Genomic DNA, 288,358 nt, shown 5'->3' with positions numbered 1-288,358 from the left:
TGCTGAATCCCTACAGGGAGTTTTCTTTTTCAGTTTTTGTACTTTCCAGCTCTTCTGCTTGACTGGTTTTTATAATTTCTCTCTCTGTTGATTTTTCCAATTTTGCTCATCCATGGTGTTACTGATTTCTTTTAGTTCTCTGTCCATGGTTTCTTCTAGCACATTGAACATATTTAAGACAGTAAATTAAACATCTTCATCTTTCAATGTCCAGCATTTCTCAGGGAAACTCTTTCTACCTAGGAAGGAGTCACATTTCCTGTTTCTCTGTGTATATGTTGTTTTTTCTGTTGCTGTTGAAAAATAGACATTTTGGGTATCATGATAGGGTGACTCTGGAGATTCAATTCTCCCATACCTGATTGCTAAATCTTGCTTGTTGATGTTTCAAAATTAACTTTTCAGAAGTACTTTTATAGTGTGTGTGTGTGTTTGTTTTGTATAGTCACCGGAGCTTCTGTTCCTATCTCAGAAGTCAGCTACTGACAAGACCAAGATTTCCATACATGTCTGCCTTCCAATGAGATTAGGGCAGGAGGACTAATGGCCCTGTTTCTTTTTAAAAAACATATTTTTCCCCAGTATTTCTTCAATGGGGAGATCTTGACTTTCTTATGGTCTTTCATAAGGGATTAAAAAACCCAGTGATATTTTTGTTGGCCATCCTTAAGTTACACATACTTTAAAAATAACTATAGGAGTCAAGAAATATATAAAAATGCTATAAACATGATCTGGAAAATATCTTGGAACTCCATAAAAGTCTAGTTGGAGGCTCAGAATTGAGGGACAAAAGTGATGTCACTGCATTAGGTGCATCTCTCCAGGCAGTGAGAGAGGAAGCTAGTTCTCAGCATCAAGGGATGTTTGATCAAGAGAAAAACTGGGTTGGAGGACAAAGAAGCCCCTGACCTTCCTGTACTTATTGCAGGCACTCTTCCCTTAGTACTTGGCTTCCTGCTGGCTCTTGATACTCATTTTGTGGTCCTGTTTAGTCATTTAACTTGCATATCACTTACCTTCTGCTGGGACTTGTGTTCTTTGCTCCAGCATAATTAGGTCCTATCTTAAACATTATAATTAAGCTGAAGGAGGAGGAAGGAAAGAGAGGAAGACAGAATTAAAAAAGGGCATATCTGTTTCCAATTATCATAAATTTGGTGGCTAAAAACAAAAAAAAAATTATTCTCTCATAGTTCTGGAAACCACAAGTCCAAATTCAAGGTAGAAACAGAACCATGTTCCCTCTGAAAGCTCCAAATCCTTCCTCGCTTTTCCCATCTTCAGGTGGCTCCAGGTATATCTTGTCCATCTCCAAATTGCATTTATTTTCTCCTTTTTTTTTCCTGTCTCTCAATTCCAGTCTCTTACAAGAACACCAATCACTGGATGTAGAACAAACCCAAAACCAGGGTAACTCATCTCAAAACCCTGTAGTAGTATGTGCAAAACCCTACAATAGTACCCCCTTGTCCATGCAGAATACATTGCAAGTCCCCATAGTAGGTGCCTGTAACTGCAGATAGTACCGAACCCAATATATGTACACACTATGGACAATATGTACATACTTATAAAGTTTAATTTACAAATCAGACACAATAAGACATTAACAACAGTAAATAATAATGAGAGAACAATCATAACAATAAACTATAATAAAAGTTATGTGTGACCTCTCTTTCTAAAAGCATGTACTGGTAGTCACCTCTCTTGTCATGATGTGAGATAATACAATGCCTGTTATGAGATGAAAGGAGGTAAATGACGTAGACATTGTGACGTAGTGTTAGGCTACACTATAACGGTAACTTGAACATAAGTACTACAGTACAACCACAATAAATTTGATAATTCAGAATGCTATTAAGGGTCTACTGGATGATTAACATACACAGGGTTGACACACTGAACAAATGATTCACATCTGGGGCATGATGGAGTTAAAAGAGGGAGAGATTTCTTTGAGCTCAGTTTAGTTTTAACTTACATTTCTCTAATTGCTAGAGATGCTGATCATTTTTTCATATATCCTCATACTTCTTCTGTGAAGTTCCTTTACTAATAGAGTTATCCTAATTGGCGAGAAAAGTCGATACCTTCTAATTTTTTCTGATTAATCTCTATTCTGCTTTACAGAGCGGTTGCAAAAATTTGCAGTCCCACCAGCAATATGTGAGTGTACCTTCTTCCTCACATTCTCACCAACATTTCTTGTTACTTGTATTCTTGATAATTGCCATACTGACTGGAGTGACGTGGAATCTCAGTATAGTTTTAACTTACATTTATCTAATTGCTAGAGATGCTGAACATTTTTTCATATATTTTCATACTTCTTCTGTGAAGTTCCTTTACTCACTTATTGATTGGGTTAGTTGGTGTTTTGTTTTGTTTTGGTTTTGGAATTGAGTTTTTTGAGTTCTTTATATATCCTGGAGATTAATGCTGTATCTGAAGTGCAGGTGGCAAAGATTTTCTCCCATTCTGAAGGCTCTCTTTTCAAGTTTTTGATTGTTTCCTTTACTATGAAGAAGCTTTTTAGTTTGTTACCATCCTATTTACTGATTCTTTATTTTACTTCTTGTGTTTTGGGAGTCTTGTTGAAGAATATGCTAGAGACTTCTCTTTTTTTTTTTTTTTTTTTTTTTTTTAGTAGTAGTAGATGGACACAATACCTTTATTTTAGTTATTCTTTTTTTTTTTTTTTTTTTTTGCACTGAGGATCAAACCCAGTTCCTCACACGTGCTGGGCAAGCACTCTACTACTGAACCGCAACCCCAGCCCCCATGATAGAGACTTCTTTTGCTTTTGGTTAGGTATGAGGTCTTTGCACAAACTTTATTTTTTAAAAAATAAAACTTCTTCAAAGACTTACTCCACTTGCCCATCAATCTCTTGGGAGAATTGGCATGAAATACAGATAACCTATCATAAGGGTACACTCAGTGAGCTGATGAAATTGTGATGGCCCTAGAGGTGAGCATTCGAATTCCTGGAACTCACTTGTAGGCCCCTCTCAGTTCCCTTCCTGGAAAGTCCCCTGAAGTTTCTTACTGTTAAAAAAAAATGATGTTTTAGATTCATGGTCAAGGTCAGGCAGCCAACAAAAAGAAAACCATTATTCTCTATCTTGAGAGTTTCTCCTTTATTTCACGTTACTTTTCCCCCTCTTCTAATATTCTCTCTCTCTCTCTCTCTCTCTCTCTCTCTCTCTCTCTCTCTCTCTCTCTTTCTCATAAAAAACATTCACATTCACAGGCATGTGATTTTGTTGTGCATCAATGCTATGAGGTAGGCATCATTGTTACTATTTTGCAGAGAGAAACAGCATCCCAAAGAAGAAACATAAGGTCACACAAACATCCGACTATGAAGCTGAGGACACAGGAGTTAAATCCGGTGCTCTTCCCTCTTCCTTGTGATGTCTTCCTTTTTCCTTTTAATGTTTCCTTTTCCTCCTTTTTCCCCATTCCCAGGACACTCACAGGCTCAGGATCCATAGTACTCAGCTCACTCAATTCCAAATCTACCCCCGGGGAGTTTGTATGAAAGCTGGTGGCTGAGCACTGGCCCAGCCAATCAAATCATAGCTTCTGGAGTGTAGCCTGGATGCTGGCATTTCGTCAACACACCCCCTGCAACCAGGATTGAGTGTCCCTACTACAGGTGTTTCCTCTCTTCTTTTCCATAGAAAATAAAATGCCCATTCTTTTCAACACAATCAAATTTTTGGAGCATTTCTTTGTAGACCTGATTCAAATCAAGAAGAAAATGACCAATGAAACTTAAAAGATGGTAATTTGAGCTTGTTTAAGGCCCCTAACTTCCCAAAATCTCAATGAAATGATATTAATAGAGTTATCCTAAGTGGTGAGAAAAGTCGATACCATTAATGTAAATTAAGGGGGGAAATGGTCTCAATGGGCTAGGAACTTGGAGGAAGGCTGTGTGAATCATGGTGGAAAAGACAGATCAAAGTACTGACAACCACCATTCAACAGCAACAAAGAAAGCCCCTGTGGGAAGTAAGTGGGTGGAATCCTGCCCAAAGATCCGGGAAGTTCTCAGACTTCAACTGGAAGAGAGTGGCAAGTGAGAGCCAAGCCTCACAGGAGGGACTTAGGGAGACCTGAGGTGCCCCTATAAGCACCTGTCCACAAAGGCTTATAAGGAACTGTTTTGAAAAGCAGTGAACTCCTGAGAAAAAAAAAAAAAAACTGCCCTCCAAACCAACTTCTCCCAGATGAATGGACACCCAAGAAAGGAAGATAAAACCATCCACTAAATTAAGAAATTTACCCTTTGGAACTAAGATAATAGGAACCAACACTATTACTGACCAAAAAAAAATCATCTTAAGTCTCCAAAGTGAATGAATTTAGATCCCCTTCTGAATTAAAAAAAAAAAAAAAAAAAGCCGCAAAACATGAAAAAAATAGGACACAAAAAGAAAGAAAATGATTTGAGGACTCAGGGAAAATGTTTATTTATTTATTTTAAAAATAAGTCTATGTTACGTAGGCTGGCCTCGAACTTCTGAGCTCTTTCTGCCTCAGCCTCTTGAGTACCTGGGACTACAGGTGCATGAAAGATTGGCTGAGCACAATCTTTCATTTGAATTTTCAACAATGTTGCACGGACATTATAAAGAACAGCTATAAAGAGGAAACAAAATTGATAAATATTCCCATCCAATGAAAATCATGCTAAAACTTCTTTCAAGTCAATTTTAATCTGACACTGCAGCAGATTAAATTTTCCAAGGATGACACTCTCTAAAGCTACATGATCATTTGCAATGTGGCCTTCCTCTTCCATCCAGAAGATGATAGAAGTCTCTACCATGGTCGATCAGTTGCCTAGCTTGTCCTGGGTTCCATCCCCTGTACTTCTATCTTTTCATATCCTTGAATCTGAGGGACAAGGCAAGAGAACCGTGCCAATTCTAAGCACTAGCAGCTTCTGCTTCATGCCCACTGGAAGTTGGCAACATGTAAATAATATGACCACACAGAGACCTCCATGCTTTCAGAAGCTCAAGCCACACAGAGGCCCTAGAGGGTAAAACACCTTGGAAAAAGACAGGCAAAGGCAGAGAAGAGACAGAGAGATGGAAAGAGACAGAGAGGCCAAGGAGCTCCAGCCATGCAGGGAATAAACCACATAGAAATGAACCCTCAGTCCCAGCTGCACCAACTGAGGCCATGTAACTGAACACACCACCCAACCAAGCTTGCCAAAAGCCTGATATTAAAGATCAGGAGCATCCTAGTTGGCATACCTTATATACAAACAGAGATATGATAAATGGTGGTATAAAGGTGTATTAAGAATTGTATGCAAAAAAAAATTAAGAGAGCTCATGTGTAATGGCATAATTTGGTGTGAACATACTTTACATACAGAGTTACAAAAAACTGTGCTGTGAATGGATAATTATGAATGTAATGCATTCCACTATTGTTATGTATGTAAGAAATAAAATTTTAAAAAGAGAAAAAAATCAGAAGCAAAATAAAATGGTTGTCTCAAACCATGAAGTTTGTTAATGCAGAAATAGATACTGGCAGAGGCAGCCAAGAGCAGGCTGGGGTGCCCTATGAAAACAAGGGCTAGTGAATGTACACATGTTAAATGTTGAAATCCCAAGCCCTCAAGTCAACTCCCAGGAGTCAGGCAGCCAAGATTTTACCTGCCAGACTGACCAAATCTCTTCTGGGAAATCTGACCAGCTCTCCAGGAAATACCTAAAGCAACTAACTCACTTAAGGATTTCCCCCACAGCACCCTGCTCTTAGAAGCTCAACCACATGCAACTAAACAGGCACAAACAACCCCAGAATTCTATCCATCTAGAGAATCCTTTATCATAAAGAGATATCAAACACACAGAAGAAATGGAATCGGGAAGAAACAGAGGGTATGTAAGGAAAAGAAAAACATTATCATTCTTGAAAAAGGAGATATAGAAAAGACGTATCCATAAAATAAAAAGGAAAGATAGTCAAGGAGAAAAAAAAAAGAGCTTTGAGAAATCAAAAATATGTTATATAAATAAATAACTCAGCAGAAGAGTTGGAAAAAAAAGTCAAAGAAACTTTTTAGAAAGAAGAGCAAAAGACGTAAGTGGAAAATAAAAGAGAAAAGATATGACAATTTGAGACCCGTAGAGACCAATAACTATTTCATGCAAATGAAAAGAGAAGAAATGGAAAAAAATGGAGGTTAGGAAATCACCAAAGAAGTAAGTCAAGGAAATTTCCCGAAATTGAAGGGTGTGGCTCACACCAAGACACATCATCATGAAAGTTTGCTGCGTTGGTGATAAAAGAAAAAGAAAAAAAAAAAGGTGATTCTGCAAGGAGACACAGAGCAATACCTGCAAGAGAAACAGTGCATACAAAGGATAACAAATCAAACGACTTAGAGCTTCAACAGCAACACAACAAGTTGGAAGACAATGGCACAGTGGCTTCCAATTTCTGAGAAATTATTTCCGTACAGGACACACCTACCCAGACAAACTACATCAAGGGTGTATAGAGAATTTTCAAATGTAAGAGGTTGCAAAAAAATTACCTCCCACACACTTTTCTTAGGAAACTACTGGAAAGGGTGTTTCATTAAACAAAAAGGGAAAAGTCATGAGGTTCAGTAAACAGGCATGAACAGAGTTGAACAATGTAAGTATTCCCAGGATGTTAGTGAAGGGGAGCCTGAGGATGACAGCTGCCAGTCCAGATGAGAGTTCATCAGAGGACACAGGATACAGAATGCTGGTGGGAATGCCCATCCCAAGAGGAAACTCAGAGCACTGCTGTAGGATTGGAGGTCGATAAATTCACAGAAAACCAAAACAAATAAATGAAATGTAATACCACACAGCCATATCCAATAGAAATGTGCCGTTTTCAACAGTTTATAATCATGTTTTAAAAAGCCAACTGAAAATCATTTTCATTTATATTTTCCCATCACCCCAGATGTGAAACACCTATAAAAACTCAATTTTGGGGGGAGAGGTGGTTACCAGAGATTGAATTTATGGGCACTCGACCACTGAGTCACATTCCCAGCCCTATTTTTTGTATTTTATTTAGAGAAAGGGTCTCACTGAGTTGTTTAGTGCCTCGCTTTTTGCTGAGGCTGGCTTTGAATTCAGGATCTTCCTCCTTACCCTCTTGAGCCACTGGGATTACAGGTGTGCACCACAATGCCCAACTGAAAACTCAAATTTAATAGATAATATATAATTATATAGCATGTAATAAAGACATGATATGATAAAAAGAATATAATTCTAATAATAATAATTATTTTAATAATATGTAAGCTATGGATTAAGTTTTCCAATCTATTTTAATGCACCTATGTCAATTTTGTTGAAATATTTGCAGAATTAAAAACATAGGGGGCTGGGGATATAGCTCAGTTGGTAGAGTGCTTGCCTCACATGCACAAGGCCATGGGTTCAATTCCCAGAACCACACACACACACAAAAAAGGAACTTACTGGGTTAATAGTACATCATACTTAATATACCCAAAATATGATTTCAGCATAAAATCAACATAAATATTAGTAACGAGATATTTTATGTTCTTTTTTAAACTAAATCTTTCAGATCCAATGTGTTTTTTGCATTTGCCACCCATCACAATTTGCACACTAAAATTTCTTAGAATACTTATTTCAGCTATATTGAGTTTTCATTAAATTAGAAAATGAAAAGCGATTTACATACCCAAGGTATGCCAAACATACTCAAAAGTTTTCAAAAACTGTCCGTTTTTAAGTTTAGATGTAGAAGAATTAAAATTGAATAATATGAAGAATTAATCCTACAATTGCATTAGTCATATTTCCATGTTGCTGGTGGATATGGCCACTAGATCCAGAGATCCAAAAGTTACCTGGAAAAGAAAAAATAATCATAGTTGCTGAAAGGCTCAGTTTTGAATAACATACTCTGAATACTGATCCAACCAAATTATAATATATAAAGTACCTGGGGAAATGGGGGATAGGAAATGTTCATGGCCAAGGGAGGAAGTGAAAGAAAGCTAACTGACCTTTTTCTTACACAATATGAGGTCCATAGATAGTGCCTAAAACGAAAAAAAATCAAAAGGCAGCAATATCACACCCATTAAGCAGAAATATAGATGTAAATACAAAAGGAATCTATCCACACAGCTTCAAGTGACTATGTTTGAGCAGGGAGAAATGGGAGGGAGGGGACTGGGACTCCTGATTTCCTTAAGAAACCATAGTGAGTCAACTCTTTAAATTCACACAAGTATGATTTTGACTTTTAAAAGGCCTTTTTAAATGATCACTGGAAGATCTGTCTGTGGCATGCAGAGAACTGTCTATGCAACGTTGCTAATGTAGGCCTATTGCCTTAAGACGTGACCCCTTCCCTTTTTCTCACAGAGGGAGCAATGGAGCAATGTTGGGAGACAGCCCAAGTCTGAAAGGGCAAATAAAGTTACAGGGATGCCTGTGGCGACAGATAGGTTCTCGTGACCAAATCCCAAATCCCACTCTCAAGCACCCACATGCTGAACAGGGTGCAGGAAAGCCTGAACAAGGTTTTGCCAATGGCCTCCTGCAGAACCCTGGGGACAAGGCACAGTCCCCAGAGCTGAACGCTACCAGAGGGTAAGTGGATACTACACACCCCGACTCACACCTCAAACTTGCATTTTCTGAATACAGCTGCTCCCAGGCTTCAGTTCTCTATCCCTCCACCAAAGCAACCCCCGTCTCCTGTAAGGGCCAATGTAGACCGTCTTTCTCTAGGAAAATTTCTCAGACCACTGCTTTCCTTACCATCTTTTTTTTTTTTTTCAAACCTCATGCAGCTCATGTGGTATATCTTCCACAGTTTGGGCCTTAATTAAAAGCTGTTTTAAATTGCAGGTTATTTTTCACATAAAATTTCCAATCTGCATGATAAGGCCAAGGACAATACCATATGCTTTCACATGCTTCTGTCATATCTAGTGCAGGACTAAACCCACAGTATAGGTCTAAAGAGTATTTGATGACTGATTGTTGATGATAATATTATATATGAATTGTGCATTTCTTTAGTACTTCTTACCACAGAAACCCTGCTATTTTTTAGGCAGGTAGATAGGGGAGAGACAGAGAAAGGAAATTTTTATACTTACGAATTTAAGTGCAACTGAATTAATGGCTTCTTTACTCTGTGGCCCATTAATTATCATCATTGGTCAGTTCAAACCATACTACTCTCTTCTTTATTTAATTTTTACTTTATCCTTTATTCTTTTCTTTTTTTGTACTGGGATTGAACTCAAGGGCACTAAGCCACTGAGCCACATCCCCAGACTATTTTGTATTTTCTTTAGAAACAGGATCTCACTGATTTGCTTAGTGCCTCACTTTTGCTGAGCCTGGCTTTGAACTCGCAATCCTCCTCTCTCAGCCTCCCAAGTCGCTAGGATTACAGGTGTGCATCACCATGCCTGGCTCCCTTTATTCTTGATACCCAGGGTCTTGTCTCCTTCCTTTCTCCCCACCCAATAGACACTCACCAAACGTATTAGGAATTTGCCCTTGGAGATATAAAAATACAGTATTGTTTGTATTAATATACATTCCTTAACATTATTAAAGTGGTATTGCTATTGTTTGTATTTTGAATGTCCCAGTCTTTAAGAAGTAGGGCCTAGTAGAAGGAAGTTAGATCATTTAGACATGCCCTGAAAGGGGATATTTAGACCCCAGCCCCTCCTCACCTTATGTTTCCCTACATGAGGTGAGCAGTATCCTTGCCACATGCTTCTGCCATGATATTTTGCTTCCCCATAAGCTTACAGCAACCATGGACTGAAACCTCTAAAATTGTGAGCCAAAATGAAACTTTCCTCTTTTTAAGTTGATTCATCTCAGGAATTTGTTACAGTAATGTAAAGCTGACTAACAGGTATCATTCTATAGATTGTATTCTTCTGCTGCCTGCATTTTCATTTCTTTCTGAAGAAACTGTGGTTCAGGGCTGGGGTTGTGGCTCAGTGGTAGAGAGCTCACCTTGCCCATGTGAGACCCTGAGTTCCATCCTTACCACCACATAAAAATAAATAAGTGAAAGAAAGGTATTGTGTCCAACTACAACTAAAAAATAAATTAATTTTTAAAAAAAGAACTGTGGTTCTTCATGATGACAATTGCTGCATGATATTCCACCATAAACTCCTGCCACATTTTGAGTACCCCAAATTTTGAGTACTTATGTTGCCTCCAACTCCAACTGAAACATCTTTATACATTTGTTTCCATATACACCTATGCAAGAGTTTCTCTGGCATCTATAGGAATGATGTGCCATGACCTATCCAAATCTTGAATTCGGCCATACTGTACTTTTGAATTGTTCTCTGTATCACTCCACCCATCTACTTCTACCAGCTGTGTTGGAGCATTTGCTTGTATAATTGGGAAATCGCTGTGACAGAAACAGTTCTGGCAATACAGTTGAGCACTTCAGAAGATAAACTTTTCAATGATTCTCATCATCTCCATGAGAAGGAAAGGGCAAAACAACAGAGGCTGTTACTTTGAGGACCACTTGCCTGGGCCGTGTTACTTGCATGCAGAGACTGTCGAGGGCTCTGTGAAAGATGTTCCTTCCCCATCTCCCCCTCTGGGCTTCCTAGCTAGGGAACTTATGCAGACAGCTGTTTTCAGTCGTGTCTCCAAGGTCCTCTACCACAGGAGAAGAACCAAAAAGGGAAAGAGAAATAAGGGTTTAAGAATGTCTGAACTCGGTTTCTTAAATGGCAAATGGGTAAATACGCGTGTGCACAAGTTACTAGATTTGCATGATTCTGAGGTTGAGAATGACAGTTTATGCCCTGCTAACCCAAGAACTGATAAGCCCTTGTCAGGTGAGGCTGAGAGAAACATCTCTGTCTCTTCCAGCCCACATCGTCTTGTTTCGCCCTCCAGTCCTGCTTGGTCTAAGCAGCATGGGGCTCATTTATTTACCCTCTTCATGCCCTCCCTGTGGGGGTATTTAAATGGGGTTCCTCTGAGTGCTCTTTCGCTGTCACCTTTCCCCTCCAGTGTGTCGTGCACCCACCACATGCCCACATTTGAGCTTGCAGATCACACACTCGGGTCCCCTTTTCCTCTCAGCCTCCTCTATAGAGAACCGGGAGCAGAGGGAATGCAGATGAGACGCAGAGATGGAAGCCAAAGCATCGCAGAAAGAGGCGAGTGCCTCCCCAGAGCCCCCTGTGCCCCCTCCGCTTCCTGGTTCCCACCATCTGGGGTCCACCTCTGAATTGACAAACTCCCGCTTGGTCACATCTGGTTGAAGAGAAAGAAACAAGGAGTTCGGAGACCTACCCTAATAGGCAGCACTTGGCACGCACAATAGAAGCAGCTGCTGTTTATAGCCCTTTATAAGGGTGGCCTCAAGCCGGACCTCACACTTCCCCTCCCTGTGGGGCATTGCTTTTTACAGAGAGCATCTGGAACTTCACAATCTTGAAGCTTGGGGGGGCGGGGGTGAAGAAAAGAAAGAAAGAAAAATCACGCATGTCCTGGATCTATGAAATTTATAACAAATTCTTTTCTTGGGAAAACTTCTCAGTTGTGCCATTTCCCTCTTATTATAAGGCGGGGCCATACAGTTTCCAACTCCTCACTTTCTCTGTCCGCTAAATGGGAATAGAAAGATCGGCCAATTATGCAATGAAAGCAATATTCCATGAAGCCTTTCTCTAAATAACAGCTTACAAGATTTGAAACATTTCCAATTTCCTAACTGGGGTAGAGGGACAGTGTGGAGGGACCAGCATGCATTCAGGTTGCCAGTTCAAGATTAAAATGAAACTGCACAAAGGCAAGGAGCAAGGCCCATCCTGCTTGGTATTGTTATCTGTGCGCCTTTTCTGACCCCAGGGTTTCTCTTCCCTGGCCTCGTACCCATAGAAACAAGCCTGGAGTTGGCAGGCGGCAAGAAGACTCTGAATGCATCATCTGACTCCACCAGCGCCCTTCCAATACCCATCCTCAATTTCAGACGCCTGAGCTGGCTCTGCTGGGCAAGGTGGTGCCTAATTACCTCCCTTCTGTTTTTTCCCTTCTCTCCTCTCTTGTCCTCTCCCCTCCCCATCCCCTCAGAGGACAGCCTTTCCAAGAAATAACACACACGCACACCTGGCACGGTGAGATAGGGAAGCTCACCATGGATACCGGGCTACCATTCCCACTCCGGCAGCGGCTCCTGGGAATAAGTAACTATCTCTAGAATGCTACAAACTCCAGATGTGCACCGACTAGTGCCTTGAGACCCAGCTTCCCTGTCTCATTATGCCTATTTTTTTCCACAAGTTTCATATATGCATATCAAGCTTTCAGAAGGGGAAAAAATTGGAAATGGTAATCTTCCTTTTAATATGCTACCACATGCCAGCCCCGAACAGCTGTGCACACACAACACGTTGGACTGGACATGAAATATAGCCCAGGACCATTTTTTAAGCATTCATTCCCAGGGCTTACAAAACACATTTACTTGGAGGGAGGTCACACAGTCTTCCTTCTGAATAAAAAGGTGGCTTTGAAATAGGTACAGCCATCTGGAAACAGCCTCCTCTGCTATTGATATGTAAAATGCACATATTACACCATCTTGCTCAGGACCATGCAGCAGGAGGCTGAAATACACACAGGCCTGTAATTGTTTAAATATACAGCCTCGGGTTCTCTGCAGTGCTTACCTTACTCTGAAAAACCATTTGCCAGCAGCAGAGGTGATTTTGGACAGGCTGGGAGGCAATTTGCTTAGAGGGGTATTCATCTACATGTAGAAGAACTGTCCTAAAGCTCAGATTTTTGGGGAAAATCATTTGAACACTCTCCACCGCTGTTCCAAGCTTGCTAATAAGAAAGAATATGTCAAGTGCACAACCAGGAGTCAACAGCAAACACACCATCAAAATAATGACCCCTGCTTTTTTGCTCATTATAGCCATGACTTTGCCTCCCGCCCCCACAAGACTTAGATACCACACTAATAACTGGTTTTGTCCTGCATTTAAAGAACAAGGGCAACGGGTCCTGTATTGCTAATTGAGCTTCATGCAATCAGGGGGATGCCGGTAAGTTTATTAACATTTGCTCTTTAAGATGAGCAGTCTCCCCTTCAAAAGTCTTTTTTTGCTGTGCAAAGCTTATCCAAATAAATTCTTGACCTCTAGGGCTATTTAATTTTTGTGTTGTTCTTTCCATTTTATTTCCTGGGCTTGTTTTTTCATCTGTTTTCATACACACACACACACACACACACACACACAAGATGTGCATAACATGAATCAGCTGCCTTACAATGTAAGATGCCTGGTCAAAGAGGATGAAGGCTCAGTGAGACAGGATGAATAAGTTCTAGAAATCTATTGTACAGCATTGTAACGATAGTTAATAATAATGTATTTTGAACTTGGAAATGGCTAAGAGTGTAGATCTTACATGTTCTTACCATACACACACACACAAACACACATACACACACAGTGGCAAGTATGTGAAAGGATGGGTAGGATAATCAGCTTGATTGTGCTAATCATTTCACAAAGTATACATACATTGAAACATGCTGTTGTATACGATAAATATATACATTTTTAAAATGTCCGTTGTATCTCAATAAAGCTGGAAAAAAAATTTAATGCTATCCCAAAAGAAATCCCAGAAAGAATACAGAGCCTTGGATTGACTCAAAGGGTTAAACTGTTAAATGCACAAATAGCAGAGCTCCTGTTACAGAGAGAGAGGGAGCCTGCTGGAAGAAGGAGACAACTGTAGGTCAACCTGTCCTTTACATGGTGAAGAGCTTGAAAGGGGCTAATAAACCCAGCAGCCTATGGCAAAGGTAATTTATTTTATATTCCTAGTCATCACATGCAATATTTTTGGAGGGGGAGAACAAATATAACTCAAAGATAGTGATAAACAATAAAAAATATATATATCTAGTGATGCTTCCGCCCCCAAGTTAGAACACCATGTGCCTTTTTCTCTCTCCTTGTGTTTTGCATCCTGTTTGTGCAACAACATTTTGGAGGTTCCTGCCTAAGAATCTGAGGCAACAGCCGCTTTACCCAGTGTGGCCCAACTGGGGTGGGGGAGGAGGAATCACCTGCGATAAGCAAGTTCCAGGTGTGGGTACACATGTCTGCACAGGCGCCTCCCAGCTCCCCTCCCAGGAGAACACATCCACTTGGCTCTGAGTCAGCTCTGGGCTGGAAATAATTACTAAGTGGACAGCTCTAGGGCTGATTCCCTGAGCCCACATGGAGGACAGCTTCTCCTGGGCTCCAGTGAGAGGCTGGCCCTGCTCTGCTCCTAGTTCCCACATGCTACATTTTACGTGGATGAAGTCATTGGACTGCAGATGAGGTAACTGTGCAGCCTGCCCGTGAGCTGGAAGAGGTTACCATATGACCATCCGTGTAAACACAGTGAAGTCCCCTCGGGGCTGCAGACAGCTGGGCTCTGCTGCTGGCTGTGAGCAGTGGGAGCCTTGGAACTCCAGCAGCCTGTCCCCACTCTTAAAGGAGCCAAATCACTGCCTGAGCTCCTGTCACACCATGAGAGGGGTCCACCCGTCTCAGCTGAGAGCTCCTCCCTGCAGGAGGAGGGCTGGTCCTGTGGCAGGTTTACAGGGGGCATCGATGAATAAAAAACACTTCCCCATAAAATAAGGCAATTTCCCAGCAGAGACACTGCCTACCCAGGACTACATGGCACTCCACAAATGCAGCCCTAAACCCCCCTACAGGTTATCTGGTACCATTCAGATGTGTAGACATGTCTCCTAATGTTATTTAAGTTAGAAATATGGCTGAGAAACCAGCATTTTTCCCACATTTTTTGTTGGTGCATTATATTGTACATATTGATGGCATTTATTATTACATAGTCATACATGCACACAGTATAACAATATTGTTTGGCCAATATCACTCCCCAACATTTTCCCCTCCTTCTCTGCCTCCCACTCCTTGGTCCTTTTCCTCTACTGATCTTCCTTTGAGTTTTTAGGAGATCCACCCCCACCTTTGTTTTCCTTTTTTCCTCTCTAGCTTCTGCATGGGAGAAAACATGCCTTCTGAGTTTGACTTTTTCACTTAATGATGGTCTCTAGCTCCATCCATTTTCCTACAAGTGGCATAATTTCATTTTTCTTTATGACTGAATAAAACTCTGTTGTATGTATATACCACATTCTCTTTACCCATTCATCCACTGGTGGACACCTAGGCTGTTTCTATAGTTTAGTTATTGTGAATTGTGCTGCCATAAATATCAGTATGCATGTATCGTTATGGTAAGATGACTTAAATTCTTCAAGGTAAATTATAATGCCACCCCAAAATTACCCTAAATTCTTCAATGGTATAGCTGAGTCATGCGGTGGAGAAACCAGCATTCTTAAGGGTCGATGAAAGAATAAACTTACTAAAGATCTTCTAAATTATACAATGACTGGTGCATTGCCAGAGGTGGAGCTGTCTTGCTCGGGTGTTTCAGGGTTGTTCCAGGGTCCCTGAGACCTCAAGGTCAGAATGTTCTTCCCAAGGTCAAGCCAGATTAACTGACTTCTGCATCTGTCTCAGGTGTTCCTCATTTTTTACTGGGCCCTCCCATTGCCAAGCACTGTAGAGAACACTGGGAATGTTGTAGAAAACAGGGCAGTGGTCTCTCACAGACAATCTACCAGGATGACAAAGTGGGTGTGTGTCATCAAAATAGAGCAGGGCAGCGACAAGCAGAGGGCATGGGGTGGCCATTCAGAGAACCTCATTGAGACCAGATGGTGAGAGACAGAGTATGAGGTGCTACAGGGCAAAATACAAGTCTCCAACAACCCACAAGTTAAGTTCACCATGATCCCCATGTCACAGGTGCTCACTGAGCTTACAAGAAGTTAAATAACTTGCCCAAGGAAGGAGTAGTATCAAGATTCGAATGAAGAAGGTAGGACCCCAGAGCCTAGAATGGCCATGAGCCCTCATGAATAGACTAGTGCCATTATAAAAAAGGGCTGTAGGAGTAGGTTCATTCTCTTGTGCTCTTGACCTCCTGCCTTCCAAAATGTCCCATCTGCTGCCAGACTTGATCTGGGATTTCCCAGCCTCCAGAACGACAAGCCAACAATTTTGTGTTCATCATAAATTATTCCTCCATTAGCACAGAACAGTCTAAGACACTCTTGAATGTCTTTAGGCAGATCAATGAGGTGATCGTTTCTGTTTGAGACAAGGCTCTGGCTGCTGTGTAGGAGGATGGATTGGAGAGCAATGAAAAGCATGTTGCAATAATCCAAGTGAGAGATGGTGACTGAGGAGTGGTGGGTACCATACCTAGACAGGAAGTTGAGCTCTAGCTACACAGGAGGTACAGTCAGCCAGCCTGAGCTTCCAGTGATTGCTCCTAGATGGTGGGAGGATGGGAGAAGAGGAGGGAGATGGAAAAAGGAAGGAGTGTGTTTTGATGGAGCTGCAGGATACTGGAGGAAGATGGGGTTTGCGATGTTCATTAGACACCCCTACATGCAGAACTGACCCTGTGGAATAAGATCTGGACTGAAGACAGAGAATTAGGAATCACCAAAGTATACAGGGCCTTAGAACCTACTGTTGCTAAACGTGATGGAGATATCAATGATATCCCAAATCCTTTCCCTTTTGTCTTTTTTTCAATATAATTTTTATTAAGAAATTTTGGAAAATTTGGATGTTTTTTATTTTTTTAAGGATTGTTTCAAAAGATAATTTATTTATGCTTTTACTAGTACATTAGAGTTTTACACCACTGTGGAGTTCATTTTGACATATTCATTAGTACATATAACATACTTGGCTCCATTTCAATCCTCAGTACTACCCTTTTACCTCCCCTCTACCTTCTCCCAATCCTCTTCCTTTACTGTATTGGTTTTCCTTCTATTAATTTATTTTTTCTAATTTATTCATTTATTATTTTTCTAATACATTTTATTAATTCATTTTAATTTATGTTCTATAATTATATGTAAAAATAGAATTCACTGTGATATATTCATACATTGACATAGCATAATTTAGTCAATTTCATTTTGTAGTTCCTCCCCTTCCCCATCCCTCCTTTCTTCCTCTAAATTATACACAATTATACATTCTATTTTCATTAGGTCCCCCCCCATTTTTTGTCATTCCTTATTTCTCTCTAGTTTTCACATAGGAGAGAAAACCTTCAACTCTTGACTTTCTGAGTCTGACTTATTTCACCTAGCATGATGTCCTCCAGTTCCATCCATTTACCAGCAAATGCATAATTTCACTCTTCTCATGGCTGAGTTAAACACTATTGTATATGTATACAACATTTTATTTATCCATTCATCTCTTTTTTGGGGGGGTACCGGAGATTGAACTCAGGGGTACCCAGCCACTGAGCCACATCCCCAGACCTATTTTGTGTTTTATTTAGAGACACGGTTTCATTGAACTGCTTAGCACCTCGCTGTCTCGCCTTTGCTGAGGATGGCTTTGAACTCATGATCCTCCTGTCTCAGTCTCCAGAGCCACTGGGATTACAGGTGTGCCCCATTGTGTCTGGCTTCCATTCATCTTTTGAGGGACACCTAGGTTCCATAATTTGGCTATTGTGAATTGTGCTGTTGTAAACACTGGTATGCACAAATCACTATAGCATGCTGATTTTAGTTCTTTTGGATAGACACCAAAGAGTGGGATAGCTGGGTCATATGGTGGTTCCAATCCTAGTTTTTAAAAGAATCTTCATATTACACTAATTTGCCATCCCACCAACAATGTATGGGCATACCTTTTTCCCCACAATCTCACCAATAGTTATTATTATTTATATTCTTGATGACTGTCATTCTGACTGCAGTGAGATGAAACCTCAGGATAGTTTTGATTTGCATTTCCCTGATTGCTAAAGACATTTGTAGAAAGGCACATTCTCCCCTAGTGAAATATAAGCCACATGGGGACAAGGATATTTTTCTCTTGTTCTCTTCCTCAGTGCCTGACAAATGGAATGTAGGAAATGTTCCATAAATATTGTGAAATAAAAGAACTACAGGATAACTCTTTCTAAAGCAAGGTTATAAAAATGATCCAGAGGCGGTGTGCAGTGGTGCATGCCTGTAATCCCAGCAGCTAGAGAGGCTGAGACAGGAGGATCACGAGTTCAAAGCCGGCCTCAGCAAAAGCAAGGTGCTAAGCAACTCAGTGAGACCCTGTCTCTAAATAAAATACAAAATGGGGCCAGAGATATGGCTCAGTGGTTGAGTGCCCCTGAGATTGAACTCCCTGGTATCAAAAAAAAAAAAAAAGATCCAGAGAGTTTTAAAAGTCTTAGAACATACCAAAACTTTTAAAACATAAATTCTCCCTCAAACTCTCACCCCTCATACTACTACTAAGACAGAGACAAGATTACTCCTGGAGGGTTTTGTCCTCCCAGCCACAGGCAGCTGTGTGCAGACCTCTGAAACTCCCAGATTTGTAAGATTCACCATTTTCCTTAATGATAGCTGGGCCTTCCTTGCTGTGTCAATGTAGGTTGACTCTAAAACTTTAAACTTGGAAAACATGTTTACAATACTACTGATGCTGCATAAATACAACACACTATAGCACTGATTGTTCTCACTGAAAAGTCCATCATATCTCTCTCCCCCACATACCTTCTCTCTCTCTCTCTCTCTCTCTCTCTCACACACACACACACACACACACACACACAGTAATAATTAGAGGTAATGGTTATGCTAATTAGCTTCATCATGGTGATCATTTCAAAATGTATACGTATATCATAACATCAAGTTGTGCATCTGAAATATATAGAATTTTCATATGTTAATGTTATCTCAATAAAGCTGTTTTTAAAAAATCTCAGTATAGCAACTGGACCATGTGTCATCAAACCTCTGTTGCCTAAAGGAGGATATTCCATGCACTAAAATCAAATGCATTCCCTTTCCTTAAATTACATCATCCCCTCTAAGCCATGCCACATTTCAGTTTATGTCATATTTGAATAATGAGTATCTTATAAAATTCTTATTTTCCCCACAATTTCATAAGGTTTTGACTATCTCATGTAGTTAGTTTTTTGAATACTGTACTGAAAGTGGAAAAACTGAATAATTGCTCAGGTATGCTTTCACACCCATTATAAAATTGAAAGCTCATAAGTCTAATCATCATTAAGTCAGGTGGGGACTGTCTATACTCCATCCTCTGACATAACAGAAAAGAAGTCAGAATCTTAGCATTTATCATTGGAAATCTTGCTATTTTGAGACTATAAATTCTCAGAGGCAAAAGAAACTATAAATTGTTATGACAAGATGTTAAAGAACTCAAGAGATGCTTAAGGAAAATCAGATGGCTATCATTTAGCTAACTTATGAGTTTTTGTTGAGCTCATATATCAACTAAAGAGGGAAGAGAAATTGTGGGATTTTGCTACAGGAACGATAGAAGATATATTTTTTTAAATCCTTCCATTGCAAAACACTGAGATGTTGGATAAATTGAAATGTTAAATGTGTCAAATGAGTTTATTAACTTTCAAGATAATAAAGAAAATTTCCAGAAATATAAAAAGTAAAACAAAACAAAATTAACCATGTACCTTCCTCCTCCCCCAGAAAAATAAGAGTTGATGCTATTCAGGAAACACTAATACCAGAATTCTAGAACAGTGTTGGCAAAATAGCACTCAGGCCAAGCACCTGTTTTTATAAATAAAGTTTTATTGACACATGGCCATGCCTATTCATTATGCATGGTCATCATGCCCATTTATTTACAAATGGTCTATGTCTGCTTTTGTGCTACAATGGTAGATTTAAGAGATTGCAATTGACCCCCATATGGCCCACAAGCCTAAAATATTTATTGTATGAACCTTTAAGAAACCTTTCATGATTGTCCTGGGAACTACGGTCTTTGGAGCCTGCACAAAGAGAAGGGGTAAACCTGAGACTTAAATAATGCTTAAACTTTCAAAGAGGCTCACTTTGCAGTGAAAGGGTGGACTAGGAAAAAAATATCTAACTTGCAAAACAAGCCAAAGGACAATTTTCCATAGCTCCAATGGAAAATATTAGTAGTAATAATGATAAAAACAATAATGATGGTTGTTTTAGTCAGCTTTTGTATCATCTAACTAGAACAACTTAGAGGCAAAAAAGGATGGGTTGGTTCTTGGTTTCCGATGTCTCCATCCATAGATAGACAACGCCATTATTCTAGGCCCAAGGTGAGGCAAAACATCATGGCAGAGAGCTTGGAGGAGGGAAGCTACTCCTCCACATGGCAGCAAGGAAGCAGAGGGTGGGGGGGAAGGGGCACACTCCCATGACCCACCCCCTCCAGTCATGCCCCACCTGCCTACAGTTAACCACTATTGAGTCCATTCAAACTAGATGGAATGATTAGGTTACAGCTCTCACAATCTAATTGTTTTGCCTTTGATATTCCTGTAGTAACACTGGAGTTTGAGGGGGACACCTTGTATCCAAACAATAACAATGGTCTTCTTGAGAAGTTACTAACTATGTGCCTGCTTTCATGAGGGACACCCTTTCACTGCAAAGCATTGTTTAAGTCTCAGGTTTACCCCACCTGTTTGTGCAGGCTCTAAAGATAGTATTTCCCTGAACAACCATGAATGGTTTCTTAAAGGTTCATACAATAGATATTTTAGGCTTGTGGGCCATATGGGGGTCAATTGCAACCTCTTAAACCTACCATTGTAGCACAAAAGCAGACTTAGACCATTTGTAAATAAATGGGCATGAATGACCGTGTATAATGAATAGGCATGGCCATGGGTCAATAAAACTTTATTAATAAAAACAGGTGCTTGGCCTGAGTGCTATTTTGCCAACACTGTTCTAGAATTCTGGTATTAGTATTTGTTTCCTGAGTAGCACCAACTCTTATTTTTCTGGAGCGACATCCCCAACCCTTTTTATTTTTTTTATTTTGGAACAGGGTCTTGCTAAGTTACTGAGTCTAGCTTTAAACATGCTATCCTCCTGCCTCAGCTTCCTGGGCTGCTGGGATTAAAGGCGTAGACCACTGTGCCCAGTCCAGATAATCTTAAACACCCCAAACAGAGAAAATTAATGTCTGGCAAAGGGAAATGCCAATTCTCTCCTACAAAGTCCTACAAAGATTGCTACAGGTTAAGTTTAATTAAATCTAAGTTTCAAAAAACAGAAAGAAATTACCAAACCTATAGATTACCAACAACCATAAGTGAGATTCAATAGAAACAATAAGCATTATTTAACCTCAGAAAACTTCAAATATTAGAATTACCAGATATAGATTATAAAACAACTATGTTCAATGTGAATATGCTTAATGCCACTGAATTGTACACTTAAAATTAGTCAGTATGGTAAATTTTATGCTATGTATATTTTACCACAATTAAAACATACATACATATATAAAATATGTATAAAATGTTGAAAGAGATAGAAAAAAATGAACATGGAAAGGGGGATTATAAAAAAATGACCAAACAGCTGGATGTAGTGACACACATCAGTAATACAAGCTATCCAGGAGGCTGAGACAGGAAGATCTCAAGTTCAATGCCAATGTGGGCAACTTAGCAAGATCCTGTCTCAAAATAAAAGGTGTAGTTCAGTGGTAGAGCATTTCTGGGTCCAATACTTAGTACCACAAAAAAAGAGGGGGCAATAAAAGACCAAATACATTTCACAATGAACCAAGTAGAATTTATAAAAAATAAAGCTACATTTAATTAAACAATCTGGCTACATTAAACTATACATATATACATATGTGTATGCAAAGATGGTAGTATAATAGGTGAAACTGCAAAATAAGCATGAAAGAAGAAAGGAGCCGTGAACTGAAAGTTGTTCTAAAGAATGCAACTCAAAAAGATAAGAAAATAGAAAACTGTTAAGAGAAAGGAAAGAAAGAATGAGAAGTTCTAATGTGCATCCAAACACTGTTCTACACTAGAGAACAGAAAGAATGGAGGAGAGACTGTGTGACGTTATAATAGCTAAGAAAATGCTAGAACTAATGAAAGACATGAATCCACAGGGACAGGAATTATCATGCATCCCAGGCAGAACAATTCCTCAAAAAAATAATCATATACACTAGGTACATCATGTGAAATACCAAAGCCAGAGAAAATGTTAAAGCAACAGGAAAGAAAAAACAAAGTGTTGAGCATGGTGGCAGATTCCTATAATTCAAGCAGCTTGAGAGACTGAGGCAGGAGGATTACAAGTTCAAGCCTACCTCAGCAACTTAGTGAAGCCCTGAGCAACTCAGCAAGACCCTATCTCAAAATTAAAAATAAAAATAAAAAGGGCTGGGGATGTAGCTTAATGATTGAGTACCCCTGGGTTAAATCTCCAGTAACCAAAAAAAAAAAAGTAGGGAGAGAAAACACAAAGCATCTGCCACAAAATAACAATAGTTTGAAAGCAGATTTCCACCAGAAAGTATGAAGCCAAAAGGCAGTGGAATTGTGTCATCAAAGGCTGAGAGAAAATTAGCTGTCAACCTAGAATGGCATCGGAAGTATTCTCTCAAGAAGGGTAGAAAATATGCCAGGTGCAGTGGTGCACACCTATAATCCCAGCAACTCAGGAGGCTGAAGAAGGAGGATTACAAGTTCAAGGCCAGGCTCCGGAACTTAATGAGACTTTGTCTCAAAAAATCAAAAGGCCTGGAGGTGATGTTCAGTGGTCAAGCGCCCCGGTGTTCAATCCCCAATACCAAAGTAGAAAGAAAGAAAAGAAAATAGCATTCTTCTGGCTCCATCTTGGAAGCAGGACTGCACCATGTCTTATTTAGGAGGTTAAGAACAAAAAGAAGAAGCACCTGGACTTTCCCAGAGCCCTCTGCATATTGGAGCATCAGGGAGAATTTGGGCTTCTCTGGCCCAAGCTATGCTGCTTGATAAAATTAAAAATCAGCTCTTCCTTCCTCAGAGGACAATTTTTTTACCTAATATAAAAGAGTCTTCCACTGAAGGTTCCATGATTATTCCATAAGCCACAGTAATCTGTGCCCAAGCTTGTGTGACATGTGCCCTGTCAATTGTCCATAAAGGAGGTGAGGTCAAGCTCCATGGCCTGTCCTGTCACTGCTCAATTCAGGACATGCAGAACTTTCTGACTGCACAATTCACACTGGGGTCCTGGGGTCCATTTTGTTTATACTAGAGAAGGCAGACAGAGTGGTGAGGCTTTTGTTGAACTTGAATCAGAAGATATGTTAAAAAAATAAAATGGCCCTGAAAAGACAGCAAAAACATAGGGCACTGGTCCTTTGAGATGTTCCAGTCACACAGAACTGAGGTGGATTGGGTGTTGAAGCACAGTGGTCCCACCAGCTCTGACACTACCAATGACAGCATCATGTAGCTTCAGGGAGTCCCATTTGGATGCACAAAGGAAGAAATTGTTCAGTTCTTCTAAGGACTGGAAATCAAGCCAAATAGGATCAACGTTACCTGTGGACCCTAAAGGCAAGACTACAGGGGAGTCCTAGTACAGTTTGCCTCACAGGTTAGCTGAGAAGCACAGGAGAGATTAGGGCATAGGTATATGGAAGTGTTTAAAAGCAGTCAGGAGGAAGTTAACTCATCCTCTGATCTGCCTCTAAAGTTATGTCGGTGCAGTGGCCAGGGCCCTATGACTGTCCAGGCAGAGACTGGAACTACAATGGCATTGTGAGGTGGGCAGGGCTGGAGATGATGAGGTCTGGTGCCTACTAGGCAGGCTATGGAGGCTTTGAGAAGTTCAGCTGCCTCAATGGTGGCCACAGTTTCCCCACTGACCATTTGGGAGAGGCCTCAGTTTGTCTCCAGGTATGTATAACTGTAGACATGGAGATGGTGAGTTCATGTACAGAGCACCACTAGCTGCTGTATCCATATGGAGTCGGGGTGGGGGAGCTGGCCTACAAAGCAACTGAGAACAATATCTACAACTTCACTCAACATGGTGAGTGTCCATTCTGAGACTAGCCCTGATGGAGTAATGATAGGCAAAGCAGATGTTCAATTTGCTACTACAAATAAGCTGTGGAGGCTATGTCAAGATACAGGGCCATCATACAACACAGACACATAGAACTGTTCCCAAATTCCACAACAGGGGCCAGCAGTGGGGATTACAGCAACCAGATGATGGAAGGTTAGAGGTGTCGGAGGCCTAGGCCACCATACTGGAGTCATGTAGTGAGGGGCTATTATGGGCTGGCTACATCAGTCAGAACAGCATGGGTGGAGAAGACTAGTTTTGTAGGAACTTTTGAGTTATTTCAATCAAATTTTCACAGGCAGCCAACAAGTAGTGAAAAGCAATTTATAAATAGAGGAATCTGTGGGATCCATTTTGCACCAAGAGTTTGTGATATTTGGAATTTAAAAAAAAATTACCTCTTTGGTGCTTTCTCATGCAAACTTTTCTTCTAGTATGTGAGATTGAATAAACTAAAATCTATTTTCTTCTGCTTTTCTTGATTAATATTTTGGTAGTATACTTCAGAGTGATGTTATTTGAGTTAAAATAGTTAAAGTATGTCAAATGTGGATCTTTGAGCTGGGCACGGTGGCATGGTCTATAATCCCAGTGGCTCTGGAGTCTGAGACAGGAGATCTCAAGTTCAAAGCCAGACTCAGCAAAAGCAAGCCTCTAAGCAACTCAGTGAGATCCTGTCTCGAAATAAAAAATACAAAATAGGGCTGGGGATGTGACTCAGTGATTGAGTACCCCTGAGTTCAATCCCCAGTAACCCTCACCTACAAAAAATATGGATCTTTTGCAGCACATGAGAGGCCCATGCTCTAGCACTGAGCTATACCCCCAACCCTAGGGATATATATATATTGTCGAAAAGAGTGCATCTGCGCAGTGTTCACATGGGTGTACTGCAAAAATCCACATGTAGGTCCTGGGTTCAATCCTCCGCACACACACACACAAACACACATACACACAATAGTTTAAAAATTTAGCAAGATTCACTTATTAAAATACATTCAAAAGGAAATCATAATACAAAGAAAGTTTTAAATCAAGGTCTGACCAATCCCTACAGGATTAGCATTGTGTTTTTGTTCCTAAAACGAACTTTAAAAATAGTTTAAACTTAACCTACAAGATTTAAAATGAAAAAAAAAAAACTAGAATGAGAAATGTTTCTCTTTGAATTATGGATCTATTAATTTTTCTTAAAGACTTTTTCATAATGAAACAAAAAAAGAAAAAGAATAATATTTTGGTAAAACAAAAATTGAACAGTTTACTGCTCATCTGCAATTAAGAAAGGAACGTCTGAAAGATGAACACTTAGAAGGAACATAATCCCAGCAGGATATTCTGGGAAAGAACAGAAAATGCTGAGCTGAATTGCTCAGGAAAATAGACAGGACTTTGAGGCAAGACAAGAGAGGAAGACCAAAAATACTGGCAAGAGCTGGGGACGTGGCTCGGTGGCAAAGAACTTGCTTAGCATGTGTGAGGCCCTGCAAAAGAGATCAAGATAGAGGAGGGATGGAAGAAAGAAGGGAGGGAGGAAGGGAAAGAAGGAAGAGAGAGAGAGATCTAACAGAATAAAAAAAATCTAATGGAACGTAGCTTTGTGTTTTTGCACTATGGAATGCATTATGGATTCTCCCTCCTGACTTTCCTCTGTATCTTCAGTTAAATATACATTTCTCGTTTCTCTTACGTATTTTGTGGAGCTGAATCCATTTTTCAAGATGGGATTAAAAGCCAGATAAATGTCCACATTTATTCAAGGCAGGAATAGGATTACACAGATCCTCTATGTATGTTATTAAGACAGGCATTGACACACTCGAGATGATCCCCCAGGTCAGGTGGGCACACCCTGAATTTTCTGATGGGAGCCACTAGTTTATTTCCATAGTACACTTTCACAATTTTTCTCTCTATACCTTTTCACCATAAGCAAGAGGATTTTTGCCAGGTTGAATTATGGGTGGACTATGTCTCAGGAGAAAAGTTTACAGCACCCCCATTTCCACCAAGGTCAACCTCGGCCTTATTGGTGCAGATTCCAAGCACAAAACAGAAAAGGAACATTTACTAAATACTTGTATGACAAAACATCAGGCACTGCTTTTTTCCCATATTATGTCATTTAACCTTTTCATGTAAGGTACAAACAGTCCACAGTTTCTGATGGTTCAACTTAAGATTTTTTAACTTTTCAATGGAGTGAAAATCTAACCATACAAACATCTGTTTCCCATGTTTAGTCAAGTAGTCAATAAATTACATGAGATAGTCCACACTTTGTTATACACTAGGCTTTATGTTAGGTAATTCACTCAACTGTAAGTGAATATAAATATTCTGAGAACATTTAAGGTGGGCAGTACTAAGCCATGATGTTTGGTGGTAGGTCAGATATACTAAATATATTTCCAACTTATGATTTCAACTCACAATGAGTTTATCAGGAAGTAATCCCATCCTACATGGAAGAACATATTGAAAACCTCAACACTAATGGGCTAGTATTAGGAGGTAGGCTTTGGACTTGATTGGATTGTGAAGGCACACCTTCATGAATGGGATTAATGCCTTATAAGAGACCCTAAAGGGTTGCCTTGCCTCTTCCATATTGAGAAGAACACGACCATCTATGAATCAAGACGTGAACTCTCACCAGAATGCAAATCTGCCAACCCCTTGATCTTGGACTTCCCAGCCTCCACAACAGTCAGAAATAAACTTCTATTGTTTATAAGCCACCTGGTTTATGGTATTTTGTTACAGCACCTAAAAAGGGTTAAGAAAGTACCACAAAATTTTACTAGAGCACAGCCACACTCAGTTTTTTTACAGGTAGGCAGGTTGCTTTTTTACTTTAATGGCAGAGTTGAGCAGTTTCCACAGAAATAGCAGAGTACGAGTGACTAAGGCATGGGGAAATAGGCAGGAACATCATACCAGTGGAAATAATGTCCACATGACAAGGAGAGCCCAACATCCGTATCCATCCCACATGTCCAGTTGCTTGTCTTCTGCTTCTGCCACTCTGTCCTTCTCACCCTCCTCCCATTTCTGAGTTATAGAATACTCCCACAGCTTCCCCATATTTCACATGCCTGTTGGAAATACATGACCACAAAGCTACATATTTTCCTTGACCATGACCACAGGCCCACTGTGGCTCCCACAGCCCCAGCTGACTCAGGACGGTCAGTCTGCAGAAGGCCCTTGATTTTGCCACAGCTTGAGTCATCCAGAGTAATTATCAGAGCTGATAAACTCTGCAGGAACCAATTTCTTCTCTCCTGTAATCAGAGGCACAGCCCTGCCTCTGTCTGGTACAAGGTGGATGACAGAAAGTCCTGGTCCAGTAGAAGTTCCCCTCAGTTCTGCTATTCCTATGGGTACCTGTTTGCTTCAGGAAATGATGCAAACCTTGAACTTATACTCTGACATCTTTTGTTTTGTTTTTTTTTCCTGAAGAGCATGGTCCGTATGTTAAGAAGGACCTGTTTTGCATCTAGGCTCTCCCATTGGCTGTGTGAGTGGCCACCTTGCTTCTTCTCACTTGCAAAATGAGGACAGTGAGTTCCTTCCTATAGACTGTGGGAACTGGCATGGACTCCCCACCCAACTTGAAAGCTTCTCCTGCCTCTGCTAATCCTCTCTTGTTTGAAAACTTCCCTCCACTTTTCCTGGTATCATGCTTCCTGTCCAGCTCCCGTAGAAAGTTTCCAAGTCCCAGGCTTGTTTGGTTACCATTCCCCTGTGTCTCCTGGCCTCCCCACCCCCTCCATGTCATAGCCCTTAATGCTTCCAAATTATTTCCACGCCTGCCTGCCTCACCTATTCATGAGCTCCTCCAAGACAGGAAGCTTGATTCTTTGTTCTTCATTTTCAAGTTCATTGCCTGCACATTGACCACTCTGGAAGGCAGGGTGAGGGGGATGGGATGGGAGGTGTTCCTATCACAGCATTCTGTGAGAGTTCTTAAAAATCTGCAATTCATCCCTTTCAGTGTCTGCAACTGGCCTCTTAGAAATCTTAAAATCTGACCTCATAGAACTGAAAACTTTCCTTTAAAGGCTGTCTGACACAAAGCACAGCAACTTAGCAGGAAGTTTTTTTCTGTTCCCGCACACCCCACCCCACCCCACCACAACTCCCCCCCCCCCACCAACACCCTGTGCACACGCACACACCACGCCAGACTGGCTCTGCAGCTCCAGGCCCCTGATTACTGAATATTTGGGGGTGGAGTGTCTGTCCTGGACACCACCACCCCCATCATGTGCGTCATGTGCACACAATCAGTAGCCTGTCCAATGCAAACAGCCCAGAAAAAGACAATACCAGTCTGTTCCTAAGAGAGAGGAATGCTAAGCAGTTGCTATTTCCTGGATGACTGAGTGTTCTTTACCCTGAAAACATGGACAGTCTAAACAGAAATTATTCCATAGCCTGTGTTCCCCTAATTTCATGTTCAGAGATGCAATGTTACCCCTGACCCATGGATGATAGTTATGTCCAAAAGAGGGAGGTCTCCAAAGAATATTTCAGAACTACAGCCGCCTCCAAGGAGTATGCAAATTCAAGTGCAAAAACCATAAATAAGAGTGCCAGAAGAATGTCAAGTGCAAGCATGCCATTTTCTAGTAGATCTGTAGGTATAATTTCTACCTCCAGTCAGTCTCCTTGTGCAAATGATTTTGCATACACCATATAGACATATTTTTTTTAGCTTAAATATCAGCCAAAGGAGGAAAACAGTGTGGTCCTTTATAAGAGAAAGCATCTCTCTCAGGAAATAATTGAGGGCCCCAATTGCTCCAGTATTTCAAAAGAGACTGTACAAAGCACCCCTGAAACCCTGTGGGGAATAATTCTGTGTTCGCTGGGGAATTGGTTGGATGATCTAATAGGTCTTTGCCCTCACTCTAATTTCAATGATTCATGTGTGACTTATTTAATTGTTATCATCTATTGCAGATATATAAAAGAATGCTTTTATTCTTAAAAAATCTAAATTCAAATCATCTTTAATATCACCAAGTTTTTACTCCCATCACCCTTCAGAACATTGACATATTAACTTTTTGACCTACCCTCAACCCTCCCGCTACCTCCCAGGATACAAAAAGTACATCTGCTGCGCAGCTGGGTGTAATGGGGAGCCCCTACCCAACAGTGCATTGAAAACAGGTTGGGAAAAACTAAGGGTTAAATGAAATCCCCCAGGAATTCCAATCTGTTGTAAACTGCTAAATCAGAAGCTGCCTGGGGCCTAGGTGTAACCACAGCTAGGAAAACAATGCCTAACTGCCTTATCCTCCATAGCATTTAGCATTTATCATGGTCAGAAAACCACCTGTTAGCTGAAAGAGAGTCAAAAGAATTCTGAGCCATAATTAAAGCAATAATGAATAAAAACATATTGTGAATTGCTACAACAAACCCTAGGCAGATGTGCTGTTTAACTGTTGGCCTGATCTGTGATATTAATTCAGAATAAAAACACAGGCAACAAAACATATACCAATTCAAGATCCCTCTTGCCCCAGGGTTTTGTATTTTTTTTTTTTTTGAAGACTTTGACAGTTGTGGTTAGTAGCCTAACTGCAAGCAGAGCTGATACATATTGCAAACCTGACTGTGCTAGACAATACATTAGAACAGAGCTAGCAGCCAATCAGAATCACAGGAACCACTGGATCACTGCGAATATCCAAAAATGACAGTTGAAGCAGATGACAGATGAGTGGCATGAGCCCCTTGGTGTCCATCCTCCCTCTGCAGAGGGCTCTCTCTAGCCCAGGCCTTTTAACCCTGTCAAAGCCAAGGGCTGATCTGCCCCAGGGAATGCATACCTGACTACCCAGCCCCAGCCAGAAGATAATTCCAGTGTTTCACTAGGCAACTCTGAAAACACTCCAACTACCAGCCAATAGGCAGTTAAACACAGAAACACAGGAAAGGTCAGCATCAGGGTGTGTTAAGTTTCTTTTTGGGAGTTCTACTCAGTTTGGCAGCCACTGGTTTGTCTTTAAGGCTCTGGTTCCACCTCTGTAAGCTCCTTCTCCATCTTCAGAGAGGAATGTGCTCCTGAGAGGGTGAGGGTAAGGGCATGGGGATGTGAACCGAGGAAGAGAGGGGCAAAGCAATTTTGTGGTATGCGGGTGTTCATAACTTTGTATTAAGCATTGCTCTTAAAAGAATTCAGAGTTCAGTTGACAGATCTATGCAAATGTGTGAAAAGTGGAAAAAAAGACAAGTTAGCATTCATTTAGGAGGTTGAAAGCATCGCTTTGATTTGCGATGATCTTTAATCTACCTCTTTCACCACAAGGAAACACTGCAGAGACAAAAGCCCCAAATGTCACAAAATAAAGCCTGCTAGAGTTCTGTTGGCATATCTTTTAATTCTTGAACAATTACCCTGCCATATACGTTTATTCTTGAATTTTATATAGTGACACATTAAATTTTGAAACTAAAAGAAAATGACACACGTACATACCTCCAAGTGCAAAACTGACTTTACAATGCAGTCTACTGGTATGTGTGTGAGTGTGCGGCCATGGGTTTGTGCCGTGCGTGTACCAAGTCTGCAAATGTCTCATGTATTGCAATTGACTTAATATCACTCTCAAAGATTGAATGTACATTTTCCTGCCCTGAAAAGATTTTGAGTAGGATCTTCTTGGCACAGAAGATCTTCTATATTGAAGACTCGATCTCTATCCCTAGTTAAGTTACACTAATGAGAATTCATAGTCGAGAGTGGCCTTCATATGGCCACAAGAATATTATGACCCTTCTGTGGCTCCCTATTACCTTTCAAAGACTTAAGATGGCCCAGCATAGCCCTACATCCTTTTTCTGGATTCACTTTCCATTACTCTACAAATGTCACACCAGCCACACAGAACTGCTGGATGTTTTATAAAGCTTGCTTATCATTCTTCATGCCTATGTCTTTGGTCATCCTATTTTCTCTTCTCAAAATGCCCTTCCAAACTCCCCCCATCCCAGTTAAAGTCTTACCCCAAAGTCATTCCCTAGGTACCCTGACTACATCTTATTTGTGGTTGTAAATCAGCACAATTCCCAGTAAGGGGTAGAGATTCAACCTGCATCGAACGAATGTATTTTCTATATCCTGTTCAGCAATGCATTTTTAAATCAAGCCTTTTCTGATTCCGTCCTCTGCAGAGCATGACATTGAAGTTCTTCTGGGGTGTCTTTCATGTTCAGTCTGGAATCACTGTTACTCATTAGCCTTCCCTGCACTCATCCCAGATCACAGTTTCCTCCACTTGCCAACTACCTGCCGAAGTTGTTGATTCACAGACCTCCCATGCACCACTTGCAGTCAGTCCATGTTGAATAAGAACAAAAATAGTAATAGTTGAACAGCATAGAAAACTTAGAAAAGCACTCTCCCATTCCTTACCCATGTCATTCCTACAATCAGTCCAGTCAGCCCTCTGTATCTATAGGCTCTGCAGGCTTGGATTCAATGAATTGTGGGTCAAAAAAAAATTTTTTTTTAAAGATCACATCTGTGCAAAACGTGTATAGAGATTTTTCTTATCATTATCTCCTCAACAACACAGTATAACAACTGTTTGTATTATATATAAGGTAATCTAGAGATTATTTAGCATATGAGGGAAGATATGTGCAGGTTATATGAAAATACTGTTGTTTTATATAAGGGTATTGAGCATCTGAGTATCTGCTATCCAGAGCCAGAGGGGATCCTGAGAGACAACAGATACTGATACTGACAGACAACTCTATACAAAATAGGAAGGGCCACCATTTGGTAGATAATAATCACAGATAACATTTATGGAGGGCACATGAAATACATAACCTGTTTAACCTTCAAACCCCTTAAGAATAGCCCTGTTTTTGTCCTCATTTTACAGAGGAGGAATCTGCAGCCCACATCGTCTAAGACAAAGACAAAGGGCACCCAGCTAGTAACAGACACATGGTGTGTGGGCCAGGTGGCTGTGATTCCAAGGTTTGTCCACGTGGTCATTGCCCCTGACTGAAGCTTTCAGAGACCATCTTAATATCTCAGAGCTAAGACAGGATATCGATGCTTTCCACCATACTCTCCATCTAGTATACTCTCCTACTAACCGTTACAGTATTGTGCAAGGTGGTTAGTATCTCTGCACCTCTGTACAGTGTAGGCAATAATAGTATCTCTTAAACAGGGTGTTGGAGGCTGAGTTAATGTATGGTACACATAAGGACAGGAGTGTATTTTATATACACAGGTGCCTTGCCCCATTCAGTGGGGTCTGAAGCCAATGGATGATCCAAAGAACATTTTCTCAGGCTTTTGGGCTCTATGTTAGGACCACCTCTAAACATTCCAGAGAATGAATGGCCCTCACAGCCGGGGGCATCCTAGCCCCAGTATCATGACTTTGTGGTCACTCTACCATTTACCCAGCCTTGCCTGTGTGCCAAAGAGATGACGAGGCCTGAGACTGACACCTCCTGCTGGGGAAACACAGGCCTCGTGTTCTCATCCTACCAGCTCCTCCCAGAACTCACTGCTGGCCCACTGGGGATACACTAGCAACCATACAGATGCTCATTTTGTCCTTATTTCACACATGGGCCTCCAGATGGGACTGACATTCTACACTGTCCCATTTTCCATTTGTGCACACTTAACCCAACTAAAAGGCCACCAGTGGTGCCTGTGTGCACAAGCCCCGAAGCCCTCTTATCTGTCCATCTCTCTACTCCTAGCTCTCTGCCTCTCTCTGCCTTTGTCTCCTATTGCTCCACTCTCCTCTTCCCGGGGTCTCTCCCTCCATCTCTCCCAGTCTGCATCTGAGTTTTGCTCCTCTCAGCCACTTTCCCACAGAACACATGCATCTCTTTCTCTTCCCCCACCTTCACTCTTAAACACAGGAACCACAATAACAATAACAACAACTCCCGTAACAACAGGACATGCTAATTGGGCTCCCCAGTGAGTTTGTTTCACCCCTACAGGCACAAGTGAATCAAGACGCGTTAGAAAGAACATACTTCACACCTGTCTATTAAGCTCAATCGCTGGTTGTGTGAAACAAGACCCTGATGCCCAGGGACAGGCCGACCTGGCTGGACTGGGTGAGCCTCAGCTGTCCCTCCAAACTGGGCTCAGGGAACAAATGCTCCTTCTGTTCTCAGTGGATGAGAGCATTCCCTGGAATGTCCGGGAAGCAGCTGTGGGCCTCTCCATAGGGTGGACAGTGGGGTCTGTTCTCAGCGAGTTGTTAGAACTATATGTACCGCAGTTGGTCAGCTATTTTTACAAAATTCCAATTACACAGCAAAAAGACCAACACTGCATAAGGAGGAAGTCGGTGATGTCCTGGCACTGATGTGGCTTGAGTATCACGGCAGCAGGGAAATGTCTTAAGGGCTGGACTGGCCATAATAGGAAAGAAATATTACCCAAAACAAAGGTGCCTCTATTAATTTATTACTTTCGACTTATAAAGGTTTGCCAACTGGAGCCGAGCCCATAGGGAACGAACACTGGCTATGGCTGCAAAGAAGAAGAGGAAATATTTTTAAGAGTAGGCTGAGATCCAAAGCTTCATCTATCATTTCCTTTACTTGCCTATTACTTGAGGGCTTCCAGCATTGAAATCCTGGTGTTAGCCACAGGGGATGTCCCCCCAGCCTCACAGAGCTTACAGTTTAGAGAATAAGGACACGTGAAAAAGAAATAACTATTGTGTGCGCTGTTAGGAGCATGGAAGTCCAGGGACCTGTGTGCAAAAAGCAGACAGGTTGAAGTAGGTAAGCGGGCAGGTAAGACTCTCAAAAGGAGGAACATGGAAGCTGAGATCTGATTCATGCATTGGGACTAAGAAGCAAAGAGAAGGAAAGATTGTTCTAGGTAAAAAGGACAGGAAGCACAAAAGCCCCAAGTAGAGAGAGGTCAGGGAGGGGAGAGAAGGCAAATGACAAAGGGTCTGATGGGCCCCATTAGGGAATGTGGGTCATGGAGTTTTAAGTGCAATGTAAGGGTACAAGGTAATCAGAGTGCATTTCAACACTAGGGCTCTGGCTGTGGTGGAAAGAAAAGAATGGAGGCAAGCGGGAGGTGCTGCAGTAAACACAGCGGAGAAGGAAGGAATCAAAAGGCATTTAGGAGGCAAATCAATAGGGCTTGATGGTTGATTGTGTGAGGGGCTGGTTTAGAGAGGGAATCAGGATGACCCTTTGCCTTCACTGTGAATAGTGATGCCATGTCCTCCTGCAGGGACTTGTGGAAGGAGGGCAGAGTGGTCAGGAGGTGACAGGGCCCACCTGGAGCATGTTGAAGATGCTCATGGATATTGTGGCACCCAGATGCCAGAGTGGCCCCATGAACCCTTGGTGTTCCCACCCTTGGATAATCCCCTCCCATTGTGTATAAGCAGGACTGTGACTTTGCTTTAACCAACAGAATATGGCAAAGGTGAGAGGATGTCACTCCTGTACTTGCATTATATAAGACACTCAGCTGGAGCTGGGTGTGGTGGTGCACATCTACAATCCCAGAGATTTGAGAGGCTAAGGCAGGAGGATTGCAAGTGCAAGGCCAGCCTCAGAAACTTAGTGAGGCCCTAGGCAACTTAGCAAGACCCTATCTTGATATTTAAAAATAAAAAGGGCTAAAGATGTAGCTCAATGGAAAAGTGCCCCTGGGTTTCATCCCCAGTCAAAAAAAAAAAAAAAAAGACAGCCAGGTAAGGTGGTGTGTGCCTGCAATCACAGCAACTTGGGAGGTTGAGGCAGGATGCCAAGTTCAAAGCCAGAAATGCAGTAAGACCCTCAGAAATGGCAATGTAGCAAGACCTCAGCAACTTAGCAAGATCCTGTCTTAAAATAAAAAGGACTGGTGGGGTAGCTCAGTGGTAAAGTGCCCCTGGGTTCAAGCCCCAGTACCAAAAAAAAAAAAGATTTACTTAGCCTGAGGGACTGAAGCTCCCCTGGGGGCTTGATGAAGTGAGCTTGTTGGGAAAGCCCATGTGGCAAGGAACTGTGAGCAGCCTCTAGAACCTGAAGACAGCCTTCAGCAACAGCCAGCAGAACACGGAGATCCACAGTCACACGACCACCAACAACCTAAGCAAGCATGGAAATAGATTCCTTCCCATCTGAACTTCGGGATGAACACAGCCCAACCAAGTCCATGACTGCAAGCTTGAAAGACCCTGACCAGAAGATCTGATTAAGTCAAGCTCGGACTCCTGGCTCACGGGGACTATGAGATAATAAATATGTGTTGGTTTAAGACACTAAGCCTCTGATAATTTGTTATGAAGCAAGAAGGAAAATAATATAGCATCTAATTGGAGATGGTAAACAAGTAACTGGGTATTTGGGTTTGGACCTCAAGACAGAGGTCAGGCCTGGAGATAACACAGCTGACAATGGCTAGCATATAATCAGTGGCCAAAATCAGGGAAGAGAATGCAATGACCAGGAGAAAGACTAGGACAGAAACCAGAGGACTTACAGAGGGTGCTAGGAAAGAATGGCCAGAGAGTCAAGAGGAAAACAAGGAATAGTTTTGTTTATAAAAGGCAACACTGACTAAGAATGTTCCATGCACCAGGTACTGTTTGTTCTAAGCAGATGACAGATATTAACTCACTTCATCTTTACAACCCCACTATCCAGTAAGTGCTATCATATTAGCCTCCTGATATTACAAATGAGGTGACTGAGGCACAGAGGGGCAATAGGTAACTTGCCTAAGACCACACAGCTAGGAAGGCAGAGTGATTCATGTAGCTGCTCCAGAGCCCACTTCTTACCCATTTATGCTATATTGATACTTTCTGTTCCAAGGAGCAAAACAATGCAAGCTGGTGGGTGTGGCATTGCCACCTGTAATCCCAGTAACTTGGGAGGCTGAGAGAGGAGGATTGCAAGTTCAAGGCCAGCCTGCACAAGTTAGCTAGATCCAGTCTCAAAATAAAAATTACAAACAGTGAGGAATATAGCTCTGTGGTAGAGTGCCCAAAGGTTCAATCCCCGGTAGCAAAGAAAAAGAAAAGAAGGAAACAAAAAAACATCTCAAATGCAAGCAGATTTAACCATAAAGGGGAATTACTGGTTCTCCAAAACTAAAATAAAAAGATGAGAAGTGGAACATATAACATATACTACTCAGCAAGGCCATTATTGAGGTCACCTTCAAAGTTATGTCAAGATCCAACAAGTTGGCACATTAGAGGCTCAGAAGTGAGTCACTCTCCTACAGCTAGCACCTTCAAATGGACAGATTGTGTAAGACACTCCAGATAAGAAGGATATGGGTAGCTGGATGTACTTAACCTGGGGAGACTAAAGGTGACTCCCCTCCACCCCCAGCTCAGAACAGCAGCCACCAGCCCAGGCCATGGGTGAAGGATGCTGTTTCCATTCAATAAGTAAAAAGGGAAAGGGTTCCCCCCCCCTCCCCCATAGCAGCTCATCTTCCATTCTGCATGCCAGGGCTGAGCTTGCATTTCCAAAGAAATTTTTTTCTCCTTGAATTCTTTGGACACAACTAGATAAGAGAGCTGTCCCAGTTGTGGGCCCCAATTTAATCACAGAAAAAGCAGAATGGCTCTCGTTCCTTTGATCCTTTTCCAAAAGGTGAGACAGTTTCTGAGCTTCTGTTTTTTTTTCTTTTTTTTCTTTTATGACCTTCTTCTTAGGAACTCACCAAAAGGCAGTTACCCCATTTTATCAGTTCTAAGATGTACATTTTCCTTCCATGTGATCATCTCAGGAGGGGGGAATGCATTTTATAGTCTGTGGCACCTTAGTAGTAGTTCAATTGGTCCATCGTACATAAGTCTTTGTTTTGATGAACCACAGAATTTGCCCTTCAAGTGAGTGATTCGGTGCAGGTACTTAAGTGTTTTCTATAATTTTAACCGCAACCCCATTAATTTGATATGACTCCCCCTGTTACAGTAGAACTCAAGGGTTAGACAGACGGCATGACCTGCTGAAGGTCACGTGGTGAGTAAGTAATAGTGAAAAAGTGCAGTCATGCTGCCTCCTGAAATACTTCAGTCGGAAGCACTAACTACATCCATTGAACAATGCCACCATGGTTGTGATGTGTACCCCAGAAGCTCAGATGTTGCAAATTTGGTGCCCAGTGCAACAACATTGGAGATGGGATGTTTGGGAGCTGACAGAGTCATAAGGGAGGAGCGCTCATGAATAAATGTATTCATTTGTGGATTAATGGATTAATAGGTTTTCACAGGAGTGGCTTTATTATAAAAAACAGCTCTCTCTAGTATACCTCTGCCGGTCATGTCATGCCCTCTGCCATATTAACATGCAGCAAGAAGGCTCTTACCAGGTTGGCGCCAGGTACTGTGCTCTTAAACTTCCCAAGCTCCAGGACAATGAACTTAATGCACCTCCATTATTTATATATTACCTAGGCTACAGCATTCAGTTACAGCAAGGAAAGCAGACTAGAGGAGGTGAACAGAAAGGGAGAAAATGAACAAAGTACATAGGAGACTTGTAGCTTAAACTATTTCAACATACTGTGCAGAGACATACAATGACAGCCAAATACAGAGCAATTTCAAAACCAGCAGTGGCAAGAAGCAACCATACAATTGTTATCTCACTAGAATTTCAGGCTCCTCGTCTGTAAATATGGTCACAATAGCAACAGTGGCTACCAATTGACTGAGGACTCGCCCATTATGGTAATTATGCCAAGCATTTTGCCACAATGTCTTATTTCATTCTCACCGTAGCTCCTCCCCAACCCCCCCAAAAAACAAATATCATTGTTCTCATTAGAAACTGTTTCTTAGAGTGTTCAAGTAGCTCACCAAGATGGCAGACATGGCAAGTGTGGGACTGGGGTTCAGCACTACCTGTCTACACCAGGAATCACTCAATCCTTTTCTCATTCAGCATATCCATCAAGGGAGGTGACTGGATCAGAGGACTTCTGATGTCCTGTCTCTATGAAGAAATAGTCCTGCTTTCACAAATAAGTATACAATGGTCCCATGTTTGATGACCTTGACCCATGATAAGGTGCTTAAAGTGATTTGGCTTTATAGGATTCCCAAAAGCTAAACATAGAATGACCACATGATCCAGCATTTCCATTGTTAAATATACACCCAAAGGCTGGGGATATGGCTCAGTTGGTAGAGTGCTTCTTGTCTTGCATGCACAAGGCCCTGGGTTCAATCCCCAGCACCACACACACACACACACACACACACACACACACACAAAGTATACACTCAAAGAATTAGTAGTAAAGACTCAAACAGATACTTGTAAATTAATATTCATAACAGCATTACACAGAGCAAGATGGAAACAATGCCAATGTCTGTCAACAGATGAACAGACAAACAAAATGTGACATAGCTATACAATGAAATATTACTCAGCCTACAAAAAGGACTGAAATTTTGAAATGCTACAACATCTATAAACATTGAAGACATTATGCTAAATGAAAAAAAAAAAGAATAAATATTTATGCTTCCATTTGGATGAGATATCTAGTCTAAGTAAATTCATATATACAGAAAGCTGAACATAGTCTCTTAGGGGTGAGGGGTAAGGGAAAATGGAGCGTTCAGGTTAATGGATAGAGTTTCTGTTTGGGATGATGGGAAAGTTCTGGAGATGAAGGGTGGTGATGGTTGTGAATGTACTAATGTCACTGAACGTGCACTTAAAGATGGTTAAAATGGCAATTTTTATGTCATATGCATTTTTCACCACAATTTTTTTAATCTCCAAGAAAAAAGGATTTGAAGCTAAGTATGCCATCCCAAATGAAGAAAAGAAAAAATGTTGAGACCTGGGTTAAGGTAGAAGTGAGAAATCAGATTCCAGGAGGCTGGGCTGGAGGAGCAGGTGAGGGCCTGAGGGAGAAAGGCCAAGCTTTCTTGGGGAAAGGAAGACACAGAAAAGGCAGAGGACATGAGTTCTGCTAGGCAATCTTGGGCACAAACCCAGAGCATCTCAGAACAGATGGCAAGTTCCATCTTGACAGCAAGAAACGTCCAAGGGATTCCATGTCCTTGAGAAATAAACCATGTCTCAGGACTCGGGGGATTACACACACACACACACACACACACACATACACATACACTCACTAGCCCACACATATCAAACAATACCATATCCTTCCTCAACCCCAAATAAACATCTGTGCATCCTAATTTTAATTGCAATAAGGAAACAGTTGACTAATGAAGTCACTAGTTGGCCTTCAAGTGACATTGGTGCAGAGTCTAAATCCAGAGTGCTGTTCTGCTCATGATAAATGCATGCTGACGGGCAGTTCCTGCGTGGCAGGAGGTACTTCGCAGGTGGACTCTGAGGGGCTCTTTCCCCATCAGCCGGGCGGAGGTGGAACAGTAGGAAGTCACCAAGCACCAACTCATGCCACACCTGCCTCCTGTCGAAACCGGCAGCACCCTGACCAGAGGCTTTCATACTGTTTTTGTCAGAGAAAGGAATAAAGTACTATGTTCAGAAGAATCAGGAAGGACTCTAGTAGTCAACCCCGTCTCAACTCTTGTTTGTGTGGGTGTTGTGGGCGGAGATGAGACAAGAGATGAGACGGAGCATGTCTCATCTGGGTATCGTGGAGGCTGTGGAAGAGTCTGCACTGGTTTCAAGATTTATCAGAAAAACAAACAAAGGAAAGTATTCTCTGAAAAAACAGCAAAAGTCCCAACTCAGGATCAGAGGTCGATCTCATTTAATGACTCCAGTGGGTTTCCGCCAGTCTGCAAAGAACCTGGGTTTTACCTGCCCAGGGTAGGCAGCGGAGGTTGGTGGCTGGGCCTGAGCAGCAGCCTGGGCAGCTTGTTCAGTCTGCTGTGGCTCCACGTCTTACTCCCAGATGGGGGTGTTTCTAAGGGCAGTATCTATGCAATGTCTCCCCAAATACTGCACTTAAAATTTTAAAGGATAAGGGCGCTATAGCACATAATGATAAAATTTATGAAATAGGAAATTTGGGGTTGAGGATATAGTTCAGTGGCAGAGCATTTACCTAGCATTAGGGAAGTTCTGAGTTCCCTCCCCACAACACACATATACACACACATTACCACCACCACCCCACCACCATCATCATCATCATCATCAACTCTAATTCTAGTACCCTAACAAAAATACTTTAGTTTTATGAATTTTTAAAATATCTTTATTTATTTATTTTTATGTGGTGCTGAGGATAGATCCCAGTGCCTCACACGTGCGAGGCAGGTGCTCTACCACTGAGCCACAGCCCAGCCCTAGTTTTACAAATTTTTGATCTTTTGGGATAAACAATGCATCACTGGCTCTGAAAAGTATTGAAATGTTTTAGCTAGTTTTTTTTTCTGAAAATTAATACATTTGATTTTTTTTTCAAGGTTAAGCCTTTATACTTTCTAAACTCCAAGGTCTTATTCCATGTGGTGATGACTCTTGGTGAGTGCTAAGGGCTTAATTGAGCCCCCACCCCAATTTATATGTTAATGCTCAAACTCAAGTACCTCAAAATGTGAAATGTATCTGAAGATAAGGTCTTTTAAGAGAAGTGATTTAGTTAATGACATGGAACCATTAGAATAGGCCCTAATCCAAGCTGACTTCATAAGAAGTAAAGATTGGGGACACACAGAGGAAGGGATGCCATGTGGAAGACCCAAGAAAGCAGCCATCTGTAAGCTGAAGAGAGAGGCCTCAGAAAACCAAACCTAGTGACATGGTGATCTTAGCTGTCTAGCCTCCAGAACCATGAGAAAATCAATTCTTGCCATTTTTAAATAAAATTTTTATAGTTGTAGTTGGACACAATACCTTTGTTTTATTTATTTATTTTTATATGGTGCTGAGGATCGAACCCAGGGCCTCTCATTGCTAGGCGAGCATTCTACCACTGAGCCACAACCCCAGCCCCAATTCCTGCCATTTTTAATCCACCCAATCTGTGGTGCTTTATTATGGCAGTTCTAACAAACTAACACAATGATGGCCTTTCTTGGTAAACTATACCAATCACACGTAAAAATCACTGACCACAAAAATGTATTAGAGACCCAGGAAAACACCTACACACACATAGACATACTTACCCACACACATTCCTTTCATTGGTACAAACTTATTAAATTATAACATAAATGTGTTTTGCAACATTTTTTTTTTTATCCTTTAACAGAACTAGGGTCTTGCAAAGTAACCACATCCTCTGCCTTTAGCTGCTTCTCCCTTCCTGCCAACCAGTGACAGTCACGCAGATGCTACAACAGTAAGCCCAGGACACGCACTTAAGTGGAGTAGCTGCCTCCAACCCACCCTGCCTCTTGAGTTCTTTCTGAAAAGATCTGGCTAACAGTTATCCACTTTTCCAAAAGATAAAGGAGAAACACCCCCTCCCACCCTCTCTACATGCCCAAAGCTTCTTCACAGAGGTTCTAAGCAGGAAGCATTTGCCAGAGATCAGACCTCTGATGGTTCATTTCTACAGTGCCACAAATACTCCAGTGATTCCCAGCCACGGCCACAGCAGCCCCATTCACCTGTGGTAATGAGCACAGTGACATTATTGTTTGCTTTTGAATTTAAAGCTCCAGCTACCTCTTTCAGACCTGGGTGGCAGCTGCTTAGAGACTCAAATATGTCCTGATTATTGTAGCTTTAAACAACAACAAAGAACAGAGGAGGAGTCGGGCAGTCTTACTGTTGGTGAGCAGATCCATCAGTTGTGAGGTGGGATAACCAGAAACCACCAAGAGTTGAAAACATACATAGTTCACCTTTTATTCATTCCAGCAACGTTCTAAAGAGAAAGTAGAGGCTGATAGGTGAGTGACTGGTGCAAGACCAAATAACACAATGGAGTTACTGAAAATGGCTAGAGCCCAACACCCAGGATAACCTTCAAGGGTAGGAAGCAAGAATACACATCAGCCCAAGAGCGTGCTAAAAGTACCTTCCATGTGCTGAAGAGGAAAGGGCATGAAACAGAGGATTTCTGTTCTACCAACCAGCAACAGTGCCTGGCGTCATTGCTAAACAGCACCACAACCTTAATGAATATCAACAACCACTGCTGTGGTTACCACCTCACCTCCTTTCAGCCTCTGCCTCAGCCGGGCAATTCAACCCCTTTCTCTCGTGGGGAACTCTCCCATGACCACTGTCACCTCCTCTCATTAAAAATCCTCTGCTCATTAGCACTTCCTTTGCATTGTCATTGAGGCCACAAGGTTGTCAGAGAGAGAGTGATACCCCAACTGGCCCGGCCCATAGGGCCTCCCTCCAGCCTCCCCAGGAAGTGAGGCTTCCCAGGGTCTCCCCTCCAAACCAAGGCTCCCCAAAGGAAATGCAAAACAGGGAAAACCATCATCATCAAAGTCATCAGAGGAAGGACAGCCTTCTACCATTCAAAGATTTCAATATCTGCATGTTTAGAAGGCATTGAGGAGACAAAGTCAGGTGGCCTATCTCTGTGTGGACCTTTCCACGTATGTTTTCCCACTAAGTCCCCATAAATTTGAGAAATATTAGTACCCCCTTTCAACAGATAATTCCCCTTCCTTTAGACCTTTGCTCAGTATCAACACCTCTGGGAAGCCTTCCCTGAATGCAGTCTAAAGTAGCAACACACCACTCTCCATGTGTCTTTTTCCTTACTTCTCTTATAATCTGTCTCCCAGATTAAAATACATAATATCTATAATTATCTAGTCATCCCACAGTATTCTCAGGGAATTGGTCCAGGAACCCCTGAGGATACCAAAATCTGAAGATGCTCAAGTCCCTTATGTAAAATGACATAGTATTTGCATATATCCTACACATACCCTCCCAGACTACATTAAACTACATTATTTATAATATCTAATATAATATCTTATACAATGTAAATATCATATAAATAGTTGTTATACAGTATTGTTTAAGAAATAATAGCAAGAAAAAAGTTTGGACATGTTTAGTACAGAGCAAGTTTTTTGGTACTAGGGATTGAACCCAGGGGTGCTTTACTATTAAGCTACATCCCAGCCCTTTTTTTTTTTTTTAAGAGACCAGGTATCTCTAAGTTGCTAAGGCTAGCCCTGAATTTTTGAACCTCCTGGCTCAGCCTCTGGAGAAGCTGGGACTATAGGCATGCACCATCATGCCTGGTTCAGATGCAATGGAGTTTTGTTGTTTGTTTGTCCTTAATCTGCAATTGGTTGAATCCACAGAAGTGGAATCTGCTACATGAAGGGATAGTCTAGGGCTAAGCCATATCTACTTTGCTCAGCACTGCATCCCTTAGAGTGGTGCTCAGATAGTAGAGGCTCACACAAATTGGGTCAATGAATGAAGAAAGCACTGAAGCTCCCCAGATTTGAAATCCATCGGTTCAAGGTATTAAAAGGCAGAACAAGTGCTGGACTGAAATTTTCAGTATGTGATCTTCCCTCAGGTCCACATGGCCTCCCCTCCTGAGAGAAGTCAAAAAATTGCTACATAAGCTGGCATCATATGGAGACCACCAAACAAAATTAGTGCAAGAGGACCCAATGGGGAACAAACACATATTGTTTGTAACTTCTTTGAGGAGGAACAGAAAGTGACAGCTAATTCCAGGCTGGCAAAGGAAGAAAAACATAGGAAGATGAGGCAATATGAAAATAAGAACAGAGCTCTGGGGCACATGAATCCCCTCCATTCCTAGGCAAGCCCACCAGCCCTTTTTATTTTGTATTTTGAGACAAGTTTCTCACTAAGTTGCTTAGGGCCTTACTAAATTGCTGAGGCTGGCCTCAGCCTCCAGAGTCACTGAGATTACAGGTTGGTGCAACCATGCCTAGCTCCCAGGGCTTTCTTTAGCAGCAGAGAGAGAAAGGAAAAATCTGTATAGCTTCCTGGAGAATCAAGAAAGGACAGAGAATGAGCAACATCTAAGAGATAAACTTCTGAAGAGCTTGAAAGACCTCTGAGGGTTGGTTTGAAGGAGGGGTAGGAATGAGGGTGAGGGGAAAGAAAGGGGTCCTAAACCAGGATGGAGAGGGTGGGGCAGGGAAGGCTTTTTTTGGAGTAACTCAATGAACAGTCAAAGAGTCTGGGTCCAGGCCTCACATTGAAGCCTAGCTGAGTGAAATCTAAAGGTAACTCAGTGTCTTTCCAAAGCAAAAGTAATACACACGGCTGTGCTGCTTCAAGGCCCACCGGTGTCAGGAGGTTATGCTGGGCTTCACTGCTGGCCATTCCTAGAAACTGCAGCAGGAATCCCCTTTTCCAATATTTGTAATTGTAAGAAGGGGACGGTAGCCCAGAGCAGCTTCCCTTGGGGTATGAGTTCAAGTCCTTGGAGAAGAGCCTCTGATTCAAAATAGAATTGTGGGTTCACATTTTCATGGACATCACCCAACCCAGTGAGGTTCAAAGCTCCATTCTGGGGGAAGATGCCTTGTTAGGCAAACACTCCAGAGGAATCAATAGTCCTGGGAGTATACCATATAGATTGGGAATAACTACTGATGTTGAAAGACGTGGATCATGTGGTACCCGAGGCCTGACCAAAGCAGCTCGCCAGAAGATCCAGTGACACTCCAGCTCCTGACAGGCTTCAGTACGGAGGAAACCCTCAGGGGTGTTCTCAGCACCAAGACCTAGGCTTGGCTTTTACAGAGAGAGGTGCTGGACTCTACCCCAGTGTGAAATTACCAGAAGGAAAGCTGGACTTCCTGGAAACACATAAAAGGCTTCTCCAGTATCCCCTGTAGAGTGTAGTACTCCCGGCTTACTACAGAATTAAAAATCATCCATATGGGCAAAATGACAGGACAACTGGGATTTGCTTTAAAATTCTCCAGCAAACCAAACAAGTTGGGGGAGGGGATGAAGGAAACATGAGACAATGTTATACATATTGAATCCGGAAGAGGGTTACCTAGGAATTTATTATATCAGTGGATCTCCCAGTGTCCTTTACAAGTCAGCAGAATGTGGGAATGCTAACAAAGTCACAAATTCTCAAATAGGGTCACCCTAGATTTACTGAAAAAGTACACAATAAGCAAAACAAAACAAAAACAAAAACAGAGACAAAACCCTCTAGAATGGGGCCCAGTAATCTGGGCCCTCCAGAAGATTCTGCTGAGAAAATTCTGCCCCACAGTTCTCAGACACCCTCGTATTTGAAACCTGCTGAATAATATCATTCTGTTTTGTACGTGTGCCATGGATTTCCTTAATAAAAGGTTTTTAAACCATCCCTGTGGACATTTTTGTTGTTGAGTTGTTTATTTGTTACATCATTTGTCTCCAATTGCTATTTAACTATTGTTTTGATCTTTTCCAGGAGCCTGAACAAAAAGTCAGGAAGCAGAAGCCACCAAGACTCTCTCCCTCTCTCTCCCTTCTCGGATTCAAGTGTAAACTTCCTGTCACAGACACCGGGCTGGCCGGCGTGCACTCCACTCACACCTGAAGACTGCGGCTGCCAAGTGACCCGAGAGCAGCTCCCAGGGCGAGGTGCAGGCCGCACTGCGGAACTGCCCAGCTCTCTCTTGGACCTCCGGCGCTAGCGCTGCACGACTATCCTGGCCCCAGGCGCGCCCGCCTCCCGCCGTCGAAGCGTAGGGGAGCCCAGGTGGCTCCATCCTGTTTGGTCACCGGGGCTTACGAGAAACTCTACCCAACCCCCATACCCCTTTGACTTTCAGAATTGCAGCAAACGAAAAGTAGGTCCCCTGATCCTTTCCTTCCCCCTTTCAGAGGTTCAGTAGAAAGAAGACAGGGAAGGGGGGGTGGAGGACAGTTTGAGGTCGGGTCACAGGGCGGTCCCCTTCGGGAGTGATCGTCTTCCCCCCCGCCCCATGTTCCGGATCGTGGGTGCGGGTGGGAGGCTCAGAGAGACATGAGCAGCAGCGGGAGAGGAAGGGTTAAGAAGCTAGGACCACCTCTGCCTCCCTGCATCCAGTGCCCCGTCCCCCCACCCACACACCATCCCCGCCCCGTGCGCCTTCCCCTCTTGTGTGCTGTAAAACAATCCTTTTGTTTCCTCTTTAAGACATTAGCCTCAGGGGCCATTATAGGAAAGAAAGGTAGCCGGGCTCTTTTATCTGCAAGAATCCATTAAGCGTGGCCTCTGCGCAGCAAGCCGCTCGTTTATGGGTAGCTCCTCGAGGGGTTCTTGGGGGGACCCGTCCCAAAGCAGGACCCAGACGCACCTGTATCCCATCCCACTTCGTCCCCCTGGGATCCCTCCCAACTGGGATCTGGAGGCCCCCAAACAAGAGTTCCAATCATTGAGTTGTGGAGCTCGGCCGCTAGGACGGTGACCCCCAACCTTCCCTCCCGCTCAGTTTCACATCTTCCGGCCCTTGCGGCCATCTCGTCCTACACACTCCGAAAGGAGGGGCAAACTTTCGATGGCGAAAGGGGAAATAACCCTCCCCTTCGGTTTCCTCTGTTCTGCACACCAGTCTGCACACGTTTCCCCGGCCATCTCGGTGTCGCGGCCCGGCCACCGAACGCAGAGGAAGGACGCGTAGTTGCATCTCGCCTGGACTAGGTGGTGGGCACACGTGTGGCTGTCGGGCCGCGTGGCGGCGGGTCGGAGGGCAGGAGTGAGCTGTCTGTGCTGCGGTCGGACGCGCGGGCGCTCAACCGCACTCGCTGCCTTCCGCGCCCGCTGGATTGCGGTACTGCAGAACAGACGCGAATTTTTGCCCCTGGGAGACCAAAAGAGAGGGCCTTTTACCTTTCTTAGGAAGCTGTGATGCAAAATGCCGGCCGGAAAGCGCCAAGGCACTGAAGGTTTCGTGTGTCTCATCAGAGAGTAATCTAACACCGATTAATTATTTATAGCTCCCCCAAGAACCTGTCGCCCCAAATGCCCACTCTGTGCCTGTGCGCTCCGCCTTACCTAGACGCCTAGTCAAAAAACCACAAACGCCGCGGACCAGCCTAAGGCACAGGCACAAGAGATGGCTTTGAGTGTTGGTCTTTGGGGGCAGAGGCAGGAGGAGGGAAAAGGCGAATCAAGTTGGGCAGGGCCCAGGCAAGGCCCAGTGTCAAGTTTAGGGGGAGGGATAGTCCCTGTTCCAAGGGCCAGCAATTCATATTAAGAGGAGGATAGATGGCAAGGAGAGCAACGAAAGAAATCCAAACTCTTTAAATTCTCCGTGGTGTCTGGGCCAAAGACAGAATACCAGGTCTGCAGCTCTCCTGCTTAAAATCTCAGTGGAATGACCCTCTTTGGATCTTCTCCTGTTCTTTCACCATGAATATAAATATTTTCTCCACTTACCATATGTTACCCACGCACTTCCACAGACCCCACCGCCACTGCCCTGCTGGGCTCCTTGCAAAAGGAAAGCGGCCCTCTCTCAGCCGGGAGGGCAGAGGGAGGAGGGAGCAGTGTTGTTTAAGGGACAATGTCACTTTCCTCTTCATCAAGATTCTTTGTCAATTGCTGGGGAAATAATTGACCTCAAGCTACTTCAGTCACAACCAATAGAAAAATGGAACCGTGATGTGTCCAGCTGTTAAGGGGAGGCAGGCGAGCAGACTGGGGAACAAAGGTGGCGGGGAACAGAGCTGACAAGGAAAATATGTAAAGCTTCACGTGGGAATTCTTGGCAAACAGGAATTTCACTTAGAAATCAAGCGAACAAAAACTAGAATTCTGTTGATGTGTTCTATCTCCAAGGTTCCGATCTTGAATGCCTGCCTTTGAACTGCTTAAAAGGAGAATCCCAACACAGGAGCCCTTTAATACAGTTGCTGTGGTTTTGGATCTGTGACCCTTTCCTTAACTTGCACAATAGTACTTTCTTCCAACATCCTCCACTCAATTCGTGGCCAGAAGATTCTGTCAGTGTCCAATTCAGGGACCTGAGGAAAATTCCAGAGTTCAGCCAGGATTGCTGGGGGGAGGGGTTGTTGTTTGAAAGCAGTGGGAGAGAGTGGCAGGGGAGAAAAAGGGGCACCGGGAGGAAAAAGAGGAGGGGTGGGGTGGGGACATAGCTCAGCAGAGCGCTTGCCTACCACGTGCAGAGCTCTGAGTTTTGATTCCAGAACTGCCAAAATAAATAAATAAATAGAAGTTAACACGAGAAAATTCAGCATTGCCTTTCAGCAGTGGGTTCCCTCGGAGAGGTGATGGTTAAGAGTGATTTGTTAAAATAGATCTCATATTACAGACCACAAGATGTCCCATTTATGAGGCTGATCCTGTTCCAGTTTGCAGCAATCATGCAAAAATCAAGAAGGACATTTGATGCCATCAATGTGGGTAACAAGAAAGAGCAATATCAACCAGCAACTCGACTAGATCTCAGATGTGAGCTCTGAGCCTGACCTGTGTGGTCTCAGAAAAAGACGTCTGGAGGCAGAAGGGTGAGGGAGCCAAATGCATTGGTGCTACACATTTTCTCCTTTAGTGTACAACTAAGTGATTGTAATAGGTGAGAGTGTTGACAAGCAGCCATATTTGGAAGAACCAAGGTCCCTGACTTCTTTGGGCTTAGCACTGAAATACAAAGGGCAAAGGTAATAATCTGTATGACCCTATCAGTATGACACAAACTCCTGTCACCTGGCAGGAAAGTTCATTAGAGTCATAAAAGTATTTCTCAACAGCCTGGGTCTTCTCCTTGGAGTTTCAGGGAGTGCTGGGTGTGTGCAAATCATTCTGGAAAGAAAGCATCAAAAGCAGTTGTACAGTTAAGACTGGTGATGATAAGTGGAATATTCAATGACAATATTTGGCGTTACTGTAGAAATTTCCCTAACAGCATGATGCATTTTCCTTCAATAGAATTTTTAAAATCTAGTTTCTGCTCTAAGATGATCCTCAGTAAATGAGCTAATGGGTGCTATGGGCTGAATGTTTGTGTCCCTTCGAAAGTCATATGTTGAAATCCTAGCCTTCAACTTGATTTGGGAGGTGATTATGTCATGAGGGCAGAGCATCCATGAATGGGATTAGTGTCTTTATAAAGAAATCCCTCACCCTTTTCACCACATTAAAACATAGTAGAAGGCTCCATTTAAGAATCAAGAGGCAGGGCTTTACTGGGCACTGAATCTGCCTTCCTTGATCTTAGACATCCTAATCCCCAAAAGTGTGAGCAATAAATTTCTATTATTAACAAGCCCCTGAGTCTATGGTGTTCTGTTATAGCAGCTTGAACAGACTAAGACAGTGTATTAGTCAGTTTTTCATGGCAATGACCAAAATATTCTACAAGAACATTTAAAGAAGGACAAATTCATTTTGGCTCTCAGTTTCAGAGATTTTTGTCTGCAGTGGGCTGGCTCCATTGTTTTGGGCATGAAATGAGACAGTATATGATGGTGGGAGGACAGAGGATAGAAAAGCTTAACAGTTTAACAGCTTCTGAGATTCTGGAGGAGAGAAAGAGAGAGAGAGAGGGAGAGAAGACAGGACCAGAAACAAGATATAGTCCCCAAAGGCACACATACCCCACTGGCCTGCTTCCCCAACCATGCCCCACCTGCCTACAGTTCCCCCCACCTCCCAGTAGTACATTCATCTATCAATAGATTAATCATTGATGAAGCTAAAGCCACTATGATCCAATCACTTCCCAAAAGCCCCACTTCTAACATAGCTGCACTGTGGACCAAGCCTTCAACACATGAGACTTTGGGTGACAGTTCATATCCAAACTGTAAGAGACAGTCAGGGGTTGAGGCTGTAACTCAGTGGTAGAGTGCTTGCCTTGCACATGTGAGGTTCTGAGTTCAATCTTGAGCAGCACGTAAAAATAAATAAATAAAAATAGATATTGTGTTCATCTACAACTAAAAAAAAAATTTAAAAAAAGAGACAGTCAATATGGTCTAGGGCTGTAGCTCCGTAGTAAAGTGCTTGCGTTGCATGTGAGGCACTTGGTTCAAACCTCAACACCACATCAAAATAAATAAAGATATTGTGTGTTTATCTACAACTAAAAAAAAGTTTAAAAGAGACAGTATGTTCCCCAAATTCTCTAACTTCCCACAAGGACTCTTCCTGATCTTCTCCAGGGTTCAGTCATGTCATGACACAATCAATAGCAAAATTTTGTATCTCTCAGAATAACTCCGACCAGCCATAAGTGGTGGTACATGCCTATAATCCCAGTATTTTAGGAGGCTGAGGCGGGAGGATCGTAAGTATGAGGACAGCCTCAGCAATTTAGCAAGGTCTAAGCAACCTAGCAAGACCCTGTTTCAAAATAAAAAGGCTGGGAATGTGGCTCAGTGGTAAAGTGTTCCAGGGTTCAATCCCCAGTACCAAAAATAAATGGAAAAAGGAAAAGAAGAAGAATTTCTGCCAAGTGGTATTTACTTAAAGAAATCCCTCCTGTAGGATTTCCCTAGTTCCCATAACTCTTTGGAGCTGGTTAACCCTGCTTCATTTGAAGTTAGTGACATTTTTACATGTAACATCTTGAAATGAGTTAGCTCTGGAATAATTTTTTTTTCCTGGCTGGATCTAGTAATTTTGTTCTAGAATTCAACAATCATTCAATCATAAAATATTCTGTGTCTATTAAGCTCCCCTTACTACCTCATCAAGTTCAGCTAATGGTTCAAAACCAAAGCTGTCTATAACGATAATGGATCTGCAATGAACCCTCCATGTTCTGTTTCAGTCTTCCTTGTGACCAGACACTCACTTGCAAGGAGAAAGCCAAAATTGAGGTGAAATCTGTGACCGTATTAGTTAACGCTAATTGGCTCATCTTAGAATGAAACCTATGACTTGGCCTTGTTAGCCCTACATTAAATCGAACATACCTAAGTTTGAATGGGCATAGCTTTTGCCTGGAACGTATTTGCAAATTGGTAGCATCCAACATGGTAGAATCCTGCATGGTAGAATCTTACATGGTAGAATTCTACATGGTAGAATCCAAAATCGACATGGTCCTCAATGAATGAACACCGTCCTATCCCCGAGGTGTTCTGGGTACAACCAAGAAAATTAGAGTAAGATGTCAATCAATACTCTAGATTAAGAAAAATCAAGTGCTTTTTAAAGCATGAATCTTTCATTCTGAAAATAAAGTTTCAACATTTTACAACACTCTATTTTTATTGTGCATAAATTTTAATTCTATTTAAGTAAAAACAAAAATGCACTGGGAGCAGTGGTGCTAAACAACTCAGTGAGATCCTGTCTCTAAATAAAATACAAAACAGGGCTGGAGATGTGGCTCAGTGGTTGAGTGTCCCTGAGTTCAATCACCAGTACCAGAAAAAAAAAACAAAACAGAAAAAAGTAGAAAAAGTTAAACAAAACAAAACAAAAAAAATCAAATGGTTTATATCTTTATTTAGGTGGCAGGATTATGGGTAAATGACTTTTCTTCATCTAATTGTCCCAATGAATGATTGCAGCTACTTTTTAATAGAATAAAATATATGATCATCTCATAAATATTTGTTGATGTTCATGCATTGGAATCACCACCAAAAAAAGTGACTTAACATGTATATTTCCTGTTTTCTGAGAAAACAGTGGCTTGAGCAAGCAGAAAGGAGAAGTAACAGGAGAAAAGGAGCAGTCACTAAGTGCTTTCCACCATCTGTCGAGCATTTCACAAAGTTATCTCATTTAATTCATATTCTCTCTCTCTCTCTCTCTCTCTCTCTCTCTCTCTCTCTCTCTCTCTCTCACATTATCATGGATTTTCCAGAGCAGGAAACCAAAGCCCTGTGAGTACAGTGTTTATAAATTGCCCAAGATTTTCCTGGCAAGGGGAATATTCACACTCAGCTTCATGTGCCCAGATTTTTTTCTTTCTGCAACTCTGCCACTTGAGAGATATAGAAGCCACAGAATCAACATTTTTGAGGTTAGACAAATAAACATATATCAATACTCTGTCCTTCCAAAAGCCCTATACTCTACATTACAACTGATTAGACCACACAGAAACACACACACACACACACACACACACACTGCTGTCACTGCTTGGACCAAAAAATAGTCATTTGACCCAAAGCTACCATGTTATTGATTTCTCACTGGCCAATTAAATCCTTTCTTCTCAACAGTTTGAATAAAGAATGTATACATTGTAGTAAAGTCCCTAGTAAGCTTTTAAACTCAGATCATTAAGTCATTTGGAGGGTAGAACAAGAGTCAGTTCTCAAGAGAACAAAGTTATGGAGGATAAAGTCTCCATATATAAGCAGAGAAGAAGGTCCTACAAAGTGGGGGGAAGGGAGCAGAAATGAAGGCACAAGTGGCCACATTCCTCTGTGGAGTCCAGAAGAGCTGATCCCCCCGCAGAGTATCCCTGTGAGCAATGTTCCTCGTGTAGTCCTCTCTATTGGGACAATACCATGCTTTATTTAAGATAACTGGAGTAATTTTTTTTCCGTTATATCCAAAGACCTCAGATTCCAGCTGAAATAACTATGACTTATGGGAATCACTTTCTTAAGTCTATGCCTGACTTTGCTAACGATGACCAGTGTTCCCAAATGCATGCCTCTCCCAGGAACCTCAAACTCAATATGCAGAAAAGCAAATCCACACTTTCCTTTCACAATTTCTCTCCCTAGCACATTTCCAGGCTCAGTGTTGTCCCTAATCTCCTTCCGTTTAAATCAGCGATCTAGGAGTTATCCTCAGCTTTCCTCTCTTCACCTCCTTATTCAACCTATTACAAGTCCTGTCAAACCTGCTCCAATCCATCCATCTCTCTGCCTCTCCCCTACCCCACCATAGCCCAGGCCCCATCACTTCTCATCTGGCAAACCCAACAGCCTTTTTACTGGTTTCCCTGCCTGGGTCTTGATCCTCTCCAAAAGCCAGATGGACTCTCTTAAAGTCTAATGGATGTACACACACACACACACACACACACACCAGCATTTAAAACCCTCCTGTGACTTTCCTTTGCCTTTTAGGGTAAAATCAAAACTCGTGTACAGATTCTACTGGCCCCCTGCTCATTGCACGCTCTCCAGTCCTACCTCTCAGCATCCTGCCCACACTCTGCCCAGGCTGAACCTCTTTCAGTTCCTCAAAAATGTCATGCTTCTGTGCCTCAAGGACTTTTGTGTATCCTGTGCCTCTCAATGTGGACCTCTCCCTCTACCTGGTTGACTTCTACTCCTTTCTTGTGTCTCAGCTTAGATTCTGTGTCCTCCACAAAGCCTTATCAGATTCCCCAAGCTTAAGGTTAAGTATCGCTATCTAATCTGCATTCCTTCGACCTTTTGTCCATGATCACCCATAGCCCTTTAGACTTTCACTGTAATTACTTGTTTGCACTCACTGTCTTCCTTGCTTGACAGTAAACTCCAGGCACACAGGACATGGCTCAGTTATATTCCAATGCTGAGCTCACAATCATGGTTGGGAAGCACTGGGGGAGCGCCTGTATCCATGTATCAAAGCATTGCTCCTGTCTCGTAAAACATGAGCATATCTTCCTAAACCAGCTCTTTTCCTCATTTAATTACAGCTTACACTCCTTAAGGATCTGGAACAAGCCTGAAAGGAAAGGCAGGGGATGAAACTAGAGAACATCAATAAAAATATTTATTATTAACATTATTATAAGCCCACCAGAAATTTCTCCTCCCTTATCACACCTCCACCAGTAGCTTATACCTATACTACTATTGATTCTTCTCATCTGAAGGGTCAGTCTTTGCCCAGGACCACCATGCATATCAATCTGACAGATCTTTCCAGAAGTCTCTCCTCTTAACATTAAACCTATGATAGGTCTAGGCCAAAATACTTACGCTGGACATGTAAGAGTGGATCATGCAGAGGAGGAAACAGAGATCCCAAACAGTGAGGCTGAGACCACAATGTTCTCCCTCTCCACAGGCTCGGGGTTGGGGGGCTGCCAAGAGTATGGCAGGATAACCAGAGGAGAGAATTTGGAGCCTGGGGACAGTTAGGTAGCATCGAGAGCATCACAGCCACGAGGTTCTAGAACCTAGACACCTATGACAGTCTTGGAAAAGAAATAGTTTTAAGTGGGAGACCTTGTGAGCATAGATGCTCCAGATGGAGAATAGATGGAGACAGTGGCTGAGGAGAAGAGTATGCAAGGAAAGATGGAAGCAGTACAGCCCCCAGGATGGACCCACTTATTTGGAAGTTGGGAGATTTGAGATTGAGAGGGAAGATGAGGGTTTTGACAGATTTGATTTGGGATACCACAGGAAGCCCAAGTGGTGCCAGTCACAGAGGGGGTATGGAATAGAGATAACAATTTGGAGGTGATCTAAAGTTGATAGTGGTAAGATGGATAAGGGTGATTCTAAAGGGTGAGCCAACTCCCTCAGTCAAAGAAGACAGAAAAGAAGATGGAAGGAAAACTTCAAGGAGAGAAAGAAGGCAGAGAGCAGAGGCCATCCAGAACATGGATGGGGCAAGAAGTAGGAAGTCAGGAAGGTTAGAAAGGATGACATTAAGAAGGCCAAGGGAAGAGGGAATCTAAGGGGGAGCCCACCTGCAGGATCCAGCACTGATCCTTGTAATGGCCAAAAGGTTTGCGTCCTTGTTTTAAGGAACTCTTCACCAATGATCTCCTTTAATTCTCATGGCATCCTATCATCTGACTGACACTCTGAGAAATTAGGCCTATCAATGGCACAGCTAGGATCCACCCCTTTGTCCTGGAACCCAGAGGTGGATCTTGGGAGATCAAGCCATGATGGAGTGGTGGGGATTAGGCAGAAGATCAGTTTTCTGTGACTCTAGAAACCTTGATAAACAAAGCCGAATTCTCTGCATTCTGGAAGATGACTGAAGTTGGAAAAGACAGGAAGCCCAGGTAGGCTTCTGATGACATGGGGAAAGGAAGGGATGGGAGTCTGAGGTTATGAGAGTAGGAGCACCTGGCTGCAAGACCCAGGGCCCTGTTTCTCTCAGCTGCTGCCTCTGCCCGGGTAGACTAAGCAATGGAGACTTCTCCAGAGCCTTCTCCCTTCACTGACTGGAAATGCAGCCCAGGGTTGGCACTCTGGGTACTAAGGGCAAGGAGCCAAGAGCACTGGCCCCTGGGGATTGGAGGATAGGCAGGGAGAAAAATCCCTGCAACACGGGAAAAGGCAGAGGCCCTGAGAGAAATTGGAAGTGGGCAGCCCAACTTATTTAGATGACCCAGTGGGGAACTCCTTAGGCAACAGCTGGGGTGTGTCCACCACATCCCATAAAGAAGAAGCCAGAACAAGAATCATAGCAGCTCCTGAGTTTGCTTACAAGTGAAAATGATTCTCTTTCCCCAGTATCTCTCACTTTCCCCAGTCCTTACTTCCTTTTCTTCCTAGGCCACATTGAATATTCTTACATTTCTTATCTCCCCCCATATTCTACTCCAGGATCGAAAACTCCTAGCCCATCAAGAATCCAAGTTTAGGCCAAGTGTGGTGGCGCATGCCTATGATCCTAGCCACCAGGGAGGCTGGGGCAGGAAGATCTCAAGTTTGAGGCCAGTCTGGGCAACTATTCGAGATGCTGTTTCAAAATAAAAAATAGAAAGATGTAGCTCAGTGGAGAGAGTAAATTCCCATTAAAAAAAAAAAAAAAAGTCCAAGGGAAAATTAGAATTAGCTGGGAAAGAAGAGAGATGGACTGCTTTTCCAGAGACTCACAGGCAGCATGGCGCTTTATAAAAGAGAAGAACCAAATCTGCCAACTCACTCCCTGGATGCTGTAACAGAAGAGAAAGTGAGGGATAATGTGTGAGCAATCTGAAGCAGATTGAGGGGCTGAACGTAGGGCCCCTGGGATGTATACAGGAAGAGAAGGAAAAGGAGAAAGGAAGGTCACACCCAGGTCTAAGGAAATTGCTTCTGATGGGCACAAACTCACCTGAAGAAAAATAGTGGTCCTGCAGTCATGGGTCATGACCATAACCTGAGACAGATCATGGATGCCTCTCTTCAGAACTATGGAACCCAAGGAGCCTGTCCCTTGCTCTACAAGATGGGCTCATCCACAACACTACCACCATTTTTTTTTCCTCTGCTGCATTTACTGTGTTCATTAAACATGGCTGGGGTTGATGTCCAGGCAAAGGAAATATGCAGGTGAAGAAGACAGGTTTTCACTTCTCAGTGGTTTCGCTGGCTTCCATTGGAAGTTAACCAGGGCAGGTAGGCTAGAGCCAACGACAGCGCCTCTGGCGTTGTACAAATCGCCAACTCTAGCAAACACAGAAAAATTAGAGAGTTTCCCTACCACCTATTTTTCCTCAACCCTGAGACACAAGACTTCTTTCTTTTTCCAGGTCTCAGGCCTCCCTAAGTCTCTCTGCTTCTCCCATGTAGCACCTTTGCTGCCTCCCTTTAGTTTTTAGGTCTCAGCTCAGGTTATCAGCTCCTTGGAGAGGTCTACTCCCTGTCCTGTTGTATTATCTTCAAAGTATATCCCTTCCCAAATGGTATTTTTAAAAATTATCTCTCTGGCTGGGCACAGTGGCCCATGCCTGTAATCCCAGCGGGCAGGAGGCTGAGACAGGAGGATCATGAGTTCAAAGCCAGTCTCAGCAAAAGTGAGGTGCTAAGCAACTCAGTGAAACCCTGTATCTAAGAAAAATTCAAAACAGGGCTGGGAATGAGGCTCAATGAGCAAGTGCTCATTCAATCTCCCATATAAAAAAAATTATTTCTCCAGCCAGGGATGTCACTTAGGTAGAGCACTTGCCTGGCAAGTGAGAGGCCCTGGGTTCAGTCCCCAGCATTGCAAAAAACTAAAATAAAACATACTTCTTAGCTCTGTCCCTGTAGAATATGAACCCCAAGAGTGTGTGGCCATGGTGTGTGTTTTCTGCTCCCTCCCCCACTCGGGGCACTGTGGCTTGTAACTACCTGGCTTTTACTGAGCGATTTAGTCAAAGAATGTCAAGTTGAATTCATTGAAATCAAAGTTTCAGGCCACAAAAAAAACAAGTAGTCAAATGTTCAAAATGCTTTGTTGATCAGCCATTAAAATTTAATTACAAATCATTAATTTTGCCCAGCTCTCTAAACGGTCGTCCTTCATCCCCTTCACCATTCCTGCTTTCCTTTATTTCAACACATATTACATTTGGAACGTTGAGAATATCTGTAGACCCCTGGTGGTTAAAGGAAACCCATGGCTTTAAAAAGACGGTCATCCTGAAAATCGTATTAAACACGCTGTAAAAGGAAAATCTCCAAAGGAGATGAAGGGTGTCAGGAGTGGGGTGTCTCCTTTCTATGAACAGCTCTGAGGTGGGGCCTGTCCAGCTGCCCCACCCAGCAGGGAAACCTACAGTGGTGGTCTCCTTTAACCCTTCCATGGCCCTCACCTCGGGAAGATGCTGGGGAAGATCAGAGGGATGCAAGCTCTACTTGCTGACTGGAAGAAAACAGCAAAAGGAAGGGGGGAAAAAAGACTGATTCCAATGTTGCTCCCCCACCCCCATCCTTTCTTCTCCCAAAGAGCCTTCTGTTCCCAGAAATTAAAGGACTCTGATAGCAGATCACAAATTCAGGACAGAAAAGCTCCAGTATGTAGCCAGAGACTGTATTGTAGGTCACCAGACGCTGGACACTTTTTTGCTTATGAACTTTTGGAGACCATTTATATAAAAGACTATTTGTTCCTAGACAAACACTCACCAGCAAAGAAGCCCTTAAGAGGAGGGGGAATTTTTGTTTTGCATTTTCTCTTTGTAAAAGAGAGAGAGAGAGAGAGAGAGAGAGAGAGAGAGAGAGAGAGAGAGAGAGAGACTTGCTCTACTTACTTTTCAGATAGAAAAGCTTAGACTAATTTGTTTACAATTGCTGGCGATTCATGTTTACAAGTTCCTGTGCCATTGTGGTAAAAGAAATGCTATTTTTAAGAAGTTAAAAACCCACACAAACCTCTGCACTTAGGGCTCTTCTTCCCCTTCCTGCCTTCTCAATTCCCACTTTCATTTTACCAATGGTCATCAATACATGGGCTAAGTCAAAGTAGTCAGAAGACTCTTTTCCTCCTAGGTTCACTTTCAGACTTCCCTCAGAAAAGGCCTTCTGTGAACTTGAAAAGCCATCTCTAGGCAAAGTTCAGTGCAATTTTACTTGCCTCTTCAGTCACACCCAGACTTGCTTGCTTTCTTTTAGCAAACCTAACTCCTGGCACATTCGAAATCCACACCCCAGGTTTCAATCCCCCTACCCCACCCCTTATAGTTTTGTTCTTCCTTGTGTACACTGACGGTTTCTGAAATGGAGCTAGCAAGAAGTTGAATGATGTCCTTTTAAAAGAGGGTGTGCCATAACTGGGTCACTAACTGTGTGACTAATCACAGTTGCCTGTAACCACAGTGACTGGGGCTTCAACCTGACTTGGTCATTTGTAAACCACAAAATGACCCAGCCATCTGCAGGGGCTGTCAGCTCTGAAGTCTGCAGCTCTTCCCAGCCTGACCCCTCTTCACCGGGTAGGAGGAATGGGAACAGCCCTTAGCTAAGGGCCTCCCAGCATTTGCAGCCTCCAGGACGGGGCCAATCACTTCAAACCTCTTCCTCTTCAAGACTTTCAGTCTTCCCCTGCAGAGACAGTCATAGCAAGCACTTGCAACAGTTCCTAGTAACTGGTTCCACTTAGTAACACCAAGTCCAAACAAGAAAAGGAACAAGTCTACAATACATTTCTTTTGAAGGAAAAAAAGAAGAGGTAACAATAAAGAGAAAACTTCCCTCTACTTAGTATGGGGCCCTGTATTATGCCTGTCACTTATTTATTGCACAAAAATTTCGATTAGATCCACAAAGCTTTCTCCTATCACTAAAGCAATTTAAGGAATTTTCTGGCCAGTAATACTTTTGTCCAAGGGTAGAAGGTATCCTAAATTAGAAGTGCCTAAGTTAGGCCACCAAGGAACAATGCAGACCCCTCCCAGGGATCAGCTGAGACTAGAGTAACAGGGAGGTGCAATTAACCCTATTCCTTCCTGCTATCCAAGTTAGCACAGAACTGAGTGGCTAAAAAAATCACTTAGGGTCAATAGGCTATTTATAAACGAGCAGAGTGGTGGCGGTGGCAGATCTGTTCTGGCTACCATTCAGCACAAGCCCCACTTCAACTCTATGGAAATAGACTTGATTTTTTTCTCTGCTTAGTTTGGGTACAGTTAGTTCAGGTACACAATGGACTAAGCAACCTCTCAGCCCCCCATCAACCCCTCTAGTAAAACCCCAGTAGTTTTTTTGTTTGTTTGTTTGGTTGGTTGGTTTTCTTATCACATTAATCCAGTTTCTGCTTCTGTCTTGGGGGAAAAAAAAGAATTTTCTCCAAAAGGACGAACAGAAGCAACAAATGGAAAGGAAACAGACAACACTTGTGAAATCCCAAACCGGATTGGTAAGAACAACATCATAAATTATGGATCCCTCGAGCCGCCTCCGGCCTGTCACTACGTGGTCTGTCTCCATGGACATGCCCGGCTCAGGCGACACTGTTGTCCGGGAGCATGGGCCTCCCGGCCTCAGATGTCCCGCCCGGCCAGGCCCCAGCGCCCCGCGGGGCATCCAGACCTAGGGCCGCAGGGACAGCTAGGCGCTCAGCCCTGAGGGAAGCGCCAGCTGCGGGGACATCGCCCTCCAGCCGGCAGAACACAGGCTCGCCATTGTTTCCAGGGACTCCCGAGGGAACACCCTGAGCTGGCCTGGGCGGTCAAGTCCCAGCGGGGCCAGGCCTGGGCAGGGAACGCGAGGGGCACCCGAGTAGGGAAGGTGCGAGTTGCGCCTGCCACCCCCACCCCCACCCCCGGGCGCGCAGGCCCGCGCTCTTCTCGGGCGACGTGGTAGGCCCGCAGGGGCCGCGTGCGACATCTGTGCGAGAGCACGGAGGCGGGAGGGGACGTCGTCACACTCAGGACGCCCATCTGGACCTACTCTCCCCCTGGTGCCAGAAGCCAGGAGGGAGAAGTCAAGGTTAAACGCTGTGGCTGGGCTGCGACCGGCTCCGCCCGCTGCCCAGCTCGGCTCGCGCGGTCTCGGTCGCTCCAGGAGCCACCACGCTGGCCACAGCGGCCCCACCTTGCCCTTTGTCTTTTCTCCAGAGCAGATGCGCTGTGACCCCTGGTAGTATTCTTGAGGTCAAGATTAAAGGAGCCTCTCCCCTGTTTAGAAACTGCAAGTCTAGTCCCCTGATGCGAACCCCACTTCTTTTTTTGTTTGGCGACAAGTCAACCATTCATTGTCAGGTGGGCAAACCCCTGAGTTCGCATTTAAATTTATTTGTGTGCCAGTTTGACTGCTGTTACACCCGTTTGGCGACTGTAACCAGAATCACAGAAACAATGAATTACGAGATGAAAGTTACCAAAAAACTCATCCTGCTGATGATGTCTGCGGCAGGCTGTTCTTTTGGCGAACATGTAAAGGGTCTTTGTGTGTGTGTGTGTGTGTGTGTGTGTGTGTGTGTGTGTGTGAGCGCGGGGGGGGGGGTGCGGGGAGAGGAGCCAACAGCCTCACATTTGTTCTTTGGTCATTTGTCGTCAATATGCCTTTTTTGATTTAATGATGAAAGTTCTATTACCAGACTCAAAAATAAGCAACCTTATCTGGCAAGCCCTAGTTCTAGCAATGAATGGGAGAGTTGGGGGTTCTCATGGGGCAGTGAAAAGGGAACTCCGAGTCAAGCTTGAATTGTGTATGACTCAGACCCCGGAGAAAATTGTGGGTAGAGGAAATGTGTGTGTGTGTGTGTGTGTGTGTGTGTGTGTGTGTGGAGGGGGGTGTTTCCTGGATTTCTGTTGCAGGAAGAAACCACCGGTGGGAGGGAGGAGGGAGGAGGGAGAGGAGTTGGGGAAGGGTGAGGGAGGGGTAGAGGAGGAGAGCGAGGCCAGTGGAGGGAGGGAGCAGGGCCTCCTTAAGGCGGAGAGGGAGGGGTGGGTGGATCGGTAGGAAGCCGGGGCTTTCTTTGTTTTGTTTGTGTGGGCAGGGGCTGGGTCCTGTGAATGCGCTTAAGTGTGCACTGTGCGGTCAGCTGCCCGGCGAGGTAACAGCTGGCACCTGTGCGCGAAATGCAGCGTGCATTAGCAGCATCATTATTTAGCATTAGAGCATTACAAAGATAATTAGAAAAGCAGAGGACAGAGGGAATTGAAACCCCAGAGCCCTTAGTAAACTAAGTCCCAGGTTACAAGTGTAATTTCAAGAGAGATTTGAAGGGCCTCCTCTCACAGAGCTCCCAGTCTGTGACTTTAAAAGAGAACACCACGGAGACAAGACAGCTGGAACCAGTGTGGGGAATTGGGGGGCGGGGAGATTGTCTTTTTCAGGACTCATCCTGGCTCAAGGGTCAAATTAGGGTCAATAGATAAGATGTCAAAGGTCACTGCACTAACTTGTTTGTGTATGTGGTACTGGAGATTGAACCCAGGGATGATCTGCCACTAAGCTACATTCCCTGTCCCTTTTTATTTTTTTTATATTGAGACAGGGTCTTGTTAAATTACCCAGGCTGGCCTTGAACTTGCCATCCTCCTGCCTCAGCCTTCTGTGTAGGTGGGGGTCACAGGTGTGCACCATACAGTCCACTAACATTTTCTAATATCCAAAGCAGCTCTACCTGGAATTTAATGGGTCAAATAAAAGAGAACAGGTACTTTAGACTTCGGCTGATAATAACCTCAACAGATGACCATTGTTGAGTTTTTTGTATGCATCAGATACCATAGAAGTACTCAGTCCTCACAGCAGCCTTAAAAGTGGGGCGGGATTAGTAGGGCCATTTGATAGATGAGAAAACTGAGGCTTAGAGAGGCCTGGAAAAGTACCTCTGCCAATTTCTGTGACCTTTCACTTCTGCATTTGCTTTCTGCTCCCCACCCCCTGTGTTGGGGATCAAACCCAGGGCTTGGTGCATAAAGTACTTAGGCACTGAGCTATACCCCCAGCCCTGATCTTTGATCTAGTGAAGACTTGACCTACTCTGCCTTATATTTCCCATGGATAGCACAGGAATATTCTTTGACCCTCCTGCCTGGAGGTTGAAAGGGTGTCATGAGATGCTAAAAACTGACCAAAGAGCAAGGGAACTGAGTACATGCCTTTTGGTTTTCCCCAGCCAATAAAGACCCTTTCCTAAAGATGGAGAATTAGGATAAATGCTATCCTTCTAAACACATCTTCTCTCTACATATATCATTTGGTCAAAATTAAATTTTGCAAAAGTAAATATTGTAAATTCTGTCCAATAAAATATTCTGAAAAAGTTCCTTTTTTAAACCAATTAATGAAAATATCTCACAAACTTCCTTAGCAAAAAGCCTGCATGCAATACATGCACTTAATTACATGACAGTAAAAAGGGGGAAAAATTGAGAAATCCATATTTGCTTCAAATTCAAGCCCTGCCTAAGGACTCATAAGTGTGGCATCCAGGCAGCAAGGACTCACTTCCTATCTCCTTATCTAAATTTTTTTTCCTGACATTGTAGTGACTGAATTCAGAGAGGGCATTTGATTTCAGGTATACATGCTGAATTATTCTTCTTCTTCCTCTTCCTCCTCCTCCTCCTCCTCTTCTTTTTCTTCTTTAAGTTGTTGATAAACCTTCATTTTATTTATTTATATGCAGTGCTGAGAGTCGAACCCAGTGCCTCACACATGACAGGCAAGTACGCGACTGCTGAGCCCTAGCCCCAGTCCCTAACATGTTGTATTTATACCATCATTTTATATTGCCAAACGGAAGCATTATTGTTAGTAATAGTAATGATAATTGCTAATAAAAATCACTGACATAACCAGACAAATATTATGTGTCAGGTATTATATAAAACATCCTTATTTAGGGTTGGGGTTGTGGCTTAGTGGTAGAACGCTTGCCTAGCATGTGTGAGGCACTGGGTTTGATTTCTCAGCACCACATAAAAATAAATTAATAAATAAAGTAAAGCCTATCAACAATTTAAAAAATTTTTTTTAGAAAAATCCTTATTTAATCTTTAAAATGAAAGTCCTGGCTTCCAGTCCTTTTTAAAAACTAAATGAGGTCAAGTCTTGCCCATGGTTAGAGTCTTCTAATGGCTTCCCTCTGTATCCAGGAAAACTTTAGCTGCTTCCCTTGGCCTCTGAGGCAGCACCACCTGGACATGCATCTGGCCTTTTTATTCTATCTGCCACATCACTTTCTTCCAACTACAGGTCACCTGCTTGGTTTGAACAGTCTTTGAAGACACTCCTATCTCAGGGCCTTTGCACATGCGTCTTCCTTTGCCCGCAATATCTTTTTTTCATCCTTCAATTTGAATGTCTTCATGTCAGTAAAGCTTCCTTTAAAGTCTGTTCTTTCTTTCACAGCACTTGTCATTATGTAAAATTCGTTTTTGCTTGCTTTCTTTTCAGTTTTCTCCATGAGTCCTAACAGCATGGAGTCAGGGACACTTATTCAACATTGCTCCACACTCTGTCCTCAATACTTGACACTCCAGGGACAAGCAACAACGTTTGTTAAGCTAATAAATAGGAACCCTCAGAGGTAGACACTCTTACTGTTCTCACCTTTTATCTGAAGACCCCGAGGCACAGGCATATTTTAAAACTTTTCAAAACCTGTACCACTGGACCTAGAACAGGCCCGTGATGATCTTAGATTGCTACTATTTTTATTTGTTTCTTTATTTTTTGGTACTAGAACCCACTTAACCACTGAGTCACATCCCCAACCCTTTTAATTTTTTATTTTGAGACAGAGGTTTGCTAAGTTGCTGAGAGCCTCATTAAGTTGCTGAGGCTGGCTTTGAATTTGGTGTCCTCCTGCCTCAGCTTCCTGAGCTGCTGGGATTACAGGTGTGCATCACCATGCCCAGCTCAGATTGCTACTACTGATTGAAACCAGAAGCAAAAGAACAAACGCATGTGATCACAAGGAAATGTTAGAATCCAATTGGATTCTACAGGACTGGGTGGTAGGGTGCTTGCTTAGCATGTGCAAGGCCCTGGGTTTGATTACCACCACCACACGAAACAATTGTATTTTATAGACAATGTGCTTAACTTGTGAACAACCTCAATTTATACAAAGGCAATGTCTCCAAATACATCAGAGACAGACTGCACACCTATTCCAGCCACACAGGATAACATTGAAGCATTGGGGGACTTTGGAGGCTGTTTCCTACTAGTTCTGACTTTTAAAAAAGTTCCAAAGCTTTTGAGCATTTCAAGTGTTCTTTTCAAATAGTATGGGTGGGGAGCATTTTGTTCAGTCATTTTGTGCTTATCTAAAGAAGGGGGCAAACATGTTCTTATGGTACCAAATCAGGCCCCATGCTTAGCCACAAGCCCAGTAACCTCCTGGCTACTTTCTCAATCTTTGCATGACTTATTGGCAGCCCTCACCCAAGTTTAAATAAAAAAGGAGGGGATGTTTTCATGCTTACATCACCAGAGTGCCTTTAAAATCAGGGGTTCACTGTTTCCCCAGATCTTGTAGCTTTTTTGTAACAAGGAAAAAAAATCATGGGCCGTGTCTTGGTGCAGTTGCATGATTTAGATAAACCTGTAGGTCCTTACAGAGGAAATGCAACGGGATTTCCAGTAAGGGAGTCTAGCCTGCAGAAGTAGCAGCTTCCAGACAACTGAAGTCTCTCCTTTCCTTCCGGCAGGAACCAGAGATGCTCTGTAGGAAAAGACAGGAATATGATTCACATAGAACAAAAATCAACAACCCCGGGGAGAGGGAGGGGTTTTCCTGAAATATGAGTGTCCCTGTTTTCACATGACACTATGTATGGTTTGTACTTCATGTACCACAGGAGGTTGAAAATTGTCATTTCCTGGCCCCTCCAGTGGTGGTTTTCCAGCGTGGAGAGCATTCTGACTAACCACTGTTATTTTTCTTTTTCTTTTTTTTTTACCTTGAGTTTTCATGCTTCTGAAAGAAGGCTGTCTTACATTTGCAGGGGGAAGGGATGAGAAGGTGGCCTGCAGAGAAACAACCTCCGTTGGTCTTATTATCAATCATCTTTGCCCATTGTGAATTTTAACTAGCAAAACCTATCCACACAGACCGGCATTGACATGCATTTTCAGCATGTTACTTAAAGCACAAAACGAGACATCATCTACCTTTCGATCACATGGGGTTTTAAATACAAATATTCAGTCTACGCTGAGATTTTTAGAGCTTTGTAACACATGAACTCGACTGTCACGACAGGAGACATTACACATACTTCCAGTGTTTTTTGTTTTTGTTTTTGTTTTGTTTTGTTTTGTTTTAGGACATACTTGTGTTCCCACTGATTCGCTTGCTTTTTCGTATGCTGAAGTTGTGCATGGATGGGCACACATACACACGTGTGTGGGGAGGAGGGGCTTTCAAATCCTGAGACCTCAATGCAATGACTATTTGCTGTTACACATAAATGAGGTTGAAGCACAGCAGAAGGCAGACAAAGCAGGCCTTCAGGTCACTTTGGTTTCATAAATACATCCATCATTTCTTCTCTTTTGTGTGGTTGTTAAAATTGTCCATGCACGGAGGCACTGCTGGGGCCACTCAGACCTCCAGGAAAGGCTCCCTGTGACGTTGGGAAATCTTTAGGGCACCAGATGCAATAAAATGCCTGCAGAAATGGTAGACTCTGAGGAACGGCCAATGAATATATGGCTTAGAGAAATTCAAAAACCCCAGCCCTGCAGGGTGATGAGTGCATATTCTCAGAAAGGCAAAATTACGTCATTGAATGGGCTCTGGACTGATCACACTGGGTAAAATGAAAGACTCTTCCAGAACCAAAATGATTAACATGGAGACTTTTAAAAAGAGAATTAGAACTAAATATTATCACTTTCCTCCCAGTATTGCTGGGGAAGAGGGAGAAGAGGATGACCTGACCCCTGAAGAAAATTATAATGTCCTATGGGATGTACCTCCCTATAACCAAGATGGCTGCAGGAGGCTTTTGTGGACAGCAGCCACCAGCATTATACATATCTATAACTGCTTGGTATATTTTGCACTAAGTATGAATGAACTGGGTTGATGGTTCTCATTTTCTTGTGGTTTTGGTTAAGCAAGAGGCCATCATAAGCCAAACACCTCCAGGCACCCTAACAAATCATTTCTTGTCCTGGGAAGTCTAGAACCAGACTAGGGACTTGCTTCCCCTGGAGACCAGCCTGACCAGCCAAGCAGCCCCCCTCGATGAAATCTCCAGCTCTTGGAACTGAAACCACCAACCAACAAACACTAAAATGAAGCCCCCAGACATCCTGAGCCCATGACAGGGAAAGTGTTCATTTCTTCACCACACCCCATTACCAGAGTTGCAACACCATCTAATATTTTTTTTTATCTGATTCATTACTGGCAATCAAAAGGCACTTGTTTTCTTTTTTTTCCAACACAATCTGAAAACAGCCCTAAGTCAAGGTTTCTAAGGATTTTTCTTCCAGAATTAAATGTCTAAGGAAGAATCCTCCCACATGAACATAACTATTTCTAGTAGGGCAAGAAGACTGGTATATTTTCCAACAAAACATTATGCTTATCATTTTTTTTCAAAGTGATTACACCATTTTATGTTCAGGATATGCTTATCATTTTAAAGGATGCTCAACTTGGAAAATATGGCCTCTTCAGAAGTGGAAGAATAAACAAATGAATGTATGAATACAGAACTACTCACTAAGAAAATGAGTGAGAATCAGACCCACTGTTTTCTGAGAAACATCCTTGCTTATAGGTTTTTTCTCTCTCTCTCGCTCTCTCGCTCTCTCTCTCTCTCTCTCTCTCTCTTTCTTTTTTTTTTCCTGCTGCTTGGAAGGAAGGAAAGCTGTGCATGATGTGGTCATGTCAAACAGCCTGGAGACAATTAACACAGGTTTTCAGAGACCATTCTGGTCCTCTCTGGGCTAGCGCTTGCCTCTAAGCCTTCCTCATCAGCCTCTGAGTTACTCAGGTGATCCTTCAATTTACCTGAAGGCGTTAGACGAGTAATGTAAAAATCTAGAAGAATTGAGCTCACAACGTGATAAGTAACAGAACTCTGCAAGCCTATTAGAGGGGAAAATTGGAAAGGTTGCAGCCAATTATTAATAAGACAGATGAACATGAGATGTCTAGAAAGTGCTTCGACTATGGAGGAAAGATTGCCAGTGTGAAAATGCTCAGAATAGAAGTGGCCACCTCACAGCCCTGGGGACAAATTCAGTTAGGAGTGGGTGTTTTGATACTCCACAAGGAGGTTTTCTTTCTTTTTTTTTTTTTTTTAATAAGCTAACATAAAATTGAGATTTTTTTTAATTTAGAAAAACCTTCATTTCTACCTTCTTTTCTCACATACAGGCAAATGAAATTCTTCATTTTTAGTTTGAGTCCATCAATCCAGGTCAGAAAGAAGTATGAAATGCTTTGCTCATCTGAACCACCAAAGTTTTGTTTTTAGGAAAATGAAACTACCACACTTCCATTGAAGAGGGCCTAGAGCCCAGGGCTCAGCTATTAAGGAGTCCACACCCCACTTTCAGGTTCCTGCAAGTGCAGGCTTAGCACTCAGGAGTGAGGGCCTCCTTAAATTTTGAGTTAGTCTCACCCTAGCTGGGCACACTAGTAATTACCTTGGGGAGGAAGGATGACAGAATGCTGCTATAAGGAAGGGTCCTTTATTAATTAAAATTAGTTAAAGAAGTGATTGGCTCTGGAACTAGAAGGGAAATCAGCAGAGTAGAGGAAGGGGATCAGGTTAGAGGGAAGAAGGGAGGAAAAGGGGAGGTACTGGGGAACGAGACTGACCCAATTATGTTATGTGCATGTACAAATATGTCACAATGATTCCCACTATTATGTGTAATTATAAGGTACCAATTAAGAAATTAATTTAAAAAGAAGTGACGGGCTCAATATATGCATGTGTGGAAATGTCTGTACAATTACTATGTGTTAAAAAAAAGGTTTAATAAAAATAAATAAAGTCTACTTTAAAATATCGTAAGAGAAAAAAAAAGTGATAGGCTTCCCATTTCTATTATATTTCAGAACTCAAATTACAAAGCTTCTAAATTTCAGTCCCCCTGTCTACATTGAAGTACTCTATGGCCCAATATAGGAATAGGCTCTTAGAATATAGAAGCTTCTCTCAGTACTTCCATCTCTGGTTAATAAGTTTGTTTCTTGCTACCATTGAAACTCATCTGCCACCATCTTGGATCCCTATACGTGTGAAATAGCTAATCAATGTCTTTTTTAACTCTTATTTTCCTTAAAACATCTGGTAGTCACATTTTAGCCTTTCTTAATCCCTTTCACCTTTTCTTATTAAATACATCTTCCTTTAATCTTTGAGATGAGCTTACATCTAGTCATCCACCCAACAGTGGTACCACCTAGAGTTGAAAGAAATGTATTGTTTCCACTTTCCAAATATCTCTTTATAGGCCCAGATCTTCACCACTTCAGCCTAGGATTTGACTTCCCTAACAAGACTCCTGAAGCGCAAGAAGTAAAATCAAGAATCAATAAATAGGATGGATTCAGGTTAAAGAGCTTCTTCTCAGCAAAGGAAGCAATTACTAATGTGAGGAGAGAGCCTATACATTGGGAGAAAATCTTTACCACATGTACCTCCAATAAAGCATAATCTCTAGGATATATAAAGAACTCAAAAAACTGAACACTAAACAAATAACCCAATCAATAAATGGGCTAAGAAACTGAACACATACTTCACAGAAGAAGAAATTCAATTGATCAACAAAAACATGAAAAAGTGTTTAAAGAAATGCAAATCAAAACTACTCTAAGATTTTATCTTACTCCTGTCATAATGGCAATCATCAAGAATACAGGCAACAATAAATGTTGGCAAGGACGTGGTGAAAATGGTACACTCATACATTGCTGATGGGACAGCAAATTAGTGCAATCATTATAGAAAGCAGTATGGAGATTCCTCAGAAAATTGGGAATGGAACCACCATTTGACCCATCTGTCCAACTCCTTGATTTATACCCCAAAGACTTAAAATCAGCATACTATTGTGACACAGCCACATCAATGTTTATAGCAGCTCAATTCAATAGATGAGTGGATAAAGAAAATGTGGCATATATACTCAATGGAATATTACTCAGCTTTAAAGAAGAGTAAAATTATGGCATTTGCCAGTAAATGGTTGGAGTTGGAGAATATCATGCTAAGAGAAATAAGCCAATCCCATAAAACCAGAGGCCGAATATTTTCTCTAATATGCAGATGCAGTCCCACCAGCAATGTATGAGTGTACCTTTTCCCCCACATCCTCGTCAACATTTATTGTATTCCTGATGATTGCCATTCTGAAAGGAGTGAGAATTAGAATTAGAATCAGATAAAAAAATATTAGATGGTGTTGCAACTCCGGTAATGGGGCATTGTGAAGAAATGAACACTTTCCCTGTTGTGGGCTCAGAATGTCTGGGGGCATCATTTGGATGTTTGTTGGTTGGAGGTTTCAGTTCCAAGCACTTGGAGATGTCATCGAAGGGTTCTGCTTGGCTGGTCAGGCTGGTCACCCAGGGGAAGTGAGGGGGGCGCCTAGGGAGGAATAGCGTTACCTTAGATTAGGTAGAGGGAAGTGATGGGAGGGGAGGAGAGGGGATACAGGGATAGGAAAGATAGTAGAATGAAACTGACACTGTTACCATATGTATATATGTGCCTACATGACCAATATGATTCTGCAACATGTACACTCAGAAAAATGATAAATTATATCTCATCTATATGATATATCATATCAAAGTGCATAAATGCATTCTACTGTCATGTATAACTAATTAAAACAAATTTTAAAAAATCAAAAAAGATCTCTTTCAGTAAATGTGACTTTAGATTTAAATGGTATACATCCTTTATGAAAAATATAACAGATCTTCTTTCCACCATTAAGCTCTGATTATTGTGCTTTGAGCCAAGTAGGAAAAGGCTGTACCTCCACATAGATCTCTTGACTTACTACACAGCTCATGGCTCTATCATCCTGCTTGATTTTCCCAGGCAAAGGGAGCGGACCTGAAGGAGACAATCTGTAGACATCTTGGTGGCTTTGGGATGGCTTCCCATGACCACCTTGTTTCATAGGAGACATGCTTTACTGGACACTGATGAGCCCAATTAGACATACTTCCAGGGAACAGGAATGGGAAGCATTTAAGGAAGGACAACAGCAGAGGAGCAAAGAATTCAACCACTAAGGTACATCCCTAGGGGTCCCCTGTACACCCCCCCCCCCACACACACACACAAAGTTGGCTCTCTTTTGGAAAGAGGTGGAAAGAAACCCAGAACCAATGGATAACATGGTTCCATTCCTGGTGACAGATTATTTCTGATCTGTCAACAATGTTTCTTGGCTCTGTTGATTGTTCCTCCCCCTTAATTCTGCCAGATGGCAGATGTGGCTCCAGTTGATTGGATATTTGCCTTGAATGACCGTCACTCCCTGTTGCAAATCTCTCTCTCTCATCCCCATACTGCCCACTCCACTCTATGTTCTCTACTTTTTCTAGATCCTCTCAGTCATGTCAAGTCTTTATCCTTTCTGGGGTTAGCATGGATCGTGGGTGCTAACTAAATTGAATTTCCTTTTAACGTGACTCTTCAGCCGCTTGAGGACAAAACACTTTGACTTCTTGTTGTGATGTTGTGATGGTGGCTGGTTTTAGCTACTCTAGTTTCCCTGGGCAGGGATCCCACAAATGCTCCCTCCATAAGGTCAGCTGTGGCCATGGAGGAAATGGTACAGGTGTTGGTTTTATCACTGACAGTCACAATCTTTGTGTTGCTGAACTCTTACTCTTGGACATATTCAAAACACTGTTTTAGAATTACCACAAAGTTTACTTTCTAACAAGGCTTCCTTTAGCCTCTCCTAATGTGCTGGGGGAAAGACAATCCGAACGTGCATTACTTCTCAAATGGATATGCCTGGTGGTTGATATTTGGGTGTTACCCCCATGAACTTCACCCAGGGGTGCTCTACCACTGAGCTATATCTTCAGACCTTTCTTATTTTGAGACGGTTTCTTGCCGAGTTGCCCAGGCTGCAATTCTCCTGCCTCAGCCTCTTGAGATGCTGGGATTACAGGCATGTGCCTCCCTGGCCAGCCTAGAGACAACTATTATAATGATTCAGGGACTGAGTCAGATAAAGCTTGTTTCAAATCCTTATTCTTCTCAACAGGTAGTTGTATATCCTGGGGCATGTTATTTCACTCTCCTTGCCTCGACTTCCCTGAATTACCAATGATGGAGATAATAATTCTATATATCTCAGAGATTGGTCATGGGGATTATGAGACAATGGGTAAGAGAAAATGTGCAGTAAATATTAGTTGCTTCTGGGGTACTCTCTCCCATCCTTAATTATTTATGCAGTGCCTGTGATAACTTCTATGTGTATAGATTATTGATAAGCAATATTCTCCTCTGGGCATCCCAAGGCTGTATAGAATGCTTAGGATGTCACTTTGATCTTGTATGTGTTTACAGTCAGCAAAAATTAATTCACTACTAGATTTGTCAGTTACCATAGGCTTCAGGGTCCCACTTAGGAAAGACCTTGAGCAAAACAAAAAAGAGGCATTTGATGTCAATAAGGGAATTTTAATTTTCACAGAAGCAGGCTCTGATTCAAATGAAGCAGCTTGAGATGTAAAACTTCTTGGAATGTCCTCAATAATCAGGTGGTGGTTTGTGTCTTTACAATCCAGGAAGTGGTTGTAAGAAACAAGCCTTTTCAAGGACCCCAAATCTACACCAGAAAGAAAACATTAGAAATATCTCTGCAACAGGCTGCATCACACACAACTTGTTGATAAGCGGCTACTAGCATTTGCCATTTTATATTTCTATTAAAGGATGGGTTTTTCTCCAAGCAGACACCATCGGGAAACTGATTCTTCTTTTAGAAGAATAAAGAGACAGCCTTTGATGAAAAGAATATCACATATATTTTCTGTTGAATATGTTTACTGCAGAGTAGCTAGTTAACTGTGGTTAGTCTCCACATGGTTCACAAAAGGAGATTTAAATTACAAAATCATCTACTCATCTTTTAGAAAGTAAACCATTTCAGAAAGTAGGCTCTGGTAATATTCACTGCAATTTTAAACATTTCCATTTTATCACAGTCATAATTAATTTCATGGCTCAGGTACATGAAAAGATTTAAAGTGATGTTTATAAAACGAATTAGCCTGTCCTTCATCTTATTTAGAGTCCTCCATTGTGAATATACTCAGAGTAATGGAGACACAATTTATGAGAAAGCTCTCCGGTGTCATTGATTCTGGATCCTCTAAGAGGATTTATTATTTCAGCTCTGTTCCTACCTTGGGGCCAGAAGACAGATCATGTGGCCCAAAGACAGCAGCTTTGCCATTTGTTTTTATTTTTAAAAAACTGTTGAGAGCTGGGTTTGATGGTACAAACCTGTAATCCCACCTATTCAGGAGGCTGAGGCAGGAGGATTGCAAGTTCAAGGCCAGCCTGGGCATCTTAGCAGAACAATAAAAAGGGATGAGGATGCAGCTGGAAGGTAGAGCACCCCTGGATTCTATCCCTAGTACCCCCCCACACCTCCTGCTTAATGGTGGGGCCAAGGGGTGTAGCTTTGTGGTAGAGCACAAGCATAGGATGCATAAGTCCTAGGTTCAATCTCCATCACAAAGAGAGAGAGAGAGGAATTGTTCTTCCAACATGCATCTGGGGTATTTTGATGAGGCTCCATACTGAGAGGTAGGAAGGAGCAAAGTAGGGTGTATCCATAGATCATTGGTATTGTTTTGAAATTTATTTTTCTAAGTTTCTTCTCAGCAAAAGAAACAATCAGTGAGGTGAAGAGAGAGCCTATAGAATGGGAGCAAATTTTTACCACATGCACATCAGATAGAGCACTCATCGCTAGGTTATATAAAGAACTCAAAAAGACCAAAAAAAAAAAAAAAACAAAAACAAAAACAAATAACCCAACAAATAAATGGGCCAAGGAACTAAACAGACACTTCTCAGAAGATGATATACAATCAACCAATAAATACATGAAAAAATGTTCAACATCTCTAGCTATTAGAGAAATGCAAATCAAAACTACTCTAAGATTTCATCTCACTCCAGTCAGAATGGCAGCTATTAAGAATACAGACAACAATAAGTGTTGGCAAGGATGTGGGGGGAAAGGCACACTCATACATTGCTGCAAATTGGTGTAACCAATCTGGAAAACAGTGTGGAGATTCCTTGGAAAACTTGGAATGGAGCCACCATTTGACCAGGTATCCAACTCCTTGGTCTACACCCAAAGGACTTTAAAACAGCATACTACAGTGATACTAGCCACATCAATGCTTATAGCAGCACAATTCACATTAGCTAAACTGTGGAACCAACCTAGATGTCCTTCAATAGATGAATGGGTAAAGAAAATGTGGTATATATACACAATGGAATATTACTCAGCATTAAAAGAGAATAAAATCATGGTATTTTCATGTAAATGGATAGAGTTGGAGAATATTATGCTAAGTGAAGTAAGCCAATCCCCAAAAACCAAATGCTGAATGTGTCCTCTGATATGCGGATGGTGATCCATGATGGGGATGTGAAGAGGAGCATGAGGGGAACGGAGGAACTTTAGATAGGGCACAGGGGAGTGAGGTGGGGGGGAGGGGGCATAGGAGTAGGAAAGATGGTGGGTGGAATGAGATGGACATCATTACCCTAAATATATGTATGAAGACATAAATGGTGTGACTCTAATTTATGTACAACCAGAGACATAAAAGATTGTGCTCTATATGTGTACTATAAATTGAATCACATTCTGTCATGTATAACAAATTAGAATAAATAAATAAATTTTAAAAAAAATTATTTTTCTACAATCCAGTACTTAAGTCTCTCTTTAACCATGAATTTAATTTATGATTTATTTATTTTTGGCACCAGCACTTTAACTCAGGGGTAATTTACCACTGAGCCGTATCCCAAGCCCTTATTTATTTATTTATTTATTTATTTATTTATTTATTTGAGACAGGATTTCACTAAGTTGTCCAGGGTCTCACTACACTGCTGAGGCTGGGTTTGAGCTTGCAATCCTTCTGCTTTAGCTTCCCAAACCATTGGGAGTGTGCCACTGCACCTGACTTGCAGAAATTTCTATGGGATGGTGCTGTCATTGGAAGGAAAATGTGATGCCCAAACCTGGTTTCTTTTCCAGGAGTTATTCTCCATCCTAATCCCAGGACCATAAAACATGATCTCCAAAGCCAGTTCCAAAAGCAATCATTTGGGGGAAGAATTTAAAGCATCCTGAAGACCTGCTTAAAAATCTTTTCCCCTCTGAATGATGCCTGCTTCTCCCTCCCTCCTCCCTCTGGTAATGTCCTTCCCCTTGCCACTGTATCTGGCATCCTGAATGTAAGTATCCCAGCAAGAGGCAATGGCTACAGAAGAGAGAAAACAGTGCTTCCCTTACATTGAAAGGTGCCATCAGTTGGTTTTAGTTTCCTGGTTTTAGTTTTTCACTTGGATATAATTTTGGATATAGAGATAAGAGATTAGAATAATCCAAAGCTTTCCCATATGCCTCATACAGCATCAGTTCATTAACTCCTTCCATGACCACAATATATGTATAAAATTGAGAAATTCCCTTAGAATGATTCTAATAGTCAAAATGTAGACTTTCATTTGGATTTCACTGTTTTGTTTTTTGTTTGTTTGTGGCTAACTAATGTCCTTTTTCTGTTCTGGGCTCTACTCCAGGACCCTACATTGCACTGAGCTGTCTTGGCTGCATGGCTTCCTCTGATCTGTGACTGTTCTTCATTCTTTCCTTGTCTTTCATGACATCAGCACTTTTGAAGAGTACTGGTGAGGCATTATGTAGAATGTCCCTTCATTTGGCTTTGTGACTAGTCAGAGGTTATGCATGATCAGGAAGGACACTAGAGGTGTTGTGACCTTCTCAGTGCTTTATACTACATGATAGGATGTATCATGCTGTCAAAGAGGATTATAGAGCCAGGTGCCATGGCACACACCTGTAATCCCAGCTATTGGGGAGGTTGGGGCAGGAGGACTGAAGTTTGAGGCCAGCCTCAGCAACTGGGAGAGACCCTAAGAAACTTAAGAGACCCTAAGAAACTTAGCAAGACGGTCTCAAAATAAAAAATGGGAATGTAGCTCAAAAAGAGTTCTGATTGGTGAGGCTGGTGAGGTTAACCTTGGTCCCTTGCTTAAGGTGGCATCTGCCAGTTTTCCTTAAAGTAACATTATTGTTTTATTTCTAAAAGTTATATTTTAAAATAAGGAATGTCACGGTTTGGCTGTGAGGTGTCCCCCAAAAGCTCACATGAGAGACAATGCAAGACCGTTCAGAGGAAAAATTATTGGGTTGTGAGAATCTTAACCCAATCAGTGAATTAATCCCCTGATGGGGATTAACTGAGTGGTAACTGAAGTGGGAGGGTGTGGCTGGAGGAGGTGGGAATTGGGGCGTGGCTTTGGGTATATATTTGTATCTGGAGAGTGGAGTCTCTCTGCTTCTTGATCACCATGATGGGAGCTGCTTCTCTCTGCCACACACTCCGCCATGATGTTCAGCCTCATCTTGAGCCCCAAGAAATGGAGCCAGCCTTCTATGGACTAAGACCTCTGAAACTGTGAGCCCTCAGATAAACTCTTCCTCCTCTATAATTGTGCTGGCCGGGTTCTTTAGTCACAGCAGTGAAAAACTGACTAAAACAGTGAAGAAGGACATGAGCTCTTCTGAGGCTATGCAAATATCCTGTTGTTCCTCAAACTTTCTCTTACTAATTTTATCATTCCTACATGCTAAGATTGCCAGCAGCAATTAGTACTGTGTTGTTAGTAAATATTGGTTTAACAACAGCTATGGGGCATTAGGGGGAAACCATATTAAATATATTAATTCTAAAGTCCATCCTGATTTCAGAAATATTAAAATATGAACAAAGGAGACATTTTTGAATGGGAGAAATACAGCCAGTCAGCTAATGCTGAAGTCTCTGAGGCTTTCAGAAGTTGGATGAGTCTCCCCTCCTGTCCAGGATGCCGAGTCTGTTCTTCTTCTGATTTAACCCTCTATGGGAGCAACTCAGCATAGTGGGTAAGATAAGGTTACAGTTCTCCATGTGTGTGCATTTGAATACCAATCTCAAGAACTGGATTCACTATCAAGGTACAAATGGGTTCTAGAGAATTCATGTCATGGGGGCTGGGGATATAGCTCAGTCAGTAGAGTGCTTGCCTGGCATGCACAAGGCCCTGGGTTCAATTCCCAGCACCACAGAAAGAAAGAAAGAAAGAAAGAGAATTCATGTCATTTTTGGATCTTGGAGATTTTTGATGCACATTAATCAATTTTGAATTCCCTTAGGCAAACAACAGTAAAGACACATGTTCAACTTTCTTTAACTTGGAGTCCAAACCCAATTCATGGCAGGACCCATTTTTTTTCATGTGTAAATATTGTAAATATTTTCACCTCTAAATATTGTCTAGCGGGGACTGTGTGCCAGGAACTCATTGTGGCGATCCTAGACAGATCTAGAGTCAGACACGTTTCCCACTTATAGGCAGTTTCACTTTCTTTGGTTTCAGCTACCTGTGGTCAACCATGATCTGAAAATATTAAATGGAAAATTCCAGAAATAAACAACTCCTCACTTTAAAATTGCATCCTGTTCTGAGAAGGGTGATGAAATCTTGCTCCATTTGGCCCAGAGTGTGAGTCATCCTTTGTCCAGCATATCTACACTGTATATGCTACCTACCTTTAGTCACTGAGCCTTCCTAGTTCTCAGATCAGCAGTCAAGTATTGCCTTGCTTGTGCTGAACCTTTATTTTACTTAATAATGAGATCAAACAGCAGAAAAAAAAAAAAAAAGAAACCATAAAGTGCTTCCTTTAAGTGAAAAGATGAAAGGTTTTGACTGTCTAAGGGAAGAAAAACAATCGTAGGCTGAGGTTGCTAAGATCTATGTTAGGAACGAATCTTCTATCTGAAACTGTAAAGAAGGAAAAATAAATTCATTCTAGTTTTGCTGTCAATACCTCAAACTGCAAAAGTTGTGTGGTAAGTACTCAATGAAGATGGAAAGGACATTGAATTGTAGGGTCTAGTGCAAGCTTCAATTTCAGGCATCCAAGAGCTCTTGGAATTTACCTCCTGCGATAAGGGTAGACTACTACATCCTGATTCGGAGTTTTGCTCAGCTGTTATTTATGCCGTAATGTTCTCCCCTTCTTCACTCCCCTTTTACCCCTGGAAGACTCCTGGAAGTCTGGGTACTGCTGCTAGAGTTCCACTGAATGATCAAAATGGGAGTCCACGTGCCCTCAATGGTCTAACACAGTGGGCAACTTTGGCCCTCACCCTGCTTGACTTTTTTGGGCACAATACCTTCTCATTATTCCTTACTGATGCTCTCTTTTATTTCTAAAATCCTTCTCTCTCCCAATTTTTCTCTTATTCCCCATACCCTTCTCCAGTCTTTTCCCATTTAAAAACTAAGCACTGAAGATCCTGGGAATCAATCTGTTCTTATCAAATCTTCCTCTGCTTTCCCTAGCCAACCACATTGGCTCTCAGATCAGCTATAAAAACCTATGTGCCTATAAAACCCAAATCTGTATTTCCAGGGTGAATCTCTCATCTGTTTCTAGGCCCAACCTTCCAGCCCAAATGCCTTCCAAATGCCCTAAGCTCAGAAATTCCCAAACCCAACAGGTTTTCTCATTTATCCCATCTCTTACTCCTGTATCAGTCAAAAGCTAAATAGCCAGCTTGGAAATTCAAACCAGAAACACTAGGATTATTTTAAATTCTTCTCCTTCTTTTATATCTCATATCTATTTTATGACCAATCCTAATCAGTTGTGCCTCTAAAGGACTCTCATTCAAACCCAATCCATTATTACAGCCATTTCTTACTTCTGACCCGATTCCCAGTTAGAATCATCTTCTAAAATTCTCTTTCTGAAGCTTAAAAGTCTTCACCAGTTCTCTTTAGAGGATAAACATCTAATTTAGCTTTCAAGACCTCTAAATCTATGCCCAACCTTCTCTTTTTAGATTGATCTATCCTACTAACTTTGACTATTTAAAGTTTCTTGAATATTCCATCAAGTTTAATAAATTTTACACTCTGGAAGGATCTCTCTACCTGCCCCATCCCATCCCCAACTCTCCCTTCTCTTCAATCAGCCATTACTTAGTCCTCTGGTCCTGAAGAAAATATCATTCCTTCTTTAAGTTTTCCACAGTATCCCAGTCAGAATTAATGATTCCCTCCTCTGTGCTAACATAGGCTTTATAAACATTGCTACTAAGCATATATTGCATTATTTCATAATTACTTAAATTTCTCGCACGAGACTCTAAACTCCATAATTTTAGGGACTTTATGTTATTCATTTATGTGTCTCCAAAGCACACAATAGGTACTCAGTGAGAATTTCTTGAACTCAGCTGTTGAGGCACCATGTGAACATGTTGGAGTAGATATTTACAAAACTTTTGGACTATTCGTGCTGTGGTTTGAGATAGGGTTCATCTTTTAAGGAATCGTGTGTTGGAAGTCTAGTCCCCAATGCAGTGATGTTAAAGAGGTGGTGGGACCACTAAGAGGAAGGGCCTGGTAGGGAGTACTTGGGTCAACAAGGCCATGAAATGAATTGATGTCGTTTTTGTGGGAGCTCGGTAAATTCTCGAGAGAGGGTTATTATTAAAAATGAGCCTAACGGCTCCTCATGTTTGGCTTCCTGTCTTGCCATGTCATCTCTTCCTCTTTCAAGCACTCCTGCTGGAAAGCCATCCTCCATGTTGTGTCGTAGCCAGGAGTTCTTCACAAGAGTCAGCCCCAAGCTGTGTGGGATTTTCAGATTTCCAAACTGTGAGCTAAATAAACTTATGTTCTTTATAAGTTCCACAGCTTCGTGTATTTTATTATAGCAATAGGGAATTAATACAATCCCCTTCCTGGGTTTAGAGAGTACCTTTCCTCATGAGTTTCCTTAAAAGAGATGAAAACATCAGGTCTTTCTTTTCCTGGTCTCCCTAATGGCTAGGGCAAAGGCATGACTTAGCTCCACCAAAGAATACATGTGCCCTGCATGAGGGACACAGGAGTGGCACAAAGATTTGAGAACCCCAAGAAGTTTTCTTGGTACAATGACAGTTATAGCAAATCATGTCCCTGGAAAAAAAATTCAAAAGTCCTGATTCCTGTGTCTCATGACTTGAGCCAGTGGGGTGAGGCGTAGGAGGAGAGCCACCGGTCTTGATGGTATAAATTTAGTGATGTAATTTGGGAATGTTATTCCGTGTTCTCTTAGCCTCCTAGAAATTCTATGAGATTCATGATATATTTTTAAAATAAATTTGTTTTATGCTTAAATCAACTATAATAAATTTCTTCTGCTTACAACCAAGAATGCTCACAGATGGAGAAATTGGAACCAGAAGTGGTTATAGGAAACAGACCTCACAGTAATGAGGGAAATCTGGGATTGGTTATCAGGGCTCTTTGGGGCTGATGGCAGGGGGGAAAAAAATAAAAACACAAGGATGTGACTCTGACAGGTCTTATGGCATGATGGCAATTGGCTCATCACGACCTGCCATGCTACAAATGAAATGCCCATTCCCTCATGGCAGGCTTCAGGGTGACACGTGGCCTCAGCCAATGATGGTGTGAAGGACCTGAGGAATTCAAGACAAGAGTGGGGAAGGTATTTCTACCATGATGGACAACTTAAAGAAAGTTCAGATACATCAATTCTTGGCACAAAGCACAGTCATTAAACTTGGAACTGTTAAATTCTTTTTTCCAGCAACCATAAGCTAAGGAAGTCCAGGACCAAAATCCAAGTTGAATCCTGCAGGCCACTGAATTCACTCTTACTCTTATCTTTCATATAAAATGTAGGGCATTGATCAGGAAAGAATAACAGACTAAAAATTGGAATGGGGACTTGGGAGACCCAGTGGAGTCTAAGTGGTGGGGTCTGTGGTTCTCTCTAGTCTTCTCTGGAGGCCAAGGATAGACATCTTCCCTTTTCTGACAAGGACATTGCTGTCTTGTGGAAGACTCTCTACAGCTACTTTGCCTAAGTCAAAATATTCACACACCACACTCACAACTCTTGTAGACCTCTAATCAGCTCCAAAACTAGGGTCATGTCCCAGAATGTTCTGAAAGGTCAAGTATAACACCAGATCTGAATGGGAAAGACTTGCACACCCAATCAGTAATTTATTTTAACAGAAATCTGATAAACACATATGGGGATGTATTCTGAAGTGCCACACTGAGGTGGCAAGTATACACTTGTAGACTGAACTGAATTTAATTGATGTAGGCAGATTTTCCAGAGAGTCTGGATTCATGGAGCCAGCTCAATCAGCTGGGAGCAGTTTTAGTTGTTTGTTTGTTTATTTGACTGAAATCTGCGCTCATTGATAGTCCCTGTTGAATGAGATTGAGATGCCAGACATTTGTTGATAAAATGCAGTTGAAGGAATACAAAGACTTGGGGGTTGTAGAGAAATAAATGTTGAAAGCAGATTTGTCATGAGTTAATGAGTAGAATGCATTTTTTTTTAAACCTTGCCATGTTTCCAAAGAGGGCCCCGGGAAGATACTCCCTTCATCAAAGCACTGAGAAATGCATGGGTTAGGTGAGGGCCAAATTTTCATTGTATAGCACTCTGATTGCCATTTTTTGTAGGGTGGGTTACTGGTATCCTTAGAAAACATCAAATCTTGTCAACCAGGATCACAACTACAGTATTCTCTAGTCACAAAGAGGGAGCTTTTGGAGAAGGAGGTAAGAAATAGAAGTTTGACCAAAGTTCCTTTCAGTAGATTCAGTGAATTCTGAACCTCCCTCTGCCCCCTCTCCCTCAGTTACTATGTGTTTCATTTGAATAGTTAGAATCCTAGGTTTGGCTATCCCTTAGAGGTAAAGGCTACTATGGTTGAAAAATTGAATAAAAGTCCCTGAAATGTACTATTTCTAGCAAATAGTATATTAAAAACTGTTCTATGTTCTCTTAGGGAATTGCAAGGCTAAGTCCTTTTACCAAAGACTTCAAAGTTGTAAGGGCTATATAGTATATTTGTCAGCCAAAACCAGTTTCTCTTGCTTCTGACTAAAGTTGCTCATTGCTAAAGGAACTGTAGCCAGAAGTGGTTACAGACAACAGACCTGATGCAGAGAATGGATGACTTTTGGAGAAGGAAGGACAATGGATTATTATAAGATTAATAACATCCTTGTTCTGATTCCCACTACTGCGCCCAATGTGGTTTCTCATTACTGAAATAAACTGGTTCAATTCCAAATACTTCCTATGCAGGTTCTGGCCTCAAAAATGTTTTTTCCTCCATTAAAATGAGTAGAAAGCATCATAAGAAATTTGTTTTTGCCTGGCTGGGCACCAGTATCTCTTCATGATTTTGCTTCAGGGCTCCATGTCTAAAGACCACTGACCATCTCATTTTCCCCAAAGATATTACACTGGCCTATTACATTGTGATAGGACTTGGAGAGTAGGGACTAGCAGGTACCACAGATACCTTGGTAATATATATATAAACCAAAAATATGAGATATATTCCATTAAAACAAAGACCATGTGTTAACTTTCTGCCACTACAATAAAACCTGAAATAAAACAACTTATAAAGAGAAAAGGTTTATTTGGGTCCACAATTTTGGAGGTTTCAGTTTCATAATTGGTTGGTCCATTGCTTTAGGGCCTATGGTGAGGTTATGAGTGATGGCAGCAGCGTGTGTGGAGCAAAACTCTTCACCTTAAGACTGGAAAGTAATACCAGGGAAGAAAAAGACTGGACTCCCACAGTTGCCTTCAAGAGAACACCACCAAAGACCTGAAGACCTCCCACTAGGCCCCACCCCTTAAAAGTTCCACTACCTACCAACTGCACTACAGGCTAGGGAGCAAGCCTTTAAACATATGGACTTTGGGGGTACATTTTAGATCCAACCTAAAGCAGGCCACATCAGTACAATTTCTGGAAAGACCATAGCAGTCTGAAGGCATATCTTCTCAAAAGTAAAGAACAATTTGTTGCATCTTGCAGACCCTAAGACAGAAGCACAATACTTTGTGAATCTTTTTAGAGTTTGGTGGCAACATATATCATATGTCCTAGGTTAACTAGAAAGCCTGCTGGCTTTAAGTAGGGCCTCACTAGTCTCCAAGTGTACAAGTGTGCAGTAGAAATAGCTCTTCTCTTCTGTTTGGATTTTAAGACAGTGAATCCAATGGGACCCCAAGTGTATGTAGCAGAGGAGGTTACTATGTGTTACTACTGCCAGGTTCCACATGGTATCACAGCTCAGGCCTCTAGGTTTCGGGGGCAAAGCCACATGCTGTTGGTAATAATTCTTTTTCTTTGAAAAGGGATTGCTACTGGACTCTGATGGATGTTGAAAATCTAATCATAGAACACCAGGTGAACCTGAACGGTGCATCATGAAGTAGGTTTTATCTCATCTGCCTGGCCATAAATTCAAGCATTCCCAGAAGCACCCATCTTTCAGGCTTAACGATTCCTAAAGACATAAGAAAATAGTATGAGCAGATGGCTTACATGCCCAGTCTGCACCCTTCTACTATATTATGACACTTCCTTCAACATACATGTAAGCCTCCTGGGGAATCTTCTTCATCATTTGATGGAAAGTGAAAAAAATGATTAGCACATATATAACTTTCACAATATAAATATGCTAACTGAAGACAGACTATTAAAGAGCTACCAACTTGGAGGTGACCTTGAAGGATGCTATAGAAAGGAAATATTACTAGTACAACCTTTTTTTGTTGTTGTTGTTGTTGCTGGGGATCAACCCCAGGGCTTTGTGTATGCTAAGCAAGTGCTTTACCACTGAGCTACATCCTCAGTCCCCAATTCAACTTTAACTGGTTGTTTTCATTTTCTATATTACCTAGGAGATGAAAGCTGAGGTCAGGATATATGGATGGTGGTTGATTGCTTGACCATATGGTAAGTAATAAGGAAAGAGAAAGGTTTACCATTTGGTGATACTAGGGAAGGAATATGGATTGACCTCTGAGAATAGGCACCCAGAGGTCATTATTTTGGTCTGCTTTCCATTGCTGTAAAAAACAATACCTGAGAGCAATCAACTTAAAGGAGAAAAGGTTTGCTTTGGTTCATGGTTCAATCTGTGGTCACTTGGTTCCATCGTTTTTGGGCCTGTGGTGATGTAGAATGTCATGATGGGGAGCAGAGGATGATGGGAAGCAAAGAGAGAGAGAAAGAGGAAGAGGCTGTGACTACTTCAGTGACCTACTTCCTGGAGCTAAGTCCCACCTCCAATAGAACTCCACTAGCCCATTAAGTTATTTATTTATTTTTAAAATCTTATTTTATGTGTTCTTCTTAGTCATATATGACAGTAGAATCCATTTTGATAAAGTTATACAAGCATAAGATATATCTTATTAGCCCATTAAATTATGAACCCATAAATGGATAGATCATATCTCTTATGATCCATTCACCTTCCACAGGCCCTGATTCTGAACACTGCTGCACTGGAGACTAAGCTTTCAACACATGAATTTTGGGGAATGTTTCTGATGCAAATCATAGCAGTCATTATCTTTGGTAAGCCAATACTAACCAAAAGTCCATTTGGTGGAAGAGGTTCTCTTCAATAAAATGGAAATGATGATCTACTATCTGGATATCAGTCAGTTACTATCCCAGCAAACTAGTACTCACTCAAAAGGTTTGTGAGGTAATTGGCTGTGGAGAAATGAAGAAGAGCTACGCATGGGCTCAAAAACATGGACATACCCTCACCTGGCTGAGTATCCAACTCATCTGCTACAGGAAAGAGCTCTGAAGGTCAATATGGCACCATACTCTGGAGAAGCAGCCTGCCTCCTGGTAGCTGGTTGATTCCATCAGATCCTGTCCATAATCAAAGAAGTAGCAATTTGTTCTCACTGGAAGAAACTTGTACTGTGAACTTGGATTGCATTTGCTTTCCTTCCTAACGAGCTTCTTTCCTGGCCCACGTGGTCGTAACAAACGCCTTATTGATCACAGTGGCATTTCACATTCATAAAATGGCTTCCCACCAAAGCACTTACTTCAAAGAGTAAGAAGACTGACAATGGTCTGATGCCCATGGGTTTCACCAATCTTACCATACAGCCCATTTCTTAGAAGCAGCTGTCCTTACAGATCAGGAGGTAACTGAATGAAGACACAGTTCTCACAACAGTGAAAATAGGAAAAAAAAAAAAAAAAAAACTACCTTGAACCAAATGATATTGTCAGTATACAACACATTTTTTTGACCTATGAAACAGCAAGTTCATGCCATTCAACCTAACAGTTTGGAGTATACAGAATGTGCTGAATCAGCAATAAATATGTGATGTTTTTCTAGAGACAAAGTGTGGTCATGGGAATGGTGTAGCCTCATCACCATTTACAATTGTCTTGCATAAGCTCTGGGCTTTGTTTTGAGGTCTGACTACATAAGGGAAAAATGCTTCAACCAGGCCAGACAGCAATAATTCCATTGTATTTAAACCTGAAACTCACATCTGGGTGTTTCAGGGCCCTCCTGCCATTGAGTGAAGAGATAGATAAATAAACAAACAAACAAATAAATAAATAAACACACGTGTGAGTGAAGGTATAGGATGGGTTTTCACTGAAGCAGTTGATCTTGATATCAAGAGAAAATAGAGTTGCTGCTCCACAGTAGACAGAGAGGAACAGAGAGGAATTCCCTAGGGAATTCCAGAGGTGTTCATAGAACTACAATCTTCTTGGAATCTGGGTTGGTGCATTCTGTTAAGTTTTCTCTTACTCCTTAAAAAAGCCAGATTTGGTGTCTATAACTTGTAACTAAGAACTCTGCCACCTTGGGCTGTACTGTAAGTCTATCGCTGTAAGATGAAGGTAAGAAAACTACCCATCCGTAAGGTAATGGATAGGCAATTACTAAGCACACAGATCTATGTACTAGAGAGTTCATAATTTGAGTTCTTGCTTTGGCACTGTCTAGTTATGGATCTCAGGCAAGTTATTTGACATTTCCAAGCCTACTTTTCATCTATAAACTAGGAATAAAATTACATCCATATCATGTAGCTTTTGTGGGGATTAAACAAGATAATCTGCATGAAATGCATATAAAGAAAGGATCAATGACGTTAGCTAACATTTTTCTAAATTGATGTGAATATTACAGAAAAATACATAAAATTATGCAGGGCTAGTTATTATTTGGGTTGTATGGAGTTCGGTGGTAAGGTGCTTGCCTAGCTCCTATAGGGCCCTGGGTTTGATCCCCAGCACCACAAAAATAAATAAATAAAAATTAAAAGTTAAAAAAAATTAAACACCATTTTCAGCGTGATCAACCTACTAAAATTATAAGCAATTCTTTATGTCAGAAAATGCCCAAGAAGAAATTTTAAAAAATAATAAGGACCTTCATTCCTAGTAGCCACAAAATCTACAAAGTATGTATGAATTGGCCAATAATCCTGAAGTCTTCTGTGGATAAAATCAAAACTTTATGAATATAGAAGATGTTCTGAAAAATGGGAAGACATTTTATGCTTAGATGGATACATACTTAACAGTTTAAGTATGTCAATATTTCTAAATAAATCCAGTTTCAATGCAATCATAATATGATTAGTAATCAAATTTTTGAGCCACCCATATTTATATTACCAAGTATATAGAGGAAGAAAACATCTAAATCCCTCTTAAAAATAGTTGAGAGGATTTTCCACACTAGATAATAAAACATATCATAGTAATAATAATAAAAATATATGATATTGGTGCAAGAACAGAGAAACTAGGGGAATATTACACACAGAGAGATAAAGAGAGGAGGGGAGAGGAACTCAGTATATGAAATTGGTAGCAATACTAATCAATAGAGAATGAGCAAAATTTTTAGTAGCTGGTAATGGAAAAACTAGCTCACTCTAGGGAGAAAAATAATATGGCATCTGTATGTAATAGCACAAATTTGACACCAGATAGATAAGATCCTATGCATGAAAGATAAAATTATGAAATTAAAAAAGAAAAAAAGAAGTTGCATAAGACATTTTTTTTCTTTTTCTTTTTGCAGTGCTGGAGATTGAACCCAGCTCCTTCCACACACAGGACAAAGTCTCTGCCATTGAGCTACATCCCAGCCAAGACCTTTCTGACAGAGGGTAGAAGACTTTCTAAGTAAAATCAAATCTCTGAGAGAAAGGTAATCCCAGTAGAAAAATGGGCAAAGGGGTTCAACAGGCCCTTTACCACAACAAAAATAAGAAAGCTTACAGCATGACAAGATACCCAAACTTACTGGTAATTAAAGAAGAGCAAAATGAAACTATAATTTTACATCTGGCACCGATTAAAAAGATAAACAAGGGCAAATGTTGATGAAGAGGTCCAGACAGAGCATTTCTGCAATTTCTGTAAGTCGCTGACTGCAGACTGCCACAACCTTTTTGAAGAACAATCAGTTACACCCCACCATGCTAACTGTTCATGTCAATGATCCTGCAAATCCTAAGGAAATTTGTACATGAGGAGTCTATACGAGGTCATAAATGAGGCTGCTCTTTGCAGCCTTCTTTTAGTATCAGGAAGTAAAGGCCAACTGATCACTGGGAAAGTGGGTACCTAAAATGTGGTGGATTCATATCCCCTGTGGTAGGCTGAAAAATGGCCTCCAACTTTACCCTGCCCTGATCCCAAAAACTGTATATGTTTTCTTTATTTGTCAAAAGCAATTTTGCAGATGCAATAGTTAAGGATTTTGAGATAGGAAGGCTACACTGAATTATCCAGGTGGGCCTGACAGAATCACAACAGTCTTTATAAGAGGGAGCCAGAATAAATCAGAGGAAAAGGAAGTGTGATAAGGAAAACAGAAAGGGACCACAGTCAAAGAATACAAGCAAGCTGGGTGTGGTGGCGCATGCCTGTAATCCCAGTGGCTTGGGAGGCTGAGGTATGAAGATCACAAGTTCAAAGCCAGTCTCAGCAACAGCGAGGTGCTAAGCAACTCAGTGAGACCCTGTCTCTAAATAAAATGCAAAAATGAGCTAGAGATGTGGATGAGTGGTCAAGTGCCCTTGAGTTCAATCTCCAGTACTCCAGCCCCCCAAATAAAAGAATACAAGCAGCTACTGCAAGCTGATTTTCTTCTTCTTCTAGAAGGACCAGTTTTGTTGAGACCTGAACTTAATCTAATTAAATTAGTTAATTAATAACAATAATAATAATTTTTTTTGGTACTAGAGATTGAACTCAGAAACACTTTAGAACTGAGCTACATCCCCAGGCCATTTTATTCTGAGACAGGGTCTTGCTGAATTGTTGGAGTCTCTAAATTGCTGAGGCTGGCCTCGAACTCACAATCTTCCTGCCTCAGTCTCCCAAGTCACTAGGATTACAAGCATATACTATTGTGTCTTTAGCCCAAAGAAACTGATTTCAGACTTCTGTCCTCCAGAACTGTAGGATACTACATTTGTGTTGTCTAAGGCATTAAGCCTTTAATAATTTCAAAAGCAACATTATGGAACCAGCCCAGGTACACATCTATAGATAAATGGGTAAAGAAAATGTGATTGATACACACACACACACACACACACACACAGTGGAGTTTTACTCATCCATGAAGAGGAATGAAATTATGACATTTGCTGATAAATGGATGAAATTGTAGAACATCATGCTAAGTGAAATAGGCCAGACTTAGAAAGTCAAGGGTTCAATGTTTTCTCTCATATGCAGAAGCTATAGCAAAATAATGGAAAAGGGGTAGGGGAGGGTCCCACTAAATTGTAAGGGGAATCAGTAGAGTAAAGGAAGGGATTTGAGGGAGAGGGAAGAAGGATGCTAAAAGGGAGGAATTGTGAAATGAAATTGACCAAATCATGCATATATAAATATACCCCAGTGAATTCCACCTTTATATTGATCTATAAACCACCATTTTAAAAACAATAAATAAACAAACAGAAGGAAGAACATAAAGTAAAGGAAGGAACAGAGAGGGAAGAAAGGAAGGAAATGAGGAAGTGCCAGGGACTGAAATAGAGCAAATTGTATTCCATGCATGTATGATTATGTCAGAATGCACCCCACTATTATGCATAACTCTGATGCACTAATAAAACATTTATAAAAGAGTGTAATAATGTTACAATAGCAATAGGAAAGTAATATAGGCTGATCTTATGAAAGAGTTAAAAAGCAATATAGTTAATATATACATACATAAATTAACCTTAACATTTTCAATGTTATCAGAAAAAAAGTTTTAAAAGTATAGTGTGTTCATGGATTAGAAAACTCAATATTGTCAAGATATCCTTCTGCCCCAATGGACACTTAGGTCCAATATAATCTCAGTCAAATCCCCAATACCAAAAAAAAAAAAAAAAAACACAAAAAAACCCTCAGGGTGTGTGTGTGTGTGTGTGTGTGTTTGGTAGAAATTAACAAATTGATTCTAAAACATATGTGAAATACAAGGAAATAGAATAGATAAAATAACTAAAAGAGAAGAATATAGATGGGGTACTTCTATAACTTGACTTCATATTTTGTTATAAAGCTACAATAATCAAGACAGTGTGGTTATTATTGGCATCAATAAAGACAAATAGATCAATGGACCAGAATCGGAGAATCTAGTTAACAACAGCAAAAGTATGGTCAATTAGACAACAAATTAGTAAGTTATTATTATCTTGATTGTCTCAATGGTTTCACAGGTGTCAAAACTTATCTGAATATGTCAATGTCATATATAAAGCTGTTAAAAATAAGATAAATTCAGAGAAGATAAAAAAGTAAAATGAGATATGTAACATACCACTTACATAATTAAAATATATACACACAAAAAAAACAATGCTCATTTTGAACATACACATATATATGTAATAATCACATTAGAAAACAGTCTTCAGGGGTTGTGGGGTTGTGGCTCAAGTGGTAGAGCACTTGCTTCGCATGCCTGAGGTGCTGGGTTTGATCCTCATAAAAATAAAATAAAGACATGTGTCCACCTAAAACTAAAAAATAAATAAAAAGAAAAGAAAACAGTCTTCAGAGTGGGCTGGGTGGGTGGGAGCTGAGGGGCTAGACCTGGGGTAGAAGAAGAAAGAAAGAAAACAGGACAGAGACTCATAAAGACAATGATGATAAACAAAGGGCTTCTGCAGAAAAAAAAAGTTTTTAAAATTATCTTTATTATAGAAAAACATTTCCTAGGTCAATAAGATAGAATTTTTCCTTAATTTAAAAAGGGAAGAATTTTGAGACTTTTATAAAACTGATGCAATCATGTTACCATCAAAGGGAGACAAGTTATATTTTAGCACCCTGGGAGACTGACTTGTGGATTACATATGCCACATCTCTGAAAATCCTGTTAGACATTCTGTTAGCAGAAAAAAAGCTGCAATTCAATAAGGGCATAATCACCACAATGTTTATAAAGCTCCATCACACCCTCTACATAGGCCCATTGCACAGATGTTTAAGAACCCTCAAGCTGTGTTTTCATATGTAGACCTAACAACTAATTCCTAGCTGTAGTTTTCCTTTAAATAAAGCCAAGAGTAACTGAAGGTATGCTTAGCAGAGAGGTTTCCCTATGTAAAACATCATTTATTTTTCGTTTATTGTAGATGTTGGGAGGGAGTTAGAAAATAATTAGAAGTGTGTGCTTCCTTATAACATGCTATCTCCACTAACTGAACTTCTAACCTGACATAAATACATTGCATACTGTAACCTGTTTCTCCTGATTATTAACCTTGAGCATGGCAACCTATAAATCATCCCCGAAACAGCTGGCGCTCAGCATTGCCCCAAAGGTACATGATTACGATCGTTTTATATATATCTTGGTATGCAGACATGAAAAATTCATTGAAGAGGTTGGTATTGTAAGACTTATTGTAATGAATTTTCTCAAAAACATAGATCATGCTTAAAATAGGTGTCTGCGTATTATAATGCAGCCATTTATATCTTCTTGAATTACCTTGCTCATAGCTCAGCCATTTTCTTAAAGTCAAACATGATGATACCTAAACAGATTTACTGCATCACTTTGCATTGCTTGAAAGTAGAAGTTTGCTCTTTTCTTCGTGTGTGTGTGTGTGTGTGTGTGTGTGAGAGAGAGAGAGAGAGAGAGAGAGAGAGAGAGAGAGAGAGAGAATACCTACAGAAGCCAAGGGTACAGCTTTTTTTCGTTTCTTTTTTTTTTTTTTTTAAGGGATTTATTCGGAAAGACATTCCTTAAAGGCATCCACATTTGCCTGGGTTTGTCAAACATGAACTCATAGAGAAGCCTCCAAACATGTTATGCATCTTACAACTCACGAAGATGTCACACTACTCCCTGCAAAATATGATTCATTATGTTAACATTAGAAAAATAAAACATTAGCACTGAAAGGGTCTGCAAGTCTTTTGCTGCAGGAGAGAGGAGAGAAGGTCCAAGTTCTGGGCCCCTATCTCAGGTTCACAATAATAATGAAATACTCAGACGAATGCTGCTTACCAGGCATGAGTTCAGTGCTTAATGCCTGATGTCCAGACCTGGTGGAATTCTCACTGAAGTCTCATGAAATGGTCTATTAAGATCACCACCACCTCCACCATCGTCACTGTTCCAACTTGACATCTAAGGTGAAGTCGCTTGTCCAAGGCACAAAACCTGCAATTGGCTGAGCAGGATTGAACTGGACCGGCTTCAACCTGCCTCTTTCCTCCTAACCACAACACTAGATTGCTTTTTACTCCACATGGTGATTTCATACTTTCTCCTTTTTGATGTGGTTGGCTAGACTTGTAAATTGGAATAATAATGTGAACTCATAAGACAGTTGCCTCCTTTGAGAGGGCTGCCATAACAAAAGTAGTATGGACTGGGTGGCTTAAACAACAAAAAGGTATTTTCTCACAGTTCTGGAGTCAGGAAGTCCAAGGTCAGGGCATCTGTAGGGTTGGTGTCTTCCAAGGCCTGGCTCCTTGGCTTGTAGAATTTTTATCTTCTCTCTGTGCTTTGGTGTCCCGGTCTCTTACAAATACACCAGTTGGATTGGATTAGGGACGCCCACAGGACCTCATTTTATCTTAATTATCTCTTTAGAACCCTATCTTCAAATACAGTCACGTTCAAAGATATTGGGAGTTGGGACTTCAACAAATAAATGGGGTGGGGACATAATTCAGCTCTTAATGAATGGGATGCCTTTTTCTGGTGGAAAGCTGCCATAAAGACGCCTGATTAGAAACCAATAGGTCTGGTCCCTGTAGGTGTTTAAATCTTTCTTTGCCAGGTGAGAGCTGTTAAAACTAGCAAACTCTTTGTAGCTGCCTGTGCCTTTTTAAACTGAGCTTTGGGAAAGAGAGAGGGTTCCTGGAAGTCAACCTCTGGGGCCCATGTCTTGTCTCTCCTGGGCCCTAGAGATGGGCCCCATAGCCCACTGGTCTCCATTCAGGTTCGAGTCAGCTGTCCCTGCTGACCACAGCCCCCCCACGGCGACACTGCAGCTTGGGGTCCTAACATTCAGGGCTGAACAGCTCTGCTGCAAATAAGATGTTGAACTTTTTAATCAAGAAGGGAGAAATGATAAGCCCTCTATGCAGAAAGGTCTGTTTGCTTTTCACCTCGGCTTCCTCCTCATCAGGAGGGAAAGCTGAAAGCAGCTCTCCAGGGCCTATTTTGTTTTGTTTTGATGTGATTTTTATACTGAAGGGCGAGTAGGAACAGGAGTGCGGGCCCTGGGCGTGCTGGGGCGGAGGGAGTGGCGACCGTGGGCGCTGTCTGCCATCTGGCAGGGGCGGGCACACCCTGGGCGTCCGGGAACCGCGTTAGCTTGGCAGGGATGCCATTCTGGTCCCGTGGCCAGCTTCCAGAAGCCAGACAGGGAGGAAACGACTCCTTTCTGTCTTCTAGCTTTGTGTGAGGACTAGAGGAGAGGCCGAGTGGTGTATTCGATTGCCCCGATTTTCTCTCGGCCTCTATGAATGAGGGAAATAATTCATTCCACCCAAAACAAACACATTTACACACATAAGCATTGGATAGATACAATGGGGACAGCATTCCCCGTGGTACTGCCACCCGCAGGGACAGTAAGCACAATAGTTGACATTGTGATTGTTTACTCTGTACCAGTCTGCTGAGGAGCTCTAAGCATGATGTCATCAGCCTTTAGAACAGGCCTTCATACACTGACACCCCCACTGTGTGCAGGGGACAAGGACAGTCTGCACTGCTGGCTGTCACACATGGAGAGGAGGGTCCTTGGCACAGAGATATTTGGGGGGAACACAATTTAACTGGATTTTCTTTTTCAGGGTCTAGTCCTTCATCAGTTTTCCATTTCTAAAATGGCACTGAAAGTGAGCCCCATAACCTCAAAGGGCTTTGCCACCTTATTTTCTTACTCCCCTATCAGAGAGGGGTCAAAAACCCTTTGAGGATCAAAGGCAACGCAGGGATCCTCTTTCAAGAGAAATACAAACACACACATAATTATGTCTCCAAGTTTAAGCAATTTAGAGCCACTGTTACAAATCTCTCTGTGGACTTAGGGAAAGAACCCTGGTTTTAAAGCCGGATTTTTCAAAGTGTAGGCTACCAAACATTTTGGATTATAAATCAAGTTAGAGGGGAGTATTTATTTATTTGGGGTACCGAAGATTGAACTCAGGGGTGCTGAGTCAGTGAGCCACATCCCCAGTCCTTTTTATTTATTTTTGAGACAAGGTCTCGCAAGTTACTTAGGGTATCACTAAGTTGCTGAGGCTGGCTTTGAACTTGCAATCTTCCTGCCTCAGCCTCCCAAGTTGCTGGGAGGTGTGTGCCACTGCACCAACTTATTTATTTTAATGAAATAAAACAGAACAGAAAATATCAAAGTGTATTAGAGGGAGCAAGAATATATTTTGTGAAGCTTGTTTAAAAAAATTCGTATTCAAATAGGAATGTGCAGGAGGCCCCAGTGTTATTTTTGTTTGAGAACCTGCATTCTAGAAGCCTCACACCCAGCCCTGGCTCCCTCCTCCAGGCTCAAGTCTATGTTGCTCTCTCAGCTGAGAACTGCCTGTGTTTCAGGATGAACACCAGCTCTATTCCTGTAGAACATTCCTTACAGGCCAGAACACCCGGCCCCACTGATTCAGTGTTTTTTACACAGCATTCTTTTATGCCACTTTTTTAGAACTCCTCAAAGGATGATGATGGCCAGGCATGATGGTGGTGCATGCCTGTCATCCCAGTGGCTTGGGAGGCTGAAGCAGGAGGGTTATGAGTTCAAAGTCAGCCTCAGCAACCTAGCAAGGCCCCAAGCAACTCAGCGAGGCCCTGTCTCTAAATAAAATATAAGAAAGGGTGGGGATGTGGCTTAGTGGTTAAGCACCCTTGGGTTCATTGCCAAGTTATGCTTTATTGAGGGCCAATTCAGTGCCACATGCTAAGGACTTTACATATTCCCTATCTCTAATCCTTATACAACACTACAAAGAAGGCCTGACAATTATTATTAAGTCCAGTGTACAAATGAGAAAATTGAGGCTCAGAAATGGACCGAAATCTCTTCTCTCACTGTGTGTGGTAGGAGCTATCTGGTTGGTGTTGCAATATGGAAGAAAAACCACATTATGTGGTTTAGTGTCCACAAACCAGCCTGCAAGATCCAGCTAAGCCAATGGCTCACTGCATGTCACTGAATCTTAATATCTTTAAAGTCCCAACTAACTTTCCTATTTCAAAGTGACAAGTATCAGTTGAGAAAATGTGTGTATGAATGCTCTAGAACATTTGATGTATGTGATTTGTATTAACTACCTCAGCAACATGGGAAGGTCCTTGGGACCAAGGAGCTTGACCACATCCTCTCCTTCCCAATTCACCCCCCAGTTTCACATTAAATATTTGGCAGTTGATTGCTGCTTAAGGACAAGAATGATGCCTATTGCTTTTCTCTTTGTCTAGCATAACAAGCTTTGAAAAAAGTATCCTTAATGCAAAAAGACTCTATGACATTTGTCCTTAAAAAGGCTTAATGTAGGAAGCCCAAAGAAAGAAAGCAAGCTGCATAAAGCTACATTAACCCATCAATTGAGTGTCCAGGTCTAGAAGGAAATCAGCATGAGGACACTGGTGGCAGGGATGCCATTCTCTGGCCATGGCTGCCACCATACCCATCCCATCCACCACCACCCTCATACACACCCCCATCCGCTTCTCTTTTTTGTGATGCTGAGGTGTTGCAGATTGAACCTAGGACTTCATGTATGTCAGGTACGCACTTTGTCACTGAGCCACATCCCCAGCCCAGTTGCCACCATTTTTAGGTCACCATTGGTGGCACCTTTAAGAGAAGTGAGATATGAGCATGTTAACGCAGGAGAGGTTAATATGTGGGTCGTTTAACTGAAGTGCTTCAACTGTTTTTAATTTTTTGAAGTAATTTAGAAGCTTAGATGGTCTGTCTTTAGAGCAAAACAAGATTAATTTAAGCTGTCCCTTCTGGATGAGGTTAGGTGAGGAAGCTACAATTACAGGGAGCTGAGGACAACTGATCAAGTCATAGGTCCTCTCCCTGGATCTCTGGTTTCGGTATCTTCTTACTTAATTATTCAACACATTTAGCCATAACTGACAATCAACTGGCTAGGATAATTTGTACCTGTAACAGCTACTGAAACAGTAAGTCTGCCTAAACCTTCAAGTTCTGGTGGATTTCAGTGTCTCCCTGAGGGCAGGGAGAGGCATCGAGTGCTGTCTCATCCACGAAGATAAATATGCCACATCCACATGCATTTTAAATCTGCAGGGACGTGTCCAATAGCATGTCATTGTAATCAAGTCTACTCTTTGTCTTTAGTTTTTAAGGCTATACCATACTACAAAGCAAGATTGTAAACTGCTTTGAAGAAGCTTTCTGATAAGCGTGTTGGAATCATTTCAACTGGAGATGAGTGTTTGGTCATTTAGTCATTGAAGCTCTAAATGCAAGGAGAAAGTACTGATTCTCAAAGTTGCATTTCTTCTTGCATGTAGTCCAAAACGCCAGTATCTCCTAGTCCCCTCCCACCTCTGGAAGGCTACTGTGGCTTTGCTCTTTTGGGCCTGATGAAAATCACATTAAAAACCAACATAAAAACAAAACACTCCCCCCTCCATGATATTATAAACAATATTTAGATTTTGCAGTAACAATCTGCAACAATGAGGTTTATTGGAAATAAACAATCAATACGTGCACACGCATCAATAAGATAGCTTTTTGGTTGAAATGTAAAGCGACATCTTCTGCTTTAATTGTATTTATCCCTCACTGCCATGTATTCTGATGGCCCTTGGATTCTTTTCTCTAAGTGGGTCTGAGGGCTGAAGGGCCAAGCTCAGAACCTTACCTTGGGTTGTCATGGCCATGTTACTATTTTATCCTCAGAACACAGAAGTTCTGCACAAAATGGGACAGGCGTTGTTTGTAACTTTACAGTTTTAAGAGTGAGGGGGAAAGGGAGATTTTAAAATGGTTTTACATAACCCTGTGGGCTATTCTGAGTCAGTCCAGCTGCTCCTCAGAAGCTAGCTATGGCTGAAGGAGCAGACCGGGAGCTGAGAAACAGGGCAGCTTCATCTGGGGAAGAACAATGGCTCTGCAGTCAGACACAATGGCTGCCTCTCATTTTCCAGAGACTCTCACAATAAGATGGAAAGGACCATGGAGTTGCCTTGCAGGGCCCCCAGAGCCTAGTGAGGGAACACTAGCTCTGCAGCTACAGATATGCAAATCTGTCATGAGAGCTACAATAGCCCAGAAAAACCCTGTGGGTGGGGACTGATCCAAGCAACACCAGTTCCACTGGGGCTAGCTATTTTCTGTCCTCACAGGAACCACAGGTTCCACACTTTGTCATCTCCACTTCTACAAGCTGGGGCTGCCTATTGGGGTCCTTCAGTTCCAAGGTAGCCAGGGTCGAAGAAGCCATATTTCTATCCAGAAATTCTAGAGAATATGCAATAACATGCAAAAACATTTAGACTGTCAGTTGCATAGGCCATATCAATGTGCACAGATAGAATGCTTGTAACCGTTTAGTCATCTGTGTGTGTATACATATGTACACACACGTTTATATCATTTTAATGTTTCTGTAGTTGAATATACATGTATTTTAAACTTGAATGTCTTTTAGTCATCCTTTACTAGTCACTTTTGTACCATAAAATTCTGGAAACTTCTCATGTATTCTTCAGATCCTACCCTCAGTGGTTATTAAGACTTTGTAGCCAGATTCGTTTTAGGTTTTTGTACTTTTAAGATTGTAGGTTGGATTGTTAATGGCAGCTTTCTACTTGAGACAGATGGTCCACAGCTAGCCGCTGCTCCCACTGGAGAAGTCTAAATTCTCATTTTGGCCACCACATTTGTCTTAGCACTTGGCCTTGGGCAAATGATCTGACTCCCCAGGTAAAGGGGTGGTGGCAAGGACATGGGTCTAACTCAATGGGGTGTGGCATAGATTAACTCACCAGTGCCTATTGACAAAAATGCTGAATTCTACAATGGGAGCTTCCTGGCTCCCAAGGAAGCATGGGGAAACATGTTAACAGGAGGGGGCTTCCATTCTCCAATGCTATGTACACTCCGGAAAACTATTACATGTTCAGCCTGCTTAAGTTTTAGTTACCCAGCCTACACCCAAGTGGAAGCTTCTTCAACCGAGGCAGACAATGATGAGCCAGTTTGGGGTTGCAAAGCATATGAAGTCACCACAGGACCTGGCTCCTGTCACAGAAAAAAATCAAGTTCCTCTCCTCGGTAGTTTTGAGCTTTCAGATCAAAATGCAGAGACTGGCTGGGAAAGGACAAAGGAGGAAGCCACCTAGATTGATTCCTAAACAATATTTTGACCTGGTGGTTCTGTTTGTTATACACTGGAAATCTATTGTGCTGTCCTTGAGCTACATACAAGTTCACCATGACAGATTTCTCTTAGAGCCCAGGGAAGACTGTAAGGAAGGAAGGCTCATAGGAAGGATGCTACTATGAAAAGGCACTGCCACACCTAAAAGACACATCTGTGAACATGTGGATACAAATTCTGCCATCTTTGCTCAAGTGATGAAAAATTTCAATATTTGAAATTTAGTCACTCCCTGTTCTTCCATTTCTTTTAAATTATATGGTAAACATTTGTTTATGGAGATCTAAATTAAAATTCAACTGTACATTGGAAGATACAAAATAAGACCTATAGACCCACAGAGATCCATTGGAGGCTGATTGTATGTGGTACTGGATAGCGACTTATAGATTCCAAAATACCTCGAAAAGGACCATTCTCATCCTGACCAGGAAATTCCCCAAGTTGGATGACTCCTCCACCAAAAAAAATTCAGTGATGAAATGCTTGTCACTGAAGGAGTCTTACATTAGATGAAATTTCAGCAGGTAATTTATCTTTTTTTTGCCAAATGGAGTCTACTTTACTGTAAGACATCCTATAAAACTGTGGTAAATCTTACCTGTGCTGAGAAAATACATAAAACTGCTCATTAGAGAGCCATGTTGACTGAGTAAGAGCGATCCCAAGTTTTAAGTGCTTGTTAGTAAGAAGTCGTTTATGTTGTTTTGTGTCCTAATTTAAATTTATGGATGGCTTGAGAGACAGAGATGTTCACTGCACACACATCACTTGGGCATGCTCAGACATTCTCACCCACTCTGCCTGTCAGAAGTCACTTCTAAAGAGATTTCAGAAGTAACTTCTAAAATCTCTTCCCCAAGACAATTAACAAATGTTTTTCATTGAATCAAAAATTAACAGGACATGAAGGAAAAAATTTGTTCTCAGTATTCTTATTCTATTCTCATAACATGAATCTCAGCATTATTTTTTAAAAAGGCACAGTGGACATTCTTTATCTGTTGGTTTTTCAGGTGCTTTTCAGTAGTACTAGTCCTGAATTAATTGAATGTATTCACCAAAGAGTTAAATAGGAGGCTCTACCTCTTTAAAAATATATCTGGAATCCATCCACTGTTTTCCAATTTTGTCACCACCAACTACCTAGATCAAAGGCTGCTACAGCAGTCTCCCAGTTGGAATTCCTGACTCCCTTTTACAAGTCCTTATTTTTGCAATTGCTGCTGCACTGAACTTTTAAACACACACATGATCGTATCACTTCCCTCCATAAAACCAAGAACTTAATTTAGTGCCTAGAAGGACACCAACCCTCCCACCAAGGCCTTCCAGGACCTGTGTGATAGGGTTCCTGCTTCCCAATGCTTATTCCAAGTTTGTTGCCAATTCCAAATACTCTTCCCTTGGCCTGGAACATTTTCCAATCAGATCTTCATCTGCCTACTGCTTCTCAGCTGTGAGCTGAGCTCTCTCTCCACAGCGTCATGCTTCCTTACCACCTATTGCCTTATTTAATAGTATAATAATCCATCAGCCACCTCTTCCTACTGGAATATGTTACATGACAGCAGGGATTGGTCTGTTTTCATTTCTTTAATTTCCAGCATAGCATCTAGCACAAGGCACCCAATACACGTTTGCCAGTGAATGTGGAACATGCTAGCACAGTAGCTAAGAGCTTGGGCTTTGGAGTTAAGCCAATCTGGGTTTAAATACCAGGTTTTCAATTGACAAGTTCTGTGATTCATTTGGGTTAAGCTCTTTTTTTTTTTTAAAAAAAAAAAAGACTTGATTTCTTTATATGATATAAATATTTGTAAGGCAAAACAAATCCAAATGTAAATGAGCTAACTGGGACTCAAGTTTACTTTGCCAGAGTTCACAACATTCATCTATTATTCAAGGAGCGGAGAGACGTAAAAATACAGGAATATCAAACACTTCAGATCATCACTAGAAAATGATTTTCTTTCAAGACATAAGAAGCGCTGTGCTTTAGGAGGGCGTGCATAGGCTTTGAAGTCAAGACTACCTGGTCCACACCTTGTTTCTGCACTTGCACGTTGGCCAGTTGGCTGCACTCCCCATGCCTTGCTCAGCTTCCTCGTGAAGAGCAGTATCTCCCTCAGAGACAGGCAGCAATGCCTGGGACAGCTCTCAGCACCTGGCTACTTTTCTCACACTTAGTGTACACTGGTTACTATCAGACTGAATTGAAAATAGTTCTTAGACTAAAAATCTAGTTATCAAGAATTCCACTGGAATGGAAAAACGCACTTCCTCGATGTGCAAATCTGAATGAGTTTAGAGTCATGTCAACAGGTGAACCGTGAACAGAGTGGGCTTTGACTTACCAACTCAGGGTTCCTGTTGGCTGCAAACAACTGATACCTTCCTTTGAGGTTCATCATCATTGCTCTTAACATTTGATGTTGTGGGGATAGTCATATTGCCTTCTCTATTTATGGAAGCTCACAGGAAAATTTCCAATACATATAGAATCGTGGGAAAGACTTCATAATGCATTCAACAAATTCTCCCTACTCTTTCAGTTATTTAAAAACTTCAATTCCCTGTACTTGGTGCAGAGCTGGTCTTACATTCCATGTCTGGTGAATTCTAGGTCAGAAGATATGCTAAGGCACTTCCTTCCAATGCGCACTGCCCATTAAAGTTCAAGAGATAATCGTACTAGATGCAAATGAACTGAATCCCATGTCTAAAAGGAATTTACACACGCTGTCTTATCACACGTTGGGTGGGGGATGGCCTGTGTGTGTATACCAGGGCGGAGGAGGAAGGGGAGGGGACAAAGGGCGGGCAGGGGGCAACACGAACAAATCAATTTCACCTACATCTCCTCTTCTTTTTTGGCTGGATGGAAATATTGCTTTGTTTGTTCAGGTGACATAAAGGTGAAAATGGTAGGTCTCAATTTATATTTTACTTCAAATATCAAAGGTCATAAAAGGGCCTGCAAACCAAGGGCTCTTTAGACTCTGTGTGTGTGCATACGTGTGCTGAAGTGGTTCCGTTTTAATGCCACATGGGTTTTTCCACACACTGGTTTCTGGCATCAAGCTCTGGTCTGCAGGACACCAGAGCGCCTTTGTGTCCCTTGCTGACACTATGGCATTGTGTTTTTCTACCCATTATCCAAGGATAAATGACCTAGATATTGTGCCTATTAAAGCCTCCTTTTTTCCTTTGCCCTTTTGTTCTTCGGTGTACCACATTATCACACGCTGCACACATTTTTAAGTATTCTCCGTCTCAGATGCCCTTTGGGGGAAGAGTAGGAGGAGGATTTTGTGTGCTTTTTCTGTTGAGATATCCGGCATAGAACTGAGTGAAGGTAATTCAAGGTTTTCCTTCCCGTCTAGTCTCAAAGACAATCAATTTGGGGTATTACTAATAGCTAATCTGGTATAAGAGGATATATCAAGAAACTATACAAAAGCCAGAATGCTGTATTTGCATCTATTGCGAATACAAAAAATAGAGTGAACACCAGTTTCCCTACATACTACATTCTATAATTACATCTCTGCATATCATGGGTCACTTTTATTAAAAGCATCATTACTACAGTTGGCAGCAATTTACATTTTATCTTACATGATAGCAGTTTTCAAAGGAAAAATAAAAGGACATCACAACAAAGAAAAACAATACATTTACAAAGTCATGTCTGTAAACTTCAAGGCTAGTTTAGAGCTGAGGTAATGCTGTTTTAGCTTTGTGGCTAAAGTAACAAAGTCCTTTAATTTAAAAAAGGTACCTGATTCTCACTTCTCTCACTCTTTATTTATTTTTCTATTTATTTTGTTTATACCAGTGCATTACAAGACCACGAGACAATGGAACTGTAGTTCTGTCTGGCAAGAACCCTCCCAGTAGGTTAATTTTCCAAAGGGACCCTTCACATTCAACAGCTGCCTTATTATTGCTGCGCCTCGGGACAGAGGCGTTCACACTAGCGTGGAGATTGTCAGAGTGTGTGGATGTGTGTGTATGCGCAACGTGGGAACCCCCGTACAGTCCAAAAGGGAAACGAATGAGCAAGTATGATATGTATGGTAAATTTCATCTTGACCTTCACAGCAAAAAAAAAAAAAAAAAAATTAAAAGTTAAAATTAAAAAATTAAATATATAACTTCATACTTCCTTTGAGCAGCACTTCCTTCCATTAGTGCCACTCAGTTACAAATTGCTCTTTATTATAATACCAATGGTACCAAAAGAAAAAAAAAAGCAGAGCATTATGTAAGTTTCCTTAAAAAGACATGATCACCTCTCAAATTTCATCTCTCCTAGGGATAATAAATAATGCACTGCACAATACTTAATGACCAAGATACCTTTTGACACACCTGTATAACATGACTTGGACTTTTTTTTTCTTTTTTTTTCTTTTGCTACACTATGTTACAGAACAGCTTATAAAACTAGGTATGAACATTAACTGTGAGTGTAAACAGTAGGACTACCACTTGTCAAAAGTTTTAAACACTTTAACTGGAACTGGTACTGGTTATTCATCATTTTCATTGTTTTCTATCTCGTCCCCCCCATCGAGCGAGTCGAGCTCTTCACCCTGTGCTGTCTCGTCTTCGAGGACGGAGGACTCCGCAGTCTTGTCCAGGCTCTCCTCCGCATCGCTGCCTTCCAGGTTCTCTGCATCCTTAAAGGGGCCTCCCTCGGCCTTGTCAGCAGCCTTTTCTTCACTGGAACCCACGGCATTCTGGAGTCCGGCCAATGCTGGGAACCCAGGCAGCGTCAATCCCCCCAGTCCTGGAGGTAGAAACATGGATGGGTAGAAGAGGCCTGGGGCCATGGTGGACAGGAGGAAAGGGTTGAAGGCTAGCGGGTTGGAGGGCAATCCGGCCGGGGCAGTAGCAGCACCAACAGATCCATTCGCAGAGTCAGTAGCTGAAACAGCATCTGTGCTTTTCTCAGAGTCTTTGTTCTCATCTTCGTTCTCCTTTCCTTTCTCTTCTCCTTTTGAAGTGCCGTCTTCCGGTTCTCCTTGACTAGAAGCAGTAGTGGTGTTTCCAGTAGCAGCTGAAAGAGGGCTGTTCAGCAGCCCGCCCAGTCCGAACACATTGGGCAGGCCTGCCATTCCTGGCAGCATCAGGGGCAGCACGGCAGCAGGGTTCTTAGCGTCGCCTCCGGCGGTGGCAGCTGTCGCCAGTCCTGGAGGGAAGCCCATGAGACCTGCCAGCTGGAGGGACTGGAGATTCTGGAGGTTCTGCAGGCTCGTCAGGTCCATCCCAGCAAACAGGCTGTTCACCAACAAGGGGTTGATCCCTGACGTGGAGGCGACAGCAGCAGCGGCTGCAGCTGCTCGGGCGATTTCGCTCTTGGGCCTTCTTCCTCTTCTGCTTGCTCCTTCTCCCCTCACCACAGGTCCAGTGAGAAGGCGGTCAAACATGGACTCGGGAACAAAACCCTAAAGGAACAACGGCAAAGGCAAACAATGGCTTCAGAGGTTGCAAAAGAAAACTTGATTTCACTGTGGGCGCCTGTGATAACTGGAAGGGATGCTCTAAAGGGAAATACGTCAGCCATCATTCCCATTCTAAAAGCTCAATGGTAAAACTTAGGAAAGAAAAAGTGCTTGTTTGTTATCATCATGCCAGCTTGCTGAATTGCAGAAAAATTGTCCAAGGCTACTCTATCACCAAGGTAAATGTCATCTCAGCTACTTCCGTCATGCAAGAACTAAGTCATCAAAAAGCAGCCAATGACTGGTGACAGTATGTGATGCATATACATACCATAGCACCACACCACCACGCTGTACCCCTTCAACGTGGATAATTTTCATGTGCAAATTAAATAGCTTTCAATTAAAAAAATGACTATGGGAGAAAATTTATCAAATAATGAAAGTTATATACATTATAGGATTTTTATACACATGATAATCTTTTCTTTTGGATATTTCAAAAACTAAGTAATAGGAAAAAAGTAATTGAAAAAGATGGAAAATTGAATTAACTCAGATTACATGTTAGCGTCCATCCTAGAGAAATGAAAAGTCATGTTTACAACAAAACCTGTATACAAATGTTTGTAGCAGCTCCATTTTAAATTTCAAAAATCTGAAGTCCACTCAGAGGTCCTTCTGTGGATGCTGAACTAACATGTGGAGGTATATCCAAGCAATGTACTATTCAATAAGGGAACAGAACCAACTTTTAAGACACACAATCCTTTGGATGAATAATATAATAAGCAGAAGTAGTCATTTCAGAAGGTTGCAGACTTTATATTTTCATTTTACCTTCTCAACAAGATAGAACTCTAAGATACAGAGACAGGTCAGTAATAGTTAGGAGCTTGGGTCGGGGAGAGGACAGCACAAGGAGACGGGCGGGAGGGAAACTATCCTGACCGTAGTGGCAGTTCATAGGACAGTGATGCCTGTCACAACTGATGGAAGTACACACCAACAGGAAATAGTCAATTATATTGTATAATCCAAACATATATAAAACAATCCCTGTCATTAACCAGTAATTTTAAAATTGGAAACCATAATTAATACTCTTAATGAACTCAACCAGCACAAACTCCACTGTATAGAGGAGTTGTTCAATAGGCTTACCAGGAGCAAGTCCACCTCCAAGACTGTGAATGTGTTTCTACACAAGCCTTTTAAACCACAGCCAATTCACTTCAGATTAATGATGTATTGACTTAAGAAATGATGATGTGTTAATGAAATAGTAAAATCATGTACTATGTTCTTTTAAGATAAGAATAAGTTACATCTAAATAATCAATGGCCAATGGAAGATAAAAGGACACAGTTTTGTATGGATACCATTCTCAAAAGAGATGCAGAGTTTGTACTTACAGACTGCTTAACTATATCGGTCCAGTCTGGAGCAACTGCAAATTCAGGATTTTCTTCTAGCCACCTGGGTAGATCCTTCATTGGAGGTGCCATAGCTCCACCCATCTGGGAAAGGCATTTTAGGAAGGATTAAAAACCCCAAAGTCTTCCCTCCTAACTCCCCTCATTTCTTCTTCCTGCCCCACCTGTATACACACGCATACACATACTCTAGGAGAAATGGAATTCTTCCTCCTTACAAACAATGGCAGGAAAAGACACTTTTTTTCGGGGTTTAAAAAAAAAAAAAATCATGGCGATCAAGTCCCTTTTCCAACCTTTACCTTCTTCCCATTTCGCTTATTGACAACAGGCACCCTTTCTTCTCCTGTCAAAGTGTTTATATCCAATTTATTAGGATTTCGACATCGATGTCGTTTCTGTTTCGGTTTCTGAAACGAGGAAAACAGCACATCTGTGTTCTTCTGCAAAAGAAAAAATGCATTCAGTAAAACTGTTTTTAGCACCAACTCTTTCCTATACAAATGCCAAAGAGAAGAGTCAAGTCATTTTCAACTCTTATAGAGGTTTCAAGAACCATTTGAAGCATTCAGATGCTATACTGTTCTTTAAAAGGAACCCCAGGCCCTGGACTATCAAGAACTAAGCAAACATATAAGCTAAGAATCTGCTCAATCAATAACTCCTTTAAAGGTTTTGTTCAAAAGTTTAACTAATTTATGGTATTTAAACAACAACAACAGCTTTCTATAGTCCCTTCACTGATTTCTAGTCAGCAACTTGAACACAGAGATAACGTGAGATTTTTGTTCCCGAATCTTGTGTATTGATGATGTGGTAAGGGTGGGGCAGTGAGGAGGTCTTTAACAGCAAGAACTGAGCTGGCCTAAACTAACAACAACAACAATCCCAAACCAAGACCCAGAACACTTTATATTTTTAAAAACACCAATCAATCACATAAGTATAGGAAATAAAATATTTGTGTTGCCAGCTAGCAAAGGGTTTGTAACCAATTGTCTGGAGATAGTAACCACCCATTGTTTGATATTAGTCAATAAGATCTATGGCCATCAGGGCCTGGTGGCATGTATCTGTAATCCTAGCAACTCGGGAGGCTGAGACAGAAGGATCTTAAGACCAGCCTTAGCAACTTAATGAGGTCCTCGGCAACTTAGTGAAACCTGGTCTTGATAAATAAAACGAGTTGGGGAAGCAGCTCAGTGGTCAAAAAAAAAAAAAAAAATCTCAAGCCAAATTAACTGCTCAAATCTCTGAAAGTAATGACCTTGCAGCTTTCTAGGATGGTTAAACCTTGTCTGAAACCCCCAAAAGTGCATTTGAGACTGTTACCCCAACAATGAGACCACCTGGGAACCACGCTATGGGAAGACCAGCTGAAGAAATCATGTCTCTTATGTGGGAGAAGTGTAAAAATGAATAATGAACATCTACAAGGAACTGTAAGAACGTACTTCAGCAGAACAGAACCTGTAGCTAGTTTTTCTAATTTAAGAGACACAATGACAAGAAACTGGGGAAGGTTCAAAGAGGATGCATTCAAGCAAAAGGCAGAGGGACCTGTCATCAGGGATTTCCATGTTGGATGGGAATGAGGAGGCCTGGCCCGACAAGGTTCCTGCCAATTCTAAACTCCATAATACTTACTGGTACGTAACTTGGCATGTCAACAGTGTAAGTAGGGTGCAGCTTCAGCCATTCAACTAAATCCTTATTTTTAGGAGCATCTTCCCCCACCAGCCTTGTCCCATCTTCCAGATTGATAACAGGGATCCGCGTGTCTGGGTCCAGCTGTCCGGGAGAAGGAATGTTTCTTATTGGTGGAGTTTCTATATCTTCTTCAAAAGCTTTGGTCACCTCAGCATCCTCCTGCAGAAAGTTGACAATGGTCTGAATTCTCAGATGAAGACAGAGATCCTGACAATGTCCTATCCCAAGAAAACACTCTTAGCCTAATGGATCTTTCAAAGAGGGGGAAAAAAAAGTTTCTTGAAACAATGCCAGTTTGGGAATGACTATTAAATTAGAACACGATGCTTTATATCATTCTTCACAATGTAGAATTAGTAATTAGGTAGAAAATTCTAAGTCCGTCATGGCTCCATGCTTTGAAATGCTATGCAAGCCACTAGAACACAATGTGGGCAACGGGGTCTGAGCTCAACAGGCACAAAAGGTGGGCTGAGAAGCATCTGTTCAAGGTATAGTTTTGTTGGTGGAGTGACATTTTGTGGTAGGTATGTGGTAATACTGGAAAGAACAACCCTAACAGAAGCCAGCATCCAGTTACTGGTCCTTAAACTCTGTTCTCTCAACCTCCAGACCCCCATTTCTCTACTCCCACAGCTTCATCTTTTCCCACCATGGTCTTCCAACTTTCCTAAACGTTCTGTTTCTAGTCCCAGCCCACTTCAATTCAATCTTCCCACTGCTACAGTGGAATGAGTTTCCCAAAATACCACTTTGGTTCGATATTTAATGGTACGATATTTAATGCTCCCTTACTTAAACCACTGTGACAACTGGATCCCTTGCTTTCAGGGTAGTCCAAGTTCCTCAGCATGGCAACCCAGGCCCTCCACAATCTGCACCTGCCTTATCTCCAAGCTTCTCTCCGCTGAAGTCTGCCTCCTCACCAAGTTTCCCAGCCAGTAACTTCCAGTTCATCAGACACTGAGGCTCTCTCTTGCTCCATACCTCTGGCTCCTACGTGATCTTCAAAACTTAATGAAAATATGACCATCTCTGGAAAAATTTCTTCCTGGATCTCCCTCCACCTCCCACCCATGCACTCCGCCCATATCCTCCTCCTTCCACTCCCAGTCTTCCTTTAGACTCAAAATGTACCTGGGGCACACCTTGGTCATGACACACATATACAACTATTATATATCATTACAAGTTGAGCCTCTCTTTGAAATGCTTGGAACCAGGAAGTGTTTCAGATTTTGGATATTTTTTAGATTTTGGAATATTTGCTTATACCTAATGAGATATATCTGGGATAGCATTCAAGTCTAAACATGCAATTCATTTATGTTTTATATAACCTTTATACACAGAGCGTAAAGGTAGTTTTGTGTAATATTCTTAGGGGATCTACATTTTGACTGTGACCTTTCATGTGAGGTCAGATGTGGAATTTTCTACTTGTAGTGTCATATTGGTTGAAAGTTTCAGATTTTTGAGCATTCTGGATTTGTGAATTAGGGATGCTCCACCTGTACTTATCTGTCATCCTAACCTCAATTGTGAGTTCTCTAGGGCAAGCACCAGTAACAGCAAGACCTTACTCTTTGAATCTCAATGCCTGTCACAAAAAACAAGCCCTGCTTCTACAATTTTTCTGGAGAGACCCTGACTTATCATGGCAGCAGGAAACAGTCTGTTGACTAATGTAAGATTTTAGGGTTCATTCTGCTCCACGGTGCTTTTACATTTCTTCCCACTCATTGTTTATAGATCAATCAGCATTTTTTTCTTGTATTTTATTTGCATTCACATCAACCCTATGACATCAAATGGAGAACTCCCCCACCAATTCCAAAATTTGACAAAAAAAAAAAAAAAGCCTTCAAAGTACACTTCCCTAAAATCTATTAGGGGTTTTCTCAGGCTTGAGTCTGGTTGCTAAATGTGACTTCAGAGAAAGAAAAATATCAACAAATTCTTGGAGTTGGCCTAAGGTAAGTGAAGTCAGCCTCGAGTTTATTTCCAGGTAGGTCTTCACAACAGGAAAATAGCACCTGCACTGCACTATTAATTCCTTACACCTGGTCCCCAGATAAGTAGGCCTTATGGTACAAATACAAAACTCCAGAGGAAATGAAAAGAGGTGTAGAGCTGTAGGAACTCCCCATTGTGCTCATGTGTATGGAGAAGAAATCTTTTCCGTCAATAAAGTAACAAAGTGCTAAGTAGTCTCACGCAGGAAGGCTGACCATCAGTGGGACAACTTTACCTGACTTCCACACCCTAGAAATGCATTCTAAATGTGGAACACACATTAAGTCATAGCTGACCCATTGCAAAGTGTATTTGCCCAAGATTCTAAAAGTAACTGAATAATCAACAACTATATCCATTATTACAAGTAGTAAATGATTGAGAGTGTACCCTTAACCTCCTGTATACTTTTGTTTTAGGTCACATCAAGGGGCAAACATTGCAGTGAATGCTATTTCATCATTTCTCAACCAGGCCTTTTCCTAACTTCTTATTAAAAAAATAAAAAGTATGCCAGTTGTGGTGGCACATGCCTATAATCCCAGTGACTCAGGAAGCTGAGGCAGGAGGATGACAGGTTTGATTCGGCCTCAGCAACTTAGTGAGATCCTGTCTCAAAATAAAAAATAAAAAGGGCTAGGGATGTGGCTCAGTGGTTAAGGGCCCCTTGGGTTCAATTCTTAGTGCCAAAAAAAAAAAAAAAGAAAGAAAGAAAGAAAAAGTTATTATTATTTACCAAATTTCTTGAACTTTCTCTAGATCCAGGAAATATAAAATAGGCAAATAATAATAGGGATGTAATAAGGAGAAACATGTTAAACAGCCATCTTCTCTTAATCTTAAATTTTTGTGTTTCCCAAACTATCCCACTTCCCATGGAAAGGGGGTCATAGAGGCCTGGGTCCAATGTTGCTTCATTGACTGGAGTTTCAATCAATAGACTAAGGACATTGAATGCTAATTAACCCCCAGGAAGACAGCACAGTAATAGGAGTTCTTTGGGGTAAAATCTTTGTATTGGTGAATCAGATGCCATGTTTTTGGGTGGCATGGTTGAAGCAAATAAAGGAAGAGAATTACTTTGATCATAATGCATTAATTTCCTGCAAATTGAAAAACAACAGTCAAAAATCCATCGACTCATACATTTCGTTCAAATGTAAACTAGCAAAAGATTTTTAAAACATCCAGTCATGGAGGTGGGTGCATTTGCAATCACTGGTTTTACACATGAACATAAATCTTAAGCCTGAAACTAAACGTTTATACTAATCTAATAGATGCCAGGCCCTAAACATCAATATTTTTTAAAAGACAAGCTTTTTCCACCTCAAGAATTCAGAGATAACAATCCTGGGCTCAGAAAAACTTGTTTTTGTTCTGGGCTATCCTTCCAAGAACAATCGATACATCAGAACCTTGGAAGAATAAATATTCAAACTACACTTGGTTTAGGCTGAGTGATCTGTGTCAATGATCAACACAATCTTCCAGCTCAGAACCATGACTCTTCATTCTAATTCTGTTTCTCTGGTAGAAGAAGCCAGCTGTCCTACTACATCACTGAGAAGCACACAGCCAGCGTTGTCAGCAGGGCCACTGGCCATCAAGGTGGGCACACACAGTGGAAGCCAACTCCCCAACTTACTGCACTCAAGGACGTCCGTTTGTGGCTCATGAAAAGCAGATCAAGGCCCTCCACGTTTTTCCTCCTCCCCCGCCTCCTCTTCATGGGAGGCTCTCCATCCACTAGGGAGCCATTAAGCAGATGCCTTGTGGGTGTGCGCGAAAGGCCTGCTTGGAGCAGTTCCATTTGAGTCTTAAAGGCATCGGACATGGGTGTCGAGACGTTAGGCAAGATAAACTTAGAAGTAAGAGATGAAAAATTTGAGGTAGAACTTGTTGCCTCTCTTGAGGCCTTTGATAAATCTACAACTTTTTCTTGTCCATTTTCTGAGACCACCTGAGACTCCCGCAGCTGGGCAACCATCTCCATGAGATTTCGCCTCTTGGCAGCTCTTTCAGCCTCAATTTCAATTTTTCTTCTTCGCCGCCGGCGCTGGCGAGGGACTGAGAGGTTGAGGGCATCTTCCTATTGAAAATGTCCAACAGAAAAGAGCTGCAATGAGCCAAACTGTATCTGCTATAGAGACTGGCAGTAGAAATAAGAAGCTTAGGAAATTAAACATTCATGACCAGGGACCAGAACGGAGGAAATAAGCAACCACCTTATTTCTAAACTGAAACAGTTAGCAGGGTGGCACACACCTGTGACCCAGCTACTCAGGAGGCTCAGGCAGGAGGATCACTTAAGCCCAGGGGCTTGGGGCCACCCTGGGCCACATAGTGAGACCCTGTGTCAAAAACAAGTAGGATGGGGGGGTGGGGTTGCGGCTTAGTGGTAGAGCGCTAGCCTAGCATGTGTGAGGCACTGGGTTCGATCCCTGGCACCACATAAAAATAAAGACAAATAAAATAAATATACTCTATCCATCAAAACTAAAAAAACATTAAAAAAAAAAAACAAGGACGACGAGCAAAACACAAACTCCCAAACCACATTAAGATTTGGAAGCGAGGCCTAATGGTGCACACCTGGAATTCCAACAACTCAGGAGGCTGAGGCAGGAGGTTTAAGCCCAGCCAGGGCAACTCAGCAAGGCCCTGTCCCAAAATAATAAACAAAAGAGGGCTGGGGATGTTGCTCAGTGGTAGAACAGTCCCGGATTTGATCCATAGTACAAAAGAACAAAAAAAGAAAAAAAAAAAATTTAGAGAGTTTTCCTTTAAACTAAAACCTCAAACCTCTCTAACTTACCTTTGATAACTGAGGAGAAGTGGTGATATCCTCACTCCCACTAATGCTGGCCTGCCCGACCATGGAGAGCTCGGCAAAGCTCCTCTTCTGCAAGGGACTGTCCACAGTGGTGGGTGTGTAGCCAGGGATGAGGCCCTGGAAATCAAACATCTGGCGCCTATTTACTGGCCATTTGCCTTTCAACACTGCTTCACAGATGTTGTCTAATCGGTTTATCATTACTCTATCCTGGAGGGAGAAGAAAAGTCACATGAAATTGTAACAAAGACCTGGTTAAAATTACTAGATAAATATATCCGTCAAGATGTTAAAGAGCATAAAATGTTTAAAAGTCAATTGTGTGCGTTTATGTGGGGGGAGAACAAAGTAAGAAAACCAAATAAGAAAGTAAACACACAGAATCCACCAAAATGGCTTTGTTCTGATGAGGAGTCCTAGGTGGCTCCAATAAAGAAAGCTGTTTTCCAACCATGAACACGAAACTGCAGAAAACATCAGATAACTGCCACCTTCAAAACAGCCTCGTAGTTTCCCAGTGAACTCTCAAACTCCCCCTAGACCGGCTGGGGGACCGTGGTGGATGACAATGGGACACTGCACTCAGCATCTCCACGCGGTGGCAAAGCAGATCCACAGGCTAGATCGCAGTGTGTCCCAGGAAGGGGGACATCATTAGCGTCACTATTAATAAAGTTCAGCATTATGAAATGGGCACCAACCTAGGAACACCTAATGAATGTCAATTTGCATTCCCCACCTATTATCGCTTCAAATTTCATTGAAGCGTGCACATTAAAATTTTCTAATTACAGCTCTTAGAACAAGTTTCCATAGATTAAAAGTGCCTGCTACTATAAATCTTTGATCTGAAAAACTCCCTACAATACTCAATAAGGGAGATTAGCATAAGGTGGGTACTGAAAGGATATAGAGAGGGGTTCAAAATACAAAAAAAAAAAAAAAGAATCTTGATACTATTGTTAAAAATTTCACCTGTGAAGCAACATTAACACTGTGAAGACCTGCCTGGGGATGAGCCAAGTAAAGCCTGTTTGGGGTTGCTTGTTTTAAACCAGACAGTGCTGTTATGGTGATTAGGATAATGATTTCTCCACTCTAAGAAACAGACCCAAATGACACAGGGACTTATTATAAAATTATGCTGTTTAGCCGAAAATGTAATTTCCATTTGTGTCTTGTTACAGATAACATTTGGAATGATCTCATGATGTATTGGAGCAAATGGGCCACATACACTCTCAAGATGAATCCATTGAAACAAGAATCCACTGGACAACAAGATTCTACTGGACAACTTGGGTAACTGACCTAAAATGGCCCAAGGAACCAATGATATGAATAGTTCTGTTTCTTATTATTTTTCTTCTGGGTACCTTTTCTTATAAAGTGTTCTATAGATCTTTTTCTTTGGGCTTTTTCACATCATTCTCTAAAAACGTAAGAAAAATCCAGTCTTCACACATTGTGTCAAAGCTTACCTTAAAATTTGGAAGGGGGCGGGGGGGGGGGAATCAAGCTAGAAAGATTTCCTCTACCTTGCTCTTTTTCAGTCAACAAAATAGCAAAAAGAAAACTTGCCAACCTTAGGCCAAAATGAGAAGGCAAATGTTCTTTCGTGAAGGAGCTGAGCTACTGAAGGATCTCCATCCTCCATGTAGAATCCATCTCGGGTTTCATCCCTAGCAGTGCTCATAGAAGCATTGCTTTCTTCATCAAAATTCTTCCCTCTGGAGACAGCTCCTGCTGAGAAATGAGTTCATGTGCATTACTCACAACCAGAATATCACTGAAACTGAAGTTTAGAAATGACACAGTTAAAAATGGGAATACCAATCAGGCCCATTTTATTGAGTAGTTACTATACATCTAGAATGCTTGTATAACTCTTTGTTGTCTAAAACTTGCATGACCTTCTGATGTCGAGGGTGCTGTTTCCATCTCATAGGTGAGGAAGCAGAGGCTTATAGAGGTTTCATCACTATTGGTGTGGCCTTGTACTACTAAATCTCAGAGAAGACTGGAAGCCAAACCCAGTCTCTGACCCAAGAGCCTCTGCTCTTCTGCACAAGAATAAGGCCAAGCTTTGAACTGATGCTGAAGGTTCCAGCTATGGCCCAAGGTGGTGCCTTATTTCTACTTTGTGCCAGCCACAGCTAACTGCAACTTGAGGCAACTTGAGGATCCCAAGTTCAAAGCCAGCCTTAGCAACTTAACCTAGTGAGATCCTAAGCAACTGAGCAAGACCATGTATCAAAATAAAAAATTTTAAAAAGGAGGCTAAGGATGTGATTCAGTGGTTGAGCACCCCTGGGTTCAATCTCTGGTACCAAATAAATAAATAAAATAAAATAATTAATAACATTTAATGACTCTCTTCCCTGACATTTGTCCAAATTAATATCACACAGGATACTTTATACATTCAACCATGAAGCTATCCTCTCTCCTTCAACCAGCAGCTGGTAAATGCACACAACTCTTCTAATGTTTGTGTGCCGTAAAGCAGCAAGACAGAAGACAATGAATCATGGCTGAAATCACCTCTTTGCAGAAGAAAATGGACACTAATTACTCTCTAGAGAAGGAAAAACCCAGTGCTGGTGGGACGGGGCGACAGACTGAGCGAGCCCAGGTAAGGTGCTGTGAGTCGGCACAGAGCTCAGCTATCAGAAGTTACCTTCAGGCTGGGAAGACTCCTCCGACTTGTCGTCGTCCTCCAGCTTTTCTTCTTCATCTTCTTCAGAACCTTTCTCCGAGACCGACTTGGACCCAGGGTCTGCGCTGCCCTCTGCCCCTTTCAGCTCGCTCTTGATGGAGCTGGCCTCGGCTTCACAGCCCTGTGCGCTGTCCTTGCCCCCACCCTCGGCTTCGTCGTCTTCTTCCTTCCCCTCTGACTTCTCTTTGGCCGCCGGGTTCTCAGACTCCTCCACTTTGCCTTCAGCCTGCTCTGCTGCCTTGTCCTCCTGACCATGAGCTGACGGGACGACCGGAGGAGTCTGGCCAAAGCCCACTGCCAGTGCGTTCAAGGAAGAGACGTTACCTGCCCCTCGGTTTTGAGCAAAGTTTTTATGTGCATCCAAGAAGGACAGCTCAGGGTCGTTGAGGATGTGGTAGTCTGTGCGACTGACCCCATGCTTAGCAGCGCCCACCAGCAGGTCCCGGTCATGCTTTCCGCACTCCCACCACTCGGGCAGATCCAGGCTGGGTTGGCAGAGCTTCAGCCTCTCCCCTAGCTGCGGGTGATGCAGGACCTGCTCACGGATCTTCCGCAACAGCTCAATGCGGTACAGAGTTCTAGAGGCTCGCTCCTCCGTGATGGGCTCAATCAGGGAGGCAAGGTCAGGCGGCTCTGCAACACGGAAGCACTTGTGTTTACTTGGAAATCCCTGAGCACACGGTAAACCATACGCTTCCTTATTTCTCACCACACTGGTCACCTAGTACCGAATGCCACTACTAAGTGTACCTACCATCATCTGGCTTGGCAGGCATTCGACACACCCGCCTACACATGGCCACAAAGCAGCTGAAGTATTTCTCCAAACTCTCATCAGACTTTTTGTCAAGTCTGGCAAAGGCTCGGAACTGGTTCCAGTCAAACTGCTGTTTCACGGGGTCAAAAATAACCCCAAAGGTGGATACCACGCGGTAAAAATCAGCCTCTTCTCTCCTCGTCCACCTGTGGGGAAGAAGACACCATCACACTGGGGAAAAAGATACCGTTTGTTTCTTCCCCTCTTCCCCCAGACCCTACCCATGGCACTTATTTGGGGTTGGAGATCCTTTCTGTGGTGGGCACATCTCTGATGTGACCACTGTCTCTGGTGGGGCTGAAAGGGCAGCGGGTAGGGAATGCACTGGGACTTGACTTGAATGCACTGAGACCTTAAAGAAACTCACTTTTGCCGTTTCTCAGATATAATAGCTTCCCTTTCCGCCTCTAATGCTCTCACTTCCTCCCGAGGCCGCCGTCTGCGCCGGTCAGTCTTCATTAGGGCCTCTTGCCTCATTTGTTGCCGTTTATAGCTGCGCTGATAGGCAGTAATGAGCCGGCGCAGACGCGTAGTCAGGGTTGAAGTGTTAGGCCAGTAAAGTTGGCCTAACTCAGCACTGCTCTCACTGTGCTTGCCTGGGGAAGTGGGAAAGATGTTTTTGAGATGTGCTACTGCAATCTTGCAACACACAGGGTTTTCCAACCAAAAAATGACTCATTAACATTGAAACGACAGCGTGGGAAAGGGTATCTCAGTGCCCTCGTTTTAAAAATATAAATAAATAATAATACAAGTATAGAACTTATAAATTACTTCTTTTTCAACTTCTAAGGGAATTGAAAAACAAGTCTGTCAGTCTTACACAAAGAAACATACTTTACATTATGAACTACATGATAAGGGTCCATCCTGTAAGGGACTTACTATAACAACCTTGTACATAACAAATAATCGCATGAACGTAACAAATAATCGTATAATTGTTGCCTAATGATTTTACATTAAGTACAAAGTCAATATTCTAAACAAACTGGCAATATTTCAGATTAATACTTAGCCAATGTCCTACTCCCAAGAGACATTTTTTTAAAGACGCTTAAAATTTTTCACCGATCAGTATGAATATAAATCAATCGTATCAAAAAAAAAAAAAAAAAAACCTATCATAAAGAAAGTCAATGTGAGGAAAACTCAACCATAAATAAAAACTAAAAAATATTCACAAAGAGGTGGGTCAGCTTGGATGAAATGACATTTTAAGACACCACCATAGTAGTGTGGCTTGAGGCCCTGCAACATGAACAGTGGCTGTCAGAGTTTTTTGGGGGCCTTACTTGCAGTGTGCATTTCCATGGGTTCTTCTTTATCCTCTGGGGGAGAATTTGCAAATTCCTTGAAAGCAAAGTAAGAAACAGTTACTTTAATTTGGGGTTTCATTTTGCTTTATCTTTTAAAGAAAAGGTCATTATCTATAAAGTTTAACAAGTCTTATATGGGCTTATAATATTTTAATGGCACTGTAAAAGCCAATATACTCAAGTTCTTACATCTATTTCATCTTTGAATGGTGTTCTGGTTGGTTTATATTCTGGGTCTTCATCTTCTCTATCAAATTCTCCACTGTGTTAAAAAAAAAAAAAAGTTTAAATCACACCAATAAGTCGGGGGAGTGGGCAAGAGTAACAATCTGGCTAATGCTACTTTTAATTCTGTGTTTGACAACAAAAGCAAATCTATCAGTATTTAAAACATGCAGGCATGGCAGGGTTGGGGTAGAGATGCTACTTGGAAAAGACAGACAAGTTTCCGATTATCTAGAAAATGTATTTTGTTTAAACAGTCATTATGATATACACATAGAACGTACTGGTAAACATTGCTGACGTTCAAATCAGACACAATATAGTGTGTAGCGTAGTATTAAGAACTGAACCCTGCTGGTAGATAAGAAACTGACATAAAGTTTATTAAAATTTTAAAATGTCCTTCTTACCCGTCACCGCCATCTGCTAGCATGTCTGTTCCTCTTTGCTCAGCGGCGATGGCCTTGGCATCGGGCATACCAACTCGTTCCAGAAAGCACAGTGCGGGGTCAGCTCGCATAGAATTGTACTTCTCATAGCCTGTGCCATGCCCACCAGCCCACAGAGGATGCACACAGAAACAAAGAAAGGCCCCGTCACTGTCAAAATCACAGCACCACCACAACACACAAGTTTGTTTCTCAGGGAAGATGACCATCTTTGGCCGAACAGACCTTGTTTTAGGAGAGCATTCTATAGACTGCTCCTTCTGAGGAAGCTTTGGGGGCCCAAGTTACACTTCAGGGACATTATCAGAATCACCACAAATACAAATAGAAAAACAGGTTCAAAATAACTGCGGGATGCCTGGGAAGATTTCTGGCCCTATTTTTCCCGAGATCTAATTTTGCTTGACATTTAAAAGGCTTCATAATGTTCCTTCATGACCTCTGCAGGGGTACTCCAAGTCTACCCCCAACCTCCTTGTGAATAGCTTCAGTCCTGCAGGAACTTGCACGGCTGGCTGAAAAATCCCCGTATACGTAAGGCCAGCGAACCTGTCTTATTAGGTTTAGGATGATGCATGTCAGTAAGATGACACTGTTCCCTCTATGGTTTTCAAACTGCAATTTGCTTTTTGACTGCCCAAGTTGACTAGATGGAAAATGGCAGATCCCAACAGTGCACTGCGGGAAAATGATTTTGAGGCTGAGCTCACAAAACGCGGCTGCAGTACATAGGCAGAACAGCACAATTCAATTAGGATGTGTACTACAACACACCGCTCCTAACTGCTGTAGAGCCGCAAGCCAAACTGTAATCATGAAAGGTTTTATAAGCCATCATTCTCCCCTTTAGTCAGGCTGGGCTGCTGAGAATACCTCTGCGACCTCCAGAGAATTGGGATTATAATCAGGAATCGCTCACTGTATATATCATGCCAGTTCTGCATCCCCAGCCTTTCAAAGTTAACAAGGCTGCATCCCACTCAGGGGAGCCGCGAGTTCTCAGCACTGACATTTGTGAAATATTGCTTGGAACAAAGCCCAGGAGGCACTTGTACAGATTAATAGCAGAGGTTAAGCCCACCGTCCACTTTGACACTGGTTGGCAGAGTTAGCAAGGGAAGCCGTGCTGGAAGCAAAGTTTAGGGAGAGCTATAGTACAACTTGGCTATTATTAAAACAAATATGGTTTGGGTTTTATTTACAGCCAAGAAAGAAATGTTTTCTTCTCAAATGCTCAACAAACATTCAAAAACAGCATCTGATATTTACAGTTCATATTAGATTTTTAGTACAGAAAAACGGTAGACGTCAAGAGTCCTCTGGAACTATCCTCATTAATATTATGACTTTGGAAGAGAGTATGCAGAGTTCTAAATAAAGACAAATTCATTCTGTGGAGATGTATCAAACAGAAACGTCACTTACCATGTTTGAACACTCCAATTAAGAGGGATTTATCTGCTTCCTTATCCCACCAATCTGTAGGAACTTCTGCATGGAAAGGTTCAGGGATCCACACATCTGCTTCACTAGAAAGACAGCCATTTAAAAGGTATTTAAAAGAAATACTAGTATTAAAAAAGAATTCTAATTCCAAGTAGTGACTATGAGACCACACACTCGGGTGCCCCCTCTCCCACAAGAAACATCTCATCGTGGCAAGGAGCATCCACCAAAGGTGAAGGATAGGGCATGGGTGAGTTGCCCTTCACCATAACCAGAAATGAACACTTGGTACCCCAATTTAAGGTCATCTCAGAATACCAGTCATTTAGTTCAGACCTTCTTTTTACACAAACATGGACACACACACACAGCCATTTCCTCATTCTCATCACATCCCCAAGCTCAGAGGACAAACACTGCATTCAAGATGCGGAAAAGGAGGTTGAGCTACTGATGGTTCGTGAAGATTCTGAGACACAACCCGTGATATTTTTCGACTACCTGGATTACCTCAGAGAGGTGCAGAACAAACGTGCGCTTGCACCAACCTTGAGTCGGCACCCTCTAGGATCTTATCTGCCTGGTCTCCTATAACTTCTTGTCTTAGGTAGTACAGCATGCGGACACGCAGCAGGACCCTGGAGAGGAAGACAGAGGGGGAAAAAGTTCTTAACTTCAGGACTGTTTGCCAACAGTGGCTTTTGGCAGCTGCTGCTGTTCATCCATCATCCTGCCAAGGCTGATTAGCCATGCTGTATGGTAGGCTTGAAGCGTGACAGATGGTGGCACATAATCACCTCTGTGTGGTGCTTTCTGCTGGCTTCCAACAGGCCTGCCTGGCAACCGCTCACACTGCACAGAGAGGGACCGAGCTCAGCCCAGCCCAGGCGCACTTCATTTAGTTCTACCTAGTGCAGCTTGTGAAGTTTAGACACGTACCCTACCATTGCCTCTGAAGTATTGAAGGAAGTTTGTAAACAACTGAGCAGATGGCTTTCAGTAACTGTTCTGCTTCATTATCTCATAAAATTTCCTCAGCTGCTGCCTTAATACCATTTTTGGAAGCACATCAGAAGTTGTAGGAATAAACGAGATATAAAATCTGGTTTTACTACCTTACAATAAACCCTCAATATGGAATGTCAGGTTTTTCAGATTATACAACTTTGCTTCCGAGAAAGGAAGATGGTGATGGGGGTGGGGTAGGAGGTGGGTCCTCGTTCTTCTCAAGGAACACTAAACCTTTTTACTCCTTCTAGATTATATTACCTGGGAACCCATGTTGTAGCTTAGGGGAAAAAATCGCAAGGTAAAATGCATCCAGTTAATCGACATTTTTAGTCATTTTCAAGGAAACTTTATTTTAAAATCCCTGCAATTAGTAAGGAACCAGTCAACCCTCCTTAGATTTCCTCAATTGCTAAAATGTAATTCTTTCAATTAAGTCCACCTGATATATCTCAAGGATCTCCATCTTCTCTGAATGAAACATCCCCTGCTGGATAACCCCTGGTGTGCATTCTTGATTGAAACCTGAAGACCACCTTCTTGGTGGTGGGCAATTACACAGGGTGCCATTTCCCTAGCTGAATAATCCCATTACATACTTGCCTAACACTTTACAACCAATGTATCGCATTTACATATACTGGCTCATTTGCTCTTCACAATAACCCTATGATGAAGTGGGGCAAGTTACAATTTCCATTTTATAAACACAAAAACTGTTGGTAACAGAAGACAAGTGGTATCTCCAAGGTCGCAGAGTCACCTTGAACATGGAACACTCAGAACTCGGTCTTCTGACTATCACATCACACTGTCTCTCAGGACATGACAACTAGGGGCAGTATCACCCAAACAGACTATTCCTGATCAGACAGAAATAGATATTAGGAAACACACCAGCCTTCCTTCCTTCTTACCGTGGTTCTACTCATGGCCAATGAGGCTCTGGATGGACTAAGTTTGAGGTTGTAAAAATACGAATATATTCCAAGACAAGCCATCATTTTGGCTAACATCTTTTAATTTTTAAAATTTTATTTTATTAACTCCTAAGATTACACATGGGCTGTCTCACACTGAACCAATGAAGGCAAAGTGACAGCCCAAGACCCCGTGGCTGGACCTTGTTTCTCTTCTGGGTAGAGAAGAATTTGCAGGGCCGCTTCTGCTTATTATTCAGGATGCTCAGAAAGGGTAGTTCCAAAGGAAATACCCTCCAGCTTTGGCTAGACTCTTCACAATTCACAGCAAAATTTGATACAGGGCAAGGGAACTTAATGGTTTCTCTTCCGTCTGGTAAAAGTCAAAGACTTCCACTTTGGGAGCAGTTTTAGCTCTAGGGAGACTTTCATGAACTAACTGTGAATGTCACCTTTCTTCGAGAGGAGAAAATTCAAACCAACACCGATGCTGAGCCGAGTGCCCTGTGGAGTGCACAGTGCTCGCCGGCTAAGGACAGGCAAGAGGACAGCCAGGACACGGCCCCTGATCTGCAGGGGTGGGTGCTCTCTGAGGCAGACAGACACTACTGTTAGCCAATCCTCAGGCCTTATTCACATTCCTTCAGCTGTCCCACTAGTGACTGTTTCTGGACCACCCCTCAGCCCAGGACAAAGCATGGCACGAAACTCTTCTGCCCCCCTCATCTCCTTTAATCCTGTTTTGGTGTCTCATGCCCTTGAAACTTGTGAAGTGGCCAGTTATTTTCTAAGATGTCCTTCTATTGGGTCTCTTTTTTCCCATGTTAACATCCACATTTGCTCCCTTTAGATCTGTCAAGATCTAACCTCAAGGCATGATCTACTGGGAAAGGGCAAGGGGACCACTCATTTCATCTCAGAGATGAAATGGATGGCATCAACCGCCTTCTGAGACTGAATGGAAAGATCTGAAGAGCTCCTGTTACTTCTCATGCCTAATTAGGGAGCCTGCACCATGGAAGCCCGTTACTGACAGTAAAATGGAAATTAAAAACCACTACCACCACACTGACATCCGGGAACAGGAGCCATGGTTCCCACACTAAACCACTTCACTTCCTTTGTTTGAATCCAGAACTCAAGAGGCTACTGACCCAAAGTTGATATGAACCACAAGGACACAGAAAGTTTTCTAATAGCTCTAAGTGGGGTAGAATTTGAGAGAGAACTACCACGTCACTGCAGTAACAAGTTTCTGTGACATCAAATGGTTTGAGGTAGTGGTTTTGAAGACTCCTCGGAGCCTCACAGGAATCCCAAAGAGGTGGTGGTTGGACTTCTGAGATGAGGTGGGCAGATGACCTTAGTGGTGAGAACAAGGGTGCTCAGCCTACGTGTCTTCTCCACCCTTAACAGGTCAAAGGACTTCAAATAGTTATTCAACTTGAGTTTCGGTTTCTTTAGTTAAATGGGGATAAAACAGCACTCCTGTCAGGTGTGGTAGGCAGCTACCTGGAAGGCTGAGGCATGAGGATCACTTGAGCCTTGGAGTTTGAGGCCAGTGTGGGCAAATATAAAAAGGCCCTATCTCAAAATTAAATTAAAAAAAAAAAAAAAAAACCCACCATTTCTACCTTAGAGAATTTAAACAGATAATTTATACCTAAAGCACTTGACATACTGCCAGCATTATGTGCTCCGACTTTTGTCTTTTTAAAACAAAAATATGTGTTTGTTTATATTCTGCCTCATCCAACTGAGATCTTGATGCCAGCTCTATCTGACTCTCAGGAAGTGAGTCCTGAAGACATGGAGCAACTTGCTCAAGGCCACACAAAACTGAGGACTGGTCAAGCTGTTCAGTACCACCGCTGTCTATATTATTGATACTGAAAAATGTATACTGAGAATAAGGAAATAACATGTTTAATGTGTACACAATCAACAGAGTTCTAAGAAATAAAATCAATACAGATTCAATATTCTCCAATTATCTTTGAATTTCTGGAAATAAAGGTAAAGAATATGATTCTAAACTCACAAGACCCGGCAACTGAGATATTATTAAGGCAAAAATAACATGTAAACTTGCCAGACCACTATGGAAGCAGGGTGGGGTTGTATAAAGCTAACCACAATTCTCTACCACACTGGCTTAAAAAAAAAAAAAAAATCAGTCATGTGCAATGTTCATAGAGGCATTGTTCACAACAGATAAAGGTGGGAACAACCCAAGTACCCACAAATGGATGAATGGATCAACAAAATGTAACACATTTACAACGGGGTAATATTCAGCCATCAAAAGGAATGAAATTCTGATATACATTGCAACACGAAGGGACTGTGAAAACGTTATGCTAAGTGAAACAAGTCCAACACAGGACAAGTATTGTACGATTCACTTACGAGAATCGTACAATGAACTTAAGTGAATAGTGGTTACCAAGGGCTGGTGGGAGGGCAGTCACTATTTAACACAGGGTTCCTATTGGGGGCGATGAGAAAGTTTGGGGTACAGACAGTGGTGACAAGTACACAAGTACACAGCACTGTGAATACAATTAATGCCAATATGTTGCTTCCGTACAAACAGTTGGAACAGTAAATGTCACATTATGTCTTTTTTTTTTTTTTAAACCATATAAGAAGCTATCAATCACCTGAAGATATGCTCTTTGAGGACTTGGCAGCATGTTTCAAGAAAAATGGGGAGGTAATACAAAGGCAGCACCCACCGAGTGTCATGGTTTTAACACCATATGTCTTACAGAACAAGAGCAGCCAAGCCCTGCACCCCAAACACGTACTTGTTGCAGTGGTGCTTCAGGTGCTTCTTGTAGCTGTCCTCCTGGAACAGTGTGTCCGGGTTGCAGCTGGCCAGCCAGTCGGCATCCTGCACCACTGGCTGTGTGCTCTGGGCTTTCACCTTCTTCCCCTTCCTTCCCCTGGGCACTGGGGCTGAGAGACCTGAAAGAAGCATCATCATCCTGAGCAGCAGCAGCAGCACTAAAGCCTTTGACACTCCAAGTTACAGTGTCAGAAGCAGATATTGTAAAGAAGGAAAACAAAGGGTCTGTGTTGTATCTCTTTATCAGGGTTTGTCACAAAGTTTCCAGTGAATGTCACCACATGAAAGGCATACAGCAGACCTACCAGAATGATTGACCAAGGCTCGAGTCTGGCCATCAGCCGTGGGTGTGATCAGATCCCAGATGAAGCTTTTGATATTCTCGTCCCCTTTGTAATGGTGGAGACAGTACACCAGGATGGTTCGGCAAATGGTTTCTACATCTTGCTCCGTGAGTTGACGTTTGTAGCGTCCGTGGGAAAGGATGTCTGTCCATCTGCCCCAACTGTAAAGCAAATAGCTTGCATGCAGATGGTGCCTCTAACTACAGATCTGAAGTTGTACCTTAATAGTCAGGTACCAGTGTTGGGATATTCTGGGTCAAAACTGTAATGTTTTCTATTAGGTGATAGGAAAGCAACCCAGGGTACAAAAGTTAAGCACACCCCCTTTCAGAGTGGGCCAGGAGTTCATTGCTCATAAGTGCAGGAGTTGAACTACCACCCTCATGACCAAAACTGGATTTTCAAGGCAGAAGCAGGCCAGTGGCAGGCATTTTCAGGACATGAATGTAATCCAGGAGGCCCAGAAATTGTATGTGCTGCTTCCTTCTGCTATGGTTTATGTGTTTGGATGCTGACCAACCATTTGAGATGAAAGGTGACTCAAGGTAGCTGTGACTACCCCCAAAAAGAATGCAATGCCGAGGAGTTCAGCTGCTCCAATCCACCACAAAGGGACACACTCCAATAACTGGTGCAGGACTGTGAAAGGCTTTGCGATCCCTTTTGAAACGGGGAGTAGTGACTCCCAAGGACAAGAACACCCGTACAGAAGATGTTCCACCAACTCACAGGTCCTTACATGGAAAGGGTGGGAGAGAAGTCTACGGGTAAAGGGAAACAAGTAACACCCTGCTGACCCTGACCATGCACTGCGTCACAGCCCCAGGCTGCACTCCTGCGCTACCCTTTGGGAGTTGTGGGTGTGACCAGACAGCAAACAGCATGGGTGCAGGAAAAGGCAGATGCTGCCCAAGACCCATCCTCCACCCCTTACCCACTGTAACAGCAGATGAGCTAGGGCAGTGCTCATGGTGCAAATAGTCCTCCGCTGCCTTTGAAGATAACTAGCTGGTGGCTGAGGCATAGGGAGGACTTGGTCTTAGCTGCAGGGAGCAGTATGTGTCCCTTTTCCCATGCCCTGCCTTTCTCCCTGGTCTGGTTTCTTACCACTCTCTGGTCCTCTCTGGCTCCTATCAGTTCTTCCAAACACAAGGCCAGTCTCAACTCCACGCCTTTGGACATGCTGCTCTCTTCTCCCTACACAAACTCTGACATACTCCCTCTTACCCTGGCTAATTAATGATGTCCACCTGTTCACAGACTGTACCTATCACTTTTATGCAATTCCTTCTTCGACTTCTACCCCAGAAGTGGAGGGTTGATACCTGAGTTGTGTCTTACAGGTAAGGTGCTGTGCTTCTGTGCTCCATCAAACAAGCCATACCTGATACAGCAGCACAGTATACTGCCATTTCTGCTCACCTACGTGCCTGCCTTGAGCTATGCCAATCTTGGTCACATTGTATAAATGAGTCTGAGACTACCCTAGCCCAGTGCCCAGGCCACAGCAGGTGTTCCAAGAAGAGCGATGACTATGGGAGAAGGGCAGGCTTGACAGAGACAACATGCCCTGGGCATCCTTCTTAACACTGGGAGTTATTAACATGTTCCATTCCTAGAGTTTCCAAGAATGTCCTAGACTCTGATCATTAGTTGAAACAAGGAAGCAGGTGCATGTCACAAAGGGCTTAGGTGGGGAGAGTCTCCCATATAAGAATGAGCGAAAGAGGATCTTGGACTTGCATAGATAATGAGTATCAGTGGCAAAGCTGTTGAGATACAGGATGGGCTTTTGCTGAACTTCACTTATTCCATAAACAAGCCTTCATTCACAAGTCACTGAATGGGGAGTTGCTCTTGGCAGTGGGAACAGCCTGTGCAAAGAAAAAGATGAAGTGGTCCGTCTGAACAGAGGCTTGGGTTGCTGGTGGGCAAGAACCAACAGGGCAGACAGGGCCAACTAGAGAGTTCTGTATGCCATGCAAACACGTTTGTATCTATTCTGAACTAACTGTGATCCACTGGAAGAAATCACTGGAGGCAGGATCTCATCAGGTTGGCAAAAAGACTGCCTTGGTGGCAGTTTTATTTTAATGGAGTCTGCCTACAGTCCCACAATCTCTGAGAAACCTCTCATTTACTGATTTAGGTATTTTGTAGCACCCTGTCATACAAAGTACCCTGTGGGATGGCACAGCAATTCAGAGATGTTTTAGAGGTGGATCCAGCCTTTGAGGAGTCTGAAGTCCAGCAGGAGAAACACAACACATTCACAAAAGTCAAATGACCACTCATGTTTTGGAAGAATGTTTTGAGAAAAATGGGGAGACTGTGCAAGGGTGGGACCACTTGTGAGCAGACAAAGATGAACAAGTGAGAATATGGACTTTACTTCTAGTGACTTGTCCATATCCAGGAGGATCTGAATGACGTGATCACTTTAACCAAGCGACCCCTAAGCTGTGCTGAGTTACTATAGAAGCTTTCCTTTGATTCACAAGGGGGAGTCACACAGATCCAAACACAAATCGTCTTCCGATACCATCTGGGAATTCTAACTACTGTCAGAACAAAATTCCACTTTATGTAGTGAGTCCACCTTACCCATAGACGAGCAGATTCTTCTCAACTCGGAAACACTCGCTCCTGGCATAGCCCTGTGACTTATCCTGGGGCCGCCGTGGTTTTGCACAAGGCTTTTCTTCTGAATCACTTTCCAAGTCTGAGAACTCCATCAGCTCGTCCTCCTTCACTGCGCTGTACAGCCTGGTCTGTTTTCTCACTCTCGGAGTGTCGATAACCAGGTTGTTCTGACAAAAGAGCAGATACACTTGAAACTTCTGAAACAGCGACCCTTGGGTTACATCAGACCGACATCTGAATGGGATTTCTCACTCACCCTCCCGTTTAAGGCATCAATGTCCAATTCAGCCTTCTTAGCCCACTTTTGCCAGAAATTTGGATCATCCAAAGAAATATCTGTCCTATTTCCAGATGCAACAAAACTGGCCTAAAAGGGGGGGGGGGGCGAAAAAAAATACATTACTTTGAAATGCTTTTCTCATGGTTAGAATGCAAGGCAGATTTTGTTTATTCATTCACTCAAGTATGTGTGTATGCTTCTCCACGTGTGCCAGACACTACAGTGAATGGACCTGGGATGAGAGCCTCCTCAGGCAGCTAGCTCACTGTGCAGAGGCCCAGAGAGACCAGGAAACAAAGGTGCACACCTCAGCATGAAAAGTGACAGGGAACCGAGGTATGTGTAGGTACAGGTAACACAAAGGAGGGTCACTTACTCTGGCAGGCCATTTCAGGGAACTGAGAAGCAAGGGGTCTCCTGGAAGGATGATACTTGAGCCATACTTTAAAACATTCATGAAACAGGACAGCATTGAAAATATTTTTTTGGCAGAGCATATGCAAAGGTACAGAGGAGAGGAAAGGGGATGTGGGTACTCAGAAAAGAGCAGCCCAAGGGCAAGTTGATGACAGAGACAGAAGCCAGATCAAGCAGGGCCCTGTGTGAGCTGTTAATAGTGTCAGAATTCCTTCCTCAGGGAGAAGTGAGCAATTTGAAAACAAGGAGTCCTCTAAAGATGGACACCATCATGTCCAGAGTCAGTGTTAGATCATACCAGTGTCTCAGCAGGAGAGTAGAAAAGGCTGCTGTAGTAGTTCAGAGAAGAAATAATGAAGTCAGAAAACAGATACCATTAAAATGAAGAAAAAAGAAGCTGTCTAGAAAGCCATTCTTTAAAAGGCAAAATTTAATGGAAACTCTGGGTGAATATGAAGCATGAAAAAGAAGGAGGAAGCCAGGAAGAAGGAAAAAAAAAAATAAATCAGTATTCAACTCTGTCACCTGAATGGCGTTACTCAGGCAGGCAGACAGGTGTGTGGGTGTGTGTATGAGTATGTGTGTCTTTTAAGGTGTGGAGGAACAGGGGTGATGAGTTTGGTTTTGCCTATATAGTGCCTGTGAAGACTGAGGTTAAAAACCTCTTTTAAGGGCTGGGGATGTGGCTCAAGCGGTAGCGCGCTCGCCTGGCATGCGTGCGGCCTGGGTTCGATCCTCAGCACCACATACAAACAAAGATGTTGTGTCCGCCGAAAACTAAAAAAAATAAATAAATATTTAAAAAATTCTCTCTCTCCTCTCCCACTCTCTCTTTAAAAAAATATATTAAAAAAAAAAAAAAAAACCTCTTTTAAGAGGCTGAAAGATGTAAAAGAGAAGGGGCTAGGTCACAGAACCCAGAAAAGAGCCACTGCAGACTAGAGCAGGTAGAAAGACAGGGAATCCTGGGCACACCGAGCAGTTGGAGCCCGACCTCACACCACACACAAAGCTCAGCCCATAAGAGACTGCAGACCTGACAGAGCTAAAAATGTAAAACCTATAAGAGGAAACTTAGGAACGAATCTTTGTGGGCTAGACAACACGCTAAAAGCACAAGCGATAAAAGGAAAAAAAAAAAAAAAAACTGGAAACTGGATTTTTTTTTAAAAAGTACACACATTAAGAAAAAAACTAGGAGAGAATATCTATAATCTACTATTAAACCTTTGTCTAGAATATACGGAGAGGTTATAAAACTCAATAATAAAAAGACTAATTCCTCAAAAACAATGAACAAACATTTCTCCAAAGACTATAAATGACAAATATAAAAGTCTAGTAGTTCCTTAAAGAGTTAAATTCGAGACTAACATATGACCCAGCAATTCCACTCACATATGTCCACATAAAAAACAGTATACAAATGTTTACAATGACATTATTCATAAAACCCTAGAGTAGAAACAACTCAAATGTCCACTATCAACTGATAAAAAATGGTATACTCAGGTAACAGAATATTGTCCAGCAATTTAAAGGGACAAATTAATGATATATGCTTACAACATAGATGAACCTCAAAAATGTTATTTCAAGTGAATGAAGCCCGACACAGAAGATCATGTATTGCATGTCTCAGTAGGTAAATCTATACAGAAAGAGAAGTACATCACTAGTCTCCAGGGACTGCAGAGGAGGAGCAGGAAGAGGGTTAGGGAGTAACTGCAAACAAGCATGAGGATCTTTCTGGGGTGAAGGGAATATTTGAACTTAGACTGAGCTGAAGGTTGCACAATTCTGTAATATGTTAAAGATGCTGAATTACATAGGCAATTTTATGGTAAGTAATGTACACTTCAATAAAGTTGATAAAAATAAAAATGTAGAGTGGTTCCTGGTGTGGATGGCTGGAATGAAATGCAGGGGGAACCTCTGAAGGGGCTCTCACGTGGGTGGCTGGGTGCTCAATGCGGCCTTGGCCAGAGTAGTTCTGACAGGCAGGAGGAGGGCAGGACAGGGAGTGAAACTAAGTGGGAAGCAGGCAGTGGAGAAAGCTGGTGTGGACTACACTGGGTGGATCTGAATTATGAAAAGAGTTATAGAGTTGCTGTAGCTACAGGGGAAAACAGATGAAAGATCTTTTAAAAACAGGAATGACTTGGTCATTCTTATAGGCTATTTCAGAAATCAGGCTCTGGGGAGAGGATGGGATAAGAACATAGATAAAGGGGGCCACTGGTATCATATACACAGAAGAGGACCCAAAATGTTTTGTGGCAGGGACTCCCTAGGGAGCTAACTAATAATTTTGCTAATTCATAACATAAAGGTTGTTTTGCAGCTAGTGAGCACTTTCACAGGATGCTCTTACATGTACTCTATCATGCTGTTATTGAAAACCTGGCCTCTTCAGACAGATTCACACCTTAGCAAATGTGGAACCTTTTCCTTCAGACTCAATGGTGATAGTGTGGGTTCGCCGTAGGAGAATTTGGTCGATGTCTTCTTCACAGAACTTAGACCCTTCATCTTCCTCATCCATGAGTGCACCATAAGCCCCTTTTCGTAGAAGATCCTCTATTTCTTTCTTGGAAAGCTGTTGTACCTGTTTTACAGAAATATTCAAAATGTTGGAAAAATAATCTAGTACAGAATAATTTCTTACTATTAGCTAAGAAAGAACCAGAGTAAATGAATGCTTTGGGCAAGTCTTAGTTTACCCCATTGGTAGCATTTTCTCTTCCACTCATAGACTGCAGCACGGCTTTATCCAGACCAAGCTTCAAACTAGCCTTGTCGAACATTTCCCTTTCATAGGAATTTCTTGTAATTAACCTGTAGATTTTCACAGATTTGCTTTGTCCTATTCTATGACATCTAGCTTGAGCCTGGAAGAAAAAGAAAATTAATGGCTATTGCAATGCACCAAGTGTTTGTGTTCCCCCAAAATTCATGTTAAAACCACTATTCCAAAGTGACAGAACTTAAGAGATGGAGACTTAGGGAGGTAATTTTGTCTTGAGGGTGGAGCCCTCATGAATGAGATCAGTGCTTGGATAAAAGAGGCCAGAAAAATCCAAGTGTGATGGCACACATCTGCAATCCCAGCTACTTGGGAGGCTGAGGCAGGAGGATCGCTAAGTTTGAGGCCAGCCTAGGCAAATTAGTAAAGCCCTGTCTCAAAATAAAATAAAAAGGGCTAGAGACATAGATAGGTGGTAGAGTGCCCCTGGGGTTCAATCCCCAGTATAGGGATGGGGTTGGGAGGGAGAAGAGTCCGGACAACGAGTTTGTTCTTTGGCTATGTGTCAACCAGGCAATTTCTTTACTGAGAACACAACCCTTCTGGCACACTAACTCAGACTTCCAACCTCCATAAATTTTGAGAAATACATGTTTATTGTTTAAACTGCTCAATTTATGGCATTTTTGTTTCAGTAACCCAAATTAAAACAGCTACCAAAGAAAAACAAGTTCTAATAATTAAAGTAGCCATTTGGAAGCAGATTAACAACCTAAGAAATTTCTTCACACATTACTAATACACTTATTACTACTTGATTTCCCACAACTTTAATTTTTTTTTTTTTTTTTTTTAAAGGCATCAGTAAGATTTCCTTGTGTGTTTACCTGGAGGTCATTTTGGGGATTCCAGTCTGAATCAAAGATGATGCAGGTATCAGCAGCAGTAAGATTAATGCCTAGCCCTCCTGCCCTCGTACACAGGAGGAAAACAAACCTATCGGAATCAGGTTTGGAGAATCTGTCAATAGCTGCCTGGCGGAGGTTACCTCTTACTCGGCCATCGATCCTTTCATATGGGTACCTGAAAAAAAATATTAACGAGGAGCTTGACAAATGGCTACAACAAAGGTGCTCCTTTTTAATTGTTAAGTAAGTATCAAAACATGGACTAAATACTAATAGAACAATCTAATTTAACAGAAATAATTTTGGAGCCAGCATTTTTTTTTTTAATAGCTTTTCATCCAACTGGCTCAAAGCTCAAAGATTGTTTTTTATACTTCCTCATCAGTGACACAGCTAAACTCTAAAAATAGCTGACCCTTTTAACAGTAAGATAACAAACAATTTCAATTTTAAGAACTATTCTCTAGTCAAATGAAAGCCATGGAGGAAAAACTGCCCACAGAAGTATGTAGTGTCTGCCTGTATCATCATAGAAAATAAACTGATGTACAATTAGTTTTGAGGAGGAGATGTCACACATTTTTCCCATTCTACCCTCTTTTATCATAAATGTCACTTCTAGGTGAACCACTTGGAGCCCGTATAGGGCAATTTTTTCTTTCCTCTTTGTTATTCTGACACGGTGGCCCTCACCGTCTCTGAATGAGGTAGTCTTCCAGTATGTCCAAGCAGCGCACCATCTGGGAAAAGATAAGCACCCTGTGGCCACCAGCCTTCAGTTTTGGCAGCAGCTTGTCAATCAGCACTAGCTTGCCAGCAGCCTGGATCATTGCCTGGAGCTGAAAATCTGGAGACTCTGCATTGTGTGTTTCTTTAAACTCTTCCAAAATTTTCTCTTCAGCACCTGCAGAGATTGGACAGCATAAGTGAATACTGTAAAAGGTTTTTATTGCTAAAAACAATGAATTTGCCTTCAAAACCTACCACAAACTGTAGGAACCAGAATACCACACTTTTGTTTGTCGACAAGAATCCATCCACTTACTCAAAGTTGGGTCTACACAAAACCACGGTGGTACAAAAGGGATCAAAGTTTTAAGCACAACACATTGAGGCATTTAGGGGGAAAAAAACCACATTTTCCAACAAACAAATGTTTGCTGTGTATAAAAACTGAATCTCAACAACAGACTGTCAAGGCAGAAGTGGTAGAAACAAGCCAAGGGCCAGATACCTACAGAAAATTTGGAACCTAAATTGCTAAAGAAATGAAGAACTGTTTACTAGCTGAATATAAACACAAACAACAAAATCTGTTCTAAGAAACAAAAGGATGGAGTCCTAGCAAAGTGTGAGGGCCGTTCTTTGAGTCTATAATGGCATATTAATATTATCATAAGGATGACAGAAAGGGAAGCTCAGTTTCTGGATATTCTTCAGGGATTTTTTTTAAAAACCTGAGCACACATCTACTATTCTAATCTCTTGATCTCCCTCCATGTCCATTACCACCTGATAATCTCCTAAAATGCAAAAATCCCATCTTGAATGACCCAAACCTTTTAAAGCTAAAAACACTGAAACAACCTTTAAGTATTTAATACAAGACTTTCTTAATTCAAGATTTTCATGTTTAACTCTCTTTTGCTCATAGCTCTACATGGACTTTTTGCTTGTTCAAAGACTTCAGGAAATCAGAAGTTTCAAGAAAATGGCTCCTTCCTAAGGAAGAAGCCCCACCACCTTCCTCTCCTGACCCCCTCCCCTGTTTATTCAGGAAGCAGCAACTTCTTAGGTGGCTGGAATTGGAATTGGGCAGCACTGGCTGGCAGTCTTTGCCTCAGGCTACCAGGGCACAGCAACATGCTCAGCCCTCCATACGGTGGAGATGTGCTCACCTGTTCTTCAGAAAATATACCAAATGCATGCATCTAATGGGATCCATCCCCAGCTCAAACTGTGCTAGAAACTTCCTATCACTGGCTTCAAACATGTGAACTAAGTAAACACAAGATAGGGCTACATAAACCTCAAAAGGGTTTTAAAGTTTGGGACACACAGGCCATCACAACAACCTCAGATGGTACTTCTGCAAGAAGCGCAAGATGGAAAAAAATAGCAAGCTGCTTTGCATTTGAAGGGTGCCTGTGGAACTTACCTTAAGGACATGGTCATGTGAATAAAGATGGTGTGTTTTATCGTGAATCAACAAAGAATTCACTGAGAACGTTAAAGTCACTTAGTGCCTTGACCAAGCACCAGGGCCTTCCACAAAGCCATCCACAAAGCCACCTTCTCACAAAAAGGACTGGCAGAAAATACCAGCTCCTTCGACATTATTGGCCCCCCAGGCCTTCTTCAGTGAATAAAGCTAATATTCTGATTTTTTCTATAAGTATAGAAAAAGAGCAAAGGGTTTTCACTAAGGAAAAAAGAAAAATGCTATTTAAGAGAATCAGCAAAAACGTTTGCCAAAGTAGTTAAACAATGTTTTTCAAAACATGAATTTATAAACCCGGGTTCTAGATTTGGGAGGTAGAGGTGCTTAAGAGGTGGGAAATACACTTAAGTTTATACATTACATTAGATCTTCAAATTTGTACTTTTAAATGATGTGAGAATTTTACAATGTAGAAATGGCAGATTAAGTATTTTTTATCCATATGAAACTAAATCCATAATCAAAATAAAAGATGATGTTTTAATAATTTAAAGCAAGTTTATGATTAATAAGTATTTTTCAAAAAATGAGATAATCATTTTAATGAAATAAAAACTCAAATTTTAGCAGAAATATCATTTTTAATATTAAACTTATTCAGAGGTGAAAAAAAATCTGCCTTTTCAATGCTGCCAACAACTTCTCATCTAGAACAGGACAGAAAACTGTACTTTCTTACCCAACAAAACCTACTGCTAAATTATCAATTCAGCTCTTTGTTATCAATTTAGAGTATTCAAGTAGTGGCCAGATTACACTAACAAGACTTCAATTAAAAGCAATGTCAGCAAACATTTTCTGTATGGTGCTCTTGTGAAAGAAGGTATGGGGTAAATATTAGGGAGGAGGGCAATTTCTACCTTTTGGTGTCACACCCACGTTTTCAAAACTACCAATTAAAGATTTACCCTGAAAATAGGTACACATCATTCAGGAAATTAACTGGAAATGTGTTATGATAAGTCAAAACACTTAGTTGGCTCTGCCCTAAATTGAAGTATGGCTGGTACTACATTTACAAGGACATGTGTTATTAAAGGCAACTTGTAGCAAGGATGTACTCACTTCCAACCTGAAGTCTTTTCACTTCAGCAGATGGTCACTATCAGGGCAGTGACAGTAATATCATCTAGTTATATTAGCTATGGACAGGAAAATATTTTGTTACTGAAGATTACATTGGAAAAAAAAACTACTACTGTTTCTCTAAAACTCATTCCACTGCGTAAGCCCTGTTTTTATTTTATTTCTATTTTCTGTATTTTCCCTACTTCCAACGGTGACAGCCACCAACTCTATTTATTTATTCGGCAGATTGGGGGTGGAAAAGGAATGCTCTGCCAATGAGCTACAACCCCAATCCTTTTTATTTTTTTCATTTTGAGATGAGGAAGGGTCTCACTAAGTTGCTGAAGATCTCACTAAATTGCTGAGGCTGGCCTCCAATTTGCCCTTCTCCCTCAGTCTCCAGAGCAGCAGAACTTACAGATGTATACCATTGCACCTGGCTAATAAAAACCAATTACTCCTAAGTTACCTCTGTCCATCAGGGGACTCTTGGATATGTTTTTCAACATTATTCTGACTCTTACATTAGGAAATCTGAAGTTGAAAATTTCATTCAAATAAAGGTTGGGCTGGTAAGAGTAACCTCATTTGTTACCGAGTTACCTGCTTAACTTTTAGCAAGAAAAACAAGTAGCAACACTTGCTGGTGCTTATAGTGTGCTGACACTGTTTCAAGTGCTTAAGTAAAACTATTAAGTCCATTAAAAGGATTTCTTACGTACTTTGCATTCTACAATCCCTGTAGATTCTCTGCCTCCTGGGTATGTTACTGCTTTCACCTTGTGCACACTGTTGCTTTTATTTTTCACAAGTGCAGAAAGGTTGTGCTGAATGGAACTAAAGTTTAGTTTGACAGGCAGCTTTACTCTGCCATAACTCATACAAATTTCAGCTTCATATTTCCTTCCAATGTTCAATAATGTCTAGAGATGGCTCTGTGACAGGGTGCTATCTCCAGATGGTGGGTAAGAATGAACAGCACAGGCCCTGGAGCAACCTCTGTGAAACGCAACTGTCTCCATGAGTTATTGGGAAAGCTGTATGCTTAGGGGTATATAGACATTTTTTAAAAATTATAATTTCCCAAAAATAAAGGCATAAAGACACATATGTAACAGATATTTCATAACTTGTTGTAAGGACAGAAGAGCTAACCTCAAGGAATGACCAATCAGAACAAATGCCTTAAAATCCAAGCCTCAAGAAGCCCTAGGAGGCTCCTGGGAAACTAACGTCCTGAATCAGGTAACAATGAACAGCAAGCAGCCCAGGGAAGATCCCCACCAGCTGTGGGTTTAAGGAAACCACCCAGGAATGCTCAATGCATGTCATTACATGTGATCTAACAGGGTGGACTTGGTGGCTCAGGGATATCTATCTAGTGTCACTGACATTTCTCTCTTCACATCCACTCTGCTGGTGGCATTCCAGTCTTGCTGTTAGTATATCCTTTTCTCTTCTCCCCGCTTGGAGGCTTTTATCATTTATTTTTCTCTTCATCATCTACTTTTTGTGAAATATGCTGTGTGCACATACGTATTTTCAAATAACACCATTATTTGGCCTAAGCCCCAACTCAACAATGGGCTGGTTAACATGCATCATAATGGCCATACAAGCGCCCAAACACTGTGATTAGAAGGCTGGTATATTAAACATATAATCATCACAAACAACACTCTCTTTAGAAGATGAAGCTACAAACATTAACTTTTAAAAAGAAATTCACTGATGTCACATGAAAGCAACAAATGACCTCAGGATCCTTGCTCTGAGCCCATCCAGGGACAGACCTTTTTTTTTTTTTTTTTGCAGGGTGGGGGGGATACCGGGGATTGAACTCAGGGGCACTTGACCCCCAAGCCACATCCCCAGCCCTACTTTGTATTTTATTGAGAGACAGGGTCTCACTGAGTTGCTTAGTGCCTGTTTTTGTTTTTTTTTTTTCTTTGCTGAGGCTGGCTTTGAACTCGAAATCCTCCTACCTCCGCTTCCCAAGCTGCTGAGATCACAGGCTTGCGTCACCGTGCCCAGCTTCAGGGACAGACCACTTTTTATCCTATGATAACAGAAACTTCCGGATCCAGGGCACATTGTGAAAGGGGGAAAGATTAGGAACTCTTTAAATCAGCTGTTCTAGAACCTTGTGGACTGTGATAAAGACAGAGTAGGCTTTGCTCCTTCTTCCCTGGAAGGCCCCAAACTGCACTGCAGGCCGATTGTAACTGTGCACAAGAACCCTTAAATTAGCCTCGAGTCGCCATCTTTAATGCATATCACCTCCTGCCCAGACCGCAGCCACTGCCTCGGAGCTGGTCTTTCTGCTCGCCTGCTTCCCATCCCATTCTTTTTACACTGTTGCCCAACTCCTCATCCTGAGTCATGTACCTTATCACTGCTCAGCTCAAACACCTGCAGTGGTTCCCCTGCCAACACATTGGCCAAAGCCCAGTATCTGAGGTCACGGGGCCCCATGGTGTCAATCCCGTAGTGTCCAAGTGTCTGGCCCCACTGTTCACACATGTGCCTTACACTTTGGGCAATTTCCCCTTTGTGTTCAATGCCTCCATCTTTTTGCTCATGTTATAACTTCCATCTGAACGTCATTTTTTTCTCTAATCCAGCCTAGCAAAAATACCTTCTACCCTTAAGGCTTGTCTCAAATGACAACTAACGGCTTTCCTAATCTCAATCCCTCAATATACTGCAGGCTCCTTGAGGCAGGTGCTCACATGGCCATGAAACACGCACCCCTTAATGTTTCCTGAAAGCATAGAAGAGAGGTTCAGTCCCCATGTGTTAAGTAACATGATGGGTTTTATGAAGAGAAGAGTAGGGCCACATACGGTGGTCCATAGGTAATAGGGATGAACCATGGCCAGAGCTTTGCGACCATCTCTTATTCTCAGGGAACAGGTGCTGAAGGCCTCCAGACTGTGAGGAATATGAAGGCTTTAGCAAAGGTCTTAAACAGCTGAGAGCTGTTGGCCCACACCACTGGAGTTCCTCTTTAGCACCTCTGATTTAAACACACATTCACCAAGAAAACCTCAACCGGGGCTAATCTGTCTTTAGCTAGCATTTCTGATGATTTCTAGCCAGGGAGCACAAATGCTTCCCTTTAAAGGTCAAAGGAGGAAGGAGGAAGGAGACAAGGTGAGAACATGCTCCCAGGACCACAGGGGCACCTGGCATGCGTCTTCAGCACCACAGAGGGAGGCATCTCAGAGAAGAAGAAGTTGGAGAAGCTCACACAAGTGGTCAGGGCAGCACCAACTGCACACCACGAAAGCCTTGATCTGGGGACGAAAGGGACCTCTGGAGCCTCTATGGTCATTCAAGTAAAGTTCACAAGCAGGCAGGCTTACCATTGATTAGGTACGGATGATTGCAGCACTTCCGTAATTCCATCATAGTGTTTAAAAGGTTAGGTACGTTAGCTTGACCACCACCTTTGGAAAGAAATGTAAAATTCTTCTCAAGGATGGCTCGGTAATATTTCTTCTGAATGTTTGTTAGCTCAACTTCAATAATAGTTTCTTCTTTGGGGGCCAAGTTCTTTTCTACATCCTCTTTGAGACGTCTCAACATCATTGGCTTTAGAATAGCCTGAAGTTTTTGCACCTAAAAAAGGACCTTAGGTAAATACTGGTATCAAGGTTTGCTTCATATTAAACATATGTTATGAAAAATTAGGAAAAGCTTATTTATTTACTATCCATTTTCACTTTTCAAAGTCTAATAAGGGTATAAAGGAGCTAATCTTTTAGCTTTCATGAAAGAAATCTGAGAAGGGTTGGAAAATTCTAAGTCAAATGCACTGCTTCACCTACCCAAGAGTTCTGAACACCCAGAAGGGCTTGGAAAATAGTACACAGCAGTGGAGAAGAGAAAAAGAAAGAACTGTATTCATTTAGCTTTCCCTTCTGTTTGTCTTAAGCCAAAGGGATGGTGAGGAACAGGAAAGAAACCATGTCACAGAGTGCTATACTTCTGTTCTCTTTATCTATAGAAAGAGCTAAAGAACAAGAACAAGGAGCCTCAATCAGCAGGGGAGAAATGTCTATGCCTGGTTCTCTTTTCCGCTGATTGGCAAGCGGACACAGCACAACATATAGCTTTAACTTTTGAAAAGCAAAACAAAACAGACGTCACTCTGAACTAAGCTAAGAAGTTTTAGTGAACAGAAAATGGGGTACATAAAGACCAAGATTTCAAACTATCTCCACATTTATTTCAAAGATGGCACATGAAACATAGCAAGTGATACCCGCATAACTCTTACGGTGTATATATAAAAGTATCCATGTGCTTTTCACATACAATACCTGATTTACCTCTCCTAGAAATCCTGTGGGCTAGTAAAATGAAAGTATCTGGACTTGAAGAAACATACAACGTGGCCAGGTATATGCTTCAGAAATAAGAGTGGAAACCAAAACTTCAGCAGGCAGATCGCTCCACCAACTTCAGGGGCTTCTACCACTATCCCCATAAGTATGCAGAGCAAAACCACCAATATGAATAGCAGAGCAACCTCTGAAAATTACCTCAACAGCTATGTAACCTCTGTACAAAACTCAATAGCCCTCCATGAGGGTGAACGGACAAATGAACAAACCAAAAAACCTTCATAATGATGACTTGGAAGGTCCAAGGGAACAAACTGTAACATAACTTACATTTTTAAATACTTAAACACTTTTCCATTTCATGAGTTAATCATCAATTTTGATGACTGAGATAAAAACTTGAAGTGATAAGTACCTGCTCTTCTGTTTTTAGATCACCAAATTCTTGCATAAAGGTGGTTTCTGAAGGGAAGCGACTTGGTTCCAAGAAATGCAGCAAGCTAAAGAGCTCTTCCACAGTGTTCTGTAGTGGGGTCCCCGTCAGCAGCACTTTGTGTTCCTATGGTAACACAAGAAAAGCAACTGACCACATTGCAACCAAATAGACCTTTTAGGAAGAATGCTTTCCCCCAGGTCTCCATTTTTCTGCTTCTGTTTGTCAGTGGCAATTCAGCACCCACCCTACACCAAGTATAGAAATGAGGCATAAAGATGGAGACTTGGGAAGGATACGGCTCCTGCTTCAGATGAGTGGACATGTGCGGGGTGCTCTCTAGAGCTCCACAGGCTCCTTCAGTGTCCTTTTGTTTCTTCCAGAGGTTATGAGATCAATATTTTAGTAGGATGGCTTTCTAAATCCCCTAAGTCTCAGTGTTTTTTCTCAACCAAAGTTAAGTTTTTCCCTGAAATCCCTAGGCCAAGAGAAGGCGTTCACGCTTCTTTCTGTTCTCTACATCAACAATGCTCTCATCTTTCCATCTGCTTCCTGCATGACTCACTTTAGAGACAAAAGAACTTCTTCTAAATGCAACAGCATATGAAAAACTATTTTGTTCTGCAAAAATTTCCAACTGGCAAAGAGGTCATCTTGGTCTTAAATACCACAATCATTTGAAAAAAAAAAAAAAATCAAATGCTATTTCTAACTTTTGTCTCTTTGAACCAAGTTAGGTATTTCTTTAATTAATTCTCCCTGTTTATGAACTTTTTCCAACTTTCCTTTTGTACTATGAGACAAAGAAGCTGTTTTAAAACAATCAGACTTAATAGTAATAAGTTTATAAATCTTAAGAGTCTTATTATTTCCTACCTTGGAGTATATTATCATCTTATTATTTCCTACATTTGGTGTATAGCACAACTAATCTTCTAGTAGTTACAAAATCAATATTCTGACTTAACTTGGAATCTGAGTAGACTTAGTTGTCAAACATACCTTACGCTCAGTAAATACTAGTTGAATGAGATAAAAGAAGAACACAGTTAATTTTTCTTCATATCTATCATGTCTTATTTGTCAATGAGGCTCTGTGAAAGTGAGGTGAAGCACTTCATACATTTTCCCCTCCTTTTCTCCCCTCCAAATAGATGTGTTTGATCAAAGACGCATATGCCAATATCACCTTCAGAATCTTAAATCATTAAGAGTAAAGAGTCTGCAAATCAGTTCAAGAGTTTCTAATTAATAACCATACTAGTGGAGTCACATGGGCCATAATGGCTGATATGGCCAAGTTCTGAATGACCCTATGAAATAATTCTTTAAAAAATACTCAGGAAAATATTATACAGAGAGAGAGAGAAAGGGGGCGGGGGAAAGGGAGAGAGGTATCATATTTTCTCCAGTTTTTTTTTTATATCTTTTATTGCTGAGTTAAATTCTAAATATTTAATCAAATCCTTTAAAAGAAGTGCTTTTAATTCACTAATTTCAAAATAAATGTATTCGTATAAGGGAAAGGAGGTCCTTTTTGGTGCTGCTTCACTTCAATGACTGCTTAACAGGCAAATACACCAAGTAATTACCAACATGACCTTTACAACCCTTTTGTACAGTTATATATGAGTAATGGAATAAAACTAGGTTTCAGTTTGAAAGTGGATAACAAATTTTAAAATATGGGATTACTACAACACTATAACAGGCGTCCTCTGAGAGACTCAGGCTATCAACCATACCACCTCCAAGCTCAACTATGCCAGCAGATATGCTTTTGTTCTGCAAATACTACCATTCTTTTTAGTTCTGATGGCGTGATACACATTTAGTTTCATTTCACCATACCCTTAAATTTGTGTGAGACCTCCTAGCAACAAAATGACAAGAAAACAGAATCCATGAAGAACTACTATAACCTCCCTGGCTTCTCCTTGTCAAGAAAGGACAAGGGGTCAGTTTTGCTTTCCCAGAGCTCCAATGGAGAACTGAGAAGATGGTGACTGTCCCTCCACATATCATCTCCACAAACAGTTCCTTTTCTCAGGAGAGGGGAAGACACTCAGTGGTCTTCATTTCCTGAGAATGAACCTGGGGATCACCCTACCAAGGACATTTTCATCTAACTCAGTACAGGTAGCAGCAGTTCCCTAAGACCTGCACTGGAATTGGGTACAATTACTACCCACTGTTTTAACTGTGACTTATTCCAGGAAAAGAAACATGAAGAGTGATAAGTGGGTAAGTTCTAATGATACTTATTTTAAGTAATGATTTAAATACCAAGCAATGAGCTGATCAGAGCACACAAATACAATTATATTACATCTCTGACCAATAACGTCCATCTTCCATCTTAAAAATATCTCTTCTGAGATTAAAAAAAAATCCTAATTATAAAAAGAAAATAATATTTTTGGGGTTGGGGATACAGCTCAGTTGGTAGAGTGCTTGCCTTATATGCACAAGGCCCTGAGTTTAATCTCCAACACCACAAAATAATAATAATAATAATAATTTGTTCATTTGGTAAATGGTGCTCCCTAGTCAGTTAGCCAGAGATGAGTTACAGGTACTCTGAGTACTTGGGCTGGCCAGCAAGACTGGTCTCCTGTGGTAGTGGGCAGCCTTCTCTGTCTACCCCAGTGTGGCATACAGATATTATCATTTTATATGTATGTCATTATGGAAAAGGTTTAAGGAGCACTGTGATGTAACAGAAAATTATTTAGATAACAGATCCCAATCCATTAATGAAATATTAATATAAGTAACAGAAAATTCTTCAAAGTGTTTCAAAGACAATCACACTGTCTGATGTCGATAGTTTAACTAATTTGTACTCATCAGTAAAGAACTATTTTGCAGTAAGAATCTACTATATGGGAACACAAGACTAGTAATAGAATACAATTGACAAAAAACTGTCAGATGACTATGTAGGACTTCAGGAAATGGTCTATAGGCCTCTAGTGGATCACCACTATGAGCATAAACTATGAGCATAAACGTGTACCTTCACTAATGCTGAAAGGCCAAAGACAGCCATGGAGTTTCTCCTTCCATGAGTATACCACATGTCTTCAAGACTATTCCCTGTTTCTAAGTGCTCTCTCCACTTGTCTTGAGGATAGGCCACCAAATAATACTAAATTGCTTTGCATAAGACTTAGGACAGTGTCTGTAACAGTTCATTGGGGGAGAAAAATGGGAAATTCTACCCTAAATAATATAACAGTCAGACGTCTTCCTTTAAACAAAACTCGATTTTGCCTGTTTTTAATTAAAAGAATAGTAGGTTAATCCAATCCCCCTAATTTAAGAATAAAAGGAGCTGCTTCAAAGAAGCTGCAACAGAAAGCTTTTAGGTGTTCTTTGCAGTAATACCAGTATTTAGTTTAAAAAAAAAAAAAAGTATAGCTGTGAACATACAAAATAGTCCTTCCCATCTCCAATTCACAATTAGCTAGAGATCAGATTTATAGAAGTCAGCATTAAAGGGATTTTTAATCTTATTGCTTTATTTTTTTACTTTCTTGGAGCTCATCAAATCACCCAAGACATCCTAAATGACAACAGCATTGTCTTCATATTGTACATTAAAAATAAAAACAAATGATCATAACCAATTTGTAAAACTATGGAGTGAAAAGTCATCCAAAGATAACAGGTCAAGTAGCAATTTCTGCTAGGACATCACACACAGCCACAGAGCATGACAAATCAACCAAATTCTACTATCCTACAATATGTGGTTCCACGATATTCCTACTGAGAAAAGCCCCAGGAAAGTTAATCACAGAGAAAGCTAGAAGGGTATGGGATAGATGTAGCATAAAACTTCAGGTCAAACTTGAGGTCTTGTAATGCTCCAAACTTTCATGCATCTATGCAAACTGGAACCAACACCAGATATCACAGCCAACTTCCTAAGAACTAGCATCCTCAAGTCCAGCTGGCCCTGGTAGGGCAAAACCTAGGAATCCTGAAATGTAACTGAATTATTACCACTGAAATGAAGCTTGGTCTAACAGCTAAGGAAACAGCCGACTTTGTGAACAAAAGGGTTAAAGCAAATACTTTAAACTCACATCACTGAAAATATTCTGACTAAACTCCGCTACGAAACTACTGTTTTAAAACACCAGCATACAAATTTAAGAGTTAGGAAGGCAGTAACAGTTTTTGAGTAATGGAGAATTCAGAATACATCATGATATTGCACAGGCTTTGCAGATAGCCTATGAAGAGAGGCATTAAGTCATATTCAGAGCAGTGCAACTACCAAGTCAGAAACAATTCTATTCAGGTTCAATGGAATCACCAATATGATCACTGACCAGGTCCATCATCTTGAGTCCCTCCAAGAGCTTGCAGTTCCTATTCTTCAGCCTGTGGGCTTCATCTATAACCACACAACGCCATGGAATATTCCGCAGCTCAGGACAATCAGTCAAAATCATCTCAAATGTAGTGATGATGGCATGAAACTTATAGGACCCCTTTATCACGCGACCCTACAAGAACAACTCGGAATCATTATTTAGCACTAATGACAACACTGATCATTTTGGGATGGATACATAGCATAAAACAGAAGTATTTGTCTCTTTGGACCCATCTTCATTTCAGGTATCCTGTTTGAAAAGTTATTTTGAAGGCTTTAAGGTGTTATGAAAAAAACGAAGTTTTAAAATCTTTCCTTTTAAAAAGTAATTAGAAAACTATCATAGTATTTCAGATGCAAGTCCCTTCTAGATCACATGCAGTAAAGTACCAGTAAATGCACCCTGTCTACTGACACCCTACAGACTCTAAACAGTGAAAGGCCAAAGGGACTGGGTGCTATACTAACTTTTGAAACTTGTAAAAGGTTTTTTGTTTTTTTTACTTTTGCAACTCATTTTATTCTTTTAACACTTCCTATAAAATGATAAAACTTTTGAAATTAAAAAAAAACATTCACTTAGAATAGAACTTTCCAAATCTCAAGATAAATACAAATATAGATTTCAATATTTTTCTCATTTAAAATTATGTAATTATATGTCAGATTTCAGGTTTAAAAATAGAAACAAACATACACATAAAACAACTCTTGTTTTCAATTACAGAATGAACTTCCATTTATTACTTACAGTTTAAAACTGTTTTAACAAATATGATCCTTATCACATCATTCATAATGTTTCACTGTTAATATAATTTTATAAACAGGCACTGAGAATAACAAAAATCATAGTACTTGCTACTAAAAGCCAAAGTATAAATTCCTCCTCTGGTGTATATTTGGATTTTTGCAATGCTTAATATTTTTCAATTGTAGCAAGAGTATTATAAAATATTCTTCTATTCACATTTAATATCATTTTTGTTTAGTTTTGTCTTAGGAATACAAAATAAAGCTAACATAGTAATACATCATATGAATTTCAGTGATCATCTAGGTAAAACAGATATTTTATTATATTTAAATAATCAAAATGAAAAAAAAAGCTATAAAAATAAGGTCATTGACACTGTAGAAAGATAATACAAACTAATTGGGCAAAAAATCTCAAGCCATTTCCCAATTTAGCAAAAACTGAGAACTTCCCTCAAGTCACCGAAAGTGACTTTTTAAGTCGAAACTTTCAACACCTTAAAATGCATGTAATAAGCACAAGGAACACAACCTGTGAAGTTTTACCTGGGGATCTTTGAAGTACATTTCATACAACTGAATGGTCCGACGACTAGCTTGACTCCCATGATACACAACCACGTTCAACTCTGTCCAGGTTCGGAATTCCCTTTCCCAGTTGGGGATCGTGGACAATGGGGCAATTACTAAAAAAGGGCCATGGATTCCTTTCAAATATATCTCATAGAGAAATGTAATGGACTGGATAGTTTTTCCCAAACCCATTTCATCTGCTAAAATGCAGTTTCGCCTTTGGGAAGGAAGTAAAATAAGAAAGTTTAGTGACTACAGATATTAGGTACTGCTGTCTTTTATATATATACACACACGCACGCACACACACACACACACATACAGATTAATCACAAATGCATAGCCAAATGGATTTAGATTTTTTTTTAGAGTCAACAAAATACAATTTCAAACAAAATTATCTGAGAAATAAAAATTGCTTCTACATACTTCTGTCAATCTCTGTATTAACATTTGTTAAATAAATATTAAGCTTGCTTCTTAAAAACTTTTCATTAGAGTTAAAATTTTATTTACATTCTTTTTGATTACTTTTTCCAATAACTACAAAGAGCTACAATATTTTCTAAAAGTAAAGACAAACGTGTTGTACATACATGTTGTACCAATTGAAAAGCAGCCAGTTCACTCCCTCCAACTGGTATTCCCTGAGTTTGTTATTGTTTTTATACTCCCTGGAACTCTCCGATTTCTTCCAATCATCAGCAGGAGGTCGCTCCTGTTTCAAATATAGTAAATCCCATTAGTGGTTTCTTGAAGACCACACCATTATGCTATTTTCAAATTAAATCCTCTACCATGAGCCAATTCTTACCACACGCTCTGTTTCCGGCTCCCTGGACATGAGTTTCTCAAACTCTTCGATCTTGGCTTGATCTATGTCCTGCCTCAGCTCCCACGTGCTGTCTTCATAGGGAAGTGAGCACCACTTCACCAGATAATGAGTCACAGGCTGGGCCAGGTTTAAATAAACCAAAATTGAATTCACTTGACCAAATATAATATAGTAAGGAAAAACATGTGCTCTATTTCATCTATCAACACACACTACTGCAGTGTCAGGAACGCCAAATTGACAGATGCCTTAAAACTATATCCACTACTAAATACTTGCCTCCAGTCTAAACTGGAAACAGAGTTATGGGGCATTATCAGAACAAAATTAACTTTTAATCTAAATCACTGGTAATGTTCAAAAGTCAAAAAGTATACAGGAATAGCTAGTAAATACCAAGAAGCTAAAGCTGAGTCTTCTTTTCCCCTGTGCAAATCATTAAGAGTATGATTCAGTCTTCTCAAGTAAGATCATTGGCATACTTATGTTTATATAATTGGCTAGTTTCTTAAAGAATGAAAAAATAGGCAAATCTATTAGGATATCTGCCTTTTCTTTGGAGAAAGAGATGCTGTTTATATACAACCACATTTTAAAAATACTATATTTGAGCTCTAGAAGATTGGAGGGCAAAATATTTTGGGTAATGCAAACCAGTAGGATTTCCTCTTTGTCTTTCCTCTAGAAAACACTTTGGTTTGTTGATCTTCATTTCAAGAGCAAGGTACACTGACTTGGTTGATGTTAAAAATATTTGCTGTATAATGCAAACAAGGTTTGAAATAAAATTTTAAAAATATAACTAAGTAATAAAATTAGAAAAATAAAGATATTGTTATAGTCTTTGAAACATCATGGAATTCCACTATCTAGAATTCGGAATAAAATGGGAGTCCCTTGACAAGTCTCTCTAGATAAGCAAGATCCAAACATTTAAAACATAAAACTCAATTTAGTTGAAGCAGCCAGGAATGACAGAACTCATGGTAGGTCACCACACTGTCACCAAGACACATGCTCAGAAGTCACTAGAACTGTTTTTTTCCTTATGTCCCTATCAGATGTTCTTGACAACCTCAAAGAGTTTGCAAAGCAACATAAAATGCCAGGTCTGGGATCTCATGAAAAGAAGTACTTTCTATTAGCCTCTGTGTACTTCATTAAATGAAGTTTATACTTCATTAAGGAAATCCAATGCTAAATAACATTAAACCGAATCCTGCTATAACTGTACTCTTGACTACATAAAAGAACTTTGTGCTACATGATGGATGCACACCAAAACATATTGAAGTCTTTATTGATCATATTCTAGAGTTGTGAAAAATGTCAATGTAGTTCAGATTGAAAATTGATTTTTTAAAAAAGCTCCAGACTAAACAAAAAACATATTTAGTATTATTATTATGCCATAAAACTAATAATAAATCATTAAATTCCAATTAAATTTAGACCACATGTATCATGATCAAGAATAGGTCTAAGTTTCTCTCATCTCTGAACACATAAGCTGCCTGAACCACCATTCTATAATACATACAAATGATCTCTTATTACCTCTCCCCGGTCATCTGTGCTACGTGCAAAGTCCATTATCCGGTCAACCTCCACATAATCTGGATTAAAAAGCTCATCCTCAATCTGCACCAAAGGGGAAAAAAAGAAATTAAATGTTTATTTCCTGAGAGGAAACGCTGTTTCACTTTTCACAAGGCAATAATATTTTGGATCATAGTGATACAAAATTTATATTTGGCAAATTCTATTATATTAATTGAAAAACTACAATTTAGCAAAATCACTCCCCATGAGGAAATCAGACTTCTTAGACTTTGTTAACAGAGTCTTTTAATTACTGTGTGAAATCTTTTACTGTGAGAGAATGTTTAAGAATATTTTAAATGAAGTGTGAAATTACAATTCGCTAATGAGCAATCCAAAAGGCTTATGGCATGCAATGCATTTAGCATTCTTGAAACTACAGTTTGCAATAAAGAATCAGAGCCATGCACAGTAAGTGCTACAGAAGTCTCATCACTACTTGAGTTGCCTGGTGCTCTATAGCATCATTTACAGAATGTTATTCAAAAGCTATAAACACTGAAACCAATGGATTTCCGTTTTTAGCATGAAAAAGTTTATGAGGTTTGGTAGTCTTTGCCAATCAATATTAGTACCTCATTTAGAATAACAGTCTTGTCATTAATCTTAAATGTGTGAATGATTTATTTATACTGAATATAGAGTGAGTAAAAGAATTCAGGATAAAGAAATGAGGTCTAAATAATTGAGTCATTTAGCCACTATTTCAACAATTTTTATAAAACTAAAGTAAAACTGTGTGTTCACAAAGTCATCTCATGTGAAAGAATAGAATGTGGCTCAAAAGGAAGTTATAGACCAATTCATACTCAAAAGCAGCCAGGGTCAAATAAGTTTTCGTATCTGAGTTATAAAGCAAAAGATACATCATTATATGTTGCTACAGGTTAATAATATAGCTTTGTTAAAATACTTAACAAAAGACATATTAGAAGTCACTTGGACACCATTTGTATCCCCTGAATTGCAGGTTGAAAAGATAAGCTGTCAGTCACACTCTGTCAAGGAGAATGAACATTCTGAGTTACCAAACCCACTTAAAACACCCAGTTGGGTCCTTTGAATTGTTGTGACTTATGAACCCAAAAGCAAAAAATACAAGAATGTGCTCTGTTTCAGGTTTTTCACATGGGTGAACAGTAATGAAACACACAGCAATGACATGTCCAGTTAGAGTGTTAACGTACTCATGCACTGGCTTTCTCAAAATCTCCTAGATTGAGAGAAACAATATGTATGTATGATTCATGAACCCTAAAATGTTCCACAAAGCAGGTTTTGATGGCAAGAGCTCTCTTTAAGACAACTTGTTCTTCAACATAAGTTTTCATACTCAGTGCTAAACTGAACTTTTCCTACATCTCTACTCATTAAGTGAGTAATCTATGTCATCATGCATGCGATGAAATCTCTAAACAATCTGCTGAAACAGACTTCAGGTGTAGCAGACTTATAAGGAAGCCCAACATGCAATAAAGAATGTAAAAGAGGGGGATAGGAAGGGCAGCAGAATAGACAATATGATTGATGTATATACATTCCATGTATGTATTATATGTCAAAATACATTCTGCCGTCATGTATGACTAAAATAAAAATAAATCGTATGGTTAAAAAAAAAAGAATGTAAAAGAAACTACAACTGAAAATGGCAAGTAGGAGAGCCTTGGAATACTGGAAGCCATGATCCCTTATGGGATAAAACAAACAGGTAGGGGTGTGTGTGTGTGTGTGTGTGTGTGTGTGTGTAAAAGCAGGGGTGAGTTATGTTGTTATTATTCTCTGAAAACTCTCATTCAGGACAGAACTTAAAATTTCTGGTTGCCAGTTTACCAGCAAGATAATGTTTTCCAGTCATGGTATATTCAACTCACAGAGGCGACAGGTTTGGACAGTCTGTGTAGCTAGGGCCAGGCACAAATCCCTACAGACCATATGACTACAGGAAACAGAGATCCAATAAATTTAATAAACAGGACCAGGATTTAAGGACGGAGGAAAGCTGCCATTGTGCTTTTCCCCTTTTTCCTCCCACAGACCTTCAGAAAAGGTCAGTAGAACATATGGCATCTTTCTGGAGGGAGGCTAATAATTTCAACTCACCTAATGTCACAAAAATTTAACTTTAGTTTCTCTATGAAGGGCATGAAAAACAGAACCTTATAATATTTTCCTCAAAATCGCCCTTTCAAAAAAGAAATCATCTTAATATTCTCTGACATGTAAGAACTGAGTCATATTCAAGTGACTCGATGTCACTCAGTGCAAACTACTACACTGGCTAACAGGCTGGGTCCTCAAGTCACACAGCTGGTGGTCCAGAAGTGGGTCTGAGGGAGAGCACCAGTCAGATCTCCATACAGACTTAACCGTTCACTGGCTGGGATCACAGATATCAGGTTCGCAGGAGAGCAGGGACTGGTCACCCAAGATTGTAAGGATTTTGTGACATCAAAATACTAAAAGCTCTTCTCACACTTCTCGTCTCCACAAAGGGGTGGCAGTGCAAGAAAGGATGTTAAGCCAGGTATTGTTTTGCATCAATTTTCATCCTTCTTTAGTTTACATTCAGTTAATTCTTTTATAAGGAGGGGAATGAAGAAATCGGTAAATCTTATCCTTCAATGTTAGAGTTTTTCTTTCATCTATTTGAAGCTATAAGTAAAACCAAACTAGTGATCAAAAAGTCCACACACCCCAGTAAGCAGCTTGTGAAAATATATACATATATATATATATATATATATATATATATATATATATATATATATATACACACACATGCGCAATTGATTATGTTGGGAAGAAATAACCTAGCACTTCTTGTACAGGCAGGTTTTCTCCCCTGCTGTAGGCATTGCCATTTTCCATAACTCACAACCTAGGATATAGGGGCATAGGCAAAGACACCACACCAGCTCCTACATCATGGCACAGCATTTGTGAAAATGAGCATTGACTGGAACAGAAGAAATTTTCCATATACTTCTCCCAACAGAAGTTAAACTTTTATATCCTGGAACTTGTACTTAATATTTACTGTAGAGTTTTTTTTTTTTTTTTTTTTTTTTTTTTTAACCTGCTAACTCTCAACAGAATTTCTGTCTATACTTACTTTTCTCATCAACTACTAACTGCATTTTCATTACAAGCTTTTAATCATGCCATCACCTCTATTTCCACATAATATCTTAAGGACCAGTATCTTCTAGACTAAGCAACAGGAAGAATGAGAAATTTCCTGTTTACAAAATTTTTAGCAATAACCAGTAACCAATATGCAAGTAAGAGCACCAAATGAAGCAAACTAGTTTTTCTTAATACATTGCTGAACTAAAATAAAAAATTCAGAATATTTTAATAAAGCAAATACTTTAGAAAATTAGCCAGGTATCTCATACCTCTGAAAGGAATTTGTTCTGGCCCTGTTTTGCCTTAAATCGTTTTATCTTTTGCTGAATTCTCTTATCTTTTTCCAGATCTTCTACTGATGCCCATTGACAATGAAGATAAGAGCTGAAAGAACAAAATAATAACATGTAGAAAATAATCCTTTGATTTTTTTTTGATAATGTCTTCTAACATTCAAAAAAATCAACTAAACAGATCATTTAACAAAATAACCTGCTTAATTACTTATAGGGATGCTCAGCGACATTCAGTAACTGGAGTAACACAGAAACAATAACAGTGCCTAGAATTCAGCTTTTGCCCCAAGCCTCCAGCTCTCTTATTCTATACAAATGGGAAAACAAAAAAAAGCAGAAAAAGGCCTACCAAGCAGCTTTTTTCATAAGTGAATGACTTACACTTCAGTATAAAACAATTAGCACTACATGGAGGCCTTAATTGTGCATTTATGCTTTGAGCCTTATATTATTGAGAAAGAAGAGGTGTTGTGTGCCCGTGACTCATACAAGGCCTATCATCCCTGCCCCGAAGATGAACCTGACCTAGTGTTTCTAGAGCAACCGGGAGGAGAGGACCACCCTCTGCACCCTCACCCATGGCCCACACACCCACTCAGTTCCTGTCTCCCAGTCTGTGCTCTTCCAGGAGCTGAAACAACTTCTCTGGTGAACTTTCACTCACCAAGGTACACGCTTGCGATGGGCAAGTCCCACCCACTTCAGACTCGCCACCCTGAGAGCACTTTTCTGCCTTCCCTAACCTGAACACGAACACACTCAACCCTCTCTTTTCCTTCCTGCGACTCCCAGGCACAAAGTCAATGTTTTTTGGTACCTCCCACATTCTTCTGTTGGATATTTCAGTAGTCTTTTGCACTGTCATTTTCTCCCTGCCCAGCAATAGCCTCTCCTGTCTCATTTCTCTTTCTGATGATGACATTAAAAAGAAATGCAATGCTTGAATGTACACCTCTTCCAGAATCAAGGCACTGCAACTTAGAAATTACGCAGTCATTATAAAATCTTTTAAAATGGTTAGTAATATGGAAAATTCTTGTGATACGAAAAACGACAAAATTGATATTTATACAATGTCTAATACACATTTTCAAAAGTAGGACTGACTTAGTCCTCTATAACTGACTAAAGGAAAGAAAGGATCTTAAGTACATTGCATTATACAGATACGATTTAATATAAACCCTCTATAGGAGCTGGGGTTGTAGTTCAGTGGTGGAGTGCTTGCCTCGCATGTATGAGGCACTGTGTTTGATTCTCAGCACCACATATAAATAAATAAAATAAGGGTCCATCAACAACTAAAAAAAATATTTTTTAAAAAACCCTGTACATGCACAGAAAATAGATCAAATGAACATGTATCAGAATGTTAATAATAATTATTTCTGAGTCATAACATCATAGGTACCTTATTTTCTACTTTGAGGCATTCTCATTTCAAAAAATAGTTAAATAATGCTGTCATAGTCAGAAACAAATATAAAATAACCTACTCTAGTCTTCTAGTAATTTGACTGAAAAGGCACATGTGTAATCAGTATTCCTGTCCTGGATATGGGGAAAATGCATGCAAGGCACCACCAGTCTTCCCCTTCCCCAACAGGACAAAGGCCCTGACACAAGGGGTCCAGCCATGCTCTACTGCTTGTAACTGTGCTGAACATTCTAGTCAGTGATTCTGCTCTCTAACCCCTGATGATAATCCACTCTAAAGGAAGAAGAGGAAGGAAAAGAAATAGGGTCCAAGGTTGGCTGCCATGTCTGAGTACAGAATTAAGGCAAACGAGGAAAAAAATCTTACTGATGGAACAGTAATAGTAATTTCATCTGAAATACTAAGGAAAATGTTACAAAGGAGTAAAACTCTATGCAAAATACCATAAAACTAATAAGAAAGTATCTGAACCAGACCCTACAAATAATATAGTTTTGAGTTCATTTCAAAACATAATTTTTCTTAATGAAACAAGAGCAACAATATTTATATCTAATGCTGATAAAGACAGTATCAAAAAAAAGGAGGAAAAAAGACCATAACTCTTCTACATATTAGGGCAAAGTTCTACATAGAATATTAGCAAACATGTTTCTACACATTAAGAAAAGAATATATTGGCCTGGAGATGTAGTTCAGCAGTGGAGTCAACCAAAAAAAAGCATGCATCATGACCAAGAAGGATATGCTCCAGGAATGCAAGGCTGGTTCAATATAAGGGACTCTTAAAAAATACACAACAATAATGGGTCTGAGAAAAAAAATCACATAATTATTCCCACTGATATTGCAAACGTTTTGACGAAAATTCATATCCATAAAGGACTTTTTAAAACTCAAGAAAACAGGAATCAATAGGTACTTCATAACATACTTAAACATACAGAGATTTTAGTCCTAAAGCCACATTTTAATAATTTTAGAAACAACACAGGCGTTACCACAAAGAATAGAAACAAGGTTTGGACACCTACTACCTCTACTGGGCATCGGAATATACCAAAACCATAAAAGGCACAATAACTGGAAAATAATAAGTAACACTATCTCTACTTGCAGATTATATGATCATGTACCTGGAAAACCCTAGAGAATCAATTAGAAAACTAATCCAAAGAATAAAACAAAATAATTCAGTAATACATCAGGATATAAAATTAACATACAGAAGTCAATAAATAGTTTTCAATCACACAGACAATAACCAGCAAGAAGATATGATGCTCATGAAAACCTCTTTTATAATACCAACAAAGATGAAGTACTTAGCAAGAAATTTAATAAGAAATGCACACAATTCATACAAGGAAATATTTAAAGGCACACTTTAAAAATATGAAATTATCACTGAACTGGAAAGATAGCCTGTTTTTATGTAGCGTAACTCAACATCCTAAATCATACATTTGTAAAGTTAATACAATATAAATAAAAACAAGTATTTTCATGGAACTACAAAAGTTAATACAAGACTTTCTATATAAAAATAAAGATGCAAGAATATCCATGAAAACATTCAAAAGGAGACACTACAGGGGAAAACTGGATCCACCAGGTAATAAAATACACTATAAAGCCTCTGTGAATAAATGTGATTCTGGCTCATGAACACAGACACAGATCAAAGGAATAAAGTACAGCTATAGGCCCTAATAAACACACAAGGTTAGTACTTCATGAAGACTGCATCTCAAATCACTGTGTCAAAGGCAGACTTTTTAATAACAGCATTAGAAAAATATAGTCATATGCTATATTTGTTTTGGTCAATGACAGACCACATAAAATAGTGATCCCATAAGTTTATAATGGAGTTGAACATTTTCAACTGCCTATTGATGCTGTGGATGTTTTAATGTCGTAGCACAACACATACTTGTGTTTGTGGTGATGCTGGTGTGAGCAAACCTACTGCATTACCTGTCACGCAGTAGTATAGCATACACAATTACACACCATTCATAATACTCAATAATAAGCAACTGTGTTATTGTCTTATGTATTTAGTAGACTATTCTTTTATCATCATTTCATAGTGAACTCCTACTTCGAAAAGTTTACAAAACTATGCCATGTTACCCTGGCAGCAGCCTCATATACCTCATCTTCACCATGTCTCTTGGCTACATGAAGAGGCCACACGGGATGACTGATGTGTTCCGTGTTTGTATGTGTGCTCTATGGTATTCACACAATAAGTAAATTAACTAATGATATGTTTCTCAGAATGTATCCCTGTAGTTAGGCGATGTATGACTGTATTTGGAAATGGATAAAATTACAGTCGCGTCTTATACCATACACAAGAGTATACGAAACGAATCATGCACTGAAACAGAGAAAATGAAACCATTCAAGTATTAGAGGAAAACCTGGGCTAATTCTTCTTTAACATGGGTATAGAGAAGGGTTTTCTAGGTATAACACAAAAGTCAGATACAGTAAGATAAAAGACATTGAGCTTTAATACATTTTTAACAAATTTATAGCTCAATAAATATCATTAATCAAGTCAGAAGGCAACAGAAACAGAAAAGACGGAACACCCACAACCTAAATAAAGTACCAATATAAAACACTTAAAAATTGAAGGAAGCACGACAAAAAATGAGCAAAAGACATAAACACATACACAGACAAGTGACGATGTAAACATGGCCATTAAGTTTATGAAAAGATATTCTTATTCACAATAAGAGAAAATGCTGACTAAAACTTTCTGAAATGCAATCTCTCACAATAATTAAGTACAATATATTTGGAAGGCTGTGAGAAAATAGGTGTTCACATCTACTACTGACAGGAATACAGACAAACATAGTCCTCATAGAAGGGAATCTGGCAGGATCTCTCAAACTACACACATATTTGCCTTTTGATTTAGCAATTCCATTTGTAGGAATTTTATCCAAAAGCTGTGTCTTCAACAATTTGAAAACATGTATAGGCATGCATGAGAATACATGTTGTAGCATTATCGGTAATTATAAAATACCACAAGCCATTTATATGCTCACATAATAGAAAACTGATTGAACAGCTGTGGTACAACCATACAGTGAAGTACTATGTAACTGTAACAAAGAATGAGGATCCCTATGAACTGAAGCAGAGTGATATCCACTGTTCCAGCCTATCCACTGATAGGGACGAATAGCCATGGCTCCTCTGTAGCAACGAGCACAGCAAAGTCCAAATCTCATTTTGGAAAGGCCCTCATCAAAACAATATCAACGTTCCTTGGAGCAGGACTGAAAAGGGAAGCCACAGGTTGAGCCTGGAACATTCTCTGTCGCCAGTGCTCAAAGAAAGATGCAAACAAGGCATAAGGACAGAGGAGTTATGAACAAAGTAAATAATACCATAACAGTAAAAAAAATATATAATCCATTTACTACAATGAGAATCCTCAAGTCTACACAGCTATAAATTAACAAATGGGCAAGGTGATAAAGTTCTTCCTAACAGCAGAGACCCAACTAATAAATCTAGAAAGAATGATGGGATGAGTAAACCACCACTTAGCAGCCATGATAGTATTTAATAGTCTCAAAGTATTTTTATAGAAGATATGTATGCATTTCAAAAAGAAAAACAGAATTCTTTCCAGTTTTGCAATTTTCTTATAAATCTGAAATTATGTCTAAAGAGACTGATAAAAACTGTTAGTTTTATAGAAATTCTAACTTCCCTGATAATTTAACAATAGTAGAGAGGAAAACTCATTTCAGAACTCCCTTTGCCTCAACTCAAGTTACTGAGGACTCACCTCTCCTGGCCTGGTAGCAGTACCTGTGCCCTTTTCTCTAGAATCACTAACAGGCTCAAATGAATGGAGGCACCTCAGGGCCCAGGGTCACTATGATTTGGATGCCTGTCTAATGGTGTTATTTTTCGATAACCAATACTTAAACTCTGTTCTCATGTTGACTTTGTTTCTACATCCACAAGGGAGCCCTTAGCTCTGGTTTACCTCCTCCTCACCTATCTTGACTTCTCTCCTTAAGGGTTCAGCCACAGAAAATCATGGCCTACGCATAATTTCCACATGTGTAAACTCATCATGCTCTGAGGACAAAATGATGACAACAGCTAACATTTACTGAGCATTTTACTGCTACACTATGTATCGCATGGAACTCTCGAGAAAAAACTGACAGAGACATCTTCATCTCTTTTTTACTTGGTAAAAGGTTTTGCTTGCAACTTCTTCTGAAGGGCATCCGTTTATTAACAGGGTGCCAACTAGAACAAGGGAGAATTAGGAAAACCAGGGTGCCTGAGGCTTTCGTTTTCTGAGGCAGGGTAAATTTTTCTGAGGCTATTTTCCCAGCAACTCATAAAACCCTCTTTAAAAACCCTACAATTTAAATGGTGCTTTTGTTCTTTGTCTTAAAAAGGATAAAGTAAATGTTTACACTATCAATGACTGTTTTTGTCTTTATGGCCTCGTTGCTCTTCAACAGGTTAACGACTGATCCTCAGAACCAGGCAGGCTCACGACAATGCGTGTTTGGACCTGGTGCGCTGCCTACGTCTACAACACAGAATCCATGAGGACGGCTCGCTGTGTTTCTCCATTCAGATTTTTAAAAGTTATGCAATTCAAGTCCACTAAACAAATAATAGAAACAAACCCAGATAAAACCATAGCTCACTGCATTTTAAAGGCTGAGTGATGTCATGATTTTCTAGAGCCTTCGTCTGATAGCAGAGTTCTCGTCTCAAGTGCCCGGCATCCCATGCACTGAAGAAGGGAAGGAGAGCAGCCCTGGAGAGTAAAATTCATTCTCGGAGGATAGGCAATTACTGCTCTATTTAGTTATTTCTCTATTGTCTTAGAAGTTTTTATTTTGTCTAAAAAGAAATTCTTGGCTATACATATATATATATACATATATACTTATATGTATAAAACAAAGTCAACTTTTACACCAATTATACATTTTTTAGAAGAATTAAATTCATAAAATATCAAAGATACAAAAATTAGTAGGAAATGACCATGTTTCCTACCTCACAATTAAAAAAAAAAAAAAAAGTTGTTTGGTACTATGAAAACATATCCCCCCCCCCTTTAATAGAAAAAAAATTTTTTTTTTTTTTTTTTTACTTACAAGTTTTTGTATTTCACATAAAACTCTTCAACTTCTACCTCCTCTCCAGATTCCTTCTGCAACAAAAGAAAAGTTCCAGGCACATACTTAAAACAGTATACTCAAATATTTCCAAAGTAATGATTTATTCCCACATGAGCAAAAAATTGGCCCGAGAAGAGCAGCACAGGACCTTCTTGGAAAGATGCACACGCTGTAAGCTGTAGGAACCCCGAGCGATGAGGACTGAGGAGCTCAGGCCCATGCACGCTACTCTACTTGACGTGCTTGAGCTTCTAAGACATGAATCATTTTAACTCCTCCCTAACCACATGCAGCTTCATTCACAACAACCTGACCCCAAAGCTGGCTTTCTGCCAAACCCACAGTGTTAAGTAGACGCCAAGTGTACCATTTTCTCAGGCAGCAGCCAATTAGCAACTGCTCTCCTGAATGCCATATGTATTATTTTTGGCTGCCTCATGGCAACTTTACATTGTGGGTTTTGTAATGTTTTAAAATATTTAAAAGACATTTATTCCTCCATATAGTTAATAACTCTAAACAAGAAACCATATAAAACTAAACCTTGTTCTAATGCAAGTAATTTCAGTGCATCCCTATTCATAGCTCTAGTTTTACTCAATGGTACAATTAAATGTCTCAGACAAGATGTCTCACATACATAGCAGCCAAATAAAATTAACACTCCAAATACTACATTTAGGTAGGGTTAAAATTGTGATACATGTCAGCCAAATTGAGAGTTTTCAGTGGCAAGATTATCTATAACATCTCCTTGATCCTACCTGCTGTTGCATATGCAGCAGACAACATTTACATAGTATTTTAGACATCTCTGCCCCCACCCCCTCTCTTTCTTTTTGGTTTTAGTCTGTTAAACAAGTCATAATATGTAATTTTCTTCTGGAACATTTGATCAAATAAAGCAGAAATATGAAACATAAACACCCCTTACAGATGTTTCATGAATGCTTTTGCACTTGTACAAGACGCCCCAAGCCTGTCTTGAGGGTCACTTTGTGGGTGCTACGCTGGCTCATAGATGGTTCTAGAAAAAATTACGGCAAGTGGGAACATGGCAGAGGACAAATGAAACAGAAAAGACTCCAGGAAAACACACTGGAATTCAAAGGGATGACAATTCTCCTCAATTTTTAATTTCACACTACTATGAACTTAAAACTTTTCTTTGAAACTTTCACCTGTTATCAGTTAAACCTGCATTTTGAAGTTTTCACCTGTCTAGACATCAGCAATACAAAGATTATACTCAGGAGTGTGGTCAACACCTATTAACATCTGGTTGTGCCCTGATGAGTCTTTGAAAGGTCATAACTATAAAGCAACTTTTTAAACCAATGTATTCAGTATATACCTATGCTGTAGACCTTTAGTTACCCAAAATGAAAATAAAAAATAAAATGGGTAAAGGAACCACAAAGACCTGCAATTAAGTGACAGATAAATTCTAGTTGATTCAAGTAACAATCTCTTCAGGACATACCTCACTTTTTTTCCAGCCCTAATATTTCCCCATTTGATTTCTATCTTTATGCAGAATTAGAAATTCCAGTAAAAAGGCAAAGGTGAGATGGTAGACAACCAGAGAAAATTGGAAAGCAAGGAAGAGACTAGATCTTTTGATGCCTGTCAGCATGTCATAAAATTCAAACCTGAATGAAGCTCATAATATCTCTTGATGCCAATCTCTTTCAATTCTGGATTCCCGCCACCAACTTACACTTCTTTTAGGTAGTGATCAAGATGTATCATTTCTATGCTCTATTATTTCCTCTGATTTCTGGCCTTCTCTTCCATCTTGTCCTTTCTATCTTATTTGAAATGGTTTCACTGTCCCATAATTCTAAGTGGGCACCAAAACACACAGGATCAGATCTTGAACAGCAGAGATAGTTTTCATTCTGTCCCAGTTTTGTTCCCAGAAAGCTCTGACTCTTAACAACCATCTGTCCCCAACTCTCATTAATACCCATTTTCTTGTCATGATCTACTATTCCCCTGGGAACCTGCTGTGAAGGTACCTAGCAAGAGGGTTTGGAGCTGTCTGGGAAGAAGTGACTTGGTTCCGAGACCTCATTTAGCAGCACCTGGAGCTGGCACACCATTGCCCCAGGGCCTATATCTTTTGGATGTCTCCAAATGTAACACTGTTTTCTTTAACTGACTGCACATGTAGGATAACCACCTTCTTGCCCAGAACTATAAATAGGGCTATTTCTCAGCTTTTCCTTTTATATAAATATGATCATGTTGACCTCTTTTGCTTTGCTAGTAAAACAATTAACAAAAGTGGGTGAATTCATGAGTCCTCAGGAACATCATTTCAATTAGTCACTAAATGGCAGACACTTTGGCCTCTAACACCCCAATTTTCAGAAGGTACTCTTATAATGTTCTTACCCCATAAATAACAGGATCAAAGCACTAGTTACACACATACAGCACTCATATTTATTTTTTTGGACAGCTACAAATAAATTTGAGAGTACTCTAAGTAATTTCATGTGCTCAATAGAATATTTCTGAGAAACGTGGCTAGTCTATGAAAATAGACTTTATTATTCACATGAAATTGAAAGCTCCAGACATGTTAAACCACTTTTGTCCCATTATTCATATGAACTAGAACCCTTGATCAGGCAATAAAATAACTGCTCTGGCCACTTGGATTTGAACTAGCCATCTAGCAAATGATAGTCTTACGGCCTGAAAAATATGAATGACCATTCCTAAGCATTCTATTACTAACTGAAGTAGTCACAGAGGACCAAGCTAAATCACAGTGCAGAGAGGCAGAGAGAGAGAGGGAGAGGGAGAGGGAGAGAGAGAGAGAGAGAGAGAGAATGAAAAAGTACTTAAACAAAGATAACAATAAAGCATGGGCCTGAATCCCTTCCTACTTATAGCCCAACCTATTGCATACGCTAATAGAGATAGCACTTAGGGAAAAAATAAGGACATGATAATGAATGAGATTAAGAGTCCTGCCTTAACTTTATACTCTCTATATATTTTTTAAAATTCTGCTGGGTTCAATTAGGGAGAATTAAGACCAATCGCTGAAATTTAAAATAAGTTTTTAGAAAGCAAATATAGCATGTAGGTAAAGTCAAATAAAGACCTCCATAAAATGCAGTCAGAATTTGTCTTAAAGTTGTTTTTGACATTCTGATCCAAAAAAAAAATTTGAATGTTTTCTCCAAAGACAGAAGACTCATAGCAGAAAACTAAATGTGGAAAACAAAAGAATTATTTTTTATACAATCCACACTATCTATCTATCTTTCTCTCTCTCACACACACTCTTACACACACACACACACACATCTCTTTACCTATCTCAGAATTCAAACTATGGCCCTTCCACTAGGCCTCATGCATGTTAATTTGTATTTAGAGCAACACATCAATGACTAAGCCAGGCCCACTTCACACCTGGTGCTGAACTAGGGAGGTTCTGCTGTCGGAGCTTTATGAATATGCACAACTCTACCACAACAGATTGTCATCCTTAGGCCACAGCCATGAGGATGACTTGACTTTGAGAACCACAGTCCCCACTATGTGTTAGCACTCCACAGGACAGACTCCATGAGCTCACGGCTAGTTTCCACAGTGCTGCCAGGGAGACAGAAAGATACCTTCTCACAGCCAATTCTTACATTATTCATGGTAATAGGAAACACACCAGCAGGCACAGCTAGAATCCACAGAAAAATCTCAAATTTCCTTTTGTTAGTTCTCCCCTGCCACACCAACCCCAGTGTTTTTAAAGCTGATAACTGAAGTAACCACTCTGAGAACACTGGCAGTTTTAAAAGTTAGTAACTGTTAATGTTTAATATTTTCTAATGGATTTTTATTGCCCTTAAAAGAATGCCAGTAATAGAAAAACAATTCAATGAGCATCACTTCTCTTCCTTACTTTAAATCAAACTTCAATGAATACTGAACCTTCCAGAGGAATTTTTTCCACTAATTTTCTCTATCCTCAAATACACCAAATCAATAAATGCTTTGTCCTCATTTACAGTTAAAATGATTTTTAATGTCCCATGGCCATTGGTAAATAGTAATAATACCTATTCCTAAACCTGGAGAACCTGCCTTTAAAGGGTGCTTGGGGGTGGAGGTGGGAGGAGGAGAGAAAGCCCTAAAGTGGGCAAAACAGAAAGAAAAAGCAGTGTCCTACATAATGCATAGCCTAAGCAGCTCTGAATAACAGAGCTAATTATAATTTGCAACCCCCAAACCTGCTGAGTATGCCTGCTGAAGTACTATCAATTGAATGAAAATTAGTATATCCCATCCAAACGACAGGCTATTTACTCAAACAAGTCACTCCAATTCCGTGAAGGGGATTATTCTTTAAAGCATGTCAAGTATTTAAATTTCACCATATATCTACAATTCACCAATTAACAGTTCTGGAGTCATTAGCAGGACAAAAATGCAACCTTTCTAATGAGTTAAACAGTGCTCATTTCTGCTTTAACAGGTGGGAAATTTGGTTGAGATTTTATTGTTTAATTCATCGGGACAGAAATCTTACAAAGAGGCACCAGTTAAGCCATCCATACACCCACCCTATACACAATGTAAAAATATCTCAGTTTCTTGATCCTCATTATTTTCATATGAACTGGAATTGTATAGGCTGATAAAAATCCATACTTTGAACCACACAATAGAAAAGTAAACAGTATTGAAATGAAGGCACAGAGAAGTTTATTTTTGGTGTAATTTCATTTTCAAGGATGTCTTGATAGAGGTGTTTGAATAGCAAAGATTTCCTATTTAGTAAGCCTGGGATCTCACTTTAATTCCCGTAATTACTCTGTTCCTCATCTCTTTTACTGGGACGTTATACTTTGCATTTTACTAAGAAAAAAACATGTTTATTTCATATGTCAAAAATAAAGTTGTAATTCCACCTGCCTTGAAAGCAATAAAGACCTGTGGACTTGACAAATTTAAGGTGAGGAACAGACCCCATATCTAAAGGAAACCACTTTCTAAAGACACTGAAAATTCCATGTTGGACTATGTAAATGCAAACTAGATGTCTAAATCATTATTTAAAACAAGTAAAACACTTTCCCAAATTGGGCAAGAAGAGAAATAGTTGGGAGGAAACAAGGAATTTCCATCTGTAAAAGAAAATACAGTGTCACTAGAATTCTTCCTTCAAGAGTATATTTGTCCCTAAAAGACAAGATAATCCAGCTAATGACAAGTATGTAGAGCTCACCTTTGCACACCAACATGAACTGTGAATAACTTAGAAAATTGTACTCAAAACAGTCCAGTATTTCACCTCTGCACTGGCAACAGATATTTTGAATAGCTCAATTGTATATAAAAAAAAAATGTTGTAAAACGAATGAGAAAACACCTTCTTATCAAAATGATAAGAGAACTTCCATTCCACCATGAGGGTGGGGTGGGCTGAGATGGGTGGAGGACCTTCGAAAGACAGATGAGAGGTAAATACAGGTCTATGATTCATACGACTAATTCTTATGAAAAGAGAAGCATGTAACTCTGGAAGTCCTATACATTTCCTGGGAGACTTCTGCGTTTCTTGCCTACTATGAATGGCATAATAAAATGGATGTATTTGATGTTAACTAACACGATGATTTCTACTATCCTAGTAAATGAGACAGGTTTAGAAAATACCGCCAGAATTTTTGCTTTACAATAGTGGAATCTTAAAAGAGAATTATAAAACAATCCTACAAGAGTAATGAACACTCCATAGATCTGCGTCATTTCAAATGGTGCTTACCTGCTTTTTCACAGAACGACTACTCATGATTTTCTCTACCACTGGGCCTTCTGCATCAACAGATTCCTAAAACATAAAGAGGCGTGAATCAATTCAAATGGAAAACATTTTATCCTATAATACAAAAATAAGAAATCATTTGTTCTCCTTTGCCACTCACTACCTCCCTACCCTTTAAACCATAGTAGAAAGTTACCAGTGGAAAATATGACTGAAAAGAACAAAAATTTCACCCTACAGAAAGGAAAAAGGAAGAGCTGTGCTTGTTACTTCATGATTATGTGGCTTAATTACATGGACTAGCATGGGTTCCACAAGCCAGAGAGCATTCAGAAACTCCAGCTGCCAAGAGAAAATAATCTCTGCATGATAGCAGTCAAAAATATAACTTTTCTTCATCTATACCCATGGGGTAAATATACTCATCATTCTGTTATCGTAGGCAGCTTTTATCTATGGAGGTCATATAAAACCTCATACAACAACTTAACATAGCACAGATTACCAAATAAGTAAAACATAAAACTGCATTTAATATACTTTTCAATGGCTACCAGCAGTTTGTTAACTAAAGTACAGTAATAGTAAGAAAAGAACATTACTTTTTTAAAAAGTCTTTAAAATAATCAATCCTACATTACTATCCATATTTTATACTAACTATTTTATCCATCATTTACATTGCACAGAGAATAAAGCGTGCCCTGCTGGGTACTACAAGGCAGTAATTTCATAAAGGGGTTCTTACAGTGCTGAACAGCAGGAGACGAGCTCAAGTGGTTTATTAAAGTCCCAGAAGCCACAGCACTGAATTCTCAGAGGTAAATTCAGCCGCCTCATATTCTAGCTCTGATTCTTCCTCAACATAGACCATTAATTCTCCAAAATTGTGTCAAATTACACATCACAGGCTTGTATAAAAATAAATTTCAGTGAACAGAGCTTTTTAAAAGACACTGCTAAACAACTAATTTCCCATGACACTTTAGCCAACATTAGATGAATGTTCCCCTGCTGAAAGTCCAATGCTTCCACGGAACTTCTCTGATTCCAGCTATAAAATGTGCAGTCCATCTTGTAACATGCAGATTCAAGTCACACAAATCTGGCTGCTGACCTGCTGCTCTGACTGGGAAGTGTTGGAGGGGGAGTCTCTCCCAGCAGCATCTGCATCATCTGCCTCCTCATCAGAAATCTTGAACTCCAAGTCTTCAGTGTATCGCTTTCTCTTCACCTGCCTGCTAGACCGTCTCTTCTAAAACAAAACCCCAACAAAAAGGGTTTTAAAAAGCAATCATTGATGCTCTTTAACATGGCTCAGAATGGTAAGATACATTACTTTAAAAAAAATAGTAAAGAAAAACCAATAACTCCTGTAAGTCAAGCAAAAAGATCATTGTGGCAATAAGTATAAGGGAAATGAGGGAAGGGTGGGATCTGAAGTCCTAGGACACCTGTCCTTCAGCCACTCCCATGTCCATGCCCTTCAACAGGAAAAAACGGAAGTAACAAATCTTGCTTGTTCATCCAAAGTGATGGCCACACTGGAGCTGGGAAATGGGTCCTACGGGTTCATTACACTATTTTCTCTACTTTTGTGTGACCAAAAATGTTTTATACAAAAAAGTGAATGTGTTAGAGAATACTCTGAAAATTACAAAGTTCTATACATATACTGTTGTACTCCAAGATATATCTCAGAAAGTCATTTAAATAAAAACTTTTTGCATTTTCATTTTGGTCCTAAAAGAAATAATCTGAACTTTTTGAAGAGATGAAAGGTTGAGTGGCAAAATTCACAATGGACTAAGAAAAGTAGTCTGAATTTTTTAAATTAATTTTTCACCTTGGTTAAAATTTAAAAGATTGGTAATAGCTAACAGTCAATACAATTATTGGCAAAATGAGTAGTCTCATACTCCTGTGGTCAAAACAACCCAGCTCAGCTTTTGCAGAACACCATGGTCATATCTACTCATTTTTAAAATATGCCAACCCTTCCAATAAGCTACAAAACTTATCTTGGGAATATCTGCAAGATAAATTGTTAAGTTAAAGTTAAAACAAGCTACATAACAATAAGAAGTTTATGTTTCTATTTAAGATAAATTTTAAAGATGTTTATCTATTTGGGTATGTGGATCATCAATAAACTCCAAAACAAAGGGAATACATCTCTATGCCTCAATAAATGTTCGCTAAAAAATGAATTATGCATATGCTTTCAATACAACCACCAAAACAAAAACAAAAACAAAACCCAAAAACACAATTATTAGTAGGTATCAATTCTGAAGAAAGAAGTAAATGGACCAGGAGGAAGCTTACATTTTAATTTTGGTCCTAAAAGAAACATTCTGAAAATTTTTGAAGAGATAAAGGGTTGAATGGCAAATCCATAATGAATGAGCATGAAAAGTAATTTTACTTTTCCTAAAAAGGAAAATTTGTAAATCTTTTTTGCACTTTTTTGTCAAAATCATTCTATGTTGACTTTTAATGACAATATTTTCTTGTTATTGTTGTTTATTTGTTTTGGTACTCAGGATTGAACCCAGGGAGCTACATCCCCAATCTTTTTTGTTTTATTTTGAGACACAGTCTTACTAAATTGCTGAAGGTTTTACTAAATTGCTGAGGCTGGCAATCAAAACTTGCAATCCTCCTGACTCAGCCTCCTAAGTCACTGTGACCAGCTACAAATAGTGTTTTATAAGTTAAAAATGGTGAGAAAAAGTTTTTCATTAATAAGTATATGTGAAAAAAAAATCTAAGATTAAAAATGACACATGTTGGGGTGGGGATATAGCTCAGCAGTTTTTGCAAGGACCCAAGTTCAAAGCCCAGGACGGTGCACACAGAAAAACCAAACCAAAAAAAACCAAAGCAAAGCATATCCAAGTTTTAAACTGCTAATGAACACAATAATATTACAACCTAGAAACTAAGTTGACACTAAGACTTTTAAAGAACCTCATGAATTTTAAAGTTGGGACAGTAAGGCAGAAAGAGGCAAAATATCCATCACGTACCACTATGATCCCACCGCATGACTGACTTAACCTTATCAAGTTTGTGCTCTCCCTGCTCTTGGAAATGGATTTGAAACAGTTTACAATGCCAGCTTAGTATAACATAAGTATCAAATGGATTGTTTAAGACTGGCACCTCCCAGCTCTGCACACTCATGGCAGCAGAGGTACAAAGCACTTTTCGTGAGACCATGTGGGTAAGGTTTTACTAACAGACTTCCTAGTGGCCTCGGCCAGAAGGAATAGTGACTTGGACTAGAGCTTTCTCCAGGAATCTTCCTCTCCAAGGACAGATCTTCTGTGTTTCCTGGAATAGTCGATACTGTGGAGCTTTCACAGAAACCTGTGGAGGTTCTGCCTCATGGACCCTTTCCCACATCACAGGAGACAGTTTGTTTGATCTCCTGAGCCCTAGAGCTCAGCGTTCCTTATTGAACTGGCCCTAACTCTAACATGGCCTTGGATGAGTAATTTTGTGGATCTCAGTTTCCTGGTCTGTAGAATGGAGTTAATGATAGTAACTACCCCATACAAATGCTGCGAAGACACATAAGGGAATTTATTCAAAGCCTTGTGAAATGCAATTAGTAGGTTTAAAGCCATCATTAATCAGTTCGAGCTTTCCAAAGAAAAATGTCCCAGTTACCTTGTAAAGCTTCCCTTCTCTCTTTCCAAAGCTGACCTACTTACTCCTGCTCTCAGGCCCAATTTACCATCCCTTACTTCTGGACTGTCAATCTCTTTAAGACATAAAAGGCTATTATGAAGAACAATGTTTTAATTTTGTGAAACTTAGCATAATGTCTGTATTTCATCTGATATATCAGTTTAACTAAATTGAAATGGATTAATTTATATTTCCATCTTTATACCATTACTGTAAGGAGGGCTGTACTACTAATGATCCGTCTGTAATGTTTCACCAGGTTTCCATGCTTGAGGCCACACTGTCATAGTATTCTTCCAGCATAAGTAACTGAATAAGGTTGGACAGGGCCTAAGACAAACCTACTTCACATTTAATCCCACTCTGATTATTTTTTTAAAAAAGAAGTTCCACTACAATAAAACAGGGAGCTCTTTTTTAAAAAAGAAAGAAATGTGTGTTTTGGTGAATATAATTTTTATAATGTAAGTTCTTCCATGTCAACTTTGTGATATAAAACTGAAATAGTGATCAATTTAAATTAATTGTAAGTAGCTACAAAGTCACTTCTTAAGTGCTATTTAAAAAAAAAAAAACCAAAATACAATTAGAAGTCAATTTTCTGAAATTTTAAAATGTGACATGGTTTCTTTCTATATAATAATTGATCTTCCCTTTTTTCTCCCCGCCTCCTTTTTTTGTGTGTGTGTGTGTGGCATTGGGATGGAACCCAGGGGAATTTTACCACTGAGCTACATCTCCAGTCCTTTTTATTATTATAGCACTAGGTTGCTGAGGGTCTTGCTAAGTTGCTGAGGTTAGCCTCAAATCTGCAATTCTGCCTCAGGCCCCCAAGTCGCCAGGATTACATGGATGCACTACGGTGTTCATAATAACTGATCTTAAGGTCATTTATTTGGGGTTTCAAGGTTCCTTTTATAATTTCCCAATATAAGATTAAAATTGTTAATTATGTAACATGTTTCTATTATGGTCTGTTACGTGAAAGATTTCAGTGAATCTAAATGAAATGTAAGATTTGTACTTAAACCTTAACTCAAAATTTGAGTTGATACTAAAATAATATATTAACTTTTAAACTTGGATTGCTTTAGAAAAGACAGTTTGAACAGGTATAACTGAATAGAAGATTTAAATGTTTCTATGATCTGTTTTAATATCCTGTGAACAATTATACATTAGTTAAAATTTTCATGAAATTTACTTTTAAAAAATCAAGAATTAACTTTAGATTCTTCATACATGTGTCACAGGAAGAAAATAAATAAAGCAATCAACATCACTTCTTGTGTGACAGACACCAGGAAAGCACAGCCTTCAAGAGTCAGATCTCTTCATGTGGCTGTGTATATTAGCTCTTGAACCTGTAACGGTTATGCACTGTAGCCAATCAGAATGCAAGCACTGAAATTCATTTCAACTGATTATTATTTTTGTGTAACTGAAATGAAGAAGGAAAATAAACCCCAAAACTAGTATTTTATAAAATCCAAGTCTGAATTAATACAAATAGACTGTTTCAAAATGACAACAATATTTTTTAAAGAAAAACAGAATTTCCTTGAACTGTATGAATAAATCTTCTTAATGCTGTCTGATTACTACGGTCACAGAGGTCCTACTTTAAGCAAATACAAAGCAGGAAAAAACAGCCTTGAGGATAAAAATAAAATTAAAAATCACTAAAATACTTTTCATAAAAACTCTTTAAGCAATTAAAAAAAAAAGGTATCTACTTACCTTCCTGGTATCTTCCCTCTGACATAATAAAATGAAATCACATAATAAACCCATACCACAAAAACATCCATACACATTCTCTCTCCATTTCTCTCTCTTCTGGGTGCTTAGCTTAGGCCACAGTTACAACTATTAAGGAGATACACTCAACAAAAACAAAAACAAAACATACCCTATAAACACACCACACCAAATAGGCATAAACAGCCCTGAAATTCTTTAGAATAGAGCTACATATTTTGAATATTTTGCTTTTAATTGGTAGGGGTGCAGGTGAAAGTCCTGCGTGTGCACTAAATGATAAGAGGAAGTCCAGTAAGCTCCTCGGGGCTGGCTTCCCACTCCAGTGGGAATCCTCAGTAACCGCTCCCTGATAACTCAGATGTCATTCACACAAGTCACATTCCCAGCCATCCCAGAGGACCAGACTGGCATGCTTCCAGGGAACCTAACAAGGAAATAATTTTTAACTGTCACGTGTAAGAAGCCCTCTCAGTCCAATCAGCGAAGGTAGCGTGCTTTATACAGAGGAACCCAAATTCCTAATGTTTTTTTTTTCAGGGCTAGCTTTTTAATTCATTCCTACAAAACTCTCCCAAAGTCGAGAGAATCTATCACTGGGCAAGTCTGTAGAGCTGCCATTCGGAAAATCACTTGTTCAAAGAAAGTTTAGTATTATACAAATTTATCTCACCTCTGACCATCAGATGTCAGAAACCTTTAGACAAGCTACAAATTATATCTTGGTTTTTTATTCTGCAAAATAAAAGGGGGCAGGGGCAGGGGCTGGGGATATAGCACAGTGGTAGAGTGATAGGCGAGCATGTAAGGCCCTGGGTTCAATCCCCAGCACCAATAAACAAACAAGTAAGCAACCAAGGTTCAAAGAAATTTAAAAATCTGAATGAAGCTGTAAATGAACCAGTGTTCTCTCTCTCACACACACACACACACACACACACACACACACACACACACGTCAAAATACAAATCTACAGCAATAAAGGAAGGATGTTTATTATGAAGCCAAAGATGGCAAAATGCAACAGCTCTGGTCAGGAGTTCTTTCTCGTGTTGGTCCCCAGCTCTCATCACTATGGATATAATGTTCCAGACAACAATAAAGACATCTGACAAGCACCTCTGTAACAAAGCTGGGGAGGGCTAGCGTACTTCATACGTGGCTAAAGTTACCACACTAAATCACAGAGGCTCAGGGACAGCATAATGGTATTACCTGAACACCTGGATCTTCGTCTTCCTCAGGAGGAGGAGATGGCGGGGGCGTTTTGTCTAAGTCTGAATTTTCAGAACCTTCTGTTTTTCCCTTGTTGACCTTTTTCTTCAAAGCACTGGCTTCTGAATCAGGTTTCTTATTACTAGAATTCAAAGCAGATCACTCAGTGTTCATTTCTTAATGCAATTCTCCTGCATGTCCCATACCCAGCATCCCGAAAGGATTGACGACAAGTGATAAGTCAATGCATGTTGGCCCATAACAGGTGAATGGCACTCTCAAATAAATTTTTACAGTAAATCTCACTGATAACCTTTAGCAAGTTTTTGACCTAATTAAGGTAAAACTGCATGCAAAAATCCCTCACACCACATTGTGTAATAGTTCATTTGTTCCAAATGCCTGTCAATATACGAGGCTGTAATAAACAATCAGACTAAAACGTAGTTTTGTTATCAAGTTTTTAAAGCATAAAACACTTTTGTTTTTAACTGTCAAAGAAAAATACAACATATCTCCTTGTCTCTTGCAGGTAGTTTTACATACTCCTAGTTAAGTCCTTTTTTGACCAGTACTACTAAGTGTACTTTTATACCACCCAGTTACATTTTTATCCAATTTATGATATTTTATGGATAAAAACATATAGCAATCTCCTGAAACATGCCATTTTACTTAATGCTGGGTTTTTAGTAAGTTTTATTTTTATACTAAGCATTTTTGAGATAATCTTATCCTTTATTCTGTGGTGCTAGGAATTGGATCCAGAGCCTCTGTATGGTAGGCAAGCCCTGTTACCACTGAACTACAATCTCATCCCCACAATTCGTGTTTTTTTCAAAAGCTGTGTCTCTGAAACACAAAAAAAAACACAGCAAATGGACCCCAATAATTAAAGCACATGTTCCAAAGTATGTTGCTGACAAACATTAATAGGATTTGAATGTTACATGAGAAAGATACATAAATAAACTCTAAGAAAAAATGTTTTTTTTAAATTTTATCTTCACCTCTAGAGCCCTTAGATCCCTTATGGACATTTGGTTTGAATGTACATTTGATGCTACTTTCAATTTCCAAACCAGCTCCAAGATTTTCTATAGATTATCATTTAGTATACAACACTGAAAATAATTCAACCTCATAATAATTGTTTTACTATTTCTAAGGATTCTCAAACCACAATTAATTCTAAAAATAAAAGATATATTTTAAAAAACTAAATTTCTTTATTGAAGTTCATAAATTTCCAGAATAGTGTGCTGACAGAATGCATTAAACATCATGTTTTTAACCTCAGCCTCTACAAAAGGAAGAGGCCAAGGGATCTATAAGCTCTTATTTGAGTAAAGCATGTCTCATGCAAAATATTTCAAAAGTACTATTAATATAAAAATGTATCCAGCACATACCTAAAATGTGTTTCTCGACTAATGATTTGATCATCTTAAACTAGTCATTTTTAAATACTCAGCTTATTTTGTTAACATTTTAGCATAGTAAATAGCCACATAAGAGATTACTTAAAACAATTAAGGATTGCAGCAAATAGCAGTTAGCTTAAGAGTTCATTCTATTTAAAAAAAAAAAAAAAAAGGCAATGTCCTTAAAACTTTAAGTCACCAAAAGATCTGCAGAAAGCATAATATTTTTTAAATTAAAAAAAAAATCCATACAACAGTTCCTCATCCAACTGTCCTAGTGTTTACGCTACACATGGACAGAAGTCTCCCCTACTATGAGGCTCCATTTCCAGCATTTATTTCCGCTCTAACTGCCACAAATTATACAATACTACAGCTGAACACTGGGCCCCTTTCCTTTCATCTGCACGCCAAGAGCAATCAGATTACCCTGGTAACCAGCGGTCACATGACCAGCACCTGCTCTTTTGGCTGGATGCCACTGACTAAAGCCATCTGCTTCCCTCAATCAGCTTTCAAACATTCTCAACACCTGCGCTGCAGTGTTTTGTGGTTTCTTTTATCAAATCAGTGCAAAACTGCTTCCAAAACTTTACATATTTCTCAAATTTGTTTAAATCAGAGGTAGGCCTGTCAAAGAGTTGAACCACAGCCAGGTAAAGTGAGCTGGCAGCTAGTTTCCACGGTGACCTCTCTCTACCAGGGCGAAGTACACACAGTGGGGTTGCTGGGCCCTGCCTGCACTGTCCTACAGGAGCAAAAGGCTTACTGTCTGGAAGCCGCCCAGAGCCCAGGTTTGAGGAAACATCTATTTGCTGGAGGAGAGAAGTGCTAATGATTTTCCATCTGCCCTTCCCAAGAATGAACTATATGGAACTTCCAAGATGGCTGAAAGTCAGGAAGGACCTCTCCAAGTGCTTAGACAAAAAGCCTGCAGCCAAGGGAAGCACTTACCCCAGATCTGATTACTGAAAGACTGCAGACTCATTAGGCCTTGCACCATTAATGTTCAGAAAGAGCATTTCCATGCCTTAACATACAAATCAACACCCTAAAAAGTCAAAAGGCTACAAATTCTTCAGTATCCACCCAAACACATTACAATCCAGAACAAAATTGATATTTATGCTAAACTGCCTTTGTTACTATTTTGCAATAAGCCAATGTGAGTTTTCCACCAAGTGTTCCTGAGCCACAGTTTCCTGATGTATAAAACAAAGTTAATAATTGTTTTTTCCTCCATCTTTGTTATGTGGTTTAAATGAGATAGTGGGAAAAAGCTCAAGTAGCACTGGGCACAGATGGTTAACATTTACTCACATCTGGAAGACAACCAGCCACATCTGAGAAGGATTCGCTGTGGCTAAGACCCACCTGGGCCAAATCAACTGCAGGAACTTATAGATAGGACCCCACTTGCACTGAGGATAACTGTATCTAAGCATCATAAATTTCCTAATCACCAGGTAAAAGAACAAACAAGCAAAGAGAACCACAGACTGCCCTTCCCCAAGCCCACTACTACTGCTTTAATCCAGACAGCTGCCATTCCCCACCAAAAGACTACAGCTTCTCTCTACCTTATCACCCTTATGAGCCATGTGAAGGGTTACACAGCATCCGACTGGTAGAAAAAAGACAGTCCATATTCAGAGTCATTATTTAAATGTATTAAGCTTCAAAATTGGTCTTTTGTAATGTCAGGGCCAAAATATACATTCTTCTCCAAATTATTATAGAAGCTTGAATGTACAAAGAGGGCGGCTCTTTCAGTTGCAGGTTAAGAATATTGTTAATAAAACAATATTCCATTAAACCAACACTGAAATGCTGAGGATGAGGCTGCTGAGCTGTCAAGCACAGACATAGAACCTCATGTGCCTCCAACAGCTGCAGTGATGTCTACTCCCAGGGCTGAGCCACAGCTGGCTGCCACACAGCAACCTCTGAGTGGGATCACAAGAAAAATGGGGCATGTTTTTGACAATGTAGAAATTGTCAAAATCTAGCCCTGAATGGCACCAGTCCTGAAGAAATCATATCTGCCTCCCCTGAACCTGCTCTACCTTCTGCATTCCCAGCTTAGCCTCATAGTAATACCACCCACCACCACTCACAAATCCATCTCTAAAAGTCACCAGATTGACTGGCTGAAATGAAACTCTGACTGGATCATTCTGCTTAAATCAAGTCCCCTACATATCACAACAGAGATTCTCAGTACTAGTGTGCAATGGCCTCTGCGATTTTTACAACTGAACACTGCCTTTATTTTCATAGGTTAGTCTCTTACCCCTTATTCTCCAGGCATACAGAACCATTCCTAAAATACATATCTCCTTTCCTACCTCCACGTGTGTTCCAGTCTACTCACCTGCAAAACTTGGATTGCACACCACTCATTTCAAGAAGCATTTTCTGGACTTGAATTTACCTGCACACCACATGCTATACCCCATACATGGAGTATTTACAATACACAAAATCTGTTGTCAACACTATAATGTATTAAACTCAAAGCACTCTGTTTATGTTCATTGTCAACTATCCTGTAAGATCCAGAGAGGAACTGTCCTGTTCATCGCATACCGAGTGCCTGCTCAGATATATAAGTTCTCTACTTAATTAGACAGTACAAGAAATAGCAATAACAGTAAACAAGTACACTACATAGCCTTTACTGTGCAGGCATTACTCTTCAGTGATTTCCTTATTAAGTCATTAAAACAAAATAAAATGCCCCACACAGCTTCTCTCTTTATGATGAGATACCTAAGAAGCTCAGATAAAAGGGGCTAAAGTAATAGCAAAATAAGGGGAATACAGCAGTTTTCAAAGCCAAAAGAAAGGAATATTATTCTCAAACTCCACCTTCCAACTCACGAAGTTCCTTCTTTTCCTATCATTTTGATGTGAACAAAATGCAGAGCCATCCACCCGTGAACCTAGAGATTGAGATACAGTCATCCACTCATGAGGAAAGATGCTCAGATTCAGAGCCATCCAGTCATGAAGCCAGGCTCTGAAGTATGAGTCGCCCGCTTTTCAAGCTAGACAAGCCCCTATAAACTTGGAAGGGACATCATTTCCTAGGATTGGGCTGGAGGCTTGAAGGCCCACTGTTCTCCAACAGCCTTACCTTCACATTTCATTATGAGGCTGGAGTCACCCTGGCAGACAGGCAGGCAGATGTGCTCAGGGTTCACCGCTAAGTGACAAAGCTTCATAGTTCTGATTACCCTCAATTCCATCAAGGCATATAAATCCTTGATAAGAACTCTCAGCAGCAAGCATTAGGAGAACATAAACTGTATTCAGAGAGCAGCATCTGTCACATGGACAGAAAGACACTAGGTAACCTACCCTTATGGAAGGATTCGTACTCAGCTTAAGATGGTATGCATCCATAAGGACAGCTGGGTGCTAGTTCCCAAGATGGGGTTAGATGGATTCATGTGGAATAAAAGGCAGCATAGATAACTAGTTATTTTTGCTCTAAAAGAGTATACGCTTTCTACATAAGGTTTTATACAAAGGGCTAAAGAGCCAGGAAGCTGCCCTGATTTATAACAAAACAAAATGCAGTTAAACCTTGATTAGTATCAGTCTATGGATCTATGTCCTCAACAGAAAATTTGAAAAGGAACCATATTGTGGAACCAAATGTGATGAGAAGAGCATGGTCAGTTACTAAAGACATCTGGGCAATGAGGGAGTTTTCAATCCAGCGGGCCCTTCAGATGGAATAGGTCAATATAGAGTCTCATCACATTGGGGAAAATCAACCTTGAGACCCAGGATCAGGAAAATTAATCAGGTTCATGTTTAGAGACTCAAATTTGTCCAAAATGTTATGCTATCATCTTTTAGGAGAAGATCAAAAGGTACTGAGGCACAATCTTATACTTCATAAGCTAAGAAAACTTTTTTTTTTTTAAATTTAACCTTTATTTATTTGTTGTTGTTTATTTGTTTTCATGAGGTGCTGAGGATTGAACCCAGTGCCTCACCTGTCCTGGGCAGGTGCTCTACCACTGAGCCACAACTCAGTCCTAAGAAAAGTTTTAACAAAAAGTGAGCCCAAGGGATAAGAAGAGAGGCATTTGCTGTATAGGATGCCACACCATAACACAGCTGGGCTGCCATAATAAAAGTACATAAGCAGCCACCAGGGTCAAAGGCTCAAGGCAGGTAGGAAAAAGCACCCGGACTCTTAAGAGCACAGATTTCCTGTAAGCCCTACCTATTTGCTAAGCTTTGTAAAGAATGAAAATCAAAATTAAAAGATAAAAGTAAAGTCAAAAAAAGGTGCAAAAAGTTTTAAAAGATTGCCGTGTACGGTGGTGCACACCTGTATTTCCAGTGGCTCTGGATGCTGAAACAGGAGAATCATGAGTTCCAAGCCAGCCTCAGTAAAAAGCGAGGCTCTAAGCAACTCAGTGAGACCCTGTCTCTAAAGAAAGTACAAAATAGGTCTGGGGATGTGGCTCAGTGGTTGAATGCCCCTCAGTTCAATCCCCAGTACCCCACCCCCCACAAAAGTTTTAAAAGATCAATTAAAACAGCATAAAATGTGGTACATCATATAAAATTAACTCCATAAAATAAAAATTTTAAATAAAGTCCTATAACTAAAATTTATTTAACAGCTAAAACTAGAATGATAAACTATAGAGAAAAGAATTAACTAATGAGAAAAGATACAAAACAAACTGAGTGGCATACAGTCAATCCAAAGACCAACACCTTCACACCAAAACAAGCAGCACTTCTTTGGTGAAGGCCCAAAGAGTGCCCTTCAGACTGCCAGGCACCTGCCATTCTGCAACAGGCAACCTCATTCACCTCTGGTGATCTGAGTGGACCAGTCTGGCACACACCCATTTCACTACAAGCAGGTTTATCTCAGCACCTTGACTCCCAAACTCCATCCACAAAGTCTTCGTACAACTTTCATTCGAAACAGACAAAGGAAGAGGTGTTGGGGGAGGTGGGTCCATTTTTCTCATTAATGACAACATATGATTTCAAAGACAAATCATGAACAGACTTTAAATTCTGTGAAAGTCACTAAATGAAACACCTACAAGACAACTAGTCTAATGAATTGATGCCTTACGTAGCCATTATAGAAAAAAGTACTCCCTTACTACCATAACTGTGCAAAATTGTTAGGGAAGTAAGCAAAGAAAATGAGAAAAGATCCAGGAGCCTAATTCGCTTTCATTTAAAGTGTGTATTTCAAACCCAACACACCTTGCGCCTTTGCGTTTTACAATCCAACTTGCAACAGTGGCAGTCCTAGGACTTCAGCCAGAACCTGCAGGGCTTGAGAGCCACCTTTGAGTCCTGGCAGTGGGAGTCTAGAGCTGGCCTGCCCTTCTGTGGTATCCTTCAGGCCTCTGAAAGCTTTCCTGGTGGACATGTGCTACTTGGCACCATCCCAAGGTAAATTTCAGTCTTCCAATTTATACCAGAACCCTGTCTTTAGGAGTAGCTACCGTGTAGACTATTTTCTAAAGGATAATTCTTAGAAATAATAAATGAAGTACAAAAGAAATCTCCTGAAGAAGTGGAATCCATTTCTAATATTAATATACTCTAAAGAAAAAACAGACTTTTGTCATGCAGTCAAGAATTAACCTTGAAAATCTACAAGTTATCACATTTTGTGGATTAAATTAAGATCTGCCAGAGGAACGTGGACAAGAAGTCTAGTTAACTAATATGCTATCCGATTACAGAAGCTCCACATAGACATTGGCCACTATGGCTATGTGGTATCATCTGGCCCAATAATACAACATAAAGAATGAAACAAACTAAATATTATGACCTGATAAAAAGGAATGCCCTTCAATGACCTTTTCTAGTAGACTCTTTCAGGTGCCAAACCATAAGGCACATATTTGACTACATGTGTCATGTTCTAAAATGTCACTTTTATTTATGGATAGCATTCTCATAACTCTGGAAGAGAGACAAGTGAGGGTTAACTCTGACAATCAGAATACCACTCCCTAAATTCATAATTATCTTCTCTGATATGCCAGGGTGACTAATACAACAGAGACATACTATCCACCCACATTTCAATCATGTGTGTAGGTAGGATGAGAATTAGGTAGATCCAGTGGTAAAGCCACAAAGGAAGAAATACCACCATCCCCTTAACAGGAGAAGCCAAACTCCCTTGCAATTATATTGCTTCTACAGAATTCAGGGCTACACATAAAATTAGTGTTCTAATGTAAGTTTTAGGGTACTATCTTCTAACAATTAAAAAGGAAAAAAAAAAGTCTTTTTCTTCCCCTTAATCCATGTGTCCATTTCCCTTTTTGACATTTTAACACTAAGCTACGAGAGTTCTACACAGAAGTGGCCACAGTGAGGGCTGGTCTTTCAGGTGACACATGCTATGTTCACTGGCTTTTGCATAAGCATAGAGGGACTCAAGGGGCAATTTGTCTATTGGGGCTTTCTCTAGGCAGAAGACAACCAGCCAAAAGATCTTTATATATTAGGTGACAAACCACATTTGTACAGAATTCCACATTTTTCTAAAGCATTTTCACATAACACACATTTTTTTAAAATAAAAAATAAAAATCAACCCATGACTCCTTCTACTCTTTATCTCCCCCAACCCTAAGAGCACAACTACATCTCCTGTGGCAACATGTGCTCCACCATCAAATTCTACTCCAGAAAGATTTCAAAGCTATGTGTCTCAAGAAAATCTCCCCTTTAACACCCTGCAGTTGCTGTGGACACCTCTGAACTTTCATGTGGTGGGTGCAGTAAGAGCTGGAAGTGGGAGCTACATAATTCTCTTCCACATGAGTCAATGCGCGTAGTAGGCAGGTCTGCTTTGAAGTCCACCGCAGACTACTGGAGGGGCAGTTATGCACTTCCAGCAGGCCTAGGCAGTCCATTCCTACATCTAGTACAGGGCATGAGTGAGTTGAACTTGCTTTTAGGGTCAGTGCTACTGGGCATCCTCTCTCCAAGTGAATATAAAGTGAACCACATATTGTCAAAGATACCAAGATCTGTGCTAAAAAGTGGCTGATGATTCCCCCATCCTGCTCATTTTCCTGATATAAGATGTATCAGAGACAGGAAGGGGGACGCATGGGTTAGGGCAATGGATAGGTCAATGGAAAGACCTTAGGGGGTTATCCCAAAGGAAAGGAGAACTGGGGATTTAAATGATCTTTCTGTCCTTTTGTCATCCCTTTGTCAAATAAAAAAGACAAGCTTGGAGACAGCAGGACCAGTTATACATGGTCCCATCCCTAATTTGGAATTTAGATTTAATGAACCAGAGACTGAGCAGAACAGGCTGATGGACAGAGCCACATGATGCTCATGGGCACCTTTTCTTCTTTGTACCTTGCCAATACTGAAAGGGCTCAAAAGTTCATAGGATCACACACTTTAAAAATATTCATCTTAACTAGGTACATGTATGACTGCACATATGGTGCAATGCCACATCATGTACCACCAGAGAAATAAAAAATTGTGCTGCAAAAAAAAAACTATCTTCTCCCACAGGTACAGTGGCCAAAACATTCAATATCTGCTCAACTGTCCAACATCTTGGGTTAAGACTAAATCACTGCATGTGAGTAAAAGAAAGAATAAGAAGAAAGGTTAAAAAAAAAAAAAAAAAGCTATGGTTTTAATTTATTGCATTACCTATGTACCTGATAAGTAACTTGGCTTCAATGATTTGCTTTTATTTCTAATCTTTCTAATATTAATTGAGAAATTTTACAGATACAAGGCCATACTATAAACTATATATTAGTTTAACAAAACATACCACTGTTGGGCTTGTCGATTGTGTATAAATATTTCTTGGTAAACATCGCTATTCTCTTAGATCATAATTTGAAAAGAATATCTTAAGTTCCTCAGAAGAAAGCTGCTACATAAATATAACTATGATGGTAACTACAGCGTGGCTTACACCTATATGTTTTTGGTATTTGTGTGATTTTTAAAAGTAAGACTGATGCATTTACTTTCCAGCTTAAAAAAAAAAATGTCTTCACTTAATTGAAAAATAACATTCTGGTTTTCTACTAAATTTAACCTTGAAGGTGAAGAATAGGGCCTGGAACAAAATGTGTTCCTAGAAACTGCATTAGTAGCAATCCTACATTGCTTCATTTAACTTAGGCTTCAGTAGTCAAGTCACAATCTTTGGCCAAGTTCCCTTCTTTCTGTACATTCAAAGAATCTTTATATAGCTAAATGGACCACTAAATCCTTCAAGAGTCATTCAAAGGAAGCACTTCCTCTAAATTCCCTCTCATTTCACAGAGCCCATGCATGCACAACAGAAAACACATTGAAACGAAGAATGCAAATCCTCATATTTCAGCTCCATGAATTCTTCCATACACAAAATGGCATCCCTCCAGCCCACAAAGGCCTTAGATTTTATTTTCAATATTAACAGCCAATATTTGAAAGCTATAAGGACACCTGGGAAGAGCACTGAAAATAAGGACAGAAAACAAAAATATATTTAAATTAAGAAGAGAAAGGGGAAAAAAAGATACAGTTCTACTAGAAAAGAGGAGTGTGGCCCATTTTTTCTCCTCATCAAGGTTTTCAATGTCTTTTCCTGAGATGCAATATGATTTTTTTGTTATTGTTACTGCTTCGGTACCATTCTACCTAACAGCTTCTGGAAAGGTTCTTTTAGATTCTCCTGTATAGGAAAGACACATAATTATTTTTTGGTTGTCAAAAGGTCCAGTTCTCTGGGAATGGCCATAAATTCAAGCTTCTGCCACTTTACAGAACAGGGTAGGATACCAGGGAGTGAGGTGGCTGCTGCCAAGACACAAGGAAAGTCCGCCCACTGACCACAGCCCCCTCTCCAGTCCTTTGCTACCAGAGGTATGCAGATGACGCAGACCAACTTCTCTTCCTGCCAGTGAGACAATGCAGAGGGGGCCAGACCACCAGCGGCTTACTTCTTCCCGGTCCACTCAAAGGACAGCAGAGCACAGCATGTTTGTTTGTGAAACCACAGCAATGATGTGGCACACAGGGCTACCAGGAGAGATGTGAGTCGTACTAAGCCAAATTTTTCATTTCACTTCTGTTTATTCCCTCTGTTTCAGGCCTCTGTAGGAAAATTATTTTCTGTATAAACAAATTCATCAAGTTAACTTATTCAAGGATGGAAATAACTGGTATCACATAACATTTTGCAAAACAAAATTGCCTCTGTTGTATTCCAGTGCTTAAAAGCAAACTGCTATGGCAATTCAACCCCAGCACTAACATAACCCAAACCCCCTATTACCTTCATCACTGCATATTCAATTTACATAATTATTCTGCTATGCTATTCAGAATTTACATGTAGTTGTATGCATTCTAGTTACCCTTGATTCAGGGGATGCTGTTTCCTCGTAGATGTAACCAAACAAGGAGACCACAACTCAACATCCTCGATTCACCTGACCAATAAAAAACAATGTGGTTCAACAAAGTAATGGTTTGGTTTGTTAATTTACTTAAAACCTCAATCCAATTACCATGTGTTTGAACAGCCAGACCTAAAAGTCCATCAACAACAGGAAAGCCTCTCAGGAACATCCTTGCAGGACTTTGTTGTAAACCAGCAAGCAGCAGCTAAGTGCTGAGTTTACCCTGGGCCAATGGTGGAGACACCACACCCTCGGTGTCCCCCCAGTGTGGCCTCTCTAGTCTCCGGAAACATATTACATCAGCTCCCTCCTTCACTTGTACATCTCCAGACTCATCAGAACTGTTCCATTCAATTATTTTCCTACCACTTGGGGTAAAAACAACTGTCGCCTATAGCACACACTGACTACAACAATTAGTCAAAAGCAACAGGGGGAAAGAAAAAAGCTAGACTTTCTTCCTCGGAGAGAACATATCCTCTTCTTCCTACCAAACGTGTATGGCTCTAGCACATACTCCTTACTCAGATCCTGCAGTGCCAAGCCCTGCACAGACTGATCCAAGCTTCAGGGTGACAGCTGATGCCCCACCCAGGAGGCCGGCCCCTAATGCTTCTCTGTGGGGGGTAAACAGTACCATGGAGTTATGGCATGGCCAGGACTGGTGACATTTGATGCCCCCATTTCAAACAGTTGCTTACAATTGTTAGGGAAACTTAACCAGTTTCATTGTTAAATACAATCTTTTAATATTCTGCCCCCTGGCTCTGTATAGGAGTTTGCTAAAGTTTTAAAAGATGAGACTAATCTGACATAGACTCAGAGTTTGAAAGGATATAAATATACTTGGAAATATTTGACAATTTCTCCAATATTGTCACTTTTCTTTTATCAATGTTTACCATTAGGTGCAGAAATTTTAAAAATTGAAGTGAGAACTGAAGCCAGATATATCCTGATGCTAAAATTAATATTGGTTATGTATTTTCTGAACTTCAGAAAGCTTAGAACAGAGACTCCTTTTTTTTTTTTTTTTTTGGTAAGAAAAAAGAATAAGTTCTTTTTTAAGATTTTTGCTTTGATTTCTTTTCCCCTTGGGAGAAACAAGCACATGCTTCTTCCTATCAAAAGCATAGTACTTAGATTTAGGCAATTACATATTTTTTAAATCATCTAATAAAGTCAGAATGAAATTCCAACTGTGTCTTCCTTGATCACCATTATATCCCTAACACTTGAAATAGTACCTGAAAATACTAGGCAATTCATGAATGAAATATTTCTCAAATAAATGACAACAGATTTTTGCAGTGGGTTCTGAGTTTAGAAGAATTTTTTTTTTTTAAGAATGTTCATCAGAAGAAAAAAAGTAATGCTTTTCAATTAAGAGACCAGATGTTGAAGCATCAAATAAAACTCAAAAGTAAGTGCAAATATTTCATTATTGGCAAGTTTGAGTTCTTGAATATAACTGAGTTACGTGGGTACAATGAAAGGTATTAATACCAAAAATTTTAAAGGACTATGATTTAAACTTTTGACATCCCACAGTATAATGTATTTGAGTTGTTTAGATATTTTCAACAGAAAACTGAAAAGTCAGGTTCATTCTTTTGCTTTCCATCTAAAAAAAAAAAAAAAACCTTTCTCATTACAGACTTAATTTCCTCTACTGGTATCTGTGTACCTACACATGTGCACATGGCACAGCCCTTAAGTGAAAGGGTTTATGGGCCAGCAATCTGAAAAATCTCAAGGCAACTGGTGAGTTAAGCATGTGTGCACATGCATATGTGCTTGCATGTGTGCATGCATGTGTTTATACATGCACGTGCAGGCAGAGGAAGAAACATGTTTTCTAATGAAGCTAGCAAATAGGCTCAGATTAACCAAGTCTGACCATAGTTCCATCTGGAAACTATATTTTCTAACATAAGCCATATTTTGAAAAATAGATTCAGATGTTTGGAACTGGTTCAGAACAGTTGTTAGAAATGTTCAGTACAAATGAAAAAAATTAGTCTTCAATGTCTTCTCCTCTCAGCTTTTCTTACTGAATAAATATGCCTTCTGGGGGGTCAGAGTGTTGGTGGGGAGTACAGAGTAAAGAAGGTTCTTTTCCAAAACCCAAAATTCATGCTACTCTATTTCTCCCACACTACCCACTCCAACTTCAACCTGCCACTGTAAGGCTTACTCCGCCAAGTGAAGAAAATTAATTCTCCTGTTTCAAATTCTGGGAAACAGGGTTGAAATGCTTAGTGACATGGTGACCTTACCTTCTCCTGTAATCCTTCCTATCCAGTTCTACATAGCCACTGGAGATGAGATTGCTGCTCTATGCTTACAAATGATTATGCTGTTAACTTGGTTTCTGTGCATTCAATGATAAACTCACCAAAAATATAAAAACCTGATTTTTAAATATTTATCCAGTAAGATCTCTAAATTAACAGTTCATAAGAACTGAGTCCTAAATCTCAGAATATATGAAAAACCTTTTCTTTTTAGTTTGAATGTTAGTGAAAGACACTCAAAAATGATGAACACACGCATGTGTCCCTCCCACCCGCTCTCCCAACTCATTCACCACCACCGCCGGCCGCTCCTTTCTGGACCATCTGTGCGGGTGGTTTCTTCCCACCGCCTACCTTGACTTTTTGCTGGATTTGGGTTTTGGCGTGGCAGTTTTTGCTTTCTTTTCCTTTGGCTCTTTGGGAATCTTGGGGGCTTTCGGGGTCTTGGGTTCCTTGGGCTCTTTCTTCTCCTTGGGTTCTTTCGGTTCCTTCAGGTCTTTTTTTGCCTTCGGCCTTTTCTTTTTCTTTTTTTCTTCTTGGGACCCATCCAGTGAGTTCCTATTTAGTTCTTGGTTATCAACCCCACCAGGGAAGTCATCTTTACCAAAACTTTTACTGGGATCCTCTGCAACAATGTGGTTGTTTTTCTTTTTCTTCTTCTTCTGCTGTGGCTGCTGCTCTATGGACGGCAGGTAATCATCGCTCTTCACTAGCTGAGCATTCGGCCCACTAACCTGAGTCATATCCGGCACTGGTTTCTCTAGAAAGGGCTCCGATGGAGAATGCTGAGAGACACAAATGGGAATTGAAATTAGTTTATCATTCTTCATAATGAGGAAAGGAACTGAAATTAAGTGGCTGCTGTTTCTGAAACTATACTCAAGGTAACGCCCATTTTATCAACTCTACAGAAGAAAAATCTATAATTTTCTTTCAGCAAACAAAGAAATGCTTCCTCAAGAGGAATACTCCTAAATAAGAAAGTAAAACAATTTCAATTTAATAATACAAAAAAAATTCAGTGCAAGAAGGGAAAAACTTCTTAACTATTCTTTTAAACAGGCTGTGTGAGAAATGGTATGTTACAAAATAGTAACAAAAGCTAAACCACAAAAGTAAGTGTAAGCAGAGTTCTTTTTTATCTTGTGAGAACGGGAACTCAAATTAAACCTATATAACTTAGCCATTTTTAAGGAGATCAAGTACAGTGAACATTGAAAGATTCTGAAATCATGAAGTATAAAAATCACAACACATAAATCTTATAGAGTGCAAGTCATTTCTGATTTAAATGACATTGAAATGTCAAAACACGTGTCTAAACTTTTATAATTTTGTTTAGTTAAATTTCTCATACTGATATGGACTGTGAACAATATTTCTCCTAATTTCTTAAGGCTTTGCATTTTGAAATTTCACTGAGGAAGAGAGAACTCAATAGTTATTTTGATATGCCTTGCAGAAGATTCCTGGCATTCACCAGGGACATACCCAGAGACTGTCTTTAGAACAGCAGAAAAGGCCAATAACTGGGATGGGATGCTGAATGGTCAGCTGAGATCAGAGCAAATGACTCCTGTATAAAACAGCCTTCACAGCTTATGACCTGAACCAGAGGTAAGTTATTATTTATCTAGTGACTGATGACATCTAATAAATCTATATCTCAACAAGTTAAATCTACAGTTGTTACTCATATTTTTGTCTTCCTCGTGTGCTTCTCCAGGCATACAGGAACTGTAAGATAAGCAATCTGACTACATGCCAAGCATGTGCTTCGCACCCATGATACCACTGAATTCCCGCACCAGCCCTAAGAGAGAAATATGATGATCCTTCTAATTTTATAGATGAGGACAGTAACACTCTAAGATAAAGTAACTTGTCCAAGGAGTTACAGATGGTAAGTGACAGAACTGAGACTGACATGGAAACTGACACCACACAACCTACAAAAGCAGACCAGACAGGAGAGCCCCAGGCCACTCCCACAGAGACTGGCTACTAACGCAGTGTGCAATGTACACCAAGGCTTGCCATGGTCCAAGGAGAATGTTAGACTCAAACATGAAAATACAGGCAATAAAAATCAGATCCCAATATTTATTAAACATCTATCTGACAATGAGAATTGAGATGCTGTGTGCAAGTTCACTTGACTGATACAACAAAAATATGAGAATTTATCCCCTTCTTTCAGGAAGGAAGGGTTCAAGGAGGCTAAGGAGCCACCCCCGGGGCTACATGAGGGACATAGGAAGCATAGACTCAAATGTCAGCTAAGTTCAGTGCTCTTCCAACTCTTTCCATCTCCTCCTGAAATCTTATCACAGGCAGCTTTCTGAGAAGGCTCCACGGGTTTCACTCAATGTCTACAGTAGTGACTCAGAAATCTATCTAAAAATCAAACCATTGCCTGTGTACCAGGTAGTTACAACATTCTCCATAAAACCTGCCATGGTCACTCAACACACCTTTCTTCAATTCTCCAGCTACACTGGCAGAAGAGAAAGAGCCCGGAACTTTGAGTTGAGGAAGTAAAATTCTGGACTGGTCCCCACCATGAACTGTATTATCTGGGGAAATCACTTTATCTATCTGGGAGTTGAGTTTATTCATCTATGAAGCAAAGGCTTTGGACTAGATGACTTCCATGTCTGTTCCAAAAGCTTATGGTATTAAAAACTCTTTAAAACACATATTGCCCTTTCTTGGCCATAATTGAGAAGGAAGGATCCTGACAAAGGCTGAGAACATAACAGAAGAGACAGAATCAAGGTTGAAGTTTGAGAAAGAAAGTACATTATGTAAATCTACATGAGCAGCTTCTGCACAGGGGTAACATACCTAAACCACATATGAGTAGCCCTCTGTCCCTTACTTTTCCCTCAGAAACACTCTGAAGTTTCAACTGAATCACTATCCATGACCATTACCTAAGCATTAATGGAATCTGATTTAACTGTTTTATTATATTTAAATATAATAAAATATAATTAAGTCCAGTTAATTGTTACGTATTATTTCCTAATATTAAAAAAGAAAAAGCTATATCTTTTTTTGCAAGAGACATACAAATCAAACTTATTTAGGGGAAGCTATTTTTCAGGTCATGGAAGAAAAAGTTTGTTCTTAGAATTTTAATCATCTTAACAATGATTAAAATTTAGAATGATAGATTAATACCAGGTATGTGTGACCTTCTTCAATCTGCATGGCATCAACTCCAATAACAGAACACCAACTTCTAATGAGAGATTCCCCAGCATACATTTACGAATTAGAAAAAGCACAAAACACACAACACAGAAAGACTGAAAATTTATCTATACACTTTGACATACAAATCATTTTAGATGCCTCTTTAAAAAATAAATGATGCCATAAATTAGTAACTCAGTAAAAAAAAAAAAAGAATTTAATCTTCCATAAGGAGGAAAAAAGTAAAGATTAAATACAAAAAAAGTATTAATCATGTTTGATATGCAGCAGAATGATGTTTTGGTACTATCTGAAATAGGGTGAAAAAGGTGCTCAGAAATATTATAGTGTTTACCAGACCTACATCTCCTTAAATCTTTTAGAGAAAAGCTGTTTTTGTAAACATTTAACAAAGAACAGATGGCCTGCCTTAATCATGTGGGGAAAAAAAACCTGGAGCTCCCAGTAATACCCTGACAAAGTCTCCCAGGCCCAACGTCCCCTACCACCCCCACCAGATGCATGGTGCCGTCTTCACTAATGCTATTTAATTTTACAGCGGACATTTTCCCATCAATTCCCACTGCCTGACAGGTAATCAATGCCATTAACATCTGATATTACCATATACGGCATTCCGAAAACCTTGCATTTATTAGACCAAATGTGGAGAATGTCAAATACCAAAGGTATTTTTAAATACACACTGTAGGACTTTCTGCATGACATATTTTCAATCATAATTCCACAAACCTTTGAAACATTATGGAATATATAAGAATTGTGCCATAAACTTTTGGAATTTACACAGCATGACTGGTATTTAGACAACAAATAAAAGTGACTCTGGATGTGTGTGTTTTGTTGAAAAGATTACCATAAGCTAAGGATTATTGTTTTTACTTTAACTCCACTATTCTTAGCACATAAATTAGAAAACACACAAGGAAGTGATCTTCTATAAAACAGCAAAATGAACAGGTTGCAAATTAAACCAAAGGAGACCTGAGGTAGGGGAAATGAGGGTAATCCCTCTGCTGGTTTTAGGCACACCTGACCCAAAATGCTTAGAAGCATTACTGGGGGGAGGAGAGGGTGAAAGGAGAAACTTTTAATCTCAAGTGTGATTTTCTTCCACATTTTTTGCCTGAAAAGCTATGTTATTGGTCTGGGGATATAGCTCAGCTGATAGAGTGCTTGCCTCGAATACACAAGGCCCTGGGTTCAATCCCCAGCACCACAAGAAAAAAAAAAAAAAAAAACCTCTCTTATTTATCATATTTTCCCTTAATTATTATAATCCTGAAGCCTCAACCTGTTACTAACGTTGAGGTGAGCCATGCAATCTTAACAGTATGCAATGCTTCCAACATGTATATCTTTGTAAATTCAGAATATTTAGTAATCCAGGGTATCTGTGGATAAATATTTTATTTGCAGAAAAACATGTACTTATTTGCATGAATTTATTAACACACAAATAATCCTAACACCAAAATAATGGTTTACGCCTAGTATGGTGGTGCACGCCTATAATCCCACCAGCTCGGGAGGCTGAGGCAGGAGGATCACAAGTTCAAAACCAGCATCAGCAACAGCGAGGCACTAAGCAACTCAGTGAGACCCTGTCTCTAAATAAAATACAAAATAGGGCTGGGGGTATGACTTAGTGGTTGAGTGTCCCTCAGTTCAGTCTCCAGGACTAATAATAATAATAATAATAATAATAATTATTATTATTATTATTATTGTTATTTCTAAAAACGAAGATACTACCAACTGGACCAGAGTGATGTGATACTTCAGAAGAGGTATGCATTCCTGCAAATTAAGCTAAAGGGAAGTAATAAAAAAGGATGCATATGAGCTCTAGGAGAAAATTCGATCCTAGTAAAGAAATGGCAAGTCACTGAAGATCCTAGTAAAAAGAAATTCAAGCTTTAAACATGCCAAGCTGTAGTTCAAATGGTTTATAAAAATAACAAATATTAAATTTGTCATCTAAGACCAAAATGTACTAGTTGATGTTTTTTAAATGGCTTTGGAGACACCTTTTTGTTGTTGACATTCTTAACTTTGTCCAGCATTTCCATGCTCTTGATCTCTCTATACTCTTTAGAAAGGAATTTTGATATGAAAACTAAAACTCAATCTCCAGCCAGGAGTGTGCGACGATTCAAAGAGTAATATAGAAAAGGTCCAGTATATGCTACTGAGATGTAACAAGGACTTTGACAAAAATAAGATGCACTAAATATCTGGTGCCCAATTTGTTTATTCATTCAACAGATATTTGAGGATGCAACAGGGAACAAGGCGGCCACAGCACCTGCTGTGGGGGTAAGGGTTGGAATACAGAGCACCTAACCAGACTGAGACCAATGAGGCTTCCTGAAGGAAGTCAGCCCTGGCTGGGACAGTAGGTAGGCAGGTGTTGACCAGGAGTGTGCATCTCAATGGAAGCAGCCTGAACATCAAATCATGCCTCACACTCAGTGGTCAGAGGTATAAAACACATTATAAAGCAAGGTTTTAAGACATGTTTTGTGGGAGAGTAAATCAAGATGAGCAGACATTTATTTGAATTATCAACTAAAACAATTTTTGACTTTAGACCTCTGATATAGAATAATAAATACAAAAATATTCTTAATATTCAACCAGGGACTGGAATATTTTCTTCTTGGTTATACTTAATATGAAAAAAGTTGGCCTCAAGCTCAAGGTTTTTTGTTTGCTTGTTTTTTTAATGCCATCTAGTTTTACTCATCTCCTTATCAATTTCCAGGAAAAAAAAAATGTTTGTTAAATGGATACATTGGGGCTGGGGTTCTGGCTCAGTGATAGAGCACTTGCCTAGCATGTGTGAGGCACTGGGTTCGATCCCCGGCACCACATAAAAAAACTAAATAAACAAAGTACAGATATTTTAAAAAAAAATGGATACATTTACAAACACCAAAACACAAATGAACAACATCAGGTTTGTTGGTCATATGACTAGTTAGAGAAGTCAAGAACTACTGGATATGTTTTAACTTTAGGATATTCAAAGGTGTCATGTGAAAGGAAGATTCAGGGCTGGGAGCAGGGGGACTGAAGACACAGGTTGAGCATTCCTAATACAAAAATCCAAAATCTGAAATGCTCCAAAATTAGAAACTTCCTGTGCATTGACAGGACACCAAAAGTAGAAAATTTGACACCCTGAAACTGTTTCATGAAAAAAAAAATTATTTAAGATATTATATAAAAATTACTTAATTTATATTTATGTACTATGTAAATAATATTAAAGTTCATATAAAACATAAATGGATTTTGTGTGTAGACGTGGGTCCCATTTCCAAAATAGTATATGCAAATATTCAAAATCCGCCCCCCCCCCCAAATAATAAATCAGATCCTAAACACTTCTGGTCCCAAGAATTTTAGATAAATTAAATTCATCCCAAGGTACACAGCATGTCCTAAAGGTATTTAACAATGCCATCCTTTTTTTCCAATATCTTGAGTAAAGATGTTCTTCAAAATATACTTCTGATAATACTATTATAGCCTAAAGCAAGACAAAGCCATTACCTTCTCTGGGACAGGGATAAATGTATTGTATGTGTGTATATGTCTGTCTCAAAGCAGGGATTATCAAAGGTTTTTAAAGACAGCACACAACTCCACCAACAAATATGATTTCACATATAATGCACTGAAGCAGCTCACTGAATTGGCAGTTTCTCTTATGCTCCATTTAAGTCACTGGTAGGAATAGAATTGGATATTAGCGTAATCATAAGGATGGCTTGCACAGTTTGTTATAATACACAGTCAAGAGAATTACCAAGTTAAATAAAATGAGTTCTAAAATATAATGTAATATCTTAGTGCTTTTCAGATTCATTAAATTTCAGAATTGAAATTTTTTTGAAAGTTACTGCTAAAATACCTAACTTAAAAAAATCATCTGAAGGCATTTCTAAACCTTTGGTTTTCTGCTTATATTTTTAAGTTATGCTTAACACAGATTCACCCTTCAAACTAGTTTTTTTTTTTTTGGGGGGGGGGTAGCTGGGATTGAACTCAGAGGCTCTCGACCACTGAGCCACATCCCCCGTCCTATTTTGTAATTTATTTAGAGACAAGGTCTCACTGAGTTGCTTAGCCCCTCACCATTGCTGAGGCTGGCTTTGAACTCTTGATCCTCCTGCCTCAGCCTCCAGAGGCGCTGGGTTTATAGGCGTGTGCCACTGTGCCTGGTTCAAACAACATCTTAAACAGCTACAAATCAACAAGAGCCATTTTTATGGCATCTAAATTATAAACACATTTTGAATTAGTAGAGCCAAAATAATGAAAATAATGAAACAAGCAGTCATATCAAATTTAATGTTGAATAGTTTCACATCAGATACAGAATACTGAGCATTTTCTTCATATTTTGGAGTGCAGCCATACCATAGGAACTGTCAAACAGCATTTTCGATGTGTAAAACACTACACGGTGGTATTTCTCCAGTCAGTTTGAATGGAATAATACAGCAGTGAAAGTCCACCTATGCTAACGCCTTTAACTAAAGGCCTGACAAATTCCACCTGGACAGGCACATTCCTTCCCAGGGGAGGAGCACATGCTGTTTGTACAGAGTTCTTCATTCTGTACCTACTGCCACCCCTGTGGTCACCTCCCCTGACCTGCATCTTCTCCACCTGCATGATTGTGATGAAGATGCTGCCTCCCTGCAGCCCTGGAGGGGAAGGGGCAGCCCACGGGCCCCTGAGCCATGCTACTATGCCAATGAGGCCACCTCCAGCCAGGCTCTCCTCAGGCAATGGAAAGAGAGTGCTATAACCTAACCTTGTGTTAGGGGAGAGACCCAACACAAGTCCTGAAGCCCTCTCAGGGCACTGCACTGATATGTTCTTTTAACCATTTGTTGCACAGTTAACTCGCCATCCCATGAGCTCTAGTAAGTGTTTTATACACCTCTTCTCTTCAGTGCTTAGAAGAGCCCTCTGACGCGTTAATAGCGCTGCCTGACAGAGGAGGAAACTGAAAACTTTCAGATAAATTTACCCAAAATTACACTGGCAGAAAATGACAAAACCAGAATTCTGATACAGGAGATGTAGCTACAAAGTCAGGCACTTTACCCAGCCTTCCCTGAGAAGCTCTGAAACGTGACTGGGCACCCCGCGGTGGAGATCCACAGCAGCAGGGGTGGCTGTAGTGGTTTCCAAGTCTGATTGTGGTCATAGCATAAGCCCAGGAAATAGCTTGCTATCCTTCTTCAAAACCCAAAAGGCTTTTCATTCAAAAACCAGAACTCCTGTCTATAGATTACAATGGCTTTTAATTTAATACAAATTAGGAACTTTTAACTTCAAAGGGTCAGAGGAGAACTCTACTTCTGAACTATAGCTGTAGAGTATTCCTAGCTTTTCACCCAAAGATTAAAAATGTAGACAAGAACTGATATTCTCATTGTGCTCCACAGGTGACAAACATTATCTAGTATGATTCTCAAAATCTCCATTTGATAGAACTGTAATTCAGTTCAATCAATACTGAGACCTACCTTGTCCCAAGGACTGACTATTCCATGTCTTTAAGAAACAAATAGATAAGCCCTCTCCCTGCCCTAAAAACTGTCCACAAACCACCTATAAAGAACTGCTTATGACATTTTTTATTTAATCTATTGTATTTCAAAGACATTAAGCCAATTGTTTTCTCCAGTCTCTTAAGAAATCAATTGTTACTTCTTAGGATAAGCACCAGATGAAGTGGTAGGTTTGCATTTAGGGATCATAGGGTTGAAACAGCCTGTCTGTCTACACATGCACCCCTAGGGCACAATGGTGAACTAATGTTAAATTGAACATGCTTTTGATATGTCTCCATCACTTTGTAAGTGCTTGGAAAAATTAGCTTAATTGTTTCTATGAGACTTGAGCGCTGTTTTTACATTTACCGGTTTTCCAAAAAGGGTATGCAAGTAATGAGTTTGCTCCTGATTTTGAACATCTCCTGCATCTGACATTGTTTAGATAGAATGAAGAGAAACGCAGAGGGATCAACAGAAACTGTCACTATATCTGTAGGCAGGGAGGTAAAAAAAAAAAAAAAAAACTCCACAAACAAAACATAATCCAAAGCTTACGGCAGGAATGGTGAATAATTTCTTGGTCTCCCATTCCACAAGACAAGGGTGGCCCCGGTTCACATTAGGTGTGCCCACCTGTTCTCCTACAAGTGTGACACCTTGAGAAAAAGCAGGATCAGCAACATGGGTATGATGATGCCTCTAGTGTATTATATGCCAACCAAAATATGAATCTATTAGGGGAATCTGAAACAGTCACACTTTCACCCGCTTACTCTGAATTTCTCAACTCCTTAGGGTATTAAATCAAGTGTTATCTTTTATTGGACATTTCTTGCTACAAGTAAAAATGGCAAAGATGATAGGCTCCCAGTGCTGAGCATACTGAACTTTATGATCTCTCCCTTCTGTATTCTTTCTTTGCTTTGCTACCTTGCAGAGTGTCCCTCCCTTAGTGGGCTCACCTCCATAATTACTGATGAATGAGAATCTACAGAAATGACTCCCACTTCACACGATTTGTCTTGTTTGCTTCAGGTTGGCAGTGAATTTGGCAGTGGACATGCATACCTGACGCTGCTACCCAGCTTACCCAGGACCAAACTCGGTAAAGTGCTTGCATGCTGGCTAGAATGCTTTGCCTGAACAGATCCTATTCAAAGACACTAAAGACAAGGGCCAAACTTACATACTAAAAAGAATTTAACTCAGTTCAAGAAGTTTTTACTGTATACTGAACACAGTATTTTGCTAACATTGGTATACTCAACAGCAAGTTTGGTGAAAGTATATAATTTTTCTCTGTAAAAGTAATTTATACCAAGTTTGCATTTAGGTTTCTACTACTTTTAAAAGGTCAATATTAAAAGCAACTTACTAGGAATAATATGTTCCTATGAATTTAAAAAGCCAAACTTCAAAGGCTGACAAGCGGTGCATCTGTAACACTGAGTGTGTGCAAAACTGGAAATAAAGGAACCTTTGAAAGGGAAAACAATCAATTTATAAGGAGCTCAGTGATAAAGTTAATTTACACACTCTAGGCAAGTTCTCCAGGATTCAGAGACTGAAAGTCTAGCAAATTTAGTATTCAATAAATGCTTAATGATAGACTACTTTGATTCTATAAAATGTATTCACATCTTGTGGGAGGCAAAATTCTATGATGGCCCTATTATCTCTCGGAGTGTGAAGAGAACTGTGACTTCAAGCAAAGAGAATATGAAGAGGTGAAAGGATTTCATGGGTCTGACCAAGGTTCCCAGATCACTGCTTTGGAGTTACTCAAAAGGGCGATTATCCTGGGTGGGACCCATTGGACTTACTCAGGGGAGGCTTTTTCTTAAAGAGAGTGGAATGCTCTGTTAGAGGTTTTGAAGAAGCCAGCAATCACAGGAATAGCAGGCAGCCTGTACCAGCTGAGGGTGGCCTTGGGTGAAAGCCATCCAGAACTGGAGCCCCGAGTCACACAGTGCAGGAAGTAAATTCTGTCAACAACCCAAATGAATCTGGAAGTAGATTTCTCTCCAGTGAAGACTCTGGCTGAGGACACAGTCCCCAGGATACCCAACTATGGCCTCATGAGACTCTAAGCAGGAGACCCAGCCAAACATGCCCACACACTGATCCCTTGAAACAGAGAGAGGAAATAGACACTGCTTTTAGCCACAAAGCTTATGGTGTCATACACAAACACACATTAAAATTAACACATACTTTAAATCTTCTTAATTCTGTTTGAAATGCTTTCTGACCTTTTCACCTAGGTACCCCCCCACACACCTTCCTAGTGAGATAGTTGGGCTTCCACAGACAGGCACGGCAGTTTCCCCCACTGCTGTAAAGACACTGCTTCTGAGGTGCCAATGAGCACTTCAGCACCAAGCTCTGTTTCACACTCACAGGAACCTTGTCAGATGTCCCCAGTTTCCAAATGGGGAAACCAAGGTACTGGAAGAGGTGATACAATTTAAGGAGAAGAGGAGAGAGGAGTCAAAGCAGGCAACCTCGCTCAAAGCCCACCTTATCAGCCACTCGTGACCACGACCCTCGCTGCTGCAGCTCCCTGTTCAAGTTCTTCCAAAGGGAAGGAAGAGGTCATGGCAAGGAGAGCAGGGTGCAAGATACCAACTGAACAGAGAAGGGACCCACTCAGAAAGAAGAGCCCAGTGCTGTCACAAGCAAGATTGATATTAGTTACGTACCACTTAAACTGTCACAAGGAGAAAAATTTTAAAGAAAAACTTCTTTGATTTAAAAAAAAAAAAAAAATCCAAGAAACTGTGCAATAAGCAATATTAAAGGCTCTTGATACTTATTTTAAAAGAAAGTTTACTGCACATTAGAAACAGTCGGTTTAACACTTAAAAGGGGGCTATGTCCCCATGACTCCTTCCAGCTGGAATTACACACAAAACAGAAGATACCAAAGCAATTAAGTATTTTATAAACACTGCTGAGGGGTCAAAAAGAGGGAGGTTCATTCACTGACTAATAACGCAGTAATAAACAAACAGCAATGTTATGCAACTGAGAAAATTATTATAATTGAATCTACACAGCTGGGCAAGAAGAGAAGCCTGGCTATGTATATTAGCTCAGAAATGTTTTGCGTGCGTAGGTTTTAGTTTTAGAATGGTTAGGATTCAAGTCCCTTTTATAGTAAGACTTTTCCCTCTTATCTGAAGAGAATTCCACAATCGCAATAACACAACCGAATAACCCCTAATGAAATACCCCACATATTATTCCCTATTTTTACAAAACAGAAACAAATATGTGCATGAATGGATTGGCAGTTGAATTTCACTGAGATGCACTCATTTCTTAGCTCTTCAAGAGACCTCTCACCTTGCTGGTGCACAATTATGTGAATAATGAAGGACTGTGACATGCCAGCATAGTGGAAGGGAAAGCCCAGCAAGAAGCAGCTCTTCACGTTGTGTGTTCTTGGATTTTCCTTCACACGTTGACCTTTCCCCCTTTGCGGGGTTTGTGTTTTTGTCTACAATTATTCACCAAAAGATAGGCAGAGATACACCTCCAATTACCACATTTAAATGTATACAGATGTGTCAAATAGGGACAGAAATGTGTGTCTTTCCCTTGACTTGATCACAGTATTACAATCAAAGAACACTCCTCTTGGGTTCAAGAGAGGACTGGTAAAAATCCACCACTGTTCCATCAATTAAGTGTAGAAAAAATGTAAACCGAAACAAAAATAGGTTCTTCACGGAAGGTATTCTAGCTAGATGTTGCCCTTACTACTGCTGGAATTTCTTCTTAATTAAATGACTAAATCAGAACAAATTTGCGATCTATGCCATGTTCCCATCTGCATAAAACCTAACTAACTTCAGACTCAAATGGGTGATTAGCCAACTATAAGGGCAGAGGTACACATGTATCTTCAATAGGCATACATTTTACATCAATGATATCTATTTTTATGAGATAAAAGTACTAAAGCTTTAATGGTGGCAATTAAAACAGCCAAGAGTTTGAGTAGCTCGATGGCTGAGTCACAGACCTTTTACCTATAATGGGATCCATTATATCTCTGAACTCAGTTTGAGGGAGTAAAAGAGGAACAAGATTTTTAAATACGGTTATAAAACAGCAGTACCCTCTGAACTAAGCTGCTTCGGTTTAAACAGCTGTGTGATTTAGCTGGACTGCATCCATTCCCCAGCCTTCTTCAGGGTTTTAGATACTTGTATCTATTTGAAAATACGTGAATACTGAAAATGCTACTGAGATGCTAAGGATCTGTATTTGAGTAATCTGTTTCTATCTTATTTTACATCAAAACTTCACCATTACTTTGAAAATATATTACCCTCAGATGACTTCTAACAGCATATCTTCATTTCTGCCTAAAATACAAACACTTAGGTTCTTATATTCTCATTTAAAGTACAATTCAGGGGAAATGAATAAGAAAGTATGTATTCACATTAAGATGGAATATTGTAGCAATATTTACATGTGAATATCAGCAAAGGGATCGAGGGTTCCCCATCCCATGGTAGTTTAAACATTTACCATGCAAAATTGTGAGAATACGCTTGGTAGTTCTACAATGTAATAATCATCTAATACCTAGTCCAACACTAACCAATTTTCTAGTTCAAGAACCTAAACCTCTTCTTTTTAGTTTCTAATACAGAAGATGCAGTAATGTAAATAGAAACTATTGGAAAGTATTCTTACAGGCTTTTGTATCTGTGACCACCACCACCATCCCCAGGGACAGCTGGCAAACAGGAAACACAGATGGATTTACCTCCAACTAGGAAAGACCAAACCAGCACAGATGGGGGCAGCCTCAGAGCAGCCGAGGCCCAGATGGCCCTAATGCCACCAAGGCCTCACAGTTGCTGGGGTCTGCAGTCACCCCACCCAGGCACATCAGCACCAGACAGACAGCGTCAGACTGCTCCTCAGGGATGTCCCTCCATGTGCTGGCAGCTCCTTTTAGACAAGCTGTTGTTAAAAGGAAGAACTTGGGAGATTTCACATGAGATCTGGTTGGTTGTTGACCACAACAAGCCAGAAAACAATCAACTCAACATGCCTAAAATTCCGCTTCTTGGAATAAGCTGGATGAGCTTATCTATAAAGTCACTTCTCTGAGACCCTCAGAGGCTCTCTGCATTCAGCCCTGCTCCAATGATAACCAATAAAGTAGGGAAAGCGAAAGAAAAAAAAAAACTGATATGAAAACCTATGATTAGAAGGGCCAAGTTAAATATGAGATGCCAGAATAAGAAATCTAAATGAAACATTTAAATACAATTTCCTTTCCACATTAAAAAACTTTCCGAACATTCGATAATACACAATCTCACTTCATAGACACCTAACTAACATCTGAGGTTTTCTTGAAGTGATTTTAGTCTCTGCTCGATATAATGTGTCTTAAAATAATATTTATTAAACAGCCTCACTAAGCACAGAATAATAACGCTTAGGTGTACAAAATTCATTCATGCTGTGAACCTCTGAAGTCCTAGATCCATAACAAATAAACCACAGAGAGGCAACAGGGGAGGGGAGGAGGGAGGGAGGGCAAAGAGGACAAAACACAGAAGCCATTCTGCCTGAGCTCGAGCCCCAGGAGAGACTCAGGACAAGAGCCAGTGGACCAGGAAAGTGTCATCCAGAAGAGGTCTTGTGAGACCTCAAACAGGGTACAAAATACTGGCTTCAGAGATGTGACAGGGAAGCCTCCAGGCACTGAATGCCTCCCAGCAGCAGCACTGATACTCACCACCAGGGTGCTATGAGCCTTGGAAGCCAAGAAACAAATCCAAGGCAGACCCAACCCTGGCTGCGAGTCACCCCCAACACACCGCACCCTTGTAGCAACACTCTTGAAAGCAGTCCTGTTAAAGAAGTCTGCCTCGGGGAATAATTTAAATTGCGATCTCCTCCAAACTGATCTTCCAATCTTCTTTTGAATTTGCCTCCTGCCTGACCAGTTCTTTTCCACCTGCATATCCTTCTTGACTTGCCAAATATTTACTGAGCCTCCCTGGACATGTCTTCCTTTTGCTCTCGCCCCCGCTTTTCTGCTCCCCTTTAGAAAAGAGTCCTTGAAAAAGTGACAATATTTACTGTCTTCACTTCCTCTCCTACTTTGCTCTTGAATTTGCTCTAACCCAGCTTAATATTTCACAAAAATGGCTCTCTCATCAAGGTGACTCCCAAGGGTCCCCGGTCCCTCTCGTCTCAACTCACCTATCACCAGCACTTGACACAGCTGCACATTTCTTTCTCCTTCATGTGACATCCAGGACCCCCTCTCCTACCCTGAAGATTCCTCCTGGCTGACCTTCTCCGCCTGTCATTTTTGTGGTTTGGACCTCATCTCCATCTACACTTCTGCCCTTGTTCAGCACCAAACTCTGAATTAAATACTACCCCCTACACATTCGCAATTCCTAAAGTCCTTCCTCCAGCTCAGACCTTTCCCTTTAACTCTGGCCTTCTCTATCCAACTGTCTACTCAATACATCTGTTTAGGTGACCAGTGGCTCCGTCTTAATGCACTGGAAACACACTGCCACTCCACTTGACTACCCGCAGAGGTTAAATAGCTGGCAACTGGGCTGGGGATGTGGCTCAAGCGGTAGCGCGCTCGCCTGCCAGGCGTGCGGCCCGGGTTCGATCCTCAGCACCACATACAAACAAAGATGTTGTGTCTGCCGAAAACTAAAAAATAAATATTAAAATTCTCTCTCTCGCTCTCTAAAAAAAAATAGCTGGAAACATCCTTGACCTTTCACTTAAAATGATGTTGACTCCACCTTCAGTACAACAGAGCATACCCATCCAACAGCCTCTTCACTGCTGAGTCCCAGCCATGGGAGACCCTGCCTGGACCACTGTAGCAGCCTCCAGCTGACCTTCTTGCTTCCAGCCTTGCCTCCACCAGGGTCTGTCTGCTACAAAGTCTGAATGATCCTTTGAAAACATAAACCAGCTGGGTTTGGTAGCTCACACCTATAATTCCAGTGATTTGGGACCTAAGGTAGGAGGATTTTGAGTTCAAAGCCAGCCTCAGCAACTTAGCAAGGGCCTAAGCATCTCAGTGAGTCCCTGTCTCAAAATAAAATATAAAAAAAGAGCTGGGAATGTGCTCAGTGGTTAAGTGTCCCTGAGTGGTTAAGTGTCCTTGGAACAAAAAAAAAATATATATATACACACACACACACACACACACACACACCAGACCATATAACATCTCTTAAAGATCTCCAATACCTTCCCTTCTCATTCCCAGGAGTACCTAAAGTCCTTCCCATGGCCTACAAGGCCCTATTTAAACAGTATGAGTTCCTACCACCTGGCTCTTAATCTCCTATAATTGTCCCCCTTTCTCTCTTCACTCCAGCCGTATCAATTCCTTGCTTATTAGCAAACACAAGCTAATCATCCTACTACCTCAGTGCCTTTGCCCAAGCTGCATCTGCCCTCAGAGGTCCTCACTAGAAAATCTCCACGGCTACCTCCTTTGTTTCCTTCAGGAGGGTTTAGGAAGAAATAGGTTAAAGCAAATGTGACAAAATGTCAACAGTTGTTAGTTCTATGTGAAAAATTTGCAGGTGTTCATTGTATTAGCGCTTTGACTTTTCTAGAGTGTTTAAACTTTTCAAAAAAAAAAAAAGGAAAAAAAGAAACAATAACATTGCCCTGTATATATCTTATCAGTGACCATTCTTCCCTCATGCCCTGCCCTAATCAGTCTACACTCCCCCTTAAGCTTTAAGTCCTCAAGATTCTATTTCCACGTGACCTAGCCAGGTGCTTATTTCTAAATAAAGACTGAATCCTTCCTCTTGGCATCTGAGAATCAGCACATTAGAAATCAAAACCACCTTCCTCTGCTAACCACCCCCACTTTCCTGCCTTGGTTGACACCACTGGGACCCAGTCACTCCAACCAGACAGAAACCTAGCTTCTTCCTCGCTTCCATAAGCCCTATCATGGTTGAGACCTGCCTCCCTCCCAAGTCCCCTCAGCAATCCTGACTCCTCCATCTGCTTCTCTCATCCAGGCCTCCAATGGAGGACTTCTTCACTAAGCTTGTCTTCTACAGTGCACCTCTGAATCTTAGCAAAGTACCCATCCTAAAATGTAAACTGCCAGTGCTTTGTACATGCACTGAGGATTCCCTGCAACCCTCAAATTGGCTGCTGAGGCCCTGCCCTGTGCCCACCTTTCCAAGCTGTGTCCTGCCTCTCCTAGCACACACTGCACCTTGCCAAGCCTAATGACTGCAGTCACACAGAGGCGATTTGCTCTTTCCCATTTTAGTACTTGTGGACATATCATCCCTCACGCCTAGAACATCCTTTCCCACTCTCTTCCCAGTTAATTCCTACTCAATCTTTGAAACTCAACATCAATATAACCTCTTCCTCAGGCCTTCCCTGATCTCTGCAGATGATGTCAAGTGCCTTCACAAGGCCAAGGAACATTTATCACATTGCCTGACCACAGGTTAGAAAACCTCTAGCCCTCTGTACCATGAGCCCCTGAAGGACAACAGAGAGCAGCGTGTTATGCTCCCTGTTTTATATAATATACGTACACATATCCAGCACCTAAAGCAGGGACTGACACACTCTGTAGGCTTAGTGTTTGTGGGTGGAATATCAAAGTCTCTCTATGTCGTCAAATGTGAATGCGAATGTCACGTCTCCACCCTCGTTCTGGGCACGGCAGCTGTTCACATGCTCTCTGCTCTCTTGGAAAGGGCACTCATGTGCCTCACGCATTTACACTTTACAGCAGCTGCACCGCCACAGTGCCCAGCAACAGTGCCTTAAACCTTTGGTTGAATGACTAAATGCAAATGTAAATGAAGGCACGCTTTACTGACTAGTCCAAGGCAATGTTGCAACATTTGCTGTCCTCTGAAAGCAGTGTGCTCTGTACTGTATCTGTATAAATTTCTCCTTCATCACCCCTTTTACTTGGCTCAAGCGTCACCTTTCTTCTGGGCCCTGCAAATAATTAAGTTGCGTATCTACTCCCATACAAGTGCGCATTTCTCTTTCTTTATGGCAGTTACATCACTGCGTGGTAACTGGGATTTTTTTTTAAAGAACAGCTTATTTCTGTACCTCCGGGACCTTGCAAAGAGAATGGCACATTGTAAATGCATAAAAAGGTTGACTGATGGGATGGATGGATGGATGGATGGATGGGCGGGGTTAAGAGTCAATGAGCAACACACGCAGCAAAGTGGCCTCCCTACTATGAGCAAATCATGGTCACTCATCACACTCCTAGAGAGATTCTGCCAAACAGAAATACTACCTAGAAAGAGACCTAGAAGAGTTCTCAGAATTTCAACTCCAAAAATAAAAAAGTTCAATATCTTCTAGTAATAACTGGACTACATCATTAATACTTTTTTCAACTTTAAGAAAAAAAAATGACTTGATTCCATTTCTCATAATTTAAAAGTAAAGCTTAAAATTGAAATGGCTCATGAAATTGTGAAACATTTCACTTTGGATGGAAAGATAAGGTATGTTTGAAAATTATGACGCATGGATACTTCTCTCGTCCTCTGACCACAGCCCATCTTGGGGGGGGGGGGGCAGGGAAGGGTGTGATTATTTACCTTTCCCTGAAGCCCAAGAGAGCCCTCAAGTCAGAATAAGGAAAGGAGGGTGAGGGACAGCACAGAGGGCCATGCCAGGTTTACAAAGTACCAGTTCTACCTCCCAGGCCTTAGGACCATAAAACCCTTAAAGTCTAAGCTCCACATCCATGAAGCCCATGTCCCACCTAAAATTCAAACTTAACTCTTATCAGCTTATCTCCTGCCCCTCTATCCCCAAAACCAAAAATGAATCCTATATTCTTTTCCTGAATTCTATTTGACAGTAAGACACCACTCCCACAGTAAGCACACAAGAAAGTAGCCACCATCCTATATAGTTCAAGCCCTTGGTCGCCCTCCACCCACAGTGCCAGTGTCTCTAGACAAGATCCATTACTTTCCAATTGTCTTACTAAGGCCCATGCTGTCCGATGTGGCAGCCACATCGTGAAGCCGCTGAGCTCTCAGAACATGATGAGCCCAAGCTGACATGTGCTACAAATGTATAATCACACCAGATCTCACAGACTTAGGACCAAAAAAAAATAGAAAGGTAAAATATCTTATCAATATTTTATATTAAATATTATTTGCTGAAGTGCTATTAAATATTATCTGTTAAAGGCAAATTTTTGGATACATTTTCCATTAAATAGAATATATTACAATCCATTTTGCATGTTTCTTTTTACTCTCTTAATAACTAGACATTTTTGTGTGACTTATTTTGTTCCCACTGAGCGGTGCCCAGGACAGCTCCCAGTTTCTCTGCTGGCCTCACCTCTGCAGTCCTGTCTTTTTCAACCATCCTCCCCAGAGTCCTCCGTTTTCTATCACATGATTCTTGATCCTGGTTATCTTCCCACCACCAGTACAGCTCAGCCCAGACGACATCTCCTCCAACGGCAGGACATCCCTAAGGACCATTCTCTCCCCTCAAGCTGCCCAAGACACCTCTTTGCTCCCACAGCTGTGAGCACACTGCACATTCAACGAGTACCTGTAAAATGCATGTGTATGCACTGAGGATACGATGATGATGATGCTGGGCAGGGATCCTGACCTTACGCCACTTAAACATAATGGAGGCAACAGAGTATTCTGGCAAAAATACAGTCTTGGTAGCAGTAATAATAGTACTGATGGGGCATGAATAGCGGCAATAACTTTTAGACAATTTACCATGTACGAGGCACAAGTCTGAGCACATTATACACATCATCTTACTTTTTCTGCCTAACAACACTATAAGTTCAAGTATGAGTCTCATTGTGAAGGGGAGAGGATTGGGACCCAGAGAAGCCTGTAATTCACCCTAAGTCACACAGCTCCTTAAGTGTCAGCACCAGGACTCCAAGGCCACTCCCTCTTCAACACTGTGTGTGCTGCCATCAAAGATGAAATGAGCAATGATCACGACACAGAGAGAACCCAGACTGGGGTGGAGGAACTGCCTGAACCCTCATTTAGTCAGGGCAGAAGCGTCTGCAGAGGAAGGGACTTCTAACTAGGGGTGAGTACGCTGGGCTGAAGGTTCTGGAATGAAAACGTTTTGAGCTACAGCAATTCACCATGACCGAGAAAGAAAAAGAAAGGGCAAAGAGCTAGAGGAAAATGGGCTTTGTTCAGCTATAATTAAAGAAGGAACTTTCTAAGAGAACCTTCCCAGAAAGGGGACACCAGAAGCCCATGAAGAGATAGCACAGATTAAGGACTCAGAGGTCTGATGATGTTCTAACTGAAAACAGAGCCAGGCCCTGCCCCATGGCCTTGGAAGGAAATGGCAGGAAGACTGCCGTCCCATTCCTGACTGTGACCAGCACAGCCAGGACCTTGCCACTTCTCGCCCAGGACACCCTGAGCGTGCCCAGCTGACAGACCTTCTCTACTAGCACTGGACAAGGGCTTCTGAAGATTTTTACCTACTTTATCCAACTATGTCTAGATTTTGAGAAAACTTTTAGTTTACAAAGTTAAAAACAGGTTGTAGAGTAGAAGTGTTACAAAACCACCAGCATGAGCACTACCCTAGGAGCACACGCCGAGCATACCAAGGGGGTTCAAAGCAACCAAAACAGCACGTCTTCCTTAAGCATCAGAATGTTTGCTTGAGGATTTGGGGCAGGGGAGGGCTAAATAATTTCATTGCTAAGCAAACATGATGTATTTCAGTGGACTGCAAACTTCACATTTATTGTAGAAATGAAATGTGAGATTTAAAACAAATGCCTATCTCACTAATTCAAGCGACACCAAAGACCCCCTCTCTGCACATGCGCCCACCATCCTGGTTTGCTCCTGTCAGCAGTAGCATCAAGAATAGGAAAGTGAGACAACGAAAATGCACAAACTCTGATAGAAAGAAGATCCTATCTGTGCCCCCCACAATGGGAAGCTAATTTCTTATCCTATCTGAAAAATTTCTCCTGCAATACCTTGGAAGTGATTTTTTTTTCCCCAAATGAATCTACTCTCTTAAATATTTTCATAAGCTATAAGACGGGTTTCGTATACATGTAAAGACTGAAAGCCAATAGGTCTTGGTTCTAATATCTGTCTTGGCACCAACTAACTGGCACTGTTTGATCATTAGTTTCTATACAGAATGCACTATGCATTGTACTACAAACCTTACAGGCACTCTCTTCTGGAATCACAAGTGGTCTGGCCAGTTTATAAGGACCGTTCTAATTCATTTTGTACAAATGTAGTACATGGTAGATAGCAAGTACTGTTGCAAGAACCTCTCGGTGAACTACAACCATGGATTCAGAATGCTGCTAAAATTCAACAACAAATGACAATGTCAGTGATCTAATATACAGTTGAGAAGCATAGAAGAATACGGAAAAGGCCAACCGTCAAGACAGAGACTGGTAAGATCTGGTCCTCACTTTCTGGGCTTGTAGCATCTGACGCCGTCAGTTACTTCCTCCTGGAAAGTCTCTCTTCACTTGGGCTCCAGAACATGCCACCTCCTGTATTCTTCTCCCTTCCCGACTACTCTTCTCACTGTCCTTTCCTGGATCTTTCAGTCAAGAAGAATAAACTGTAGACTGCACTAGAACCTCATCCTCATGCTGCTCCTCTACCCACAGGCTCCGATGATCTCATCCAGGCCCCATGGCAGAAAATACCACCTATAAGAAGAGGACTCCTGAATGCTTTCGTCGAGCCCAACCTTTCCCCTAAATTCTAAATTCCTATATCCAACTGCCTATCTGAAATCTCCACCTGAGTCCACTAAGCATCTCTGAATTAACATGTCTAAACCAAACTTGATTTTTCTGCCCTAACCTGCTTCCCCTACGGTTTTCCCAATCTTCTGTCCACTCATGCCAAAATCTGGAGTCTCTCTTATTCTCTCAAATCCTATTTCAAATCCATCAGCACATCTGGTCATCACTAACTTGGACTATCTGGCCTACCACCACCACTTCCTACACCACCATTCTACTCTCATCCACACTTTATTCTTCCTGATCAATTGTACTAGCCTCCAATTTGTCTCATGGAACAGCTAATTTGCCTTTTTATCTATTCTTTACAAATAAAAATAGCAAAAACCTGGTAAGACACACAACGGATCACTTCACTCTCAAGCTCAAAACTCTTCAATAACTTTCCATCTTAAAGTAAATTCAAATTATACCCTTAGTTATCCCCAACCAAAGCTCCAAGCACATTCCTCCTCCCTGTCTGCATTCTATGAACACTGACCTCATGGATGCTCCTCCACACCAAGCACCTTCCAGCTTCAGGGCCTCCTCACAGGGAAAGGTCTTCTCCAGGAGTGTACATGGCTTGCCACATTTACTTCATTCAGGTTTTCTGCTCATGGATGCTTCCTTGACCAAGTTATCCAAATCATCACCCTCCAAACTTCTCTATCCCCTTAACTCAGCCTGTCTTCATAACTCATACCACTACTTGAAATCATACACATATATTTTATTTGGTTGATGAATAGTCCCCTTCCCTAAAATCTTAGCTCTATGATCAATGTTATACCCAAAATAATTCTTGGCAGTTAAAAAATGGGTTTTGTGTGCTGTTCAATTAATAAAAATAAATGAGTGAAACATCCAACAAAGCAAACAATTCTTAGGAATGGTAAAAAGATACCTAAACTGAGTTTGGGAAACATTAACAGCCAGTTGTACCCAAGAAAAATAAACGAAGAGTTGTATAAGAAGGCATTTACAATGCCTTCTATTACAGTGATACCTGGTAAGACACACATCAATGTTCAAAGCAACTCAACTCACAATAGCTAAACTACAGAAACAACCTAGTTGCCCTTCAACAGAAGAATGGATTAAAAAATGATGGGGAGTATATGTGTATATATACGTATATACGTATATATATATACATACACATATACACACATACATATTCATCTCATATATATATACCATAATATTTCATCATATATGATGGAATATTACTCAGCCTTAAATAAGAATGTAATTATGGCATTTTCGGTAAATGAATGGAGCTAGAGAATATCATGCTAAGTGAAATAAGCCAATCCCCAAAAAGCCAAAGGCTGAATGTTTTCTCTGATCCGTGGATGCTAATTCACAAAGTTGGGGTGGGGGTGTAGGGAAGAATAGAGTTATTTTAGATTAGGTAGAGGGGAGTGAAGGGAGGTGAGGGGGTAATGAGGTAGGAAGGATAGAATGAATCAGACATTATTACCCTATGTACATATAAAACTGTATGACCCATGGTATTCTACATCCTGCACAACCAGAAGAATGGGAAATTATACTCCATTATATACAATGTATCAAAGTGCATTCTACTGATATGTATAACTTATTGAAACAAATTTTAAAACTCTTTTAAAAAGAAGGCATTTACAGGAGGGGCAGAGTCTGCCATCAACCCAAAAGATATTAATTTACTCATCTAATCAACAAGGTCTAGGGGATATCTGGATTAAAGAAGCTCTCTCCTCTACCAAGACCTCTGTGCTATGTGACAGTTACAAGGAGATTGAAATGAAAGTGCTAATTAAACAAATTTCAGAAACCTAAATGGCCTTTGCCCCTACTGTCTTCTCAACATACAAGGTTTGAGTATGAATCTGGGTTCTGGAGTACTTTGAGAACAGAAAAAGGGGATGGTGAAAACTGTAAATACTGTTAATGTCCAATACGGACCAGCCCCTGCCATCTTCAGGTATCAATCAGCTCCTCCTACCTTTATAAATCAGTCAACCCCAAAGAACCTACTCAACTCTGGATTTCTGAACCTGAAAAGTTCTGGGAAGCCTTGTCTAAACCTAAATTGAAGAGTCTCCCTTTGCCCCAAAACCAAACCCTATGGTCACACTTAACCAGCTGTCTACTATACAACAATGCGAACACATGCTTACCAATCAGTGGCAGCCACAGCTGAGCCCCTTGAAGGCAAGAAAGGGTATCATTTAGCATTACATTACCAGTATTTATCACAGGCCAGGGTCACTAAACACCTGATGAAGGAACTGAATGAGCCAATGCCCTCACTAAAAACTCGCCCTCCTCCTTTCTTCACTATCCTGGTTTGTTTTGTTTTGTTTTGGTACTGGGGATTGAACCCAGGGATGCTTAACCACTGAGCCACATCCCCAGCCCTTTTTTTTTATACTTTATTTTGAGACAAGGTCTTGCTGAGTTGCTTAAGGCCTCGATAAGTTGCTGGGGCTGGCTTTGAAACTGCGATCCTCCTGCCTCAACCTTCTGAGTCACTGGGATTACAGGTGTGCACCACCACACCCAGCTCAACTATCCTGTTTTTTTACAATATGGCTTAAACAATTTATCATGTGTTAAACGTGACTTTCACCAAGAGAATCTTTTCACCTACTAATAAGCAGAGATGTGGGCATGCACTTCCTCCCTAGGGCAGCAGGATGAGTGAGGGTAAGGCTGAAGTGTTTCACCGGTGCACAGGAATGCTTTCCAGCTGCCCAGCACCCGGCCCTGTCTGAAGTGCACTGTTCGCTAGAAATGCTCTCTCACCAAAAGGCTATAATAAATAGAGTGAAGCAAAGGGCGTTAGAAGTCACAGGTTGCTCAATGGTTAAAAACCAGTCTGTGTGCTCCCTTCTCCCACAGGCACCAGACTCTCTCCAGCTGCAGACAGAGCTGGGAGTGTCCGCTCCCAAACAACTGGTTGGACTTTTCCTATGGGAAAAAAAAACAAAAAACAAAACCAAAAAAAAAAAAAGATTTTCAATTTTCTAAGGAAAGCTGTTGGAGTATCCTTTCAAACTAGCAGTCCTCAAAGTATATTGAATGGGTGTTTAGGAACCCCAGGACTCTTTGAGGACATCCATAACAAAGAGTTTTTCACAATTTACCAAGACATCATATCATCTGCCCTTTGCCTGTGTTGGTACCTACAGGTATGGCACAAATGCAGCCAAGGCAGTAAGCGCAAACCATACTAGTAATCATTATTCTTCTCATGGACACAAATTCACATTAAGTTGGGGGGGGGGGAGTCAGCTCACTTAAGAATGTCCTTGATAAAGCAGTAAAAATTGATTTGTATTATCCCTGACCCTTTTCCCGCCCCAAGAGGAAAAGGGAAGTGATGTGAAGCATTTCTGCTGCACCCGAGGCACCAAGGCCACCAACGTGGGAAGCACTTGAGTGACCTTCTGGCATTGAGAGTTGAATGGCTGCCTTTTTCAGGGAACACTACTTTTACTTGAAAGAGCGACTGAAAGACAAATCCACGTGATCCATGCTCAGGTACTGGACAGTAACTTTCTTGAAACAAAGTGAGCCTGTCATTTCAGGGGAAGAAACTGACAGTATTTGTTTCCAATACTAAAACGCAAGCTTTCAATCAAAAACCAGAATGTTGAAAACGACCGTGATAAACAAAGGTGTTTTTTTAAAAAAAATATTGTACATACAAAATTTGGAAGATCAACATAATTCAATGAACCAATATTTTCAAAATAATGTATGATATTACAAAATTTTGCATGGTTAAAAGAGCTTTTTGAAATTTAAGTAGCTGATCAATAGATGCTAATGTAGCAGTGTATAAAAAGTTAACCAGCATAGCTCAGCTCCTCCCTTTTTTTTGGCGGGGGGGGGGGGGGGGGGGGGGTTTCCTGTGGATTGAACCCAGGGCCTTGTGTATGCAAGGTAAGCACTCTACCAACTGAGCTATATCTCAGCCCCAATTTTTTCTTTTTTAAATGTGATGCTGAGGATCAAACCCAATGCCTCACACATGCCAAACAAGCGCTCTACCACTGAGCTATAACCCCAATCCCAGCTGAGCTATAATCCCAGACCCCAGCTCCCCCATTTCAACTGACATTTAATAAATTACCACTTGTTGAGTTTTGGTGTAATATCAAAGACTATTTCCTAGAAAGATATCGAAATAGTTCTATTTTTAACTACATGTCTACGTGTGGATTGATCATCTTCATATGGGAATTGAGCCCAAGGTTCTCTATTACTGAGTTATAATCCCTGTCCTTTTTTATTATTTTTAAATATGAGACCAAGTCTCACTAAATTACCCAGGCTAGACTCAAACTTGCCATTCTCCTGCCTTCGCCTCCTGAGTAGCTGGGGTTATAACACATGTATACCACTACACACACCCTACATCTTCATATATTTCGACCAAAAAATCAGACTGCAACAGAATGAAGCAGCAGATACAGGATTCAGCTGTCTGTCTTTCCACAGTGAGTCCACTTGTTCAGTTACCTGAACCTAGTTTTGTCTAATTCATTTTACTGAACATACTAGCTGGCTATCCTGCTCCACAATCCATAGAAAAATTAGTGAAGACTTTCCATCGAGATGGACAGTGAGTGGTAAAACCTGCTCTGAAAGTTTTCAGGCTCAAACTATCTTGGCCATGCTTTACAGAAGTCCTTCTGAGCCTCTGATGCACGTAAGAATCACCTAATGAGCTTCTTCGTCAGACCAGGAAAAAGCCTCACATCAGCAGTTTAGGCAACTTTGTTGAGAAAACATCTGGGTAACTCCAATGTTCAGCAGATACTAAGAACCAATATGAAATGAGATTTTGGTCTTTGAACCAGGTAAGTGAATCCCTGGAGAACCCTCAAGAGTTTCCAAGGGGTAGGAATACATTAAGGGACCAATTCTAGTTTCCTAACAATGACCTGAACTGCCTGCTAAAATTCATTGGTTTCCTGCTGTTTCTCCTTTTCTATCTTCCTTTCCACAATCACTTCTTTTTATCAAAATGCCCTTTACCCATCCCAAATGATCTTATAGTGCACTGTCCTAGAATATAAAAAAAAAAAAAAAAAACTGTTTTCACCAACTTCTTCCCTGGGCAACAAAGCAGAGTCTGGATAACAAATATCCAAGAAGGTGATGCCTTAGCAAATGCCTTAGTTAAATGACTGTCATTCAGACAAACACATTCTAATACCCTACCACTACCGCATGCTGAGGACCCAACCCAAAGCCTCCTGCATGCCAGGCAAGCATTCTATTACTGAGCTACAATCCCAGCCACACTTCTAACTTACAATTCAAAGAGAATGATACAATCTGAATTTAAAAAAAAAAAAAAAAAGTTTTTTTGAAATTTTCAGTGGACAAAAAAAAAAATGAAGACTAGGACTCTAGAATTACATTAATACAGTAGTCCAATGTGGTAGTCACTAGCCAAATGTGGCTATTTTTCAGTTGGTTAAAATGAAATGAGATTTGAAATTCAGGTCCTCAGATTTACCATTCCCAATTTGAGTGCCTCCTAAACACAAGTAGCTACAGGTTTTTGAATTAAGATACCACAGAGAACATTCCATCATCCCAAGAAATTCCACTAAACAGGTGCTCTGGAATTTTGATCTAATAAAGGGCTGAATCCCTTTCCCAGGGAAATCCTAGGTTTATCCTTCCCCTACCCCCAAACAGGAAATTGAACCTGGTCTTACACATGCCAGTCAACCACTGTTTCATCAAGCTATATTTCCAGATCTTTTATTTATTTGCTCATTCATTCATTCATTCATTCATTCTGTTAATTTTGAGACAGGGTCTTGCTGAATGGCCAAAGCTGGCCTTAAAACTCGTGATACTACTGCCTTGGACTCCTCAGCAGCTGGGATTGCACTATGCCTGGCTCTCTACAATCATGTTTATGGATCCAAAGCCAGCAGAAAGGGGGACATTTCTGTCCAGATGAGAACAAATGTTAGGAACTCAACTTTCCTAACAGATGATAATTGTTATTATCTGGTTTACGAAGAATAGGACTCCTCTCTTCAACAATTAAATACAAAATTGCTACTTTAGAATTTTTATAATTAAATTAGAGATTCACATAATATAAAATAATTAAGCATTTTAAACTGAACATTTCACTAATATACATACTCCCAATAAGTTAGACTCAATGACCTAAAGAACTGACGACATTATTTTCTACCGACTGAGGTTTTATCCATGACCTAATTAACAGATCAAAACCTAGGGGATGCTATCTACAATGTAGAGTGTGCCTACCTCAGACACTTTGAATGTTTTATATGAAGTTATGTGACTAGGATATTTTGGGGGTTAATAGCTGTTTTTGTTTGTTTAGAACAGAATAAAAATGTGAAGCACGATTTTTCCCCTCCCACAAATAACTTTTGAAAGTGTCATTAACAGTATGCTGTTTAACAATTGGTTAACACACAGCAAAAATTTATTCTAAAAATAACAAAGTGAGTTGTGCTAGCATTACCACTATATCCTATCACTACCTAGCAGGGTCAAAAGAAACACAAGGAAACTGTTGCTAGGGCCACCTAGTAAGAGTCAAAAGAGAAACACGAAGCTTAGACCGGCTACACACAACAAAAAACTCGCCTACCTAGTTTCAGTTGTGCTCCATATCTTATTTTCTGGTAATTTAAGTAATTTGTCTTGTTTGGTTATACTTGAGTGGTCTTACAGAGAAGTCACTAGCCACATATGGTTAAATTTAAATTAAATAAAATTAAATTTTCAGTTCTTCAGTCTTGCTAAATCCCATTTCAAGGACTCAACAGTCATATGTGGCTGGGAGCTACCATACTGGCCAGGGCAAATCTGGAACATTTTCATCATGACAAAAAGGTCACAGGGATAAGTTATATATTTGCTATAAAAATTCATTATTACCACTACATCAAAGTACAAGGCAAACTCTCTTTAAAAAATAACTTGGGAGAGGCTGGGGCTGTAGCTCAGTGGTAGAGCGCCTGCCTTGCCCAGGTGAGGCACTGGGTTCGATCCTCAGCACCACATAAAAATAAATTTTAAAAAAGATATTGTGTCCAACTACAATTAAAAATTATTTTTAAAAAATAACTTGGGAAACACTAGACACATTCTGGCAAATTTCATTCAGTACATAGCATATTTAAAAGATTTTTCCTTTTCCTAAACTTTAAACTCAGTGACAGTCAGGATATGTGACCAATGTACAGTTATTTTCACATTATGAAGGGAACACTTAATTTTATACAGACTGTATACAGATTACATTTCAATAAATATATACAAACATCATACATGACATTTGGTAAACACGATATATTTGATAGGTATAATACAATACAATTACAGCTTTTCAATTTACTTCCTATCTCATTTTTCTTGAACAATACTTTAAAATAAATGTGAAAACATAAAATATTTAAATCATTGAAAAACTATAGTACATAAAGTTTAATGATAAACAAAAGGGCTGTTCCCCATATTTAAAATGGAACAAAGATATAACTGCTCTTGGGCTGGGAATGAGGCTCAAGCGGTAGCATGCTCGCCTGGCATGCGTGGGGCACTGGGTTCAATCCTCAGCACCACATAAAAAATAAAATAAAGATGTTGTGTCCACCGAAAACTAAAAAATAAACATTAAAAAATTCAAAACAAAAAAAAAGATATAACTGCTCTCCTTTCTGTATTCCAGGCTCAATGCTAACATGAATCTTTTAGCTCTAAAATTCTATAGCTCTCTATGGTAAACTTTAAAAAGTTCTGTTATGAGATGGATAAAAACTGTCTCCAAAAATGTAAACTTCACATAGTTGGAAAATGTGGGCTCCCCTTGCTAGCAATTCTTTTTTAAATTTAACTCTACATTAAACCTCAACAATCCTCTTTATTTTCTTTCACGCCTTTCCCACTTTTAAGGCAAGTGAAGTTACTTAAGAAAAAGAAACAGATTAGAAGAAAGAAGCATTAAAAAGATCTGAAGTGCTACAGCCTTCACACATCAGATGAATTCACAACTGTGTGTTCTGGTGGCCAGAACCCATTCACAAAACAAAGGTAGAGTATCTCAGGGCTGTGGAAAACCAGCAGGAAGGTGCTGGTAACAACCAAGGGGTGAAGTGGTTCACTGACTAAGGACCTCTGTAACGTTTAATTTACACTTCACGAAGTATAGACTTAGTGCTACTGAACTATACATACACCTATAGATCACTCAGTAGTATAACTTCTTGGGTCCTGGAGGGAATACCAACAAACCTCCCCAATAATATGAACCAGGATGTCAACTTAACCTGCCACTTGAAGTTTCTAAAAATTAAGTGATGGTTTTCACCTTGATTGAAATTAGAAATTAAACATAGAGGAAGTAGCTGGCATTTTACACACAGTACCACATTTCCTAGAGATTCAATTAAAAAGAAATAAAATAATGTCATAGTAATTTTGCTACCCACCCCCAAATAAAAACATGATGAATTATGGTTTGCTTTCAAAGAATCTGATAAATCGATTTTCAAGGCATTGATAGTTAATGTCCTGTTTTACAAAATACGGGAAAGTCTTTCCACTTTAAGGTGAAAGAGTAAAACGTGAAAACAGAAAGCATTCCAAGAGCTCATTTCCAACAACCACAGTAGCAGCAGTTATAATAGAAGTATTTAACATTTATTGGGCACTTATCGCATGCCACATGCTGTGCTAAAAACTTTACAGCCATTATCTCATTTAAGCCTCATAATAATCCTGCACAATTGGTACAATTACTATCCTCAGGAAACTAAGGCTCAAGGAAGTTAAGTAAGTATTTCAAATGACTTAACAAAAAATTTAGAAGAATCACATGCAAATGGATCTCTCAGTGAGCATGAAGGCTGTGGTCTTCATAGCTCTGGGCTCCTGCTCCCACCAACCTGTGCCAGGTATGAGGGGCAGAGTCCTGGCAGCATCACCCAGTGTGTGTCCACTGGACAGAGTAGTAGGGGGTGTGAAATGGCACAGGAAACACTAAGTGAAAGAAGTAAACTGACACCTCTTTCCACTTTCCTATTCTTGGAATTAAATTTATAGTTAACATGAAATACCACTCCAGCATCTAACATCATTCAATACTTCAATGTGAGAAGTTTATTAAAACTGATCTTGTGATTTTATGAATGGCAAGTCTTTAAACTGGTTTTTTGTTTGTTTTCCTAAAGACCTTATTTACATGTCAATATTGATTTTTAACTTTCTTGCAAAAACTAATGCCATGTAAGCTTTAAGCTCAGCTCTAAAGACAGATCTTTTCCAAAATTAGACTGTAAAGTGCTTCCTTTCTTGAGCTAAGTCTTCTACCACTATTTCCAAGTAAGAGGGACACCTGCTGAGTGAGAGGTCAAGGGGTGTGAGATGAGCACAGGAAGGCCACAGTTACCTTACACCAGTGGGAAGACGATGGTGCTCCTGTAACATGTTCCACTGTTCAGATTATACATATTGTAAGTGAAGGGGGTGGGGGGACCACAGGAATAGCTGATGGAAAAGAAATACAACGTGGCATTTCACTCAATCATCAAACACTTTCCCAAACAACTCTGACTTTTCTCCTTTAATCAGGGTATGCCTCCACGTACTCCAAAAGCTCTCCTTCATGGAAAGGTCTCTGTGGTATGAGAGCAGTCAAAAATGGAGTCAGCTCAGTAATGGGCAATTTAAAGCAAAGTCAGCATACCCTACATACTTATAGTTCCAACTCCCTTTCTCCCTGAGGTTACTCACAGATTATCTATGAATTTACAGCTGGTACAACAGACGATGGAGAGTAACATTATTAAGATATCAAGAATAAGGTGAAAGGTTAAATTCTCCAGGTTAGTTCCTGACTGCCCATTTCTGGCCACCTCCAAAGTGATATTAGTTTAGTTGTCTCTTCATGCTAACATTTAGCACCATTTTTAAAATTAACAGTGAAAACAAACATATCATAACTCTGAATAACCCCACAGTTTTATGTTTTTTAAAGTTAATGGGAATGTTCAGGCCATAAAAGTATGTTCGAGCCATAAGAGTCCATAAAGAAATATCATCTAAAAATTAATTTAAAATATTCTTCTATTCAGTAAGAATGTTAAGTCTATATACACCCTTTTCGTTGAAGAGCATATTAAAGATATAACTTAAAAGGTTAGAAAAAGGATGATCTCAATTTCCTTGCCTACTCACTACACCCTGCAACCTCCTAAACCCTCTACACTAAGCAGCCACTGGCAAGAGGCCAGAAACTTCGCAGCCCACCAAGAGGAGGAGGGTAAGATTCCTATGCTGGCGCTACAACCCCACTGCAGCCAGCCAAGGAGGAGGCAGGCAGGACAGAACACAACTCCAGTGAGAACACCTGCCATTCAGAAACAAAGTTTCCCAACATTCCCATCTACAAATCCTAGAGAGCCTACAACTCTTCAGCCTTCAGCCCTCAGCCCAAACAGAAAAGCTCTTGGGATTAGTAACTCTTGCTCACATCTTAAAATAACCATTTTTGCTTTTACAAAGTTAGGGCTAAAGTCTTGGGATTCTCCTGAAGTCTAAGGTGCAGAACTATTTAGAATTAAACCCAGTGAGCAGTAGAGAAGAACACGTCAAACCCATTTTAAAATCGATTAGAAATATTTTCTTCATTAGGAAGCATTGAAAAGGCATGTTTCCTTTGAATAACTATCTGAATAGCTGATGGCTAATTCAGACACTGAAACAAGAGGTAAAGAAACACCTTACCTGGCCATCACCTTCATTGTCCTAGAAACTGCCTGCCAAAAAAGCAAGCAGGATGATGAGTGTATCTACACCAACTTTTTAAGATGGTGCCAGTTGCTTAGTATTTTACCAACTCCTTTCAATTCTCCAGTACCACCACCCCTACATGGCATGCTATAGTCCTAGAAGGTTCTCCTATATTTTTTACAGTAAGTGAAGAAAAACAAAAGAAGAAAATCTCTCTCGCTCCTGGTATGACAACAATGCACTATCACCTACTAAAGTTTTGCAAGGCAAAGCACAAGTTTGCTACTGACTTCCTTTGCAGATAAGAGCTGCATTCAGCAACAGGGTAAATGAGGGCCACTTCTCTGTGGTGACTTAAAGCTTATCTACTGATTTACAGCTATAACCACAGACAATGGAGCATAACATCAGGATAACAAGACCAAGGAAAACTGTCCAGGTGAGTTCTAGCAGTGGTCTGCCCCAAAATGCCCCTAACCCACTTCCCAATACCTGCCCAGTGAATCATCATTCTGCAGGTACTACCTTTCTCAATGATTGATGAAATGTAAGAAAAAGAAAAAAAAACTAAGGCAGAGAAGAAAAAGTTAAAGAAAAATGTGGGGGACACATAACAGTTAAAGTGAAGGCTTTCTCCCTTATCCTTGTGGACCAATTTCATGAAGAAACAAGCAGTACTTCTGGAAACAAAGAGAAATTCTCAGTTGCCAGGGTGGTTGTTGTAGGGTGAGAGGATAATTTTAATTACTGAATGTATCCAACAAAACGCTGAACTAAAATGTTCAGAATGCTACTTCTTCCTACAGGATAGACACAACTTAAACAGCTTACTAGGGACTCCAAACAAATGAAATCTCACTTCTTTTCATAAAATGATACTGATCTCTCTTTTACACACATACACCTCCAATACTGTCCTTACTGATGATAACCAGTGATTCCACTTTAATACTTACCAAAGGTGGGTAACATATATCTTGGAAGACGGCTGCCATAGATTAAACCACTTAAAATGTATTATTTTTCATGAATTTATAATGACTTATTTTTTTAAATCCTTTGAAGCAACTAGCATGGCACTGTCTGGCACCGTGCTGTTCAATACGGCAGTCATCAGCCACACACAGCTACTGAGTACCCGAAATAATATTCACCCCCACACCGTGTAAAACACACCGATCTCAAATACTTATGTGAAATATCTCATTTGTTACAATGATTATATGTTGGAATAAGAACTGTGATGTACTGGGGGGGATTGTGGCTCAGCGGTAGAGCACTCACCTAGCATGTGCGAGGCGCTGGGATCAAACCTCAGCGCCACATAAAAAAAATAAACAAATAAAATAAAGGAATTGTGCCCAATTACAACTAAAAAAAAATTTTTAAAAACTGTGATATACTGGATTAATAATAATTACTAAACTTAGTTTTATCAGGTTTTTTTTAATGTGGCTACTAGAATATCTTTTTAATATATATATTTTTTTTAGTTGTCAATGGACCTTTATTTTACTTATTTATTTATTTATATGTGGTGCTGAGAATCTAACACAGTACCTCGAACATGCTAGGCAATGCTCTATCACTGAGCTACAACCCCAGCTCCATAGAATACCTTAACTAACATGAGGCTTATACTTGTTGTAGCTCTGTGATCTGGAACATAGTAAATACTCAAAATGTTATAAATAACAAAATTCTCCATCTACCCTACTAGTGGAGGTCTTTGTCTCCCTTCCACACGCACCCCTCCCTCCGTCTTCCGCCATACTGCCAATCTCTGTCCTTAATACGGTGCTTGCAACCTAACAAGAACTAAATTAAAATTTCTTTAATGTAGTCGAATGAGGGCAACCAAGATACAAAACAGAAATGCAGTATATAAATGTGATTTCTTAAAAGTTAAGAAAGTCAACTGGCTCCTTGGGATACCTAGCCAGAGGCCCAATACACAGCTTCAAAAGAAAACTGTAAAACTAAATTCTCATTACCTACAACACTTTCCATAACCTCAGAAAATAATACTCCTTTACAATTTAGGCCCATCATGGTGGCACACACCTATAATCCCAGTGACCTAAGAAGCTAAGGCAGGAAAATTACAAGTTTAAGGCTGGCCTTGAACTTGTAATTTTCCTGCCTTAGCTTCTCAAAAAAAAAGAAAAAGAAAAAGAAAGAAAGAAAAAAGAACTAGAGATGTAATTCAGTGGTAAAGCACCCAGGGTTCAATACCCAGTGCCCAAAAAATAAATAAAAAGTTACCTAATCGGCAAGGCTACCACGAAGCTGGCTCGTGCTTTCAGACCATGGGGTGAAAGGAAGGACTGATGGACTAGAAATTTTCCTCTGCTTGAACTCCACATTTGGCATGTTCTACTTTAACCCACTGAATTTCTGATCTCTGGGATGAACCAGCAGCTATTCTGAGGGAAAATGCAAGCAGTTACTTATTAAGCCATTCTGTTAAGTACATTCAGGTAGTCAGAAGAAAAACTTCAGAGCCTTCATGAAAAATAATACTGGTGCAAGCAACCAGTGGGCCAAGCAAGCAGCAGTAAAGGCCAATGACTTGCTTTATGCTTTACCAAAGGTCGGGAAGAGAGAACCACGGGCCACCAGGATGTGGGAAATACAGTGCATTCCTCTGCCTTCTGGGAGCACCAGAAGGGCCACCTGCCTCAATGAGGTTGAGCTGGAGTGCCTGTCTTCTGGGTACACTAGGAAAAGTCCCTGAAATGCCACTTAGGTGACAAGATATTCTATTTTCCATCTTCCTCTGTCTTTTTTTTTTTTTTTTCCCCCTGCTGGGAATAGAACCTCCAGAGGCATCCCCAGCCCTTTTTATTTTTTCTTTTGAGACAGGGCCTTGCTAAGTTGCCCAGGCTGGTCTCAGCCTCCTGAGTCATTGGGATTACAAGCCTGCACCACTATGTCCAGTTTCCTCAGATTTCTTTAAGAGTGTGAAAGTATAATGTCAAAGGCAGTGTTGGTAGGTATCTCTCTCCATTAAAAACACTTTTTTTTTTTCTATTTCTAATCACAACTTGCACTGAAGATGCTTGAGATGTATGGCCATCTTTTTGTACAGATTTACCTTAGAGTTACCAATTACTCTGCCCATATCTGAAATTCTCCATTTACCAGTAATTTCAGTAAAGGATTGACTCCACTTGAGATTTAACAGGAAAAGATTTTCCCAGTCAAGATTTAAAAAAAAAAAAAATTTTCAAAAGATGTCATGGAAAGAGAGAATTGAAAAAACACCACTTCTAAATCTTTTTTAATCTCATAGGGGAAAATGATTATCCATTTCCTCAATCTTATGGTCCCTCAAACTTTTTTCCTATTTCTGTTCTACTTTATGATGACTGTATTTCAGGATCAAATTAAGGAAAGGGGTGCAAATATATCCAAAATATGCTTATTCTAAGAATACAATGTTACAGACCCTAAAAATTCCACAAAAACTTTCTGAAAGAGCAACCCACCAACAGCAACACCTGTGTAGACTGCACAGTTCAAGTTATTCGAAACTCATGAACTTGCCTATGACCTGAAGGATAATCGATCCACTTATTCATCTTTGTTTGGATAAGTTTTTCAAATGAACCAAAAGCCATTCTTTGGGCTGTGGTTGTGGCTCAGCGGTAGAGTGCTCACGTAGCATGTGTGCAGTGTGGGTTCGATCCTCAGCACTACATATGGATAAAAAAATAAAATAAAGGTATTGTGTCCAACTACAACTAAAAAAAATATTTAAAAAAAAAAAAGCTATTCTTGCTTTTCTTCTGTGTTGTTCACATCCATGTCCATGGTGTATGGATAAATGCTCCATGCCTGTTACAACCCCCTCTCCACTCTGCACACTCCTGAGTGATATAGAGCGCCCAAGGGTGCCATTTCCATGCTGAAAATCTCCCAGAGCACCCCGAGGACACAGGCGAGGCCTATGTAGCTCTCTCTCTCCTCAGTGTCACATTCCAGTATACAGGGGACTCAGCAGGCCCATGGGGCTCTCATCTTTACACTCACTGTGTGTTCCTATGGCTTAAACTCTTATCCTCCCCCGTTACTCATCCATATCCATTTCCCAACTGAGATTCTGCACATCTCAGCAAGAACATCAACTGCCCCCCAAAACCCCTCACAGACTGCGGCCTCTAAGACTGAGTGACCCAGTGCTGGTCTCAACGGTACACTTTTCATGGCGTATCCTTGCCAGCAAGATCATTCTCTTCCCCCTGTGAGGGCATACAGAGAGCCTCAACATTTGATCAATGTTCCCTGAAACTAAGGAATTAAACTCAAACAACTATGACTACATTTGACATTGAAATAAGTGACTTTTTAAAAAAACCTTTAAACAATGGTGAACACTAACGAACACTAGAGAGATGATCACACATCAATTTGGGGTCCCTGCCATGTACTTAAACCATGTTACTCTTAATCTCACTAAACCTCTATCCAGAAAGGTGTATGAAACTTTAGAAATAATCAAATCAAGGCGATCCAACCCAGGGCCTCACATGTGCTAAGAATAAACTCTACCACTAAACTACACTCCTGGAACCTGGTCTATTTTTAAATGATTAAGGAACCAATATTTTTAACTTTCTTCAGTTTAAATATCTTCAACAGTAGATAGACATTCTTACATATAACCCACATAAACACAAGTTCTTTGGAATTCACAATCATTTTTAAGAATGTGGAGGTCTGAGATAAAAAAAGAATTTTTTTACCTCATTAGAACCACTGTTCTAATGAGGTAAAAGAAACGTAAATTAGAGTTTTCCTTTTCTCTGTAAATCTTACTAAATAATCAAAAGTCAAGAGCTTTAGTTAAAGGATATGTCCATAGACCAAAATGTACAAATTTGCATGTTTTGATTCAGTGAATTGTTTAAAAAATATTTTCTTTTAACTTTTCAATATAAAGTTGAGTTTCTCTCTAAAGAAACTTAGATGTTACATGATTTAGAAAATATCAATTCAGAACGCATGAAACAAAGAGCATAACTTGTTCTTTAAAAATGTAAAATTCAAGAGTCAACAAGTCTATATAAAATAAGCTAAACTGCATGCTTATTTCAAACTAAGCTAGCTACCTTCCTTACTACCCAACATAATTTTGAACCACCACTCTGTAATATACAAAATGGAAAAAAAAAATCTAATAGTTCTAAAGCAAAGCATAGTTAGACAGTTATATTTGGCAAAAGACAGGAAGTCATTTAAGGGGGAGAGAGATTTTCAACTATGTGATAGCATTGTGGATTACCCATATCATTATCCTTCTCACACCTTGTAACATGAACTGAAGGAGAGGAGGATTCTTGTACAAATCATACTTTCAGTTATTTTATAACTAAGGCTATATTTCATAATATTTAACTGTTTCTTAAAAATAAAATTAATTTTACGTTGTACCTATGTCGGTAATGACAATTATAAAACAAGGTCTGAGTTTTTGGAGATGAGAAACTAAAACCTGGAGAACTACCATACACAGGGTATCATGGACATTATACAAGGCACTTGATATCTATCAACCCACTTGATGTCAAAGTGCTTTTGGGATAGACACTATTTTTCCTGCTTTACTGATGAAAATCTGAGGTTCAGAAAGATTAAATCACTTGCCCAAGATCGCCAAGCTACTATATGGTGAAATAGGGATTCAAATACCTTTCTCACTTTATGCTCTTCCCAAGACTTTGTGCCCCGCTAGTGTTGTTTTCAAAACTGAGTGTGTCAAAATCTTAAGCGGATACAAAGTTTAGCGCAAATAAGAAAGCAAATATGTAACTGTACTTATAAGAAAACTACCTCAAATGTCCTTGTATACATTCCTTCAAAAGTCCCAAAATGTGGGGCTGGGGTTGTGGCTGAGTGGTAGAGCATTTGTCTAGCATGTGTGAGCACTGGGTTCGATCCTCAGCACCACATAAAAATAAATAAATAAAATAAAGGTATTGCGTCCATCTACAACTAAAAATATTTAAAAAAAAAAAAGTTCCAAAATTTGTCAATAAAGACACCAGAAGGAGTAGCCACACTTGAGGTCTCCCAATCTCTAGCTCAAGGCATGAAGCCTCTGGCACTCAGACGCCCAATTGCCACAGTCACTAATGTCCTTTGAAATATACATAGAGGTATCTTAAAAGGAAATATGGGGGGAAAGCAACAATGCCCATCCAGGGATTTGACCACAATCAATCACAGGGCATCTCCTGCAAATTGGGCTCATCCTCTAGCTGCTGGAACAAAGACTGAGAAACCAGTACTCTAAAAAGATCCCTTCTTTATTAAGACACTTTCCAAAGAATGCAAAAAAAGAATATTACTGGACACTAAGACACAGTCATCCCTGCCCTAGAGGCCCCCACGCCCTGGCCTCACTCTGCACTACGGGCCCCACCCCTTCCCACCTCCTTTGCCAGCAAGACTGGGAGAACAGGTCCTAGAATCCTGTTCTGCAGGGGAACACCATTCAGCACTCCAGGTCAGCTGTCAGCTGTGGGCACAGAACCTTCTGACTTCACACCTCTCCTGGGACTCACGGAGGGTGCCCTGCACAGTAGATGGCTTCCCTGAAGGCCTCCACATCCTGAGGTCCCAGGAGCTTTCCAGACCACCACTCCCATAGTCCGGCCCAGGCCCAAGCTTCAGAGTCCCTGGAGTGAATTCCACCTAGATGCCTGAGTGGCTTCCTTCCTTGACCAAACCCTTTTACTTCCACATTGCTTCAACCCCTCTGCTCCCACTATCTGATCCAAACTGTCCTTGCAAGCCTGGACAAGTAGTTCACACTTCATCTGTTGCTTCCCCATCTGCCCTGCGTCTCATCACTGTCACTGACTCTCCATTTAGTCCAAATTCCTTAAAACAACACAAAAACCCAACAGTCTGGCCCTGACCTGCACTTTTCGACCTAAAGCCCAGGTTTGTTTCCCATGCCTATTCAGCAAGCTCGCCTTGCCATTGCCTGGTTTAGGAAAACCACCCAAAATGTCTTCCCCAGGACCGCTTTCTCAAAGTAAATGCTAGCCAAATTCCAAGCACCCTCATCCACAGGCATTTCCTGTCTGGACACTTGTCACATAAACGTGCTTGGTCTTTTACTGTTTCATATTTTCACATACAGGTTTTGTTTCCCCCAAAATTATTTTAAGATCAGGAAGAACAAGCACTATTCCTTACAGTTCTAAAACCAACTACTGTGACCAAAAAAACCAGTTGCATCTCTAGATAATCAATACATATTTTTGAATAGCACTCAGAATAACCTGTACACATAGATATTGTTTTTACATAAATCAAGGACACAAACACCAAACATTATAATGGAAAGATGTCTCTGTTAACAATAGAGCTTAAAATTTAAATGTGCTCTCTCATGAATGCTGAAGGATAACAAAATTCTCAGCTTACAAAAAAAAGAAAACTCCTACATCGGTGTTGGGTACCCAAATCTCTTTAAGACCAAATTCTGTGGATTATGGTTTACTGCGGTTTCCTACAGCTTGAAATTTAAATTCATATTAACATTCAACAGTTGGTAAAATAAGTATTACAAAAGTACATATTTTGCAGCTTCCCAAGAAAAATATCATATAAAAGGAGAGAAGAGGGAGACTATTTTGCTGGATACCGAGTTTCTATTTTGCTGGAAACCAAGTTTCAGCGTATTTTTTAAAAGGAGAGGAAGAGAAAACAAGAAAGAATGGAGAAAGAAGGAAGACAAAAACATTTGTCTTAGAGTTGTCTTGGGTGCACTGTCCAGCTCCCTGCTAGCAAGGACTCAGCTCCTTACAGGCAGGGACTCGTCTGTTACCTACACATCTGCATCCTGACACAATTCCTGAGATGGGGGTGTTCTGAGGATTCTTGAATAGATGAATAGGTGCATAAGCCAAAAAAGTGAGTAAACAAAGAGAGCAACGGGGGAAAAAAAAGAGAGATTCTGAGGCAACTTACAAGATAAAAAGTAAGGAGCTCATAATGAAAAACCTTTCATGAAGTTTAAAGGAAATTCTATTAGACAAGTTAACCGTGCTGAATTTTACGTTGCAGTGCAGGAGGCCTCTGCGTTCCCTTACCTGATGCACAGGCACTTTCTGCGGGGTGTTCTGGGGTGATGGGTGGAGCTGTGCCCAAGGCTGGTGATGAGGGTGTGGGGGTGAAGACTGGTGGTGCAAGCCCGGGTGGGGCTGCAGAGGAGGACAGGTTGGCAACTGCTGAAAAGACGGCTGCTGACCAGGATGTTGTTGGCCAGGTATCAGTCGTTCCTGGATTGCTTGTGGATCTGCAAGGCCAACACCAGGACAACCATTTGGTCTCATGTGCCCGGTCAACTCCCTCGGTGCCGAGGACATGCCCATAAACGGACGAGACTGCTGCATGTTTCTGGGGCCCATATTCCTCTGTCCAATTCCCATGGCACCAGGGGGCTGGTGAGACGGTTGAGGGTGGGGCATATTTGGATAACTGCCAACTTCCATTGGTATCCCAGCACTTCCAGGCCTGACTTGCGGAGGAGGAGTGCCTGCTGGGTTACTCATTGCTTTCATGGGTGACATGGGAGGTGGAGAGGCATAAGTTCCCTGAGGCTGTGAAGGATGCATAGTTTGTGTGTTCATTTGGTTAAGTGAGCCACTGGGGTGGATGGGCTGCTGGTGCATTAGTCCTTGACCACTGTTTGATGGGAATCCTACAGCATTGGGGTATCTTGGTACGGACTGATTCATTGGAGTATTATTTGTAAGGCCTAAATTTTGATTCATCCCTGTATTGTTAACTAATCCCTGATTTAGGTTACTGTAAGGATATCGAGAATACTGCCCTGAGTTGTTTATAGTAGGAGAGGGGACTGTCTGGCTCCGAGAACTAAAGTTAAGGGTTTGTGGTCTAACAGCCCCTTGTTGAGGAGGATTCGGGGAGAATCTGGGACTGTGGGCAACGGATTCTCCATGGAGAGCAGTAGGGGGGTGGTGATGGAACTGCTGCACCGAGTGACGCAAGGAAGGTGCCATGCTGGGACTCTGTTGGGGCACGTGGGACAAGTGGCCAGGTCCTGAGGTGGCAATGAAAGGATTTCCCTGATTGAGGCCCTCTTGACCTTGGGAAAACTGGCTCATCCTCTGCTGTGGCTGACCATGCTGCTGCATGGAAAAATCCCCACGTGCCATATAGCTGCCCATCTGCTGCATGTGCTGAGGGTGGCCTTGCGCTGGTGGCCCCGATGGAGCCGGCTGCGGTGGCTGTGGCTGTGGCTGTGGCTGCTGCTGCTGGTAGGGGGCTCGTATCTGGTCTGGTACCTGAACAGCCCGGGGCCCCCACATAGAGCCACTGTCCACAAAAGATTGCCCGTGCCTTTCGTTCTGCATGCCAGGGTAGACTCCCATCTGACCCCCGCCACTGCCCCCATGGGGCACCTGGGGAACGGGAGGGGCGTGATACTGCGAGTGCGGAGAGGCCAGTCCGTTCCCAGGGGCATTGCTCATCATTCTGTTAGGCTGATCCATCAGATGCATCTTCTGTTGTTCGTACTGATTATAGTGATCGAAATGGGTCAACTTTGTTTGATTTTGATTAGTGGAGGGATGATGAAGGGATGGCTGCAAAGAGGCAAAGCCTTGGTCTATCGGTATTTGCTGACCCATGGGATTTACTGGATTTTCAGGGTATCCACATTCTCCAAGGCCTTCAAGGCCTTCGCTGAAGATATTCCCATCCTCGCCAAAAAGACTCATCATTCCTGGATCCGCCATCTTCTTCCAACACACGGCTCCTCCAAACTACAGCTCAGGAGCTTGTCTGTGCTTCACTTCACTGAGGTGTTTGTCCTCAAAGCCTATAATCCTTAACTAATCTTCTTCATGTCATTCCATATTTCTTTAATTCTCTTGGACCCTGCAGTGTCAGGCAAAGTCTGGATATAGGTCCTAGAAGGGAGTGGGAGATGGGGAGGAGGAAGGAAGAAAACAAAGAATTAGGAACAAATAATAAAAATTGACAGTATTTTACACATTTGAATTTGGTTTCCATCAACAATACTAATCTAGCCCCCTCGCTGAGCTGTATTTTATAAATCTAGTTCACTTTAAGAGAAACTCATTAGCTTCTACCAGAAGCATTATTATGATCGGTTACTTAGAAAGCAAGCAAAACACTAACCTTAACCTTAAATTAATCCATTCACTACACTTCCTAGCGTTCCATTCTTGGATGGAACAGAACAAAAGAACACAACATGAAGCAGCAGCAGCTGCCACAGCAGGCAAGCAGATGTATGAATATAGCCAAGCAGCCCATCTGCTGAACTAAAGCCCTGGAAATGCTCTGGTTACCAACAGCCCGCCCTTAACCTTATTCCCCTGAGCGGTGTAATCAGATGAGCGGCAGCAGCACCGAGGGCTGTGAAAAGCCCAACTTAGTTAAATTGACTAGCGGATTATACAAATACCAAAATCAGTCATTTTGCACAAATTAGATATTTACAGCCTATATAAAACTATATAACAGCAGCAGAAGCATTGAACAAGAAAGTGCCCATAACGACGTTGAAAAGCAAGCTTGAGAACAGTATTAATAAATTCATAATTTCATTATGTTTAATGGCAGGAATACACAAGATTCAGAAAGAGACTACAAGAAAAGCTTTCATTCTCCAAGAGGACCAATTTCACTCATGGCTCTGGGCCCACCATGTTCCCAATCTGTGCTGATGGCAGAAGGATCCAATCACCAGGCTCATTTTTCACCCACAGGCACACGACGCTCTGGTAATGGACCAGGACCCCATGTGCCCACTCAAGGAAACTCTTAACTGGATGGACACTTTGTAGAGGATGATTACTCTTGTTAGTAGAAACAAAGACCCTCTCTCCAAACTAGTCAATACTGAAACTTATTTTAATAGAACAAGGTTCAAAATATCCATGAGAACCTCACCACTCCCTTAAGCCCTTTGCGGACAAGGCAGGCTTGCAGGAAAGTGGGCAGGCACATCCGTCAGCATCCTATGTGCTTCCAACACACAGTGCACACTACCAAATGCTCTACATTTTATCCAAACTCTTCACAGATTTACTGTCAGATTAAAATAACCAATTTAAAGAATGCTTCAACAATCAAAACAGGAAAATGTTTTTGTTGAGGGTTAATAGAACTAAACCTAAGAACTAATTCATATAAGAAAAATGCCTAAAATCTTAGACATCTTTGGAATTTAACTCATTTTTTTCTCTTTTAAGCACATTAAGCATTGTGTGATATTGGTCCACTTAGGGGGAAAACAGTATGTTGTTGAAGAATTTCCAAAGTGATGCTATAAACAGGCTCGGTCATAACCTCCACTGACAGGCTTCCACAGGAGTAGGGCAATGAACAATGGCGGACCAACTCCACTGCAGACTTACCAGTGAGACAGATAAAAATTCCACCTCTGCCCATCTTATTCTAACATATTCCTAACAAGGGGAGAATTCTGCTTACAGACAATGTAAACAACATTTCTGCTCACTGTCAGGACTACAGACAGAACACCTGAGTAGGTCTCCAGGTCTGCAGTTTTCAGGTGACAGCTGTCAACTAAAGTCAAAGGTCTCCTCACTCCACCGCTAACTGCCATGAATTTTCTGATCTACTTTCTCCAAATACAGAGGTCAAATGGGCGAGAATCAGGTGTGCATGAAAGCAGTGTTGCTGGAAACAGGCCGCTTTCCTGCGCAGCTACTCAAGTTCCAAAAATCAAGAGCAGTAAAAATACCCCATGCCAAATGCAACGAATGTTTACAAACTGAATTTACTCCTAAAAGGCTTAAGTAGTCAGCCTTCATTTATTCAAGGTTCATTCTATCTTTTATGAAAATAAACCCTGGAATAGACTTGATAATAACTTAACACAGCCACAGAGACGAACCACATATCAAAACAACCTTTTGCGTTCGCTTAGGGAAAGTAACATCTACTTTTAAATGTCCTGGAAAGCCTTGTTCCATGGGAAAAACAAGGGATCCATCAAGTGTCACAGGAGGAAATGCCAGTGACTGGATGGAGCCACCAACTCCAGTAGGGGTATAGAGGGAGTTAGATGGCCTGGCTCTATGGTGCTAAGCTCTTGTAGGCCCAATGAGCAGGTAGCAGAGGCTGAATCAGCTCAGAGAAGCCATGGTAGAATTGCTGCTTACTTTTTATCAAGTTAAGGCTCAATAGAATGTGGTGAAGAAGTTGCCTACAGACTTGGGGAGGATCAAGACAGAGTCTGAGAGTAACTGGACCTCACTTAGCTTTACTCCTCTCATTAAGAGACCATCTCTGTGAAGACATGAAATAGGCCAGCATCACATGGTATCAAGTAAGCATGTCGCCTACAACTGCAACCACTCTCAGGTGAGACCCCGCAGAGAAGTTCAAAACCTGTGGTTTTACGACTGTGTTGTCACAGGGATCACTCTTGGGACACCACCAGCGTCTTTCTGCCTCTTTTCTGACCTCCAGACCCAGCTGGCGGCTAAACCAGGAAATCCATCTGGTAGCTGCAGTTCATATTTCTGATTTGAGCTAATCTAATTAAATTATTTTGCTCCTCTTTTTATTTGATTTCATTTGAATGACCACTTCCCCAAGTCACAGCTGCAATGTATAATTCTGTGTTTCTATAAAAGATACTTAAAACTCCTTTTTGAAGGCTCCTCCCTTCTCTGCATTCAATGTGTTTTCTAGGCCTAGATTAGCACTGTTCAACTGACCAAAAATAACAGCTATTATCTGTAATTTTTTATTTTCTAGTAGCCACCTTTTAAAAGTTGCCCCCCAAAAGGAGCGGAATAAATTTAATGGTTTTCACTTAACTCCACGCATGTGAAATGTGACACATGAACTATAGGATAGGTAACTGGGGCACAGGTTTGGGGCTGAGGAAGAGGCACAACAAGGCAACATGGCTAAGAGCATCACTGATGCTGCGGAGGTGCACGGTGACACCAATCCCAGGCACTTCAGAGCTGGCAAACACTTGGAGACCTTCTGATCCAAACCCCTCTTCGCGTAACAGACCACACAAAGCACTTTTACAGACTGAGAAGACCAAACATCTTGTACAAAATACCTTAGTGACCAACAACTCCCCAGAACAAAAGCAGTAAATGGATGAAATGAAAGCTTACTAGTAGAATAAAATAGCAAAGGCCTACCCTGGATCCCCTTTATACAGAGATGAACTAAAACAACTTGCTGCCATCACTGAACACAAGAGCTTCCTTTCAAAGAAATGTAACTTTTATGAAAATAAAATATGGCAAGTACACTCCCCTGATATGATGACTACACATATTAGAACTGAGTTGAGGCTACTGGTAAGTATGTATTAGTGGGAATAAGCAGGATTACAAACAGGGAGAGCCAAATCAACAAACGGCACACAAGAGACCAAATAAAAGATTTGTTATAAAAAAAAATTCTATATAAATTTGTTATTAGCGTGTAAGTTGAATTCTATTTATTATTAAACTGCTTATATATTTGATATGTAAACTTAGATATAAATATATATTTGATAAAGTGAATTTTTGACCTAAACAAAATGTAAACAATTCCTAACTACTCTGCGATTCTCACGGTCCAAAGGTATCTGTACAGCTGAGTTTTAATTTAGTACCACGGTGAAACAGAACTTTTACATCACAGCTGTGAACTGGAAACCTAGTAAGGAAACAGGTGAAAACAAAACACCTTTCACTACAAAATATTTCATACAGCTCGACCACTTTTCATCTAATTGTGTATGCAAAAAATCAACCCAAGGAAACTTTTTCAAAAAAATCCAATACATTTGGCAAGTGTGGTGTCATAAGATGTCTGCCTATTAAATGCTGAAGATTATTTTGCTAGTGCATAGTTTGATTTTCAATTGTTCCCTTTATATCTCTCCCCTCCAACCCCAGAGCCTAAGGTATAGAACATAAGTGTGGCAGTGATTCTGGGGGAATGGGGGTACAGCATGTACCAGAATTTTCAAGGGAGTGTCTAGCTGCTGGCAAAACAACACATGACCACCGTCACCACAACCCGTGAGGACGCTTCTCTACCATCAAGGTGACAAATCACATTAAGAGAGGGAAAGGACCTACACGCTGATTTAGTGGACACAGGGAAGATAAAGGGCTCAGACACTGCTGAGCTTCCGTTCCAACTGAAAGCTCTTCCTGGAAGATCAAGACGTCTGTGGACAGCCTCACCTCCAACCAGGCTCTGAAAGTCACTTAGGAAAAAGCAAAGTCCAGCAGGAAGAATGCAACTGTCCAGCTGACAAGCACCCAGTTAAACAATCAGGAAGTTTCTCCCAAGCTACCAACACGAGAACATCAATTCCTCACAAGTCCATTCCCCATCGGCCTCCTGGACCACACAATGCCCTTCCTGAACCCTCTAACCAAGACCACATTTTCCTCCTCAGAAATATGCTTGGGCACTGCCCATAAACTATAATCATGCTGTCTCTGCCAGCAGCTACAAGCCACATGTTGTCATTTAATTTAATTTAAACTAAATAAAGTTTAAAATTCAGTTTCTTAGTCTCACAAGCCACATTTCAAGTGCTCAACAGTCACATGTGGTTGGCGCCTATTTGTTAGCACATATATGGAACATTTCCATCATTGCAGAAAATCCTGTGAAAAACACGATACTTCCTAGAAGTCATATTTTTAGACAAAGACCATATCAAAGAGTAGCAATCCTCTTTTACAAAAAACTATTTTCTCCTGTTCAGATCAGTATTCTTTTAAACGTCCCTACCCATCACCTGTGATGAAATGTGTGGTTTTTTCCCCCCGTGGGTCGTATTTTGTGTCAAGTACACTTCTTAGCCGATAAAAACTCCTCTTTCTCTACCTCTCAACATATATTTCTATTTCTTAATAAATAATTTTCACTATGGTAGGAATAATTCTTAACTGTACAAAATAAATAGGATTTAGAAGGATGTAAAGTCCTTCAGAAGGTCTCTGTTAGTCCAAGCACCATATTAAAAATAAAACTGGTGCTGGGATGCAGCCCAGTGGGAAAGTGTTTGCTTAGCAATCATGAGGCACCACAAAAACAATAATTTTATTAAAAACCATTAAAAGTAATAATGATTGCATTGGTGGTTTTCATTTATACCGCTGGGGAACCTCTGATTTTGCTAATTTTGTTGAAAAGAAACATTATTTTTGTTGTGGTGGTGGTGGTAGAAATAGTGCTGGGGACTGAACAAACACTATTTCTAGAAGGAAAAAATACGCCCTGAACTACTGTTGTATAGAGTGCCGTGCATTGTGTCAGCAGTCCACGGCACACGGCAGTTCACAGTATCTCCATCCACCTTTCGACTTAGCCAAACAATGGGAAATAGTCCTAGATCCCTCCTGTCATCGGTCACTTACAAAGTATTTAATGAGTGCCTCCTTTGGGTAAAACATTAAACATGCTGGGCGTCCAACACTGAACAGAATGGCCATGGCCGATGCTCATGCAGCTTGCTCTTCTAGCAAACGCCCTTCAGACACTCTGCATTTTCAACCTGTTGCCCAACCTGCTGATTCTTTCTCCTAAACACCTCACGAGTCTACCTTACCCTCCCCTCTCACACTACCTGTGGTGGAGTCAGGCCTTCATTGCTTAGTGAAGGACAAAACAATGTAACTCCAACTGGTTCTCCCAAGTCCAGGCTCAACACTCGTGGTGCTGACTGAACGATCCTCCAAAACACAGACTGTACCAGGCCTCGCCCGGAATAAAACCCTTAAAGGACACCCCATAACTTTCAGAATCCAGCCCAAATGCTCCAGCATGACTGCACTTTGTCATCCAGGTCCCAATGGACACTTTCATTCTCAGATTTCTCAAACTCCCTTCCGTCTGTCTCCCAAAACATTCAGAAATGCCCCCATGGGTTGCAGCCAACCTTGGAAGTGCACCACCTGTCCCTCTGCTTTCTCGGGCCTTCCTTGCCTCCACACTGCAGTCAGTCTCTGGTCTCCTTACCCACCCCCTCCCCCACTGTGCACTTGGCCTATTTTCATCTCAGATCCCTCCCATCCACCTGTCTGGGGTGCCTCCTGTCTTCACCCTCTCTCCTCAGGGTGGTTCTGAAGCCCTCCCTGGTATTACTGTCACACTACCAGGGGCAACAGCCACAAAGGCACCAGGCACACTGCCGCATTCGCTTGTCTCCCTGCATCTCTCCCAGGAGAACAGAGCCTTGCCATTTGCGGTCGAGTCCTGAAAGCACCACTGGCATCCCTGGGAGCTGTGAGAGTTGGAGAATCTCAGACCACCTGCCCCAGGATCTACCATTTCTTAACGCCATTGCAGGGTGACATCTGTGGATGTGAACGTCTGGGAAATCTGCTCTCAGACTCAGAGCTCCTCCACCATCACAGTGGACTGATCACTCAAGAATGAATAATCAACAACAATGGACACCTCTCCCCACGAGTTACAAAGCAAGCAATACAAAGTATAACATGTAAAGAAAGAAAGGTAGTTTTGACATTTGTGCCTCACAAAGAAACAATAATAACTTCATCCAAAGAATTACCAATAGCCCTCAGACACAAATTTTAATCTCATGGTTTACAAAGAGTGGATACCTAAAGGCAGTTTACTTTTAAGATATGCCCATCTGTTTGTCAATCATTTCTGCAAGACAAAAAAAAAAAAAAAATGCAGTTAACATTAATATCTAATACTGTTACATAACATACTATTTCACAGGTTTCTTGCAGAAATCTTTCAGTTATTTCTAAATAACTTTCAGGAGTCTGGATAGTCTAAACTGCCTTTCAGATAAAGATTTTTTTCCTCTACATATAGTGCTGGGGTTAACGTTTCCTTTCAAAGCAACTTAGGAAACAGCACTAGACTAACAATTTATATTGAAATGCCCACAGCCCTAACTTCTTTTTTAAATGGTCAAAAATGCATATTGCCATACCCAACTTGTGCCACTAAAGCACAAGAATCATAGAAATTATGTACTACAGAAAAGGGCCTTTACACCTTGCAATTCAAAGACTAAACCCACTGAGAAGGCAGCCAGCCCAGTGACAGCTGACCTGCTGCCCACAGAGACCCTAGAAAATACATCCAGCATGGTCTTCATTCCACACACAACTTAATATGACCACACAGTAGACCGGCACACACTGAAGTAACACCAGAAGCCCTCAATACTTTATGGCAGAAGAGAAATAAGGACAAATACATATCTATACACATACACACATGTGCATACACACACACACACACACACACACACACACACCCCATGTCTAAGTATTATCCATCCCATAACTTTTTAATGCTATCCTAAGTAATTTTAACTTTAATAGAGATGATAGGGGAAAGCAAATGAAGAGACAGGTCCAAAAATCAGTAAATGAAAATTTTGGAGTAATTTACTTGGGACCAGGAAAAATTCAAAAATTTCAAAGGTATATTTCACCTACCAAAGATGTTTATAATACAAGTTAATGGAAGAGTAATGTAAGCTTTTACAAAATTTGCAGATTGCTACTATGTATCTTGCTTAATATTGTAAAATATCCTAGAATATTTTAAACAAACAAAGTTTGGCTGGAATGTAAAGACCAATAACACCACATGCCTGTTAGCCTAATTTTTAAAAATTGGGATTAGAAAATGTTTTCCTACTCAGTTTAGACGTCCAGCTACTGACTTGACACACACACACCTGAGTGACGTCAAGCCTAACAAGTGAGAGAGGAATGGAAGGACGAGAAGGCAGGAGCTGCCCCATGCTCACCCTCTGCCCAGGGGTCCAGGCCTGTGAAGCCTAGAAAGCTGACATAAACCACTGGAGGACACCGAGGAGGGGCAAGGACAGCACACTGAGGGGCTGAGAAACAGCCAGCAGCTCTTGCAGGAACCAGGCTTTGTGTGCTTTTTGTACTTTCCGCAATTGTCACTTACTACCTGATTTGGCAATTTCCTAGATTCTTTTACACTGAAAAAGGTTCTAGAAAGCTGAAAAGGGATCTTTTTCATATACCAGGGGGAGCTGAGTCCACTTTTAAATGTACTCAACTCTGCCTGATTTGGAAGGCAAGAATAGAGAGGGTGCTGTTAAACAGCCATTTCCAAAACACACTACCAACATTCCTCTCCTTGTAGGAAAAAAAAAAAAAAATACTGCAGCAACACTTTGAAGAATCTGTTAATTCTCTGCAAGAGTGAACTCTATGTAACAGGAAGGGATTTATATCCATTCAGAATAAACTTGGGCACAGTGACAGGCAAGTGTCACAGGACTCCAAGGGCAGGGGCCAAAGGGCAAGATGGAGGCCCCATAGGACTAATGCCAGGTAGGCTCCATACTTAGTACAAAGGAGAAACACACGGTCACTGTGAAAAGTCAAGACTGCCATCAGAGAAGGAAGCAATGTAACAGGGAAACCAAACTGTAAAGAAATGCTGTCGAGATCTGTGGAAGAAAATTAGAGAAAATATTTTAGAAAATTCACAAAATCTCAGAAAGTAAATGTATTCAGTGATGACAATATTAAATTCCTGTTTCAAATTATACCTGATAAAAGCAATAGAATTGAGGCTAGTGTATATAGTAAACAGTTTCACACCCACTATTCATGTCATTGACATTTCACATAATTAGAAAACATTTTTTACATATCCACATTTACCATAAATGCAATAGTTTCTACAATGCCACCATAATAAAAATTCTCAATCTCATGCAGCTGAACACACACCTGACACGAAACACACCTGATAACATCTTTTGGCCAAATTAAATGTTTTCATTCACAGTAGCAGATGGTAAACATAAAAGATTTACCCAGAAACTCTGTATCTAACTTTACATTTTCCTTTTTGTGTGTGTGTGTATGTGTGTATGTGTGTGTGTGTGTGTGTGTGTGTGTGTGGTGCTGGGGTTTGAACCCAGGGCCTTGTACATGCAAGACAAGCAGTCTACCAACTGAGCTATATCCCCACCCCATTTTCCTACATCTACAGCAAAGCTCAACCTTAAACAGGCTGCTCTCCTCATTCCACAGCAAACTTCCAGGTTTCTTTTCCCCAAAAAGCAGGGTACTACAGGGAAAACTCACTTTGTGAAACATCTTTTTTAATATTCTAAGTATATTAATTCATAAACGAAATCTCATTTTTAAAAAAAACTTATATACATTCTGTAACAAAGTCTCTTAATATTTTCTGCACAACCATGCTGTTCTGAAAGCTGACTGTAATGCCAGGATTCTGCCTCCCATATTTTCCCTAAAAAATCATTTGACTAGCCAATTTTAACAGTTCATACAGAATTTTGAACAAGAGTCTTGATATTAGGATGTTGTTCTGACTTGCAGGTTAATATTATATTTGGTTTTAAAAGAATCCCTACCTAAATCACAAATTTCTACATTGTGTCCATTTTGATCATAGATTAATTTTTAAGTATACCTCAAGCTGGCAAGTAAGAGAGACTACAATATAAGAAAAGGTAAGTAAAGTGAGGAGATGAGCTACTACCAGTCGTGACATTTGTTTCACATAATGAGGATGATTAAAATAATTTAAGGCTACCTAGGAAGCTTTATAATTGAATTTTGTACTTGGTTTAATCAAAGATTACAGAGAGAACCAGACACCACGTAGGCACTAAAACATGGAGCTTACTGAGGCCTCAGACCACTGCACCCACCATTTTTATGACTTTAACAAATAGAACTACTATTTATCATTTGCTAATAAAATTATGATCCAGATTAAAAACTAAATAAGTTTATGGGTCATAGTATTTACATCATATTATACCTACCTATTTCAAGTTTTCTCCCCCTTATCTATTGCTTCCCTAAACACACCACATCCTCTACTTAATGCCCATTTCTCAGGGATAGCTTGAAAATAGTCACTATTTTTCCTGGAAAACATAAATAAGAGTTTCCCACTCTCTACTGAGAGACCAGTGTCTATGACTAACATATCTAAATTTTCTAAAAGTCTTAAAGATTCTATGTATAAATTTAATTGTTCCAGAAAACAAAATATTACCTACTATGATTCTTGTACCTAGAAGGGGCAAAAACCATTCTGACATACTACATATCTCAATTTCCTACTTTAAATACATACTCACAGGCAGCCAGAGCTGCGTGGGCACCTGTCTGGAGCTGCATGACTTTGGCTGCCAAGGTCCCAAGGCGCTAGACCTCTGCCACCCTGCAGCAGTAAGACTGCTTACAGTAAAAGTTCCTAAGTACTACATTGAGATTGCTTGAATCATCAGTGTCTTAATAACTTTTATTGGCTGCATACAAACTGGGTAGTAAGTAGATTCTGACCTATCTGAATCATGTTCTTTTTTACAGAATGAATATAAAATTTTCTATTACTTATGGAGACCCCTTTCCATTTTCCTGTTTTACTTTGAATAAGCAATGTACTTTTGAAAAGTTAACCTGTGAATATGGACTATATTTTGATATTTTTCATTGCAAACTATTTCAATGCCCTTGTTGTACTTCTACAAACATGCCCAGTGTACCCAGAAACATGGGCACACCGAGAAGACCTTATGTGCATCACTTTATACTCCCAATGCCAGAACCATGTGCCATTTTGGCACATCTCAATGTTAGATTTCAGCCACAAAAACATGGAAGAGACAGTAGCTGCTCTGGCTCAAGACTTATTCACACAAGAGAGAAGGGGGACTTGGATTGGGACTCAGAACTGAAACATCTTCCATCTCTAAGTTAATACTGTGCAAAAGTATTAACTTAAAAGAACAGCACACCCTCTCACCTTTCTCACTTTGGGGCCCATTGCCTATGCAATGACTTGCTCTAGCCTTCAGAGAAGCCTTCCAGGACAACATGGCCTGGAGTGTTTCCCATCAACAGGGCCAAAGAGCCCAGAAATCTGTTGTCCCTGCTTTACCTGTACCTACACTCTGATGCTAAACTAATGCTTAAATGCTATTTATTGCTTATAACATTTGAACACATTTTCTCCAAAAAGTCTAAAGTTCTCTACAACTACTTTCTCACCTATTTTAAGTTCCACCAATCTTTGTTAATAATCCATCAAATATCATAAACTATATTATTATTATTTTCAGTTTACAGTTTAAACATTTCAGATACAATCCCACATAAAACAAGGAACCATATAAATATGCTAAAAATAACTGGTTCTTGATCAATGAAAATAATTCTTTTAGCAAAAAAATTATGCACTTTAATATCTTTATATTTTCCTGTAAATATACTGTGAGATCTTGAATTTGAAAGGCGTGTGTGTGTGTGTGTGTATTTGAGAGAGAAAGAGAGAGAGAGAGACAGATTTTCTGAACCCTGCAATATAAATTATTTTGTTGTTCTTGGGATAAGGAAAGTAAGGTTTGGTCAAAGAAAGAGTAGAATGCCAACAAGCATAGAGGCGTCCCTCAACTGTCCCTGTGCTGGCCAGTACAATAGCCATTATCCCCTTGTGGTTGGTTAAATTCAAATCAACTAAAATTAAATTTTAAAACTTCAGTTCCTTTGTCACACTAGTTACAGTCAAGTGATTAACAGTCATATGTGGCTAGTACCACCAAACTGGGCAAAGCAAACACAGAACATTTTCATCAGGACAGAAAATTCATAGAAACGGAGTTCAGCTTAGAGCTCATGCTGAGCATCTGTGAGGCCCAGGGTTTAATGCCCAGCACCAAAAAAGATGATGATGATGATTCACAGACAGTGCCGGTCTAGAAGACTCTACCTAAGCTAAGCCCAAAGAGCAAGTAGGAGACTGCCAGGTAGAGGAGCTGAGCAGATGGATAAAAGCCCTTCCCTGAGGGTGACAGAAATAAAACATACTCAGATGTCTGCAAATGACTCAGTGTGGCTTCAACAGATGCCAGACCATGAAGGCCCTATAATTCATCCTGAATTCATGGAGAAGTCATTCCCAATAATTTAAGGTAGGCTTTTAGAATGCACGTTTCAGAAGGAACTGCCATTACCAAAATGTGGAGCACAGACTGAGAGAGGTCTGAGTGGTGCAAGGCTGGGGCCAGGAAGACCTTTAGAGGGCTCTCCCCGGGAGCCAGGCCAAGAGAAGATGGCACCACAGGGGAGATGGACATGCTTGAGAGAGAACCACCAACCCTCTGGCCTGGTTTCTGAATGAAGGGGACCTAGGATGATAACCGGGGACCCTGATGTGGGTAACTGAGCAGCTGGTAACACTAGCCACTGAAATGTGAAGAAAACAGAAGACACAGGATTCACCTGGGATAGGAAAGAGGTGTAGAGAAAATCCACATAAGGCTCTCCCACAGGCACCACAATATAAAGTGAAGAGCTCAAGAGAGAAAACTGAGCTGAAAATACAGCTGCTTCTTTCTGCTCCATTCGCAGGAGGCAGGCAGAGTCTGGGAGTGGAACAGATCAGCCTGAGAACATGTTTAGAAGGACAAAAGAAAAGGACAGGATTCTGAAGAACTCTGCCACTTACAAGGCAGGCAGAGTGGTCAGCAATACAGAAACAAACTCCAAGGAAAAGTCTTAACATGGAAGTTCCCAGTAAGTTTGAATGTTACAGAGGAAGAAACAGGCAAGTATCCATCAGACTGTGATCCCAACCATGGGCGGGTGTGGGGAGGGGGGGAGCGAGGCAGGAGGATCGCAAGTCTAAGGCCAGCCTGGGTAACTTAGATTCTGTCTAGGGGGAAGAAAAAAAAAAAAACATAATATAAATATATATACACACACACATACACATACACACACATTTATATTTTTTTATATATGTAAATATTTTTTCCTTGAAAGGGCTAGGGATATCGCTTAGAGGTAGAGCACTTGCCCAGCATGTATGAGCCCTAGGTTCAATCCCCAGTACCACCACCAAAAAAGAAAGAAAGAGAGAGAGAGAGAGAATTTACAAAAAAGTTGTGGTAACAGAAGTTCATGCTATGGTGAGGAGTGAAGAGGAGCAGTGAAGATTGCAAAGAAAGCTGATCAAGTATCCACCTACTCAAATATGAAGAAATGGGATTGCGCTCCAACCCAAGCCATGCAGTCCGGGGCAAGTTTCTTGACCTCTGTTCCTCAGTTTAAAATGAGGACAATATTTATTTCAGAAGGTATTAGGATAATTAAGGGCATTAATATTTGTAAAGCACTCAAAACACTGCCTGACACTTAGTAAGCACTAAAAACACATTCATTAAGATATACAAAAATATACTAATGAAGTAGGCAGAGAGAGGGAGAGAAGTGAGAAGGGCACAGAGTGAAGGGGGGCAAACAAGGAATGAGTCTGTGAAGAGGTGGACCCAGAAGAGGGAGGAGCTAGAAGAGGGAGGACGGAAACAGCAGAATCTGTCTCTTCCCCGGGACAAGCAGGAAGATGGGTATGGACCGTAGGTTTGGTGAGGTTGGAAGGAGGTGGCAGTCATGGGAATTTGTTTTAAGGAGAAAATAAACAACAAAATGACAGAACACTGTGAACCCACTGATGGTCTGGGACTAACTTTGAAGGAACTCAACCTGCTCTTCTATAGTGTGCAGGGATACCTCTAATTTCTGAGAACTAAATCAAATTGGGTATATAAAGCACTCAACATAGTACCTGGTATATAATTAGCACTCAGTGCAGATGATCAAACAGTTTCTGCTTCAACCTGAGGATTTTAAGTATGCAAAATAAGTCAACCAAGCTGGATGTCCTTGACCCAGATGCTTAGTTTCTAACTCTTGGTTTCCCACCTGCAGAATGGAGAGGTAGAAAGACAGCTAAAGGGAATAGGAAAAGTCTCTCCACTTTAAGATGCTAAGCTAACTAGCTACACCATTAAATATGTGCTAATGATAGCTATCCTCTTCTGAAATTCACATTTTTAAAATTTTTTTTGTTTTGTTTTAATTAGTTATACATGACAGTAGAATGCATTTATGCACTTTGATACATAGATGAGATATAATTTCTCATTTTTCTGAGTGTACACGTTGCAGAATAAATATTGGTCATATAATCACATATATACATACATACAGTAATAATGTCTGTTTCATACTACTATCTTTCCTATGCCCAAATCCCCTCTCCTTCCCTCCCATCACTTCCCTCTACCTAATCTAAGGTAACGCTATTCTTCCCTAGTGCCCCCCACCTTCTTGTGAATTAGCACCCACATATTACAGAAAACATTCAGCCTTTGGTTTTGTGGGATTGGCTTATTTTGCTTAGCATGATATTCTCCAAATCCAATCATTTACTGGCAAATCTCAGAAATTCACTCTTCTTTAAAACTGAGTAATATTCCACTGAGTGTATATGTGTGTGTGTGTGTATATATCACTTTTCTTTATCCATTCATCTATTGAAGGACACCTAGATTGTTCCATAGTCTAGCTATTGTGAATTGAGCTGCTATAAACATTGATGTGGCTGCATCACTATAGCATGCTGACTTTAAGTCCTTTGGTATAAAACCAAGGAGTGGGATATTGGTGCACAATAATGATACATAATATGGGACTCATTATATGCCATATTTGTATATGTACATAACACAATTTGATTAATCTCACTCCCCAGTACACTTCTAAGTGATAAAAAGTACAGATAATTGATAAAGTGATTATACAGATACATTGAATGCACATGTTGTGTAAATAATTCAGCAAAGCTTCAGTTTTAAATGTAAAATTACCAAACAACTACCAGCAGTTCTAAAGAACTGCTCCTCCCCTAAAAGTAAATGCACCTAGTTTCACAGAGAAATTGTGTAGTTCTGATGTCGAGTAAACTTTCATTCCCTAAAACACATTTACCTCTCATCCCTTGAAGAAGCATCAGAGAAAACCCCTCTGCCCCAGCCCACCTAGAAGAAAGGAAGTCAGCACTGGGGCACCTGCTGGCACCACCTCTGGGAACAAGGCCTCAGAGGTGCCCTTAGAGTGTTGATCTTAAGATAGAGGAGTCAGCTGAAGCATTTTCTCAGAAGAGGGAAAGCTAAGCAGATCTGGAAGCACACAATCTCTCACAGTCACCAACAACACAAGCTCTGCCATCAACAGCAACTCTCCCATTAAAATACCAAGTCAAGAGCTGGGGCTGCAGCCCTGCATGTGTGAGGCACTGGGTTCAATCCTCAGCATCACATAAAAATAAAAAAATAAAATAAAGGCACACTGTCCATCTACAACTACAAAAAAAAAAAAAAAAAAAAAAAAACAAGTCAATGGCTCACAATGGAAGTGCAGGACATCCTGTAACACTGATGAAAGAACTGAATCCTATTTTTTTTCCCCATTTCCCATTTATTTGCTGAACATATTTGCGTGAGAAGCAACCTCCATGCTTTCCTTTTCTGATAACCAAATAGGTTAATGTCAGCTGTCATCACCAGGGATGCTGTAGGGATGAGTTAACTACTTCAAATTCCTACCAACAAAATACGCTTAGTAATACAAAAAATACACAAAAGTTCTCTTCTCTACAATGATTAGTCCTGACAGCTTACCTTAAGACATTTTTCTCAGAATTCCTGACTACACAGATGGAAGAGACACTCTCATTGAGAAATTATAAGAAATTCCATCCAGGGGCTGGGGTTGTGGCTGAGTGGTAGAGCACTTGCCTAGCATGTGTGAGGCACTGGATTCGATTTGCAGCATCACATATAAATAAGTGAATAAAATAAAGGTCCATCAATGTCTAAAAAAAATTTAAAAAAGAAAAAGAAACCCCATCCTTAAGTTATCCTGGACATCGTTCTCTACGATTTCACAAACTCTCAGGACAGATCCATGGAACATTCCTGTAAAGTATCTCTGTCTCTGACAATCCAGCATCAGCATGTTTCGCCACGTCTGGGATCCAGCTTGTTTCCAGTTTCCTGGAATCTGCAGTTTTCGTTGCAGGATTTGGGAACCAAGGCTCACAACCGCTCCCTAGAGAGTGGCTCTGGGAAGTCCCCAGGCCATGGGTGCTCCTGATGATTTTTATGCTCAGTACTTATCATGTGGTTATGATAAAACAGGATCCCAAACAACCTTGTTGAAGTTTTCAGTAAGTAGTCCACCAAAATTTGAATTTTTAACTCTCCATATGGAAAGGCAAAGTGGAAGCATGTCAATGCCAGGTTGGCAATGCCCTGTCCTTTTTGTGAACTTGTGCCAGGCTTATCGGTCTTCAGTCTTCATAGCTAAGAGAACTAGGCCAGCCCCATTTCAGCACAAATCTATGATTTAACACCAGCTTTTTATCATCTTTAGATTTTATTGACTGTTGCCAAAAGTTTATAAGTGTTAAAATTTATTCATGAAATCACCACCTCTCAAAGATATAACATTGTCCAGTGGTACTACCCCTTCAGCACTTTAGAAGAGACTAAAATAGTCATTGAGAAAAATGAAAAACGAAGTCTCATGGCTAGAGAGGAATGCAGAAAAGAGCAGCACCTAGAAGCCCGGAGAAGACCAGCTGTGGAGCTGCAAACACTGCACCTCAGGCAGCTTAAAGCAGCTGTCTCCTCTATGAGAACTAGCATTCCACCCCTCCCTCGAAGGGCTGCTTGGAAAGTGACTTCACGCAACTGCCACAAGCAGCCGTTAACAGAATGCCTCGCACACAGCAGTCAGAAAACGTCAGTTGTTCTTTTCCCTGTTCTGCACCAACCTTACCCTAGTCACCCAACTTTCCTTGCTCCCAGTTTCATACCCCAAACACAGTGAGTATCTCCACAGGAGTTGACAATTTATGAGACCCAAATGCCATGTTCAGAACTCTTGTGCTGTATTAAGCCAAACACTAGGATTGGGAACATAGCTCAGTGGTAAAGTGCTTGACAAGTATGCACAAGACCCCAGGTTCAACTCCCAGCACCAAGGAAAAAAAGAGTGAAATCAAACGTTTCTTTTAAAAAAAATCATAATCACAGCTGGGTGCACACACCTGTAATCCCAGGGGCTTGGGAAGCTGAGGCAGGAGGTTGGCAAGTTCAAAGCCAGCCTCAGCAAATTAGTGAGGCCCTATGCAATTCAGTGAAACCCCTGTCTCTAAATAAAATCCAAAACAGGGTTGGGGATGTGGCTTAGTGGTCAAGTGCCTCTGAGTTCAATCCCCAGTACCCATTTAAAAAAAAAAAAAAATCTACCACAGGGGTTGTAGGTGCAGCTTGGTGGTAAAGTGCTTACCTAGCATGCATGGATCTCTGGGTATAAATTCCCAGGATTGGGGGAAAAGAATTTTTAAAAAGAAAAAAGAAAAGAAAAGAAAAATCACAACCACAGGACACCTACTGCCTTGCTAGGCCAGAGCCAGGGTTGGCCAGAAAGAATAAAGCTACAGGGTAAGCCCCCAACAGACCACCTTCCCAGATTGTGAAGGGAATCCTGAATTCATGCCTCCAGAATCTGTGAATCTCAGAACACAGGAGTTAAAAGACTCAACACCTACACCAACACTTGCCCTCACAGAGAAACAGTGGCAAGGTTAAGTGGCCCAGCCAGCCAGAGGAAGAGCAAAGGACAGGAGCCCATTCCAATTCTGAGAATGGTGCTTGCTCCACACCATGCTGGATCTAACTGCAATACAAACCCTAAATTGGCAAAGAATGTATGCACATGGTTTGGTTAGGCAACAGGGTCCTCTCAGACTAGATAACTATATCTATATGCAATTGGAAAAAGGCTAACAAAAAAAAAAAAAAAAGGCATTTGAAGCCAAATAATTTTAAAACGGAACGTCCAAACACAACCTCTGGACTAAGCTTAGAGTCATAACTTGAAGTGATTCCAAATAAGGTAGCATTCTAACAATGTTCTAACTATTGGTGTTATCACTGAATGTGGTGTCCTGTCTCCAAGGTCACTGTGTTGGAAGAAATAACATTCATTTACATAATTTCTGGTGTACTGAGTCAACTATGCTATGAGAATTCTTTCTTTTATGTATCTGCAGAGTACTTGCTTCCCCCTGAGTAGCCCTTCTAGACACAAAGAGCTCTGCCCTCCTATAAGCTTGCAGCCGTCTAGATGGTGGTTAAATGTCAGAAACCATTTGATTCAAAGCAGATTGAGAAGTGGATTGCGTGACTGAGGTACAACCTCTTTTCAAAGAACACCATTTTCACTTGGAAGAAAAATGACTGACAAACTATGGTTATGCAGACTTGAGTATTTGGCAGGCGTTTCAAAAATGAACAAAATAATCTGTCACTTCAAGGAAAACAATTGACAGTTTTGTTTGCCAATGATAAAATCTGAGCATTCAAGTGAAAATTAGAATTTTGGAAAAACTATATCTACTATCATGAACCTGACAGTTTTCTAATGCTTCTTAAAGACTTCTCCAAATTTTTTAAATATTGTATAATGAAATATGTCAATAAAGATTTATATAATTTACAGAACCTATATTTTCCAAACAACTAATGATGGTATTACTAAACTATGAATGGATAAAAGATCCAAAGTACAAGATCAATCAATGAATTTTAATGAAACCAGCACAAAAATTACACTGAGAGGGGCTGGGGATGTGGCTCAAGCGGTAGTGCGCTCCCTTGGCATGGGTGCGGCCCGGGTTCGATCCTCAGCACCACATACAAACAAAGATGTTGTCTCTGTCGAAAACTAAAATGTTAAATATTTTTTTTAAAAAATTACACTGAGATTTCAGATTCCATATTGCAACTAACCTCTAAGAATCTACTCCTTCTTTAAGTTTTTTTGATTGTTTGTTTTGGGGTTTGTTTTTGTTTTTGTTTTTGCTTTTTGGTACTGGGGATTTAATCCAGGGGCACTTTACCACTGAGCTACATCCACAGCCCTTTTTTAGTTTTTGAGACAGGATCTCCTTAAGTTGCTTAGGGTCTCACTGTGTTGCTGACGCTGGCCTTGAACTTGCAATCCCCCTACCTCAACCTCTCAAAAGTCGCTGGGATTACTGACATGCGCCACTGTGCCCAGGCATCTTGTAGAGTTTTAACATAGTATCAAATTATCTGAAAAAGCTATTCAAATACTCTTTTCTGCTAGGCATGGTGGTGCACACTTATAGTCCTAGCTACCTGGAAGGTTGAAACAGGAAGACTGCTTGAGCCTAGGACTTCAAGGCTAACCTGGGCAACATAGAAAGACCCTGTATTTAAAAAAAAAAAAAAAAAAAAGCCAACTTTCTTTTCAATTATATGTTCACATAAGTCAGATTTGCTTCATGCTCTTTAACCAAAACAATAGACTGAATATAGAAGCAGCTATGAGAATCTGTTTTCTCAAGCCAGGTATTAAAGAGATATACAAGAATATAAAGCAATGTCATCTATTCTCACTTAACTTGTATTTTGAAAAATAATAACTATTTATTACAAAAAGTATTTATGGTTACTTTATTTAAAACAAGTTGGTTTAAATATAAAAATATTTAAATAATTTTATATTTAAAATTATAAATGGATAAAATTCATATTAAAATGTTGTTCATAATAAAATTGTTATTAATATCAAAATATTAAAAATATTTTAATATAAAAATTGTTTTGAAAAAAGCTGTCTATGTTAACATGTAATGGATTTAATGTCACTTTTGAATAAATGAAATAAACATTTTTAAACTCAGATTTAATTTCTAACATAGTAAATATCAGTAAATAGAATCCCCACACGGAAGAGCTCTTTGGGGTTCTCAATAAGAATATAAACTCATCTTGGACTTTCATATTTAAAACCTATAATTCTAATGAAGAGCATCATTTTGGCAGAAAATGCAATATGCCTAAATTTTATATGCATAAATATGGAAATGACATAAATTTATTTATAAATACATATGTGTAATTTTTACAACAAAATATTTTAAGCATGGCAAAACAAAACCAAAAAAGGGGATTTTTTAAAAATCCAATACTCTGAATATAAACGGCATGGCCATGCTTACACCTGGAAGTAGAACTATCAAATCAGTAATTTCTTTCTGTTATGTGTCTGGTACAGGGGATCAAACCCAAGGGTACTTTGCCACAGCACTACATCCCCAGCCCTTTTTTTATTTTGAGGCAGGGTCTTGCTGATGCTTAGGGTCTCATTAAGTTGCTGAGCATGGCCTTGAACTTGAGATCCTCCTTCTTCAGCCTCCTGAGTCACTGAGATTACAGGCATGCACCACCATGCCCAGCAAAAAACTCAAGTGATTTCTACTGCCACAATAATCAAAAAAGTTAAGACATGATTAACAAGGGAAAGCCCAATTAAGGAGTCAGAGACAGGCTTCTTAGCCAAAATACTTGCTTCCAAGAGAAGTTAAAAATAGGGAGTAATACGGAAATGGTAGGAGACCCTCAATGTTACACAAACTTACATATAAGAGGTTGTGAGGGGAAGCGGGGGGGGGGGGGGGGGGGGGGTGGCGGGGGGACAAGGGAGAGAATTGAACAACAGCATATGAGGTAGAGAGGGAAGATGGGAGGGGAGGGGAGGGGGGATAGTAGGGGATAGGAAAGGTAGCAGAATACAACAGTCACTAATATGGCATTATGTAAAAATGTGAGTGTGTAACCGATGTGATTCTGCAATTTGTATTTGGGGTAAAAATGGGAGTTCATAACCCACTTGAGTCAAATGTATGAAAGATGATATGTCATGAGCTTTGTAATGTTTTGAACAACCAATAAAAAAAAATTTTTTTAAAAAATAGGGAGTAAAGAGAAAATCCCAGCGGCCAGTAGAGCAGATGACCAAGCTATATTCACTGAAGGAAAAAAAAAAAAGATGGGGGATACCTTACTTTTGCTTTGTAGTTTACCACTAGATTACTTAAGGAATCACTTTCTCTTCTTTCTGTACAAGAATAATGCAATGTCCCCCCACTCCACCCCAACCACTTTGCAGGAAGATCAAAAAACTTGATCTTGACTAAGGCCAAGGTGTGGGCAAAGTAGGTTTCATTCTGAGGCCTCTGCCCTCGGCTTACAGGAAGAAAAAAGCTCACTCTGAGCTCACATGGCCTTCTTTGTAAGCGAGCAAGCACTCTTTTCCTCAACTTTTAAGGCCACCAATTCTACTGCAAGAGGACCCTTCCTTACGTCTTTAACTTCAACAACCTCCCTAAGGGCCATGTCTCCAAATACAGTCACATTGGGGATTCCTCAGGGTTTCAACGTGTGACCTAGAAGAAGGGCAGCTGCACATAAGTCCATAACACCAACCTGAAGAAAAATACTCCTGGGAAAACAGCAGGAATCCCAGCACTGAGAAGGATCCAAAGAAGTTGGGTGGACTCACAGTGAAGAGACACTGGTACTGACACGACAGTGGCAGACAGTTACTGGGCATTGCCACACACTGATGTGTGTGCTAGGTCCTATGCTAAGGCCCTGGGTACACTTGTTCATTAAGCTCTTGTTACTCCCATTACAGAAATGGAAAAGGAGAGCCCGAAGGTTAAGTAGCCTGCCGAGGAGCCACCGCCAGCAAGTGGCAGCCAAGGGAAGTCCCCAAGACTGCCTTGAGGCAGCATCTTAAACCTCCACTTCTCTCCACTAGAATATCTGATATTCAGTCACAGAGAGTGATTGATTACAGGAGCTAGGGGCTGTGTGGCTCAGTGGTGGAAGACAGGCTTTAAGAAAACACAAGAGGCCAGAAACACATGTGGATCAACACTCAACTTTACAGGTAATGAAATAACTGTACCTACAAAACTAACAAAGGGTACTAACATCCAGAGTTAGTGGGTGCAGAAACAATGGGCAACCCCAATACCACTGAAGGAACATGAAGTCCTTTCTAGGGCGTGTCCAGAACATGTGCCACGATGAACACATCGTCTGGGACCCTGTGATAGAGTTTTTCTATGAATTTATCCCAAGGTGCATAGAAAGAAGTTTAAAAGGCTGATCATAAACTGCTGGATTATTTTAAAGTGTAAACGACTAAAATGATTTAAATGACCATTTAAGTGGACAGGTAAATGAAGTCACATGGAACAGGGTGTCACTGTCTGAGCAAGTTAAAAAGAAACTAGACTTGCTATGCCTCAGTGTGAAAAAAAAATCAGCGATAAGATTCAGGGCAGAGGTTGCATATGTATAAGAATAATGTACGTAAGTTTATCAAGGGTGGGACCTTTCAGTGTCTACTCCACACATTTCATGACTTGAGCATTTTGAAATAAGCATACTTATAATCAGATAGATGTCCTATGTCAAGTAGATGTGGCTTCCATCCAAGTTCTGCTAGCTGGTCACTCTGGCTAAGCTATGGTATCTCCAAAGCTTGTTTCCTGGTAGGCAACAGGAACACCTGTGGAATAGATCCTCTGCCACTCAAGCACATACATCCACACTCCATGTGCTGTGAGGAGAGTCTGCAGAAGTAAGAGCCCCCTGAGGATGGGTACACAATGTGCTTGTGAACCTTTATTCTCCTAGAGCCCCCAAAGTGCCAGGTACAAAGAGGTGATCTATTAATTTACTGGCAAAACAGACTAATTCCTTAAATATTTAATCAATACAAGTCCAAGATTAATACATATTTCACCTTCAGAGAAATTTTAGGGAAAAAAAATTTATAAATTTTTTAAATAAATTTCTGTGGGACAAACTATTAGCATTACAACTGGTGATACAGCTCCAAATATCTTAAAGATACAAAACTGACCTATCCGAACTTCTCAACAATTGTAGAAATTCAAAATCAACTGTGTCCAAATTTTCTATATTCCTGTTTTGGAACTTCACAAAATATGTTCAGTTCACTCGTCTGAAATCTTAACTCAGATTTATTGGAATTAAAAAAAAAAAAAAAAAAGGAAGGCTGTCATCACCAAAGACAAGTGACGTGTAAATACCAACCAGTGCTACTCATCCTTCACATGTCAGTCCAGGATGCGACAAGTCATCCATGAGCTTATCACCAACTTAAATCTATCGATTTTTAGGGCTTGTTACATCACACTTTTCAACTTATCCCACCTGCCAATATCTACATCAATAAGATTTAACTACATAACCACCTGCTGACCAAATGCAAAGTAACTGTGAAGAGACTGAGGTTTTATGTACTGTGGCTACCACCATGACCCCATCTATATCAAAATTATATTAGCCTTCTCTTTACATAAGCAAAGCATGCAGCACTGGAATTCCTCTGAAATAATAACTGGGCTCTCAGAAAGACTTATGTAAAGGTATTGCCAAGTCTAACAACTAATGAACATTCTAACAACTAATGAACGTTCAGTCAACAGGTAACTAAATGAAAATACCACAATACCACACTTACCTTAATTTTCAAGCTAGCAAACCTACCTTGACAGTAAACTAATAAACAGAATTCTAATAATTCTTTTCAAGACAGAATGAAATCATCCTCACCAAATAAGCAAACTTAGCTCACCAGTAAACAGGAGGAACTGATATCACAGCCCTGACGCCATGCCCTAAGGGAAAAGGTATCATCACTCAAGCTTTACTCTGACCAAAAAAAGATTTAAATCTAAACAAGGGGAAGAGGGATTCTGATTTGGTAATTAGGACTAGCTCAAAGAGAAAAACTGTCTTCAATTCCTGAAAGCCTCTATAGTATAACATTTGCTACCTTACTTACAAAATTTCACCAGCTGTAATGCTAAAAGGTTTGTCCCACAGAAAACAGAACTGAAGACATTTTTCCCCTCCAACTACCGTGATTAGCTTCTACAATATTTTAAGCAACCGATATTTACTGGGTACCTCCCATCTGTAAAACACTGTTCTAGGCACAGGGCATGAATCAGCAAACATGAGAGACAGTAAATCTTTCACAAAGCCTAATTAGAGTCTAGGGAGGAGAGAGACAAATCAAATAAATAAGAAAAATATAAGGAAATAATTAAAAAGATCAGTATACCAGAAAAACTTCAAAACAGGAGGAAGGGGTGTGATCTTCAACTGGGTGGTGAGGGGATGCCTCATAGGAAAGAGGCACTGAGGAGTAGGACCAACCATAAGAGGACAGTGTTCAAGGAGGACAAAGCGACAGCAGGATAGAGAAGTGGGTCTGCACCTGAGCATCCTAAGGACAGCAAGTTTTTCCAGAATGACTGAGGTTTTACCTGAAGTAAGTAGGCCACGGACTCGTTTTCAGCAGAGGAAGGATGTGATCTGACAGATAACTTACACGGCTGGGTCAGAGGGAGACTAAAAACAGAGACCAGTTGGGGAGCTACTGAAAGAGGGCTGGCAAGACAAGAAGCCAGAAGGCCATTGGCAGTAGAAGACAGTGGTTGCTGGACTCTGCAGACACTCTGGAGGCAGTCAGTCAACAGGACCAACAACAAACCACTTAGCGCATGAGAATAAGAGGAGTCAAGGAGGATCCCAAGGCTCCAGGTACCTCGGTGTCACAAAGGCTCTGAAAGGCAATGGTGTTGGAAAGCCCTTTGATCCCAGCTACCTCAACTGACACCGCAAAGCTCTGCGAGGTAAGCTCTGAGGTACTAGGTGTTTTGCCCATATGTCCAGCAGCACTGTAAACAAGAGGAGCCCAGATTTCCAATTCAAGGCTAGGGCTTCTTCCCCTGTATAATCTGGCTGCGTTTGTTTTCTTTTTATACTTTAAGGCACAGTGTTAGCATATACAGAAAAAGGAGAAACCCTGGCCTGGGGTGTTCCAGAAGGCTGGCTTACACCAGCCAGCTTGTTAACACGGGCTCAGCTGCTGCCCCAGGCGGGGAAGCTCCTTTGACCAAATGGAAGCCAGACATAGCAGGGCCCTCTGTATGCTGGAATGTTCCCTCGCTGAGCTGGCGTCTGATTCCATGAGGGATACATACAAGTGGAAAAACAGCAATGGTTCATCCATCCCTATTAATCAAAAATGCACTCCAAAGTTTAGCCCAAAGCTGTCAGCTCTTCACTCTGATCTCTCTCAGGAAGCAAATCATGTCAATGTTGCTGCTGTTGTTTTTTAATGTGACCTGTAAAACTCTAGTTTTTCTCCAGTTACATTTCTCACTGATCAAAGGAGACATGCATTAGCTATCCTACCCACATAAAAAACAATTGTTTCAGATGGGATATTTCTCTTTCTGACTGGCTGCCAGCGGAATCTTCCCTCCAGCCCCTCCCCACCAAGCCACCTGCACCCTGAGTGCTCCACCACTGCCCTTCCCAGCCTGCTGTCTTCCATTCATTTGTGGAGCACCACTCAGAGGAGCGCTAAGCCACTCTAGACCCTCTGTCCATGCAATCCCATCTCCCTCCAGGCAGACATAGAATGCTAATTAATTACAAGTGGGCTGAGGGCTACAAAAGCAGAACTTCCTGCTGAGGCAGGTGACCAGGGCCTAACTAAGGCTATGGCACGTTAGGCTATATGACCAGAAGCGGAGGAGCAGCAGGAACCAGACAGGGAGGGAAGGCAGGTGGGCAGGGCTCAAGACAATGAACTGGCTAACAAAGTGCCTGAGGCCAAAGATGAGAAGGCCTCCAAAGGACAGCAGTGTGGCCCTTGGGACATGGGGTGAGCCGGGTGGTACAGAACATCAGAAATCACCTCCTCTCCGAGACACGAGGTGTGACACTTCTTCCTGTTGGCCTAACCTCAATGTGTCCCTCACCTGCCCAAGTCCTGTTTGGGGGCTGTGGGAAGTCCTTTTCTCCTTCTCCTCTCTACCCCCACCATGTTTTCAGGCTGTGTCTACCTTGTTGGAAAGTGGCTTATAAGCCCCAGGGGATTCCTGGGCTGATAAGACCAGGCAATTCCAGGGCAAGGAGGCCCAGGTGTGGGCAGCAATTGGTGGTTCATGGTGAGTGTCATGATGATGAGGGCTACTGGAGGTCTGGGGAGGACAGTCCCCACTCCATTCCTGCTGTCATATCTAACTGTAGAGACCCTCCTCTTGAGCTGCTCCTGGTCTTCATTCCCTGTTCACTCTCCTGTGCAGTCTCTGGGCTTTGTCTCCTATCCCAGGAGTGCCTGGGAGCTAAAAGCACCAGATCCACCCAGGCCACAACTGATTTGAATGAGAGCAATGAAAAACCCACATAAAGTCCCTAAGCAGAAAAGTGACAAGATATGGATTTTTGGAAAGGTCACTTTGATTACAGTGTGATGCATTTCCCAACTGACTTCTCCTAGAATCTACGTTGGTTTACTCCACGCGGCCACAGCACAGAAGAGCTGCTCCACAACTCTGCCCACCTCCCCAAAGCCTGTGGCCTCCAAGTGTCATGACATCAACTTCTTAGAACACTGTTTCTGTCAACGAAATAACGGTCTGACCCCATCATTCTGTGATTATTCCTGAAACCAAATTCAACCTACTAACTCTAACCACCTAAAAGGCTGCCGACCAACCCCGATATTCTAGCTAAGATAACATGCTTACAAATCTCTCCACAAATACAGTACCATCTTTCAATTAAAGAAAAAAAAATCTTTAAAATGTCTACACAAACGATTTAATTGGGAAAGAATGTTTTCCCCTTTTTCAGTGATAATTACTAAGTATTTCAAAATAAAATACGCTGCCTGGGATTCGCCTCCAGATGATACAGAACATGAGGGCAGCGGGTGGACAGCATGAGTGAAAGGAGGCAGCTTGGGCTGACAGGCTTGATGAGGGGCTGCTCCTGACATCCTGTGACTTGTGTGCTACAAAGTTCCACTAGTCAGGCTTCTCAAGCATCTTAAGAGCCCTTGAAGGCATAAATTCCTCTTCTTTTGCTATTACTTTTCTTATAAAAGATGACACTGCTTAGAATAAAACCAACCATCATCCTTGGAGATTAAGTTGTAGTAATTCTATCAGCAAACAATTCAGAAAAGAAAACTAATTTTAAAGCAAGTAACTCCATAAAACATTTGTAATTTTTTACTAGTCCTGTGTAAATATCTTTCTTTCACCAAAATTGTTTTAGTTAAACACTGAAACTTGGCATTTGTAGCCTTTCTAAACCTGAAGTTGATTTGTGTTAATAGACACCTAGGCGTTTTCAGATAACCCTCTTATATCAAGTAGTATCCACTACATCATTTGTAATGCCCATGTATGAAAAATGTTCATCGAATGTGGTACATCAACTGACAGAATCATTGAATTCCAAGGTTGAAAAGGACATTCTAGGTTCTCTGACCACCAGTCACTTAAGGTTTTTGTACATATATGCACATATGTAATCTGTGAAGATTTAATGCTGCATACTACATATACCACACAAACTGGGGCATGTGAGGGACTAGCGACCGCTTCCTCAGCCACAACAGTAGGATCAGTTACCAGGGCTTCCTAATCTCACTCTGAAAAGCTATCACTTTAGGAAATAAAAGAATGCTAATATTTCTAAGTGATGTCATAGTTTCTATCATAGGCAATTATAGGCTACAAAGAAATTTTGTACTCGACACCTTCCAAATAGCATGCTTCACCATACTGCGTTCAGTGGTCGGGGCTTCGCCACAATTAGTGTGAGGAATAATACCATTTCCACTCCTTGCTCAACATTTAAAGTCAAAGTCATCAAATAACGAAAAATTTCATTACCACCCTGTACTGACAGAGACCAATATTAATTATTATTTGAATTAACCTCTGAGCCATGGTTTTCATCAGTACTCAGAAAAGACAGGGACAATTTCTAATTACACGCCACCCTCATTATAAGTCACTAGGCCGCCAAGCTGTACCTGATGAGGCTGCTATACTTTGCCTTGGAACTGTTCTGGACTCCATTATAAGCCCCTCATTTTGTCCTTGAGGAAATGAAGCTCACAGACCCCAGGGAGTCTTTTCCCAGAGTTAACTCTACCCCACACCCCCTCCTTTAAAGTTGCAACCTGGGACTCTACATAACTGTATTAGTAAAAGTCCCTAAATACAATTACTCAAAATGGTTACACTGTCTACATTTTCCTCCAAGCTGGACAGTCTGTCTGTTTTGTTGTCCTTTTGTTTTTTTAAAGAGCTCCACAAGACTTTGGAGGTGCTCATAAGTGGAACAGAATTGAAAGGAACTTGGGGATATCACCACACATGTTCACCAAATGTCAACTGGTCTATTTCACCCAATGTAAAAGTAGCCTATGATATGACAAAGGAAAAAATTCCAACAGTAGAGAAGATTTAAAAACTGGGGGGGGGGGGGGGGGGGGGATTGCGGGGGGTGTTCCCCCCCTCTTCTGCCAAGCCCCACTCTCCAAAGACAAACAACTTGACAATTTCCTGTGCATCCTTTCCTGCCCACATGAGCTCATGCAGACACATGCCTGGATACAACATGTACTTCAAACAGGAATCTTGGAAGTGGACATCACAGCCCTCTATCAGCATCTCAGCTGGAGTGTTCCTCCATAAAGTTTAGATGCTGACCTCTTCCAACCACACCACTCTCTGAAGTATACATTGAGTTCTAGTCTCTTCAAAATGCAATATTTTGGTCTGGGGTTGTGGCTCAATGGTAGAACACTTGCCTAGCATGTGTGATGCACTGGGTTCGATTCTCAGCACCACATAGAAAAATAAATAAAGTTATGTCCTACTACAACTAATATATTTTTTTAAAAAATGCAACATTTTTAAATCCAAAAGATTTCAGGCTAACTGTTCATGACATAAATATTCACATTTAACTTATCAAAAGGTTAAGAATTTAGGTATGGCAAATGATCTCTAAAGTGAGGTCTAAAGGCTACAGAAAGCAGATAAAAATTGATCTGTGTCCTAAAGAACACAAAAGACACCAAGTTTCTAAATTAATTAGAACTTGATTTTTTAAAAAAATTACAAAATCAACTTAGTGTATACCAGAACGGTAATTTACCAACTTCAATAGAGTCGCTAGAGAGAAGAAAGAAAAGCTGTTCATCTTCCACAAGGTAAAGGGACAGAGCTAAAGGCACATTTGGAATGAATCACTTCCTCTGTACACATAGCAGCCACAGTGTCTGTCCTCTGCCATTACTAAGCCCAAGGTGAGTGCTGTTTTGAGACTGGAAAAGAATACTACTGCTGGGACTAACTCCATTAGCAAGACAAAGAAAGATTTCTACAAGGCAAAATCTACACAAGAAGTATAATGAATTAAAAGTGTATTTTGACATCTAAATTCCTTCAAGAACCTCTTCCCTTTTTATGAACAGAAAAGAATTTTTTCTTCTAGGCAAGTTATACATACAAGACTCTTCTGTGGTGCACTCCTGTAATCCCAACTACTCAGGAGGCTGAGACAGAAGAATCAAGGACAGCCTGGGCAATTTAACAAGAGCTAAGTCTCAAAATAAAAAAGGGCTAAGGATATAGCTCAGTGGTAAAGTACTGTGGCCTCAATTGCTAGTAACAAAAGAGGAGGGGGTATAGAAAGAACAAAAATAAATAGAAACTAACTAGTACTGGGAACATCATTTCCAAAAAGTGCAGTGAATTTTGTAATCAGTCCAAGAACAGCTATCATAAACAACATTATCAAGGTTAACAAGATCTAAAACTTAAAATAATCAAAATTATTCACAGCAACCCATACTTACGAATATTGCATTACTAATAACAAACCAAAAATACATTGATTTATGGAAAGTATTATAAAACATTCTTAAATCTTCTGTGAAATCATCTCCGCCCGCCCCCCCCTGCCCACAAAGGGACTGAACCCAGGTGCACTGAATCACTGAGCCACATGCCCAGTCCTTTTTTGTGTTTTATTTAGAGACAGGGTCTCATTGAGTTGCATAGGGCCTTGCTAAGTTGTTGAGACTGGCTTTGAACTTGCAATCCTCCTGCCTCAGCCTCCAGAGCCAGTGGGATTACAGGTGTGCACCCAGCTAAAATCACTCTTTGAATGTAATTTTCATGGCCAGATGTGGTCATGCCCACCTGTAGTCCCAGCTGCTCAAGAGTCTGAGGCAGGAGGATGCTTTGAGCGAAGGAGTTCAAGGCTAGCCTAGGAAACATAGCAAGATCCCAATTTCAGAAAAATGGAGAGGAAGGGAGGGGAGCTGAGGAGACAAGAGATATCCTTTTCTGTTGTTATTGCTAGTAGAGGTAAGAATAAACTAGAGTTTTTATTGCATGTATTTAAGAAATACAAGACGTTATTTAGATATTCATAGTGAAAAAGTTACTGCAGTCAAGCAAATTTACATATGTATCATCTTTTTTAATATTTATTTTTTAGTTATAGGTAGACACAATATCTTTATTTTTTTTTATTTTTAATGTGGTGCTGAGGATCGAATCCAGTGCTTCACATATGCTAGGCGAGCGCTCTACCACTGAGCCACAACCCCAGCCCCTATCATCTTTCAAAGTTACCTTTTCTTTTTGAGATAAAAAGTAAAGTATAATTAAGGTTTCCTTTCACCCTTAAATACAGTTTTCAATTTCTATTTTAAAATGTAAATGTACATAGGATGTGTCAGACACTGGGCTAGGTGCTAGGCATAAAAAGTGAACAAGAAATTCTTGACGAATTCAAGGTAGTCAGAAAAATAAAGAAACAAAGTAACAATGACATATTCAATGTTATAATTTAGTTGCAAGATTAAAAAAAAAACTCTCAGGTGAAAGTTTTTTTATTTAATTTTCAATTCAACCAAAACCTGGGTTTGCTGTCTGCTACAGATACAAAAATAAAATTAATAAGCTTTGGTTGATTTTTACACTATATTTATCTCCACCAACTACTTCTGCCCTCCGCTGAGTCTTGTACACACAGGATTCCCTCCTTAAGGAATCCACCAATTTATCAAATTAGTAGAAATGTAACAAGCTCTACAAAGCACCTTGCTTACTATTAGGAAATGTTACAATGTAACTACCCATTTTAGAGTTCTGACTTTAACTCTTAACAGGAGAATACTAATTTAAAAAAAATACTAAAATACAGGTTGAGGTTGTGACTACTCAGTGGTTGAGCGCTCACCTAGCACGTGCAAGGCCCTGGGTTGGATTCCTCAGCACCACATAAAAATAAATAGATAAAAATAAAGGTATCGTGTCCATCTACAACTAAAATATAAATATAAAAAAAATACTAAAATAGCCCTAGGTTGCCATCAAAAAGCTTAAAACATAAAAGAATAATACAGATTATAGATAATTAAATATGATAAATCATAGAGACTCTGCAAAAAAAAGCCATGGTCAGAAGGAAGCCCCAAGGGCAGAGTGATGAGTCTCCCACAAAGGGCAGGGGGCATGTGCCACAAAGAGCTCGAAAGGGAAGATGATGTAAAAGTTGAAAAGCATCAGAAATCATTCTGCAGAAAGGGGAGCATTTGAAACAAAACCTGAGATGAGCAGAATCTCAGCCAGCAATGCTGGTATGGGTGGGCAAAATGGCCTGGAAAAGAACAAGACAATAGCAGCGCATGGATGAGGAAAGCCAGTGTGCTCAGAAACCAGGGTAACCCTGTTAGGCCTGATTGTGGAATATGGCTAAAGGAGAGGGGATACCACAGATAGAAAGCTAGGTCAGCAGGAAAAACAGAAGGCCTACATGCCGGGCAGAAGCCATCCATTTGGTTTTCCATGGAAAACACAAAGCTGAAGTCCAGAAGTGTGATGCATTGAGATGTGGGCAGGAGAGACACTAATTAGAGCAGCTGAGACACCTTTGCAATAGTCCAGTCGACACTGAAGGGTGGACAGGCTGGAGAGAAACAATTTACAAACTTCGTCAAGGTTCTGGATATGGATGACTGCCAAAGGAGAGAGAGTCGGGGATGGAGTGGATATTGTGTTCCTGGACAGCTGGGGGCATGGCTGCAGAGAAAGCTGTGACTATGGACACCTAGCGCTCAGTGCACAGCAGTCATCGTCCCTGTATGGCTCACTCAAAACGCTCTCATTTCTAACTTCACCCCAATTCTTCTCTTTTCTTAAATACAAAACTATACTCCTTTCCGCACAGGTACTCCCTGCACCTCATCGCCACACTCAACCCCCACAAAAACTAAGTCCTCCAGCAACCCTCCCAACACTGTAACTCGCTGGATGTGATGAACGTTTACTAGTCTGATGTTCTGATGGGCTACACTCAATGTCTGGTTCAAATCTGTATGCACTGTACGTGCTGGTGATTACTACTAAAATAGCTATCCAATTCTGGTAATCAATTCTTCCTAATTACGATTAAATCCCTCAAAGCGGATTCTTAGAGAAGGGTAACTTGTAAACTCTTTTCATTAATCCAACCCATTAACAGGTAGGTGAGAAATCTGTCACATTAAAAGACATACTAAGGTGTTTTATAGGGAACAAGTCAATGGTAAGACAGTAAGCAACAATCTTCAAATCTAGCAAGAATAGCAAATAGTCACCCAGGGAAAAGCAGAGCTGCCAGTCAGGGGAGGCTGCTGATGTACAGACTCACAATATTTTCAATCAAAGTCTCTATCAATACATACAGTGTTGTTACTATTTGCATATTCCAGCCTCTGTGGATGCAGAAATAAGCAAGTTCCAAAATCACACAGGCTGCATCAAAAGGTGCATCATACTAACATTGACCAGATTTTATATCACAAATTCAGAACTACACAGAATCTTCATATATATATTTAAAGATCTCTGTAGATCAGAATTTTCAAAGAACTTCCCTTTTCTTCATATGTGGAAAATTAACTTTCAGCATATTGACTTTACAAAACTGGCAAAATATTTTCCTTCAAGGATTTAAAACTTGTTAAAGCACCAAACTGCAGATAAAGCACAGGAATTTTGTCTTGGCAATCTGAAGATAGCTGTGCTATTGAGTAATTTATCATTTTATCTGCTATGACTCTTAATGGGCATTATGACTATTCAAGAGCAAGATCCTCTAGAACAAGAAGTTCTGTAACAGGCAGTTACATAACCAGTGGTCTTCCCTTCATCTTTCCTCATCACTGGTCAGTATTTTAACACATTCTTTAAAATATTTTTATTAATGTGTGCAAATTTGTAATAAAACACAAGTGTTCCCTGGTATCATAAAACTCACTGTTTCACCAAGTATGCAAAAATACAGAATACTAGAAAAATGTGCTAATGAAATTATTCCTACATACTTCTGAATGTTACCAACTTAAGCAATTCATAATGGTTCTACTATCTTAACCCCAAATTTAAATTTTCAGCATTTTAAAATATTTCTGTATTGGTACAATACACCAAATATTAATCAAGAAACTTACTGCACCACTCAACAACACTCACATCAAATGCACACAATCGTAAGTGTGAAAGCATCTGTGTGTCTGTGTTACTTAGAACTGCATTGAGGGAAAGGAAGGAAGGGAGGGAGGGAGGGAGGGAAAGGAAGAAAAGAAAGAAATTAAAAAAAAAAAAAAAAGACTCCCTTCCTCTCAGGATGCTCAAAGTGGAACAGCACTTGTCTGCTTCAGCCCCCCTGACACCTAGAGCCTGCATACTCCTCCTTCAACTGCATGTGTGACCTTGGAGAAAGCCTATATTTCTCCTTCTGTGAAACACCACCTTTCCTATGTGGATTACGCTGCCAACATGTGTTAAAGTGCCTGGTAAGAAACAGCAATGCACATATTGTTGAGGAGGTCCGGGGTGAAGTAGAGAGCTGTTCTCCCATGCAGCTTGGCTCCTTTTCTGCTTCTTCGGTGTGTCACCATTATCTTTGCACTTTATTTCAAAATCTCAATGAGTGGGTAGTGTGCATTTCCCAAAAGCCTAGGCACCAAAAATTAGCACAAGTTTGCCATTTTTACTCTATAAGTTTTGTTTTTTGCTACTTCATTATGAATTGAATCAGTAACATTCAAAAAGTTAGAAATAATTGTGTATGGCACGTGTTTACAACATTTAATATTTTTGCAAACTTAATAAAGAGTAAGTTATCTTTTAAACGCAATTTCATTATCAGCCAAGTAACTAGTCAAACTTTTCAATAAATTTTTCATCGAAATGAAATTTTAATTGGAATTTCAATTTTTCAATGAAACCCAATAAATTAGTAACTTCCAGACTAGTGCTGTGAAAAAACAAACAAGTATGTTTATACATACATGTCTCTTTGTCCTCAATCAATGTGTACTCTCATTGAAGGGACAAAGCAAATAAGTAATCTCACTTTCTACTCTGCAGTTGGACTAACATGCACCCATCTATTCCTCCTGCCCTCCTGTGACCACAGAGCAGCTGTATCTTCCAGGCTAAGGCCCACTTCTGGACTCCACACTTCTCTCCCTTTCAGGACTTTTATGCCACAATTGCCACTCACTCCTCTTCCTATACGGGCCTTTACAGCTCACCTTTCAATGGAATCCTTCCCACTTGCTTTTACACACTCAAGTGTCTGCAATTTGATTCTTTATAAGAAGACATTTCTTCAAGGGAAAGAGAGAAAGAAAGCTGGTGAGCTCCTGTATCTTGGTGGCTGACCAAGGGCTGCTCCAGCAGGTGTGTGACTAGACAGTCCCTTTGCTGCACAACCCACTAGGGTAAGGAAGTAGATGTCAATGTCCACCCAATACTCCACTAGACAAGCCACATGTTCTGGAGAAAGGGCACCTCCTGTTAATTTGCAGAAGCACTGTAGGGCTAGGGGTGTCCCCATGAACATCAGCCACCCAGCTACAAGTAATCCAAGAGTCACCAGGATTCCTTCTTCCTCACACAGCTCACACATCCAATCCATCGACAAAGTTATTGATTTCTATCTGCTAAGCTTTCTCAGACCCACCTGCTTTCATCCATATCCACAACCACCACACTGTACGGAATCACCCTCACCTTTCACTGGACTATACAATAGTATGTCCCCACCCTCTCCCATGGTTCAACCAAGGTGCCTGCTTCCCAGTGCTCTTGGGAAACAGACCAATTCTCTCCAGTGTAGCCACAGAGGCAGGACAACTGCACCTCAAGCTCACCATCCTATAACCTATCACATCATATGCAGCTCCTTTTTCCCACACACACACAAATATTACAGTGGTCCTTTTGCAGGGATCGTGATTACCTGGTTGACATTCGTCTGACCCACTTGTCTTGGGTGCCTGGCATACTTTCGTTCACCTCTGCATCCCTAGCACTCAGCATGGTACCCAGCCCACAAATACTCCTAATTATTCCTTGGATCAATTAATAAACATGAAACCATTTTATTATCAATACCTTAGGAAGGATGAAATAAAAATACATGATCAAGGACATCTGTACTGAAGAAATGTTTCAAAAAGATAAATTTTCCAATGAGCAGGTTTAAAAGAAAAAAAAAAATCTTTAATAAAATAAAAGGTGAGTATGTGAGGGGGCAGGGCATCCTAAGACAGGGCACAAGTCTGAGAACAGCACAAGTGGGGCTGGGCCATGCTGAAAGAGACAGAGAACTGGGACAGCAGAGACAGGATGTGGGCAGAGGGTCTTGAGAGATGAAGTAAAAGTTTACATATCCAGGAGCTGAAACATGGGCAAATTGAGATTAATCTGACAAATAAAGTCAGACACAGGAAGGGACAGGAGCGGTGAGCTACTTCAGAGACGCTCAGATCAGCAGCCTGGGTCTGATTACTGGCTGAATATGGGGAAGAAGAACAGAGGGCAGGCTGAAATCCGAAGCTAGCCCACACCACACGGAGGGCGGTTTGCTGGTGTGACGGCCCTTCCAGAAAAGGGTGGATCGAGACAGTGCTCAGTTTATAATCACAGACAGGAACATAGCTAAACAAAATGAGAGCTCTGTGGTCACCAAAGGATCATGACTTTGTGTTCCTCCCCTTCTTGGTGAGGGGTGGAGTATTTTATTAAAATAGGATCAAGAATTTTCCCTAAAATGGTCTCTAAAAGTTACTGGGAAGCCTTCTGTCCTTGTCTTCTTGATTCCTACCCATGAAACCTACCTGGAACAATGAGACGAAGACAATGCAATGAATTCTACCATGTTCTCCTGTAGGTCAACGCTGGTCAAAGGCATTTCATGGAAGAATTAAAGACATGCACACCAATGGGAGGGGAAAGGGTGCTATAACTTAACGGGTAGAGTGTCAGTTTTACAAGTTGAAAAGAATTATAGAGATAGATGGTGGTGATGGATGAATGCCATGGATGTATTTAATACTACTGAGATAAATACTTAAAAACAGTTAAGACAGTAAATTTTATGTTATATAAATTTTGTCAGAATCAAAAGAAATGGGGGCAGAGACAGAGAGACACGAACATTCATCATAAAAGATGGCTGCCAAAAGATGGCTTGACATGTTCACAACTCCCTGGAGTAGTCCCTGCCACACTGCCTGGCCACGTGACCTCCTCTGGACAGAGAAACAGCAGCCAACTTCAGGATAACAGAATTAAAAAGTGCGTGAACACTGGGTTTGCCCTCCTACCTGCTACCATGTCAACAAACCTAAGTCGACCCATTGGAACAAACAGTTCAGTGTCTTTGTGTCTGTGTGTAGGTCACACACACACACACACACACCTAGCTAATCAACCTCCAGCTGAACCTAAAAATGCAGGTAGTCCAAAGGAGACCAGTTCAAATTGCCAACCCACAAATCCGTGAGCTAAGTAGATGGCTGATGTTTAAAGCCACTAGGTTTCAGAATGGTCTGTTACACAGCAACAGATAACTGACAAAATTCACTAGGAGAATGAAGCTATAGATACCTGGGAACATGAGCACACTCCTCAACACTTATATTCTAGTAACTGAAAAGCTTTGACAGGGAAAGGATTGGTGTAAGATTTTACCTTTACAATCAAAATCACAATCTCCACCTTCTCACAAGCTTGTCGCTGGACACCCCAACTACCCAGACAATCCTCACAACTAACCCTAATGTATTTTCTGCCCAAACAATGTAAATGAGGAAAATTGAAATCAAACAAATTAAGCAAATCTCCTCCAACCATAATACTCATGAGTGGAGGAGCTGGAATTCAGTATTAGATGTCACTAATTTTATAGCCCAGATTTTTCCTGTATTTTGTTTTAACTCCCAAAACAACCCTGCAGGGAAGAAAGCACAAGCCTGCACTCCCTAACAACTCCACGGGGAGCATGACACCCACAGATGAGGACTGGCACAAGGCAGAAAAATCACCCTTCATCAAGACATACATGCGGGGCTAGGGTTGTGACTCAAGTGGTAGAGTGCTCGCCTAGCATGTGTGAGGCACGGGATTCGATCCTCAGCACCACATAAAAATAAAGATATTATGTCCACCTAAAACTAAAAATTAAATATAAAAAAGACACACATGCTCCACAGAGAACCTGAGCATGAAACAATGGTGATGGGCCCCAAGAAAGAGGGGGCATAGGCTTCTTTAACTCCCCAGGAAGGTTAACATGTTCCCTCAGTTCCCTTAGTCGCTACTAAGCCAATCACCTATCAAACCAGCAGAGTTTTTTTCTCACCCAAACCCATCTTTCTAAATAAAACTTTGAAAATTTGTAATTGCCTGATAAAAAGTTGCTCCAAGAGAGAATCATTAAATTAAAAAATATTCTCATTACTTAGTGTAGACGGCGACACAAAAGAACGAACTATGATACAACAATAATCCACACTGTAATGATTACATGGGGAGAAGGCACAATAAAATCTTTGGGTGAGAAATGCTCTCCCCACCAAATTTAAGAAGATCCAACCATTCCCAACTAAACATCCAAGTATGACAGAAAAAAAAAGCAAAAAGAGGGAAAAATAATCTACTTAACTTTAAGGGACTTATACCTACTTTGAAGGGAAATAAAAGGGATGGTCCTCAAATATAAGATTCTGAGATGTTCTAGGGGTCCAGTGGTTCTCATCTATAATCCTAGTTACTTGGGAGGCTGAGGCAGGAGGATCACAAGTTCAAGGCCAGCCTGGGCAACTTAGTGAGACCCCTGTCATGAAATTTTAAAAAATCAAAAAGACTGGAGATATAGCTCAGTGGGTTAAAGCATCCCTTGGTCAATCCCCAGTACCTCAAAAATAAAAAAGATACTGAAGTTTTAAAACTCTGTTCCAACAGATGAATCCTGGCTGAAAAAGACGGGTGCCCTGAGCTGTATAACCTCTTCTATCCTAATGACCACTGCCTAGTACTTGCCTGAGTACTCAGGACTATAGAACTTACGGGCATTTTATGTGCTCTCTCACATAGGCAGTGATTGACCTTTTTCTGCTGTTTATGTAAAGATGTATCAATTATGACTTTTTTCCCATTTTACCTAAATTCTGATGATTTGGTCAAAATGCTGCTACATATATGTTACTAGATTTTCAAGAAATTCTGAATAGCCTAAAATTCACATTGGGGTACATCCTGTGTTCATTTTCTATCGGATTATTTTCCATCCCAAACAGACATTATTCACAAAACTCTGCTCAGCTCAAAAACTAAGATGTAATCCAAATGAACAGACTGCTCTAACCTATGACATCAGCCCACCACTTCTGAAAAGTACTGCAAGCTTGTCAAAGCTGCGATGCCACTGTCCTCATGTCATCTTCTCCGTCACTCCACTTAGAAAGCATGCGTCAGGCACTGGTCTCCTCTTCCAAATGTAAGTGGCTTTCCCAAGGTCACATGGGAAGTGACGAGTCTAAATTAGAACCAGGCTCTGAGTCCAGAACCTGTGCTCTAAACTGTTGGGTTACACTGCCTCCCGTGGCTACAGCAATGGCAACAGCACATGGAACCTTTGAAACCTTCCCACTCACACTCCACTGGATTGGTTGAACCGGCTCCTGGCCAGAGCCCAAGCTGGCAATCCTTTTAAGTTTCTACAGCTATGCAGTCACTTGATGTGGCGTCATCTCATCATGTCAGGCCATATGCAGTAATCTCCTAATTCTGTGGTACTGATTCCTCTGGGTTTGATGTGGTCTTTATCTAGTTTGGACTGAGATATAAATGGAACCCTGGTTTTCATAAGGTCAGTACAAGTCTCAGCAGAGCGTCAACTGACAAGCTCCACAACCAGTTAGGTAACATGTACCTACTCCAGAACAGTCACTGGCAGTTATAATTACTCTAAGATAGTAAGCCTCTACAAATGTCCCAGACACAATTTAATGAAGGTGAAAAGCTGTCAATATGGTTATAAAGAGTGTAGGGCAAGCAATCATCAAGTATTAATTTAGTATTTAGTTTCATTTCTACTTTTAATCTTTTGAAATTTGGCTGTTTAGAATTTGAAGTATTTCCATAGAAATAATCTCAAGCTACACAACAAGAATAATAATCAATGGGGAAAAAAAACATTTTATCTAACCCATTATGAAACTGAGAGTAGAATGATAACTCTTGAAGTAAGTGGAGGGAGGGGTAGAAGAGGAGTTGAACTGCAAGATCCTTAACACCCTGTTTCATTTCTTATTCTAATTTCCAGTGCCTTCCCATTCCCATCTACCAGTAGAAAGAGGCTCCGGGGAAGGAATAAAAAAGTTATGATATACTCCATAGCAAATGGGGAGGCACAGAGCTGGTTACAGCAAAACAGGACACATAAGGCTTTCAAAAACAACAACAAAAAGTGAAAAGCAATAAAATAAGACTCACCCTAGATGACTAGAAACAACAGTTAAAATATACCAAGTCTGGCAATTTTGAAATCATTTTAGTTATTCTGGGTGGTCATATAATTTTTGGTGACATTAATATATTTGGTTATATCATCTAAGATATAAAAATCCATGCACTAAAGCAGAGAAGCCCTTCTTATGTTGGGCAAGCCCAGCTTCTACACTTTGTTATAACCTAAATCCACATTGCCACACTGAAATCACTCCCTATTTAACCACATGACACAAGGGGAAATCCAGAAGAGTCTGCCAGCAAAATATCCCATAGGTAGTAACTGTTAACATACTTTCAAACTTTTCTTTCAAAGATGTTTTTATCTTATTGCTCTCAAGGTGCACAGTGCTCATTATAATGTCTAAAAGGTATTATCTACCACCTTTATTTGAAAGCTCCACAGTCATAACAACAGACACCGAGGTTTTGCAAACCTTTACACCTCAGTTGCATGTTCTCTTCACTAAGAAAGAAAGTAGACTATAACAATATCAATACAGCTCAGTTTAATAAATGTGTGACATTTTGCCAGGCATTGAGGAAGGTACTATTAGTGATCCTGTCTATGACAAGGAAACTGAAACACAGGCTGCTTGATCAAGGTCCCAAAGGTACAAATTGTTGGAACTAACTTTGAACCCAGGCAGTCTAACTCCAGAGTTAGTTAGTCTAACTCTAAGGCTTATGCCAAACTGCCTTTTCCAGCCTCTATTTAAGAAATTTAAATTTAAATTCCTATTATTTTATCTGAAAATGTATTCTTTATCACTGGTGGACAAGGACTCTCTGAAGTCATTACAGTAGGTCTACATCTGAGTTTGCAGAAAACTAAGCCTGTATTCTTTTTTGTATTCACCTCACACTGATGCAAACTGCTCTCAAAATTATGCAAGATATAAAAAACTGAAGAGGACCTTTCCTAGCTTTGTATCACTAACTAGATTTTAAACATCTTACAAACAGAAACCATTCCTTTTTCTACTTTTGCATACATTCAATATGACCCTAGTGCTAATACTCAGAATCTATACTGAAATACTTGATTGTTGTCAAGCTTACATTTCTCGTTTTACTGTGAGTTTTAATAGATTTTGGCATCACTCTTCTGGAACAGTCTTGGTGACACTGTTTTATGGTAGTCAATGTGTTGACAGCAGTCTGGCAGATTAACACTATAAAAAGTTGCCCACTGTCTGCTCACATTAGGTCCAGTATCCGAGCAGGGTAATGTTGAAATGCCTGACTCACGAATCCATCTGTGCTGTACTCTATGTGCTGAGCATGACGTCAGGAAGAAGGTAAGAGGTGGTATCCAGTATGACGTACACTGGGGGACATCTTTTCACTAAAGATTAGAGGCCTAAGTTCCAATTTTAGATACATTCCAGTGAGTTTCCTTTTTGTTCTGTGAAGAAAACTGCAAAGCAAGTGATTGTAAGCAAGGTTGTTTTGTTTTGTTGGTAATAGGGATCAAACCCAGAGCCTTATACGCACGCTAGGCAAGCGCTCTTCCCTGAGCCACATACCCAGGTGGGTATGTGTTTCTTTCTTTCCACTCACTACTATAGCAATTCTAAGATAATTTTTTCTCACATTTTGATATATTAAGAATACGATACGGCTTATAGTTGATGCCCTCTTACATTTAATCAAACAATAATAAAATACAGTTGCTTATATTCTGGATTCTATGGCTTTTTTAAGTTTTATGTTACTATTAACCCACTTATTGATGATTAACTTAGGGGACAATGCTAACAACTTGCCACTGTTTTTCCTTTTCTTACCCTCCTCTGTTTGCCACAGATGATACGAAAAAGAATGAGAGTAAATTAAAGGTAACGTAACTTGGAGAGAAAAACTTTGAAGCTATTTTATTATGAGTGCAAAGCTGTTGCCCTCCTGTGAAGAAAACATGGCCTCAAAGACTCCAGGCTGAAAGCCGCCCAAATGTATTTCTTCTGCGAAAAAGACACAATTCCAAGGTGAAAGAGTTCCAGATGCCAAAGCCTTCCTACTAACCTACATAAACTCATGCCAAGACACAATAAGCCTTTTAACTCAAGCGCAGAAGTCTCAGGGGGTTTCTCCTCCACCTCCCAAATATCAAAATCATGCTCACATATTTAAACAATTAGGCGAGATGTACAGAAGCTAGCACTAAATAGGTCTGAAATCTGAGTGCTGAATGTGCAGTCAAACTAGCCAAATTCAGATTTCATCCATAGAAAAATTTTAAAAGATGATTGTTTTATTTCACTTCAGAAAAGAAAAGAAAAAAAAAGGAGGTGGGGAGGGAGGGCAGTTTCTTTTAAATATAGTTTACTGCAGAATAAAATTTCTCTAGGATAGGAAAAACATTGTCAAGCAACCCAGCAAAAAAGAAAGCCCCAACAGGCAAAAGTTGCAAATATTTGTTTCAAATGTATCAACTGATTAAAATGGGTTTAAAAAAATTGCCCATCTACACAGGCAATTTAATAATTTCAGTATAAAAGTACTGAAAAACAGAGTCCTTCAAGACACAGTGGTCAGACAGCTTCTCATATTTTATTAGCCCTTCAGCTTAAAATTTGAAAAATATAGCCAGGTGCAATGGTGCACACCTGTAATCCCAGTGACTCGGGAGGCTAAAGCACGAAGATCCCAAGTTCAAGGCCAGCCTCAGCAACTTAGCAAGGCCCTAAGCAACTTATCAAGACCCTGTCTCAAAGTAAAACATAAAAAGGGCTGAGGATGTGGCTCAGTGGTTAAGCACCCTTGAGTTCAATCCCTAGTACCAAAAAATAAATAAAAAATATTAAAAGTTGAAGCACTAAAATAAGAACTAAAAATGAATAAAAATGTTCATTATGCAAATAATGAACACATATTGAGGTCTGATAATACAATTAACAGTGTGTGCAGTATTTTAGATGCATTATTGCATCAACCCACATAAGCACCGAAGTCGTCACCATTCCCATGGCACAGGTGAAGAAACTGAGGCTTACAATAAATTAAGTAATTTGCCTATGATCACAGCGTTAAAAAGTCACTTGTCCAAGTCATAGAGCTAGTAGTTGAGCAGGAATTCAAAACAAATCTGGTTAACTCACAGCTTTTAACTAAGTGAAACTGACAATCCCTGAAACTAACCACTTTTTAAATTGATGTATTTCTCCTAGTCTTTTTCTATGCTTATAATTAACTTATACAAAATCAGGACCATAGTTAATATATTGTTAGATTCTCTACTCTTTTAAGCTTATATTTTTTTCAAAAGCATGATATGTAATGCCTGCATAATATTCTAACATAAGAACAGAGCATAAATTTAACCATTCTCAATTTTTCACTGTCTCAAACTGCTGTTCTTACTCATAACAGTTGCTAAGCTTTCAGATTGTTCTCTAGGATAGATGACTGCTACAACTTAGATGGCCAGATCTCTATGCATACAATCTTCATTTTGTTCCAAACTGTTTGTACTTTTTGAACTTTGGACAACAATGAGGGTGCAGGTCTGACAGCATGAAGAATCTTTTTTAAGGCTTTGCAACTTGAAGGAAAAAAAAGTTATCTCATTTTAATTTGCATTCTTTTAGTACTCCCATAATTTGGAAATTTTTGTGTTTACTGACAATTAAGTTTTCTTTCTATTCATTACTTATATTCATTACTTATATCCACTACTTATATCCATTGCTGGTTTTCTAGTAGGCTGCAATTGTATTGATTCACATATACAAAAACTATTCATTCAGAGCAGAAAACCTAGGTGACAGCTATTCCTAATGCTAGAGCATACCCACCAAAAAGAAAGGTAAACTACCATAGACTGAGAAACTTTAATCTGTTAAGTGTATATGTACAGCACTCTTACATAGTCCCAAAAATTACCACTGTGCTATTTTGACTCTGAAAATCTAATATTAATAATCTATAGAATTCTGCCATTGTTTCTCATGCTGTGAGAATATTTATAAAAACAAAGTCAGATTACATGAGGATAGTTTTAACATCATTTTTTAAGACCCTAACTTAATTTTTTTTAAAGTTGAGGTTTTACATAGCTTAGTGGTAGCATGCTTGCCAAGCATGCATGAGGCCCTGCTTCAACTCTCAGCATCACAAAAACCAAAAAGTTAAATTTTTGCCTATTTTTGACCCACAAGTTGCAAAATCTCAACAGTGAGGTAGCATTATTTCAGAACCTTTCTAATGTAATGTTTTTATATTTCTTGTTCTACTCAAATGTTTTCCATTTGGGGATGAAATTTTAAGTTTCAAATATCAAACTTGAGTTCTCCTGAAAGGAGGCTTTCTAAGCCATTCTCCACTCCAGACTACACCTCAGAAGAGACTGGGTCCTTTCCCCCCAGGGTACAAAGCTGTGTCTCTTTCCTTTCCCACTCAATTTTCCCTCTCCTCACCAGAGCTCACTGCCTCCTGGCCGGGCTATTTCAACAGCCTCTGACTTTTTGCCTCTAGTCTCTCTTCAATTGCAATCCATCACATGTTGCCAAACTAACCTTTCATCTCCATTTCTTCCACATAACCCAAGTCAGGATCTCACCCAGTCTGAACTCCCAATTTCACCACAGCCCAACCCTCCCTACCTATCCAACCTGCTGCCCCCCCTTCAGTAGGCCAACCCTGGTCCACTCCAATCCTCCCTGAGCCCTGGGCAGCAGGCCCCTTGCACTGAAGGTTGAAAGAAGGAGTGGGCAGAGGTGTATCAGTGGCTGTGTTCCCTTCCAGAGGGCCACAGCTCCTGATAAGACACCCTCCCTATGAGGGCATGGGGGACAGAAGGTTACAGTCCTGGCTCCTACAGGTGGTCCTGGGCTGGATGTCTGTTTCCTACCAGGGTCTTTGGCTGATGTTCTAGGATTCTGTTCATACTATCATTCAGTTTCTCCATCCTCTCAAAGGAGAGGACAAGCTACACCTTCCTGATTTTTCTTCACTACGACTACACTAACCACACATCACATCTTTTAGCACTTAATTACCTACAGCACTGTTACCATCCATATGGGTTAACCGGTACTTCCTAACTAGAGGTAACATTTTTATTATCTCCCACAGAGATTAACATGGCTTTGGTTTTACACCAGCATACCATCACCAACAGTAAAGTCATAACAAAAATTAGTGGGACATCCCAAAGATTTGCACGTCATAATTCTTATCTATCTTTGAAAGGGGTTAATAAGTTTTCAACAGGCACATCCATGTTTCCAAAAGCCAAAAAGATATTTTTAGAAACCTCACACAACTGCCATTTGTTCTTTAGAGATAGAAATCTGAAAACATTATTGAATTCTTTCCTTGTCTTTAATGGCCACGCCCTTGTATTCACTGAAGTCCTTAGAATTGACCTGGAGAAGCCCAGTATTCTGAAACACATTCCTGAAATCCTGCTTGCAAGGCAAGTAAATGTCTAAATGTGGGTATCACCAAATAGGTCCATGGTACTGACATCTCACTCTGCAGAGGGTCCTTAAACCAGCTCAGTTCAGCAAGTTGCTACTCCCCAGAAGGTCTTCAATGCTAGTTTAGTAATTTTCTCTCTGACACAATATTATAATATGGACATTATTGTGATAACCTAGCATAGCCCTGGATTAACCCCTGGTGTTCCCTAAATACCTAATGATAACAATGCTCCCATCATATGCCCGGAATGTGGTAACAGGGCCACAGTAATTCAACTCCACTCCTTCACCCACATTCTGAACCAGCTGGGAGGGGACAAGCAGGAGCTGGTACCTGGGTCACTGACAATACCAGGGCCACCTTACACTAAGATGGAAAGCCTGCACTCACATCTGAGCTCATGGAGGCCACCCCACAAACCCTGCAGAGGCGCAGAGCCGGAAACAACCCCCTCACCCCACCCCCACTACTCTGCAGGCACCCTGAGGAGGGCTGATGGCAAGAGCTTCAACCCTTCTGGGGTGGGAAAGTCTCCAGGACACAGACACCAGTCCAGGGGACTCTCTCCACAGAGGAGCAGGAAGAAAACAAGAGGATATTCTCCCAAATACTGTTCACTGCCCTGTTCCTGCCTGAGCAAGGAGGCCTGGGACTATGATCTAACAGCCACAGGTGTCAGGGAGAGCACAAGGACACAGGAAGCAAGACGTGCATGCCCTGAAGTGACAGAGTCTGCACCAGCCCAGCAGCTGCTCCTGCTGGCAGCCAGAATACAGAGTCCAGGTTCGAGAGAAGGAGCTGGGTGTGCAGTCTCGCGCTTTCATTAGGGGACTTATGATGACTTTAGTTTTAGACAGACTGGGAAGGACAGGCATTTGGGGGGTGATGCCCAAAACAATACAGTTTTAGGAGTTGTTCACATGGAAACAACAGCTGAAGCTACAGGCATAAATTAGTCCCTAGAGAAGGCCAAGAGCAGAACCCCAAGTTTGGACTGTATTCAGAAAGCAGGAAGGACAGGAATGAGAATACAGGCAGCATCAGAGGAAGGCTCCCGGTCAAGATCCAGAACCACAAGTTTGAAGGCTGGATGCTTGTAAGGACTTAATTGGCAGAGGGGAGGACGACCTCCCAGAAGAGCTGTGTGTGTGTGTGTGTGTGTGTGTGTGTGTGTGCGCGCGCGCACCCCTTCTTCACTAGCATCCTGTCTTACACAGAATTATGCTAACAAGTCCTACAAGACAAACAAACCCACTCATTGAACTACCTTTTGAGATGACTCTCCTCCTCAGTGTTATTACATGCCCTTGGAAATAACACCAGCTTGATACGGGTTGCCCCACAACAGTCACTGCTGCTTATCAAATCTATCAGCCTTGCATACATCTACCACACAAACCATAACTACCCATGAAACAAGGTTTTTTCCTTTTTCCAGTTTTTAAATGCTTCATATTTTAAAAATCAGCACGCAACAAAATTGTGTGGTCTGGATGTATAGTTTTATGGACCTTAACACATACTAGATACATTCATATAACTAAAACCATGATTAGGATATAGCACAGTGCTGCCACCCCCGAAAAACCTCCCTTTGTAGTCATGTCTTCCCACTAGCAAGATCTGATCTAATGACTCCATGGAAGACATGAAAATAAAATTTAACAAATAAATACAAAGCAAGTGATCCTTCATCCCCTTAATATCACTTTTTTTTTGGGGGGGGAGGAGGGCAGGGAGGGCGGGACACTGGGGATTGAACCCAGAAGCAGGGTCTCACTAAGTTCCGGGCCTCAAACCTATGATCCTCCCTCCTCAGCCTCACAAGTCTCTGGGATTACAGGCATCTGCCACTGTGCCAGCTCCTTAGTGTCATCTTTAAAGATAATACTCTCAAAATCCTTAATCAATTGTCAGTCTTCACCTTGTATAACCATGTGCCAAATAGCTACATTTCACTCATTCACATGTATGACAATAACATTACCTGCAACATTCCAAATACACTCTAAGAAGCACCTGGATAAAAATTCAGATGATGGATGAACTACTGAAATTTTAATTCAACAAATCTGATGTGCAGTTGAGGAGACTGCATTTTTAGTAAGAGATACAAAGGTAAATTTTATAAAGATATGAATTACTGCTTTAGTACCTTGAATAAGATCTATTTTCTCACCTCTCACCTAGTGTTAGTGAAACAAGTCAAATCACTAAATATACTCAATAGCTGACCCAAGAAGTCTCTTTTTTTCAGTGCTGGTAATCAAATGCAGGGCCTTACAAGTTAGGCAAGCACTTTAACACTGAGCCACATTCCCAGCCCTTCCAAGCAGTCTTTTAAAGAGCAGGTTAAGAGTCACTTTACAGGGGCTGCAGTTGTGGCTCAGTGGTAGAGCCTGTATGAGGCACTGGGTTCGATCCTCAGTACCACATAAAAATAAAAAATGAAATAAAGGTATTGTGTCCATCTACAGCGTAAAAAAAAAAAAAAAAACTGAAAAAAAATTTTTAAAAAGTCACTTTACAAGTATGCCCAAAAAGGGTGTTAGTGTTACTGTCATGGTAGTGATCCATAAAGGATAATTCCAAAAATATTGGCTTTTTCCTGAGTTCTGAAAATCCTGAGCTGTGGAGAATGACAGGGAGTCCTTAACTGTCAACCATTCTGCTTGGACAGCCTGAGTTTCTGTGAGGATCCTGCAGACTGTCCATCACCTTTCTTTTACCATGCCAAGATGACAAACAACAGCTAAGATGCAAATTTTTCAGCTAGAACACGGTAGCATGGCCTGTGAGACAGCAAATTCAGCTCTAGCAGTGTCACCACCTGTGTTCTCAATGGTGTCAGAAATTACCTATTCCGTTCAATTCTGTCCTTATTAATGCATCTGATAGCATATAAAACCGAGCTTTCCTTTTCCTGCTGGACCCTAGCAGTTAAATGAAATGGTTCTTGGAAGCCCAGACTAGCAAGGGGTTCTGTTAAACTGATTCATACAGCAGCCCAGATTGGTGGTGGTGCTGCTGCTGCTGATGGTGGTGGTAGTGGTGGTTTTAATAAGGAGGAAAACTGGAAAGCTCAAAATGATAATTTTGGTGATAAATATAAATCTGAAAACATAACTGAAACAAACACTGAAATTTCAAGTGCACCAAAAATAACAAAACTTACATTTTAGCTACAAGTTATTGTATTCAAGCTAAACAACTCTTTATTTAATTATGAAGGAAAAAGCTACAAATGTACAAAATACAGAAATGCATCATCATAGACTATTTCTATGAGGCAAAGTACCATTAGGACTTGGGACTATCTCCCCCCCCCACCCCCGCAATTTCCTGGCAAAGGAACATCAACCCCAGAACATATAATGAATCTAACTGATTTATACATTTGAATTCTATACCTACTTGAATAGAGTAACAGATCACCTAACAGGGACACATTTCGGCATGTGTGTTGTGCTAGGGATGGAACCCAGGGCCTCATACCTGTTAGGCAAGTGCTCTACCAAGAGCTACACCCCCAGCCCTTAGGCAATAAAATCTACGGGGTCACTGCATATGCAGTTCTTCACTGACAGTCATGTGGTTGTCAAAAATGGCCTTTTTTCTGAAGGTTAGCAGAGCAGTTTGTATTTTACGGGGGCTGCATATTCACACAAGTTAATGTGTAAACAAGGAACAAGAACTGTAATTGGGAACCTAAGCCGCATCCCAGGTTTCTCGGTAGGCAACTCTACTCCTGTGCAGTGAGGAAAAAAAAGGCCAAGTGAATTAAATCTTGGATAAACACTGGGGAGAAACTTTGAGAAAACTAATTCTGTAATAAATTAAATACTTGAATGTTGGCTGTGTCTTGAATTGATCAATGAAAACAGAGTTGGGAGCCAGGTGCAGTGACAGATGTGTATAATCCCAGAGATTCTGGAAGCTGAGGCAGAAGGATCACAAGATCAAGGCCAACTTCACCAACTTAGTGAGACCCTGTCTAAAAATAAAAAGACCTGGGAATGTAGCTCAGCAGTACAGAGCCCCTGGGTTCAATCCCCAGAAGGAAGGAAAAGAAAAGAAGGAGGAAGGAAGGGCTAAAATACTATAAGTTTTGCAATGAGCATATGTCTTTTAGGTGGAAAGTGTTTTCAACTGATAAGATACGGCATCTGAGGAAAAGAGGCCTCACTAACTATAGTCCGTTAATAGCCTCTCAATTTCTCTCCAGGAGCTGTCCTAAAAAGCACAGGTGTGTACGATCTTGATCTATGTTCTTCCTACCCTTCTAAGATCTAGGTTATTTTGATGGGACCACTCAAAGCAATTTCTACAGAGCTGTTAATGCTACAGGTTGTTAAATGGGCCTGTCCTCATTTGAGTCAACTGCACCTATTAAAATTTGTGATCTTGGGCAAATTTGTTAAACAATTTCTAAAATTCTATTTCATCAACTGTAAAACAGCAATTATTGCTCCTACTACCTCCCTGTTTTGACTAATCCTCCTCCAGGATTCAGTGAAAACAGTTTATGTAAATAGCTTAGCAAAATGCTAACTTGCACAAAGTCCATTCTCCATAAATGTCAGCTATTCAGATCAATTCCTTGTAGCTAATTCTTTTAAAAAATTTTTTTTACTTTGATACAATTTCAAAATTGGAGGAATAGTGTACAAGGATCTCCCATAAAATCACATTTACCAATAATTTATATTTTATCCCATTTATTTTATGATTCCCTTGGAGTCACTTTTAAGTGAAAATAAAATAGAATGAGAACTGTCTACACGCCATCTCTTACATTTCTGTGTCAGCCTGGTTAACAGTGTAATTCTCAGGAAGTTATCCCAGCTTTTTCCCCTTTCCTGAGGACAGGAACCTTCTCACATTCTAACTGCCACTCATATCCCAGACTCCACTCCCAAACCTACTCTGGGTTTAGAACCCATCTTGTCTCCTCCTTACATAGTAAATGGAAGTTGGGAAATAAGGACTAAGCCAAGCATTCCGAGATCTAAGGACCTGGAGCTCTTACAGATTTTGAGAACACCCTGCGGGTGCGGTCTCTGGTAAGAATCAGAAAGTTCTAATATTCCAAAATAGAATGAATATGCCATGCCACTCATTGATCAGGATAACCTTACCCACCATGTTCAGAGGAAAGAAGGAATGATTGGAAAGTCAGCCATAATGCAGAGAAGAACAACTGCTTCCTCAAAGTTGTAGGTTTTAGGACCAGAGATACCTGAATTATGTCTGTGTAATCAACAAGAGGATTATGTAAATAACACCTGGTTGCTCTGCTGGACAAAGGTACATATAAATATTAATTTTCAAAAGTCTACTCCTGGGCTGAGGTTGTAGCTCAGTGGTAGAGTGCTTGCCTACGCTGAGTTCAATCCTCAGCACCACATAAAAACAAATAAAATAAAGGTATTGTGTCCATCTACAAAAAAAAAAAAAAAAAATTAAAAGTCTGCTCCTGAGGAAAAGTGAAAATTGTCACTAATTGCTATTTCAGGTTACTAATTCTTGTGACCATAGTTTGGAATTATGGTTTGGTGAACTTTTAAATTAAAAACAAAAGACACATAGTTTGAAAGGTTCAATGATTAAAATCAACTAGTAAACACAGTAACTGCTCCATAAACATGGCACATACTCTGCCCAGTGCTTCTATTAGAGTATCTCACCCATCTTCACCAGACCCTAACTACCTAGCTGTATCTTTATATCTGTTATTTTATTTTTCATACCCTGATTTGTCTAAAGTAAGAATTCAAGTTCTCAGCTACCACAAAATATGTCCCCTACAAGAACATCTCCACGGGCCAGGAAGAGTCTTGAAGGTGAAAAAATGTACATCTTGGTCAATCTTAGGTACCAAGATGTTCCAAGATGCCCCACAAATGCAGAAGGCATAGAGGAAATATGAACAAAAACAATCTGGCTTGATAAGACAGAGAGAGCAAAGGGGCATGATATATGATTACAGTGTGTTGCTGGTATTTTTGCTTATTTGAAGCAAGCTTCAGAGTTGGTTAGGTGGCAAAGTTATCATGAAGGTTATCCCATACAGATTCTATAATCTGGTCAATGTGGATTCAAATCACTCCTCCCCATCTTACAAGTGTTGCAGAGTCCTGGGCAATGTAACCCCTCAGCCCTCTCAGTCTCCTCATCTATAAAATGGGAATAACAATTCTACTTAGTACTTGGAGTTGTTCTGATGAGTAAAATAAATGATCCATTAAAACACCAGTTGGGAGGGAGCAGGGTTGTGGCTCAGAGGCAGAGTGCTTGCCTAGCATGCGTGAGGCACTGGGTTCGATCCTCAACACCACATAAAAATAAACAAATAAAATAAAGGCATTCTGTCCATCTACAACTACAAAAAAAAAAAAAAAAAAAAAAACCCACTCAGTGTAATACCTAACCAACTCAAAATGCTCAATAATTGTCAACTAGTGATTATGGTTATTACAGTTATTTTAAAGTTCATTGTCTCTACATAATTTTACTTCATTGCCCCAACACATGAGGAAAAGGGTACTGTTTCTGAATTTAATCAAGATTTTGAAATTCTCAGGATGAGTCTGCATGATTTTTCTGACAAGATCAATACACCTGCAATTGGTCAAAGCAAAATTTCAAGCACAAACAAGGTCAAGTACACAAGAATATAAAATACTGCAACAGAGACTTTTTCAAAAGTTCACTTTAAGAATCCAGATTTAAGTTTCACTACACTTTAAATCACAACACAAAGAACTATTTTTTATTGTATTCCTGTGCTCAAACTGATTTTATTATTCACTTAGTTCACCAGCAGGCTTGCATTGGAAACTAAAAGCATGCTTATAATTCTTCAAGGGACTTCTCACTATTTACCTGCTTAGTATAATATTAAAGATGTTTAATAGTTTTTAGTGTGTTGAAATAATATGCACATCTATAATTATGTGTTAACTATCAAGAATAGATTTCAAAATGTTTATGGTTTCTTCTCAAAAGGATAAAAAGGGGACAAAGTGCACTCTTTAAAAGGTCAAGGTAATCTCCCAAACCTGCTGCAGAACTAGGAGGAAAATTAATTACCAAGGAAGAGTATCACGTACCCTTTATTAGACACACTGCAAACACCGTGTGGACATTTGTTTCAAGTTGAGGAGACTAGGGAGAGTAGGTGACATATCAATACTAACGTGTGTCTAATTCCCTGCACAAATGCTGGGTGTGGAAACCCTGGCTGCCTGCAGTCCCTGCTCAAAAGCAGTGGTTCTTTGCCCCACCTGCACACTGATGAAATAGGTGGTAGAAAACTCAAATCCAAATCTGCTACATGACCTATGCTGCCGCCTCAGCCAGTTCAGAAGTCAGGAGGCGAGGAGGCCCCCCTAAACGTATCCTGTATGCCTCCAATAAAAGCCACATCACAAGAACCTGTATGCACTTTTCCAGTTAGAGCCTGCACCCCTCAGATAAAAATGCTCTCTCAAACTACAAGAACATACCACTGACCGGACCAAACAGAAAATAGAAAATTTAAAGCCAACAAGTTGAAGACAGACAATTAGAAATAAACTACAGATAAGTAGGTGGCACAAGACCATCTCAAGCCAAGATCAGCACACCAAGGTTTTGTGCTATTCTTCACTCAGGAAGCTTACTTACCTTGAATTTAAATTTATTCAAATCATTCAAAACCACTAGAGGTAGAGCCCGTCACCACAGCATATACCTGTAATCCCAGCAACTCAAGAGGCTGAGGAAGGAAGACTGTGAGCTCGAGGACAGCCGCAGCAACAGAGACCCGGTCTCAAACAAAAAGAACCGGGATGTAGCTCAGTGCTAAAGCACTCCTGGGTTCAACCCTCAGAAAAATAAATAAATAAATAAACCACTAGAGGTGAAGGCAAGAGTCATGAGTCATGTCCCCACAACCAATTAAACCCTACATTAGTCTATGAAGCCACACAATCTTGCCCATCTGAAGGAGACAGGAAGTTACTCTGGTGGACCAGACAAGTCAATGGCCACCAGAAAGGCCTAGGAGGAATACACAGTAGCAACAAGAGCACCTTTGAAACCAACCCCTAATCAAAGACAGAGTCTCAGGGAGAATATCTGTATGCACACCAAGAACAAAATCTCACTTATAACAACAACAACAACAAAGGATTACCTTTATGCTAGCCAGAACAAAAATACAAACATTTATCCTAAAACCTTTTTTTTTGTTTCAAGGTTAGTGTTCAGAATTTTCATTATTTGTTATCTCATGTAATATTAAAGTCTGATATTCAAAAGCCTTTCTGGATTTATTCATCCACCAAAAATCATGCAGTATAATCCACTTTTTATAACAACAAAATGGCTTTGAAGATAATTTACGTATTAAACTGGTTTATACACTCTCACTTAAAAACCAGGTGTGTAGAGGGCTGTTATTTTTTTCTCCACAATTTTTTAAATAACATAATCATTTCTACTGCACTTATAGACTGTAACTATCTTATAAAACACAACATACTCCAAGAGAGCAGCTCAGTCCTGAGAGCACAGTACCCACCAGCTCTCTCCAGAAGCCCAAGGGCCTTGTCCCACTATGTAACTAGCAACAGAAAGCAGCCTCCAGAAAAGAAGATACAGGAGAACAAAATGTAATGTGGCAAGATCTGGTTAATGCAGGATTCCAGGCTCAGCCTACAATTAGCAAACTCCTACAAAGTGCTACACATTAGGCAAGCAACACTGGCTTCCTCCCCCTCCCATTTCCCTAACCCACCAGCAATCCCTAGTGGGCTCACCAAACACTAACATCTTTTGGGGGGAAGCTAGCAGATTATTTCTGGAAAGTTTCAGAATGGGACTAACAATGCAAAGATGACTAAAACAACTGTTATCATGATCAGTTATCAGCGCACTTCAGTCAAGAGATCAAGAACGTATGATTCTTCTTCCTCAAATCTGATCCCAGTCAGGTGTTCCCTGCCTCCCTGAAATAGTATCACCAGCTAGACAAGCAGGCAATATGCTAAAAACATACACCTCAAAGAGTGGTCTCTCCCCGAGAGCACATCTATACTCAAGCCAGATTGATTTAAACTCCTAAATATTTCTCAAATCTTTTTTTCTCCATCACCATGGCCATCAATCTAGTCCAAATTCTTGCTGTTTCCCCATCCCTTGAATCAAAACAAAAGCAGGTAAGATACCACCCACAACCTATTCTCCTTTCTCCACCAGCCTACCAACTCAATCTTCTTCAAAACACCATTCTGCTCATGTCAAATCTGCTTAACACATATCAGTAGCTCCAACTGCGTTCTTTAAAAAATCCCAAATTCCATACCCTGTAAACCCCGTGCAAGCTGGATACTGCCTGCCTCTCGGGACCCATCTCGAAATTCTGTGAAGGCCTCAAACATGCGGCCTCCCTCAAGTCAGTTGGCACTGCCTGGAATGCCCTTACCCTTTCTTCTACTGCTGCGTGGGTGGCAGTACTAAAGCCATTCCTCAGGGCTAAGACCACATGCATGTGGTTGAATCCCAAAGTCAAAAGCTTTCACTCTTTCCATTATCCACTGCACAGCAGCAGCTTTATTTACTTATTTATTTATTTTTGGTAGGTCTACCATATTTTCTCATGTCACCACTGTGTTCCCAATTCATAGCAGTCTATCTTTCAAGTAGCAGGTACCCAATAGTTGACTCAATAAATAAGAAAATAGATTAAACAGGAAACCTAATCAAAGTCCAGAATCACTTGCCACAAAAACCAAGACTGATGCCTATGCAGGTAGTGTGAGGCTCAATGGTCCACTTAAAAAATATCTCCAACTTCACATTAGCATAAGCAAATGAGACTGAGAACCAACCAGACTTTTACCAAGTTTAATGTTTCTTCATTAATTGACTACACTTTTTATTTTCAAAAATTTTTTTTTTAAAAAAAAGATGTTTTTAATTTTCAAAGTAAAAGCAAGACAGACCCTCCCAAAGAAATACTTCTCTGAGAAAACAATTATGTTTGCAGTTGCCTAACACTGGTAAAAATGTACAGAAATCTAGTTATGGTAATGAATACATGCTTCTAAAGTGAAAACAGTAATCAAATCTTGAAATAATTATCATTGCATTTTTCTAGATGGATAATCATAGTTTTAAAAAAGAAAAGAAAGAAAACTTCAAACCCAGTAGAGGTAAATTATTATTGGCTTTAAGAACACCTTTAAGAGCTATGTTTTTATATGCTGTAGAAGCCAGAAGGTACTTTTGACTCTTACATGAAGACAGAGTTTTTTCCAAAGCCAGCTCAGTCTCCAACAAACACACACCCAGAAGCTCTCCTACAAGGCACTTTGCTAGGCACCAGAGGACAACTGTGACTAAGATAGGTTCTGTAGTAACTGGGTGACCAGCCAGAGGCAGTTTGTTTAATTAATCTCTCTGGACTCTAGTTTCTTAATTTGTAAAATGAGAAAGTTCAACTAGCTCTCTAAGGTCCTCATGCTCTAAATATCCAACGACTCTAATAATTATAAAATGAATTTATATTTGACAATATCATTATGATTTCCTATTTCTATTTACCCTTTTTATCACACAGATGTGATTTCATTTAAAATTTCTAATACATTGATAAAAGAAAAACAGAGGAGCAAGAAGTGTTTTTAATTACTTCTCTTCTCTTAACCACTACATAATCAGCTTTGAACTTAAGCCATAACTGCAACCTGAGAGACCCAAATTGCAACAAATCATTCCAATTTTATATTTGCAGAAAACCAAGTGATCGTTTACTCCCAATTTTTTTTATATTTTTACATCATCAAACTGGTGATTTCTTTAAATGTCAGAAGATTTTTTTTTTTTTACAAGACTAAAAAATAGTCCAGCATAGTGGTGCACACCTGTAATGCCAATGAGTCCCGAGGCTGAGACAGGCCAGCCTTAACAACTTGGCAAGACCCTCAGCAATTTTAGAAGACCCTGTCTCAAAATAAAAACTCAAAAGGGGATGTAACTGAGGGGTAAAGGGCCCATGATTTCAGGCCCCAGTACCAAAAACAAAAAATAAAAAATGAAGCATAAAGTTTTCACAAGAAAGAGGAATTATTTATCTCCCAAACTAACAAAGCTATGATGATTTTAGAAAACTGTTAAGTTTGGAGAATGCTAAATTCTGACTTTTGAATGACATAAAAAGAAGAGCTCTTTTTCTACTCATGTGTCCATATTTGAATAAGACAATTTGGAGTCACACAGTGCTAATATGGTCCTGACATCATCTCAAAAATCACCCAAAATATTCCTTCTCCATTCTTTCTAGTGAATTTAGCTAAGCAACCTACATACATTTATATGCCTATGTGTTTTGCACATAAAAATTACTTGAATTTTGAAATGAATCACTTTCTAAACATGAAGTTTTAAGAGCCATTTTTTGTAGTCAAACACTTTGTTCAGCCCTAAACATTTTTATTCTTGCAATGCCTTATTTATAGTACATGGTTATAAGATGTTCATGCTGTTTGCTAGGCCATGGTGCTTGCCATCAAACCCAAAAGGCTATATTTGGATAACGAAGGATATGAATGGTAACTAGTACCTCTAAAGTTAATCTTAAAAGTCAAAGACAAGTATTTAGTAACTCATAGAAAGAAATCTCTCTCTTAGTAGATGATAAACTCCCTGAGAGAAAGTACTGCCTCTTATCCCTTGTTTTACACATGGAAGGCTTGCCAAGCATTGCCTAATGGAAATAAACCAAATGCTTGGTAACTGGAGACAAGCAAACTTTCTCATGCACAGGGAGTAAAATGCTGTAATCCTAGGTTTGAAAGAACCTCCCTAAATTTGGCACTTACATGGCTTTTATGGGTTACACAGCAGGTACACAGATGAAAATAATCTTTTTCTTTAGGTCTGTTTAAAAACTCAAAGTATGTAATTATTGAATTTGCATCTGTAATAGGAAAAGATTGTAACATTTCCTTGATACACAGTATTATTAATGTACTTCTCAGAGGTTCGTTTTAACTGAATAAAGGTATGGGTAGCCTAGAAAATTCTTATTATGGAAAAAGTTTTTGAAAAATGATTAAAAACTAGACCAAGTCCAGGTAAACCTATGCAGGTACTATTTAAAACTAAGTTACTAAATATGTTATTTTAAATTTGACTTCCATATTTTCAACTTGGAAGGAAGAGTGCTAGTTTCCTAGAAAGAAAAGTGTTTTGAGATTTTAACCACCACCTATACAACCACTCTTTATCATTTCTCTATTCTGCCTTCCATGTCAAGACACAGAAAAGGAAGCAATTTTTTTTAAAAAAAAAAAAAAAAAGCTACTTTAAGAATAAATTCATTGATTAAACCAATATAACTAGAGTTTAGATTCCCATAGCAGTGTTTTGTTATAATTCCTTCCTTATCTAGAAATTCATTCGAAATTAAGACCATAAACCTACAGCAGAATTTATCAAACTTCAACTTAGAATTTGTACAGTGAGAAAAATAGGAAATATTGAGACTATAAATAATAAAGCACAGAGCACCAGAAAAGAATTCCAATTCCTAAGAGTTGGGCTAAGGAAATTCACCTGTTACAAGTCTGACAAAAATCCATTATGTCCCTTAATCAGATTATTTTTTTAAAATGGGGGGATGCCATATTTCCACTACTGGACAACATTTAAAAAAAAAAAAAAAAAAAATAGCTGCTAAAATTTGCAGCTCCGGTCCTTTTCCAATTCCAAATTCTGATTTTACTTTATAACTTTTTTTCTGCAGTAGTTGTTCAGGGAAAATAAACTTTTCACGAGAAAACTGGAAGGCGTAAAATGTCTCCTCCTTATCACCTAGAAAGGCAACCCGAGTCCTACTCCGTGCCCCAAGCATCTAGCTTTCAGCCTCTTTATTATCATTGTCAATGAATGGGCCCCAGTCAAATGAAAGCTGCCATTTTAGGGTAAAGACTGGAGGGCTTCTGTTGTGCAACAGCAAGACAAAAACACTGCGCGACAGATGTACTCTGGGGGCTGGGGGAAGGATTCAACTTCATAAAATCACTGCTCAAGTTATTTCTGAAATAGGAATTGCCCAGTACTTGGACATTACAGCAATCTAAATGTAATTATAACTAGGATAAATCAGGTACTCATGCTGCTAAGGTCATAGTCACTAAGATTTTTTGTCCCCGTTAGAATAGATCTGTGAGGAAATAAAGAGATGTATTTTTCCCTACTGATTATTACGTACGATGAGTACTTCCCCCCCACACACACACTTACTGAAAGAATTGGGGGAAAATAACACTCAACCCCTTAGTAAGGTATCGTCCACTGCAAAGACAGCTTAAATTAAATTTTTTAGAAAATAAAAATCAGGCCCTTCATATAATCCTTTAAAACTAAATTAAGATATTTAATGTATTCCAGAAATCAAGCCCAGAGGATAGGTACATTTTAAGATAAGTTATTTAAATCGATTGCTAGATAATATACAATGGGAAACTAAAAAGTATACTTAGCAAGTGGAAAGCTGGATAGTGTATCTAATTCTAGCAATTCAAAAGGAAACTCTCCATGTGGGTTGCTACTTTTCTTTTGTCCATTGTCTGTTCAGAAGAGGGGGAAAAAAAACTAGTTTAAAACCAAGGCGTGAACAGTCTCTAAAAGTGACCTCCAGGAAAACCGTCCTACCCTAGCCCGAACACTCCCCGCACCGCCCGCTCCATGGGGGCGCTCACAAAGCGGGCGACCGGCCGGGAGTTTGGGGTGCGCTCCCACCGCGCGGGGCTACTCGAGGCAGAGCCATCCGGAGAAAGGCGGCTCGGTAATGATGGCTGCTCGGGGCCGGCGGCTCCTTCCCCGGAGCCTCCTGACCAGCCCCCCCAACCCCCGCCCCGTGTCCACCGACCTCCCCCCACCCCGGCCGCGCTTACCCCGCGCCGATGCGCCCGCCCCGCACCGCAGCCCACCCGGTGTCCGCGCCCCCGCCCGAGCCCCGCGTCTCCGGCGAGCCCAGTCCCTGGTGCGAACCAAACAAACAACGCGTCCCCCGCCGCCCTCCTTCCTCTCCCCGCTGACCGCTTGGCCTCCAGCCACCTCACCGGTTCACGCTCCGAGCCGCGGCTCTCTGCGGGGCAGAGCGCACCCGGGCCAACTCGGGGGCCACCTGGTGACCCCCTCCCCGGCGCTGATCCCCGGCAGGCTGGGGGGTTGGTGGGGGCGAAGGACCCGAGTTGCGTTAGGGGGTTAAAGTCGCTATTATGCAGTCGCCGCCGCCGCCACCACCGGCCCGGCCAGCTCGGCAAGGTGGGGTCCCCTCCTTGCCGCGCCTCCCCGCGCGGGTCCCGGCCCGACTCCCTTTCTTCTCCTCCTCGCGCACTTGGGAGCCAACGGGGAGCCCTAGGAGCCCCGAGCTGCAGGCTCGCAACTCCGCGCCCGCGGCTGGCACCGACTGGGCTCGGGACGCCCCCCGCACCGCGTGTTCGCGCCGCCCCCGCCCCACGCGGCGCCCCGCGCACTTTCCCCGCCGCCAACCCACCTCGCCCGGTGGCCGTCCCCTCGCGGGCTGGCGCCGCAGCGCCGGGAGGGACGCACTTTGTTCGCGCCCGTGCGGCCGCCGCTCCCGGCGAGCGCGGCGTGGTCGGTCCGGAGCGGGGGGCGGGGGCGGGAGGCGGGGGTCGCCGCCGTCCCCGAGCCACCGCCGCCGCCGCTCAGCCGCCCCGCGCCCGCGCGCCCATCGCCCGCTCGCACTTGAGTTGAAGCCCAACTTTTCCTCCTTCCCTTTTCTCTCGAATGGAGCCGGCAACTCGTGCTCGGCGCCGGCGGGAGGAAACGCGCTCGCGCTCCCCCGCGCGCAGACACGCTCCCTCCTGTCCCCCGTCCCCCCCCAACGCCGGCAGCACAACAAAAAGCCATTTACATGCGAGGAAGTGACCCTCGGCCGCACCGCGCGCCCCCGCCGCCGCCAGTCCTGCGGACGCAGGCAAAAGTTGGGGCGCCGGGCGGCGCTCCGGGCGCGGGTTCGGGCCCCGCGGGCGGCGACGCCGGCGACACGGCGCGGGCGGCGCTGCGCTCCTGCGCCGGCCCCGGCCCCCGCCCGCCCTCGCCCCTCGCCCCGCACACGCCCAACTCCTCGCTCCCAACTCCTCGCGCGGCCCCGGCCACGGCCCGGAGCGATTTCCTGCCGCCGCCGCCCCTCCCGGGGGCGCCGGGCGAACTCTCGCGCTCACCGGGTCGGTCGGTCGGGCTCCTCCGCTGCCCTGTGCCGAGGGGAAAACAAAACGCAGAGCGGGCTCCGGAGTTGGCTCGGCGGCCACGGCCAGGGGGCTGAATCCACGGGCGCGGAGTTGACCAGGGGCGAACGGGGCTCTGGCGAGTTTCAGGGTCTCCGGGTCCCCGGGCCGCCTCCTCCGCGGAGCTCCTTTGTGTAATTTCACTCGATTCAAGTTTAATCCGATAGTTCCCGAGCACGAGCGCGTCCGCACCACCACGGCTCAACCCCCGCGCCGCCGCCGCCGCCGCCACCGCTGCCGCCGCCGCCGCCGCCGCGGCCCCAGCACGCCAGCGCCTGCGCGCGCCCCGCACGCCGCGCGCGCCCGGGACCGCGGGGCCGCGCGCGCCCGCCGCTGGCTCCCTCCGCGCCGCGCCCGCGCCCGCGCGCCGCCACCTGACGTCAGGCGCGCCTGGTATAATTTATGCAAGAATTCGGCCGGGGTGGCGGAGGCCGAGGGAGAGGCCGAAAGAAAGGGGGCGGCGCGGGGCTGCGGGGCCGCGGGCTGCGAAGGGCGGGCTGGGCGCCACTTCCCGTCCCCGGGCGGGCGCCGGCGCTGCGGGCGGTTCTCCCCACCGGCGGGTGCGCGGTCTCCGCGCTGCCTTTCTCGCTGGGCTTCTTGGAGCGCACGGCCGCGGCGGCGCCCCGGGCGCGGGCTGGAGAGGGTGCCACGTTTCCCCGCGCAGCACCTTCGCGGAGTCAGGGTGCGCCGCCCCGGGGCAGGAAGCGGAGGCTCCGAGCCGACAGCGATCCTCTTGGCCACAGCGAAAGGTCTCCAACGCTGTGCGAACGGCGGCGGCTGGAGGTGTTTGGATGTCTCTTCTGTAATTATCCTTCAACTTGAAATTATTTTCCCACATGAAATTATTTGGAATGGTCACATTCCATTTCAAATAAATTCATTCCTGCTTCTCCACATTGCTTTCCTACCACCTTGGTGATAGGACAGCCAAATCCACCACTAAATCAAAAAGTTTAACTAGATACCGTTGATTTTGTTGACTTTGATACCATGCCAAACCAAAAAAGAAAGAAAGAAGATACAGAGCGCAATGGTTAGGAAACAAAGAAATAGGATGTGTGCCCATCATTAAACGTGTCAGGACTAGAATGTTTTAATCATTCTTTGGCCAATTTGGCAATTGTAAATGATCTTCTAGTCTTAAATATCCGACCTTCTTGTTCTGTTTGTTGTTGTTGTTGTTGTTGTTGTTCCTAGTACAAAATGAATATTAACCTTAGAGAAATTTTTGTTTTACTAATTTTCCTTTTAGGAAATACATCTTCAAACATATATTAACCACTTTCAATGTGCAAAATGCTGAGCAAGAATAATTAATAAACTCAACAATTGTAAACTTTGAGATGATTTTATTAGGTTAAAGATGACACTTATTTTGAAATTAAGGAAAGAATTTATATTAACCACTGATTATCCTATGACAGAATAAAGCAAGTTGCTATTATTGGAGTCCAAAATAAACTGAGAAAATGCAAAACTATGTAAAATATACTTATCTCATTCAGTATTTGCTGGTTACACTGCCTGTATTGCTAAGCCTAGATTCATAGTATTTCTGTTTGGACAAAAGACTTATCAAAACTATTTCGTTGTGTGGCTACTACAAGTATTCATTAACTAAGTTTGATTATCTTAAACTTTATTACTAAAACATTTGTTTCCTAACAGTAGTTAACAATTTTATAAATATATGTTACATTATATTGTGGTTTACTAAGATGCACTGCTTTTAGCTTTATTTGACCATATAATTAAGTTGTGTTTTAAAAGAAACATTTTAAAAATTTTTTTTTAGTTTTATATGGACACAATACCTTTATTTTATTTGTTTTTATTTTTATGTGGTGCCTGGATCGAACCCAATGTCTCACACATGCTAGGCAAGTGCTCTACCACTTAGCCACAACCCTGGCCCCAAGAAATAAACATTTTAATCCAGGAATTAACAAACAAGAAGAGTAACACCACAAAATGAATTCTGACATCAAAAAATTTGAAGATAATAAAATCAACCTTTTTTTATAGTCCCATATTATAAACCAAGAATCACAATTCATAGTTCTTCATTTCCACTAAGTCTCTGTCTCTTGAAGAAAGCATATGGGGAGTACTTTGGAGTGTGTGTGTGTGAGTGAGAGGGGGGTGGGGGGAGAGAGAGAAATAAGAACAGAATGCTTAGAAAGAAATCACTCATGCCTGATTATATTAAAGTACATTTTTTTAAATGGTGTGACATAAAGGAAAGTATTTCTTATCTTTTGTAATACATCTCAGCCCAATATCAGATAGATATACATCTATTTCAAGGCAATTTACAAGCTAAGAAATATGGCATCTGCCTATGGTGAAGCTATATTTCAATTAACTTCTGATCAACAAATAGAATTAAGTGACTCTGAGGAGGTCTCTTTGCCCTTTGTACTTGTCACTAGAATGTTAGGAAACTTCCTTTTGACCAGAAATAGTAAAATAGTACAACCAGTATACAAAGTTAAAAAATAGCCCCTGCAGCTCATCTCTAACTTTCTCTTCTTTTCCTGATCCTTGTTCTGAGCCAGGATGAAGTCCATGCTTTTAGAATTTGTACTGGTGCAACACTTTAAAAGCTTAAAAAAAAAAAAAAAAAAACCTCTGGGGCAAACTCCTAGGCAGAAGTGTCCCACCTCCTACCACCCCACCACCCACCACCCCATCCCCCCATTCTTAAGACTGAACCATTTTCTCTCCTTTTGCTTCACTGTTGAAGTTTTCCCAAGGAGACTAATTTGAATTCTCAAGCTTTGGGCCAGATAAGGGTCATTCACAGATGAGTGTAAATTCATTCATTGGGTTGCTTTTTCTCCTAACTGAAACTAACAGTTTTAAAGATTTAGTCATTCATTCAACATTGATTGCCTAAGAGGTTCCAGGCATGGTTTTAAGTGCTTGTGAACAAAACAGAAAACTTCCTGCCCTCATAGAGTGTGCAGTCTAGGAGGGATTGGTAGTTTCAATTTGTTGATAAGAAGGAAAGGCAGTTTTGGAGTCTGAGTCTGGAATATAGGACAGGTCTGAATTAGTAACCAGAGGTCAATAGGAAGGCACTAGAGACCTGGGAGGAGGAATGCTAATGGATGAAGTGGGCACCAACAGAAAGCTGTTAAGAAAAATACCAGAGATCTAGTACAAAAAGATCTAGGCCCCATGAAATGAATGGAAGCAGTCTCTTCTAAGAACTCAGAGTAATGCTAACTGACCTATTGTTCCACTGTGTTACTGCTTAGGCAAACAAATGTTTGTCTCTGCTTGGGAAAATTGTCCATAATGTATCAAAGTGTAATACTTGGGCAGGTGAGAGTGCATAGAACAAGGAGGCAGAAAATTTGCACATACTGAAAGACACCCTAACTTCTAGGATGTTTATTAAAACTTAAGTCCTATTTGTCTCTTCTTCCAAGTGTTTTGAACTTTAAAATACAATATAAATTACACTAATTCCAGTGTTGAGGACATACTTGAATGCAATTTTGAAACTCATTGTTGAAATTGTGCTCAAAATCCATTTGCAAGTCATAGAAAATAACTCTTTAAGGCCATATCTCTTTTTTTCCACTAAAAACTGTTATTCTACTTCAGAATTCTCCAAATGCCTTTGACTCTCTCCAAACAATACATTTGCCTTTAAATGATGAAGACCTACTGCCATTGAAGGTATGTAGAAACAAAAATAAACATATAGATATGTAGAGGGTTATAAATGCTGAAGAAAACACCAGAAACAAATTTTCAAAACACACACACAGAGAATTGAACACTTAACTACTGAACCACATCCACAGCTCTTTTTATATTAAGTTACTCAGGGCCTCGTTAAGTTGCTGAGGCTGGCTTGGAACTTTCAATTATCTGCCTCAGCCTCTCAACTTGCTGGGATTACCTGAAGGTACATCACTGCAATAATGGCTTCTTTTCCCCTG

General features: G+C 40.7%; 1 protein-coding gene, 1 long non-coding RNA gene and 1 pseudogene across 4 annotated transcripts; 2 read left to right on the top strand and 1 right to left on the bottom strand.

Annotated features, from left to right (window-relative positions):
* The first annotated feature begins 14,485 nt into the window (after nucleotides 1-14,485).
* On the top strand, nucleotides 14,486-24,281 carry LOC114090617 (heterogeneous nuclear ribonucleoprotein F-like; annotated as a pseudogene).
* A 58,870-nt stretch (nucleotides 24,282-83,151) lies between these two features.
* On the top strand, nucleotides 83,152-83,905 carry LOC139702065 (uncharacterized). Its single transcript, XR_011704644.1, has 2 exons — nucleotides 83,152-83,207; nucleotides 83,738-83,905. It is a non-coding gene; the product is annotated as an uncharacterized lncRNA (long non-coding RNA).
* Nucleotides 83,906-100,646: 16,741 nt separating this feature from the next.
* Chd7 (chromodomain helicase DNA binding protein 7) lies at nucleotides 100,647-284,650 on the bottom strand. Of its 3 annotated transcripts, none has more exons than XM_027932846.3 (38): nucleotides 284,340-284,650; nucleotides 222,231-224,075; nucleotides 182,035-182,465; nucleotides 168,502-168,643; nucleotides 162,943-163,080; nucleotides 161,826-161,891; nucleotides 156,011-156,066; nucleotides 149,369-149,483; nucleotides 145,923-146,006; nucleotides 144,345-144,482; nucleotides 144,127-144,248; nucleotides 143,504-143,747; nucleotides 142,155-142,331; nucleotides 137,794-137,937; nucleotides 136,395-136,650; nucleotides 130,431-130,641; nucleotides 129,717-129,912; nucleotides 128,807-128,974; nucleotides 128,512-128,691; nucleotides 125,643-125,753; nucleotides 125,348-125,553; nucleotides 122,705-122,904; nucleotides 122,359-122,518; nucleotides 118,169-118,258; nucleotides 117,600-117,703; nucleotides 116,136-116,265; nucleotides 115,690-115,762; nucleotides 115,477-115,534; nucleotides 114,549-114,777; nucleotides 114,119-114,327; nucleotides 113,326-113,997; nucleotides 112,231-112,391; nucleotides 110,628-110,855; nucleotides 109,458-109,901; nucleotides 105,731-105,952; nucleotides 104,386-104,526; nucleotides 104,063-104,167; nucleotides 100,647-102,649 (listed from the first exon to the last, which is right to left on the bottom strand). In XM_027932846.3, exons 2-38 carry the CDS (start codon nucleotides 223,899-223,901, stop codon nucleotides 101,732-101,734), a joined length of 9,000 nt encoding a protein of 2,999 aa, XP_027788647.2. In that variant the 5' UTR covers nucleotides 223,902-224,075; nucleotides 284,340-284,650; the 3' UTR covers nucleotides 100,647-101,731. The 3 variants fall into 3 exon arrangements, with proteins under 3 accessions (XP_027788647.2, XP_071458416.1, XP_071458415.1); XM_071602315.1 differs by having other exon boundaries at nucleotides 112,231-112,388; XM_071602314.1 differs by lacking the exon at nucleotides 284,340-284,650 and adding an exon at nucleotides 239,684-239,719.
* Between the last annotated feature and the right edge of the window lie 3,708 nt (nucleotides 284,651-288,358).

Source organism: Marmota flaviventris, chromosome 15 (genome assembly GCF_047511675.1).
Source record: "Marmota flaviventris isolate mMarFla1 chromosome 15, mMarFla1.hap1, whole genome shotgun sequence".
NCBI classification, from domain to species: domain Eukaryota; kingdom Metazoa; phylum Chordata; class Mammalia; order Rodentia; family Sciuridae; genus Marmota; species Marmota flaviventris.
This window is presented reverse-complemented; position numbering and strand designations above follow the sequence as displayed.

Bases quoted from the DNA above. Each gene is read 5' to 3' on its own strand.
- Chd7 (XM_027932846.3), bottom strand. From the start codon at position 223,901: ATGGCGGATCCAGGAATGATGAGTCTTTTTGGCGAGGATGGGAATATC. The intron at 182,466-222,230 runs GTAAGGGAACGC...TGTGTCTCTCAG, and splicing joins AGAAAGTGCCTGTGCATCAG to CATTCTCCATCGGAGCCCTT. The intron at 137,938-142,154 runs GTCAGTGATCAT...GTGTTACCATAG, and splicing joins GACTCAAGATGATGGACCTG to GAACACAAAGTGCTGCTGAC.